The following is a 288,358-nucleotide window of genomic DNA, read 5'->3' on the forward strand; positions in this document are numbered from 1 at the left end:
AGTTTTAAGTGTGTAGGCCTACTCAATATTTCAAAACTGCATTTACTACTGATGAACAAAACTCATTTTGTATTTGAATTATCGCTCAGTGTATTACTATGTCCTTGGAAGGCTTCTGTCTTTTAAATGCACGTTATTTCTTATTTACATGTAATGCAGGTATTCCCAAAAAAATTTATCTTTCTGAAGCTCTTTTACCTAATATGTTTACTTTATGTACCCCTGAAATTTTACAATAAATATTCCAGTAATTAAGTATCACATTTGCATGTTCACAGTTAAATGGTCACATGACATGCATTTGTTTACATATTTTTTTATTTTGTTTTGTTTGTTAAATATTTTTTTTTTTTCTTTTTAACAAGTGTATTATTTTTATTGATGTTATTTTAAAACGATTAATTTTTACTTACTTGTAGCCTAATTACGTCATTATTTAAATCTCTAGTGCATCGGGATTTATTGTAGTAATGCTGGTTTGAACTGGGGGGGGGGGGGGCGGAAAACACAACAACAGAAAAAAAATAGATAATATAGAGAAGTCTGTTTATGTTTTGTGAACCTCCCCAGCGATTCGCGATCGAATTCTCCTCTTGTTCGATTCTGATTCACAAACAGGAATCAGTCCAAATGAATTGTTTAAAAGAGTCGGTTCAAAATACGTGAATCGGACATCACTTGTCTGATGAACTGAAACTTCCCTGGAGAGACCGAGGGAGGAAGATGGCGGGCACTGACCGTTCCCGGTCCGAAGCGGCGAAGCAGCGGCGTCAGGATCAGCTGCAGCGGTGGCGGAGCTCGGAGACCGAGCGGACCGGAGCGGAGGCGAGGAGCCAGGGCCCCGCTCCTGGGAACCGACGGGCCAGAGTGCGCTTCGCCCAGGGAGCGGTGTTCATGGCCGCCTGCTCCGCCGGAGACCGGGAGGAGGTCGCGGAGCTCCTGAGACAGGGAGCGGATATCAACCACGCCAATATCGACGGTCTAACGGCGCTGCATCAGGTAACCGGAGCACGTCTGATTGTTCACACCGAAGTTTGACTCGGTTTGGAAACTTTTGCGAAAGTTCTCTAACTTTTCTGGGCGCCGTTCTCAGGATGTCTGAGATGATAAAAATAGCGTGTCTGCCAAAATCTGTTTTGGTGTTCGTGTTTAATTTTTGAAAAACAAATACAACGCAAAAAATATGACGTTTAAATAATCAATAATGTAAGCATGAAGTGAAAAAGTAGACAAATACTAAAATACATAGGCGTGTGTACACAATTTAATTAATCTTGTTTTAAACATATATGAGTCAAATAATACTCAGACCCAAACAAAATATGGATTTTCATAAAGAAGTTATAATATGTGATATTATTACAAATGTAAACTTGATTGGGGTCTAAAGGGGTCCTTTCTGTTTTGTTGTCACATCTGGTGGAGGACCTTTTTTCAAATTTTAATATTATTTTAATATTTTAATATTAATTTTTGAAACAAAAGTGGTGCTTTTTTAAAGAGAAAAAAATATGTATATGTAAATATTTTTGTAAATTAAATGGAAAAAGTTTTTTTTTCTTCAAATACTCTTTTTTTTTTCCCCGTCTTCTCACAATTCTGAGAAGAAAAGTTAAAATTGTGAGATGAAAAATTCACCATTAACAATTAATTAATTAATTAATTAATTATTATTATTATTTTAATTTAAATTCTTTGGTGAAAACAAAAAAAATAGAATTCTAAGAAAAATGTCAGAATTGTGAAAAAAAGTTAGTATTTATATCTCGAATTCTGATCTTTTTTACACAAAAAAACTAACAAAAATAAAAATTCACTCAAATTCACTATTTACAAAAGGTGTATTCAAGCCTCTTTTTGTATAATTCTTAATGTAGTTGTGATCCTAATAAAAATGAGCATTATTGATCCAGATACAATGTATCAAACATCCTAAAAAGTATTGTTGGGTTATACTAATTCATCATAACAGACTTATTAAAGTCACTTTAAAACCTTGACTCGCAAACTGTAGAAATGCATTGGCTGTTTTTTGGGTCTGAATGCCCAAAGTGGCATGTACTATTAATGTACTATTATAATATCAGAAAGTGTATTTCCAGGACATGTTTAGTGTTAGCAGTGTTGTTTTGCGCTAAGGCCAGTTGGTTCTGGACTGGAATAGCTGTATATGTTCGGCTCTTGTTGTCTTAGCCTCTTGTTTTTCATCAGAAACCAGCTAATCCTGATCTAGAGCTTTAAATGAGTAAAAAGCCTGTTTTTAGTTGAAAAATGATCGTATGTTTGAGGTTATGTCTGTCTTGAATTATTATAACAAGCTTCTGTTGAAGAGAGCCACTGACAAAACTGCAGAAGGTTTTGCTCAAATCCACTCTAGCCTTGAAATAATATGAAGTGCATGCTTCTTTGATTCAGGCCGGTGGTCATGTGGCGAGAGCAGCTATTGGCTGCTGCTCTGCTGATGTCATCAATGCGTTGAGGAAGCTCAGATTTGATGTCTTTGGGAAGTTCTGTGGAACAGCAGCTTTGAGTCTCACGTGAGCTCTTTTAAATGCATGCAGTCACCTGTGTTTGCATGCATTCTCTATCTAATGCAGAAGCAGGAACAAGTCGTATTTCTATGGAAGCCTGTTTCCGCCACAGGAGAAAAAAAAGTATTAAAATTCTGACTTTATCAGAATTGTGAGTTGGGGGAAAAAAAAGGTCCAAATTGTGAGATATAAAGTTTGCAGTTGCCTTTTTAATTTAATTAATTAATTTATCCTGTGGCAGAAACAAGGTTCCATATATATCACCCCAAAATAGAAAGAAATAATAAAATATTTTAATTAATTAAATTAATACACACACACACACACACGTTAAATAATATATTTTTTGCATTATTTTTATGACAGTCATTTTATTTCCACAATGCATGTATGTAATTAAGTAGTCATACATCATTATAGTCTGTATTGTACTGAATTTAATCTAATATTTAATTTATTAAAACTGTGGAAATGAATTACAATTATTTTAACAATGAGTTGTCCATATTTAAATTTAAAATTTTTATATTAATTAGTAATAGTATTAGTAATAGGTTTTATTACTTCAACTACAAGAGATACTGAGATGCAGAGTTTACAGACATACACTTGTGGCATTCTGAGTGTGTTTCTGTCAGCGTTCTGTCAGTTTGTGTTGACGTGAGATGGATATGCAAAATTTTATGAGAGCATAAAATAAATTCCCAGTTTCTTTATTACTCCCACTGTTACTCTGAGTGAATAGCCTGGGAACACACTGCCTGCTGTTATGTGTGTGTGTGTGTGTGTGTGTGTTTGGCTCTGGACAGAATCAGTGTCACATCCTATCACCCTGTTTTGGCCTCACACACACACACACACACGTCACTCTCCTCCATCTCAGATAGAGTTACAGCGATGGTTTACTTTCTAATGGTCCTAAAGTAAACAGCGTTCGGTACACAGATGGAGGATTGTGAGCTGATCTTCTGTTAAAGCTTCCTCAGAAGAAACACAGCTCAAGTCAGTCCTTGGCTTTTATATTGTGCATCTGTTTCAGCAATGCAAATTGTTAATTTTAGCAAAATTTGGAATTTATGGAAAGTAGGTTTTTTTTGTGCCAGTTTGTGCTTTGTTTAATGAAAACATATAATATATATTATACACTTCATAGCATATTGAATTATTATATTAATAAATATTAAATGTAATGAATTTTGGAATGTCTGGACACTGTTTGTCCTGGCTCATGTTCAAAAATAAAATACAATAAAGGGTTAAATTTATCCTGTAATCGTCCACTATTCCTTTAAATTTAGGTGATGGATATAGTCAAATTAAATTAAATATAGTCAAATATCAGTAGAACATTAAAATACTAAAAATATCACTAACACTAACATTGATTCATCGCGAGTTTAAGCACTATATATATATATATATATATTAAAAAAAACTATCTTTATAATCACCAAAGCTGTATACACTATGAAATTAATCTCTGACTTTCTACATACATCTGCGCTTTGTTGTTTATGATGAGGGAATTCGCAAGAGTCTCGAATTCAGTCAGCGAACGCGCAAGCGCTCAACAGAACTGATGAGTTTCAGTGATGACTCATCTGAAGGCTTCTGATTGGCCATTGCATTCCTAAGCTCAACAGAATTGTGTGTGATTGGTTAAAATGCGCAACACTGTAAAAACGCCTAAAATGAAATATGGTGCAACATGAGCAGATCTTAATTTAATCCCGCAATCGACACTGTCTGTTCATATTCACTTTGTTAGCAACAGACGTAATAGATTATATTTGTTTGTGCAGGAGCATTTTTGTCCAATTAAATGGCATTTTTTTTGTCCCCTTGGCCAGCCTTACACATGCTCCGTCTATGGTATGAGTTTATTTGAATGTATGTCTGAGAGTTTTTAGAAAAGCCTCTGTATAATGCATATTAAGATTCATAGGTTCATCGCTGCTTTGTTTACAGCGGTAACCCTGGAAACGCTTTAAGCTTCACCTGCTGCGACGTTAGTAAAGGCTTCCTTTACAGCGGTAACCCTGGAAACGCTTTAAGCTCCACCTGCTGCAGCGTCCATATGTGCTTAGTTTACAGTGGTAACCAAGGAAACACTTTAAGCTCCACCTACTGCGGCGTTCATAAGGGCTTCGTTTACAGCGGTAACATTTTATTTATATTTTGTCTTAAATCTCATTTTTTTAATCAAAAAGAATTGTGAATCGAATCAAATTGTGAGTTGTGAATCGTTACATCCCATATATATATATATATATAATATTATAATATCATTATCGTGAGACTATGATAGGTTTTCTTAATATTTTGAATCAGTTTTTATATTTATATTTTCCATTTCATATACATTTTTATATGCCATTTTTATACGCCTAAATAACTTTTATTTATAGCAATTTTAGTTATTTTAGTACATCAGTGTAAACTAAACAATACAAAAACGTAGTTAAGTTTTTACAAATATTTTATTGCATCACAGTTAACATTTATTTTAAATAATGAAAATGGATTTAGTTTTAGCTAACTACATTCATATTCATATTTGTAGTATGTCTTTTATATTAATAATCGTTACATGTGTGATGATACTTTGTCTCTTTACTCATCCCGATCTTGGTTCTGTTGTTCTGTTGTTGCTTAGTAACAGGAATTAAACATAGTCAATGTTCTAAGTTTTCCATGCCTTCCAACCAAAGGCTTTTGCTCTCTGTCGTTCTCCAGTGAGTGCATGGAAAACATTCTTAATGCAGTACAAGCGGCTGTTCATAGGCAAAGGGCAGTCGCTCTCTGACTCACACACACACACACACACACACACACACACACACTCTCATTCAGATGTTTGACAAGCTCCTCGATTTAAAGTAGATAAACAATGTACAAGCTGCTCTACAGCATGCTAACAAACAGTGTTTTAGTTACATAGATATCATAAATATGAAATATGACAGCTATATAAATAAAAATACAATTAAAAGGGGGCCTTTTAAATAGCTTCAGGGTTGAAGGACAATTGTTGGCAGTAACTTTATAATCCGTTTTTGAATTAAGTCTCTTCTGCTCACTAAGCCTGCATTTATTTGAACTAAATGAGTTACCATTTAAAATAACTTTTTTTTTGTTTTTATTTGAATGAATTTAAAAATGAAATGTATTTCCTGTGGTGCAAAACTGAATTTTCAGCATCATTACTCCAGTTTTGCTGCTCACAAAACATTTCATACTAATATCAAAGTTGAAAATATTGAAAATTGCTGCTTAATATTTTTCTGGAAACCGTGATACTGTTGTTTTCCCCCCAAAAGAACCGCATTTATACATAAATACATAATTTATTTATTTTTTGTCAGGTTGAATGCATCAAACTTCTAAAGAAAATCTGGCACTAAATGCAATGATCTAAACAACTTCATTTATTTTATTAAACTTTATGTAAGTAAATTTAGAATTAGCAGTAGATTTGTGATAATTGGGTTGCAATTATCAATAAAAAATTTTGGACTCTCTTCAGTACAGACAAATCCACATCATATGTAACATTAAAGATTGAAAATAATTAACAACAGTACTTTGTTATTGGAAAAGCTACAGTATTTTGAAAACATGAGCTACTGTTTAAAATGTAGTTGAGGTAGTAACGCTGCTTTATCACAGTCTGCACATGTACAGTATATGTACAGTAATGCATCATCATATAAACACTTCGATGTCAGCTGTGTCTGACTGAAACTGTATTGACATTAAAACAGATTTCCCATAATGCAACATAACAGTGTTGTAAATGTCTTTTAAGATTGTCGATAGTTATTCACACCGAGTGCTCAGCTATGATGCATCATGTTATGTTCATTAATTTGCATATTATGTGTAATCTAAGGTCAAAGGTTATGGGAAGTGTCTTATTTTTGAAAAATACATGTACAAACTTGATTATCAATTATTTGACCTATGTAACAAGGTTTTTAGAGTTAACAAAAACTAAAACTATATATATAAAAAATGTGTTACTTAAAATAACGATAACTGAAATCAAATAACATTAAATCTTACACTTATGTTATTTTAGCTAGTTGCCAAAAAACATTTCTCATAGTCAAAATTATACCTTGGCAAATAAATGAAGGGTTAAATATGAAGTCCTAAAATTAAAAACTAAAACTAAACTTATAATTATTTAAAACCTCAAAAAACTCAGTGGCAAAATCGAATTAAAACTTTATACAAATAAAAATAATAAAAACAAGAAGAATTAAAAATATGATTAAAAACTGTAAAAGTGTCTCAATGATACTAAAATGCAACTGAAATGCACAACATATATAAGTGAAAATATCAGTATTAGCCAATATTAGCATTAATTAAATATTGTTGTTGTTACTTTTATAACAATTTTATAATGTCTTCCATATTATGTTTCTGAAAAGTGTGTCCGAGCCACTGTTGTTTTAATATAATTCATATACTGTTATAATTTTTGTTTATATTACTTTTTTTTTTATATATATATATTTTGTTTTAATTTTAATTTTAACGTTTTAGTAATTAATTAGTAAATTAGTTAAATGATGTATATATTTATGTGTTAGTACTTCAACCTAAAATAAACTAAAATTAGATATTTTGAACAACTCACATTTGTATCATATTGATTATTTGCCATAACATTTTCTTGAACATTTTTAACTCTGAGCGACAAACTTTAATAACTACTCAGCAGTTGTCATGACTATATTAAAGAGCTGTTCTTTGGTTTTCTGCATGTTTATGTTGATTAAACGCATGCTCTGGTTCTCTCGTCAGGCCTGTATTGATGAAAATGCAGAAATGGTTCAGTTTCTGGTGGAGAGCGGCAGTGATGTGAACAGAGGAGACAATGAAGGCTGGAGACCTCTGCACGCCGCCGCCTCCTGCGGCTTCATCCAGATCGCTAAGTCAGTAATGCATTTCACCATCTAGTGAGCTGTCTACCTAGATGACATGATGCTGCCTTCTGAGATGCCTTGTACTCCGAATTCAGAGTTGTTTTTAGGGTGTTGATAAAATGAGCTAAATCGAATTAAAATGCATTGTTTTGTGTCTAATACAATTGGAATCAACTGTAAGTGAGTGGTTGAGTTGTAACTGTTTCAGCTGTTTTACCGTTGCATCAATGTCATTTTTTATTTTTGTTCCTCCGCCCATTGCAGGTACTTGATTGAACACTGCGCTCATGTAGGAGCGGTGAACAGCGAGGGAGAACTTCCTCTGGACGTGGCCACAGAGGATGCCATGGGGAGGCTGCTGAAAGCAGAGATCAAAAAACAGGGTGAGAGATTCGAACCCTAGAAAAACAGAGCGAAAGAAGGAGTTTGAGCCGGGTTGGCATTGTTAACTAAATCTAAAAATATTAAAAAGATAAAATAAAAGAAAAAATAAATATTAGATGAAAGAAAAAAAAAAAAGAAAAAAAAGGAACCTTGGCAAATAACTGAAATATGTTACATTTGAATTTCTAAAATGAAAAAAAATAATAATAATTTTTCCCACTTTAGAAATTCTAATTGATCATATTTCAGTTATTTGCCAAGATTTGTATAATAAATATAAAGAAATAATCTATAATGTATTAAAAAAACATAAGCACATAACAAAATGTAAATATTAAAATAAATTCTAAATATTAATAAATACTTTAATACATTACTATAAAACACTGGTTTGCATGAATGATCAGTGCTAAATATTAGCCTATATCTTTCCAGAATGTTTTGTGCTTGAAGCGGCTTACAGATACATGTGATCACATCGCATTTTCTGTGTAAAAATATTTATCCTGGTGCATCAGACACAACAACAGTAAAGGACCGCCTGCTCACCTGTCAATCATTCATGCTTAACTTTACTGACTGTATAATTGTGTTTATAGTGAAATAATTTTCTGATCAAAAAACAAAAAAGTGCTTCAAATTGACCAATTTTTTTGCTAAATATAATTTCTTAATTCAATATCACAAATCGAAAGGAAAAATTTGACATTTCCTTGCGAGATTATCTGTCTTAAACACACCATCTGTCTGATCGTATCCCATTAAATCCTTAGTCGACGCACAAACGCTCACAGAAGCTCGTTGTAGGTGTGTGTGTGTGTGTGTGTGTGTTTATGGGATGTTTGGTTTTAATAGGAACAGCATGTGAATTTCCCACATCAGAAACGTAATTAAAAACACTGGAGCTGCGCAAGGATTTTATAAACTTCCTCCTGCAGCTCATTAACAGTGATCGGTTTTGTGAAATGTGAGTGTGTCTTTTCGTGTCCGCACAAGGTGAACATTTATTGCAAATGTACTCATCTGCTGGCCATCCAAGATATAGGTTAGTTTGTTTCTCCATCAGATTTGGAGAAATGTATCATTGCGTCACTTGCTCACCAATGGATGTGAATGGGTGCCGTCAGAATGAGCGTCCAAACAACTGATAAAAACATCACAGTAATCCACACGAGTCCGGTCCATCAGTGAACATCTTGAGATGTGAAAAGCTGCATGAATTTTATCAGCTGTTTGGACTCTCATTCTGACGGCACCCATTCACTGCAATGGTGAGCAAATGGATCTGTTACATGGACGGGTGAGTAATTTTCATTTCCGGGTGAACTATAACTGTAAGTCCTTAAGAACAAACTGATTTGGAACCAACGAAAACACACGGTTCCTCAAATTACTTTTAATATATTAATATGTTGTATATTAAATCTATAAACAATGGCCTGTGCTGCCTGAGAAAGCATTATATTTGCATTTTTTTGTAATGAATTGTCAGGTATTGATGTGGATCAGGCCAGGAGAGAGGAAGAGCGAGTGATGCTGCAGGATGCGATGGCCGTGTTGGCAGGAAGTGGCTCTCTGGTTCCTCATCCGAACACTCAGGCCACAGCGCTGCACGTCGCTGCTGCTAAAGGATACATCGAGGTGTTAAAGTGAGTGCAAGACACTTCATACTAAACTCTAAATGACTAAAAACGATTAATAATTAATGCATATTTTGATATAACATGATATGGCCCTAGGGATTTGTTTTGGTCAGTCATGCAACAAGCCAAGCAGAAAGACTTTGTTTGTGTTTGTTGTCGAAGTTGTAAAGCGTCTGAAATCAGACTTTTTTTGTTCAATGATTCTGGATCACCATGCATCTGTCTTTTCCTAGCTCTCCTTTCAGTGCATTCAGATCTTTGTGTTTCTGTGTTCATCAGGGTGCTGTTGAAGTGTGGGATAGATGTGGACAGTCGAGACAGTGATGGATGGACGGCTTTTCACGCGGCGGCTCACTGGGGACAGGAAGAGGCCTGCGTTCTGCTGGCTGAACACATGTGTGACATGAATGCCGTCAATAACGTGGTACATGGGCTACTGTAATCATGATTTACTCTCCCTCAAGCCATCCGGGGAGTATATGACTTGCTTCTTTCAGACGAATACAATCGGAGTTATATTTAAAAATGTCCTGGCTCTTCCAAGCTTTATAATGGCAGTGAGTGGGTGTTGAGATTTTGAAGCCCATAAAAGTGCATCCATCCATCATGAAAAGTGCTCGAGGTGGTTAATAAAGGCCTTCTGAAGCGAATCAATGTGTTTGTGTGGGAAAAATATCCATATTTAAAATTGTATAAACCATAATCTCTAGCTTCTGCTAACTGTCGAATGCGTATATATGAGAGAGTGGTGTTTTCTGCGGGTGACGTTGGTGTTGCATAAGCTCCAGTAAAAAAAAAATGACGAACGCGGAAGCAACCGGTCACAAATTAGAAGTAAATAAACAACGATCTGTAAAGAAAAATGTCAGAGGATTTTGATAGAAAGCCAATAGGAGACTGGTTTTCCTTTTCTGTAAACAAAACTTAGTTTTCACGAGGTTTTAAATATGTATATTTTTACACAAATGCATCACTTGGCTTGAGAAGACATGCATTAACCCCTAAGATCAGTGTGGAGCACTTTTTATAATGCATGGATGCACTTTTTTGGGCTTCTAAATCTCAACACCCATTCACTGCCATTATAAAGCTCGGAAGAGCCAGGACATTTTTAAATATGACTCCAATTGTATTTGTCTGAAAGAAGAAAGTCATATACACCCAGGATGGCTTGAGGGTGAGTAAATCATAAGGTAAATCTCATTTTTAAGTGAACTATCCCTTTACAAAAAAAGTAAATAAATGGGAATAAGTATAATGCATCATAATCAAGTGTTGATTGTGTATTTGTGTACCATAGGGCCAGACTCCACTCGACGTAGCCGATGAAAACATTGTTGATAACTTGGAAGAACTGCAGAAGAAGCAGAACGCTGTAAGTTTTGCATGTGTTTATATGTCCGCTATCTTATCACGTCTTGGGATTATGTTCAAAGAACGCGTCCACTCCAAGAAAATAAGCAGAAATCTTCACCACATGAATGTCCAATAAAACAGCAGCGTTTATGTGTTGTACGGTGATCAGGCACACCATGACAGAACATTAAGATTGAAATGATGAGCGGATGTTGATGTTTGTTTCTCCTAAAGATGCGTTTAGAGAAACAGAAGATCCAGACGCCCGTCATTGAGACCAGCCCACCTGTTTCCACGGCACTATCCCGCCCTCGCAGGTAACATCCAATCACGTGTCTGCATCCAAACACATCACTTCCTGTGTGACAAAAACCCAGAATGAATCAGTTATTTTTGACTCCGAGTGTTGAATCAAATACTGATTCATTATTGAATCTTGGCTTAGTGTGCATCACGTTCAGCTCTCACTGATTGGCTGGTTTTCATGTCACCTGCAGGACGTCCATCTCTCGTATGAGCAGCAGAGAGAAGATCACCCTTCACGAGCGAGAGAAACTTGCTCCGCCCACACTCCAGACTCCGCCCACAGAAGAAGATGAAGAGGAGTCGGCGCGCACAGCCGGCCAATCAAAACCCTCCAGCAGCTCCAGTTCAGAGGAAGACAGCGAATCAGAGAGTGACGCCGAGTCAGGTGACCGAAACCCCGCCCATTTTTATTCTGGAACTCAAAAATCACATTAGCTAATGATTTTAGTCTATTTTTTTTTTTTTTTCAGAAAAAGCAAAAACTCGAGAAATGATCAACAACTTGAACAACAAACGCAATGCAGCGTCCTCCGTGAGTTCTGTGAGCAGCACTGCCCTTAACCAGGTTAAACAGGTGACCGGAGAACCGCTAATGCATTCAACTTCCTCAAAGCATTGCATTTTCTCAAAGAGGTTTTAACAATCTGTCAAATTTATGTCTTTCCAATATAGGACTTATTGAAAATGATTTTCTGAATCCAGACACTTTTAAAATATTAGTGCTAATATATATTTATAATAGTCACAAATCAATTGCAGCCAATTCAGCTGCCCAAAATTGAGAAATTGTCAGTGATAAAACCCAATCATTACTGTATATAAATTAGAAAATTGTAATGATTTTTTTAATTTTGGAGTGAAAGAAATATATTGTGAAATTTTTATTTTAGTATTCTTGAGATATTATTATACTTGTTGGTTAATATTTTGAATTAGTATTTATTTTAATATTATTGTTTTTAAAATTAAATTAAAAATTTTCTTATTATATAGAAATATTTTAGTTTTTTTAAATTTAGTAATTAATCAATGAAGTTTTTATTAATGTTTATTTCCTTTTTAACTTTAGTTGTTTTAGTGCATCAAGTTAAATAAAATGAAAATAATAAATGTTGTTTTGGCAACTAGCTTTTTTTTACTTTATATTACATTTTATTTCAAATAATGAAAATGGTCTTTGTTTTTACTTTTAGTTAAATATAATAATAAAATACAATAAAACGTATATTGCTAAAAAACTGAATCATCATAACCACCTAGTCCTTATACAAAATAATGTGTAAATATGTAATATCTAAAATATTTGAATGTATATGTAGCTATATAATATAATATAACAGTGTGTGGTCTGCTTGTAGGCTGAACCTGTCCGGACCCCGGTGACTGAGGCTCCTGGTTCCTGGAGAACGTCTTTGCGTAAAGCAGGCAGTTCTGTGACCCTGGGCTCTGCCGTGACCTCTGACCCAGCCAGCGAGGCCCTCAAGGACCCCGAGACTAAACTGGGAATGTCACGGTCTGCATCCAGTCCCAGACTGAGCTCTGAATCTGACAATAAGGTGACGGACACAGATACTGTATGATCTGTTCGGGGGGAGTGGGATTCATTTGATCAAAAGTGTCAGTAAAGGCGTTTATAATGTTAAATGTTTTCTTTCCATAAATCCTGAAAACGTGTTTCATGGTTGCCACAAAAATATTAAGCAACCCGACTGCTTTCATCATTGATAATAATAAGAAATATTCAATATATTAATGTATTTACTGTATTAATGTTATGTATTATGTTATGTTGTTATATTACGTTATGTGTTCTGTTATGTGTTGTTATGTTATGATGTTGTGGTGTTATATGTTATGTTATGCATTGTGTAATGTTTTGTGTTGTTGTGTTTTATTATGTTTGTGTTGTGTTGTCTCAGAATGATGTAATTTGTGTTCAGGAGCCCAGGTTGGCCCGTGTCCAGCCCACTCCGTCCAGACGCCTCTTCAGCATCTCTGACACCAGCACTAACCCTGAACTCTCCAGCAGGTGAGAGACACAGGAAACACAGAGACTATTTCCTGTTCCGAGTGTTCTCCACGCTCATCCTTCTCCTGTGTGTGTGTGTGTGTGTGTGTGTAGCTTGCTGAGCCGGAGCTCTTCATACACGCGCCGATTGAACAGCCAGTCCAGCGGTGAAGTGTCGGCTCCCAACCCCTCGTTACCTCGCAGCTCATCTTATGGAAGGAAACTTGACGACCCTTCGGTGACCTCTGTAACCACGGCGACCTCTGGACTGAGTCGCCTCAATAACCTGATCGCTCAGAGGTGCGTGTGTCTCCGATCGCGTGAATTGACCGCATCTTTTTTGCATTCGTACAATCTGGTGTCTCTCTCACAGACTGGCTCAGGAGGAGGCTGAAAAGAAGGAGCCTGTCCCGAATTCTGTAACCACGAGCACGTCAGGCGAGCCAGAGACCAAACAGAGACGCAAGTGAGTGTGTGATGACTTCCACGCGACAGAGTGCGAATAAACCTAGATCTGGTCTACCAGCTCTTTCTAACATGACCAAAGTCCAGCAGCTGGCTGTCTAAGTGATCAACCATCGAGACCCGTCTGATCCAGCTGCAAGCTAGTTATAGCAGTGTTTTCCTTGCTTTGTGTGTGTGTGTGTGTGTGTGTGTGTGTGTGTGTGTGTGTGTGTGTGTGTGTAGGTCCTATCTGACTCCAGTGCGTGATGAAGAAGCAGAAGCTCAGAGAAAGGCTCGATCCAGACATGCGCGTCAGTCCAGACGCTCCACGCAGGTCCGTCTGGCCTCATGACCTCAGTCCAGTGTTGTTATTGTTAACTACATATAACTCTTTCCCTGCAATTGAGGAGTTAACTCATCATTTAGAAGACAACACTTCAACGGCTTTTTGTGTTTTCACTGTTATACACTTGGGGGCGCTGTTACACGTCTTCTGAACGAGTACAAAACCTCCTAAACAAAAAACACACACGTGAACAGGAGGGAAAAACTAGTGATCTCTTATCTAAACAGATGGGTATGATAAATAATGCGATTATCAGTAACAGACAGCATATAAAAGAAAAGTGCATTATGTTACTGAGCAAAATGTTGATTCAGAAAGTGGTATGCAAGGCGTTGATGAAAGTGATTTACTGGATTTATGCTTTGATAAACCTACTGAATATTATCCAGATGTAGGTTTTGATAAAAATATGATTTTCACCTTATACATTTTTATGAATCATACCTATATTCAAGTTTTAATAGCAAAAAAAAAAGAGTGCTTTAAGCTAAAATAAAACTGATTTATAAGTATAGGCTTTGATCTTTATTTTGGTGTATTGCATATTTAAATATTAATCATGTAAAATACACCGGAGGCCATCAAATTTTTGTGAAAATCATCAACTTTTTAAAAAAATGCTGGCGGGGAAAGAGTTAAAATTAAAAATATTGGTTTGGCAATTTACTGAAATAGAAAAAAAAAAAAAAGACAGACACATAATTATGAAAACACATTTTTGTTGTATTTTATATGATTTATTTTTCTAAATGTTTAAAAAAAAGATCTAATAGTATATAAATAATGAAATGACACATTGAAACACATTTTGATTGTAAAATTGAGCAGGATTGATCTGTTTGAAGTAAATCAGTCACTGATTTCAACTCTGGTCGATCTGAAATCAGTGATATCACAATGATATCACAGCTATTGGTGCTAGGAAGAGCAGGGTCTAAGGCTGTATGACCTTTAACCCTGAACCTTGAACCCTGTTGTGTTTGTGTTCAGCTGGAGTGTGACCGCTGTGTTTGCTCTTCAGGGAGTTACTCTCACAGACCTGCAGGAAGCGGAGAAGACGATGAAGACGGAAAACAAGGAGAAGGAGAAGAAAGAAGAGGAGGAGAAAGAAGGGAAGCAAAAGAAGGGAGAGGAAGGGGTGAGAAAGCTTGAGTTTAATCCAAATATCTGCATTTGTTCTGCACCACTCAGAAATATTAAAGTTTTTTTTTGTACTTTATCAAACTGCTCAAGAGCTGAAATGATTCCTGAAAAATAGCAGAGGAAGAAAATGTTTGAGAAACCTGTTTGGAAACAATGACTAGCAGTGTTTGTGAAGTCAATAATCAGTATTTTAATCAAACGATGCTACAATGTGTGTACATATATGTGTGTGTGTGTGTGTGAAATTTATTAATTAATGTTTACTTCTGCACAATAAAAGAATATAATAAAAATTATAAATATGTATATTTACATGTGTGTAAATGTGTGTATATATATATATATATATATATATATATATATATATATATATATATATATATATATATATTAATAATCACTGTTATTACTGTTAATATAATGTTTACTTGTATTCAAAATAATTAATATATATTTATTATATTATATATTTATATCAACACTTATACATGCCAGAAATATAACTATATATATATATTTATTTATTTATTTTTATTATTATTATTATTATTATTACAAGTTATTATTTACGTATATAAAGTAAATAATATATTTAAAATAGATTTATTATTTTTTGTGCAGGAAGTGAGCTGGCGGTCTCGTATTGCTAACCTGCAGAAGTCAGATTTGCTGGGACTCACACTTCCTCCTGGTGCTCCACGTCCCGACAGACAGGGTGACCTTTCACCTTCGACCCTTATCACTGGATTTCATAATACTACACTGATTGGTTTAGTCATGTGATTGTCTGTAACACTGTTTCTGCGTGGTGTGTCAGATGCAGACAGTGAGGAGCGAGCGATGGAGCGCAGGAGAGCCAGAGCGAGGAGGAGAGGGAAAACCGGAGAGGTGAGGAAGACCAGCACACGTGATTGAAGCAGGAGCTCAGAAATACTGCCAGGATTTAAACATTTACTCTGTTTTCAGAGCGATGACAATGACCCCAGTGGAGAGGAGAGTAGCAGTGGGCGGGACCCACAGGTCTGACCAATCAGCATGCACTTTTCAATTGATTGACAGTGATATGACTTTATGAGGGAAAATATAAAGAAATGTATTTAATTCATATAATATTACTACATTTTAAATATTTATTTTAATATTAATTTAAATATTATTTAATGCAATTATATATATATATATATATATATATATATATATACATTTAAAATATTTATTTTAGTATTAATTTTAATATTATTTAATGCAATTATAAATTAAATAATTCAATTTTGTAAAAATATATGATATATAATTTTATATATGTATGTAATAATTATGTTTAATTTACACTAAATTATATTATATTATATAATATATTATATTATCATATTTAAAATATTTTATGTTATTATACAATTTATTTTAAAGAGGTTTAAATGAATATTAAGTCATGTATTTAAATATTTGCATATAAGTTTAGTCTGATTAGTGTCATTTGTTAAGCTTTTGTATGTGTTTTATGGTTTCTGGCTGACATGTGAAATGTTTTGTTTTCTTCATGCAGACAGACAGACACACGAGCAGCAGGTACGAGTCTGACCTTTGACCTTTCACGTTGTTTGGTGATCTGAGCGTCCGTGTCCGTCTCATTCAGTCCGTGTCTTTGCTTCCTCTCAGGTCTGATTCGGTCTTGAATGATTGTATTCTCACGAGAGGATCAGAGTCCAGGGACTTTAAGAAGGTCAGCAGGGGTGTGTGGCTCGCCCGCGTGTGTCAGCAGGAGGTTTGTGTGTGTCTCATATCTGTGTGTGTGTGTGTTTCAGATGTTTGAGGAGATGTCCAGAGAGAACCGCCATCTGCAGTCACAGTTATCAGACACACAGAGAACCATTTCCCTGACCCGGGCGGATCTGGAAAAGGCCACACAGGTACACACACACTCACACACACACACACACACGTTTGTTTTTGTGAAAAGTGTGTTCATCCCAATAGGCGTAATGGTTTTTATACTGTACAAACTGTATATTCTATGGCCCTACACCTAACCCTCACAGGAAACTTTGTGCATTTTTACTTTGTATACAGTGTATTTGACTCCTGTCCGTGTTTGTGTTTGTCACAGAGGCAGGAGAGATTCACGGACTGCACGGCTCTAATGGAAATGGAAAAGAAGGTGAGTTTATAGAACAGAAGTAACGCTGAAGTAATGAACAGCATGTGCATGTTTCCCCTCTATAGATGTTTTGATTCTTCTGTCACTCCACATGCTTGTTTTCTCTCGTCTCAGGAGAAAAAGATGTTGGAGAGGCGTGCCTCTGAGTTAGAAGAGGAGTTGAAGGTGAGAGCATGTGATCATGGAAGGCTTGTTCTGATTGGCTCTTTCACTCGGTTCTAAATGCTGATTGGCTGAGAGGCGACTGAAATGTTGTGAATGTAAATATTAATACTTTATCCCTGAGATGAGTAAAACCAGTTTAACAAGGCATTTGCTTTACACACAGATTGATTACAAGCTGATCAAGTGACCAAAATGAAATAAAACGTAAAGAAAAAATAATTGTATTAATATTAATAATTGTATTAATATTAATAATAATAATTTTATTAATAATTAATGATATACGCTTGACATAAATCACGGTACTTGGGCAGTAGCCATTAAAAAATGTAAAACAAAAATACTAATTATATAAAAAAAATCATATGATGTCCTATGAAAAATCACAATTTAAATTGAAAACAAGAAAATGACAAAATAAACTAAAATATGATTTTAATATGAATTATATATATTATTATAATTTATTATTATTAATATAATTAATATTTATATTAATTTATTAATTAATATGTAATCAACATAACTGACGGTCCTTCGTCAAATTAAAATGTAAAAAAAAAAAAATAATACAGGTAATTAAATTAAACAAAAAAAAAAAACTAAAATGAATGTGTATAAGTATTAATTGTTTTTTTTTATTAATAATAATATGAATTATGTATTATTATTTTTATTAATGTTTTAATTAATAATACATCATTATTTATAATAATGGTTAATAACAATCAAATAATTGTTATTAATAATATTGATTTTATTGATTGATTTATTACAATTTATAATTGGCAGTTCATGTTAGTGGCCAATCAAACTAAAATGTAAAACAAAAATAACAAATATAATATAATATAATATAATATGGTTAAAAACTGTATGGACTGCCTTTTAGGTGTTCTCTTTATTCTCACATTATTTGTAAACCTGCAGCCTGAACATTATTCAAAACATCTCCTTTTGTGTCATATGGGTTTGTAATAATATGAGGTGAGTCAATGATGCCAGTATTCACAGTTCAGCTGTAGAGAGCTCAGGTGTGTCTGTTGTGCAGGTTTTAGGAGATCTGAGAGCCGACAACCAGAGGCTGAAGGACGAGAACGGCGCGCTCATCAGGGTCATCAGCAAACTCTCCAAATAGAGCGAGAGGAGGAGCAGACGACAGACAGAGAGAGAGAGAGAGAGAGAGAGAGAGAGAGAGAGAGAGAGAGAGAGAGAGAGAATCCGTAGCATCCTTCCTTCCCGAGAGCCAGAGGAGGGAAAAGAGGAGGAGAGGAGCAATGTCACTGTGTTATGATGACTCTAAGTTAGCCAAGATCTTTTATCTTCCTGTGTGTGTGTGCCGTGTTTGAACTTCATCCGTGTTCTCAGGGAGGATACGACGTAGTTCAGCTCTCGGTCTCTCTCTCTCTCTCTCTCTCACACACACACACACACACACACACAGGCACTCGTACAGGGACGCACGCATGCTCCATGCACATTCCCATAAGCGTGAGCGCACACACACTCCACACATTCCACGAGTCTCAGGCAGCTGAAGTCTGCAGTATTTTTGCATCTTTGCACACACACACACACACACACACATGATTGAGAGGCTGGTGGTCTGAATATGTCTCTCGAATCCATCGACTCCAGAATCCAGCGTCACAATCATTGGTTGACATCGATTCGTTTTAAACATGCCAGGCTGTCGTTTCACAGTCACGTCTTTTTATTAAAGCCACACTTCCAGCGATCCACGAGGAAACGTCTACTTGTGTGGTTTGTGCGTGTTCTCAGGCGAGGCCCACGGCTTCTGTTTATTCTGTAAATGTACAAATATCATGCATCTGAACTCATAACGCTATAAACTGTTACTTGATATCAGCTTATCTTTCTCCACGTGTTGGTTTTCTAATATATTGAATGAATGTTGGCACTTAATAAAATATGTGTGTTTGTAGCCTAGTGCCTGATTTTTATTTTTTACGGTTTCTCTGCTGTGGTTTATTAATGTGTAAGATGGCAGTTCATGAATTATTTTGATATTGATCGACATAACTGACAGTCCCTGGTCAGTGGCCAATAAAACTAAAATGTAAAAGAAAAATATTAATTTAAATTGAAAAAATAAATAAAAAAGAAACATAATATATTTAAAAAAATCTGTATAATTCTAAAATGTAAAACTAATATATATATATATATATATATATATATATATATATGTGTGTGTGTGTGTGTGTGTGTGTGTGTGTGTGTGTGTGTGTGTAGATATATAAAATAATTGAGGCCTTATTAGTAGCCAAATGAAATGTAAAACAGTGTAAAATATGGAAAATATATATGTAATATATCAAAATAAATTTTATTTAAATTTTTTATTGTATTTAGGTCAGTGCACTGGACAACACAACCCAACCAAAAGTTTTCATACTATATAATTTTTATGCATTATATGTCCATTTGTTTCAAACTGTAATCAAACTATCATAAGAGCGTTTATATTGAGTCAAGCTTGCAACAATAAAACATGTTCAAACATTTATATTTAACATTTCTAGACATTACGAAGTATAAATGTTCCATGTATTATTTTGGTAACGAATCATTTTAATTTGACATTTTTTATGATTGATTATTACTTTTTTTATTAAACTCCTGAACCCCTTGCATTTCCTACGAAGCCCACTTTGGGAAACCTTGATGTAATGTAAAGTTAATGCACTTCAATGCATTACAAACAACAAATGGAATATATTTGGATATAAATCAATATGGTACAAACATGTCCTATTTAAATAAGTTAGTTCAAGTCTGATTATATTACCTAAAAGGAGTAATTAATGGATTACATTCCTAACTATAATTAATTTTGATGTCATTTGGAAGCAGACGACGACCAGCACTGTTCATATTCATCCCTTCGATCTACTTTCCATGTAAACTTCTCCAGTACAAATGCAGCAGTTTTGTGTATAATATATGCAAGTTCCAAAGTTTAATTTGAAGACTTGATTCAGTATTTTGGGTCATTTGTGTTCGAACATTAGCATTATTAAGTATTGTTGTTCTCTCTTCCTCTAATGCTGTGTGCATGTCTAACCAGATGTCTCTCATCATCAGATAGCGAAGAACAGCTGGAATAATGGATCCCACATTCCCACAGAGAGAAGGACAGGAAGTTAGAGTAAAGCAGGACAGTGTGAGAGCTAACGGCAAAGAGATTCATTCAGAGGCTCGTTCTTCTCCACTGACACCTTGTTTAGCAGGTCAAGAGAACAATAAGAGGCTAACAGAGAAACATGAGGCTCAGAGAAAGTTAAAAATCACTTCTTATTGGGAATTTTGACACGTGCTGTGCACATCAGACATTTGGCTCTCGTTAGCGTTGGCAGAAAACTGAATGACCCCTTGAGAATGAATGCCATCCTCTCATCTGTTTGTCTCATCTACATATACACTGACAACAAGGAAAGCTCCTAATAAGGTACGCCGAGCCAGTCTTGCTGTAAATATCCCTATGGCCTGAGAGAGAGAGAGAGAGAGAGAAGTCTAGGGGGAAACGAAGCGGATGGATTGTGGCCTTGTAAGGGTAAAGCTGCTCTTTTTCCCAGGGTCTGGACCCTAAACTCTGGCACGCTGCCAAAGGGGAAGGCAACAGTGTTTGGTGCCATCTACAGCCGGAATAGAGTCAACACCGAGATTTGCAATTCCTTTGCTTGCAGTGCTGAAAACCTTATTGTTATTGTTAGAATGGCCAAGGATCGATGCAAGCCTAATTATTGGCACTCATTATAAAAAGCTAGCATTCGCTATCATTCAGAAACTTGAAATAACGAATCAAGTCACTTTATGATAAGGTTCCATTAGTTAATGCACCTGATCCAACTTATCAAGTCCTTTCATTTATAACACTATTCTTTGTATTATTGTTATTGTATTATAACAAAAAAAAAAAAAAAAATCAAATTTGACAAAAGCACGCAACAAAATGACAAAAAAATTAAAGTAAATATTCATAAAAATACAATGGTATATAAATAGCACTGGTCATGACATCATCAGTCATGCATGCATTCAGAAACATGAAATAATAAATCAAGTCACTTTATGATAAGGTTCCATTAGTTAGTTAGTTAATGCATTAACAAACAGTGAATAATACATTTATTACAGTATTTATTTGTTTTGTTTTTGAAAGAAGTCTCTTGGGATGAATTTATTAAATAAAAAAATATAGTAAAAAAACAATAATGGCAAAATATTATTACAAATTATAACAACTGTTTCCTATTTGAATATATTGTAAAATTGAATTTATTCCAGTGATTTGAATATGAATTTTCAGCATCATTACACTGGTCTTAGAAATAGTTATTATATGATGCTCGATTATTATCAATCTTTATTGGCACTAATTTTAAAAACTATTATCAAGGTTGAAAATTTTCTGTAACGTTGTAAACGTCCAGTTCAGTATGTCAGACATTTTAAATAATTATGATTTAATAGTAAAAAAAATAAATAATAAAATGTATTATTTCTTTTTTTTTTATTATTTTTTTTTAAAAGAAGTCTCTTGGGCTGTTTTTGTTAAATAAAAAAATATAGTAAAACAGCAATGATATAAAATATTATTGCAATATAAAATAACTGTTTTTCTATTTAAATCTATTGTGAAATGTGATTTATTTCTATGATGCAGCGCTGTATTTTCAGCATCATTACTCCAGTCTTCAGAAATCTTTCTAATATGCTGATTTGCTGCTCAATTATTATACATTTTTATTGGCACTCATTATAAAACGATAACATTCGCTATCATTCAGAAACTTGAAATAATGAATCAAATCACTTTATGATAAGGTTCCATTAGTTAATGCATTAACAAACAATGAATAATACATTTATTACATATTTATTAATCTTTGTTAATGAAAATACAGTGTGTAGTTCATGTTGACTCACAGTGCATTAACTGCATGTTAACAAGATAGCTCACAACTTATTCCAGGTAATAAATTACAAACAGAGGTAAACAAATAAACAGACCATCAGCTATTAATATCCACATCCAGAAATCTTAATCGAGACTTGAATAAATAAATTATAAAAAAAAAGTTATTTCCAGTATATTCAAATACATTTTATTGTAATCATGTACTCTAATAATGCAATATTTATACTATTATTATTAAGAATAATATTATTACATGGATCACAGTGTACTCTGCAATAATAATTTACAATAAAAAAATTAATAACTAATAGTAAAAAAAACTAATAGTATTTTTCTTTATTAAATTTGATAAATTTAATAAACAAATCAATTTATTTGATGAAACTCAAGTCTTCCTTATAATGTCATAAAAAATTCGAATACTTCGAAATAAAAATGTAAAATAATTACAATTAATGTCGCAAAACGAAATAATAATAAAAAAAATCTACATTTGTGTACTGTTGACTGAAAATCGCGTCTGCTCTCGAGCGTGGTTTCGTGCTACGTCGTGTTCTTTCGACAAGTTCCGTTTTGATTCGGTAATTTCCGCTTACTCTCCTTCCTGTGTTGATCTCCGTCCCCAGTAAAGACACTCGGAGGCCATTATCTCGCTTTCATACCTTGAAGAAAAATAAATCGTTTTTTATAAATCAATTATTTATTCGTGCAAGTTGACCAAGCGCTCGTTGGAAACCTGCACCTTTACGAATCGTGAGGCACGCGCACCTCGCCTCGACAGTCCTTCGGATAATTTCGGCTGCTTTCGTGCGCCGCTGTTTTGAAATGGACACGAATGAACCGGCGGCGAAGGCGCTCGAGCTGGGCGACGCGTCCGCGGGAGAGACGGTAGGTTCGGATACCGAGTCGGAGGCCGAAGTCGCCACGATGACTGTGATGGGAGAAGCGGGAAACATCGACATCACCGAATCCCTACCGAACCCAGAAGATGCCGAAGCGGCGTTCGCGGGTCAGTGTGCGCATGCGCAAACCACACGCTCTTTTAATCCTTTATACAATGAATGATCTTTTCTTTTTCACTGATTAGAAAAAGGCTTATTTTCACATTTATTAATCTCAGTTCATGCTAATTTAAAGATTTACTAATGCATTATTAATAGTAAAACTTGTGCTTGTTCACATGAGTTAATTTGCATTGTGAATGAACATGAGCTAACATTGAACGACTGCATTTTAATTTACTAACACTGACAAAGATGAATAAATACTGTAATGCTTGTATTGTTCAATGTTTATTCATGTTAGTTATAACAACATTAACTAATGGATCCTTATTGTAAAGTGTTAGCGTTTTTCTGAGTGCCAATAAAAAAATTATAATAATAAAAAATCATAAAATCACATTTCACAATATATTTAAATAGAAAACAGATATTTTAATTTGTAATAATATTATTACTGTTTTACTATGTATTTTTTATTTATTTAACAAAAACAGCCCAAGAGACTTCTTAAAAAAAAAAAAACACACACAATTAATTATTTATTATAATTTTTTTTATTAAATCTTAATTATGCAAAATGTTTGACATACTGAACTGAACGTTTATAATGTAACAGAAATGTTTTCAACATTGAGAATACTTTTTTGTTTAATTAGTGCCAATAAAAAAAAAATAAGCATCATATTAGAATTATTTCTAAAACTGGCGTAATGATGCTGAAAAAAAAAATCAGCTTTGAATCATGCACTGGAATAAATTACATTTTACAATACATTGGGATAACTGGGAACAAATTTGTAATAATATTTTATGTCATTACTATTTTTATTAAAGTATTTTTCTTTAATAAATACATCCCAAAAGACTTCCTTAAAAAAAGAATTTATTCATTTGTATGATTAAATCTTAATTATTCAAGTACAATACTAATGTGCACCTACCTACCACCTACCCAAAGTCATCTAAAGTGTGTGTGTGTGTGTGCGTGCGTGCGTGCGTGTGTGTGTGTGTGTGTGTGTGTGTGCGTGTGTGTGTGTGTGTTTGCAGAGGTGACAGCCGTCACTGTTGGGGACGTCCAGGGTTCAGATGGCTCTGTGTTCACGTCTACAGTAGCCACAGCAGCGTCCATCCCTGAACACGTGCTCGTAAGATAAAACACTCTACACCCATCAATCATTTACAGGTCAGAAGTCTGAATTGATTTCTTAATAAAGTCATGGAATATTGGCATATGACAATACCATGATACTTTGATAGAAACCAAAACTGTGGCACTGTATGATTATTAATATATTTTCACATACCATGATAAAAACATCTTGCATGTCCAAAATTATTTAATTTGGATAACTTATTTTATAACTAATTTCAACAAATGTAAAATTATTCAATAATATTAATTTAAAATCATTATTGTAATGTTTTAGACATTGATAATGTATATCAAAACGATGCATTTGATATTTTGTAGATCTCTTCTTGCTGAATTATTTATTTATTAGCTTTTTTTACCATTAGAAGTTTTTTTTTTTTATTGAACCTAATTAAACTAAAACTAAAACCAAGGCACTGTATGGTAACTATATTAATATATATTGATAAAACCATCTTACATGTTATTTTTGTTAACTTTTTAGTATCATAGAGATTTATTATATAATATAGTTTTATCAGGATTTTGAATTCGTTTTTATTTTTATAATGCCATTAAGTTTAGTTAGTTTTAGTATTTTTGTGTTATTTTTATTAGTTTTATATTTATATATATATATATATATTGCTGTCACACAATTAATTGCGATTAATTGCATCAAAAATAAAAGTTTTTGTTTGCATGATATATGAGTGTGTACTGTGTGTGTGTGTGTATATATATATATATATATATATAAATACAAAAATGTTCATGTATATATTTAAGAAAAAATATGTTGTTTATATATTAAATATATTTAAAAAAAATTGTCAATATATACATTTATATACATGTAAATATTTTCTAAATATAAACTGTATGTGTGTGTGTAAATATATATATATATATATATATATATATATATATATATATATATATATATATATATATATATCATGCAAACAAAAACGTTTATTTTGGATGCAATTAATCGCAATTAATTGTGTGACAGCAATATATATATATATATATATATATATATATATATATATATACTTTATTATAGCTTTTATTCATTTCAGTAGTCATTTTAATATGTCAAGTTAAACTAATTAAAATGAGAAAGGTTTCTTTGGCAAATTGCTCTAATAAAGTAAAATTTTATTTTATTTTATTCAATTTCAGGTAGGGTTTATTTTACGTCAGTTAACAAAAATAGTTATAGTTTCAGTTTTAGTCCAAAACAATCATGGTAATACTATACATCTTTAGTAAGTGTGAAGTAAATGTAAGGACAGGTATGTTTTGGATCAAGATAAAGAGCTCAGATTTAATATGTGTTAATGATTGGTGCAGACGGGCAGAACCACGCTTCAGATCGGAGACAGTCTGAGTACCCAGAAGGCCACGCTGATCGTGGTGCACACGGATGGGAGCCTCGTAGACGCCACAGGACTGAAAGCCACCTCAACACCTATGACTCCTGGTAAACCATTAACACTAGACTCAGACTAAATGAAATGCTGTGTTTCTATACACATGTGTTTATCTCTCTCAGGTCCTCAAACCCCGAGCACCCCTCTGACGTCTGGGCATGAGAAGGACGTCTCTAAGTACAACTGGGATCCGTCGGTTTATGACAACGAGCTCCCGGTGCGCTGCAGGAACACCAGCGGGATCCTGTACAAAAGCAGACTGGGCTCAGGTACACAGGCGACACAAGAGGGCATCCGAACCTCTCCAGAAGTGTGCAGGGAATCAAACACACATCGTCTGCAGGACATGGACAGACAGATTTGCATTCGCACTAGAGTGTTCCAATTAGTAAAGATTGTTCAAAATTGTTTTAAAAACTATATTGTTGTGCTATTTGTGATTATATGTGACCCTGCAGCACAAAACCAGTCTTAAGTGTCAATTTTAAAAAATTTAGATTTATACGTCACCTGAACGCTGAATAAATCATCTTTCCATTGATGCATGGTATTGTTAGGAGCAGACTGTATTTGTCTGAGATGCAACTATTTGGAAATCTGGAATCTGAGCGTGCAAAACAAATCTAAATATTGAGAAAATCATCTTTAAAGTTGATAAAATGACGTTCTTAGCAATGCATATTACTAATCAAAAATTAGGTTTTGATATATTTATGGCAGGATATTTACAAAATATCTTCATGGAACATGATCTTTACTTAACATCCTAATGATTTTTGGCATAAAAGAAAAATCAATCATTTTAACCCATATAATGTATTTTTGGCTGTTGCTACAAATATACCCCAGAGACTTTGTGCTCCAGGGACACAAATATGAATATGATTATAAAGCAGTTATTAATAACGATTATTTTTATTATGATGATTATTATGCATATTAAAAAAAAAAAAAAAAAAATATATATATATATATATATATATATATATATATATACACACTAAATAACTAAATATTTCACTTTAAAATAAAGAAATCAAGTAATTTAGTATTTAATCAAATAATTATAATTTTATTTTTAAAAGTAAACTGTAAAAATACAATGCTAATATTTATGACTTTATTAATTTCTTGGTTTCCAAACATTTAAATTAGTATTAATTAACTTACAAATTATTATTATATTATTTTATTATATTTATTATATCTTAGTTTTACAGTGAAATATTACTATATTTTTGTATTTTTAAGTAATTTAGTGATTTTCATAATTAAAATAATATGCTTGTTATTAACCTTAGTATTTTTATTATTACACTTTTTTTTAGTTGTGAAAATGTTTTAAATAATGAATTTTAAAGTAATTTTAAGGTATTTTCTAGGTGATAATTATTACATGAAAAGGCTAAATAATACACAAAGATTAGGCAACACTTTAAAATAAGGTTCCATTAGTTAATTATATTACTTAACAAGAACTAACAGTGAAAAATGTGTAAAGCATTTATTAATCTGAGTTAATGATCATGTCCACATATACTAATACATTACTAAAATGTATTTAAAAAGCTGTTTCTGTTATAATTACAGTGTTTAGAGTATTATTTAATAGACCAGAGCTGACATAACTAACACTGAACAGGTGCATTATTTTATTAACTAACATTAACACAGATTAACCCAAGACTGTAACAAATGCATTGCTCGTTGTTAGTTAATGCATTAGTTAATGTACCCCACAAACGGCTTTATAGTAAAGTGTTACCAGCTTCTTAGTGTCAAGGCACAATTAAATATTGTGACAATAATAATAATTTTTTTACAACAAAAAAGGTCAGAAGAGAAACATCCACTGGACATGAGGAATGAGAAAAATATATTTGTATTGTTGTCTGTGCCATGATTCAAGTCTCTCTCATTACTATACAAGGACACATACTATAAGAATTGAGACACAGCCAGTGACTGATCTGTAACCTTTGACCTCAGGGGGGAAAGGGCGCTGTATCAAACACAACAATAGCTGGTACACCCCGACAGAGTTCGAGGGTATGTCAGGAAGAGCGAGCAGCAAAGACTGGAAGAGAAGCATCCGCTACGCCGGCCGACCTCTACAGTGTCTGATCCAGGTCAGACACACACACACACACAAACACACACACACACACACGCGCGCACACACACACACGCGCACACACACACACACACACAGAGACACACACACACGCACACACACACACGCACGCACACACACACACGCACACACACACACACACACACGCGCGCACACACACACACACACAAAAACACACATCCACACACACACACACACAGAGACACACACACACACACACGCGCACACATACACACATACACACACAGAGACACACACACACACACGCAAGCACACACACACACACACACACACACACACACACACTCACACACGCAAGCACACACACACACACGCGCACACACACACACACACAGAGACACACACAAGCACACACACACTCACACACACACACGCAAGCACACACACACACACACACGCGCACACACACAGACACACACACAGAGACACACGCAAGCACACACACACACCCACACGCGCACACACACACACACACACCCACACACCCACACAGACACACACGCGCACACACACACACACACACGCACAAACACACAAACACACACACACACACACAGACAGACACTCATTCAGCAGATCAGCCCAGGCCTGTTGCAGTATTTGAATGGAGCGTGTTGTGTGTGTGTGTGTCTCTGTGTGTGTGTGTGTGTGTGTTTTGGCAGGAGCGTATCCTGAATCCTCACGCAGCGTCCTGTACGTGTGCGGCCTGCTGTGATGATCTGTCAACAGTGAGTGACGCATCATAAATCATAATCAAAATAATCATAATAGCTGAAGACTACTCCGAGTAAAGAGGAAAAATAATGTTTACGAAAATGACAACTGAAAAAAAAAAAATACAAAGTAAACAAAAGTGTGATTTAAAAAATATATACTATAATAACATAAATAAAATAATAAATACATAGAAATATTATTGTTGTGTCTAAATAGTAAACCCCTTTTTGAGAGAAACTCAGTCAAGTGAATATATAAATGTATATTATATTAATTATTTTACTTAGTAAATCTTTTTCAGTTAAACTATATTTTAATTATATATGATTTATGTTACATTTTATAATGATGTTATAATTTATAATGAATTGTTATTTAATTATTATTATTACACAGTGACATAAAATTCAAAATTAAATACAGAAAAAATATTCAATCAAGCAATATAATTTTTAATAAATATTATGTAAAAAAGGAACCAAAAACATGAAAATGAAAATAAAACTTGTTATGGTTGTGTCTAAATACTGAGTTAAATTCATTGATGAGTGAATGTTTATTAAATAGATTATAATTGTATAAAATATTATTAATATATATAATAGTAAAATAATAATCATATAGATGCAATAAAAATAATATGATTATTATGCAATATAATGTATGTTGCATGTGAATCTGTGAATTGTTTGGACAGTCTTGAGCTGAGCTTTTTTCTTTGCTGTTTCTTCTCCAGTGTATGAAGGAGGGATCTTTCGAAGGAGAGAACATCTCAATGGTAGTCTGTCGTGTCTGAGTCTCAGTTGTGATGTTATACGGCTCTAGAGACTGATTCTGGATTCCTGTGCCCCACAGACGGGCCCCGTCAGACTGTTCGTCCCCTACAAGAGAAGGAAGAAGGACAGCGAGCGCGCAGCTTCTCCGGAGAAGAGAGAAGCTCAGTCTCCGAAGAACATCACCCTGGCTCCTGGAGCAACATGTGAGAGTCGTACTGCTGCACAATTATTACAATATATTAACATCCCATCAAACACTGATTAACTGTTAACATCCATCTACACCCAAAATCATTTTGCTGCTAATTGAAAATAAAATGACTTAATTTAATAATTAACCAAGCATGAGGTCAGGACTATGTTTTATTTTTATTTTTTTGTGTTGACTAGCAACTAACAACTTAAAAAAAAAAAAAAAAAAATAATAATAATAATAATAATAAAAAAAAAATTATATATATATATATATATATATATATATATATATATATATATATATATATATATATATATATATATATATAATAAAAAGTTTAGTTTGCATTAAAAAATAAATAAATTATATTCATATACACACACACACACACACACACACACACACACACACACACACACACACACACACACACACACACACACACATATATATATATATATGTAATCATTATAATTAATTAAAATAAATAAAATAATACAATAGAATTTATTATTTAAAAATACTATAATAATAATAAAATACAAAATAAATTCATTATTTTCTGCTTGTGATTAAAATTAAAAAGCATAAATAATACATATTATATAATACACAAATTAATAAATATTAAAATTAATAAAATATAAATAAATTAATAAAATTAAAAAAACAAGTGCATCATTTTCTGCATCTAGCTGATGCATCTTTGTTTTCGTTTTTTAGTTTTGGAAATGTCATTAATTGTATATTGTATTTCAGACTGATACATACAATTTTGATATAATTTATTTATTGTTGTTGTGTAATTTTTTAATTTTTGATTTTTAATTGTGTTATTGCATTTATTTTAATCAAGCAGTATAAATAAATATTAACATTGTTAAAACATATAAAAATAAATAAGAAATGCATATATATATATATATATATTTTTTTTTAATGGTTGCATCAAAAATAGTAAATCATTTTAAGTGGAACTTAAAAATATAAATACACAGATGTGTATTATTAAAAGTGTTATATAAATATTATATAATAATATTATTATTCCAGTATCCAAAGGGATAAAGTGTATCAAACACGTATCTCAGAAGTATCAGCGAAGTGAGTAATTCTCTCAGGTTCACGTCTGTCTGTCTGCTCTCAGTTACGATGACCCCGTCTGGACAGATCACCACATCAGGCACGCTGACCTTTGACCGAGCGGTGTCAGGAGAGACGGCGTCCATCATCTCGGACAGCCCTGCGCCCGCAGACGTCTTCTCCAACACAACCGGTGCGTGGTGTCTTCACAAACACTACATCCAAACCACATACTGACATGCTGCTATTTTACAAAGTATGTAGTATGGGTTTTGTGCACAGTATGCACTCTTCTATTTAATACTTCCCAAAATGTGCAGTGTAGAATAAAGTACACTGTGAGGAATACTGTATCCCACAATGCAATGCACTTGGGTTGACCTCCTATTTCCAGTAAGGTAAAAGATTTCTTTTTTCTTCAAACGTTGAGGGATTATTACTCATAAGTGTATGATAACTTCTGTTAAATGGCACATGTGTGGGACAGGGAGGGTACATCAGGACAGATAAATTCACTTGATGCTGTTTTAGCACATTTAGCTAATTTGACATTCATTCTGTGCAATGTTATTCTTAAAACACTTAGTGTCTTAAGTCAAAAACAATAAAAAAAAAAACACACTTGTTTTTAACCTTTTTGTGTTCCTGTGGCTCAGTGGTAGAGCATTGTTTTAGCAGCGCAAAAGGTTGTGGGTTCGGTTCCCAGGGAATACATGTTAGGTAAAAAATGTAAGCCTGCTAAATGCATAAATTTAATTTAATTTACAATTTAAGTATAAAAACATGAACTCAAATAAACTTTATATGTTTTCCTGACCTTATTGTGAATGATTTATCAATACATTATTTCAAAAACAAAAAATTGAATTGAATAAATCGAATCAAATAAATATTCAGTTAAATTCAATTAAGTTATCCAATTAAATATTTCATATTTTAATAAAAAAATGTACCTTTCCTGTTGATTTCATCAAGTCTGCTTAGGTTTCCTGATGTATGAAGTCATGCACAATTTTTTTTTTTTAGCAGTGAATGGGTGCCGTCAGAATGAGAGTCCAAACAGCTGATAAAAACATGCAGCTTTACTCTTCACAAGCTGTTAAACGCTGGACTGGAGTGGTGTTGATTATTGTGATGTTTTTATCAGCTGTTTGGACTCTCATTCCGACGGCACCCATTCACTGCAAAGTGATGCAATGATACATTTCTCCAAATCTGCTCTGATGAAAAACTAACTAATCTACTTTCTTAAAAAGCACATTTTCATTTTTGAGTGAACTGTGCGTTTTTGTTTAGAGGTTTTTTACATACAAATGTCTATATAGTTTTTAATTAAGTTTTTGTTATTTTAGTAGAAAAATTTAAACTAACTTAAAATGGGAAATTTCAGTTGAAATTTAATATTTTAGGAACTAGCTAAAATAAAATTTTTATTTAAAGTCACAACATTCATTTTTATTCCAGTTTTTATTTTAATGCATCAAGTTTTTATTCTATTTGATTTCATGTTTAATTGATTTAATTCATACAACTGATCAAGTTGAACTAAATCCATTTATGTAATATTTTAGCAACTAGCTAAAATAAAAAAAAGTTTTCTAAATTCTATTTCATTTTTCTTTTTTGTTTTAGAAGTCTGATTAAAAAAAAGTTAAACTCAATTTTTGTTTTGTTTTTATGTTCTATTTTAATTAATTTCATGTTTATTTTATTAGCTATAATAACCCTGTAGAGCAGTCTTTATAAAATGAATATATATTAAAGATTTTTTATTTTTTACAGATGATTGGGAAAAACATGGAAATTAACCGTTTCATCTTTTAATTTTAATTAATTGTATAATTTATTCTAACTAGTGAACTAAAAAAATGTAGTTTATTTTTTTCATGTTTATTTATTTTTTTGTTTCCTATAATAACCCTATATAAATAAATAGCCCTCTTCTATTCATTATATCACTGTCCCTATTAATTAAAGTGAATATTATTTTAATTCTTTTTCATAACCTCTTCATTTTTTTTAAGTCTCCTAGTATGAATACCCAGGTAATAAATACAGTATATAAATACAGTATATATATATATATATATATATATTTTTTTTTTTTTCAGATATAAGCCATGTTTGAGTAAGCAGATGTGTTTTTATTTTAGATATAAGGGGATAAAGTGAACTTACTGACATCAGGACATGTGAGATCTGTTGAATTATGGGAGATGTTTGAGCTAAAACACACAGACTGATGTTTGACTATACAAACAGAGACCCAGATACTGTTTTGTTAGCCACGTTCACATATATTCACGTTTCATCCAAAAGAAACACATATGAGATGAGTTGTTTCTCCCAGACGGCATTGAGATTCAACGGAGAGCAAGTGAAGTCAACATAAACTTGTGTTCGTCTGGGTCTCGTCCTTTCCTGTCTCTCCAGCCCACATTTCCAAACCGTTTCATCTTTTTTTAGAGCAAAGAGCTTTTATAATCAAATGTGGGTCAGGGTTCATGGAAGATCAGAAGAGGACGGACTGTAAATGTACTCGTCAAAGTCGGTTCACCTCTACAGAGGAACATTTAATCGCTCATCACTCAGGAGACATAGGTCAGGCTTCATCTTGAATGTGTGTTTCTCCTCCTCAGTGCTGGCCAGTCTTCCTGCGCTGACCGTGGTCTCTCCGCAGCCCAAACCCTCTCCATCAGGACCGCTCATGAACGCGCTGGAGATGGCCGAGCAGCGGACCTGGCTTTACCTGGAAGACATGGCTAATACACTGCTCAACAACGTCCAGCAGCTCAAAGTCCTCATCGCACAGGCCAAACAAGCCGGTCAGAGCGGAGCGCATGTCAGGAAAGAGGTGACACCAACACTCAAGTCTTTCTACAAATACACTGTTCTGGTGGAAACCAAGTTTGGTGTTTTTAATATGCTTAAAGATAAAACAGTTACATCAGATAGCTTTGACTTCTTCAGTGAACCAAGTGAAGGGATTAGCTGAGTGGAGGCGGGGCCTAATTTGCATATTCATAAAGTCATTAGGATATTTAAAGGGCACCTATCATGGAATTTAGAAATTTACCTTTCATGTAGTGTGTAACGTAGATCTAAGTGAACAAAAACATCCTGCAAAGTTTGAAATATGACAGTGCACCGTATGTAAAGTTATTGTTTTTCAAAAGTAAGAGTCGACTCCGAGTCATTTTTATGAATCGTTAGAAGACCGAAGCTTTTTCTCTGACTAGATGACGTCAACTTGTCAAGTTATTTGAATACGACACGCCCACTTATTGCGCTCCAAGACGCCAGTGAAAACTAGAAAACAACATGGCGACGAGACGCTGTGTTCTGAAGTGCGACTCGAAAGCAAACTTCACGCCATTTTGAAGACGATTGCTTTACCAACTTAAATGCAATCAAACTTGGATTCGCGAGCCGGCTGATATTGAAGGAAGGTTCAGTTCCAAGTGTATTTGCATCAGCTTCCTCCTCCGTATCACAACCTGTAAGTGTTATTAATAATTGTTGCTTTTATGTTTTATGTAGCATGCTTTATAATTGTTGGGTTTGTTGTGTAAGCACCGTTTAGCTTCTAGGTCTTCAATGACAATTGTATTGAGATATGTGAATTGTTTGTCGTTGTTTTCGGAGTTTTCTTTAAGAATAGAGTCATACCTCGTAGTAACGTAACGTTACTGCATTTTATTTATTTATTTTTTGGTAAAAACATTATGTTTATGCATTGAGTTAACGCAAACAAAGACCGATTGTGCTTTTACAATATGAACTCTGGGCTATACTCGCTACGTCACGTAAAGGCGGGGTTTTGAAAAGTGAATCACTAAACGAATCAATTGAGAATCGCTATCAAAACAGGTAAAAATAAATGCATATTAGAAGAAAACTAAAGTCTTTATTGTCATTGCATGCATGCAAAACAGTTTTTGGGGACTTCTAAAACAATATTTGGAACATTTTAAATGCCATAATAGGTGCTCTTTAATCATGTTCCATGAAGACACTTAGTAAATCTCCTACTGTAAATCTATCAAAACTTACGTTTTGATTAGTAATATGCATTGCTAAGAACTCTATTCGGACAACTTTAAAGATTAATTTCTCAGTATGTTTTTTTTTTTTTTTTTTGCACCCTCAGATTCCACATTTTCTAATAGTCGTATCTCGGCCAAATATTGTCTGATCCTAACAATACCATGCATCAAAGGAAAGATGATTTATCCAGCGTTCAGAAGATGCAGAAATCAATATTTTGAAAACTTTAGTCTTATGACTGGTTTTGTGGTCCAGGATCCAAAATGAGATGAAGGGGGTTATATTTAAGCTATTTTAAGGCATTCAGAATTTGTCAGAAACATAATTTTTATCTGTAATTAGATTTAATTATCAAAATTTAGTTTTAAGAGAAAAAATGGTGACTGCACGAGGACTTTAATTAGGTAATTTCATGAAAGAATAGAGTTTATCGAACACTAAGCTTCCCTACATCAATAAGAGCATTTATTAAATCTAAACTGAAAAAACTGGCCATTTCTGATTTTTTTGGCATAAGCGTGAATACATATGCAAATTGTGTTTAGATATGATCCAAAGAACTAAATTACGACTGTTTTTGGTCTCAGCAGCCTTTACTGACAGTAAGTTAATCCACTTATGTTATGTTTAACATAAAAAAGTATTTTAAGTCAAAGGATATTAAATAAAAATTCACCAAATAAACTTTCTCAATACATTTTCCTGTTCTCATTAAGGACGATTCATCAGTGGATGTTAGTTTTATCATTGTTCAATAAAATATTACAACTTTGAAACAACTCACCTTCCTGCTGATGTCATCAAGGCCACTTAAGTTTCAACCAATCGGCGATTTCGATGTTTCAGTATATGGAGTCGTCCGCCATACCTGAATGCAAAAGCTAAATATTGACTTGTTTGGGGTGTGAGGAACCTTTACAGACATTATAAGTTGATAGAGGGGAATAGTTTATTGTATGACCCCTGTGAGAAGCATCATGTATTCATGTGTTTCTCTCGCAGTCCTTTCAGAGTCAGCTGTCACTCAGTGAAGAACCTGAGGGGAAAATCACTGAAATCATCATTAAGGTACGGTAAATCTCTCACTCTCTGTGTGTGTTATCATATCAGTGCTGTTTATCAGTCAGAATCAGCAGCTGGAAAAGCCAGAGAAAACACAGACGCTCGTTTTTAAACACAAATGCTTGTTTAAAATCCTAATTTGTGTTGGGGCAAAAATGTACTTTCTTTCATTATTTACTTACAGTTATAGCTGTATCATTCTTTTTTGGCTTGAAAACTAAAAGGATATTTTGTAAAATATCCAGGCTGCTCTTGATTCACTTTGATGGAGATATGTGATTTGATATTTATAATGTTTTGACTTATATCCATAATGTTTTTGACAACATTATTTTTTACATTTATAGTTCTTACAACACATAAGGTGTTAATATTTGTTAATATTAAAAGTGCAGTAAGTGATTTCTGAAAATCAACAAAACACACCCCTAACCAAAAGGGTCACACCCCTATCTTATTAGCCCCGCCCCCTTATTCATGAACATGCTGTTGAACAAAGGGAACTCCCCCATCATGTGTGGACACACCCCTTTACTGGTGATTGGCTAAACCGCACCTTTCATTATTTTATTAATATTATTACTGTTTATTTACACAACAATATTAATAATATTATATAATAAAATTATACATAATGAATAATAAAGATTTTTTGGTACTGTTTTTGAAAGAAGTCTGCAAAAGTTTTTTTTTAAGTTTGACTGTTTTTGTTTCATTTTCAAAAGAAGACATTTTCATTACAATATCAGTTTTGTAATTATTATTTGAATGCAAGGAAGTAGAATTTAAACAACCCGAGTTCAAAGCAGTTCATAACTCATTTTCAACTTTTAATGTTCACCTTTTTTTTTTTTTGAAGCCATAAAGTTTGAAAATTGATAGGACAGAGAAAATATTCAAATGTAGATAATCAAGTTGAATTCCATATAACTTTTTTTTTTTTAAGCTGAAATTGCTCAACTTATTTTGATGAGCTGATGTACATGACGTACTGGTAATATCATTTTTTACAGTGTAGATGGAGAGATGAACTGTTCTCTTAGCAGTATTAGCAGTAGCATGCTCTCTTCTGTGTTTCCAGCACACGTGTGTGAACTGCGGCCGAGAGGCGTCCAGTGAGTGTACAGGCTGCCATAAAGTCCATTACTGCTCGGGCTTCTGTCAGCGGAGGGTAAGTCCAACCCCAGCATTCACCATCATAGCAAAGCAGTTTTATATTTCGATCTGTCTTTCTGCAGGACTGGAAGGAACATCAGCTGATCTGCGGTCCACAAGGCACAAGCGTCAGCATCCAGGAGGACGCTCAGATGCTCGGTGTGGAGCTGGAGAAAGGGAAAGCCTAGCGTTTTATACAGTATGAAGTTTAGATGCTTGCTTCCGCTCATGTGTTTTAGTTTAGCTCTAAAGCCTCATAGTAACAGCGCCCTCACACACAGGGAGATATAAAGCATACACGGATGCATCTGTACCATTGGAACGGTTTCACCATCTCACTATGGGTTTTATATGTGAAATAGTCCTTAAAGGGAAAGTTCACCAAAAATCACTTCCCCACACTTATGTTTTTCCGAACCATGCTCATGATTTCCATTAAATTATGATATAAATAACCAGTTTTTAAGCTTTTAAATGTGGAGGGGGAAGGGGGGTGTAATTCACATGATCGGAGATTTAAGATATTCACTGTGTGGTAGCGATCAAATCTATGAAAGCTTGTTTCCGCCACGGGAAATATAACAGGGAGTTTAGTCTTTTTATCTCACAGTTCTGTGGAAAAATTCAGAGCTGTGAGATATACATTTGCAAATGCGAGAAAAAAAATCTAAACTAAAGTCACATTTGCCTTTCCTATTTTTAACAAAAACTTATCGTGAGACGGAAAATCAGAATTGAGCGAGAAATGGTCCGAATTCAGAAAATTGCATTTCTGACTATTTTTCTCATATATCCATTTTTTTCTTTAAATAAATGGGTTTTATGTGTAATTAATAAAAATGTATAATTGTGACTTGTTATCTCACATTTCTTACTTTTTCCTTGCAATTCTGAGTTTACATCCAAATTCTGAGAAAAAAAAGAAAAATTGTGAGATAAACTTACAGAAATGTGAGGTTAAAAGTTGCAGTTATAATGTTTAATTGCATGGTTAAAATAAAATGAGAGAGATGTGAAGTCAGCATTGTGAGAAAAAAGTCAGAATTCAGACTTTTTTCGCCAAAAATGTCTGAATCTGAGATAAAGTCTCAATTACCTTTTTTTTTTTACCTCTTTTTTAAACCCATGGAAAAAAAGCTTCCATATAAATCTCAGCAGAGCAGCTCAAAACATTATTTCGTCTCCTACAGGAGAAACTTCACTGAAGTTGAGTAAATGATGACAGAAGTGTTATTCATTTAATTGGACAATAATACAGTATAATTTCAGGAACAAATTCTGATGAAGAATTGCGTTATATGTTATTATACATTAATAGTGTTTTCAAAACCAAAATAAAAGGGAAAATCAAGAGTTTTTTCATGCCTCTTTATTCATGATTTTGGATTTGATGTCACATGTGAAGTGCATTATCATGATAAGCTTTTATAATGGATATGACACATTGTAGAGATTAGCTGAGCTTTGTGAAGTAATCCAGTTCTAAAGCTAAAGATTTTACATTCAAAACTCTCTGATGTTAACCTGAACAAGTAGCTCATTTTCAATAAAAGATCTTTTTTCACTAGAGAAAGTTACAGGACGTTTTCCTACTGCACTGAACTTTAACTTCCTTCGACTGCCGTCTTGTTAGTCGACCCATTCAAAGTGTCTTGATTCTGATCCGTTATGGGAATTATGGGAAGGACGCTCAAGCCAAAGAGCTGGTCAGTGGCTCCAGAATCATTAAAAGTTTCCTATCAGATAGATGTTAAGAAGATGTCTTTAAGATGTTTATGATTTAAAACTGACGTCTAGATGTTTGTATGCATCTGCTGTGTACAGACATCTGATAGACATCTTTAAGATGTCAGTTACATCTTAAAAAGTTAAAAAGTATCATTATTTTGTATTACTTTTTTAGAAAATGACAGCTTGTTTTGTTAGATAAGACCCTTATTCCTCGGTTGGGATCGTGTAGAATGCTGTGAAGCTGCGCTGAAACTGTATTTTGGACCTTCAGCCCATTGATGCCATTGGAGTCCATTATATGGAGAAAAAAACCTTCATTTATTTGACAGCAAGACATGGAGATGACATGGGGATGAGGAAATTGGAAGTGGACTAATTCTTTAATAAGGTTGTTGCACAAAAACATTTACACGCAATTTTTCTCAAATGTTTTAGTTTTAATAGTTTTTTTTATTAGAATTCGAAATTCAGATTTTAACGGGAACATATTAGCTGGGATATATCTCTGACCTCTGATATGCAATTTTCAGTTTTTTAAGTTAGTCCTCAAAAAATGGCCACCACTGGCTAAACGTTTTCTATTAACAGATAATCACAATAATGGTGATAATTCAGTTCTTCTGTGGACAAACTAGAGCTTAACCTGGACTGAAGCCGGAAACTTCTGTCTTCAGCAGAAGTCCTGAATGAAGGAAAAGTCTCTGTGCTTCAGGGAAAGATTCTCTAGGGTTGTCTTGTCCAATCTTTCTCCTTTCACTCTCTATCTCTCACTCTCTCTATCGCTCACGCTCTCACTCTCTCTCTCTCTCTCGCTCTCTATCTCTGACTGCTGAGTGTGAGAGGAGCGTTTGCGTGTGAATTGGAGCTTGTGAGTGAATTCTTTTTTTATCTTTCTTTCTTCTCTTTCTTTCTTGTATGGGTTATTGTTAAGAAGTGGTGGTGTATTTATTGGTTGTTCATTGTCAGCCTCCAGAATGAACAGTGCCATTGTCATCTTTCTTAGCTCTGTTGAAAAGGCAAATGACTTAGTTGAGAATGGTATAGTGATTGAGAATATTTTTACTCATGATTTACTCATGTGGATCTCCTCTTTTGAAACATGTGGTTTCATTTAGGAGATTCGTTTACATGATCCTAAAAGATGATGAGGATTTAGATCTTTCTCTGCATATAAAAGTGGAGTTTGATTATGTCGTTTATGTTACCACGGACAAGATGAAGTGTTTTAAATGTGGATTAGCGGGGCACTTGATCCGTGCATGTCCTGGTAAAAGATCCAGGTAAAAGAACCTGAAAATGTGGTTGAGGAAAATAGACCGGGTGATGTTAAAACATCGAATATGCTAAAAAGTGTCAATTTACCTAAAGTTTTACTGCTCGATTCGTTTGGTGATGATCATGGCATTGAAATGGAGACAGCAGATTGATTTCAAAGTTCCGTCGAAAAGGAAAACATCTGACGAGTTTCAGACGGTTAGAGCTAAGAAAGCTGACGTGGATGTTTGTTGTGGTGAAAGTGAAGGTGAATCTTCTGATTCTAGCGTCAGTCTCTCTCAGAGTGACTTCTCTAGTCGAGGTTGTGAAGTCGAAGACATTAAACTGTTTTTAAAAGCTACTAAAAACAAGAGAGGGGTCTGTGTAGCTGATTATTTTTCTGACACAAAGCAGTTCTTTGATAAAACCAGGTTATGTCGGAGAGTTTTACAAACAATCCGTCAGTGGAGGGGTGGCTATTCTTTTTTCTAAAGCTTTCAATCCAACTTCTTATCAGGTGGATGAAGTAGTTAAGGGCAGGCTTTTAAAAGTAAGAGCGATTTTTGAGAATTTTATTTTTGTTTTTATTTGCGTGTATATTCCAACCGCACCAATAGAAAGAATGCTATTTTTAAATACTTTGTGTTCGGTCTTACAAAAATGCTGTGTAGAAGAATATTTATTCGTGGGTGGTGACTTTAACTGTACACAGTCAAACTTGGACAGAAACCATATTGAACTTCACTTGCCGTCTCGTAATCGTTTGATCCAGTTTGTCAAACCCCATGAGCTATCTGATGTTTGGAGACAATTTAATCGGGCACAAAAACAGTGTGACAGTGTGATTTCGCTGGCCAGATTGGATCGGTTTTATGTTTTTAAGCATCACTGTAATATTGTAAAGAAATGTTTAATTACCCCAGTGAGTTTTTCTGATCACAGTATGGTGCTGTGTTCTGTGTTTTTAAACTCCATTAAACCAAGAAGTGCATACTGGCAGCTTAACACTACTTTGTTTAGTGACAGGTACTTTCAGAACGTCTTTATGTGGTGGGATTTTGGGAAAGCCCAAATAAAACAATTTTGTTTGCAGTATATACTCAAAACGTCACTAGAGAGACAAGTTTGATTATGAACACCTTGACTGACATTTTAAAACTTCTAGAATTAGCTGAGTCAACTGATAGCCGGAGGTATTTAGATTCATTGTCAAAGAAAAGGACACAGTTGGCTGATTTATTGAACATCAAAACACAGGGGGCTCTGGTCAGGTCAGGGTTCCAGAGTGCGGACCAAATGGATGCTCCATCCAAGTTCTTTTTTAACCTGGAGAAAAAGAACGGTCAGAGCAGAGTCATCCATGCTCTGCGCTCTGAGTCTGGAGCAGGGCCGTGGAGAGACCTTTGGAGGGGTAGGTGCTCAAAGTATAAAAAGAGCACATGGAACATGGCTTTAAATGGCGCTGTTCCATTCCTTGCTGATTCACATATAGATATTGATGGTTATGTATTGTTAGAGCAGCAAATGCTTTGATGCAGTTTTGAAAAAGAAACAATAGAGAAGACAATTTTAAGTTTAAAATAATAATAGCTCTGGGATTAGAAACTGAAATGTCTTAATTTGTCCCAACCTGATGGCTTTTTCTTCTCTGTTCTACAGAATAATTAAGAACAGCTGTTATAGTAAAAACTATAGAAAACACTTGTGCCTCTACATTTTCCTCTTTCTCACCAGCCTCTGTCTCCTGGCTTGCTGTTCCCTGCTCTCTTTTTGTCACTTGTGCCTCTACATTTCCCTCTTTTTCTTCCTCTATCTCCATCTTCTCACACGTATCTATTACTTTCCACTCTCTGTCCATCTAGGAACAAGGCTCAATTTACTATTTCAGCATTAATCTATTATTTTAACCATCACTACTACTCTTGCACCTATCAATAAGTCCACCTTAAATATTGATACAAAATATAAAAAACTGATACACTGGAATACAGTGATTCATATTATTATTACTGTTGTAGTTGTTGTTGCCTAAAATCGAACACCTTTGCGATGTAAACAAATGACAGGCTAAATTTGTTATTCATATCCTTCACACTGCACTTTCATATCAGGTATATTATTACATTGATACATGATATTTTTACATTTATTTCCAGAGAGATACTGAGTTTACAAGCTAAAGTGGTCTTGCTGTAGTAAACACCGTTGCTATTGTAGAAAAAAAATAATATATGGTTTATATGTATATAATCAGAAAGAGGGTGGGGGGTCAAATGGGGGGTCAAGGCGTTTTTGGCATGGTCTTGAGACCCCCCAGGACCCCCCCTTGCGCCGCCGGTGTTGTCGAATACAACCTTTTTTTTTTGTTTCAAACAGTTCCTTGAACAATAATAAGCTGACAATGAAGTAAATGTATAATTGTGGTGAAGTAGACACCTCGCTGGGCACGCACGTACACATACACACACCTGCATACATACCCCATTCACTTTTCATTCCCCTCTCCTTACCTGCTAGTTCTGCTGACGGCAAAGCGGGTGCACACGCCAGGCCGATGGCACACGGACATTTCTCCACCTAGTGTTTCCCTTTAAACCCGTCTCTTGCCGATCATTTCTCGCACACGCTCATACACTGTCCTTGTCTTTGTCTTGTTGTATCTATAGTCGATTAAATGTTGGTTCGAGGAGAGTTGACTGTCTTCTAGCGGGTAAATGTTGCGTCGGCCAAACAGAGCGCACGGAGGGCGCCCTTTTATGACGTACTGATTAGTCGCGTCGGCGCAGCACCGCTGAAAGCAGGCGAAACCATTGTCTTGTGTGTGAGGGGGGGGGGGGGATTATATTTAACAAATGTGTCAAATATTTTTTACTTCTATGTAATATGGGTAATGAATAGGTGCCCTTTTGAATAATTGCTGGAAATAACTTAATGTTGTTTTTAAGGTGTCTAGAAATGTGTGGAAGATCAAAAGGGTGGAAGCTGTTTTAATTACTTACCCTTGAATTAAATATGCCGAAAAGGGGCGGAGTCTGGAATATAAAAGGGGAGGCAAGCTTCCATTCAGGATTTGTTAACTAAGTTAGCGAGAGAGCTACAGTGGAACCTCGAGCCGAACACCAACTTATTGAGGAGATTTTGTATATTGTGGATACAGTGGATACAGTTTTCATTTTGTTTTGTTGTTTCTTTGATACTTTAGTATTTTTTTTTAGGGTTTCATGCACTTGTAAATATTCCTCACTGTGGACTGTCTCGTTTATTGGCACTGTAAATAAAATACACCCTGCACGAAAGTGCTGTGCGAGTAAGCCATATTTTTTTTTCCTCATGGACTCCCACAACTTTTTCCCTTCCCCCCCAAAGCAAGTAGTGGTGCTCGCTTCATCACAATAATAATTAGCACAGATTATTAATTTACCGCTGTTAACGCGCATGTGATGGGCGAAGACGCGCCGCGGAGCGTCAGACGCGCGTGAGGACCAAACACAGCAGAAAGGTAGCAAACTTCACTCTTATTATTTCTCTTTTACTATAGCGATTAATTTTTAGATACGTGATCTGAGTCTTTCATAGAGTTGTTTTATAAAAGCAGTAACTTTGAAATCAGCTCTGAATGTTCCTGTAAGTGTTTAAAAACTAGTTATGATTTAATAACGTGTTGAATGAATTTAGTAAGAACGGTACTCTACATTTTTTTACATAGAGGTTCTTAATATAGGCTGAAATATAGTGTTTTGTTTATAGTATAAAGGTGATCTTATGGTGCATTGCTAGTTAAAAGTTAGACTGTTAATATAATATAGAGGAAGATCAATCTTAATTATTTTTACTATGTTAAAATGCATTTAGTTTTTACATTCGTTAGTTAAAGTTTTCAGATCGGGACTTCTGTTGGCGACTTGGCTGATTCAGATCGAGACTTCTGAGTCTGTTCGCGACTCGGTTGATTCAGATCGGGACTTCGGAGCCTGTTCGCGACTCCGTTGATTCAGATCGGCACTTCGGAGCCTGTTCGCGACTCGGTTGATTCAGATCGGCACTTCGGAGCCTGTTCGCGACTCGGTTGATTCAGATCGGCACTTCGGAGCCTGTTCGCGACTCGGTTGATTCAGATCGGCACTTCGGAGCCTGTTCGCGACTCCGTTGATTCAGATCGGCACTTCGGAGCCTGTTCGCGACTCGGTTGATTCAGATCGGCACTTCGGAGCCTGTTCGCGACTCGGTTGATTCAGATCGGCACTTCGGAGTCTGTTCGCGACTCGGTTGATTCAGATCGGCACTTCGGAGCCTGTTCGCGACTCTGTTGATTCAGATCGAGACTCCGGAGACTGTTTGTATTTTTTTTTTTTTTAATTCAAATCTGGACATTGAAGCAGGAAATGTTTGTCAAACAGTTCATTAGTGATAAATGAATATTTGGACCTGAGGCTTTTTTTAACCTGTCGATTTGATTTTTTTTTTTTATGATTTCAATTACTTTTGGAAGTTAAGGCTTCTTGTACCTCAGTTGCATGTGTTGTGTTTTATGAATTGTGCATGGATTTATCGACTGAGAAATAAAGTTGAACAGAAATTATGAACTCTTAAAGATGATGATGAAAAGAAAAGGTAATATTGCATATAAAATTATATGTAAGTATGAACTAACTTGCGCAATACAGTAAATATTCTTACTCTACAAGTGAAAATGTTTGGCTCAGTTTACAGAAAAGTGTACGTTACACATCCTTTCATTATGATGCAACATTGTTTCCTCCTCAGATGAGTATTTAACATCTTTATTATTATGGGGATTAGTGTGTAAGTGCTACACACACACACACACACACACAAACTGGTCAGAGTTTGGGATCAGAATGATTTTTTATGTTTGTTTGTTTTTACAGCAGTTTCTTTTACTCATCAAAAATACAGGATTTAAAAAATATATATTATTATAAAGTAAAAAAAAACTTTTTCTATTTTAATATACATTAAAATCTATTTTATTTCTGTGATTTTCAGCATCATTACTCCATTACTGATTTATTATCAGAGTTGTGCTGCTGAACTGTGACACTTCTTTCAGGATTATTTGATGAATGAAATGTTAAAAAGAAGAGCATTTATTTAAAATAGAAGTCTTTTCTAACAATAAACACTAGAGTTCAAAAGTTTATAACTCTTTTAGAATATATTAAATTGATAAGAAGTGTATCAAAGATTAATATTGTAAGAAGAGATTTATATTTTGAATAAACTCTGTTCTTTAAAAAAAAAAATTATACATCGAAGAATCCTGAAAAAGGTATCGAAGATTCCAAAATAATGTTCGGCATCACAACTATTATTAATTCTAATAATAAATCATCATATTTTAATGATTTCTGAAGATCATGTGACACTGAAGACTGGAGGAATGATGCTGAAAATACAGCTGCACATCACAGAAATAAATGATATTTTAAAGGATATTAAAATAGAAACTATTATTTTATATATTTTATTTTGGTAAGTTTGAATTATTACTGATTTTTGACTGTAGCATCATTAATAGCCGCGTGTCGACAGCACTACTTGTATTGTCGAATACAACCTTTTTTTTGTTTCAGACAGTTCATTGAACAATAATAAATGAAGTACCTGAAGCTGACAATGAAGTAAATGTATAATAATTAGCACAGATGATTGATTTAGCGCTGTAAACGCGCGTGTGAGGGGCGGAGACGCGCCGTTGATTCAGATCGGCACTTCGGAGTCTGTTCGCGACTCCGTTGATTCAGATCGGCACTTCGGAGCCTGTTCGCGACTCCGTTGATTCAGTTCGGCACTTCGGAGTCTGTTCGCGACTCCATTGATTCAGATCGGCACTTCTGAGTCTGTTCGCGACTCCGTTGATTCAGATCGGCACTTCGGAGCCTGTTCGCGACTCCGTTGATTCAGATCGGCACTTCGGAGCCTGTTCGCGACTCCGTTGATTCAGATCGGCACTTCGGAGCCTGTTCGCGACTCGGTTGATTTAGATCGGCACATCGGAGCCTGTTCGCGACTCTGTTGATTCAGATTGAGACTCAGGAGACTGTTTGTAATTATTATTATTTTTTTATTCAAATCTTGACATTGAAGCAGGAAATTTTTGTCAAACAGTTCATTAGTGATAAATGAATATTTGGACCTGAGGCTTTTTTTATGATTTCAATGACTTTTGGAAGTCAAGGCTTCTTGTACCTCAGTTGCATGTGTTGTGTTTTATAAATAGTGCATGGATTTATCAACTGAGAAATAAAGTTGAACAGAAATTATTATGAACTCTTAAAGATGATGATGAAAAGAAAAGGTAATATTACATATAAAATTATATGTAAGTATGAACTAACTTGCGCAATACAGTAAATATTCTTACTCTACCCTAAATAAGTGAAAATGTTTGGCTCAGTTTACAGAAAAGTGTACATTACACATCCTTTCATTATGATGCAACATTGTTTCCTCCTCAGATGAGTATTTAACATCTTTAATATTATGGGGATTAGTGTGTAAGTGCTACACACACACACACACACACACACACTCACTCACCCACACACACACAAACTGGTCAGAGTTTGGGATCAGAATGATTTTTTTATGTTTGTTTGTTTTTACAGGAGTTTCTTTTACTCATCAAAAATACAGGATTTAACAAATATATATTATGAAGTAAAAAAAAAAATATTTTTCTATTTTCATATACATTAAAATCTATTTTATTTCTGTGATTTTCAGCATCATCACTCCATTACTGATTTATTATCAGAGTTGTGCTGCTGAACTGTGACACTTCTTTCAGGATTATTTGATGAATGAAATGTTAAAAAGAAGAGCATTTATTTAAAATAGAAGTCTTTTCTAACAATAAACACTAGAGTTCAAAAGTTTATAACTCTTTTAGAATGTATTAAATTGATAAGAAGTGAATCAAAGATTAATATTGTAAGAAGAGATTTATATTTTGAATAAACTCTGTTCTTTAAAAAAAAATTATACATAGAAGAATCCTGAAAAAGGTATCGAAGATTCCAAAATAATATTTGCCATCACAACTATTATTAATTCTAATAAGAAATCATCATATTTTAATTATTTCTGAAGATCATGTGACACTGAAGACTGGAGGAATGATGCTGGAAATACAGCTGCACATCACAGAAATAAATTATATTTTAAAGGATATTAAAATAGAAACTATTATTTTATATATTTTATTTTGATTAGTTTGAATTATTACTGATTTTTGACTGTAGCATCATTAATAGCCGCGTGTCGACAGCACTACTTGTATTGTCGAATACAACCTTTTTTTTGTTTCAGACAGTTCATTGAACAATAATAAATGAAGTACCTGAAGCTGACAATGAAGTAAATGTATAATAATTAGCACAGATGATTAATTTACCGCTGTTAACGCGCGTGTGAGGGGCGGAGACGCGCCGCGGAGCGTCAGACGCGCGTGAGGACCAAACACAGCAGAAAGCTAGGAAACTTCACTCCTCTTATTATTTCTCTTTTATTCAGATCGGCACTTCGGAGCCTATTCGCGACTCGGTTGATTCAGATCGGCACTTCGGAGTCTGTTCGCGACTCCGTTGATTCAGATCGGCACTTCGGAGTCTGTTCGCGACTCCGTTGATTCAGATCGGCACTTCGGAGCCTGTTCGCGACTCCGTTGATTCAGTTCGGCACTTCGGAGTCTGTTCTCGACTCGGTTGATTCAGATCGGCACTTCGGAGTCTGTTCGCGACTCGGTTGATTCAGATCGGCACTTCGGAGTCTGTTCGCGACTCGGTTGATTCAGATCGGCACTTCGGAGCCTGTTCGCGACTCGGTTGATTCAGATCGGCACTTCGGAGTCTGTTCGCGACTCGGTTGATTCAGATCGGCACTTCGGAGCCTGTTGGCGACTCGGTTGATTCAGATCGGCACTTCGGAGCCTGTTCGCGACTCGGTTGATTCAGATCGGCACTTCGGAGCCTGTTCGCGACTCGGTTGATTCAGATCGAGACTCCGGAGACTGTTTGTAATAAAAAAAAAAAAATTTAAATCTGGACATTGAAGCAGGAAATGTTTGTCAAACAGTTCATTAGTGATAAATGAATATTTGGAACTGAGGCTTTTTTTAACCTGTCGATTTGATTTTTTTAATGATTTCAATTACTTTTGGAAGTCAAGGCTTCTTGTACCTCAGTTGCATGTGTTGTGTTTTATGAATTGTGCATGGATTTATCAACTGAGAAATAAAGTTGAACAGAAATTATGAACTCTTAAAGATGATGATGAAAAGAAAAGTTAATATTGCATATAAAATTATATGTAAGTATGAACTAACTTGCGCAATACAGTAAATATTCTTACTCTACCCTAAATAAGTGAAAATGTTTGGCTCAGTTTACAGAAAAGTGTACGTTACACATCCTTTCATTATGATGCAACATTGTTTCCTCCTCATATGAGTATTTAACATCTTTAATATTATGGGGATTAGTGTGTAAGTGCTACACACACACTCACACACACACACACACACACACACACACACACACACACACAAACTGGTCAGAGTTTTGGATCAGAATTATTTTTTTGTTTGTTTGTTTTTACATGAGTTTCTTTTACTCATCAAAAATACAAGATTTAAAAAAATTATTATTATGAAGTAAAAAAATATTTTTCTATTTTAATATACATTACAATCTATTTTATTTCTGTGATTTTCAGCATCATTACTCCATTACTGATTTATTATCAGAGTTGTGCTGCTGAACTGTGACACTTCTTTCAGGATTATTTGATGAATGAAATGTTAAAAAGAAGAGCATTTATTTAAATTAGAAGTCTTTTCTTACAATAAACACTAGAGTTCAAAAGTTTAGAATGTATTAAATTGATAAGAAGTGAATCAAAGATTAATATTGTAAGAAGAGATTTATATTTTGAATAAACGCTGTTCTTTAAAAAAAAAAAAAAAAATCGAAGAATCCTGAAAAAGGTATCGAAGATTCCAAAATAATATTTGGAATCACAACTATTATTAATTCTAATAAGAAATCATCATATTTTAATGATTTCTGAAGATCATGTGACACTGAAGACTGGAGGAATGATGGTGAAAATACAGCTGCACATCACAGAAATGAATTATATTTTAAAGGATATTAAAATAGAAACTATTATTTTATATATTTTATTTCAGTAGTGTAGCCAAAAAAAAAGAGACTCTGGGTGTGCATATGAAAATCTGGGTGTGCCACATTTATTGTCAGATTACTGTGCAAAATTATGGGATAGTATACAATAAACACTAGATTAAAAAGGAATTGTAGTTGCTCAACATAGATCTTTTTTTCATGTTTTTGTAATGTCTGGGAAGCCAGAATGCGCATGCATCAACAGAAACATTTATTAGCTGAACCCTGTTTTTTTTTTACGTGCCATTTATAGCAAGTCATATTACAGATGATATTACAGATGCTTTGTCAGATTTAAGTTGAAGCGCGTGCCGAACCGTGTGTGGTGAACCGAACGGTTTGTTTTTTTTTTATTTCAGCGAACAGTGCCATCCCTATTACCTCAATAATCAATCAATTACAGGCCTAAAACAATCATGCCCGAGCAGACGGATATTAGTAGCTATACATCTCATCACACCGGCACCCGCGTCTAAATCAGTTTTATTGTCTGGTTTTCAGTATAAAACAGTTGTCAAGTATAAATGTCTCGTCTGTTTCGGGAGGTGCGCGCGCAGTCAGCGGAGGCTCGCACCTCCAAACTCGCACCGGAGGCTCACACCTTTTTTTCTCAGATTTAGAAAAATCTTCGCGATCGACTTAAAATGCTTCCAAGATCGACTTGTCGACCGCGATCGACGGGTTGGTGACTCCAGATATAGCGACCAACTTTTTTTGAGCAAGCATTGATTATGCGTGACACAGTCTCAATTTGTGGGAGGCATGTATTGGGCTTCAAACGCTGTGCGCGCATGCGCAACGCGGGACGGGTGGTCACCCTACCTGGCACACCCGTCTAGAGTGTGTCCACCTTTGTGTGTGGGTCCATGTACATGCTGAATCGACAGGTAAAAAAAAAAGCCTCAAGTCCAAATATTCATTTATCACCAATTAACTGTTTGACAAACACTTCCTGCTTCGACTTCCAGATCTGAATGAAAAAAAAATCTCAAACATGCTACGAAGTCCCGATCTGAATCAACCGAGTCGCGAACAGGCTCCGAAGTGCCGATCTGAATCAACCGAGTCGCGAACAAAAAAATATATGTATATATTCTAAGTAAACAACAATAGCCCAAGTTTAGTAAATATTTTTTATTGAGACTATAAAAAATAATTCTGTATCTATTTTTAGGTGTGCCAGCTGCCACTGTGGGTGGCACAGGCACACCCTGGCACACCCGTGGCTACACCACTGTTTTATTTTGATAAGTTTTAATTATTACAGATTTTTGACTGTAGCATCACTACCAATAGCTGCGTGTCGACAGCACTACTTGTATTGTCGAATGCATCCTTTTTTTTGTTTCAAACAGTTCCTTGAACAATAATAAGCTGACAATGAAGTAAATGTATAATAATTAGCACAGATGATTAATTTACCGCTGTTAACGCGCGTGTGAGGGGCGGAGACGCGCCGCGGAGCGTCAGACGCGCGTGAGGACCAAACACAGCAGAGCGGTAGGAAACTTCACTCTTATTATTATTTCTCTTTTACTATAGCGATTTATTTTTAGATACGTGATCTGAGTCTTTCATACATTTGTTTTATAAATGCAGTAACTTTGAAATCAGCTCTGAATGTTCCTGTAAGTGTTTAAAAACTAATTATGATTTAATAACGTGTTGAATGAATTTGGATAGAACGGTATTCTACATTTTTTTACATAGAGGTTATTAATATAGGCTGAAATATAGTGTTTTGTTTATAGTATAAAGGTGATATTATGGTGCATTGCTCGTTAAAAGTTAGGCTGTTAATATAATATAGAGGAAGATCAATCTTAATTATTTTTACTATGTTAAAATGCATTTAGTTTTTACATTCGTTAGTTAAAGTTTTCAGATCGGGACTTCGGAGCCTGTTCGCGACTCCGTTGATTCAGATTTATCAACTGAGAAATAAAGTTGAACAGAAATGATCATGAACTCTTAAAGATGATGATGAAAAGAAAAGGTAATATTGCATATAAAATTATATCTATAAACTAACTTGCGCAATACAGTAAATATTCTTACTCTATCCTAAATAAGTGAAAATGTTTGGCTCAGTTTACAGAAAAGTGTACTTTACACATCTTTTCATTATGATGCAACATTGTTTCCTCCTCAGATGAGTATTTAACATCTTTAATATTATGGGGATTAGTGTGTAAGTGCTACACACACACACACACACATAAACTGGTCAGAGTTTGGGATCAGAACGATTTTTTATGTTTGTTTGTTTTTACAGGAGTTTATTTTACTCATCAAAAATACAGGATTTAAAAAATATATGTTATTATGAAGTAAAAAAATAGTTTTCTATTTTAATATACATTAAAATCTATTTTATTTCTGTGATTTTCAGCATCATTACTCCATTACTGATTTATTATCAGAGTTGTGCTGCTGAACTGTGACACTTCTTTCAGGATTATTTGATGAATGAAATGTTAAAAAGAAGAGCATTTATTTAAAATAGAAGTCTTTTCTAACAATAAACACTAGAGTTCAAAAGTTTATAACTCTTTTAGAATGTATTAAATTGATAAGAAGTGTATCAAAGATTAATATTGTAAGAAGAGATTTATATTTTGAATAAACTCTGTTCTTTTAAAAAAAAATTCTACATCGAAGAATCCTGAAAAAGGTATCGAAGATTCCAAAATAATATTTGCCATCACAACTATTATTAATTCTAATAATAAATCATCATATTTTAATGATTTCTGAAGATCATGTGACACTGAAGACTGGAGGAATGATGCTGAATATACAGCTGCACATCACAGAAATAAATGATATTTTAAAGGATATTAAAATAGAAACTATTATTTTATATATTTTATTTTGGTAAGTTTGAATTATTACTGATTTTTGACTGTAGCATCATTAATAGCCGCGTGTCGACAGCACTACTTGTATTGTCGAATACAACCTTTTTTTAGTTTCAGACAGTTCATTGAACAATAATAAATGAAGTACCTGAAGCTGACAATGAAGTAAATGTATAATAATTAGCACAGATGATTGATTTAGCGCTGTAAACGCGCGTGTGAGGGGCGGAGACGCGCCGCGGAGCGTCAGACGCGCGTGAGGACCAAACACAGCAGAAAGCTAGGAAACTTCACTCCTCTTATTATTTCTCTTTTACTATAGCGATTTATTTTTAGATAGGCTACGTGATCTGAGTCTTTCATAGAGTTGTTTTATAAACGCAGTAACTTTGAAATCAGCTCTGAAAGTTCCTGTAAGTGTTTTAAAACTAATTATGATTTAATAACGTGTTGAATGAATTTGGTAAGAACGGTATTCTACATTTTTTTTACATAGAGGTTATTAATATAGGCTGAAATATAGTGTTTTGTTTATAGTATAAAGATGATCTTATGGTGTATTGCTCGTTAAAAGTTAGGCTGTTAATATAATATAGAGGAAGATCAATCTTAATTATTTTTACTATATTAAAATGCATTTATTTTTTACATTCGTTAGTCAAAGTTTTCAGATTGGGAGTTCGGAGCCTATACCCTATGGAAGGCATTTTCTGCCAAATTTAAATAAATAAATTAAATGATTAAAATGAAAATTAAAACCAGATTAACAATTTCATTACAGAAAACTGTACGCAAAATATGTGACAAAATTGAGAATTAAATTAAATGATTTCATTTTCACAGTGACATCCCTGTCAAATTGAAACATAAAATGCAATTGGTGATTTCACATTTGATTTTCAATACAGTCTCGAGGCAAGACTGCCAATATTAAAATGAAAAGCCAAACGTGAAAAATAAACTACAAATACAGTTTTTACAAAGCTCTTTGCAATAATGGTGCAATAATGGTGACACAATTCAAATTTAAATGTAATTTTTACTTTTCATTTTAACTCCTCTTTTATTTCACAGTTTTCATTTTCGTTTTCATTTTCAAAGACAACCTGCATGCAAATTCTATGTTAATGAGTGGGTGTGGCTCAATTACGCTGTTACGTGGAGGAGCTAAAATGGCGGTTATGGCCAGTATAGCAGCAGAATTAAACCAGCTAGCAAACATTTCGGATGATGATGACTTCATTTTGCTACGAGTTGAATCTATATTGGATACACTTGGACATTTTGCAGCCGTCACAAACTCCGATGTCGATCCTCGAGTTATAAATAGTCTTAGTGAGGTTGTGCAGTGCCTTCAAGTTCGGTAAAACTGGCAAGATATTCACAGATTCGACTTTTCCGGATCAATAACTCGCGAGCAAAACGTTTTTGGTACACGAATTATGCCTCTTTTTACTCGTAGTGATGTAGTAAACGAGCTACAAGCCAGTTTGCCTGAAAACAAGCTTTCCTCCGCTCTGTACAAAATACGTTGATCTCAATGCGCTGGCGTCTGAGAGACAAGTCCTAAGGGACCGTCTGCAAAGTGCGAAACGCGAAAAAGGTTACTAATAAAATACTTAATAACTTCACAGTAACACACTGTAGTGTCACCAAATTCAGTTCACACATCACTGCTCTTCTGCTGCTTATACTACAATGTTGGTTTTAAAAATAGTTGCTTTTGCACAATTTTACGATTTTTTTTATCATGAAAACGTCAATAACGTTACTGTAACACACTGTACTTTCACCAAATTCAGTTCACACATCACTGCTCTCCTACTGGTTATACTACAACACTTATATTGGAAATAGTTGCTTTTGCACCATTTTTATGATTTTTTTTATTATGAAAAACAGTTAATAACTTTACTGTAACACACTGTACTTCCACCAAATTCAGTTCAAACATCACTGCTCTCCTGCTGGTTATACTACAACACTCATTTTGAAAGTAATTGCTTTTGCAAATTTTTATGATTTTTTTATTATGAAAAATAATTAATTACTTAACTGTTATTGAACATAATAGTTAATAACTTTACTGTAACACACCGTACTTCCACCAAATTCAGTTCACACATCACTGCTCTACTGCTGTTTATACCACAACTTTGATTTTAAAAGGAATTGCTTTGGCAGATTTTTGATGATTTTTTTTTTAAATTATGAACAATAGTTAATAAATGTACTGTAACACACTGTACTTCCACCAAATTCAGTTCACACATAACGGTTCTCCTACTGGTTATGCTACAACTTTAATTTTGAAAATAATTGCGTTGGCACATTTTTTATGATTTTTATTATGGAAAATAAAGTCACCATTATTGAACATAATAGTTAATAACTTTACTGTAACCCACTGTATTTCAACCAAATTCAGTTCACACATCACTGCTCTCCTGCTGGTTTTACAACAACTTTAATTTTGCAAATAATTCCTTTAACAAATGTTTTTTATGAATACTAATTAAGGAACATTTTTTAATAACTTTACTGTAACACACTGTACTTTCACCAAATTCAGTTCACACATCACTGCTCTCCTGCTGGTTATACTACAACTTTCATTTTGAAATTAATTGCTTTTGCACATTTTTTAGGATTTCTTATTATGAAAAATAGTTAATAACTTTACTGTAACACACTTTACTTCCACCAAATTCTGTTCACTCATCACTGCTCTCCTGCTGGCTATACTACTACACTCATATTGAAAATAATTGCTTTGTCACATTTTTTATGATTTTTTTATTATGAAAAAAAAAAACAGCAGGAGAGCAGTGATGTTTGAACTGAATTTGGTGAAAGTACAGTGTGTTACAGTAACGTTATTGACGTTTTCATAATAAAAAAAATCTTAAAATTGTGCAAAAGCAACTATTTTTAAAACCAACATTGTAGTATAAGCAGCAGGAGAGCAGTGATGTGTGAACTGAATTTGGTGACACTACAGTGTGTTACTGTGAAGTTATTGAGTATTTTATTAGTAACCTTTTTCGCATTTCGCACTTTGCAGACGGTCCCTTAGGACTTGTCTCTCAGACGCCAGCGCATTGAGATCAACGTATTTTGTACAGAGCGGAGGAAAGCTTGTTTTCAGGCAAACTGGCTTGTAGCTCGTTTACTACATCACTACGAGTAAAAAGAGGCATAATTCGTGTACCAAAAACGTTTCTCTCGCGAGTTATTGATCCGGAAAAGTCGAATCTGTGAATATCTTGCCAGTTTTACCGAACTGGGCCAGGACGAGACTCCCCGGAAAATCTGATGTCTGAAGGCACTGCACAACCTCACTAAGACTATTTATAACTCGAGGATCGACATCGGAGTTTGTGACGGCTGCAAAATGTCCAAGTGTATCCAATATAGATTCAACTCGTAGCAAAATGAAGTCATCATCATCCGAAATGTTTGCTAGCTGGTTTAATTCTGCTGCTATACTGGCCATAACCGCCATTTTAGCTCCTCCACGTAACAGCGTAATTGAGCCACACCCACTCATTAACATAGAATTTGCATGCAGGTTGTCTTTGAAAATGAAAACGAAAATGAAAACTGTGAAATAAAAGAGGAGTTAAAATGAAAAGTAAAAATTACATTTAAATTTGAATTGTGTCACCATTATTGCGTGAGCGTTAATAAAGAGCTTTGTAAAAACTGTATTTGGAGTTTATTTTTCACGTTTGGCTTTTCATTTTAATATTGGCAGTCTTGCCTCGAGACTGTATTGAAAATCAAATGTGAAATCACCAATTGCATTTTATGTTTCAATTTGACAGGGATGTCACTGTGAAAATGAAATCATTTAATTTAATTCTCAATTTTGTCACATATTTTGCGTACAGTTTTCTGTAATTAAATCGTTAATCTGGTTTTAATTTTCATTTTAATCATTTAATTTATTTATTTAAATTTGGCAGAAAATTATGGAAGCATATGGGTAGCATTATTCAATTTGGGATGTAATATGCAAAATGACAATGCAATATGTAAAATGGCAATGCATTTCTGTATTTACATTTACATTTTCCAATACATTTGTGCAACGTTTGGTGCAAAATGAAAATGAAAATTAAATTACATAATTTTCATTTGCCATTTACTACACCAGTTTTAATATGTAAAATGAATATTAATTTTAACGCTTTATAAGTTGCAAAATTAAAATGAAAATCTATTACAGAAATGATTAGATACGTCTAACATGTTAAAGCAAACACTGTGGCAAAATGATCATTTAAATGCTATTTTTCTTAAACGCATTAACACTCACAGTCAAGACACTTAACGATTGCATTTTCATTCGGTGTCCCGCAATGAATGTAGCAAAATTCAATGTGCACATTGAAAATGCATTCCGAGCCGATCACGTGTCCCCGCCCTCGCGCCACGTCAATCATTGTGTGAACAAGGCGGGGCTTACAGAAGGTCAGAGACTCAAATCTCAAGGAGCGGATTCAAGTGAGACAAGATGGACAAGACAGTTGGTCCGTGTATGTTTTGATCATTTCGGTTTATGGCTTCAATATTTCATTCGCACTTGTGGGCGGAGCTGAAACGCTGCTTTCATCTGATTGGTCCCTTTGGATAAAAGTGAAGTGGAAATAAAAATCAACAATAGACTGAACAGTTCCATGTCTGTAACATTTACCACTCTCATCTTTTAAGTCATAAGGCACTAGGTGTGTGTGTGTGTGTGTGTGTGTATTTGTGTGTGTGACATTAATAAATAATTGTAAAAATGAATATAGTTACATTTCTAAATAAAAATAGTAAAATTAGCTCTATGCTGCTCAGTGCTCCTGTAGCCTACCCCAGAGCGCCCTCTCGCGGCTGTAGACGGTAATGTTTTCTCTTGGTCCTGAATAAATGCGACTTATAGTCCAGTGAGATTTATGTTTATGTTTATGTATATTTATGTTTTTTTCCTCGTCATGACGTATTTTTGGACTGATGTAACTTATACCGAAAAATACCAGGTAACATTATTATTATTATTTATTATGGGAGTAATTGACACAGACTAAAACTTTAATGTTTCACCCAATTCAGCTCAGATCTTCAGACTCGTCTGACTAGTGTTGCTTGTATAACTGGCCAGACTTACCTTCCCAAAAAATCCTATTTAATTTTATTTCATAAATGTAACTATATTTATTTCCACTTCACTGTTATCCAAAGGGACAGAACTATTTGCACTGTTTTTATCAGTGGGACAATATTCATACAATACTACGACCTAGAAATAATTTGCAGGTCTCAGCAGCACGAATTATGTGCCCAGATACATCTGATTCAAATATTATGCTAATTTACAGTGAGTGTAGTTTCACTCGCACCGACTCTTATTCTGTCTGAAAGAATGACAAGACCCAGCTGAAGGTGGAGCGATTCGACCAATCAGATGAAAGCAGCGTTTCAGCTCCGCCCACAAGTGCGAATGAAATATTGAAGCCATAAACCGAAATGATCAAAACATACACGGACCAACTGTCTTGTCCATCTTGTCTCACTTGAATCCGCTCCTTGAGATTTGAGTCTCTGACCTTCTGTAAGCCCCGCCTTGTTCACACAATGATTGACGTGGCGCGAGGGCGGGGACACGTGATCGGCTCGGAATGCATTTTCAATGTGCACATTGAATTTTGCTACATTCATTGCGGGACACCGAATGAAAATGCAATCGTAAGTGTCTTGACTGTGAGTGTTAATGCAATTAAGAAAATTTGCATTTAAATGATCATTTTGCCACAGTTTTTGCTTTAATATGTTAGACATATCTAATCATTTCTGTAATATATTTTCATTTTAATTTTGCAACTTATAAAGCGATAAAATTAATATTTATTTTACATTTTAAAACTGGTGTAGTAAATGGCAAATTAAAATTATGTAATTTAATTTTCATTTTCATTTTGCACCAAACGTTGCACAAATGTATTGGAAAATGTAAATGTAAATACAGAAATGCATTGCCATTTTACATATTGCATTGTCATTTTGCATATTACATCCCAAATTGAATAATGCTACCCATATGCTTCCATAGAAAATGCCTTCCATACTGTTCGCGACTTGTTTGATTCTGTTGATTCAGATCGACACTTCGGAGTCTGTTCGCGACTCCGTTGATTCAGATCGGCACTTCGGAGCCTGTTCGCGACTCGGTTGATTCAGATCGGCACTTCGGAGCCTGTTCGCGACTCGGTTGATTCAGATCGGTACCTCGGAGTCTGTTCGCGACTCGGTTGATTCAGATCGGTACTTCGGAGCCTGTTCGCGACTCCGTTGATTCAGAACGGCACTTCGGAGCCTGTTCGCGACTCGGTTGATTCAGATCGGCACTTCGGAGCCTGTTCGCGACTCGGTTGATTCAGATCGGCACTTCGGAGCCTGTTCGCGACTCGGTTGATTCAGATCGGCACTTCGGAGTCTGTTCGCGACTCAGTTGATTCAAATTTATCCACTGAGAAAGTTGAACAGAAATTATCATGAACTCTTAAAGATGATGATGAAAAGGAAAGGTAATATTGCATATAAAATTATATCCTCCTATATAAATTATATTCCTCCTCATATGAGTATTTAACATGCTTATTATTGTGGGCCATTTTTGCCATTATAGACAGAATGTGGGAATTAATTGAATGGACAGAAATGGATGCGTCTCTGGAGATTGTAAAGAGAAAAGACATTCTTCAGTCTGTAGTTCATGAGGAGGATGTTGTTGATGTAAAGTATGAGGATGAAAGCTCTCATGCACTTCTTCTCAAGATGAATGGTTAGATTGGTGATTTCTTCTGGTTGAACTCTTCATTTGAAACAATGAACCTTTCCTGTACAGAAAATAAGGACAAGCTGCTGAAGCGTCTAAATCAGATGGAGTCAGAGAGAAGGCAAAAAGAGGAGTGCAAGCTGCCTGTGAAGAGAGCAATAAAAAGGAAAATAATATTCAGTCCAGAAAACACCCCATCATCAAGTCCAGATCAAGAGATTTAAAGAAGTCAAATCTAACTTCCTGATCAATTATATCAACAACAACAACAAAACATAGTTTTCCTGTGTATTAATGTTTTTACTCCACAGTAGTTTTATATATAGTAGTAGGCAGGGACGTGCACAGACATTTTGAGGGGCAGGGGCTCAAGTGGAATAAAGGGCACTTCTCATAATTACGTTTTTTTTTTTTTTTAAACAAAAAAGTATATATATTAACGCAACACTGACTTCCTTTAAAAAAAAAAATTAAAATAGTTTATTAATTTAATCTTCCTCAAACTCTAATTTTCAAAAGATGTCTACAAAATAATCAGTTCACACAGAAACCATGGTCTCCTTAGTATTCACTAGGTTTATAGAGCAGCAAAGGAAACCATCCCACAATGTGCATGTTTTGAAAACATTTTCTTTGCTACTAGCTTCAAGTATATATTTAGAATAACCAAAATAACTGCATCAAGCAGAGGGGTGTGCTTTACTAATAATTTTTTTTTTTTTTGCACAAGGCACTACATCATTTTAATTATTTTGGTGTTATCAGAACACATAACACTGTAAAATCAACACAAATATTCACTCTAAACTGAAGAGGGTTGTTGCTGCTATTTTGTTAACTTTACTGAAAAAATCACTGCAAAAATGATTGAAAAATACAGCAACTTAATAAAATTCTTACAAAAAAAGGGTCTTCTACTTCAAAATAAAATCTGTTACTTCCATTCCCTGGTTGTCTCTCCTTCCTCTCTTACAGCGGTGACCATGCATTTAGCGATTTGCTACTCTTGGCTGTTTCCTGGCGCTCCTTCTCCTTCCTTTTCTGTATCCTCTCTTTTTTTTGGCATTATGCTGCCTGCCTGGCCCTGCACTGCAAGCATGATTAAAATTAATTGTTTAAATACTTTTTGTTTCACAAGCAAAATAACTTTTTAGCTTCACACAACTAAGCATCAGAATACTGAATTGCCTTAATGTTTTAATCAAATACATTCATATTATTATTGCTATGCATGTACACATACACAATAACTGATGGTGACTGACAAGGATAGTTTCACATTTGAGGGAGGACTGTATCATCACCATCATCAAATAAAACCTTCAAAATCCACATTTAGATGGAGTTTGTTTTAAACCTACTACACTCAAAAAATATTCTGTGGCTTAGTAAATATTTAACTTAATTAACTTAATAAAATCTCTGAAAATCTTACTTGATTGTTTGAATTAAACTTACCAAAATAGAGTAAAATTTCAATACAATTAAATAAAATGTCATGTATGTATTTGTGGTTGTATGGAATACTATTTTATAAAGGTTGCGGGGAAATAAAAAAAAAAGTTTTTATAAATTTATAAATATTGTTCTTTTTAATGTTTAATGTTAACTTATTTCTACTCAGTTTTATTTATTAATGTACAGATGCAGTTACTCAGATTTACTACATTTTTTAGAGTGTAGCCTATCCTCCATCTGTTTGCATCTGTAGATTTCTTCTAGATTCACAAATTCAGATTTCTGAATTGCTATGGACTCACAGGATTCTAACCGTAGAGACGGAGCGTACTATTTTCTTTAGCGGAAGCAATACAATCGGGTTTAAATCAATAAACTCCCTTTTAATATTTTGTGTCAAATTATTTATTTATTTGGTAGGTATCCATGTAATAAGCAGGAGGATAAAGTATAGCGATTATCCCTTACACAGCTCTAGTCTAGTAGCTCTGAGTTTGAGTAGGGGGTTGATAAGAAGAAACATCTGAGATCATGTTTATGTGTAAATACTCAACTGAGACTTCCTGAGCATTGATGGAGTGTCTAGAGGCTCTCTGTAGCTCCATATGCTGCATTTAAGCCTATGTTGTAGTCATTCTGGGACTGCTTGATGTCTTTTAGCTGTCTCAGGAGATGGTGGACAGGTCTCTGTATTTGCATGACGAGAGAGTGGGTGGAATGAAGCTGGACAGACTGTGGTTTCTGAGCATAATAAGTTTTGACATGTCTCATTTTAAAAGCATCAGGAGATACATCCACCCCCATGATCCACAGAAGGACACATGTAACCATCTCTGCTTGACCTTGATCTCACCCTTAGCTTTACTTTTAAGGAAATTACATTTGAAATAAAATAAGCTTAAAATAAGGTTATAATTATAAAAAAAAAAAAAAAAACTAAATATCAAGTAGCATATTGAAGTAAACGTGACATTTTTAAGTAAAAAGAAAAAATAGTTTTTGTTTGTAAAATGAACTTAACTGATACTATCTTTATTTACAAGTTCAAAACATCACTTTTTACAGTGCAGCATATATTGTGATACAGTATGACCCCTCAAGCTGATCTATTCTTTGATCAACTCTTAATTTTTAATTAATCAAAAGCAGCAAGCATTCCATTGACAAAGTGGGCTCAGCAGTGAAATCAATAACTCAAAACCATAGAAAAGCCACAGAAACACAGTTTCTAAATATTGCATTCTAACCCCGTTCACTGAAATCAAACCACTCACTTCCAGTGTAAGCGGGTTCACTCAGCTTTTAATGAACACAGTGTGACCCGAAGAGAACAAATAGCACGAAAGGCATGAAAACAATCACCAGCGAACGTCTAACCTACATTTACCTAACAAGTTACTTATATTAATAAGTTCTTCAGAATCATACAGAAAGTTTTTGATTGCATCGATTCACTTTTGATCTTCACATTGGAGATTCTTTGATGCACAAACACAAACAGAAGGAAATGTTTCAATTGTTCGTTTAAGCATAAACTGCTATTTTTGATTCAGTAACAACACCTCAAAAACAAGATCTTTCTGATTTGTTGGGCATGTCACATTCTCTATGTATTTTTGCATTGTTTCTTCATCGTTCTCGCGTGTAAACATCGTACAACACTCTGGTCCATGAACAGATTTTTAAAGTACATGCATTTGAATTACATGCATGTGTTTTATGATCATAACAATTTAAGTAGCGCTAGTTTTATTAACTATTTACATGGAAATTATGTTCGTGTATTAAGAATCGCTATAAAAATGTTTTATAGGAAAATAAATGAAATAGGAAATTCATTCTGCCTGTTTATATGTAACAGTACACAAATTATTTTAAGAATCATGTACACAAATTTGTTTTGTATGCATTTCATGAAACAACAGTTTACATAACAATGATTTTCCAAACATTTTATGCAAATTCGTGAAGCCAATTCATTACAGCTCTCAAAATGTAAACATACGAAATTAAATCATGAAGTAAAAACATAAAGGCAGCAATAACCAAACTTCATTTTTGTTTCATACAACATGCTGTATTTACATGTATGCATTATTTGTCTGGTTTATTTATACTTTTGGGTAGGCTATGTTTTGTTCATAAACTGTTAGCAAAGAGCTTGCAGCAGTTGGGCAGAGTTGGCAGGAACTTCCGGAAGAACTTCCTGAACTCTGAGTTGAAGATGGTGTAGATGACGGGGTTGAGGGCGCTGTTGACGTAGCCTAGCCAGGTCACGATGCTAGTGACGCTGCTGGGGATGTAGCAGTCTTCACAGAGAGCCCTCATCGTGTGCACTACGAAGAACGGCGTCCAGCAGAACAGGAAGGCACCTGGAGATGACACGTCAATGTTTTTTCAAACGACACGTTATTTACACAAACTGCTCTTCAGTAAAGTGCACTACACTGTATAGACCATGAGCATTTAAAGTGGCAGTCGACAAAACTGCAGCACACTTAATAGTAAATTCAACATTGTTGTCAGATGGTGCAGACACTCATGTTCTTTGCAATAAAAGAAAAAAAAAAGGTTCTTTTAAGAACTGTTCACTGAAAGGTTCTTTGGAGAACCAAAAATAGCATGGCTGCATAATCCTTTCTTAATGTGGAGATTTTTTTTTTAAATTGCACTATAAATAACCTTTTGTGAAACACTCTTTAAAATAAAGTTCCTTCACTACCGTTCATGGTTTAATGAAAATCCTTCAGCATCCATTGAACCTTTCATTTACAAAAGGCTCTTAACAGTGGAAAAAGGTTGTTCAGATTATTAAAATGTTCTTCACATTAAGAAAAAAAAGGTTATTTCATGAACTGCTGACTTAAGGGTTCTTTAGAGAAGCAGAAATGATTCTTCAATGGCATTGCTGTGGAAAAAAAAAAAAACAACCTTTTAGAACCTTGGATGGATGTTAATGTTCTTAATGGAATGCCAATAAAGAACCTTAAGAGTGTAGAATTTTTAAGGAGTCAGTGGGGTCCAGTGTACTTTGGCCTTTATGCTATTTACTTTTGCAAACAAATAAATGTCATGTTATATATTAAACTTTTTTTTTGAGATTGAGCTTTTGAACTTGACTGTCAATGTGTATTGTGGAAATCCTGACCCCTCTCTCTCTCTCTCTCTCTCTCTCATCTGTACTCAGGTTGAGAAGGGGTGAAATGATTGGCAGGTACTGTCAGTACTGTACAGATCACATCAGTGGCACATCTCTCAGGAACCTGTGAAGAGGATAAGTGCAGGTCTCAGTGTGACGGCTGCCCCAGCTCTGCCTGCTGGACTAGAGCCAGGCTTACATCATAATCTGATTGGAGGACTGGTGACGAATGATTAGCCAATGAGGCTCGAAGGAGTTCCTCATTTCAGCACACAGAAACAGTATTTGTAATCGCTCCTCTAAGCCAGGTACTCGTTTTTTTTCATCTCTTGTTTTTTAAAACGGATGGAGATCAGAGAGAGCAGAGGTATAAATATGCATCTGCAGTTTTGTTCTGGTGCATTTTATGGTTGAATCAAAGCCACTAGAAAAGAAATTAGTTTCCCTTAATAAATGTTACTTTTAGGCAACAATGTTTCGTTGCTACTTTAATGATAAATAACCTGTCTTTTTTTTATTAATAAAAATAAATGTTTAAGAATGTCATGTTAATTGTCTCCTTCAAACAAACTAAAAAACTATGAATTTCAAAGTATATAATATATAATAAATTATAATATATATATTCAAATTAGACGATAATATGTCTTATAGGGTCAGAATGATGGTTGCACTCTGTTAAATGTGTATTTTAATAATAAATTAACCATCCATCAATTAATTAAATACAATCATTTCTTTTTATATATACATAATTTTTTTATAGGTTTCTTGTAAATGTACTGAAAAACATGTCGTGGTATTTTCTCTGCAAAAAAAAAAATCTGCAAATCGAAGGCCATAAAAAAAAAAAAAAAAAAAAAAACGTCGATAATGACTATTTCAGTATCATTAATTAATCACCATCAATAATTTAATTAATGTTTAGAGAGTTTATCTATTTCCTTTCATAAACAACACAGGGAGACCGAAATCTTAGTAGTTTAGTAAAAACTTGCCCCTGGATTTTCTCAACATAAAAATATCGGACGGAGATTTATAAGGGAAAGTGAATAGTTTAGGTGCTGGCCTCCATTTCTTTCTTCATAATTGTTTTTTACCATTTTTTAAATGGCCCTGAGATGTGACCGAATATTTGCAGCTCATCTGTAGTCCCTCATCAGATCTGGAGTATAACAGGACATGATGTATTTCATGTCTTCTTACCTACTACAACAGGAAGCACCCTCATTGCTCTCCTCTCCCTCCCATTTGTTTTGGCTCTCTTCTTTTGCCGGTTCTGGTTTGGATGTTCATGGTAGCTCCCACCGGGATAGGCGAGCATGCACACGGGCTCCTGCTCCAGCTCCTCTAAGGTAATGTCAGACAGATCTTTCTTGATGACGAGTGGCAGGCCGGACAGCGGCTGCAGGGACGAGGCGGCCTCCTGAAGCTTTCGGCAGGCCTTCATGCTGCTCCTCAGCGTGGCTTTCCGTGCCTCATCCCAGTTCCTCAGGCCGTGAAACATCCCGCAGTACAGCACGAGCATGATGGGGCACGGCATGAAAAACGAACAGATGGAGGAATACACCACGTAGTTGTTGTCCTCCAGCTTGCATTCGCTGTGGTCCCGGTTGGGGACCTTGTTGACTCCGAACATCACTGGGGAGGCCACGGCCGAGGCCAGGATCCATGTGTCAGAAAGCAGAACAATCTGTTGCTGATCCACGTGTTTGCGGTTGTAATTAAGAGGGATGGAGACAGCGATGAACCTGGAGCCAGCCGTATGAGGTATTACAAGACAATCCATGCAAAGCTAGTAAAGGGGTAAATCCTAGCTGTGTAAAATCAGTGTACTGCATGAATTTACATGTATCCATCCTTATCCAGATTCCCATGAGTTCAAGAATCAGAGATTTAAGGCCCGTTTTACACATTTGATGTCTTCCACACAACACTATCCTTAAAATAAAGTGATTTCCGGATTACCATGGTGAGTTTTGTTCTTTGATAATGACTGGAAATAAAAACATGTTTATTAGAAGCAGTAGAAAGTTATTTAGAAGTAGAAACTACTGTACATTGGCATGAAATCTAATTTGCATAAGGTTGGGAACAGGGTTATTAAAGATAACTAAAACTATACAAAAATGTAAATGTTAAAACGTAAAATAATATAAAATAAACGTTAAATAAAATAGAATACAAAAAGTTATATTTTTAGAAGCATTTTTCATTTCATCTTTTCATTTAGTTTAACTTGTGATATACTAAAATAACTTAAACTAAAACTGAAATAGAAATAAAAACTATACAGACTTATTATTATTTTAAAATAATAACAATTATAATAATGACAAAAACACTAAACTGCCAAATGAAATTATTGAAATCTAACTAAAATGAAAATGGAAAAAGGAAAAAGGAAAAATAAATAACAATGTAATATATATATATTATCGGTCCGTGTCCATTATCACATATTATCATATGGTAATTCATTTGCAAATTGTCCAGATTTAGTCCGAACTGAATCTTTGTTTGATATAGCTAAACTATACCTTTTTTATATTATTATTATTATTTTCACATTTGTGTCATTTCATACTTTTGATGATGAGTTTGATAAAAAAAAAATGTCTAAATAAAAAGTGTTGTTTTTGTCCAGCCAGTTTTATTTTAGCATCATTGATATATTATTTATTTATTTATTTATTAATATATTTTATTTTTATTTTATTTGAAGTTTTCATAATTTATTAATTAAATAATTAATACATTGCTGTTATTATTAAGTGTGCCTGTTCTTAATAATATTTAGTTTTAAGTATTTTAATCTTTCAATTAGATAAAAAAGAGAAATTATACCTAACTAAAATAAGTTTAAACTTTTATTTTTAATTAATTCTTATTTTAATATTATTTTTTATTTAAGTTTTTTTTTTTAAGCAGGCATATACTTTTACCATTTTTAAGTAACGAGTTTTTATGAATTTTTAATTAAGTTTAATTAAGTTTTTTGGTACTAATCCTGTGTCCCAAAGACACCATGTGTGCATCAGCTGAAGTCAGACCCATCTGTCTATGCTGATGGCACAGAGGTTAAATATAGAGGCGGTGCACAGCATGACATCCATGGTCATCAGTCCATCACAGAGGGTCATACTGAGCGACCAAACCCCATCCTGGAACTAAGAAGAGAGAAAATCATCATCTTTTACTCTTCACCCATCTGTTGCTTCTCTCTCATTTTGTCCAATCACCTCTTTCTCATTGCTCTCCGACCGCTTTCACCTTCTCCTTTAACTTTGTGTTCTTAGAGCCACAGTGGAGCGACCGTGAAACCTTCATTTCCTTATTATCAGCTTGGTGTTGTCACAAAAACCAATCCAAACACACACACACACACACGTCTCATGCTCCGGGGCTGATGGTAATTTAGTGGCTGATATGCATCCCGCAGTCTAAAAAAAGAAATAAAACAGCAGAGAGGAGGATTTAATGGCATTTTAATTATTGGCCAGGAGAAAAGGACAGATTCTTAATTGCTTTTTTGGTAAGACAATGCACATTGTGTGATGTGTGTTTATGACGCCCGGATCTGGCAGAGACAGACAGCTTCAGCAGGAGGAGGCCGAATTAATGCATGTCTGCACATTTTTTTCATGCAAGCCAATATAGTTGTTTAGCAGATTGGGTAAGAATTTAATTACAACCAAGTTAATGGATTACATTACTGTTACCATGAAAACTGTAGTTAATGGCAAGCTTTAGTTATTGTTGAAACAATGTTAACATATATATTTAAATAATTAAATTTTTCATATGATGTGTCTGCGTGTATATATGATAAATATTTAAATAACTTTATTTAAATTTACTTAATGATTGTATATTTTGTAAATATTAATTGTATTTGTATATACACACAAACACAAATATATATATATATATATATATATATATATATATATATATAATTTCCTAGTGTATAATTTATAAATTTATATTAATAAATTTAAATATTTTAATAATTAAATATTACATATGCACACACGCACAGACACCCACTCAAAATTTATTAATTCATATGTATTAATTAATATTATTTTCCTCAAGTTTGTTTGCTGTTTTTTTTTTTTATCAAGAAACAATAGTGTTAGCAATAAAAGATAAATATACAATATGTTCTCTTATTCTGTTATTGTTCTGTTAGATTGCAATGAATATTCATATTTTTTATATTATAATATTTAATATATATATATACAGAGAGAGAGCTACATACAAGCACAAGCGCGCACAAACTCAAAATGTAATATTTAAATATATTTTATCATTCAGAAAATATTACATATGATCAAAACGACATGTAAATAATTTATTAGCATTTTTCAGTATTGCATAAAATCACGTTATTAGCCTTCATATAGTTGACGTGCGAAAACCATCATGAAAGTGTTAAAAACTTACAGAGGTAGGCAGGTTTTACCTCGTCGTTTAAGATGATCAGCAGATAAACCGGCTTAGCAAGGTTATAAAGTTGGTATCTGTTTGTTCCCTGGTCACCTTGAACACTATATTAGACTAAATGTCAAACCCCTAGGTAATGACTGACCTCTGCATACACGAACAGAGGTAAGACCAGAACCGCCAGCAGCAGATCAGCAACAGCCAAGCTGAAGATGAAGTAGTTGGTTGTGGTTTTGAGCGCTTTCTCCGTGCACACGCTCACACGCACGAGCACGTTCCCGCAGATGATGATGATGATCGATAATATCCCGAAGACGCGCGCTGGGAAGTTACAGTTGGTGCTGTGGCTGGAGGCGGTGAGGTTGGCTGGCATGTCTGCCTCTAGAAGTCATCTGGGAATCCCTTGACGAAACTGAACCCGTTTCTTCTTCGCCATGATTCGCGCGTTTTTTCAAGACTCCGAAAGTTCCGCTTTGGAGCTGCGTCCCGTTATATTCTGTCCTACTCACCGCTAAGATCATCACTAGTTTCGACGCGAATGTTTTCATTCAGGCTGATTTTCGAGCGCTTATCTCCATCCAGGACGCTGTTAATATCTGAGGCGTTTCATTATATTACCCTGGGGTCAAAACGCTGTGTTTATCATAGCATCACTTTGTCAAAGTTAGTGAATATGGCTGGATAAAGCCAGAGACGAACAGTGCTGATAATCTCAAGGGGTGGGACATTATCCACCACGACTGGATGAAGGATGCAGGTTTAAATCTTATATTAAATCGCTTATATTAATTTTTACCCTGATAGTGCATCACTTAGACGTCTATTTGACGTCTGCATTTACATCTGCAAGACGTAAGTGTTTGCTCATATGCAACACCTCTATAGGACATTAAGAAGATGTCTTTAAGATTTTGAATGTACAGTGTATTGTTATCTTAAATACGTCTATCAGATCTATTCCAGATGAAGAGATCTTTAAGAGACATCTCTCAGATGTACGTGTGCTATCTACTGATTTTCAGGGAGGTTTACTGTTATCCAGATAGCACACATATGTCTGCAAGATGTCTGTTAAACATCGCTTCATCTGGAAAACATTTGCTGTGTACAAACATCTGATAGACGTCTTTAAAATATCAGTTTTACATTCATTCTTAATCATAGACATCTTCTATACGTCTTCTCGACATTTAATAGGAAACGTCCTATTGACGTATTGCAGATTAGCAAACATTCTTAATGCAATTGTTGTTCGTGAGCGTGAAAAAACATTCATTTTACCGATTGAGGAAACGTTCATGACTGTTTTACTCTTTCCTATGCACCTACCTAGCCAATATGAGTTTACAGAAACAACGTGTATAAATATACTTGGATCAGGCTGGTTTTAGAAGTTTTGGCCACTTCTTTAGATCATTTTAGATAGTTTTGCATGCCACACAGCAGAATACAAATGTCATGCCAGGAGTTAATGTGTGTTCCTCACAAAACAGGGCTTGAACAATGGTTTATGTGTTTGACCTTTGTAAAATGGTCCATTAAACATCTATCAAAACAGATTAGTGCTGCTTTCGTTCGGGCTGCTGAATCTCACACAGGTGTCTATCGTGTCTCTTTTGTGTCTGAGATCCATTCATTAGCCACAGTGGCTCATGCACACCAATTAACAATGTTTTGGATACAATGATAAAGGCAATTCAGACATTATAATAGTAGTATATAATAATAAACACACTGATTTAATTTTAATAGTTTTAATAAACGTAAATGAAAATACACAATATTTTTTCTAGTTTTTATTACAATTGGCATGCCTCTATAATGAAATGAAATGGCTAAATTATGTTAAGTGCTTTCATCTGCCGATATTGTCAGCGATAGTCATCTGATAAGCAACCAGTGAGAGTGTTGTGTCATAACCTGTTTTGCCATGGATTATCTGTGTAGGTTTCAACTGCATTATGATAAATCTTTGAGAAATGCTTTGACCTTTCCACATTGTAAAGACGAATGCAGGAACGTTGACATTTTACACATAAAAGTCCTGCTGTTTTGTTGAGTAAAACTCATTAAACCAGTACATTTAGTAATAATATGACTGTTTACTGATTGAAATATTGAAGATGCATGGATTTGTTGTCTTGGTTTTAGTTTGTGGATATCTGCACCTGTGACCTGTTTTTCTGAGTGATTTATTGTGATTGTTCATTTCTGAGGTACTCGTAAGTGCATTGGAGGAGACTGAACGAACTTTCAGACAGCAATATACATCAAACTGGTTAGATGCACAACTAAAACATATTTTTTTACATGAACGTTCTGGTTGCAAAACAAGCATTTCTGGACAGCATCTGTGATGTGCTAGTCTTTCTAGGTTTGACCATTTAATTTATATTTAAAATAAAATCGTATATAAAAAGAAAATGTATTTTAAAATTGACCTTTTTAGCTGCGTCCATTAATTAGTTGGTTAAATTATAATTTAGTTTTGTTTTCAAACATACTTTTTTTTACATACTGAGGTACACATGGAAATAATTTTGTCACATCTGAGCTCCATTAGAGAATATTTGATTAATAATTTGCAGTTCATGGAAGTTAATCAGTTGTGTTTGTGTCCTGATTACAGTATCGATCCAGTCAGGGATCTTTACCAAAGACGGTACAATTGCAGTTCCACATTAACCCTTTGATATTTTCACTCATATCTTATCTTTTTCACTCTGGACTGGATAAAAGTAAACAGCTTTATTAATCAATGTGTTTGACGTTTTCATTTACATCTGTGCATGTTGTTGCAGCATAAATTGCCGTGTTTTTATTAAGTGACCTATAAAACCATTTTTTATCACTTGTGTGTTTCATCATCAATGCAATCTCATTTTATCATTAATGTCAGATTAAACCTTAAATAGTATTCAGATAAAAACACTTACGATCACCATAAAACATTATTAAATCTTATTTGTATTAAAGTGTCAATTTACGGTTATGTGTAAGGTTCGGTTATAGTGAAGGAGAAATAATATTAAATCTAAATGTCAGAGGAGAACTGAAAAAAAAAGTAAAATTGAAGTAAAAGCACAAAAATAATGCATAATATTGTAATCATTTTAAATAGCCTAATGTTTTATAATAGCCCCATTTTGTGCCAAAAAGGTTTTTTTTTCCTTATATAGAACCGTTTGGCATAAAGGGTTCTTTGCAGTTGAGTAAAGAACCCTAGGGTTCTATATAGAACCCCAAATAACTTTTATTTCTAAGAGTGTGCAGGCTTATGGGATAGGAAAAAAGCTTATTAACTTAAAAATAGCCTAAAATTAGTATCTTCTTTTTTCTTTTTGCAGTTTTAAAGGCTTTTTTTTTTGGGTGCAGATTCATTTATCACTGTTAATGTTGCTGATATTAATACAATATTTATCTTAGAGTTTGTTTCATGTGTTAGTATAGTAACTTATGTTGTTGTTTATGTATTAAAAAATATCACAATCACCTTTGCGGTAGTGTATTAAACAATATTCCATATCGTTGGGCCTATGCAAATTGTACACACTTAAAAATAAAAGATCCCAAAATAACCCTTCTAATTCCACAAAGAACTTTCTGTGAACAGTTTCATGAAGAACCTTTTGAGGAATGGAATGAATTCATGGATGTTAAAGGTTCTACATGGAATTATATGACAAGGGGAGGGCATTATGGGTAAATGTTCATGTGGTGAGGTTGTTTGTTGCACACACATACAACAGCAGCTGATTGATCCGAAAGTGGAAATGATTCATAAGAACATTGATTTTCAACTTCAGTGAATTAAAACGGTTATCTTCATCATAAATAAAGGGAAGCAGGCCTTGACCTTTTCAAAAGGGATCTCCTGAATATATTCAGTCACAATTTGTTGATGTTTTCCATCAGCAACAAAATACTACAGGATTTTGTAAATATTAAATTTTGTTTAGATTGGGTTGCCAAGTTTTGAGGTGGAGATTAATGCTTGTGCTTATTTCTAGAAATCTTAGGCTTTTGAATGAATCACATCATAAGTTCATATACAGTAAAATCTCCTCCTCATAAAAACACAACTTATACTGTCTTCTGGCATCTTTAGCATCAGAATAAATTTTTGAGTCATGTGGTCATCTGATTCTCATGAAAGCCTGCTTCCGCCACTGAAAAAAAGTACTTTTTATTTCACAAATTCCAACTTTTTGCAATTGCAAATTTACATCTTGCAATTCTGTCACTTTTCTCGGAACTGCGAGATATAAACTCATAAACGCAATTCTGAGAAGAAAAGTCAGAAATGATATAAATATATAATTTTCTAACCCCCATATCTTACATTTTGTGATAATTCACATGCATTCATAAATGCATTTTTACACCGAATAATGCAGTGAAAGAACCCACTCAAAATGCACACGTGCCACTCGTGCTAGAATGACTTCATCATGTAGATGCTTGCACTTTTTAGTCAAGATTTGTTTAGTTTCTCAAATAATTCGCGAACCCGCTCCGAACTCCCGAACTGATTCAAATGATTCGTGATCCCAAACTGACTCAAATGATTCGCGAACCGCTCCTAACTCCCGAACTGATTAAATTGATTCACGCTCCGAATTCATGAACTGACTCAAATGATTCATGTAATTTTTCTCGGAACTGCGAGATGTAAACTCAGCATTGTGATTTAAATGCGCAATTCTGAGAAAAAAAAGTCAGAAATGCAATTTAATATTTTGTAATTCTGAGCTTTTCTCGGAATTGCAAATTTATAACACACAATACTGATTTTATAACTCGCGATTGTGAGATAAAAAGTTGCGGTTACATTTTTTTACATTTTTCTTCAGTAATTTGTGTATGTTGTATCTCTAGATATACTGTATGGGGTGTTTACACAACACCATTTTCAGCTAAAAATATTGTATGCGTTTTGGCCATTCATTTACATGACAATGCATTTTTGGGGCCTTAAATGCCAACTTTTAAAAACAGGTTATAAGTTTTTGGAAACTATACAGTTTTATCGTCTCTGTCTAAACTATGAAGATACAAAGTTGTGAAAATTGTGACGTCATGCGTAACATGCATATTACCTGTTAAGTCTATAGGTTTATGCACAGCAGGTAGTGTTTCTTTACATCGCCATTTTTTAAGACTGGTCATAACTGGTCAAACTAGTTCTTAAGTCACAGTGGATGTTTATGCACTTGGTTCCTGAGAAAGAGTCTCAGCAAAGTCTCCATTTAATGTATATGAACTGAGCTCAGCTGCAGGAAATGTAAAGTGCATATTTCATAAAGACATCAGCCCAAAATTAAACTCAGTAATCATGCTGAAGTGCCACGGTATCCATCACACAGACTCTAAATGTGTCCGTTCAAGCTAACCACAGATTAGTCATCAGCCAGCATGTCATTTACAGGGATACGTGGCAATTTCAATCATGCCGGTGTTATTTACAACACTCTTTCCCACTTCACTAAGCACTTTTTATCTCCTCTAATAGTGTATTATTACAAAATATGTCTAAAGATCCATAAAAGAGGTCATGGCAGCTGTCTCCATCCGCATCCTATCATTCTTCACAGAAACTAATGTGTTTAATAACTTCTGAGAGAGCTTCAGAGCTCATTATTCCCTCATAAAAAAACCCTGAACCTATAAACCATCAAATTAGAGTCAAAAATGATGGTTAAGAAAGCATACGGCCGTGATTCACTGCTGTTGGGGAGTTAAAGTCTGGTCTATAAAAAGAAATTAGAGATATATTCAAATCATCTTTTATTGTCTTCATCTTCACAACAAATGAGTGAAGGACAGATAAAAAATATGCATTTTTTAATGTGCATATTATTATACACTACACTACACTCTTAGAGAAAAGGGTTCATTGGGGTTCTAAATAGAACCATAGGGTTCTTTGCTCAACACCAAAGAACCTTTTATTTTAAAAAGGTTCTATAATGACAAGAACCCTTTTGGCACAAAGGTTCTTTAGGCTATTATTCATTCATATATTACATTATTCTTCAAAATGTAGTATTTGTAATTAAATTATTGTTTGTAGGAACTTAATATCACATTTTAATCATGCTGATTTTTGGAGAAAAACTGAAATGGCACTCTTCGTGTGATACTGATTAACTATAAAAATTATATAAATATATACATTTTCTAACCCCTATATCTTAAATTTTGTGATCTTTCACATGCCTTCATAAATGCATTTGAATACATTGAATAATGCAGTGAAAGAACACACTCAAAATGCACAAGTGCCACTCTGCTAGTATGACTTCATCATGTAGACAGGTGCACTTTTTAGTCACGATTTGTTTAGTTTCTCAAATGATTCGCGAACCCGCTCCGAACTCCCGAACTGATTCAAATGATTCGCGAACCCGCTCCGAACTCCCGAACTGATTCAAATGATTTGCGATCCCCAAACTGACTCAAATGATTCGCGAACCCGCTCCGAACTCCCGAACTGACTCAAATGATTCGCGAACCCGCTCTGAACTCCCGAACTGAGTAAAATGATTCACTCTCCGAACTCCCGAATTGACTCAAATGATTCACGCTCCAAACTCCCGAACACACTCAAATGATACACGAACCAAATCAAATGACACCGCCAGCGCTACTATTGGCTTAGTTCTTTAATTTCATAACATTTACTGAAATGAAGGTACGAAAAATATGTTGTTAACAAATAAAATATCAATATTTCCATTCCGAACTGCTTTCCACGTCGAAACATCCATGAACATAACCATGTGAGTAGATCACTCTCTCACTATTTGATTGCTCTAGTCTTTATCGCGGATCATCATCATCATCATCATCATTATCAGTCAGAACACACGAGAACTCTTTGACCACAGCTGCTGTGCGTCAAAAGCTCTTGCAGCAGCTCAACACTGGTTTTCTCTGTTGGATCACATCAGATTGTGGTTAATCTTGCAGATCATGACTTATATCTACTCTTCCTCTCCCTGCAGTTTGGTAATATAAAGATTCCTCCTTTGAACTCCCACCTCTTCTTTATTGTTCTGGGTCTGAATTTGGGAATTTGGGTGTGTTGTAACAGGATAAATGTTAACATGTACACTCATAAACAATATTTGAGAGCTAAGGAGAAAAGCAATGTTTTTTTTAACAAGTAATGACTTATATTTTAGTTGCTTTCTAATGTACAGTTAAGACTTTGAATATAGTGCAAGTGAAATATAGATACTAAAACCACATTACTACAGAAATGTGCCAATTTTATTGATGGTTGCCTTCTATGCTAACTATCCTCAATCTTTATTCCCCAGCTGGGATCGTGTTTGGACCTTCATCCCATTGGCCACCATTGAAGTCCATTATATGGAGAAAAATCTTGGAATGTTTTCCTCAAAAACTTTAATTTCTTCGCAACTGAAGACAGAAAGACATAAACATGAGAGGTATTATTATAGCATCAACGATTCAGGATGATGTGTTTTGTACCAAAGTTGAATACTTGTTGTTAGGGGTTTGTTTAAATCCCATACTGTAAGTACAGTATAGCAATAGTGATGTTGTTGTCATGTGTGTTAGTTACCATAATAATGATCTTTACTACTGTCGTTCATTCACTAAAGCGTGTGTGTTTGTATGTCCACCCACAATCCTTTTCCTTCCTCAGATTTATTAGCGATCTTAACAATTCAAACAAGTGAGTAAACCAATTTCTTGCCCCCCTCAACCGGTTTAGCACCAATTAAGGAAGTCAACGCTGTTAGTCATACTTATCTTTATTAGCATTAGCGCACATGTGTGGTCATCACATCAAGTGTAAGAAAACCGTTGGCAAATAACTAATGAAAAAAGCAAATAGTCAGGGCAATAAAACTCATTTAAAATAGGTCTTTATTACATCACGGTGACAGCTTGTGATCAATGATTTCGGGGGTACAAAAAGGCTGGGAATAAAAATCAGACTAGAAGCACTGGAAGACTGCTAAAGTGCTACGAGAAGATCAAACTGAGGTGAGTTGAGTTTCTGAACGAGCTTCTGTCACGCATTTGATTGGGAGGAAAAATGGTTCGTCTTCTGCCACTAAGAAGTTCTCATTTTCATGTTTTTAAGGTGTGGAAATGTCTGTTCTCACAAGTCTGACGCAAGTATCCATCCTTGCGATATTTCTCATCCATTGCGCCTCCAGCCTTCCGGTTCTGGGCAGGTCGGCTCACGTTCAACCTAAGACAATAATTGAATTTTCAACCACAGTCTGATCTTCTGTGCTGTTTCTGAAATGTAGTCGAGTAGTTTTAGGTCTATCGAATCCTATCAGATCTCGATCTCTTTGTCCTTGCTTGATTTTCTTCTTTCCATCTTTATTTCTTCTTTCCACTTTCTCCAATTCTGTTTGGAGGTGATAAGACTTCCAGTTTTCTTAGCTTATGTTGTTATTTCCTGAAGCACACAGACCAAATAAAATGTTTTCCACAGTTGATGCATGGACTCATTCATGTTTTGCAGGTATCTTGAAGAAGAGGACAGCATCTCAACAGCGGACACCTTTTCTCCCAGAAAGATGCTGTTTCCTAGAGATGATGCAGATATGCTTTTTGATGACCGAGACGGGTGGGTCCATTAACTTTTATTGTTAATAAATAATTCACTTTTGTGATCCTGTCAGATCTATGTGTATTTAAGAGCAGGCCGCCCTCTTTTGGAGAACACTGGAGGTTCTTCTTGAAGTATCTACTTGTATCAATTGATAAACATTTACAATTGGATCTTTTGAGTTTTTTATTGGAAGAATCCAACATACTTTGATGCACTTGTTATGCTTTGAGTCATCTGAACCAACATCCAATCCGACCCGTATCTCCAGGAGATCTGGGCTTCAGACGAGGCAGTTGGGCGACATTGAGTTCACAAACAGATATGCTGAACTCCTGAAATCCAAAGCTAAAATCACCTCCATCTGCGCCCTCCTGAAACGCATGCAAAGCAGCAAGAAAAGGTAAAGCCTCTGATATGCCCATCCAAATCAAACGGTCTTTTAATTTACATTTGTGCCTTTGATATTTGCAGCTAAGTCATGTATATCTGAGAAACTTGAAGGAAAGGTTTAAACATAGCAATCTCTTAGCAGTAAGAAAACTTGGTTATTGTTAAATATAGCTTTAAGTACGTAGCCTATAGCTTAAATAGACTCAATAAACGTATAAACGTAATTTTATAGCTTTATTAAACCTACCCTTCTATTCACATGATGCATAATAATCTAACAGTTTTTTTTTATTTTTATTTACCTTCAAACTCCCACAGATCATGTTTTCAGGTCATTTTAAGTCTTATTTTATAACAAAGTGGTTATATCTAAATGTGTGATTTAGGTTAAGTCAGGGTTAGGGACCATAATGCCATTATATTGTTAATTTAGACTAAAACTAGTGATTTATACACTTTTTAATATTTTGTAATATTGCCATTGCTTTACTTTTTGTACTATACATTTTTTCTTGTCCAATATTTTGAGGAGACACTGTCCAGTCCCTTGTTTACTTGGAAATGCCCCTATATATAGCTAAATATATATATATATATGATATATGATTAAAACAAAAAAGCTTTTAGTAACATGAAGCTGTCTCTCAGCATTCAGTTGATGTGTAAAGTGCATAGCTTCTTTCTTAGCAGTAAGCTAATTCAGTTATCAGTATATAAAATAATACTTATCAATACGCTCCAATAGGTAATATATTTTAGCTTGAATGACATTTCATGCTCTGTGTTTGCAGCAGCGTCGGTGGAGACACAGACCGACTGATTTCCCTGATGAGACTGTATTCATGTCCAAACGTGTACCAGTGAAGACTGTGACTTCATGTCCAAGAAACCCGAAGACAACAACTTCACAATGTCTGAATCAATTTAACACGTTTGAAACAAACTGTTTGTATATATTTGAATCCTACTGTGTCTCATAAAACATCAGATGCAAAATAAACTCTGGACTTGAGAATAGCGTCTTGGTTTATACATTTAACACAGACCAGAACTTCATGAGCCTTCACAAGAGCTTTATAGTATTACTATTAAGCTTTAATGCTAGTATGATGTGCTTGACTCACATGCAGGATCATAATTAATGTACGACCAGTCACAGACTGTTGTAGATTATATGAGGCCACAATAAACAGTAGTGGTCAGTGAAGTAAATCTTACAGACATGGTACGAAAATAGCACAAGAATGCATTTCTTAAGAACTTAATAGTACAGGAATATAGTAATCAGAGTGACATACATGGGTCTTTCCATTTTGGACAAAAAGTAGAAAGTCAAACTTTTTTTAAATTAACTTTTTGTGTAATGCAGGATGGGTACTATAATATTACATAACATCTTGCTATTATGCTTTTATTACATTTATGCTGTTTATTTAAAAGCTAGTATTTCAAAAATGTGTGTCTGGGGGGGATAATTACCGTTATTGTTGTATTAAAGAATACAGCAATAATTAAAAATAATAATAAAAGAAAGTGATGTAAGCAGGCACATAGGAAAAATTAGATGGTCTCAAATGACAGAAAATGTTTCAAATTTGAAATAAACTTCTTTAATTTTAAATTGTTCATAAACTAGCAAGATCATATTCGGTACTGGGGACAGACATGCAGTAAACCTACAATATTATACATTATCAATTTGTAGGAACATCCGTTTGTACTGGGATCAATATACTTAAATGTTTCTCAGTTTAAAAATACACTTAGTTGAGTTTTTTTTTATTTTTTAAGAAAAGATCTGAAAGGTAGTATTGGCTTTAAACCTGTCTTTCATAATGCACTTTCTTTTTATCAGTTAAGTCTATGCACAAATATATAACAAGATAAATACTACAGTACAGTATATTAGCCAGATTACTTCATTTGGTTGCTTGAAGATAACCTTTTACTGTAAGTGAAACCTATGCCCACTAATGACTAGCTTATTGCACGTGTAAAAAAAAAACCCAACAACAACAAAGAATTAATTTCTGTTCATTCATTTGTGATGCTGTTAGCTTCTTTCAGTCATTAATTCATAGAAGCACTTGAATTTGCTCAGTGTTGTCAGTGTCTGGTTTGTGTTCCCTGGGTAACCACTAGATGTCCTCCTTCCCCACGGTGTCTGTCACTTCCTGAAACACATTCCCCACAATCTCTGTCTTCTCATTGCACTCAGCTGTCACTAATCATTAGTCATTGCACTCAGCCCATTCCCCATTAGCGTTTGTCCTTTCTCTGTGTATTTATACCCTGTCTGTCTTAGTTTGTGTCACGGAGTCCTTATGGTTATCGCGTCCAATTCAAAGTCTTGTTCTTGCCGTGTGTTTAGTGTTTGTTTATGTTTGGATTGGTACTTTGGTTTTGACCCCTGCCTGGACTGTTTACGATTTGGATTACCCCTAATAAAAGACATACCTGCACGTGGATCTCTCTCTGTGTTTTCTTGTATCCCGGTCGTGACAAGTGTGCATTATTGGTTTATTTAAAGATGAGAAAGTTCCCCATGGCACTTTTCGTTCAGGAATATAAGCAATAAGACAGCAGCTTTGCTAAAATATCAGCCTAAAAATCTTCAGTATTTATATTTATCACCAAAAAACAGTGTCCAATACGATTCTTAATACGTTTAACTTGTTGTATTTTACAATGTTCTGTCTAACATTTTAAGATGGCCTGAACTGTATAACATTTTGGAAACAGCTCTTACACTAACCAAATTGAAAATATTGTTTTGTAAACATCGTTCTTCTTTGTGTTCATGGTTTATGAGATATGCACATGTTACGCAGCTGTGTTCATATCAACGAGGCAAAAGTCCAATTGTGCTCATCTTTATAGCCAATAAACCCAGATAAGCGTTCATCTCAAAGGTTAGCTTGAAGTCTGTTTCGCACATTAGCTATCGCTCACAACTGCTTGATGGGAATTGAATTCACTTGGGAAAAAAGGATTTGTCTTCGATATTCCTTTATTGATCCATCACCTAACAAGAAAAATGGATTTGAGGCCTAAAGGAACTACTGCAGTTTTCGTCCTCCTGGTTCTTTTCACATTCTGCAAGTTCAGTGAAACACAAAGTAAGTGCTGAAAGTTTGTGAATGAAAAATCTTACATAATCAGGATTGGTTTTGTAGGCCGAAACAGCTCAGAACATGACATTTCCTTGTTGATCTGGTTATACTTGGGAAAAACATGATTGCTTAGACTTCCAAAACGTTAAGACAGTTGGAAATGTTGGTATTCTTTAAAGTATTAATATTTAAACTTCTGTAAATTTGTTATGGTTCCATAAGCATCAAAAACAAGACATGGCTGATTCAGGAAATTGATCAGTTTTATTATAATATATCATATTGAGTGAGCAATGTTTAGGTTTCATCACCTTTTATTTAAAGATGTGCTTATGTTTTACTATCAATAGATTTAAATTCTCAAAGGAATGTCTTATTTCAACTTTACACAAAACTCGTATTTTACATAAACGGAAAGTACAAAAACACACTCCAGAAATATGTACTTAATCATGTTTTTATTTTTGACTTTGAAATGCTTAAATTAAAAAAAGCTTACTTATTTGAAAAAATAAAAAAAAAACTACCTTTGGGAATTTCGTTTAGTTTCTTTAGAAGTTGTTGTTTAATTTATTTTTTTACTGTTATCTTGAAGATCACAAAATTTTGCATTTTTTTCCTTCATATTTTCTAACAATCAAATTTTTTCAGTGTCAACCTGGACCATTCATGCCAATATTATAACTCTGATTTTCTCTGAATGACACAGATCTTTGCTGGGTGGAAAACAATGTAGCGCTGTTAATTTTTTTTCCGGAAAACAACGAAATTGGTGCCACGGTAACATCACTCACCGCTGAGGCAGGGGTGACGGCTACAATCACTCGTCAGGATCCAGAGGGTCTCTTCAGCCTCAACGAATACGATCTCATTGCTGTAACTGTGCTGGACTTTGAGGTTAATTCTGTATATCTTATGAAGAGTCTGGTTTTGTGTTCAGCCATTAAACTCTAAATGTATAATTTTCAATGCCTGGGGTGTACAAAGTACATACTTACTATTTTAATATTGCAAATCCATTTTTCATATCTTGATTTAAAATAGCCAGTAAAATATTTTTCAATTAAATGCTATATTTTTGTAAAGAGATGTTTCTTCACTCAGCACAACTTAGTCTTGATCTAAAATGCTTTTGGTCATTTTCTCAATTACCACTTAAAATTCAGTAAGTTTGAACTTATATTTACACTAGGCCTGTTGCAATAATCAATATATTGTCTTATCGAGCAATATATGTGCATGACTTTATTAATTTTTGGTGACTCAATATACTGTATCACCTATCATATACATTTTATTTCTTTTGCAGCTTATTGTATATTACGTGGTGTAGTTATGAGGAGCTAGTTCAAATGTAAAAGATGCTTCTGCAAAAAAAAGTTCCATACAAGTTCTTTGTGCATTTTGTACTTAATTTGCACTTTTTGTTACAAAATGTTTATTTATGATTTAATCAAGTTTTTTTAATGTATCTAATATCCTGATACTTAATTTCCATGCATGATCTAAATATTAAAAATTGAAAGTTTGTTGTCATTTGGAAATGTGTAGGCCTTCTTGCATTATTATGCTGTGATTATATATTAAGTGGGATAAAATGGTCTTTAAAATTAAAATAATATCGCTTATTGCAAATATTTCTGGGGTCATATATTGCACGACAAGAAGTTGTTATCACGACAGGCTTAATTTACACATTTCCATTTCATTATTTTATAGCTCAAATACACCCCTACATGTTTCCATTTTAATATTTCAAAGCAACCACTCAGATCCATTTAAAATGCTTTATGTACAAAAATGACAGACCTTTTGTGTTTTGTGATTTTCTTAGACATTTGACCCCAACAAACCTCACGAGGTGAATATCGAGTGTACAAGAGCTGACTCTCCCTCTGTGAGTAAACTATTTCAATGGACCTTCATGTAAATGTTTTATTTAACCTTACTTATTTTCTGTATGTTTTTAATGTTGGTCATTGATGTCCTGCATGTCATATTTGTAATTTCAGACCACACTGAATTTGAAAATAGTCGTGGAGGATACAAATGATAATCCACCGGTGTTTGCACAGAGTCAGTACACCCTTGATGTCGATGAGGTACTTTGCTGATGAACTTTTAATGTTGCTTATGCTGTACAACTTATTTTATTTTTGTTTGTTTGTTTGATCAAGGCGGTTTTCAAAATCTTAAAGCTTTACTGATTTTTCTAGTTATCAAAAGTGGATACCAGTGTTGGCCTAATCACAGCGACCGATCCTGATAAAACTGCTAGACTTTTCTACCAACTGGATTCTCCTGAGGTACAACTGTGTTCCCATTACACTTTCTGAGACAACAAAAATCCCAAAAGAATGTGTACAGAGTTTGTATGTCACGGCAATCACAACTGTTCTGTTGGGAACGATGTTCTGAAGTTTCTTCTTTTTGGAATTCTAAAAGAAAATTCCTCTTGGAATGTTGGTTCCAAATTGTCAGAGGAATTCCAAAACAAATCCCATTTGAAATATTTCTCAAACAAGGCCTTTGTTCTCTCGCAGGGAGAATTTGACCTGGAGACCAATTTCAATCCCAACATTCTGGTGACAAAAGTGCTGGATTATGATCAAACTAAAAAAGTCACAATGACACTATATGTGCAGGTGAGTTTTGACTCTGGTTAAATGTCCAAAGTTGCATTCTTTTTGTATAAACTACTGTCATTTGATGACTTTTCAGGACACACCGATTGGATCTAAAGCTGAAGCCTCCCACACTGCCTCAACCACCATTATAGCCAACATCATAGACATCGACAACCGTCCACCGTGGATCCAGCCTTGTACAGAAGCCGTGTTGGGCACAAGCAAAGTGTGCATGAGCTCTGGTTATGAAGGGACTGTCAACTTAAACGAACAAGCGGTGGGTTTTCTATCCAAAGCTGTTGTAGATAAAGGTCTGATGTTAAGCTAAACCTGTTTAAATGTTATATAGTGATGATTATTTCAAACTGCCACAACAAACACCAACATTTCTCACATTATAAAGCCGGCTAATGAATGCAGAAACATCAGGAAATGTCTCATTGGATGAATTTGTCAGTCTTTTTGAGTATTTGAATGTTGTTGTACACCACAGACAGGTCCTTTGTCCCTGAAGCCAGGTCCGGTCATGGCCATTGATGGTGACACAGGCAGGAACGAGCCCATTGGCTATGCATTTCTTGGAGGTGAGATATTTTATTCCCCTTTTGGGTTGAAATGAAGAACTTTGGAAGGAGTCGACTGGTTTTTAATGGTACATTTGACATGTTCAAGGAAATGTGGATGACGTATTTCAAATCGACAATGACACGGGGAGCATCACAATGCTGAAACCGGTTGGGGTTGCAGGACCGATTGTCCTTTCAGTCATGGTAAGAGAGAAAAAAACTGCATTTATAAGAATGAAACCACTGTTGTTGAATGTTACGTACGATCAGAAGCTTCATTTTAGAGCCACAGTATTCTGTAAACTCTTAATAAATAAAGGTTCTTTATTGGCACTGATGGTCCCTTGAAGAACTTTTAACATCCATGGAACCTTTCCATTCCAAATTTATTTTATTATTATTGATTAAAATCTAAGGAAAATTGTTCTTTTAGGAACTGTTCACTGAAGGATTTTTGGGGAACCAAAAAATGGCTCTGTAAAAACCCTCTTCTGGATCCTTTATTTTGTAGAGTATAGTTCAATTCTGAACCAGATTTCCCCTCTGTCTTCTCAGGCGTATCAGAAAGAGAACGCCGATCAGTTTGCCACCACTACAGTCATCCTGAAGGTGGTGAAAACCACCAAGTTCCCTCCGACATTTGTGAAGCCCAGTTATGAAGGCTTTATCTCAAAGGATGCAGGTCTGGACAGTCTGGTTCTGGAGAGCAAAACGTCCAACAGACCCCTGAGAGTCCAAGCTACAGATAAAGACTTTTCTGATGTAAGAACTCAGGGATAAACAGCATTCTGGTCTGTGCATGCGTTCAGATCAAGATCCATACTGTCAAGCAAGATTAGTGAAAATGAATTTAAATCGGAATTCATTTTTACATAATCTTTTGTATTGGTTTTATGGACATTTCAGTTCATTTTTGCATAAACTGTTGCAGTGAAATGATTTGTTTGTAAAACCATTCTCATAGAAACCATCATGTTCAATTCAGTGTACATTAAGTTTTGCATCAATCCTTGGATTGAATATTTTGTAAAACAGTTCTTAAATATATTGTGGCACTGAACTGAACTATTTGTGCCAAATATTGAGTCATGCCTAAAGCGATTTCTAAAAAACATTTAAAAACATACAGTCCTATGATAATAAAGGCAAAAAACACCAAAAACACATCTTTTTAAAAAACATGCATAAACTGTTGCTTCGAAATCAATATACAGAAAGCATCACATTCAATTCAGTATTTATAAAACCATTCTTATATGTTAATTCTTGGATTGAATTTAATAGTTCTGTTTCCTACATAAATTGTTGCACTGAATTCAATGCACATTTCACTGAATCATTCCGGAAAACACTGAAATGCACTGAATTCAATGTTCATAAAACATCTATGAATGTAAACTTATTCACACTCTTGCATAAACATTAACTGAATTATTTAAGCATTAAATTAAGCATTTGATTGAATATTCTTAAAAACTATTTTAAGTAAATTGCATTAATGGTTCATGTAACCATTCTTCAAACAATTCAGTATTTATAAAACAATTTTTAAAAGTGGTAAATTCTTCGACTGAATTGATCATGAAGCCATTATGTAAATGGTCACATGGACTTCAATAAATCATAAAACGGTTAACTAAATCAATGCATTCAATTTATTAAAAATGTTTTTATATAGATTAAACTCATGTTTTATGAATGAGGCCTAACTGTAATATTTCTGGTGTTAAATGCTGGATTTCTTTCTATGTAGGGCTATAATCCTAACCTCAGGTTTGAGTTTGTAGCTGGCACTGACTTCTCAATCACTCCAGAGGGTTTCATACTCATGGCGAAGACGGTTTCACCAGGCACTGTACATTTAGAAGTAAGACCTTAATATTTCATACAGTGCTTAATGCTCTTTAGACACTTTAGAGTGATTCGAAATATTTATGTCCATATTATCCAATGTGACTCAGATGAGGGTGGTTGACACAGACAATGAAGAATCAAGCACCGCTTCACTTGTGGTTGAAGTCACTTCAGGTAAGACCAGACCATAAAATACGAATGAATCTAGCGCTGTGCTAATCACACGTAATTTACTCAAGGATGCATGCTTTATGCTATTGGACACTTTTGGATAATGGCTATAGAGGGCTGCAGTGATGACGAAAGTTGACCCTGGTTTCCTCAACAAAAACCTATTAGGATTTTACTTTTACTTTCAGCTAACTAAATGCTAACGTAGGCTGTAAAGAAACTACACCATGGTTGGAAGATGTCAGGATCACCACCATTAAACTTCAAAAACCTTTAACTTAAAAACCATATTCCCTGAAAGTTTGAGATTGAAGAGTTTGCAAGAGTGTGATTATAAACACATAATAAAGTGACTGGAGAGTAGATGATGATGTTTAATGTCGCTGAAAACCTCTGTAATCCCATTTAGACACTTGTTGTCCTTTGTAAAGCCAAGCTTCTTAAAAATACATTTTTGTCATAGAATGAAATATCTTGAGCTTTTGTTAACCACAGACCTTACTTCAGGCATTTAACCAAAAATGCATTCAAAAAAACCATTGACGGGCTAAAATGCTAACTAAATGCTAACTAAAATGCAGAACTCTATAAGGGTGTGCACTAATGTTTGGGAAAACACATTACGCATGTAATTCAAAATGATTGCATTTCTGATATTCCAGCAGTTTGTGTGCATCGTTCTGGTTAACCCACCTTATGTGTACCTTAAGTATCCTAAAAAAACATGTTTTCTCTCCCTCAGGGGGACAGCAGGTGAAAGCAGGCGAGTTCAGTTCGGGAGATATGGCGGCTGTAGGGGCTTCTTTGGCTGTGGTTATCGTTCTGTGCTTGGTTTGCATTGGACTGATGGTGCACCGAATCAAGGGCCATAACACAGACTGGAAGAAGATTTCCGAGGCTAGTGCCTTCCGTAGCACAGTAAGTTTCCATGCACAAAACTGTCAAACTAAGAAATGTTTCAGGTTAAATACAAGACAAAATCTTTTCATTCTGAAATGTCATTCTGAATTGAAACATGGTTAAAACCTAATTGAAACGGCACGTATAATCTTTATCATTCAAACCATTCTTTGATGTAACTGGCATGTTGAATTTATTAATTATTTAAAACAAATTGTCAGATTGAAGAGAACGTTCTCATGTATTTGCACAGAATTGAAACATCCTTAAAATGCTGCTTTAAATTGGTTGGTAAAAGCATTCTCATGTAAATTCACAACAGAAATTTGCAAACTATCAAAATGTGCAAAGGTTTCCAATTTGATTCAGTGTTCATAAAATTAATATTAAAGTAAAAACAGTTTGTAAAAGTATTCAGATTTAAATGGTCACCTTCACTGTTTATAAATCTATTTTTAGTAGGGCCGGGACTTTAACGCGTTAATTGAGATTAATTAATTACACAAAAAATAACGCGTTAACTAAGATTAATTAATTACAGGGAAAAAAAATCCCGCATTTTTAATAACTTATTTTTGCACCGCGGAACGTTTCTCACTGGATGAGTTTCGGCGGGACCGATTATACTGGAGCACCAACTAGCGTTCGCATATCACTGCAGCACATCGAGCCTCAAGTAACACCTCAACACTAAACATATAGCAGCTAGCGTAGACTTTACACTTTATGTTGAACTATGTATTATTTTGTTGGTGCAACAGTTTATGTTGGAATCTTTATTGTTTTGGCCAAGGTTATTGAGAGTTGGACTTAGTATGTTATGGCCTCTGAAGCAACAGAGAGATGTTTTCTAATAGTCAGTGTTTCCAATGATCTGAATGTAATTGACAGTATTGTGTTTTACTTAAAAAACACTTTACAGAAGGTTCCAGCACCTATAAGCTTCCTGAATTTCTGAAATGTACTATTTCTAAATTGTTTCTAAATATGCTATTGCTACACTTCATGGCAAAAATTGCACTGGTCTGCGCTAGACTTGGTTGAACAAAAATAAACAATATTTTGTTGCTTAAGCTTATGTATTCAGTCATTATTCAATGGTATACTATAAATCCATGTGAAAAAAAATTACTTCTCACTGTTCTCAGGTCAAATATTTATCTGCGATTAAAATGCGATTAATTTCGATTAATTAATTACAAAGCCTCTAATTAATTAGATTAATTTTTTAGTCCTGGCCCTAATTTTTAGGTAAATTTTTACAATTGAATAGTTGAAAAATGCAATAAAAGCATTCGACGTAAATTACCTCATTTTTTTAAAGTATTGTTTTCAGTTTTTAGAAGTATTTTCACGTTAACCGTCACATTGATTTGAATCGTTTTTTTAAAACTATGCCTACGTGTTTGGATCTAATTTAATAGTTGATAAATGTAATTTCACATAAATTAATATTGTATCAAGTCTTGTCATGTTCCAATTTTTATCAAAATGATGTTTTCATTTCTGACAGAAATAAAACGTTCATAAAACCATGAATGTAAATTCTGAATGGACTTATTTGTTCACATTCAAGGTTTCTAAAACCATTCCTGTGTAAAAGTTCAGACTGATCTGAACAGTCTGTAAAATTATTCATAAATTGTCACCTTCATTGCTTAAAAAAAAAAACAATATTTTGTTAATTTTTCGAATGGTTTATAAAATCTTTCCACTGTATATTAATAGCTGCGCTGAATCAAATCAGTTGTAAACCAAATTGTTACATGTTCATAAAACCACTCGTTCATATTGAATCAAATAATTTCTAAAAGCATATAAATGTAAAATGTCACATTTCACGGTTTAAAAAAACATCCATGCATACATTTTTATAATTATAATTATAGTTTGTAAAAGAATACTCAAGTAAATTCCTATGGATTCAAATTATTTTTCAAATAATCCCATTCAATGTTAATGTGAACACTTTATGTATCTAGAGCATATTTGAGAGTATTTTTTATGACTTGAATTTAATCGATCATAATAAAACTATTCATGTAAATTCACATTGAATCAAATATCATGCATACTATGTTCATAAAACCATTATTAGAGTACCTCAAACTTTATAATGACAGCTATAGGTGAATCATTCCATTAACATTAATACTTTCTCTATATCTAGAGCATATTTATGAGATGATGTTATCTTTCGACAGCTTGGTGGAGGCTCGGGTGGTCCTAAAGTGGGTGTACAGTACTGCAATGAGGGCTTCCAGCTCGATGCTGATTCTGGAAGTGTTAACTCTAAGTTAGCTGCAGACCTGGAGAACAAACTGGAGTCGGGACTGAACAAGACGACCCCTAGCGCCCTTCTCCAGACCACCAGCAGCCCTCCAGTCGACTCCAGCAGCCTGTCAGGGTCAGAAACCATCGACGGCGAGAAGGAAGTCAAACCCATCCTGACCAAAGAGCGGCGCAATGAGGAGGGATACAAAGCGGTCTGGTTTAAGCAAGATGTCGACCCCAGCACCAAAGAGGAAGTGGTCATCATTCCCGACGCTGGTGAAGCGGATGCAGGCCACGAGGAAGATGACGACACCGAGGAAGAGGATGACCTAAGGACTGACATGGATTCGGACGATGAGGACGGACTGATGACTGATGATTTGTAGACCTCAGATTGCTTTCTCCAGTGCGACAACTGCAAAACACAAGGACTTGAGTTCAGCTCAAACGTTAGACACTTTAGTTTTATATGTTTGTGTTCCTGCATTGCATTAGCAGCACAAGGTTGTAGGTTCGATTCCCAGGGAGCACATGTTAGGTAAAAAATGTTAGCCTGAATGCACTGTAAGTTGCTTTTATCCAAAGCATCTGCTAAATGCATTCATTTGGTACAGCAGGAGCTTTCAGAGATTCATTATAAGTTCATTTCCGTGTTTTAAAGTCTATACAAATGTTTTCCTTTTTCATATTACTTCCTGTTAGCAAGTCTGTAAATATGGTGCACAAAATTAATTTAGTTTTCAGTTTCTAGCATGAAAGGTCAACGTGAAATCAAAACGGACCCTGTTTGCTTTCTAAATATATGTTGCTGGTTTTTATTGTGAATGATTCATCAGTGCACATGATTCTGAATTATTTTTATTTTTTTATGTCACTCAGAAAATAGATGGAGGTAAAATGGGTTGTAAACTGTGTTTCACGTTGACTATGCTGTGTACAAAAACAAAAATTGTAAATTGTTTAATGTCAGTTCTTTGTAGAGAGAAAAAATAAACAATAATTAGTTAAACCTGGTGTCATTTATTCTGTCACCAAACTGAATTTCAAGATTTAAAAAAATAATTTTCCAGATGTTTAGACTTTTTTGAAAATCAATCAACCTCATGGTTTACTTATAGTTAATAAGAGAAAGTAACATTTAAATGGCATAATTTGTGGCATGTATAATGAGACAGTTGTTATAACAACCTTGTGATGTGAACTGTTTGTGACATTACAGTGGACTTTCTCATAATCATGCACAACGCTCATAAATTCTTCTATAACAACTTAGATAAGATTTAATGATTAACCTGAGGACTGTGATCCATCTGTGAATGCAGTATTAATAGTTTGCATGCTATTACATACAGTACTGTAATCTATACCCCAAATAAACACACTGGAACAGATCTTTACAAATGAGTCTGACGAAATCAGTCTTCAAGGGTCATATTTCACCAACACAAAACAAGAATTTTCTTTTTTTTAAGAAAATAAGGCCTGTTTTGGACCATTAAGTTTAAGTTTTTGCATTGACCTCGGACCAATGAAAGTGAATCCTAAGCGGGTCACCTAGACTATTCACTCACTGATACTTATATGCCAAAATGTCCCTTACATAAAAAAAAGAAAAAATACTATGCACCATAGTATCATTTACTATAGTACTATAACACATGGAATTTTTTTTTTTTATTATTAATGGGAAATAGCTCCATCTTCAGGGACAGATTTAACTGTATCTAACAAAACCTGGGCTGGGGACAAAAACTAAAATAAAAATAAGAATTCAATTAAATTAAAAAAAAATTAAAGAAAGGCAAAGTTGAATCAGAAGTGGACCAAGTAAATATTGCCATGACAGCAAGTCTGCACCAGGGATATTTAAACACGTTTAAACATAAAAAAAAAATGGTTTTAATAACCAAAGCAACATTTTTCATTTTATTTTTGTTTAACTTGATTTACTAAAATAACTAACACTGAAATAAAATTGAATAAAAATAATATAGACTTTCAAAAAGAGAAGGTTCCAACAAACTGCAATCAATTCTGAACATTTTACACGTTACTTAGACGCCCTCTACTGGAGAAACGAACTACGTGCCTATATATATATATATATATACAGATTAATGAGTTAATCTAAATTTCACAAAACGTTCTTATGGCCTATTTGACTGAAAGAAGTCACACGAGAACGAATGAGTTTTGAGCTCTAGTTGCTTGTGCTAGACATCTGTATTGACACTGAGTTGCTAACATGTTCTTTTGCAAAAAATAATGAGATAAAGACACTGAATAATCACTTGTGACATGTTTTGAAGCATGCTAGTTGGCAGTCTGCCCTTGTTACGAGAACAATACAGACAGTTAATGAGGAGACCATGGGAAAGGACTTCGGGAGTTGGGAGGAAAACACCCGCAGATCAGCCGCTGGAAGTCTTGTAAAAAAGCAAGCTTTGAGTGAGATGGTCAGATGTTCTGCAGGTATCTTGGCTCTGTTGTCTTCTTGCAATAAAGTCAAATTTCTAGAGACCCTGCAGAGGACACATCCCTGTTTGCACCGTCCCAATGCACTACATTTTTTTGCATCTTGTGTTAATTCAAATATGTCTAATGTTCTATTCATGTAAAGTATTAATATGAAGTATACAGTATATGTACAGTTAGGTGTGTATTATATGTATTTGATTACTCTGTAAATGGGTTTATATAGGTTATCTGTTTGCACAGATTATATAGCATAAGTAAATTTACATGGATTATATTGTATTTATTTCTTTTTCATAGGATTGTGCGTCTGTCCATTTCGTTCTATTGTATGTCTCCACATAGCAGAATGACAATAAGGTTTGCAAAAGGTATGCAATGCTGCCTGGTCTCAACAGAAGTGGGGTTTGTTTGTTTGTTGGTGTGTGTGTGTGTGTGTGTGTGTGTGTTTGGGTTAGCATAGGAATAAATTGCCTCTATATGTAAAATGGTTTATAGTGTGTTTTATGGTAAGGATTGTGCCCCAAATCACTCAGACATGCCATGAAATTCATTTGCTTAAAATTTGTAATCTGTTGACAGCGATGTTTGTGTGTGTGTGTGTGTGTGTGTGTGTGTGTGTGTGTGCATGATAGTGTTCTTCTCTCTGTCCATCTGTAATTTTATCAGTAATGTATGTATATGTGTGTTCAGCTGCTCCTGAGCCCCAGAAGGACCTGTTACACCCATTTATAATAGTCACACATATTTGTTTTAAGTCCTAGAGGCCTAAATGCATATCTTAAAGGGCAAACATAATCATTGAATGTGAATTCTGTCACATCTACAAGTTTATGATGCCACACTATACATATATAGATTTAAATACAAAAGTTCATGTATTTTCTATCATGGTTTAGTAACACTTTCCTCGCAAAACACGAATTTGTCCATACTTTCGCGTTCTCGCTGTTATACGCTCGGGGGCGCTATTGCAAATGTCCTGAATGAGTCTACAATCACCCGATCAAAAACACAGATGAGGAAGACAGACACGAGCGCTATCAAATGCAAGCAGATGCAAAAATAGATGAAAAAATAGGCCATCATCAACAATAAACAGGATATACTGTAAATGAAAACCTGCTTGATGTTAACGAGTGAAATGGCGATCCAGAAGTTGATAAGACTGTGAAGCTTTAGGGGTGTTGCTGGAAGTATTTTTGCATATGATCCAAATGTAACGTTAGCGTTTGATAAAAATGCGATTTTCTTCATCTTTTTTATAAAAATGTTGCTTTTTTTTATGAAACTTACCTACATTCAAGAGTTGATAAAAGAAGAATGCTCGAAGCAAACAATTTTTTTTTGTTTGTTTACAAATTAGAGGCTCTGTACTTTATTTTGAAGTATTGTATGTTTATATATTCCTACAACAAAATATTCAGAAGGACATGTGATTTTTCAACACAAAAAAAACCCTAATAATTCAGAATCATACAAAATATCTTAAGAGTTTTGATTAACATGATCGAATATAGCAGATGTAAAGTTAAAATGTCGGGGGTAACCGATGACAATGGGAGTTACTTAATCAGATTACTTTTAAAGTAAAATAATGTATAACTTTCCATAAAAGTAACTAAGAAATCCAATTAGTTACTCTTAATGGAGTAACACAATATTGTAAAGTATTATTTTCCCCATGCTGGAAAAAGCTGATTAATGTGGTAATACAGGATACTATAGATTCAGTCACTGCGTGAGCAGTGAACGTAATCTGTTTTGGATTAATTCAGGATGCTTTTCATTGGATGGGATTACTTTCCTATACCTTATTAGAAATCCTGCAATATTGCTTGATGTTGTACTGTGTCTAACATTAACCATTAAAATATGCCATTTAATTATGTCACATATAAGCCAAAACTTACAAGACGAATATTAATATAGCCACTATATGTGAAGATAATTTAACTCTCAAGTAGATCTTTTTATTTTGTTGGTAATTCTAGAGATTTAAACAGTTTTTTTTTTTACTGGAAATGTGTAGCTACTACAGAACATTAAATGAAAGCGTCTTTTTAAAGCTCCTCAGATTCTTTTTATTTTTGTATTTTCCAGCACGGCGGAGAGGAGGAACTGGTCTTACCTGATTTTGCACATACTGATCTTGATGATCTAACATCCTCTGTATGCAGCAGGTTTCACTTTTCCTTCTCGCCTGCATAGCATTTGACCTAACTGCTGTGTAAAGACATTTTATATTGTCACTGTACCGATGCCATTTGAACTGATGATTCAGATGGATTCACTTCAAAACAGAAGGAATAAAGGCTTCACATTCTGTAAATATTTTTAGTTTAAACATATTGAAATAAAAATCTCAATTTTATGATAAAGATTCATTTGTGCTTCTTGTTGCAGTTCAGTTCATGTATATATAATGCATGTATATAAACTATGCATGCGATCTGTGACTGAAATATAAAAAAAATTAAATGTGCAATTATTTAGCTTAATTGTCTTTTGTATTTTAATATCTAAAAAAAAAACACTTGTCTTCACATCCGATCAGCTGGATGATATGTCCGCATACTTGTGCTCTCATTGCCTGAATGAGTAAGAGCAGTATCCTGTTCCTTTGGTCTCAAATCCTTGTTCAAATGAACACTCCCCTACGGTAAGCAAAGCGTCACGAGACTACCTCGCGCGCAGTGGGACGCAGTCAAAGTTCGCGACGCGCACCGCACTATGGCGAAGAATAATCTCATGAATATTAAATAGGTGATACGCAGACCTTATTAAAAGTTACTTTTTTAAAATAATTAATGGTATTAGTATTCCATGTATTATATTAAATCACATACGCGACCATAACTTAAAATATAATCCTGTACAAAAATGCTTTCATTATTGTTATATTTTTCTATCCGTGTTTCTTTGCCAATTTTTTTGTCTTCCCTGCTAAACTTTGGGAGTTTATTTAAAAATTAAGAATTATTATTCTTTTATGAACTTTTCAAATATTTTTTTGTAGTTCGATATGTACTGACAAAGTGAAATACAACGCAGAAAAACAGCGACAAAGACGTGTTCGTGAATATTAATGCGTGTTCCTTGTATGTTAATGACGCTCATGAATATTAATCAGCTCTCCTTCACTATAGTAGGAGTCGTAGTTTCGCCGGGGATCGCAGGTGAGCGAGGAAGTTCCCACCGTCATTTCCAGACATTCAGCTGGTGCCATGGCTAAAAACTTAAGCATATGAATATTAGTTTCTCCTATAAGTATAATGAGAAAGTGCCTTTGATATGAAATAAATCTGTGCGAAGGGGACTCGACTCCTGTTGCCATGGCTCTGTCGGAGTTGTATACAAAGGTATGCTCAGCAGGTGCTTCACTTTTGAGAGGTATTTTAGCAAGTGATATTTTAGCCTATCATGCATGCATTTGAGGAGATAATAGTCTTGTCGAAGTCTCAACGTTACTGATTCAAGCTTAGTTACAGTTGTGACATATGGTCATCGTTCCTATTCGTTGGTATTTGGTAAAAGCGCTAAAACATAAGCCACAGTGCAAGTCTTATGGAATAAAGTGTGTAATGTGAGTTTTGTGTTGTAGTATAACAGGGTGTGGATCCCTGACGCGGAACATGTTTGGCAATCTGCGGAGATTCGGGCAGATTTCAGGACTGGTGAGACTGTGCTGGAGCTACAGCTGGAGGATGGGACGGTAGGACACATAATTCAACAGCTGGTTATGGACTTCTGAAGTAATATTATACATAATGCACTGCATTATCAAGGTTCTTCAGTGGTTCATTGCAGCACCTTCAATGATGCCCAAATAACTGATAAGGGAAGTGTTCTTTGTTGTTGTTGTTGTTTAGATTTTTGTTGATTTCCATTTGAAAATTGAGGAAAAAAAGTTATTTAAAAATGTTACCAAAATTTATTTCATGGTGAAAGTTGGTCACCTGACCTTAAGTGACATGAAATATAAATGTTAATATTAAAAAGATACAGTGTCAGAAATGAAATTTCAATGTCAAATGATTAACATTTGAATCTAATTAATTATACAATATGGCAATTCATTTTTTTTTTATTAACCAGAAATTAATTACTGAAGTGGTTTAGAAATTAACCCCAAAATATCATTTAAAGACATCACTTTATGGAATGATAAAAGCATCAAGCAGATTTAACAAAAAGTGGCATTCAAAATAAATATATTTATTTTTTATTTTGGGAGAAGATGCCCCTTTATTATTTTTTTGTATTAATATGGATTTTAATTTTCATATTTTTTATTAATATCCTCAAGAGACCCATTTTTTATTTCATTGCATTGGTTGGAGCATAAGAAACAAATTCAGAAAAAAACGATATTAAACAAATATATATATTTTAATCATATTTTATTCTATGCAGGTCTAAGTTATTCAAAAAAATTAATCGACATGACAAGGCATGTATAGGCAAAAACAATTATTTAGTTTTTTTTCATTCACCAATCAGTTTTTAGTTTTCAGGCTATGTTTAGCCAAATTTTGTACAAAGATGATTCTCCACTATGTTATGAAAGATAACAGAATGATTTGATTTACTACTGTACTTTATAGAATATATGCGTAAAATATTACGATTACATTGATATTCCCATTTGATTTAATGTATCTATACATTGCATCATCTAATTTGCATTTAATGTGTTCTTGATGCAACCCAAATTGGAAAAAAGTGTAATAATGGTAGTAATAACTTGGCAACGTTTTCATAATTATATCTTATATTTCATAGGAATGTTGATCTGTAATTTTTGTCCTTGTTTCCTCTACAGAAGACATGAATGAAAACTATGCCCCGTTTCGGAACAAAAACTCATATTCCGATTTGAAACCCCTTAATATTTTTCCGAGATGTTTATTTACGACAAACAGTGTGAATTTTTGTTCGATTGACATGCTAAATACAAAATATTAACATATTTCCTTAAGAGTGCTTAATTTGATCTATCCAACCCGATCTCATGGCGATTCGTACATATTTTACAAGGTGGCTTATTCGTACGAATTCGTACGACCACACTCGTACAAATTCATACGATTTTTGCCAAATCGTACGTATTTTACGAGTTGCACAACTCATATGTATTTGTACGAATGACCTACACCTAACCCCGCCCCTAAACATAACCGTCACTGGGGTTTAGACAAATCCTATAAAATCGTACGAGTGAGGTCGTGCAAATTCGTACAAATAAGCCACCTCGTAAAATTCGTACGAATTGGTCGTGAGATAGCGTTGCAATATCAGTCATATTTAAAGACCAAGGAGAAGTTGCGTTTATGATCAAACCCATTTAATATCTCTAAAAAGCCCTGCATGTTCTCAGAGAAATGCACTAAATTATAATGTCCTCTACAGAGGACAAATGTCTGTGCCTGGGTCCCAGGATGATATAGAAATAAATATACAATTATTAGTTATTTTTCGTAATTAGAAACGAAAAATGCATGCACGTGGCATTAAATGTGTTAGTGAGAACGTCATCGGGTGATTCATTCATTCATTCGATTCGTTCAAACGACTGATTCATCCATCCTCTCTTTGTGAACCTCTCTTGCAGGAGTTCGAGTATCCTCTGGAAGGGGGTGAGAAGTTGCCACCCCTCCGAAACCCGGACATCCTGGTGGGTGAGAATGACCTCACGGCCCTCAGTTACCTTCACGAGCCGGCCGTGCTTCACAACCTCAAAGTCCGATTTGTCGAGTCCAAAATCATCTACACATATTGCGGTAGGTCTTCTGTTTCATTAACGTGTACCTCCTTCGCTGATTTGATCACTTCACCATGATATTTATCATTTTAGGAATTATCCTGGTGGCAGTCAATCCATACAAAACGCTTCCTATCTATGGAGATGCGGTCATCCATGCTTACTCGGGTCAAAATATGGGCGACCTGGACCCTCATATATTTGCTGTTGCTGAAGAGGCCTACAAACAAATGGCCAGGTGAAGCATTATGTTGTATTAATCAAACTATCTCTATAAGTCTTGGTTGATTGAGAAAGACTTGGCACAAACATATGCCAAATAACCAGCTGTACAGGTTTTAAAAGCTTAAGTCAAAACAAGACCCATTTTTTGTTCAAACTGCAGGAATGGCAAGAATCAGTCCATCATTGTGAGCGGTGAGTCCGGAGCTGGAAAGACCGTATCTGCTCGCTATGCTATGAGGTACTTCGCTGTGGTTAGCAAATCTGGCAGCAAATCGCGGGTCGAGGACAAGGTTTTGGCATCCAACCCAATCACTGAGGTAAAACAAACCATCAGGATCAGATCATCATAAACATCCTTATCTAATATAGTTAGCAATATCGGATGTGTTTGCAGGCCATTGGAAATGCAAAAACAACCAGAAATGACAACAGCAGTCGATTTGGGAAGTACACTGAGATCAGCTTCGACAAAAGATACCAAATCATCGGAGCCAACATGAGGACATACCTCCTGGAAAAGTCAAGGGTGGTTTTTCAGGTGAGAGATGCTATTCGCGGTTTGTAGACGTGACATAACAGAATGAAATAAAGGTGCAAAACTACTAATATTTGATTTGTTCTCCGGCAGTCAGAGAATGAGAGAAATTATCACATCTTCTACCAAATGTGTGCATGTGCAAACCAGCCGGAGTTTAAAGGCTTAAGACTGTGTGAGTGTTTCTTTACATGTTATGTGACGTTGAATTTTATGTGAATAGTATTTGAATAGTAGAGTTCAGGGAGTCTATCTATCTATCTTGCAATATTAGGGAGCATACAGTACGGACACTAAAATAACTCCTGCTCATAACTGTTCATGAAGTGTCATTAAGTTCATGTTTTCATTAGTGTCCGCAGACAAGTTTAATTACACACGTGTGGGAGGTGAGACGGAGATCGAAGGTGTGGACGACCGCGCTGACATGGCAGAAACACGCAGGACTTTCAGTCTACTAGGTGACAAACGCGTCTGCTTTATTTTGATCATATATATGAACGAGCGCAAATCTTCTGTTGTTCCTTCAGCCGTGTTGATGCAGTGTTTCTCTCCAGGTCTTAAGGACAGTTTTCAGGCTGACGTGTTTAAGGTGCTCGCTGCGATTCTGCATCTGGGCAACGTGGTAATCAAGGAGAACGGCTCTGAGAAATCGTCCATCGGTGTAAGGAATATGTTTTATGTTGATGATAGACATCAGGCTGAATCAGGGTGTTTCATCAGGAGTTGATTCTGCTCTCTCTCCAGTCCAGAGACCCTCACTTGGCCATTTTCTGTGAGCTGATGGGCGTCAAAATGGACAACATGAGCCGCTGGTTGTGTCACAGACGGATAGTCCTGTCAGCAGAGACGGTGGTGAAACCGCAGCCCAAGGAGCGTGCCATTAACGCCCGTGATGCCCTTGCCAAACACATCTACGCCCATCTTTTCGACTGGGTCATCCACAAGATCAACCAGGCTCTAATGATCCCTGGGAAACAACATTCTTTTATTGGGGTGTTGGATATTTATGGGTATGACAGCTTGAAATGTATATTTGCATGCAAGGCCTAAAATTAACACTTGCCACCAAATCAAGTAAAATTGGCGGTGGTAAGTTAATGAGACCCTGTTACTCGCCAGTTAGACAGTCGCTTCTTAATATTAATCCTAAAAATGCCTCAGAACGTGATATGGTTTGGTGCAAACCAGTATCAAATTGCAAAGTCTGAAATGTAATCTGATGCACTGCTATGAGATCTTTACAAATGAGCCACTCATGATGACGGAAATTTCCCGCCAAAATAAAAGCTCTATTGTTTCAATGTTTGAAAGCAAAGGCCAAAAAACAACCATGAAATGTTTTTCAGTTCTCAAATTTTGTTTTGTTTTAAATTAAATATTTCTACTTTATTATTATTTTAATTGTTATTAGTAATAGAAGTAGTACTAAAACTGAGTTGTGAAAATTGCAATTAGATCTGTTTCCTCATTTTTTTCGGCATGCTTTTCAAGGAAATAATGGACACACAGTTTAATGGCTGGTAAAAAATACATATGGCCGGTAAATATTCTATAGTACAAGCAACAAAATGCTAGTTTTAGACCCTGTTTGCATGAGCCATAGACTAAATTAAGGCCCTTTCACACCAAGAACGATAACTATAATGGTAAACATATATGAAAATCCCTTGAAATCCCTTCCAGAGTGAGTGTTTTCCCATCTGATGTACAATAAAAACATCGGCAGCCAATCAGAAACCATCTTGCTTTAAAGAGCACAAGCATTGGCAGATGACTAAACTGCGCTTATAATAAACAGAACATTATTGCACATTTGTGTGGAGGCTAACGTTTTGGCTTTTTGTCTTCCTCTAGATTTGAGACCTTTGATGTGAACAGTTTCGAGCAGTTCTGCATCAACTACGCCAACGAGAAGCTGCAGCAGCAGTTCAACCTGGTGGGTTCATCTGTGTCACCTTTCCACGAATTAAACTTGATTTGTAGTGGAACTTATAAAAACATGTCTCCGATTATCATCCTATCAGCACGTGTTTAAACTGGAGCAGGAGGAGTACATGAAAGAGGATATTCCCTGGACGCTGATTGATTTCTATGACAATCAGCCCGTTATTGATCTCATCGAGGCTAAGATGGGCATTCTGGACCTTTTGGATGAGGAGTGTCTGGTGAGAATAACTCTGAGGATAAAATATTCAGTCTTAACCTGCTTTAAACCGTGAATGAACATGGTGTTTTATATTACAGATGCAGCTTGTGATTTTGAACCAATGAGATTCAAATGTGGGCGGAGCTAAACAGAGCCCTGCCCACAATTGAATCTCATTGGTTCAAAATTGCACATCACATTGCTAAATATTAAGCAGCAGATGTTTTCTGATTGGCTAAGTTATTTTTTTACTGTGTCAAGGACTGAAAATGTACCTGGTTAGGACACAAATAATTTAGATAAACAGGTTTTAGGAGAATTTGCTGAGAAATTGTGAAATGTCTCCAGAGTTTCTACTTAATCTTCATTTAATCTCAATAAAAGGATCTCATTTTTGTGGTTTTTTTTTCACTCCTAATTGTCTCATTTTATAATAACTTTAACTTAAATAATTTTTTTTTGGTTGAAATACAAAATTTCTAAAACAAAATTTAGAAAAATGTACAAAATATGAAAAAAAAATTTTTTTTAATGAAAATAAAAAATTACAAAAAATGTTAAATTACAAAAGCACATAACAAAATTACTAAAGCTTAAAACTTAAAAAATCTAAAGTGATGTAATGCAGTTTTATAATTTTATGAAACCTGTCAAGAACATGTCCAGGTAATATTTTGCTTCAAAATCAAAAGGAAGAAATAAGATATTAAACTTTGCTTAAAGAAATCCATATTTAGGGATCATTATGAATATTGTTTGCACTTACTAAATAGTTTTTGCTCTCCCACAGTTCCTGCAGGGCACTGATAAAAACTGGCTGCAAAAGCTGTACAACTTTCTAGGCTCAAGGCCGCTGTTTGAGAAACCCCGAATGTCTAACGACTCTTTTGTGATCCAGCATTTTGCTGATAAGGTGAGAGACTATGACATCTCTATACAGTCTTAAAAACGGAAAAGAAGGTGCATAAACAACTAAACTTTTTTTTCAGGTAGAATACCAGTGTAAAGGGTTTTTGGAGAAGAACAGAGACACTCTGTATGAAGAGCTTGTGGACATCATGCGCACTAGTCAGGTATCAATCTAATAGCTCCCTTAATGAGGTTTAATGCCATTATAATGTTGTTCATCTAATTTCTGTGTTGTTTTCAGAATGCTCTCTTGGCAGATTTTTTTAAAGAGGAGGAAACTAATTCAAGCCATAAAAATATCAAGGTGTCGCCGGCACAACCCAGAGTCAAAGCTTCGAACAAGCAGCTGAGGACCACTGTAGGAGACAAGGTACAAAACCACAGACAATATTAGCGTCTGCTTGGCTGATGAACTCATTTTGAAAGATTATACGTGTTATCTAGTTTCGAAGTTCCTTGTACCTGTTAATGGAGACGCTGAATGCTACAACACCTCATTATGTGCGCTGCATTAAACCCAATGAGGAGAAACTGGCTTTTGAGTAAGTCACGCAAAGCCCAAATGATTTTATTAGTGTTTTTTTGTATGCAGTGCATTTATTAGTGTGTGTGTTTGCTCAGGTACGACTCAAAGCGTGTGGTGCAGCAGCTGAGAGCCTGTGGTGTGCTGGAGACCATCCGGATCAGTGCCCAGAGTTACCCGTCCAGGTGATCGAAGCTCTCCGTGCATCACTATCTGCCATTTTTACTTCATTTTGAACAGTTCTGTAAAGGCTCTGTGACTTTCCTAGAGACGCAGAACACAGGAGTATAAAGGAAAGCATATCTATAGGGAAATATTTGTAAAGGATATTAGTGCATCTGTTAACTAGAACTAAAATTAGTGCAATTTAGTTTAAATAAAATTGGAAAATAAAATAATAATAAAAAAAAGTTTTTTCGGAACCTTATGAAATTCTTAAATGTTGCCTTGGCTAAATTACTATAACTGAAAAATGTAATAAATTAAAGCTAAATAGAAATATAAGAAAATAAATATTAAAAAGACAAAAGAGGTCATATTTTACTTCAAAATCATAAGATATTATATTTTGCTTAAAGAAAATCCTGTATTTAGGATAATTAAGAAACCTTATAATTAGGATAATTATGATTATTTTTGCTTTGTGAGGTCTTCTATTTAATCATTTTTATTTAATGCATTTATTTAAAATTTCGTAAAACACTGGGAATGACAGAAACTATTTATGTAATATAAAAAAAGTAATAATAATTGTATCATCTAAATCATCTGAAAATGTGTTGAAATATATCAAGAAAATAATGCTACAGTGTCAGAAAATTTATTTTTTCTGATTTTTTTAGCTCTATCTTATGTTTTAAATATTTATAGATTTTTTAAATTTACTTTTTTTCACCTAGACACAATTTTGTGAGAATTTTTAATGTTTTTTTTTTTTATTATTGTGGAAAAACTGAAGTAATCATCTAAATCATCTGAAAATGTGTTTAAATATATCAAGAAAATAATGCTACAGTATCATAATAATAATAATAAAAAAAATTATATATATATATATAATTTTTTTATTTTTTTATTTATTATCTCTATCTTATGTTTTAAATATGTATTTATTTATTTATCTACTTTTTTTCACCTAGACACAATTTTGTGATAATCTTTTAAATATTATATTTTTTTAATTGTGTAAAATTCAACAAAACTCAAGAAAAACTGGAGTAATAATCTAAATCATCATAAAATATATATATATTTTATCTCTATCTTATGTTTTAAATATTTATTGATTTTTTTTATCTACTTTTTTTCACCTAGACACAATTTTGTGAGAATTTGTAAAAAAAAATTATTTATTATTTATTTATTTTTTATTGTGGAAAATTCAACAAAACTCTCAAGAAAAACTAGTAATCAAATCACATCAGAAAATCCAACCAACCCAGGTTTCCTTCTCATCACTAATTGGTCCAGTTCTCATCTTCACAGATGGACGTACATAGAGTTTTACAGCCGTTACAGTATATTGATGAGCCAGGCGGAGCTGAAGCTGGGAGAGAAGAAGCAGACGTGCAAGACGGTTCTTCAGAGACTCATTCCTGTAAGACAAGCACACTGTGTTTCCTCTGACAGCTCGTGTTCTTCAGCCATGCTCCGAATAAACCCATCTCTGCTCCGTTACAGGATACCAACCAGTACAAGTTCGGTCGGAGTAAGATCTTCTTCCGGGCGGGACAGGTGGCGTACCTGGAGAAGCTGCGTTTGGATCATCTTCGAGCGGCTTGCGTGACCATCCAGAAGCACGTGAGGGGCTGGAGGCAGAGACGCAGGTTCCTGCACATGAGACAAGCGGCCATCACTATCCAACAGTACGTGCGTGGAAAGAAACAGATCAGGTGAGGGTTTCCAGAGCAAAACTCAAACCTTTCTTGACCAGAAATACAGAAATAATCTTAAACACAATTGCAGTTTTAGTTCAAGTGTAATGCAATGCTCTTCAGCGTCGCATGATCCTTCAATATTCATTCTAATATACAGTTTTAAGAAATATTTCTGATTATTATTAATGCTGAGAACAGTTAATGCGTCTTCATATTTTTGTGGAAACCGTGATGCATTTTTTTTAGGATTCTTTGATGAATTCAAAAGAACAGCATTTATTTAAATAGAAATGTTTCGTAACATGCATTGCTTTATTGTCACTTTTTGATCTTTTAATGCATTCTTGCAGAATAAAAAAAAGAAAAGAAGAAATACTCTCCCTAAACTTTTCAGCAATCATGTACACAGATGCACCATAGAAGCAGTCCATAAAACATATATTGAATTTTAAACTGTTATTACCTTATTTATAATTTTAATTAATATTTTTAATTATTTTAAAACTTAACATTTTTATATTTCCTATTTCATTTTTATATTTTTGTTCAGGTTTTTAGTAATTTTGTTGTGTGTTTTTGCCATTTTTAATGCCGTTTTTAAATGCATTTAGATTTATTTAAGTTGTAGTTATTTTAGTTGATCAGGTGGTTTCACTAAGTCAAAAAAAAAAAAAAAAAAAAGGATGTGTTTTTTTAAATTCCATTTCAGTTGAAGTTTATTTTAATTCATATTACAATAACCCTGACCGTTCAGGATGCATCAAGTCAAGTTTGTCACTTTAGTCATTAAATTGTAATGTAGACACATGCAATTTCTGTAAAGCAGTGTGTATTGTGAAAAGCACTATACAAATAAATTAAATTGCATTGAATTTTAAAATGCAGCAAGACACAACAATTGGCCGATGTGATGCAACCAAAGATGTCAATCTGTTGAATGTTTACATAGACAATTGCAATGCAATGCATGAACTCGTCTTGTGTTTTCACCGTGCTGTTGCAGACGCTGTATAACAGCTGTGGCGCTGAAGCAGGCCTGGGCCGCTGTGGTGATCCAGAGACACTGTCGTGGGTATCTGGTCCGGAGGGTTTATCAGCTGGTCCTGAGGGCAGCCGTCATTATCCAGGCCTACACCAGAGGATGGACGGCCCGCAAGCGCTACAGAAAGGCAGAGACTCAGAGTTTGTCATTTTGCGTGAAGTGTTTCATGAAGGTCACTCATTTGATTGTGAGTGTTTGTGTGTTATTTCAGATGGTGGCGGCACACAAGGCTGTGGTTCTGCAGAAATACGCGCGAGCTTGGCTGGCGCGCCGGCGCTTTCAAACCATGCGACGGCTGGTCATCAACGTGCAGCTCTCGTACCGGGTCCAGCAGCTGCGCAAGAAAATAGAAGAGCAGGTACGATCAGACAACAGAGAGGGAAAGATTCCTTTGTCATGCACTTTGTCTCAAACGTTTCTCTCTAAAACTCCAAAAACGTTAATTGCATCAATCCATGTTAACGCCATTAAACTGAAATTATTTATTGCACATAAATTGCACATTGCACATTTATTTTAGAGAGCTATAAATAAATGTTGGTTGGATGAGAAATGTTTGAGTTAATATAGAGATCTCTCACTTTTGATCGCAGACTTTGATAGTATTGAGATCTCTTTTAAAACTCTAGAGGAGACTTTTGAGATCGCTGGGCTCTATTCGGTGTCCATTTAAACTTATTGCTGCTTGTTAGAAAAAAAAAATCGATTTTAAAGAGATTTTTGTTGTTGTTGTTACTACATGAATATGTAACTTATTTCAAAGTAAATAAAGCATCTCATAGGTTTGATTTCCAAATAAACGCATACTGATGATTGTTAAAGTAGAATTGAAATATTTGATTAAAACATTAAAACTTTTACACGAAAACCCTAGAAATGTACCCTAGGAAATTAACTGAAATAATAAGTTGAAGCATTAAAATTATTAAAAAAATAAATAAATAAATGAATAAAATAAAACTACTAGTAGCAACCCCAAAAAATAATACAAATGACGAGGTGCAAGGTGCAAATTTACTAAAACACACAAAACAAAAATTAAAATATTAAAATAAAGGCTAATTCAAAATATTAATAAATAATAAAAGTCACACTGCTGATAAAAGCGTATACTTTGAAAGCACAGTAAATCACTTTTAAATAAAAACAACTGCCACATGCTTAAATTTAAATGTCAACTATTTAAAAACGTACAATAAAGACAATTAAGACCCGCTAAATATATAATTTTCTGCAGTGGCTCTGCAAATACTAAACCTTTCTTTCACTTCTTCTAGAATAAAGAGAACCGAGGCCTTATGGAGAGACTCACCAGTTTGTCTAATGCTCGTGCTCAAGGACTAGAAAAGATCCAGGCTCTGGAGGCGGAGCTTGGAAAGCTAACCAATGAGATGGCAGCTTTAGAAGAGAGGGCGAGAACTAAGTCAGAAGAGGCCAATCAGGTGAAGATACTAGATGTGTTCGACCTCATGCAGCGCTTATTGTTTATTCTGACACCTTCGGTTGCACTAATGCTCTCAAATCTGTGTTTTTATTACACTTAAAGTCATACACTGGGTCATGTTGATCAAAAAACACTGATATAAGTATATAATAACCCACTTTATTGGTTTATGAGAGTGCTCACTTTGTTCTCTTCTCCAAGGCAATCGCTCTGCTTCAGAATGACAAAGAGAAACTAACTGAGGCGAGTAAGGCTTTGGAGCAGAAACTGAAAGAGACGAGCCTGAAGATGCAAGGTGACGAGTGAACTGGCTTTAAAACACTGCTCATGAAGAGTGTGCGACTGTAACTCATGAAACATTTGTTTTCCAGATCAATTTGAGGACGTAAAGAGAAAACTGATGGAGGATTTAGAAAGAGAGGAGAGACTCAGAAAGTAAGAGTGTTTTCTGAATGAATAGTTCACCCACAAACCATTTACTCACTTTCATATCTTTCCAAACATGAGTTAATTTCCTCCGTGGAACTCATGATAATATATCCAAACCGCTCACATTATTGCAAGTGGATGGTGAACATGTCAAGCACATAAAAGTAGTCAACAAGTGGGTGTCAGAAGTTGCTTTGTGAGAAACAGACCTGACTTTTAAATTGTTTGCATGGAAAATAATAGATTTTTAGGCTATAAGTCAGAGCTTTGTCTTGTGTTAAATCGGTTCTCTGTTGTGTCAGGGTGGCGGAGCACAACAGTGAGCTCCAGAAGGAAGATTGGGATAAAGAGATGGTAGCACTGAAAGAGGAAAGCCGTAGACTGAGAGAGGAGCGGATCAGGCTCCAGACGCAGGTGGAGGAGGATGAGAAGGTCAATGCAGAACTACAGGAACAAGTGCTGCAGCTCACCAAACACGTCAAGGTGCATCACACCGCTCACTCTTCCTTCTCTTGCTTCTTACAAATTTCCCAAGTTTAAGAACAAGTACATAATGCAGTTATATGTTATTATAATGCTTGCAAGACATAGCCTAACATGAAGGATGACCATGCAAAAAGAATAAATAAATTAATATGCATGAATATATGAATCAAATACTAATAATCCATTAAATCAATCAATGCAAACAAAACAATGCATTATTAATCAAATGGTTGGGGAAATGCAATAATGTTGAAATAAATGCAAAATTCTAAGTAAATGTAAAATTATGTATTTTCATTTAGATATCTTCATTTGAAAGAATCCTATCATTTTTAATCAGTTTGTATGAATTCTTCCATTTGTTTATTTATGTATTCCTTTAAATATTTATGTTCTTGTACATTTTGATTATTTGATATTTGATTATTTTTATACACACATGCTTATATATATATATATATATATATATATATATATATATATATATATATATATATATATATATATATTTTTTTTTTTTTTTTTTTTTTTTTTTATAGATTTTTTTTTAAATTTTTTAAATTTTTTTGGAAATGTGGATTTATTTGTTTATTTGTTTGTTTGTGTATGCACTTGTTGCATTTTGTCCTTCAGATCCTAAAACCCAGACTAAAAAAACTACGAACTTTATTCTTTTGCCAACTCTGAAGCACTAGTTAGCACTTCTTGCAAATTAAAAAGACGTTTACTATTTATTACTATTTATTTCTTCATTTATTTTCAATTTGAAGGTCATCCCAGATTTACGCAAAGAAATCAACAGCCTGCAGATGCAGCGAGCTGAAGCTGATAAAACCCTGAGAGCTCAGAATCTACAAGCCAGAGGTACACAACACACTCCGTGGACCGTCTTTACATGATGTTTCAATGACTCGACTAAAGCCTCTCTACCCTTTATAATGCCCTCAGCTAAGATGAGTTCGATCGCCAGACAGCTGCTCGGCGAAGCTAAAGAGGAAATTCTCATCCAGAGGTGTGTGAAAATATTGGGATTGCTGATTGTTATTGGGCACACTCTTGATTTGCTTTAATCGAATTGTCTCTTTAACTCCAGACTTAATGAAGAAGCTTTAGATAATGATGATGGAGCTGATCTTCTCACTGCTTTTGAAGCCATGGAGAAAGCTGCTAAGTATAACCTCTAAAGTTTTTGTCATTTAGTCCGTAGTGTTTATTTTTCCATCAAATTGTCTGTCCTTCTATCTCAGGGTGATGGAAACTCAGCAGCGGGAGCAAAAGGAGACTTATAAGAGTCAGCTGGAAGCTCTGGTGTTCAAAAACGAACATTTAAACAAAGAGAACGAGCAGCTTCAAGCTCTGTTTCAAGAGAAGAGCAACGTCAACCAAAGCATCGGACAGGAAGTGGCCCGTCTCTCTGCCGAGAACATGGTAGCGCTTGTGTTTCTGACTTGATGTTTGTTTGCGTAGTGTGACGTCTGCTGGCGATGATGGTGACTTCCTGTGTGCAGGTGATTCCAGAACTGAAGCAGCAGGTGTCCGAACTGAACCGCCACAAACAAGAGCTCGAGACCCAGTTACAAGATCAGAGCGCGGAGATGAGCGGTGAGACAAGCACATCCGAATACAACCACATGCTAATTATCCTCAGCGGATATGGGCAACAGGATGTGATGTCACACTCAAGGGCTTCTGTTTGAAATACGCTTTTGGAATCATGAACATTTTCGAATGTTTCTGAAAGAAGTCTGTTATATGCTCACTAAGGCTGCATTTATTTGAATTTGAATTTATGTTGTGAGATATTATTACCTTTTAAAATAAAAGTCTCCTATTTAAATATATGTTATTAAATGTGCTTTATTTATGTGGTAGCAAAGCTGAATTATTTCAAGTAGAAATCTGTCTTTTCTGTCACTTTTGATAATTTTAATGCGTCTTTAAAGAATAAAAAATATTATTTATTTTTTTAGTCTCACCTACTCCAAACTATCAGAAGTGTATGTTTTTTTTTTTTTAACAAAAATATAAAGCAGCACTGTTTTCAACATTTGAATGCAGCTATGCATCAGAGGAATTAATCATTTTAATTAAAAACTGTAATAATATTTCACAATATCACTGTTTTACCTTTGTTTTGATCAAATAAATGGAGTCTTGGTGAGCCAAAGAGACTTAAAGCAGTGTATATGAATAAATAATGTTAGATTATTGAGGTTGGACCAATTATGATAACGTTTGAACTTCTTGAATTTTATGTTGCAGCAAAAATAAAGGCGTTATCAAACGAGCTTCAGCTCACTGTTGACGAGGAGCGATCGCAGCGCAGGTGAGCCGTTTATTACCCTCAGTCTGTATTTACACTGCAGACTGTGGCACCAGGCTGAAGGAGCAGGTGTTGTGCGTCTGTTCACAGGCACCTCGAGGAGACGATCACAGAGAGCGAGAGGAGAAGAGAAGAGATGGAGAGACAGGTGGCTGACCTCCAGGAGGAGAACCAGCAGCTGCAGAAAGCCCAGCTCTCAGAGAGCGAAGCCAAGAACAAACTCAGACAGGAGACATCACGTCTCACAGCTGAGAATATGGTGTGTGTGTGTGTGTGTGTGTGAAAGGGCTCGCTCATGATTACATTTGCATTCTTATGGATTCATTTATACAAAGCAACTTAGTCATAAAGAAAACAACATGCATAATAAACATATGCACGCCTCAAAGCATGCATAATGCAATATAAAACATAATTTAATGGTTGGAGATATACAAAAATGTTAAAGAAAATGCAAAATTGAAAGCTGAATTTTTTATAAATAATATACTGTTTATTAAATATATTTTAGTGTATATTAATAGTTCATAAAAGCTTATTTCTCACATGTAGCATGCTTTTATTTTATATTTTATAATATATTTAGACTTAAAATGTATTAGTCGTTATTTAGAATATACTTGAAAAATACTTTATTATTTATGCATGAATATGCAGTTTAATTAATTAATTAATTAAAAACTTTGACTGTTAGTTGTCCTCATGAATATTAATATTATTTTCCTTAATGTTATATATTTATAATATACTTACACTTACTACATATATATATATATATATATATATATATATATATATATATATATATATATATATATATATATATATATATATATATATATATATATATTATTTAAAACTTATTTCTAAAGTATTTTATTTAATTTAGATTTATTTATTAATTCATTTACTTGTTCATTTTAAAACTAGACTGTTAGTGGCACCAGAATCAGTGTCCCCCTGATCCAAAAAGTCAATATGTTAATATTAATCTAATTTTTACGATAACCTTCTTCTGGTTCCAGGACTTTGAGGAGCAGCTGGACATGAAGGACAGACTGATAAAACGACTCCAAGACCAAATCAAAGCTCTTCAGACACATGCGACAGGTACAACTCTTTTCATTCGTCCGATTTTATGTTTAGCCAATCCGGTCTCATCCTCTCCATGTTTTCTATCCTCGTCAGCCAATCAGAAAGCAGCACCGGCTGTGCCCAAAGAGTACTTGGGCATGTTGGAGTACAAGAAGGAGGATGAAAGCAGGCTGATCCGGACGCTTATACTGGGTAAATCCAGCACTTAAAGCATGTGTACATGTGCAGAAATAACTCATCTACTCACTGGTGTGTACTGTGCAGAGCTGAAACCTCGCGGTGTGAGTGTGCTGATGATCCCTGGTCTGGCTGCACATCTCCTCTTCATGTGTGTGAGACACGCCGATTACCTCAATGACGGAAACAAACTCAAGTCCCTCATGAACGCCATCATCTCAGCTATCAAAGAGGTGATCACGGTAAGACGCTGTGCTCTGAGTGTGAACCGTGCTTCAGAGAAAGCCTCAGTTATATTCTGCAATAAGTAAAGATTCTGGTTTTATTCTGGATGTTTTTGACAGATGTGGATTTTATATGATTTGATTGTGGTTTTAATTAGGGTTATTCTCTAATGCGTTTTGTGTAGGTGATTTCTCATTATTACAATGCAAAATTTGTTTAATAAAATCAAAATAGAATAAAAAATATTAAATATTTGTATTAATATAATATAGAAATATAACATGAAGAAATATATATATTTATTTATATGTCATCATAGTATTTGTTGTACTGATTTTAATGCTGATTATAAGCCGTACAACAAATACGAAGATGCAATAAAAAATAAATACTATGATTATATGATATTGTAAACATGGTAATGTTTACTTTATTATAGTATTGCCTTTAATGCTGATTTAAATATACATATATATTAATAATACAGCAGTGCAATAAATATTAAAATAATAATAAAAACAGTAATAAAATATAATTTCACTGCAAAAATAGAATAATTGTAAACATACTTAATTTGCTTATATTATGCTAATATAATGTTCTTTTGACTATAAATGAAATAAATATGCTATGATATGATAGGTAAAAATTGATAGCCTGAATGCACTGTAAGTCGCTTTGGATAAAAGCGTCTGCTAAATGCATAAATTTAATTTAATTAGTGTCACACGTTGTATTATGTCCTAAATTCGAGGAAACTAATGCAGTTCTTAAACTAACATGATAATTCAAAACCTGCAACTTGCATACTCTGCCTCTTTCAAACACACGATCAGAATACATCCGACCTGCAGAATCCTCAGAGATGTGATTAAAACACGCTGCACGTCACTTTATGATGATGATTATATGCTGTCTATGATTTCAGAGTCACCAGGAGAGTTTCGAAGTTCTGTCCTTCTGGCTCTCGAACACATATCACTTCCTCAACTGTCTCAAACAGTACAGCGGAGACGAGGTGAAGTCTCTCTACTCTTAACGCTTATTAACTCGTATCATTCCTGAAACCAACCACTGAGCTCCTTTCTATCCCGTCCGTCACCAGGAGTTCATGAAGCACAACACGCCTCGCCAGAACAAGAACTGCCTGAGGAACTTCGACCTGTCAGAGCACCGGCAGATTCTCAGCGACCTCGCCATCAACATCTACCATCAGTTCATCAGCGTGATGGAGGACGCGCTCTTCCCCATGATCAGTACGGATGCATTGGCGTTCGATTTCATGCATTTTCCTTTGTTCCGTCTCGTTAACCAATCCGCTCTCTCCGTTCAGTCCCTGGGATGTTGGAGCACGAGAGTCTTCAGGGTATCTCCAGCATGAAGCCCACAGGTTTCCGTAAGCGCTCGAACAGCGTGTACGAGGACGGAGGGGACCACAGCGGGTCGGAGCCGTTCAGTGTGACAGACATCCTGCAGCAGCTCGATGCGTTTCACACCAGCATGACGCAGCATGGCATGGAGCCGCAGCTGCAGGGTCAGGTCATTAGACAGCTGTTCTTCCTCATCGGAGCCACATCAATCAACAGTATTCTGCTCCGCAAGGACCTGTGCTCCTGCCGCAAGGGCATGCAGATCAGGTGCCTACATCTGTTTCATCCGTACTACACAATGCACAGCATATACACACTACTGATCTGTTCAGCAAGGATGCACTGAGTTGATCAGAAGTCATGGTTTTTGTTTTGTAGTACTATAAATGCTACCACAAAACCAGTCGATTTTTCAAAATTGAGGTGTATGCATCATGAATAAATCATCCTTGCATCTTGTTATGATCGGACAATATTTTGGCTGAGATGCAACTATTTGAAAATCAGGAATCTGAGGGTGAAAAAAAATCTAAATAGTGAGAAAATCATCTTTAAAGTTGTCCAAATGAATTCTTAAGCAATGCATATTACGATGTTTTGATATATTTACGGTAGGAAATTTACTAAATATCTTCACGGAACATGATCTTTGCTTAATGTTTGAAAAATTAATTTTGACCCATACAATGTATTTTTGGCTATTGCTACAAATATACCCCAGAGACATAACACTGGTTTTGTGCTTCAGGGACACATAATGTCTTTGCTGTTTAAAGGGGATTTCTAATGCTATTTCATGCATTATGATTAATTTACATGGCTAAAGAGTTGTATACAGTTGTAAAAATGTCCAAAGTCTCAAAAAAAAGTTTCGGAAAGTTTCAAAATAAATTTCATAAATAGAGAACATGCACATAGTTCTGTCACTCATTGTATTACAGTATGTCCTAAATTCGAGCAAACTAATTTAATTAATAAACTACCATGATAATTCAAAACCAGAAACTTGCATAATCCGCCTCTTTCAAACACACGATCATGCACTATTCACACCGTGGAGATGCTCATTTGTGTTCACTTCATATTTCACTGGAAATGGAAAGTAAATTGTGCATTGCATCATTGTGGGATATGTGAAGTGTGCTCTGGAATAGTGCACAGAAGTGATTCTGTGCACATACAAATGGATGCACAGATGGTAGTATGTCTTTCTGTTTTAATGAAGCGTCTTTCTCTTTCAGGTGTAACATCAGTTATCTGGAGGAGTGGCTGCGAGAGAAGGATCTGCAGAGCAGCTGTGCCATGGAAACTCTGGGACCGCTCTCTCAGGTCGCCTGGATTCTTCAAGTCAACAAGACCACAGATGAAGACGCAGCCGAGATCAAGCAGAGATGCTCCGAGCTCTCTCCTGTGCAGGTGCTTTGCCATTCATTCATTTACATGAAGGCTACATCAGCCATAAAATGTCAGTTTTTAATTTATCATTTATAAAATCTGACCGTTTTCTGGTTTTGTAGATTGTGAAAATCCTTAACTCCTACACACCCATTGATGATTTTGAAAAGCGCGTCACTCCGTCGTTTGTCCGCAAAGTGCAGGTAGGTTCATTAATTTTTTAAAGCACGGTCTCTACTGTTCAAAAGTTTGGGGTTGGTACCATTTTTCGTTTATTAAAAGAAGTCTCTCCTGCTCACCAACAGTAATATTGTGAAATATTTTTTTCAATTTAAAACAACTGTTTTCTCTGTGAATATATTGTAAAATGTAATTTATTCCTGTGATGCACAGCTGAATTTTATTAGCATCATTCCTCCAGTCTTCAGTATCACGTGATCTTCAGAAATCAGTATATTATGATGATTTGCTGCTCAAGAAATATTTAGTGTTATTATCATTGTTGAAAACAGTTGTGCTCGTTCATATTTTTGTGGACACCATGATGCTTTGTCTTTTTTTTAGGATACTTTGATGAAAAGAAAGTTCAAAAGAACAGTATTTATTTGAAACAGAAATCTTTTGTGACATTATAAAGGTCTTTACTGTCACTTTAATGCATCCTTGCTGAATAAAAGCATTAACTTGCGTACAATCAAATCAAACTTAACCCCAAACTTTTGAATGGTAATAGAAATGAACAGAATGGAGCATCGTCTGATTGGCCCTTGTTTGGTCTCTGTGTTAACAGGCGTTGCTTCAGGAGCGCGAGGGGTCGTCTCAGCTGATGATGGATTCACAGTATCGTTTCCAGGTCACCTTTCCCTTCTGCTCCTCACCACAAGCACTAGAGCTCCTACAGGTGCCCAGCAACCTCCGCCTGGGCTTCGTCACTCGCATTTGACCTTTAACCTCTGACCTTGGTTATATCAGGACCGGTACTTAACATCATCGTGCATCTGTGTTGACATGAATGCATCATGTGAACACCGCACAGTAGCTGATTTGCTAATATTAACTCATTAATGCTCTTGTATGTTTTGATTTATTTGTAAAGATTGTAATCATGTTCTCTAAATGTGTATTTTGAATGAATACTGTTAAGATTGTAACTCTTTTAGAACAGCTTTTTTACGAGACCAACCATGAACAGAAACTGTAAAATACTTTTCAAGATCCCAAACCTACTTCAAATGCTCCGCTTCATTTTGTAAATCCTAAATAATTCCCACTAATAGCTCTTCATTTGAATTTTTGTATAAATCTGAAATAAATCAATAAACCCAACTGCCAAATGAGTCCTTCTCTCTTCACTCTTAGCACTCTTGGTTCTCAAATGCTATGTTTATTATGGTTAATGCTCTGGTGACTAGAGATGGAAAACCCTGGAACTAATCTTTCAACCAGTAATCTCAGTCTCACTGAGTGCAAGCGTGCATTATACTTCATTTAAAAAAATAAATAGAAAGAAAAATTAAGCATATTTTAAGGACCATTTTTGATACACTTTTTTCATGTTTTTATTGTTTATTGTTATTTCTAAAGTTTAAATGATTCTTCTTGCAGTTTTTGATAGTATTTTGGTTATTGTTTTATCAGTGTAATTAAGCTCATCCTTCCCGATTTTCAATTCTGCAATGTTTTACTTTCATATAATATTATAGCATTAATATACTGGATAAGGTTAATTTATTATAAGGTTATATTTTCAGTTTTCATTTTAATTGTTGTTTTTGCAACTTTATTTTTGTGTATTTTTTTAAACTATTTTCAGCTTTGATATCTTGTTATTATTTTCCCCATTATTTCATTACTGAAATATTTTCTTTGGAGTTAATTCTTATTATTTTCAGTGATCATTTGCGTATTCTCAAACTAATACAGTCATGAAAATCTTCAGGGCACATTTTAATATCGTTAAGTTTATGCACTTAATCAGTGCAACAACTAATACTACCATTTTTTTTAATTATATAATGTGGGTGTGAGTGTATAGTATATAGATGAGCATTGGCAAATACCAAATATGGCCTTACAAAAATGTTTAACTTTTTTTAAACAAGTGTGTGTGTGTGTAAAATCATAATTCATATAATCATATATATAACTATTATTATTATTTATAAGTGGTGTGTATCACAAGAGTAATAAAATGGAATACTGAATTTGTAGCGCATATGTTTTCCAGTCAGGGATTTGAGAAGCCCTTGCAGGCGTGGAAAGCGCAAAATGATCATAATAAAGCACATCCGAGCGCCTCTCTGGGGGTTCAGACGGATGCTGGAGAGAGAGAGAGAGAGAGAGAGAGAGAGAGAGCGGGCGAGTGCGCGCGCGTCCCTCATGACGTCACGCCATCATCCGTGCTCTCCGTCTCCACTGACTCTCCTCCGTCTCCAGGCTCTTCTTCCCATCAAAACACTCCTCGCCTCCGCGAAATCTTGTCTTTTATCATGGAAATGGCTGCGCAGCCCAGCGACACTCTGGCGACGCTCAAGACCGAGTCTGAGACGCTGAAGACGAAGCTGGAGGAGGAGAGAGCCAAACTGCACGATGTCGAGCGTAAGAACCGAGCGCCGTCTGTGTGTGTGTGTTTAATGAAGATATACTGTATGTCAACACCATAGCTGGCATACAGTAAGCCTGACTGAAGAGGAAATCGGAGTTATTAGCCATTTAGATCAACTGAGCAGGTTTCAGGAAGACGATGATGATGATGGTGGTGGTGTTGATGATGATGATGGTGGTGATGATGATTATGATGATGCTGATGATGATATAGGTGGTAATGATAATGATGATGGGATGGTGATGATGATGATGGTGGTGTTGTTGATGATGATGATGATTATGATGACGATGGTGATGATGATTATGATGATGCTGATGGTGATGATGATGAAATAGGTGGTAATGATTATGATGATGGTGATGATAATGATGGTGGTTGTGGTGATGATGATGATAGTATGATGATGATGATGGTGGTGGTGATGATGATGATGGTGGTTGTTGTGGTGATGATGGTGATGATGGTGGTTGTGGTGATGATGATGATAGTATGATGGTGAGGATGATGATGATGGTGGTGGTGATGATGATGGTGATGTTGATGATAGTGATGATGATGGTGGTTGTGGTGATGATGATGATGGTGATGATGATGATGGTTATGATGTTGATGATGGTGATGATGATGGTGATGATGATGGTGATGATGGTGGGTGTGGTGATGATGATGTTGACGATGGTGATGATGATGGTGATGATGATGATGATGGTGATGATGATGATGGTGGTTGTGGTGATGATGATGATAGTATGATGGTGAGGATGATGATGATGGTGGTGGTGATGATGATGGTGATGTTGATGATAGTGATGATGATGGTGGTTGTGGTGATGATGATGATGGTGATGATGATGATGGTTATGATGTTGATGATGGTGATGATGATGGTGATGATGATGGTGATGATGGTGGGTGTGGTGATGATGATGTTGACGATGGTGATGATGATGGTGATGATGATGATGATGGTGATGATGATGATGGTGGTTGTGGTGATGATGATGATAGTATGATGGTGAGGATGATGATGATGGTGGTGGTGATGATGATGGTGATGTTGATGATAGTGATGATGATGGTGGTTGTGGTGATGATGATGATGGTGATGATGATGATGGTTATGATGTTGATGATGGTGATGATGATGGTGATGATGATGGTGATGATGGTGGGTGTGGTGATGATGATGTTGACGATGGTGATGATGATGGTGATGATGATGATGATGGTGATGATGGTGGGTGTGGTGATGATGATGTTGACGATGGTGATGATGATGGTGATGATGATGGTGATGATGATGATGGTGGTTGTGGTGATGATGGTGATGATGATGATGATGATGGTTATGATGGTAATGATGATGTTGATGATGATGGTGATGATGATGATGATGGTGATGATGATGGTGATGGTCATGATGATGATGGTGATGATGATGGTGGTTGTGACATCACATTATGATATTCTCAGAAAGAAGGCAGTCATTACTAAGAGGTTCTAGGATCCATTAATGTCCGTTAATGTTAATGTATTCACTAACATGAAAAAAACAAAACAATGAGCAATACATTTATTACAGTATTTATTCATCTTTGTTAATGTTAGTAAATGAAAATACAGTCGTTCATTGTTAGTTCATGTTAATTAACAGTGCATTTATTAATGTGAAATAGCACAGCTTTTGATTTTAATAATGAATCAGTTAATGTTGAGATTAACATGAACTAAGATTAATACAGTAAATTCTGTATCAGTTCTGTACATTCGTAGTTCATTTTAACTAAATTAGTTAATTAATGAACTAATGAACCTTATTGTTAAGTGGTTTCATATTTTTTGGTTTCGATTTTTATTTTAGTTTTTTTAGTAATTTTATTATGTGCTTTTGTCATTTTCATTCTTTTTTATTGTTATATTTCTATTTAGCTTTGAATTTTTTATTTTATTTTAGTGTATCAAAATAACCGTTTGTAAGTTTGTAATCTAATATTTTGTTTATATAATGTTTAAATTTTTGTAACAACAATAACAGCACTGCTAATTATTAATTAACAAGGACATTTTTCATTCCATTTTAAGCTTTTTTTATTCAGTTTTTTTGTGTAATATATTAAGTATTTTTAACATTTATTCTATGTATTTACACATTTTATTTATTCATTACTTTTTATTAGCTTGTTCATTCATTATTTATATTTTTTTAAGGCTTGTTCACTAATGGTTTGATAAGATGCAATTAACTGCAGGCAGGTTAATGAAAAATAAAAACAGTAAAATAAATTTAATGGCATTAATGTTGTGGCTTTTCCATCAGTACATCAAGTGGCGGAGAAGACTGAGGCTTTGGGTCAGTTTATCATGAAGACCAGACGAACTCTGAAAGGCCATGGAAATAAAGTCCTGTGTTTGGACTGGTGTAAAGACAAGAGGAGAATCGTCAGCTCATCTCAGGTCAGTCTATAAATCACTCATCACTTATCCATCCCTGTCATTTCCTTTCACAGTGACACACTTTTTCAAATGATGCAAAAAAATTCAGTAATCTTATCAATAACTATTGAATTTTCTTTTGTATTTTAGGACGGAAAAGTGATCGTATGGGATGCATTTACAACAAATAAGGTGAAATGAACCTGATCCTTCAAAAAATTGATATCATATACTTAAATTTTCTTTTCTAAAGTTTACCTATAGCATTAGTCACTAATTATATTATATAATTGTTATATAATTATGTGTACAGTATGCTTTTGACTAATGTTCGTGTAAAATTTATCTTATTTAACTTCTGTTTCAAATCTTTTTGATCTTTAATAAAATATTACTAATAATCAGCGTTTAATGAAGATACTATTATAGATACCGTTTTCAGGTATTATTATTTTTTTCATTAAAAAAACACTTTTTTTTTAAATAAAGTTGTGTTTTTGAGATTTCTCTTAGTTTTTACATTTTTTAAGTCTACCTATTTTTATTAATTTTGTATAGTTTTAGTTATTTTAGTACATCAATATAAACTAAATGAAAATGTTTCTGTGGAAACTAGCTGAAATAAAATATGTTTCTTTATTTTTGTCTCAGTTACCATTAATTTAATTTTCAACTAACAGAATTATATTTTTATGTTTTTTTTTTTTTTTTTTTTTTTTTTTTAGCTATAATAAGGTTGTTTTAATATATTAAATGTCCTGACAGGAGCATGCGGTGACTATGCCCTGTACGTGGGTCATGGCCTGTGCTTACGCCCCCTCTGGATGTGCAGTGGCTTGTGGGTAAGTCTCTGGGCTCTTTCACTAAGCATTATATCGCTATCTTTGAGCAATAAACATCCGAATACACCAATTGTGACCTATGTAAAGGCTGGAAAGCTTTAGGAGTTTTTAGGAAACAATATTTATTATGTTTCATTTAGATGTCACACACTTTAAACTTTAATTACACATTTAGTAAATAATAAAAAATATCCATTGTCATTTGCGCTCGTTCCTGTTGCATATCTTCAATCTGGCAACCCGCGTGAGCATTGCATCTAGTGAGGACGGAGGGGTGGGAGAAACAACTCTCTCCATTATTTTGAATTTGGACTGCATTACCCATTAGCTGTAAATATTACATACTACACCTATTATGTTTTTTGCAGTGGCTTGGACAATAAGTGCTCTGTGTACCCTCTATCCCTGGACAAGAATGAAAACCTCGCCGCTAAGAAGAAATCAGTGGCCATGCACACCAACTACCTGTCTGCATGCTGCTTTACTAACTCAGATATGCAGGTATGTGTGAATACGTGGTGAAATAATGAGACGGTGTCTTGCATTTGACTGGTTGTGGTGTGTTTTGTGTTTGCGGTAGATCCTGACGTCTAGCGGTGATGGCACGTGTGCTCTGTGGGATGTAGAGAGCGGTCAGATGCTGCAGAGCTTCCATGGACACGCGGCTGATGTGCTGTGTCTGGATCTGGCACCCTCTGAGACCGGAAACACATTCGTTTCAGGGGTGGGAACTGAGCGGCTGATGCCAAACACAAACCACACAAAGCTTCCATTAAAAATAACAATGTCACACAATACCTTACAGTCAACATGAGATTATAATTTACCATATTTGCTTTCTTAAAGGGATAGTTCACTGAGAAATGAAGATTCTGTCATTAATTACTCACACAAATAAAAATCTTAATTTGTGTTCTGAAGATAAATGGGTTTGGAACGGCATGAGGGAGAGTAATTAATGACAGAATTTAACTTTTGGGTGAACTGTCCCTTTAAATTGAGCTGTTAACGTGCCTGTACAGTGACCTTTGACATGTTCTCGCGTCTCTCAGGGCTGCGATAAGAAGTCTTGTGTTTGGGACATGCGCACGGGACAGTGTGTCCAGTCTTTTGAGACTCATGAATCAGACATCAACAGCGTGCGGTGAGTGCCTCTTCTCTATTCAGATTCTGTCAAAGCAAAAAAAAGGCGTACTGAGTAACATTTTAAGGCCTTGACAGCACTGGTCAACAATGCTGGGTGTAAAGTTAGGTAATCGGATTACTTTTTTTTTTAAGTAACTAGTAAAGTAACATATTTTTAATTTAGAAGAAAATATTTAGTATTTTTTTAAATAAGTCATGCTAGCAGTGGTGGACGAAGTACACAAATCAAGTACTTGAGTAGATCAAGTACAGATACGTATAATAAAATATTACTCCAGTAAAGGTAAAAGTACTCCTTTTTCAATTTTACTCAAGTGAAAGTACAAAAGTACTAAATTTTTTATGTACTTAAGTAAAAAAGTACTGAAAGATAGATGTTTGCAATTTTATATAGGCTAATTTAATTTTATATTAGCACTTTTTTTATATAATCCTACTGCTCAAAATACCTGGGATTTTTTCCAAAATAACCACTATATGGAGTGAAGATATATTTTTGTTGTTGATATGGACTACACTTACGAGAGTAGTGTTCACTGTGAAGCTTACACTGTGATGTACCTGAGAGAAAACAGAGATGACCATCTGATTTTCACCAGTAAGAACAAAGTATTTTAAAGTTTGTTGTTTTACAGAACATCACAGTTATATATGACATGATAATAAGGCCTGAAGATTTTAAGGAAAATATAATTATATTTTCATAATGATTTTTTCCTTCTCAAACCTTGTCTGGGGTGTAAAAACACCCCTGGCCAAACTGGGTGCATCTCTTCCCCTCTTTGATAATTACTGTAGTTACCATGTTCTGAACATCACATCCTTTCTTTTCTAACCAGATATAATCTATATATATATATATATATATATATATATATATATATATATATATATATATATATATATATATATATATATATAGGTGGTTGAATAAAAATATTTGGACATTATTTATAAAAATTACCTCAAGTTAGCACCAGCAAGCTTGTTAGCTAGACAGTTAGCATCAGCTTACAATATTTACTTATTTTCAGAGCGGTTATGAATAACGTCCTTAATAACAATGGATGAAAAAGTTAGAGCTTTACTGATGATTAAGTCTAGAGTGTGTCCACCTTTGTGTTTGGGTCCATGCACATGCTGAATCGACAGGTAAAAAAAAGCCTCAAGTCCAAATATTCATTTATCACCAATTAACCGTTTGACAAACTTGCTTCGATGTCCAGATCTGAATTAAAAAAAATCTCAAACATGCTCCAATATCCCGATCAGAATCAACCGAGTCGCGAACAGGCTCCGAAGTGCCGATCTGAATCAACCGAGTCGCGAACAGTCTCCGAAGTGCCGATCTGAATCAACCGAGTCGCGAACAGGCTCCGAAGTGCCGATCTAAATCAACCGAGTCGCGAACAGGCTCCGAAGTGCCGATCTGAATCAACCGATCGCGAACAGGCTCCGAAGTGCCGATCTGAATCAACCGAGTCACGAACAGGCTCCGAAGTGCCGATCTAAATCAACCGAGTCGCGAACAGGCTCCGAAGTGCCGATCTGAATCAACGGAGTCGCGAACAGGCTCCGAAGTGCCGATCTGAATCAACCGAGTCGCGAACAGGCTCCGAAGTGCCGATCTGAATCAACCGAGTCGCGAACAGGCTCCGAAGTGCCGATCTGAATCAACCGAGTCGCGAACAGGCTCCGAAGTCCCGATCTGAATCAACGGAGTCGCGAACAGGCTCCGAATTGCCGATCTGAAAACTTCGACCAAATAATGTAAAAAATAACTCCATTTCCAAACTGTTAATATTACGGTTGCGGGGAATTTGGACAAGCATAAGTTATTTTATTTAATCTGTGTTAGTTTAAGGTTATTTTATTTTATTTTTTAACCTAATACACGGAGACACTGATAGATGTGTCTGCTTTGCACTGGAGCATTTCAGTGGGCTTAAATAGTTCTCTATTTACAGCGGATTTAGTTCCCAAACAACTTACAATTTTGACCTAAATATGATTTTCAGTTACAATAATTAATCCTAAATTTCAACATTAATAACTTACTTTAGCAACATCAGACGCACGCGCGCTCATCTCCCGGTTCTTACTTCAGGAGACTCACACTAAATAAACGGTTCATTTGAATCAGTGAGGGGTCGACTCCAGAACAGCTGCAATTGGATCATTCCAATTCGTAAACGAATCGTTTAGTGCGATTCGCGATCTGAGTAAAGTTTATTTTGAAAAGACTCAGTTCATTCATGATGAATCAGACACCGCTTCTGCGTGTCGGAGCACGTGATATATTATAGGGAGTAACGATATGTTTTATGAAATGTAGTGAAGTTAAAAGTACGATCTTATGCTTTGGAATGTAGTGAAGTAAAAGTAAAAGTTACTCAAAATAAAACTACTCCAGTAAAGTACAGATACTTGAAAAATGTACAAGTACAGTAATGAAGTAAAGCTACTCCGTTACTGTCCACCACTGCACGCTAGTTATTTTGTTTCCCATGTCTTGACTGACAGCTCTTGTGTTGCCATGTTGAGAGAAATCGGGAGTTAGTGCAGAGCGTTGTGGGTGAACATGATCTTACTGTAGTTCTAGATTAAATATGAACATTATATACTCTTTTCACTGCACAGATTCAGTATTCCTCAAAATGAATAAAAACCATCAAATGCAAATCTAATTTATGTTTTTTAATCCCATTTTATCAACCAATGTCTTTGCTACTGACCTTCAATGATCTAATTCAATCATATTAATAAGCAAAAATTACAAATATTACAAATATTGCTAATAGGTCATCGACTTATCTGATTGTCTTAAAAGGGACTTTACAGCACTTTGAAGTGGTGTTAAGTGAGTTACTGAGTAGTGTTTTATTATTGCTGCAGGTACTATCCCAGCGGAGATGCTTTCGCTTCAGGCTCAGATGATGCTACTGTGAGTCTTTTCCCTTCTCGCATTATTTTCATATGATTACCTGTCTAAAGTTTGGAAACGTTTTGATTTTTAAATGCTTTTAATGAAGTCTTATCGGCTGCATTTATTTAATCTAAACAATTAGCAAAAAGCCATTTTCTGTTGTAATATATATATTAACATGTCATTTATTCCTTTGTTGTAAAGCTGAATTTTCAGCATCATTACTCCAGTCTTCAGTCTCACATGATGCATTCAAGTCATTCTAATGCTCAATTATTATTAGTGTTCGTTTATTATTCTCTGGTTCTTATTATTATCAAATAAACACTGGTAAAAAAACGTTTTTGCTGCTTAATATTTTTTGTGAGCATTTTTTTATTCTTCTCAGGATTCTATGATAAATAGAATGAACAGCATTTATTTGAAATAGAATCTTTTGTGACATTATAAATGTTTGTCATGTCACATGTATATTTGCTGAATAAAAGCATTTGTTTCTATTAAAAACAATGGAAGTATATCATGGTATCTGCATAAATATGAAGCAGCACTACTCTTTTCAACACTGTTTTTCTTCAGCATATTTGAATGATTTCTGAAGGATCACGTGACACTGAAGACTGGAGTAATGATGATGAAAATACAGCTTTGATCACAGGAATAAAATATATTGTAAAATATGTTTTCATAGAAAACAGCTGTTTTAAATTAAAATAACACATATTTCACAGTATTAGTGTTTTTACTGTATTTCTGAGCACATCAGTGCAGCCTTGATGAGCAGAAGAGACTTCATTAATAAAATGTACACAGCTACTGTAGTTAAATAAAAAAATGTGTTTAATTTGTTTGATCTTTATTTTCTGTCTTTACAGTGTCGTCTCTATGACCTGAGGGCAGACAGAGAGGTGGCCATTTATTCTAAAGAGAGCATCATATTTGGAGCCTCTAGTGTGGATTTCTCCCTCAGTGGTAAGCATATTGAGTGATATTTGAAGTATCTGCAATATGTTAATTATTTTACCAAAATAAGAAGGATCATACAAAATTCCTGTTATTTTTTTAATAAGTACTGACCTGTATAAGATATTTCACATTAAAGATATATAGTCCACATGAGAAAATAATAGTTGAATTTATAAAAATGTCCATGTTCAACTACACAAAAATGCTGAAAAACCAAAGAATCTGTTGGAGCTGAAGGATTTTTCTGAAGAACAGCAGAAAGTTGAACTGTTCAGGAGAAACAAGGGACTCATGAACAACCATCACTAAACAAAAAAACAAGAACACAGCTGTGGATTATCCAGCTAACAACAGTGTTAAGATTCAAGTGCATGTAAACTTTTGAATGGGGACATTTTTATAAATTCAACTATTATTTTGACGTGTGGACTATATGTCTTTAATGTGAAATATCTTATTCAGGTCAATACTTATTAAAAAATAGCATGCATTTTGTATGATGCCTCTTGTTTTGGTGAAATTATTAACATTTTGCAGATACTGCAAAGTTTATTTACAATTTTAACGACAACATATATATGTATGTATGTATGTATGTATGTATGTATGTATGCATGCATGCATGTATGTATGTATGTATGTATGCATGCATGTGTGTATGTATGTATGTATGTATGCATGTATGTATGTATGTATGTATGTATGCATGCATGTGTGTATGTATGTATGTATGTATGCATGCATGTATGTATGTATGTATGTATGTATGTATGTATGCATGCATGTGTGTATGTATGCATGCATGCATGTATGTATGTATGTATGTATGTATGTATGCATGCATGTGTGTATGTATGTATGTATGCATGTATGCATGCATGTGTGTATGTATGTATGTATGCATGTATGCATGTATGTATGTATGTATGCGTGTATGTATGTATGTATGCGTGTATGTGTGTATGTATGTATGTATGTATGTATGTATGTATGTATGCATGCATGTGTGTATGTATACATGCATGCATGTATGTATGTATGTATGTATGTATGTATGCATGCATGTGTGTATGTATGTATGTATGCATGTATGCATGCATGTGTGTATGTATGTATGTATGCATGTATGCATGTATGTATGTATGTATGCGTGTATGTATGTATGTATGCGTGTATGTGTGTATGTATGTATGTATGTATGTGTGTATGTATGTATGCGTGTATGTATGCATGCATGTGTGTATGTATGTATGTATGCATGTATGTATGTATGTATGTATGTATGTATGCATGCATGCATGTGTGTATGTATGTATGTATGCATGCATGTATGTATGTATGTATGCATGTATGTGTGTGTGTATGTATGTATGTATGTATGTATGTATGTATGTATGCATGCATGTGTGTATGTATGCATGCATGCATGTATGTATGTATGTATGTATGTATGTATGCATGCATGTGTGTATGTATGTATGTATGCATGTATGCATGTATGTATGTATGTATGCGTGTATGTATGTATGTATGCGTGTATGTATGTATGTATGTATGTATGTATGTATGTATGTATGTGTGTATGTATGTATGCGTGTATGTATGCGTGTATGTATGTATGTTTGCATGTATGTATGTATGTATGTATGTATGTGTGTATGTATGTATGTATGTATGCATGTCATGTATGTGTGTATGTATGCGTGTATGTATGCGTGTATGTATGCGTGTATGTATGCGTGTATGTATGTATGTATGTATGTATGTATGTATGTATGTATGTATGTATGCATGTATGTATGCATGTATGTATGTATGTATGTATGTATGTAGCATGTATGTATGCATGCATGTATGTTTTATTATGAATAATAATATTATTATTATTATATATAGTTTTTTTTGTTAACAAGAATAACCAAGATTGCTTTATTATTTGAAGGAGTTTGTTGTTTGTGATATTCTAATATCTTCCTGCAGGGCGGCTGCTGTTCGGTGGCTACAATGACTACACCATCAACGTGTGGGACGTTTTAAAGGGCACCCGCGTGTCCATCCTGTTTGGACATGAGAACAGAGTTAGCACGCTCCGCATTTCTCCGGACGGAACGGCGTTCTGCTCGGGATCCTGGGATCACACATTACGGGTCAGTGGACAAAAAGGTCACAACACAATTAAAGTATATTAAGTGTTGTGATGAAAGTCTCACATTCGTTCCGTCTTTCTCCAGGTCTGGGCCTGAATGTTTGCTGAACCTCTGCTTGTGTTTGACGTCTGGATTCACGGATAAGCTGCAGACTGTAATAGTGTGTTGAGCTCAGTAGAGGATATGATACAGAGGGATTGTAGTGCATCCAACTCTAATCAGCACATTAGGCATGCTTGGTATTATGGGATGGACTTGGATGGTGTGGATGGCTTCTGTTTCTATGACAGCGTTCTAGTTTATGTGTATGAATGTGTTTGAGCTCATGATCCAAGAAATCATATATCTAAAACATTAATCTAAAAATATAAACATATTCCATGTTGTTTAGGCCTGTGCATGAGGTTGAAGCACAGCAGAGACCCTGATGTCTCGACTGACTGCTTGAGTTGTTATGAGTCAAGATAAAGATTGTTTAGCGGACTCTGTTTCTAATATGCAAGCGAACAGATTTAGTTATTGTCTCTTACTCGCTATGGTCTCATTGTCTTTTAATTACTATGCCATTATAGTTGTTCTTTCTTACTGTAGCAAAGTGTATACACCATTATATCATATCATATAGGTTGTCATATCGACACATATATCCCTGCACCTAAACCAAATAAATGGATTCTAAATGCTTAAATGTATGTGGTGTCTCTTTATTTCATGTTTCAAGAAGTTGTTTTTGTTGTTATTAGATCAGTTTTAAGCAATTAAATTAATCACTTATTTCATAATAATAGTAACTGTTCAGTAAAGCATACAGTTTTCTAGTTTTCTAGAGTTATTAATTAGACAGTTCATCCAAAAATGAAAAGACCATTACCCTTTTTTTGCTGGAACCAAAATCAATTCTTTTTTTAAATAAGAATTTGTAATTAATTTAATTGTTTAATGTTTTTGTACATTGACTAAATTGTAAAAATTAATAATAATAATAAAAAAAATTATGTAGGTTTGTAAAAAATTATCAGATTTATATTCTTCTAATATCTAATTCTAATTATCAAATATATCTAATTGATATTTAATTTCGTTGTCTTTAAAATAAATACCTGAATTGTTACACAAAACTAATAAATAGACATACATTTAGATAGATGTTTAGGTGAATAATTCCTGTAAGTCAAGTCAAGTCATTTTTATTTTTAAAGCAGATTTAACAGCAATGGCATTGAACCAAAGTGCTACACATTTAAAACAAGGCAGATAACAAAGTTACTACAAGACAACAACTCTTAAGAAAATGCTAAAGAATAAAAATTAAATTTAAGAGCAGATGAGCAACCTATAACTGCAAAACCGCTCGCGGGACTTCTATTTTGAAAAGCAGCAGCGCACTTCCTGTAGGCGTCGAGAAAGTCTAGTCATGCTGGTTTGTGTTTTCATTCTGTGTGTTTTGACTGTTGTACATGTATCTGTCCTTCTGTAGTACACTCGTCTTTATGTATGATCTCGTCTGTGTTGTTGTGCTGAAATGAGCGATGTTGTGGAGAAAACCCTCACTGCTCTGCCGGGTTTATTTGATTCTCAAACCGGAGCTGCTAGAATCACCAACAGATTAAGACAACTCATCAAGAGCATCACAGAACTGACATCTAAACATGTGAGTTAATCATTCGCTTTTTAATAACATGACATCACCGACCGAAGCATAAATATAGACATTGACAGGGAAAGCACTAGAGAGAATGGTTTCGCTTTCAGTGTTAGTTATTTAATCAGTACTATATTAAGAAAAAAAAAAAAAAATAATTATTTTAAAATAGTTGATAATACAGAATATTTGTATTGATAATTTTATATTTTTATCATTAATAAATAGTAAATAAATTATTTAATAGTATGTGTGTATGCAAGCATATATATATATATATATATATATATATATATATATATATATATATATATATATATATATATATGTATATATAAATCAAAAATATATTATTATGTGTTATTTATACTATACAAAAATAGTATAAAACATTGCATTTATAACAACTGTAACAAGTGAACAGCCAAAAGGACCATTTTCAAAATTTTTTAATAAACCAATGTACACTATTAAGGTCCTAGAAACCACATATTAAATAAATAAATATCTAATATTGAATATTAGTAAAGGTTGTTCAATATTTTTGTGTAAAATTTACTTTTTTTAACTTTTTATTTTATTTACTTTTTATTTATATGGGTCAAAGACGTTAAGATGTACGCGTCAAGAAAAATGTACAAAAGTGATTTTGTGTTCATAGAAAGCACATTAAATGTAAGTAAAAGGTCTACTTTTAAGGTTTTAAATAAGTTTTTGGAGAATAAAATGTCAAAATTTGGTTGAAATAATGTTACATTGTCATTCAGTGTAACACAATATTTATGCAAAAATTCAAACAACATGCTTATTCTGACCTGTACATATTAAAATATCTAAAAGAATAATGGAGCATACAAAATTTTATTGTGTTTTAAATTAGTAAAAAATTCTTACTGACAAATGGGCAAAACCAAGGATAGTGGCAAATGTTAAAAATGTAAAATTACAACTTATTAGTATTTGGTGTGAAAGTAATTAGTCTTTTAATATGTCATAAATTGATTTTTGTTGTAAATATGCCTGACAAGCTTGTTACGCTGAATTACATTTTACTGGTTGTCTTCTGTAAATCAGGGGAAAATGTAAGATATTTATTTTTTGCCAAGAAAAACAAAAACAAAATTGCAATTAAATTAAACAGAAAACTTTTTGCATTTTTTTTTTTGGGGGGGGACTACAACAGTTTAAAGCAGTATTACACTTTTTTTTATGGTTAAACACTTTATATTTAGTAATAATGTGTTAAATAATAATATTCAAATATTAATAGCTATATAATAATAATAATATAAACATAATATTTATAAAAATAAATAAAGTGGACAGCAATAAGGTGGCCACTTCCAACATCAAAATTAATAATAGCAAGTTAGTACAATATACAAATGCACACTATCAAGGTCATAACAGCCACTCTTAAGAATGCAGTGCTCTTTATTTCAATGCATGATCTCATTTGCAGGACGAGGAGAACCTCATCAAACAGGAGCTGTCTGCCATGAAAGAGCAGGTTTCATCTCCCAACACTACTATGGTGAGCGATACAGATGTTACCATCATCACGGTCACTCAGAAGCTGGTGCTTTGACCTCCGTGTGTGTGTTACAGAAGCAGATGAGAGAGGTCATGGTGCGAGCCATGTACTGTGAGATGCTGGGCTACGATGCCTCCTTCACCTACATTCACGCCATCAAACTGGCGCAGCAGGGCGGCGTGCTGGAGAAGAGAGTGGGTACGTTACTGCGTTTCCAGGCCTCACCGTCACAGATGCACAGCACACTTTATACAGCGTCCACAATCTGCCTCAGTGTACAAACGATGAATAAAATGCATTTTAATATAACAATATTTGATGAAATGTTTGTGTATTTTAATCTCTTTATGTTCTAGGGTACCTTGCGGTGTCTCTCTTCCTCAATGAAGGACATGAGTTGTTGTTATTGCTGGTAAACACCGTATTGAAAGTGAGCTCGGTTCTTGTTAGCTTTATTTGGACCTGTTATGTAAAATGTGCTGCTGAAGGTCTCATGCATGTGTGACAGGATCTTCAGAGCACTAACCTCATCGAAGCGTGCATGGCGCTGACTGTTGTAGCTCAGGTGTTTCCCAAAGACATGATACCTGCTGTCCTTCCTCTGGTGGAAGACAAGCTGTCGCATCCAAAGTAAGCCCGAGAGATTCACTCCTAAACAGTACACACAACTCATTTCTCATTTCAACACCTGAAGATATCTAAAAGCCAAATAAATAAGGCTTTAAAATGGCTAATGTGTGTCCCTGGAGCACAAAAGCAGTCGCATTTTAGCAATAGCTAAAAAAAAAAAAAAAAACATTCTATGGGTCAAAATTATAGATTTTCATTATAAGATATATCATAAATATATCAAAACCATATTTTTTATTAGTAATATGCATTGCTAAGTATTCATTTGGACAACTTTAAAGATGATTTTCTCAATATAAAAACGTTTTTGCACCCTCAGATTCCAGATTTTCAAATAGTTGTATCTCGACCAAATATTGTTCTTTCATAACAAACCATACGTCAATGGAAAGATGATTTATTCAGCTTTCAGATGATGCATAAATCTCAATTTATGAAAAATGTACCCTAATGACTGGTTTTGTGGTCCAGGGTCACTTATGTGTTATTTTGTTGTTATTTCTATAATATTATAGTATTGAGTAATATTTTACATTTCCTTTTATATTTTTAGCTTCCATTTATATTTTAGTTTTAGTACTTTTGTTGTGTGCTTTTGTCATTTTTATCTATATTTCTGTATACAGCTTTTATGTCAGTTTTAGTATTTTAATACTAAACATTGCCAAGGCACGTAATATTTATTTAGTATTATAACAATAAATGTCCAATAAACTAAGTTTTTGCTTTGTTTAACATAAGAATAACGAATCATCACTTCTAAATGACTATTATTATTAATAATTATATTAATTACATTAACAAAACACTTTATATAAATATTTGTAATATATATTGTTTTAATATTAATTTAAGAAATACTAATTGAATTTACCTGTGAACACTAGTTTCCTGCTGAATGCATATTCAAGCACTGTACCAGAAGTTGCAATATTACTGAACTAATTACCAGTTTTCCAGTTAAGAAAAGTGTAAATATGGGTAAAATAATTTGCATATTGGTCAATTTGATTCTCAGTCTAATAATAACTCATATTTTAAGTGTCAGTTTTTCCAAATTGAGATTCACACATCATCTGAAAGCTGAATAAATCATCTTTATTAGGATCAGACAAAATTTGACCAAGATGCAACTATTTGCAAATCTGGAATCTGAGGGTGAGCAATGCATATTACTAATCAAAAATTAAGTTTTGATATATTTACATATATAGACCCATACAATGTATTTTTGGCCATTGCTACGAATATACCCCAGTGACTTAAGCTCCAGGGTCACATATTCTTGTCCTTCTTTTCTGTCCAAGGGAGATCATTCGGAGAAAAGCCGTCCTGGCGTTATATAAGTTTCATCTCATTGCTCCGACTCAAGTCCAGCACATTCATGGCAAGTTTCGAAAAGCCCTGTGCGACAAAGATCCGGGTGTCATGACATCATCTTTACATATTTACCTACAGCTGATCAAGGTCAGTCTTCAGCACACAGTTTGGGCTTTAAACCTGAGAATATAATACCATATAATACTCATCATGCATGTCTTTCTCATCATCAGGAGAGTCCAGACGGCTATAAGGACCTGACGGGAAGTTTGGTCACTATCCTGAAGCAGGTGGTGGGGGGGAAACTCCCGGTGGAGTTTGACTATCACAGCGTTCCTGCGCCGTGGCTTCAGATCCAGCTGCTCAGGATCCTCTCGCTGCTCGGGAGAGAGGACCCAAGGTACCGAGGGACCGCGGGCCAATTTATACACTTACATTATGCACTAAAAACTGAAATTGTAATGTCATTTTTCAGCACTAGTGAGCTGATGTATGACGTTCTGGACGAGTCTCTGCGCAGAGCGGAAATGAACCACAACATCACTTACGGTAAAATCATCTTTTCTAGTGCTGCTGTTTTCAGTAATTTAGTTCTTCAACTAAACTTCTGGTGTTTCAGGTTGTTGTTGATGTCTTCATTTCCATTTAAGTTTACATCTTTGATCTAATACTCATTATATTATATTTCAGCTTTATTTCAGTTTATGAAAACAATCTTTAATTAGTTGTTTTAGCCTAAGTTAATGATAATAACAGTGCTTATAACCGATACTATTTGTTTATAAGTGTTTGATTAACCATTATGCAGAATTTGTTTAATGTTTATTCATTTTACGACTGCTTTTTTATTTTTTTTATTTGTATTAAAGTTTTGTGTTTTAATTAAAAGTACTTTATTTAAGGAAGTTGACCAGAAAAACCTTTCTAATTTTGTTAAAGTTTACATTTTTTATTTGATACTTTTGTTTTATTTCAGCTTTATTTCAGTCAGCAAAAACAATATTTAATATTTTTAGTGACTTATAACCAATACTAATTCTTTGTGTTTGAGAACCATCACGCAGAACTGTTTTTTATTTTTATTTTTTTATGCTTTTTAATCCAATAATAACTAATAACTGTAAATCATCTTTTCTAATTGACCAAACCGTAATTTGTAATCAAAATAAATTCAACTAATACATAATCTGTCTTTCAGTAGTTTTGTTTTTTTTATACATTTTTTATACTATGTAGCTTTTGTTTAATTTGACTAACGTTTTAATGATTTACTACCTCACTTTATATTTCACTTCCCCACGCACGCACGCACACACACACACACACACACACACACACACACACACACACACACACACACACAGCTTTAGTATCTTATAAGCACTATGCAAAACTGTTTTTGTTTGTTTGTTTTATTTCTGCTCCTCATCGAAATCATCTCTTCTAATGAAGTGAACCATACTCTCTCAGTAAAATAAACGCTGTTGTGTTTCAGCGATCCTGTATGAGTGTGTGAAGGCCGTCTACACCATCCACCCCAAAGCTGAGCTGCTTGAAAAAGCCGCGAGATGCATTGGAAATTTTGTTCTTTCTCCAAAGATCAACCTCAAATATCTTGGTAAAGCTCCTGCTTTTGTTTCTCACGCGTTAGTTAACCCGAGCTCTCTGAACCTGCTCACGTATCGCTGCACTCTTCAGGTTTGAAAGCCTTGACGTATGTGGTCCAGCACGATGCTAGACTCGCCCTGCAGCATCAGATGACCATCATCGAGTGTTTGGACCACGCAGATTACACGATTAAAAGAGAGGTGATGAACAGAGCACACCTACGTTTGTCATAATCATGAGAAAAATCCATCGTTATTGACTCATGATGAAATAATTGTACGTTTTTAGGTTATAAATATGACTTTTTATCTCATAAATATGAATTTTGTGTCATTATTTCAAATTTTCAATTCCTATCTATTATTTTATGGCATGAGAACAACAAAGGCACAGAGAAAATCCAACTTCTAAAACATTAAAACCTGGTCGACCGATGTAATGCTCTCGCATTTAATCTCAATAACGGATTTAATAACCCAAGGGTCTTGTGTTCTCCTCTTTCTTCTCTCTCAGACTCTTGAATTGCTGTTCAGGATCACAAACGCTCAGAATGTGACCGTGATCGTTGAGAAGATGTTGGACTTCCTGCACGGTTGCAACGACGAGCACACCATCATCCATCTGGTTGGAAAAGTCGCAGAGCTCGCTGAAAAATATCCTTTTTTTGAGTTTATTAACATGCATTACTTCCTATAAAACGAACACTGATTCGTTGAATGTCCGCTGGTATGTTCCTATGAAAACCCTTAGGTTTGCTCCGGATAACTCGTGGTTCATTCAGACAATGAATGATGTTTTTTCCACTGGTGGAGATTTGCTGCAACGGGACGTCCCAAACAACTTCCTGCGAGTGCTGGCGGAGGGTAAACCAGACGCACAGAGAGTCTAAGAGCTGTAAACTGTAGTGGAAGGTGTTTGGTTTTATATTTCGGATGCTTTCGTCTCAGGCTCAGAGTCTAAAGAGGAAGATGATCAGTTACGGCTTCATGCTGTCGACTCGTATCTGACCGTGCTGAAGAGAGACGCTTCTCGTCTGCCCCAGCGCTTCTTACAGGTCATGAGCTGGGTGTGTACGGCACACACACACACACACACACACACACACACTGTGATGATTCACAAAACAAATTCTGCTATAAGGCTGATTCAAATTCTAGTGACTGGCTAAAAAACTGAATTGAGGGAAAAATATTCAGGAAAAAATATATATATCGCCAAAATACATTTATTAGGTAAATAAATTTATATATAAGCTCTACAGAAGACAATATTTTCAATATTTAGCTCGATTCAGTTTTCATCTGATATTTTCTGAATATTAATCGTCTTTTAAGACCAACTGAGCATTATATAAATATCTAATATTGAATTAAAATTTTTATAAATAATTGTTATTTATTAAACATTTACTCTTTAGTACTAATTAAATGTAACATTTTATATATATAATTTTTTTTTTTTTTTTTTTTTTACATTTAAATGTTTTTTTTTATGCTATAGCAGATAACCAATTTAATATATAATATTATTGAATTTTATTTATAGTTTCATATAAATATTTAGAAATTAATGTTAATATAAAAAAATCATTTACGCTAAAGTAAAATACAGCATTATAATTGGTAGGAAAAAAGCTGGATGACTCCTTGGATGGATGGAATCCTTTTAAACCTGTAATAGAAGTAATAAATTGCATACTTTTTTAATAAAACTGATAAAATAAGCCCTATATGTGGTGCATTTCTGTGCCTATTATTAGCTTAGAAGCATGCAAACGTCAAACCCTACTGGAATGAACAGCAAATGAAATCAGTGTTCTGGAAACTCACAAGAGATATTTGTTCACCGGTGTGTGTGCGTGTGTGCGTGCGTGTGTGTGTGTGTGTGTGTGTGTGTGGTGTGTGTGTGTGTGTGCTCAGGTGCTTGGAGAATACACTCCCCTCCAGGAGTCGGTGGACCAGCGTGAGGTCATCTGTCTCCTGACGAAGCTGCTGGATCAGAGAAGCGTGAGCTCAGAGACACGGGTCTGGATTCTTTCAGCGCTGACCAAGATCTCTGAGGGTCAGACAGACTTGATTCTGGAGCTGGCTGAGAGTCTTTCGTCCTCCCAGGACACGGTGCTCCGTCAGCAGGCCCAGGAGCTGCGTCAGCTCTCCCAGGACTCACTGCTCTATGAGCGGGTCCTGCCCCGTGGAGCCCCCTGGGGCGGCATGGAGGTAACAGGCCTGATTGCTTCTCCTAATTATGACGAATTAATCTTATTAACCCTTGTGCGCTCCTCATTTGAGAGTCACACTCATGGTCTGGAAGGTCAAAAGTGACCAGACACCTGAAATGTTATTTTTTTTATTTTTTCAGTAAAATCAATCTTATATATTTTTGTTCAGTAATATTTTTTCTTTTGTATTTTTAGAGAATGTCATAGTACTAATTAATAGCCATGCAATAATTATGATAACCCCCCCCCCATTGAAAATAGTAAAAAAATAAATAATAAAACATTGAGAAATGAAATAGAGACTATGCTTTTAAAATCTAATTTTTGAAGGCAGAATAGCACCTTCTGGTGAGAGCAACAAAAAAAAACAGAAAAACCTGTAATTTCATGATGTAACCACTAGGTGCCAGGCTTGTGAATTCCTAGTTGTTTTTATACAGAATTGTTAACTTTTATTAGATTGTGGATTTAAATGAACCTTAAGGTATTCTCAAAAACTACTTTTTGTCAAGGTTTAAATTTTTTGTTGTTTCAAATGTTGCATTTGCATTATTATTACATTCAAACCTGAACACAGAAAGCACTTTGTTACACATAACATTAAAATTCTATAAAAATGAAACAAGAATGAACTGAATGCTTTATCTGTGCTTAATCCTGGATTTAAACCTCTTATTTCACTCTTATGATTTATTTTGGCTATACCAATTAATTTGAGTTTGTATAATTCTATGCATAATATATGTGTGTATCTGTGAGTGAGTGTGTGTGTGTGAGTGGATGTATCTGTTTTACACTCTTGATGTTTTAGAGTGTAACCCATTCCTTGCTGTCCACTTTTTTAATGCATTGAAGTTGAATTATTGATTTTATTTTACATATTAGTTGCAGTGTCACAGTCACTAGTTTATAGGTGTGTATGTGTGTGTACAAGTGTGTGTCCGTGCGTGTGTGAGTTGGTGTGTTGATTTTGCCCTCTAGATGTTTTAGAGTTTGACCCCTTCATTGCTGTGCAATTGTTTTCAGCATTTTGGGAGATTTGTAGATTGCACAAATAAAATGTTCTGTGTTTTCCAGTTTATTTCCCATTCATTTCCTTTGGTCTGCCTTTTTTGACTATTTTTTTTGTGTGTTCACATACCAAGTGCCATAAAAGTCTCCAAGTTTCGCTGATTTGAAACAGTTCTGATTTTTATCAGTGTTGAAAACAGTGGTGCTGCGTCATGTTGCTACATAAACTATGACATTGTTTTCAAGATGATGTAGAATGAAGGAATGAATGATGTAGCTGTTTGATGATACAAAATACAATACAAATAGTTAGTGTGTTTTCTTCACAGGTTGACTCTTCTCTGTCGTTTCTGGATGGGTTTGTGTCCGAGGCATTGGCTGCAGGAGCCGCACCGTATAAACCCCCTCATCAGAGACAGGAAGAGCTGTGTGAGGACAGAGGTGTGCTCATCTTACTGTTACTTAGACTACAGTAAACTCTATAGCCTCTTGTCTTTCCTAGCTTGTTTGACGGACTGTTTTTGTTTTCCAGCACTGAATCTGGAGCCGTACAGTTATTCTCTGCCTGTAAGTTTGTCATCATGTAGCATCACGGACAGACCGTCTCCCACACTTCTGTCCGTCAGCTCGGGACTCTCGGGAAACAGCACTGAACTCTCTCAGAAGGCCGGGTGGGTATCTGTGTAACATGCTGCCTTTGATTGGACACAACCACTTTGTGTAAAGAAATTAATGCTTTTATTTAGCAAGGATGCATTAAATCAGAAATCAGAATCAGAAAGAGCTTTATTGCCAGGTATGCTTGCTCATACAAGGAATTTGTTTTAGTGACATAAGCTTCCAGTACACAGAGACAACAACACAGACAATTTAAAAAAAAATATATATTTGCAAATAAGTTGTATAAACAGTTGTGCTATTGATGATAATCAGAATGTTTAAATCAGCAAATCAGCATATTAAAATGATTTCTAAAGATCATGTGACACTGAAGACTGCAGTAATGATGCTGAAAATACAGCTGTGCATCACAGACATAAATTACATTTTAATATATATATTAAAATAGAAAACAGTTCATTTAAGTTGAAAAAATGTTTTTCACAATTGTGAAAAATTTCACGTGTCTTTTGCAATGTCTCGTACATGAGCGGCGTGTTTTTAAATGCCAGTTTCTTTAAAAAAAGAGCCTGATATTCTCTATATATCCTGCTGTTTGACTATCCTCTGTTATTTCCGTTATAGCATCACGTCTCAAAAGCACATCTCTTGAGACCCTCGCGATCTGTGCTGTGCTTTTTTAAAAACCATTACTGAGCGCTTTTAGAGTTCTGTGTGAACGGTCCCTTGGTGTGCTTAAGAGACTTCTTTCAAAAATATTAAAAATGATTACAGACCCCTACCTTAAGAACAGTAGCGTGTACATGGTACGGTTGTATACTAACTTTATGAATCATTTCAGCTCCAGCGCTCTGATTCTTGAGGGTGTAAAGAGAGTTTGGGGGAAAGATGGGTATCTTCGTCAGAAAGAGACAACAGCACCTCCGGTGGATGAACCCAGCGCTGCAGTTCAGTCCTCCGGCAAACAGGAGGCAGCAGAGAGATCACAGCCACAACCGGAGCCCTCGACGCAAAACCAGGACAAACAGCAGCTGGCTTCCTCTCTGTTTGTTGGTTTGGGAGCCGGGAGCGCCATGTCTCTGGTGAGAAAATAATGGATTTTATAAGACAATAGTCTCTTTTATTGACGGTACTAAATATCCTCTCGCTCTGCTTGTTTCCTCTCAGCTGGGAAAATCTGAAGCCCCGCCCCCTCGCTTCAGAAAAAAGCCCCGCCCACACTCGTCATCATCATCATCAGGCACCAGCGAGAGGTCTTCCGAATCCTCCTCTCACTGCACGACTGACAGCTTCCTGTACGGCAGATTGCTGGAGGAGGAGCCAGCCACATCCATATCTGCTTTTAGCCACACCCCAAAATCCTCGACAGCCAATGGTCTGGCTCGAAACGAAGACAGACGCACAAACACGTCTCAGATACTGGGTGGCGATCTGGTTCTAGTGCGGCCCAACACGATCCAGGATAAACATCCTCCACCCGAATCTTCAGATCTGACCGCACTGTTACCCGCTGACCTCAAAGACCTACCTCACTCTGATGTCATCCGCCTGACCTCCGAACCCAGCCTGTCTCTGTCCTCCTGCCGCCTGTTCAGAGATGAAGCTGTGCTGCTTGTGATCTTAATATCCAACTGCACGGAAACTGAAATCAAAGATGTGGCAGTGCAGCTGACCTGTGACGAGCTGGAGGTGTGTCACAAGATATTATTCGAATATCATATAACAGGAAATGAGATGTAATGCAGATCTTCTGTCTTAGACGGCGAGTTTGAGAGGGAACGTCATGAACTGTCTGGAGGGCAGGAGTACGTCTGTGTGTCATTACGCTCTGCTGATGGACGACCCTCACACAAACGTGTCCTTCACCGGGACCGTCTCTTATCAAACACAACCGGGACACACAAACACACTCCCCTTCTCTGGGACACTGTCAACAGCAGACTTCATCAGGTAATGCATGTCTGAAACTACATCAAACTACTTTACATTCGCTTGCAACCGTTAGAAATGATTACTAAAGAAATAAATCAATGAATGATTTGATTTAATTATGTGTAAATAAATCTATTTTTAAAATATTGATTTTATTTTTAAACTGTGACCCAATAACTAATTTAATAATTATTTATTTTCTTTTTAAAATCTTTTTTGTAACCTGCTAAATTATAATAAAGAATGGAGTAATTTATTTTCAATAGATAATTAATAATAAAACTATAAAATATATAACAATAATAAATACATTGGTTAATAAAAATAATTAATGTATACCAGTGTGATTTTAGTATCATTGAGATGCTATTGTATTTTTATCAATATTTTGAATTTGTTTTTATTTTTGATATTTCCTTTATACATTTAAATTTTTTAATTTTTTTTCTTTTTTTTTTTTGGTAATTTGAATCAGTTTTCGTTTTTCTCTGTCTGTTTTTAGAAATGTCTATATGATGTGCATAAATCTCAGTTTTAGTTGTTTTATGACATCAAAATAGAAAATTATAAATGTTGCCTAATTTTTTTTTTTTTTTGTAGTAGTAGTATTTTAAGTTTTAGGCAACTATAATAAGTATAATTATACACCCTGATATGCATGCAAAAAATAGTTAACATCTATATTGAATTGTTTGCTCTGTTGTAAAGAACATTTCACCTATTTGGAGAAAAAAATCATCCTAAATAATCTTCTGAAGGCGAATTTTGAAGGTTAAAGATGTAAAAACCTGAAAACAGATTTCAGATTTTCAGATTTCTAATTAAGTTTTTTTTTCTTCTGAATATAAAAAGAAAGTGAACCACCATGTTTGGAGCTTTCTAACTGTATGCGACTCATTTTGATGAACTCACACACAGGCCTTTGGTCTTAACCACCGAGGAATATGGCAAACTCTGGCTGACTCTGTCTCATGACGTCAAACAGAATCTGAAACTGCTCACAGATGCCAGTGACCCGCTCAGAACCACCCTGAACGCTCTCAGAGACGCCCTACAGCTACATGTAGTGGACATCATTGGTAAAAAAACCAAATCACTTAGTTTAACGTGATGTGCAGTCATTTTAGCATCTTTTACGTTCCATTTCAAATTGCATCATAACTGACAATAGTTGAAACACTGTTTAGGAAAGCAGTGCATCTCTCAGGTTCATGTGTTGTGGTTTCAGGCTCCGAGGGGATCGTAGCATGTCGGCTGCTCAGCGGTGCTCCCTGTCTTCTGCACTGCAGAGTGAACGGTGATGCTCTGGCCATGTGGCTGCGCTCTCCTCTTCCTGCTCTCCCAGACTGCATCCTGTACCACTGCCAGAGAGCACTCGCACAACACTGAAGACCCACAAACACCCACAAAACACTGTCTTCATGCAGGGACTGTTTAAATGCAGTGCCTGTGTATTGCTTGTCTTATGCCCCGATTAATAATTTAAATGATTTTTATTTTTGGGTATGCAGTCACTGAGCTGAGCTGCTTTGTTTCACACCTACATATAGAGAAATTATTTATTGATTTTAAACATTTGTGGTATGCTGTTTTCTGGTGAGTATTATTTTTGTTTTTCATTTTTTATTTGCAGAGAAAAAAAGAACAAAGAGCAAAATTTGAGGAGTTTTATATATATACCGAAAAGCAATGCATATACAATTATTAAATATTTCTGTTGTTATTTTCATAATAATATAAATATTGAAAATGTCTATTAAATATTTTGATTATTTATTCTATTAATTATTTTCTTAATATTCAATAGAAAATTCTCAGTCAACCTCAAACAGTAGACTACTGTAATTATTTTTTATAAAACATCATGAAAAGAAAACCGACCTTATTGACTTTTTGAAAAGTGTTTCTTTTTCTGTTTCTTTCTCTTTTAAATGTATTTTTGGATGGCTTTGCTATGTGGAAATGTGCTATATAAATAAAATGTACTTTATGTATTGTAAATGATTACCTGCACATTATTCCAATATATATTTATTCCTATAGATGTGCTATATTTGCATTTTGTGTTGTCATGGTAGTTGTTTAGTTTGGATGCAGTAGTTTTGATCTCCATGCAAAGAACGTTTTTGCATGATGCATTTAAAAGTTAATAACCAAGCGTATGTTTATAAAAGTGCATATAGCAGTAACATATCTAATGCAGTGATATATAAATACTTTTTGGGCAGCTGTATGACAAAGCAAAATCTCTGGTCAACATGTGTTTATCATGAAAAAGTAATTAAAGGGATACAATAAAACATTAATGCACAAAGAATGATTATCATTAATGGAATAATCAGCCGTAGAAGACGCATATAAAATTGGTTTGGCTCAAAAATCTGATGGTACTCGCTCCTTACCTTAATATTCATGAGCCAAACCTGCGCCTCATTTAAATATCGTGACGCGTCAGCAGAGTAGTTTCTCTGTTTGATTTTCACTTTCATTCACTTTTGAAGTAGGTCTTCTAGTGATTTCCTCTAACGGAGCGTGAGAATGGAGATCTACGGCCTTCTCTCTGAGAATAATGTACCAGGTATGAATTCACCGGTTTATTTGGACTATTAACTACATTAAAACTTTCTTCATGATGTGTAAGAGCTGTGGTGTTATTACAGATGCGGGGGCTTTATCTACAGTATTACTGTAATTACAGTGGATATCATAATAGTAAATCAACTAGCTTTACATTTAAATAATCACAACAACAAAAACACGTAGCCTAGTTAATATTATTTAAAAATTAAACAAGTAAAGATGACGATACTTAATCGGTGCTCGTTCAGTAAATGCGCGGCTGCACTGATGTGTTTTGAATCTGGATTTATATGCACAGCAAACACAGACCGTTAGTTTTTGGGGAACTAAATACTAACGTAAGGGGAACGTTCTTTTTATTGTTTTATTGTTCTGTTTTTTTGTAACCATAAAATAACGTTCCCAACAACCTAAAAGTAACTAATACAGAACGTTCTCTAATGATTATTCTCAGTGTATTTTTTATAACTCTGTAACTTTCCAATGATGATAATAATAATAATAATAATATACTAAAGTATTTTTTATTATTACTATTATATTATTACTACTGTTATTACTATATTATATTATTACTATTACACACACACACACACACACATGTCTGGTCAGCTATCCTTGTGGGGACTCTCCATAGGTGTAATGGTTTTTATACTGTACAGACCGTATTTTCTATCGCGCTACACCAACCCTACACCTAACCCTAACCCTCACAGGAAACTTTCTGCATTTTTTGATTTTTAAGAAACTTCATTCTGTGTAATTTATTAGCTTGTTTACCCGTGGGGACCTCAATTTAGGTCCCCACCGTGACACGAGTCCCCATGAGTCTGTGTGTATTCAGGTTTAAGTCCCCACCAGAATAGAAAAACAAGTACATATATATATACACACACACATACATATATGCGTGTGTGTGTGTGCGTGAATTAATGTCATATTTTCTAAACCATACATTGTGTTGAAATAATATTTATTTGGTGCAGAAGAAATTTAAAATCTGGGTAACGTTATCCCGTATGGACAGATTATGAGCAGTTGATTAGCTCAGATTATTTTTATTACTTAAACAATAGATAAAACAGGATATGGTTTTTATAATACTTATTAGGCGTCCATATAGATAATTTCCATGCCCCATACTGACGTTACACTGGGTCGTGTGTGTGCTGGATTACTGACGTTAAGGAAACGTTGAAATAACGTTATACAAACCAGAAACTAACGTTCTATTTCCAAAAATAAAACTTTCCTGTCTAACCAAAAGCTAGCTTTAAAAAACAACGTTCTGGGAACCAAGATTTGTTAGTAGGGTGGCTACTGTCTTGTTATGTGACAGTCTGCGATAGTAAATCACACAATTTTTTTTTTTCTGAAGTAGCTAACTTTATATCCATATGTTGTTTTGGATTATCAATGTTATTAAACAACAGACAACCAGGGAGTGATGGAGAAGTGACAGATCATTTACCATGACATGATATGCAGTCATCTTGTGCATGGGTGTAAATATTTATTTGAAATACAGAGTTATTGTACTTCAATACTGAAATTGAATACTGATGATTTGGGAGTTTGTACTTTACTCAACTGAATACTTCAACTAAAAGACATTTCTAATTAAAATTTTTTTTCTTTTTCTTTTTTTTTTTTTTTACACTTTTGAAAAGTACTACTGTACATTTTCATTTCATATAGGTAGGTGTGACTACACAGTAATTCAGCTAATACGCTGACCCACCAGCGTGGAGGAGACACAAACTGAATTTAACTTATGTTTGCGCAGAAGAAAACGGACTGCTGTGGTGTAAACTCGAGGTTTAGGATGTCTGATAGTTTTTTGGTGACAATTATCATAAAGTCCACTTCTCTGAGAGCTGAGCTTCAACTCTAATAAAATACACCTGAACAGGCAAATTGAGGTCTTCAGGATTACTAAAAAATCGAGGGCCAGAATTGAGAACTCCTGCCATTAAGGTTTTTATGTCTTCATGCTACTTCTCATATCAGATCTAAGGAAAATTCTCACTTTGTAAAGTATGGACTAGTGGTTCGTTTAGGATGGGAGCACTACAGAAAGATTCCGGCCAGAGAATCCTTTTATCAGCTTTATTTTCAAGATCAGGATGCCAATATACAAGTTCTTATAAGTGTCTATGTGGTCTAAACAGAGAGAAAAGGAAAAAGAAATAATGCAATGGTAAGAATAACTGATTAATAAACAAATAAAGGAATACTATACTATGCTCATTGTCATAATTCACAACAGTACAGTACATAAATAATAATTTATGTTAATACAGTGCAACAAAATATGTTACTATTATACCTTTTAATATCTATACCGCTGCACCTTTAATTGGCTATGCAGCCTGAGACTGTATCACTATAACACTCGATGCAGATAGCACCAAATAAACAGTAAATGCACTGCACTGAAACACAGAAGCATATCGCTAAATAACTAACACAAATAAAGTCTAAATCGACATATAGAGGGCTAATTATTGCACACAGGAAACATGTTGCATATTATATCACGCTCTGGCATCATGACTACACTAATTAGTCACGCAGTTCAACAAATAAAACTAGTTCGCATGAACATACATGAATCTCAAACATTCATCACAATGCAGTACAAGCATGCAACAGTAGTAAAAACTTACTTGCTTTTCATAAAACGCACACAAAAGTAAAGAAAAGGGTCTCAGCGTTTTCTCTCGTCATCCCTGAGCGCGCGAACAACTGAGCAGCGCACTACATTCTCTGTCCAGGCGCATTTCACGTGATGGAGCGTTCACGCGCTTAGAAAACTTCAGCGCTAAAGAATAGACTTTCAGACAAGGCCGCCCCCAACTGTCCACATGGCAGTTGAAGAGTATGAGAAAGTCTATTTGGTGGTCTCTTCCTCGTCCTTGTCCTCCAGAGCTGGGAGCAGGATGAGCCGAGCGACTGGACGAATGTAGGTGCGGTCCTTCACTTGAACACTGATAGTCCGTACACGTCCATCTGCTCCTGGATGAGTCTTGGTAATCCGTCCTACAGGCCATGATGCTCGGGGGAGTTGGGAATCCACGATTAAAACGACATCGCCTATGGAGAGTGCCTTACCGTCCTTCCTCCACTTACTGCGCTCTTGTAGCCCTGGTAGGTAGTGACTGATGAAGGATGACCAGAAGCGATCGGCGATGGCTTGGCTATGCCTCCAACGTCTTCTACCGAGGTCACTGGGATCGTAAACTGCTTGAGGAAGTGACGAGTCATGACGGCCCATGAGGAGGAGGTTAGGCGTGACCGGGTCTGGATCAGAGGCATCTGATGACAAGTAGCCTAAGGGTTTCGCATTCATTATGCCCTCGACCTCCACTAGGATTGTCATCAGGACTGGTTCAGGAACAGTCTGGTCTTTAAGGACAACGCGAAGTGCAGTCTTGATGGATTTCACTTCCCTCTCCCATGTGCCTCCGAAGTGTGGCGCACTTGGAGGATTGAATCGGAAGGATATCTGCTGTTCAGCAAGTTGCTCTCTCCACTGAGGTGCCATGGCAGCAACGGCTTCACGTAGCTCTCTCTCTCCACCGACAAAGTTGGTACCATTGTCCATGAGGAGTTCGAACGGTTTGCCACGTCGAGAGATGAATCTTCTCAGTGACAGCAGGAAAGCATCGGTATCAAGGCTTTCTAATAGATCCAGATGCACCGAGCGAGTTGTCATGCATTTGTAGACAATGCCCCACCTTTTCTCAGTGCGGCGACCGATCCTCACTTGGAAAGGTCCAAAGCAATCAACTCCGGTTGAATAGAATGGTGGCTTAGTGAGTCGTAGCCGAGCTGGTGGGTAATCTGCCATCTTCGGTACATCGGGTTTTGCTCTCCATCTCCGGCACTCCAGACATGAATGTTGATGCTTTCGAATAGCCTCTCTACCACGGATAATCCAAAACCTGCGTCTGATCTCGGCAAGAACTCGTTCTGGCCCAGGGTGCAGTAGTGACTCATCAAAATCCTTGACGATAAGCTTTGTCACAGGATGGCTTGGGTCCAGGATAACTGGATGGATAGTATCCAGGTCTAGTCCTTCAGCATGCCTTAACCTGCCACCAACTCTAAGTAGCTCCGTGGCTTCTTCATATTCTGGTGACAGAGATGCGAGACGACTGTCTGAAGGAAGAGTACGCCCAGCTTTGAGAGCTCTCAATTCTTCAGCAAAGCAGTCCTCTTGAGCCCTTTGTAACATCAGCTTCTCTGCTTGCAGAAAATCAGCAGCGGGAAAGTGTACTGTAGTATTAGCATCAGCCGCCCCGTGAAGGGAGCTAGCAGTTTCCTTAAGAAGCTCTTTCCAGTTGGAGAACTTACTGGGGTCTGGAAGTTGTGTTGGCAAGATGCTGGACATAGTTCCCATGAAGGCAGACTTCCTTAACTCTGTGGTGTCTGGTTCTACCTCAGAGGAAGGCATGTTGGGCCACTCCTTCTCAGACAAATGGAGGAAATGTGGACCTTTGTTCCAGCGATGATCCTGTACCATTTCTTGCAGAGTGAGTCCGCGGGTTATATCATCAGCTGGATTGCTTAGAGTATCAACATACCGCCATTGAACAGGATTGGTCAGGTTCTGGATTTCTGCGACGCGTGTTCCAACGAACACTTTGTAACGGCAAGATTCTGATTTGATCCAATGTAGTACAGCTGTGGAGTCTGACCAAAGAGTGATGTGCTCAGGGGGGACTGCAAGCTCTGTCTCGATCACTCTAGCCAGCTGTGCACCTGTAAGCGCGGCACTGAGCTCAAGACGTGGAATAGACATCTGTTTACGGGGCGCGACTCTCGATCTGGCAAACACGAAGGAGACATAGACTCGTTGACTGTCATCTGTCGTCTGCATGTAGGCTACTGACCCATAGGCGCGCTCCGAGGCATCACAAAAAATGTGGATGTGACGGGTTGCGCTGGCAGTATCGGCGGTGGCTGGTGCATAGGAACGAGGCAGCTTGAGATGTTGCAAAGTGGGAATTTCCTGCACCCAATTCAACCATTTCTCCAGAAGGTCAGCAGGTTGGATCTTGTCATCCCAGCTAATGTTGGCCTTCCACATGTCCTGAACCAGCACTTTACATCTTGTTGTGAATGGCACAATGTAGCCCAATGGGTCGTAAAGCTTGGCAAGGACACTGTAGACGTTACGAAGAGTAGCGTCTGAAGATTCCGTATGGCGATGTTTGTAACTCAGGGTGTCGTTCAGACAGTCCCAGCAGAGTCCAAGCGTGGGCTCTTGGAGGTTGTCACTGGCCTTGGATAGCCATAGCTCACTGCTAGCCGACTGCGCCTCAGGAGGTAGATGTGCTACAACTTCAGGCATGTTACTAGCCCATTGCCGGATCTCGAAACCTCCCTTGTTCAGAAGTGCTCGCAGATCATCGACTAGAACCTTGGCATACTCAGCTTTACTCACACTGTGGAGGCAATTGTCGACATAGAACGAGTGCTCGGTCACATGCATGAGAGGAGAATCTGGTTGTTCTTGGTCTCTGACGTGCTGCTGGAGGGCAAAGACTGCACAACAGGGGCTGCACGTTGTTCCGAATGGTAACACCTCCCATTGGAATATGCGTGGTTCAGATGTCCTCTGCATGTCACGCCACAGGAACCGTAAGAGTGGTTTATCACTGGGCAACAAGCGGATCTGGTGGAACATCGACTTAATATCTCCGCTGATGGCAACCGCATGACATCGAAACCGCATCAGGACTCCAATCATGGTCGGACCGAGCGTTGGTCCCGGCAGGAGTTGGTCATTCAGGGACAGACCGTTAAAGGAGAAGGAACAGTTAAATACTACTCTGTCCTTTCCATTGTGGTGCACCATATGATGAGGTACGTACCACGACTCTGTGGACTTTGCTGCCTCTTCTGTAGAGATTTCTGCGACATAACCAGACTGAATAAGTTTATCCATCTCCTTGCAATATGAGGCTGCTCGAGCGTTATCCTTAGCCAACCGGCGCTCAGTGCTGCGTAGGTTAGGCATCACGGCATCTTGCTGTGCATAAAGGCGGATGACTGGCTGACGACGCAACAGTGGAGTAGCGTAGCGCTGGGTACCATCCACAGATACACGTTCGGAGGCTGTCTGTAAGAGGATGAGTGCCTGTTGGTCTTGCTTGGAACGTGTTGCAGTCTTCTCACTGACATAGGGGACTGTGTCAATGTGCCAAAGTCGTTCCACATTCCTGAGGAGTTCAGTATATGAAGACTCAGTGGCGATGTGCAGACAGGAAGACTGGTGAGAAGAGACTGGTATGATGTCAGAAGGACCTTGCAAGGACCAGCCTAGCCTTGTGCAGATGGCTATAGGACCGCCAGATGGACCTGCTCTGACTGGCTGTGTAGGAGTAAGAAGCTGAGGCATATCAGAGCCGATGAGGAGCAGAGGTTGGGCTCTGTGGATAGGCGTCAAAGGAAGTCCTTTGAGATGCTCATAGCGCTTCTGGAGAGCTGCTACTGGGTATGTGTGTTCAGATAAACTCAGACTGCTTGCAGTGAACGCATGTTGAATCCAAAACTTCTTGTTTGGCTTGAAGATGGGGGATACATGAAAGCTAACTGAGGAACCTTTCAGTTCTTTCACCTCTTGCTGGACTGTCCTCAGATAAAGTGTCTCTGGATGTTGAGAGAGTTGTAGTTGCTCTACAGCTTGTGGGAGGATAATCGTTCTCTCCGAACCATCATCGAGCACTGCAAATGTCTCAAGAGTGCGATCTCCATGATGCAGGAGCACTTTGACAACCTTCAGCAACACTCTCTGAGGGCTTCGGGGCTGCTCAATGTAGACAATGGGCTTCGGATTACTGACCATCAGCACTTTCTGGGATGACTCTTGAATGGTGTCATGGAGGACTGTAAGGTGTTTCTCTTTGCAAATCTTACAGGGGCGTTTAAGCGTGCAGACTGTAGCTTTGTGGCCGCGGCCGCATTTCCAACATCTGTCACCTTCCTGGATCCACTTCTTAATCTCAGCAGTAGACATTTTCTTAAAGTCGGGGCATGAGTTAAGGTAGTGCTCCTTATTGTTGCAGAATGGACAATAAGGACTGAGTTTGAAAGCTTGGGACTTCGCATGAAAGGTCTCCTTGTTAGCTGTCTCACCAGAGCAGAGGAAGACTGACGCTATTTTATCTTTGGGCTTTGAACTACGTTGATCTCTCTTTGGAAGGGTAGGCCCTGTAGAATTGTAGAGAAGAGTAGCTCGACTAGCAAGACGCTTGGCTTGAGCCTTCATCTGCAGCCACGCAGCGAGGTCAGGCAGGGAGTAGGTGAGCTCTGAACCTGGCTGCAGGATGCCGTGAATGAGACAATATTCCACAAATCCATCTCTGTGGGAAGGAGACATTTTGCTTAAGAGACGGTCAACATGAGAACCACACCTGAGCTCGTATCCAACTGGTCCCTCTAAAGTGCGCAGCATACCGACCAGCGACTGGACTGAGAGAGCGAAAGAGTCAAATGCCTCTGCGTCTCCTGACTTAATGGCTGGGGAGTTGAGTATTGTTGCCAGTTCACTTTGAACCAGTTGTCTTGGCTGGCCATATTTGTCTTGCAGAGCTCCCATTGCAGCTGTATACGGTGCGGGGTCATACATGTATGATTTAGCCAACTGCAGAGCACTCTGAAGCTTGAGCTGACTCAGAAGAACTTGAAATTTATAGTGCTCGCTGAGATGAGGGTGACTATTCATCAAGTTGTCGAGCGCCATCTTCAAAAGTGCGAAATCACTTTCTTTGCCGCTCTCGAAGAAGGGAAGTGTTGGTTTGGGAATGCCGTAAGATGTCGCAATCAGGGTTTCCATACCTGGGTAGGTCAAGGGTGATGCTGTCTGAACTGGTGTTGCAGTTGGTATACTGCAGTTAGTATACTGCACTGCAGGAGGTGGCGGTGCCACTGTAACTGCTCGTGGTGGCATTGTGAAGCTTGTACTGGTAGCTGGAGCCCCTATGTTCTGAGACGGTAGATTAGTTGTGACAGAAGACCTTGCCAACGGTGACGCTCCACCTGCCTGTACCGTGGGTAGGACGGGAACGAATGAGACAGGTACAGATGGAAGTCCAGAGACTGGTACTGCAATCGGTGCTGTGCTGACAGGAAAACTGATCTGGGCACTCGTAACGGGATTAGCAGGTGGTGCTAATATCGGAGTAGGAACAGTGGAGAGAGGTGTTATCGGAACTGGCTCTGGATTTGGCTGTTGCACAGGTGGATGCTGCTTGGGGATTAATTGCACCTGAGGTGGCTGTTGAACCAATTGTGATGGCAGAGGTAGCTTGGAGAACGTAGCAGGAGCTGACGACGTAGACAAGGAATCATCATTCGTCCCTGTCAGGTAGGTCTTTACAAGACTGGCAATGTGCATCTCCTTCTCGAGTTTCTTTAAGCGCCTGCGTCTTCCCATTTCTCTAGCTATTCTCTCTTTAGCCAGATGTGCTTCCTCTTGCAGCCGCTGTCCTTCTCTGGCTTGTGCATCCAATGCTGCCGCTTCTAAGTCAGCTTTCCTTTCCTCTTCTATTTCCTGTTGTAAGTCAGCTAGCTCCAATCCTTTGATCTCCTCCTCTAAAGCAGCTTCTTGTATATCAGACGTACTTCGAAACAGATGGAGTCCGTAAGATAACTGAGAGGACCGTCGTGAATGTGCAGCTGACCGGTAACTTGTCAAACTCCTAACTCTAGTTGACTGAGCCTGGTCTGGTTGTCCTACTGGGGTAGAAGAGGCTTGGACCACAGGCTGTTGATAGGGCAAAAAATTGACTTCGTACTGGGCCAAATGTGCAGGTGGACGAGGGTCTCTCTTGGGTCTGTCCGATGACTCCTGTTGCTGACCATCAGTTGCTGACTCCATAGTGTCGGTGGAACCCAAATCCGGCTCGAAGGACCAATGTAAAGTATGGACTAGTGGTTCGTTTAGGATGGGAGCACTACAGAAAGATTCCGGCCAGAGAATCCTTTTATCAGCTTTATTTTCAAGATCAGGATGCCAATATACAAGTTCTTATAAGTGTCTATGTGGTCTAAACAGAGAGAAAAGGAAAAAGAAATAATGCAATGGTAAGAATAACTGATTAATAAACAAATAAAGGAATACTATACTATGCTCATTGTCATAATTCACAACAGTACAGTACATAAATAATAATTTATGTTAATACAGTGCAACAAAATATGTTACTATTATACCTTTTAATATCTATACCGCTGCACCTTTAATTGGCTATGCAGCCTGAGACTGTATCACTATAACACTCGATGCAGATAGCACCAAATAAACAGTAAATGCACTGCACTGAAACACAGAAGCATATCGCTAAATAACTAACACAAATAAAGTCTAAATCGACATATAGAGGGCTAATTATTGCACACAGGAAACATGTTGCATATTATATCACGCTCTGGCATCATGACTACACTAATTAGTCACGCAGTTCAACAAATAAAACTAGTTCGCATGAACATACATGAATCTCAAACATTCATCACAATGCAGTACAAGCATGCAACAGTAGTAAAAACTTACTTGCTTTTCATAAAACGCACACAAAAGTAAAGAAAAGGGTCTCAGCGTTTTCTCTCGTCATCCCTGAGCGCGCGAACAACTGAGCAGCGCACTACATTCTCTGTCCAGGCGCATTTCACGTGATGGAGCGTTCACGCGCTTAGAAAACTTCAGCGCTAAAGAATAGACTTTCAGACACACTTCATTTAAAATACTTCTGTTAACCTTATGCATCTCAGATTAGATCCACCTGCACAATGCTTCACTAGTTTGTGGAGTCCTTTTGATGCATTGTAGCAGTGATCGACTGTTTAGAGATTTTCACAGAGAAATTAGTGTGTGTGTGTGCCCAACTGTTTCATCTTTACAAGCATCATGGCACTATTCATTATATTAGACAGATCATTTGACACTTCTAAGAATACTCATAAAAATGGTTATCAGAAATGTTTGGCACAATCATAGACTCTTCAACTTAAAAAAACAATACAGGTGCTTGTCACATAATTAGAATATCATCAAAAAGTTGTCAACTAAGGAAAATCCCAAATTCAGTATCTCAGAAAATTAGAATTTTGTGAAAAGGTTCAATATTGAAGACACCTGGTGCCACACTCTAATCAGTTAATTAAGTCATAACTCCTGCAAAGCCTTTCAATGATCTCTCAGTCTAGTTCTGTAGGCTACACAATCATGGGGAAGACTGCTGACTTGTCTAAAAGACGACCATTGACACCTTGCCCAAGGAAGGCACGACAGAAAAGGTCATTGCAAAAGAGGCTGGCTGTTCACAGAGCTAGAAGGGTAGAAGAAAAGTGTACAAGCAATAGGGATAACCGCACCCTGGAGAGGAATGTGGAACAAAATCCATTCAAAAATGTGGGGGAGATTCACTAAGAGTGGACTGCAGCTGGAGTCAGTGCTTCAAGAACCACTACACACAGACATATGCAAGACATGGGTTTCAGCTTCGCATTCCTTGTGTCAAGCCTCTCTTGAACAACAGACAGCGTTCAAAAAGAACTGGACTGCTGCTGAGTGGTCCAAAGTTATGTTCTCTGATGAAAGTAAGTTGGGTGGTGTTGGTGCAGTGGATAAGACACATGTCTTTGGTGTGAGAACCCGGGTTTGAATCCACTGTGAGACACCAACGTATCCCTGAGCAAGACACTTAAACCATAGTTGTTCCAGAGGCGTGCGACCTCTGACATATATACCAATTGTAAGTCGCTTTGGATAAAAGCGTCAGCTAAATGAATAAATGTAAAGTAAATTTTGCATTTCCTTTGGAAATCAGGGTCCCAGAGTCTTCAGAAAGAGAGGTGAGGCACACAATCCACGTTGCTTGAGGTCCAATGTAAAGTTTCCACAGTCAGTGATGGTTTGCGGTGCCATGTCATCTGCTGGTGTTGGTCCACTGTGTTTTCTGAGGTCCAAGGTCAACACAGCCATATACCAGGAAGTTTTAGAGCACTTCATGCTTCCTGCTGCTGACCAACTTTATGGAGATGCAGATTTCATTTTCCAACAGAACTTGGCACCGGCACACAGTGCCAAAACTACCAGTTCCTGTAAATGATATCATAAGTAAATGATATCATTTTTTGTACCGTAAACAAAATAGTATTATTTAAGTCATAGGTTGGAGGCAGCAACACATCAGTGACGTCACACATAATAAACACACATGACTGACAAAGACCGATAGCTCCTCTTGCTTTGAGTGAACCATTGGTATTTCTAACTGACTTGATCCTAATGATTTGAGTGGTCTGTGTATTCAATGAGCATATCTGCAATGTTTTTTGAGGTCCTAGCCCATTCAGTGATTTATAAATTAGTAATTACTTTAAAATCAATCTTAAATGTAACTGGAAGCCAGTGTAAGAACCTCTGAATTCTGGCGTGATATGCACAGATTTTCAGGTTCTAGTCTGAATCTTGGCAGCACTGTTCTGGATGAGCTGCAGCTGTCTAATGTTGTTTATGAGAAAGCTGGTCAGGAGTCCATTACAATAGTCCACCCTGCTGGTAATCAAGGCATGAATGAGTTTCTCCCAAGTCTTGACTGGAAACAAAACATCTTGATTGCAAATTTGATTCATAGATTTGTTTGACTGCAGAAACCAAGGTCTGACTCAATAATCACACCAAGTTTCTTGAATTGATTTTTAATTGTTTGGCCCATAGAGTCAAGGCATGCATTCACCTTGAGAACTTCATCTTAGTTTCCAAATGCAATGTCTTCAGTCAGGCAGAGGGAGTCAGTGGGCCTTAAGTCAGTAGGCGATAAGGATAGATAAAATTGGGTATAATCTGCATAGCTGTGATAGATCGGCAATTTGGTTCTTTCTCATTATTTGATTAAGTGTAAGCATATACAGGTTAAACAAGAGCGGTGCAAGAATTGAGCCTTGTGGGACTCCACATGTCATTGACGTCCAGTTAGACTTATGCTCTCCTAGACTCACATAATAACCTCTCCCTTCTAAGTATGACCTGAACCATTTGAGTACCATCCCAGAAAGCCCAACCCTGTTTTCCAGTCTCTCTAGAAGTATGTTATGATTGACAGCGCAAACAGTTTAAGTTACTTTTTATAAGGTTTGAGAAGAAGCACTTTCTAGCTGTGCCTAGTTCCACATTGAAAACATGGTGTGGCTCTGGTGTTTCTGGTGGCTGAAATATGTTGTCCTGTCTTAAGAAGTGTATTTTTTATACATGTCATATGAAGCAAGTTGTCCCATGTTACATTCTTATTTGGTCACAATTTTTTAATGATATATTTACAGTATGCGTTCATGTTATTAATGTCTAATAAAAAAAAAATTTAATCAGAGATGTATGAGATATATCTGTGATGTTTTCTTTTGTTTTTGTGATGATGTTCTTCTGTATTTGTTGTGTTGTTGTTGTTGTGTGACTCAGTGCCTCTGAAGAGCATCTCGGTGCAGGTTCGGGTTCAGGATCATGTAGCCACAGTCTCCTCCACTCTGCAGTATGTGAATGAGGAAGAGCGCCCCCTGGAGGCCTTGTTCGTCTTCCCTCTGCCTGCTGATGCTGCTGTCTGCCACTTCAGTGCCAAGATCGGAGAGCAGGAGATTGTGGCGGAGGTGCAGGACAGAGAAAGCGTGAGTCCAAATAGAAATCTGCAGGACATAGATTTGTTTATTCATACTACACGTCACTTTTTAATTAAACCGTATCTTGCAGGCGAGGGATCAGTATGATGATGCTGTGAGTTCGGGTCAGCAGGCGTTTCTGTTGGAAGAGAGCGCTGAGAGTCCTGATGTGTTCAGACTGAGTGTGGGGTGTCTGTCGGCGGGTCAGAACGCTGCTGTCACCATCATCTACATCACTGAGCTCGCTGTGCAGGCCGACCACTCGCTGCGCTTCTGTCTGCCGGCTGTACTCAACCCTCGATACACACAAGCAGGTACTGCAGCAGCTCTGACACACACTTTATTAGAGGAGAGAAGCTGGTTCTAACACACTCTGTGTGTGTGTGTGTGTGCGTGTCAGGTTCAGGTGCTGGTATCGTCTCAGAGATTTCATCAGGATGTGGAGCTGTTCCCTACACGCTGACTCTCAGTGTTCATGTGAGCTCTCCAAAGCCCATCTCCAAACTAGAGTCCAACTGCTCTCTGGATCCTCTAGTGTTCCTGCAGTCTGATCACACTCAGGCCACGGTACTGTGTGTCTTCATGTGTTTATCTGGATGTGTGAGCAGAGCAGATTGAAGCATGTGTTGTTTATGTGTGCAGGTGAATCTGAGTCCTGGTCACATGTTTGATAAGGACTTTGAGCTGTTTGTGTTCTATCAGGATACCCATCAGCCCTCTGCTATAGTGGAGGCAGGAGTGACCACTGCCCCGCCAGGTACGACCTGCAGGTCACTGGCGTTATGGGATTGAGAGACCAAGCTGTCACTGACTCTTTATTTCTTTATTTCAGGCTCTCTGATGAGAGACCCAGTGGTCATGATAAGTTTGTACCCAGAGTTCCCAGAGGACGTAAAGAAATCACTGGCAACTCGAGGGGAGTTTGTTTTTGTGATTGACAGATCAGGCAGCATGGGCAGCATGATGCATTATGGGAAAAGAGCAAAGATGCGCATTGAAAGTGCAAAAGTAAGATTAAAGATTCACTTACAGGATGTTTTTATGTCCAAATAAAGATTCATAATGGGTGTTGAGTTTGTTTTGGGATTTTATTAAATTCTGAAAAAATTACCAATGACTTGTGTACAGTAAAATTTTGGTACATAAACTTATTACACTAGACTTAAAAACCTAAGTCATGTATTTGTTGTCTGCAATATTCACAATTACATTTTAACGTCAGTTACAAAAAGGTAGATTTGTCTAATTTGAATCAGAAATATAAGACTGATTATCCCTTCACAGAATTAACATAGTGACTATGTTAATGTTGCTGGGCCCAGAAATGTGTGTTAAGAAAGTCCAAAGAGTTCTGTTGAGTTTAAATATCTGTCCATGTCTCTCTTTAGGACACTCTGCTGTTACTGTTGAAGAGTCTGCCCATGGGATGCTACTTCAATATCTATGGATTTGGCTCTCATTTTGAGTCCTTCTTCCCGTTAGTATCTATCATTGACAGATATAAAGTTTTGAAATGTGTCAGTGGAGGTGAGATGTGTTTCTGTGTATCTTTGCAGTCAGAGTGTCGTGTATAATCAGGAAACAATGGATCAGGCTCTGAAGAGAGTGAAGGAAATGAAATCAGACATGGGCGGCACTGAGATTTTAAAGCCTCTAAAACACATCTACAGTCAGCGCTGTCACCCCGATCACCCCAGACAGGTACAACACCTCTGCTTACACCTGAACAATGCACTCTAACGATGTGAAGTCAAAGATTTAAGACTGTTTTCTCTCTTCAGCTGTTGGTCTTCACTGATGGAGAGGTGGGAAACACTAAAGAGGTGCTGGACCTGGTGAAAAGTCACGCTCACTCTCATAGGTAAAGCTCTGCTGGGTTTGATCTGTGCATCATTCATATCTTCATCACTAACAGTAACAGAGCTGATCGTGTCTTCAGGTGTTTCTCGTTCGGGATTGGTGAGGGTGCGAGTGCCGCCCTCATCACAGGAATGGCCAGAGAGGGATCTGGTCACGCTCAGTTCATCACAGACACAGACCGCATGCAGCCCAAAGTAAAGCTCTTCACTGGATTTCACAGGCACAGATGTTTCCTGGTCAAATGTCTCAATGGTTTCTCTTTCTCTTCAAACTATATCAGGTGATGCAGTCGCTCAGGTTTGCTCTGCAGCCCGCTGTGGTTAATATCTCTGTGGATTGGACCCTTCCAGATGGTCTTAGTGTTGAAACACTGTCTCCTCCCATCAATGTGCTCTTCCAGGGTCAAAGGACACTCATTTATGCCCAACTGAAAGGAGAGGTGAGATGGTTTAAAGTTTCTTTAATGAGAATTAGAGACACGTGTCTCTCTTTTGTTTATATTATAAAAAATCTGTCTTTCCTCTCTCTTACAGAGTTCAGGAGGCTCTGAGGGAACTGTGACCGTCAAATACAGTCTTAAAGATCAACCAGTAACAAACCAGCTCCACTTCTGCCTCAAACCCACTGAGGAAACTGGGTAACACACATAGAAACATCCTGAATTGGAGTGACACAGAATGTTTTCTTTTCTAATCTAACACATTTGCTCCATGTTTCTGCAGGCTGTCCATCCACCGGCTGGCGGCTCGGACCCTGATCCGTTCTCTGGAGCAGGAGGAGAGGTCAGGTGCTGCAGATGTTGAGGGCATCAGGAGCAGGATGGTGGAGCTCAGTGTTCAGGCAGGAGTGAGCAGTGTTCATACAGCCTTCATTGCTGTTAATAAAGACAGCAGACAGACTGTGAAAGGACCCCTGCAGCAGAGAAGAGTGCAGACACGCGGTTAGTGCAACGATTGTGAACTTGTGAGAATATCTGTCTTTTTTCATTACCATTAAGAGAATTATCTTCTTGTTGCATACATTTGATATTTTTCAAATTTTGGTTTCTCTGCCTGCTCAACCCCTGGCGTCTAGACATCGGTCTAATTTACCGAAGGGTAAATGCACTTATGTGTAATAGAAATATGAAATGTTTAAATAAATGATTGTTGTTTTCATTGCTTTTTACAAAACTGTTGAATTGAATGATTGGTTTACAAGCCACAAACCAGAGAACTAAACAGAGAACACTAAATGAGTCTAGCTAACAGCTAACAGCTAACAGTTTGTGAAAATATATTTTTTTACAGGGAATATACGACAAGACAGGTCTCATGGTAAGATTAATCATATTGACTACTCTTCTCTTACATGATTTTGTTTTGAATTTGATTTTGAAAAAAGCAACAATGGAAGAGTTTAGGATTGGAACGTTACTGCAGTAATTAAAGGGGTAGTTAACCCAAAAATTTTAATTTGATGTTTACCTACTGACCCCCAGTGCATCCAAGATGTAGGTGACTTTGTTTCTTCAGTAGAACACAAATAAAGATTTTTAACTCAAACCGTTGCAGTCTGTTGATCATATAATGGAAGTGGATGGGAATCACGGCTTTGAGAGTCAAAAAACATACACAAACAAAACCAAATTAAACTCTACGGCTCGTGACAATACATTGATATGTAAAGACACAAAACGATCGGTCTGTGCAAGAAACTGAACAGTATTTATATGTTTTTTTTTATACCTCTGATTCACGCAATGTCTGAACTGTCCGAACTGTCCTGAGCGTGTTCTCAACAGCCGGCGCATGACATCTTCTTGCTTTACGACAGACTAATAAGTGCATTACTGCCTTCTATCTCTCAAATGGACCATTGACAATATCTACAATCTCAATTAGGAGTGTCAGTGGTCCATTAGAGAGATAGGTGGCAGTAATGCAATTATTAGTCTGTAATCTGCAGTAAAGCAAGAAGAAGAATATGACGAGTCATGTGCAAACTGTCAGTGTTGCCAAATTAAAAAAAAAAATTCAAAAAGCACCTAGCAACAAAATTAGCTATTTAAAAATAAGAAGTTTAGCAGTTTTACTAGTTAATAAGAAAATACAAAAAATGTGTAACTGTTATATATATATATATCACCTACATCTTGGATTTACACGTTTCTGGCATTTTATACATTTTGATACAATTCTTTTAACCTTAACTGATGCAATGTGTAGCTTTTTACTTCTCAAACAACCATGTTGGAAGACATATCTCATGTCCATATTTCAGGATGACAACACCAAGATTCACCAGGCTCAATTCATAAAATAGTGGTGCAGGGAGCATTGTACAGTATTAACTGGCTATTACAGAGTCCGGAGCTTTACCCTATTGAGAACTTATAGGATTTAGAACTTTACAGAGTGATTCAACTCTCTCATTGTCAATGCAATATATCTGCCAAAAAATTATGATGTTGGAAGTAAATGCTGTGATGTTGCATGATGTTGTCGAAAGAATGCAATTTAGAGTTGACCCCAGCACATCCCAAAGACTTTTAATAGGGTTAAGGTCAAAACTCTGTGGTGACCAATCCACAAACCACAAGTTGAGTCTGGTAAATCTTAATAATGCCATCCTTGAATGTGGACATGAGTGCGGTTTCCAACATGGTTGTTTGAGAAACAATATGCTACAAAGCTAGACACTACATACAAGAAACATATTCATTTCTGCAATAATGCTTCAATTTTAAAACGCATGCATGCATATATATTTTTATATGATACCTTCAATGATACTTTTAAAAATGAAACTTAACCTGATTGAACTTGACCTTATTGAATCAATCATTCAACCAATTCATTTAAATGTGACAGTCTTCATAAATGGTAAATCGAAGCATGAAGCATTGACTCATCTGATTCATTCAAAAGAGAGAGGGAAACAGTTCTGCTGTGGATTTGTTTGGAACATTTATTTGTGTTTGCACAAGAGAAACGACTGTCAGAATTTCAAATGCTTTTCTTGTCACAGTTTAAAACATTCGAGGTGTTGATTTGAGCTTGTTAAAATGTAAATGTCCCTGTTGTAGAGAGGATGTGGTAAATGGATTCTTTTATATATAAACACACATCAGTCAATCCCTGTTCCAGAGCTTTTCTTGTTTGTTAGTTCTGTTGGATGTGTCTGTTCTTGACTGTTTCTCCAGATCTCAATCTGATCTGACTTTTGCTTTCATTGCCTGTAGCCCCACAGTACAAGACAGGTAAATGCACTTTAATGTGATATTTCTGTGAAGTATGAAATGTTTGAAGCAATAATTGTTCTTTACATGTCAAATTACAAAACTGGTACATTTAATTATTGTTTTACCATCCTCACCGAACCACAGCATGATTAAGGGGTTGTTCACAGATTACAGTACATTTAACTTGGCAAAACATATAAAAACTGTAGCATTTATGGTGTAAGACACTGAAAAACGGTGAGACTCCACACAATAACCAACGTAAAGCAAGTAGAGGGTTTCATCTTTTAGGATTATGGCAAATTTGTCTTGGGTCACAAATGTCCAAATCAATCCATCCATATTCCAGAGTTATTTTGTTTGTTAGTTGTGTTGGATGTGTCTGTTCATGGCTGTTTCTCCAGATCTGAATCTCTTCTGACTTTTAGGTTGTATGCCTGTAGATCGGTCGGTCAATAGATGTTGCCCGTTACCAGGTAAATGCACATCAATGTAATAAATTTATAAAGTATGAAATACGTTTTTTTTTTTTTTTAAGTTACAAAATTGGGAGTTGGTATGAAGTTGAACTACATTTAACTTGGCACAACAAAGCTGCAGCACTCATGGAGTAATACACGGAAAAACAGTGAGATGCCACACAATAGCCAAAGACACAGTTCTGAAAGAAACACAGTGTTACCAGTGTAGATACCAGAATGAAATAATGCAATTAATCAGTTCATTTTAGCTAAAAACATGACTAGTAGTTCATTTGACAAAATAGTAAAAGACACTTCATGCATTAGTGCTTTTGTGTTTGCATGACAGCAAGGATATCAAATGCTTTTCTTGTCATTTTACAGTTTAATTATTTTATGTGTTGATTCGACCTCATTACAATGTAAAATATACTGTTTTTTTTTTTTTTTTTGGGGAGGATGTGGTAAGTGTTTCTTTTCAGTCTGTGTGGGTTTCCTGTGCCTGCAAGAATGTGTTTGTGGTATTTGCTAAGTCATATGAATGTCATGTCAAACACGTCCATTTCAGTCATCCAAATTCCAAAGCTTTTCTTTTTTGTTAGTTCTGGATGTGTTTGTTCTTGTCTGTTTCTCCAGATCTGAATCTCTTCTGACCTTGGCTTTCTCTTCCTGTAGACACATATGCTCCTCTGACAGACAGCTCTAAAGATACTAAGCGTAATGCTGTGTTCACACCAAACGCGAATAGAGCGTCAAATTCGCGTCTACCGCTTCTAGTTTGCCGCTTGACCATTTGGAGATCATTCGCTTCATTCGCGCGAGTAATTCGCTTCATTCGCGCGTGAAATTAACTTCACCACATACGCGAATTCGCGTCATGGGGGGGCTTCACGCAGGAGTTCAGGCATTTTCAACCGCCATTTTTATTCAGATAATTTTCAAAATATTACTGTTATTGTGTCATGAAATGTAGTTTTAAAAGTATTTCAGGCGAGAATGTAGTTGTTTTAAACTCAAATATGCGGTTTATTTATAATGACAGCGTCTATTTAAAAAATGTGTTTCGACGATCTCGGAGATGAGCTCCATGCGATCAGCGGGAGCTCCGTCATCATGTATCCGCCGAGAGTAGCCTTACCTCGGCTAGAACTTCTGACATTTGCCGCTGGCTCTGATGTATCTTTAGTGGTTCAAGATAAAATATAATTCGTTTGGGGTAAAATGAAACGTTTCTTATCTTTGGCCTTTATTAAATTTATCTATTAATATGTTTATATATATATATATATATATATATATATATATATATATATATATATATATATATATATATATATATAGGTCATTTTTATTCCTGTCTCTATAGAAATATAAACTTTTGTCATATTTCTCTGGTTGACTGCTCACTGACAACATCTGTCGTTCCTCCTTGTTGAATGAGTGGAGAAGGGTAGCTATTCCTGCACAACCAGAGGCTGTAGGAACATACTGTTGAAAGAGTGACTCCTAACAGGCTCCTGATTGGTTAACGCGGCAAGAATTGACGCCAAAGTTCAAATTTTTCAACTCGGGCGGCAGACGCGAATTCGCGTCAAACGCTAAATGCACAAAAAGTACCATTCGCGCGAAACGCTCTATTCGCGCGTCAATTCGCGTCATTCGCGCGAACGAGGCAAATTCGCGTCTTCCGCGCCGCGCTTAACGCCCCATTCGCGCCGCGAGACCTCCAGACGCGCGTAAACGCGCCTTTGCATTGACTTAACATTGAAATCATTCGCGCCAGACGCTCTATTCGCGTTTGGTGTGAACACAGCATAAGTCACTGGTGGGTGAAGTAAGTGCACCTCAATGTAATATTAGTTATGTGAAAGAGTGCATTTTTATGCATTTCAGTCTGTAACTGTTAATGACTTAAAGCAAACCTTTACAGAAAATATGCAAATAAGGACATTAACCCAAGGTACAGGAATGTACAGTGTGAAACAGCAGCTCAATAATACCCAGAATGCATTGTTAACCCTGAGTACATTGAGCAGTCCGAAATGTAAACCCAGGATTTCATTTACCCAGGGATTGGATTTCTTATTTTTTTTTAGAAGTGTTTAAATCCATTTAAAATTATTGTTTCAAAATACTGTTGTTCCTTGTCCCTTCACTGTTTACATTTGGTGTGAGCAGCTCATGTTGATGTGAAATGTATTTATTTTTTAGATATTGAATACGGAGCCTTGTCTGGTAATAGACTCTTCTTCTTCTTCTGTGTTTTTGTATTTCCACTCCACATGCTTTTCTCATCACTTTACAGTTTAATTTGAGGAGTTGATTTGACCTAATTAAGATGTGAAATGTACAGTTTTTTTTGTTTTAGTGAGGATGTGGTAAGTGGTTCTTTTCAGTCTGTGTGGGTTTCATGCTTTTACAGGAATGTGTTGGTGGTTTTTCTAAAACAGAGGTCACAACATCAGTTCAGTAGCATTCACTGGAAATGACTGAGTACTAAAAGTGCTGAGTGTACCTCTTTTTATGGGTTCATTGACCAAAAAAACAACAAACAAAAAAACAATACAAAGGAAATAGCAAAATTGTTTCTGGCCAAAGATGTTAATTTCAATCATTCTTTATTTCAAAGCTTTTTTTCGTGTTTTTTTAGTTTTGTAGGAAGTGTCTGTTCTCTGCAGTTTCTCTGAATCTGTTCTGATCTTAGCTTTCTCTGCTTGTAGGCGCTCTACGGGTTAGGTCTATATTACCGCTGGGTAAGTGCACCTCAATGTAATAAAAGCTTCATGAAAGAGTGAAGGAATAAAGATGAATTCAATTCCTCATCCACAGCACTAAACAGAGAACACTAAATGATTCCCACTTGACCGTTAACAAGATGTCAACTTAATTTGTTTTAGGGAAACTGCGTCAAGCCCCGTCTCTTAATCGTGGTGAGATAAATCATACTGACTACTTTTATCTTTTTTTCTGTGTGTGTGTGTGTGTGTGTTGTGTTTGCATGTGAAATTTTTTGTGTTTTATGTTAAGAATGCTGTTCAAATTGCACTTTATAGGGTGCAGGATCTAAGAACTGTTATACTTTTACTTTTTTTGTAGTGTAAATGTAGTTTTGTATCTATTGCTTACCTTAAATCAGCGTATTTAGAATATTTACCCCATTACATTAACTTAGTGGGCAATTTTTTGAACGAAAAACCAATCTTTCATGTGAATTCTTAAATGTTATTGATTAAATAAGAATAAGACGCAAGGGCTGTTTTTTAACTAATATTTGTTAATGCAAATGAATTTAGAGGCCAACATCTTATGAGAAAAGTAGTTTTATTATTATTGCGGAAACATACTGAAAATATACAATTGTTGTTTTGTGTGTGAGATTAAATAATTGTAATTATGTATCTATACATATGGATGTTTGTGCCTGTTAGTTAGTGATGGTGAAGTCCTTATGTGGTCTCTCAAGAAAAAAAAGCTTTTCTTGTTTGCATATTTATTATTTCTGTTTGTTCACTTTAGTTTATTTCCTAACAGATAAATGTGCTGGCGTATTTTCGGCAGATGTAGCAGATTCCCCAATGTTTTTACGCTCAAAGGGCCAGGATGTTTATTCAGAATTGGTAATGACAAGAAAGTGTCAAATCTAACACACACACACACACTCTTTCACCAGCTTCATTCAGGGCATCAACACTGCGATGTACAACTTCATTTGGAAATGGTTAAAATTTTTCAAATGGTTTCTCTTTTGCTCTGATCATAGATGTGTTCATGATTTTTCTTCTAAAATATTTATTCATATCTGAAACATTATAAAGAAAATGTATTTGTTCAGTTTTGCTAAGAGACGTGAATTCTCTTGTTTTCTGTCTTTTCCATTTGCGAAGAATCGTGCGCCCAGACGAAGAAGAGGTAAGAAAAATAATCCACAATGCATTTTTGTATAAATAGTGAGAACGTTGTGGTAGTATGTCAATCCAAACATTGTCCAATGTTGAGGTCAAAACAACCAACCGAGGATAAAGAGCCAAAAAACACACAACAATAAAATAAACAAACCATTACCTTACACTACAAATGTAATTATCAAAAAACAAGGACACCAAATCCCTGACTGATTTGGCCCATAACTTTTACAGTGTAGCTCCAAACCTAAAAAACATGTATTGAAACAGGAAACAGAAGTGGGGTTTGTACGGGAATTAGATGCTTTTATATGTAGAAACGTTTTATGTGTTTTTCCATGAGTGTGTTTTATAGTAAGGATGGTGCCCCAAATCACACAGACATGTCACGTAATTAATTTGCTTAATATGTAAAAAGGTTGACAACCCTGTTTGTGTGTGTGTGAGAGAGAGAGATGTTCTTCTCTCTCTTTATTTTACCCTTGTCCTTAATGTGTGTGTATGTGTGTTCAGCTTCTCCTGAGCCCCAGAAGGATCTGTTACTGCAGCTGGTTTCTCTCCAAAAGGCGTCCGGCTGCTGGGATCTGGACGCCACACTGGCCGATGTGTTTGGGAAGACGGAGGATGAGCTGACCAATCAGAAGCCAGCACAGGTGAGAGATGTGATGATGTCATAATAAGACAGTGCTGGCTGTGTGCAGTGTCCAGTAAGTGATGCAGTGGATGATGGTCTGTACACAGGTGGATGGGTCAGTATGGGCCACTCTCCTGGCTCTGATCTGGTTATACGGCTGTAAAATAGAGCAGCAGGTGGAGTGGCAGTTTGTGGCCATGAAGGCAGCGTCATGGATCGGCTCTCAGAAAGGTGAGATCTCCATTCCAGACCACATTCATTCAGTCAGTGTTCATCAAGAGACGTTAGAGCAGATATCTTCAGTTCTGATGATCCGTGTGTGTGTGTGTGTGTGTGTGTGTGTATATGTATGTGTGTGTTTCAGTGGGTGATCTGTCTCAGTGTGTGTGTGCGGGGAATGTCCTGCTCGGATGTCAGGTGACCAAAGAGACTCTGGGAATCTGAAGACGTCTGTGTTTCTACATCCTGATCCCTCAGAAGACAGAAGAACAGAAACCGTTACATTTACTGTTACTCTGTTACTTGTTTCTTTAACATTTATTCTGTATTATTTGCTCAAATCAACCACAAATTGTAATTCTATGTGACCTGCACTATCATTTGAGTTTTATGTATCAAAGTAAAAATAGCCTCTGTTTCTTTTCTTTTTTTTAATGTTTCCTTTATATTAATTTAAAGGGAATGCTGTTACTAAAAATATTTTGAATCAACGATTAAAAAAACAAGTAAACAGAACTTCTTTTCTTTGTCTTTCAGTGATTTATTAGAGCTGTTGGTCCTCAATCAAGGACCTTTTGAACAACAGGAATAATTTCTGGATTGTTAAATATGGCTTTTAAAATAAGGAAATTATAACTAGAATGACTGTTTTGAAAAGGACAGAGGAAAACCCCTTAAATAAAGAACCATCTGTGCAATGCGGAAATGGTATTCAAATGTAACAGCTCAAAACTGTGCTGAGAACAAAAGTTCCAAACGTAACCTAATTAATATTCATGAATCCAACCGGTTTGTATGGCGCACGAAGCAATTAATATTCATTAGGCACGACTTTATACGGTCTGCTATTAGCTTTCTTACTGACAGGCTACTGCAACGGAGCAACTTCGTGAAATCGTCTCACCTTTCCCATGAACATTTGTTATTATTAAAAACTCAGATTTACTGGACATTTTATTCGGCCTGTAAAGATCAAGACAGCTGGATCGGTGTTTTACTTTACTTTCGATTTGAAGTAAACCGAAGGAGCGTCAGAATGGAGATCTGCGGTCTTGTGACTCAGAATAAAGAATCAGGTATGAATTCACCTGTTACCTGTTTGTTTCCTAAAATCAGACTTTAATGTTGGAGAGCTGAGTTTTTTTTTTCCACACAGTTCGTGGCGAGGGATTTGTCTCAGTTTTATAATGAATGTAATTTTAACCGAAAATATAGTTCTTCCGAATGTCATAAGAACTTGTCACGTTTTTTTCTCGTTTGTTTTCTTAAACTCAGAAATATTAATTATATAGCCTACACACACTTTCTTGTTTTTATAATAAAAACAAGGTATTGAAATGTCATGCCCCTTACCATAGCCGCCTGCCAGCTTCAGTGTAAATATTGCATCAAAATTAAATCAATTTGAGCTCGATTTAAACCCGGATTATTGTCCATCTAACAACTCTATTGGGAAAGCTAGCGTGTCTCCTACATAGTGATAACAATCATTGTCTTCTTTTTGTGATGTCACAAATCCCGAAAAATATCTGTTGTAGTCCAAAACGAGTCGTTAATTGTAGTTTTTGAAAAGTGACTTCTGTTTAATTAAATGTTTAGATTTAATCTGTTTAATTAAGAGTTTATTTTCTTGATTGACAGATCCAGCAGTATGGGCAGCATGATGAATCATGAAAAAGGAGCACAGATGCGCATTGAAAGCACAAAGGTATGATTTAAAATGTACTTTTGGGTCTGTTGACACAAATTCAGATGAGACACACTGGATTGTCCGTTCATGTCTCTCTTTAGGACACTCTGCTGTTACTGTTGAAGAGTCTGCCCATGGGATGCTACTTCAATATCTATGGATTTGGCTCTCGTTTTGAGTCCTTCTTCCAGTGAGTGTCTGGATCCTCATACACAGATATTCAGATATTAGTGTTTGAAATGTGTGAGATGCCGTCATTGATGTCAAATCATTATTATTATTATTTATTTTTTTGCAGTGTGAGTGTCGAATACAATCAAGGCACAATGGATTATGCTCTGAAGTGAGTGAAGGAAATGCAAGCAAACATAGGCGGCACAGAGATTTTCCAGCCTTTAAAACACATCTACAATCTGCGCAATCACCCTAACCACCCCAGACAGGTATGACTTCCTTCCAAGGACTTCCTATCCAGCTGTTACTTAATGACAAATGCAGGGAGTGCAGCAACATAACCCTCAAATCAAATGTGAAATACCCCCAAACACAAATCGACAGTAATCAAAGCCAAATATTACATAGGGATTCGATCCAATCCCGTAGCTAGAGCACTAATAAACTAATGAAGAACAAGCAAAAATGCCCATATCTATATAAGCTAATAAGCATAAAAAGGAAACTTGAACCCAGCTGCTCTGAAAACACCCTCGGAGATGGATGGAATAGTGAAATATTAGCCTGATGTGACAAAGATGCTTTACCATCTAATTAGCTCCAGAGCAACATGATAACTGAATGATGCCTCAAATAGGATTGCTCCTTTTCGCCAACGAGGATCAGCTGATGTGAGCTTGACTGATGTGGCCTGCCTGAAACCATGTGATGCATTATATTTGACAAAGTACTTTCTCTCAGTGCTTCTTCTTGCTAGTTTAGCTGATAGTTTCACTGCCACCTGTAATATAAGAAAAACTAAGGTGGGATTGAAAATGGCTAACATCTCTTGAGCGATGTGAGCAGAGGATCATGTGACCGAGCTAAGAGCGGTCACATAAACAAGACTTAAGGCTCGTTTGTTTTTCTGTCTTCAGCTGTTGGTCTTCACGGATGGAGAGGTGGGAAACACTAAAAAGGTGCTGGACCTGGTGAAAAGTCACGCTCACTCTCACAGGTAAAGCTCTGCTGGGTTTGATCTGTGCATCATTCATATCTTCATCACTAACAGTAACAGAGCTGATCGTGTCTTCAGGTGTTTCTCGTTCGGGATTGGTGAGGGTGCGAGTGCCGCCCTCATCACAGGAATGGCCAGAGAGGGATCTGGTCACGCTCAGTTCATCACAGACACAGACCGCATGCAGCCCAAAGTAAAGCTCTTCACTGGATTTCACAGGCACAGATGTTTCCTGGTCAAAAGTCTCAATGGTTTCTCTTTCTCTTCAAACTATATCAGGTGATGCAGTCGCTCAGGTTTGCTCTGTTATCTCTGTGGACTGGACCCTTCCAGATGGTCTTACTGTTGAAACACTGTCTCCTCCCATCAATGTGCTCTTCCAGGGTCAAGGAGACTCATTTATGCCCAACTGAAAGGAGAGGTGAGATGATGTAGCATGTTTTTAATGACAATAAATAGAGTGTGGGAACCATGACTTCAGTGTAACTTTTTTAAGATTTTCCTATGTGGTTTTATAATGGGGCTTTTCATATGAGTAAAATAAAGCTTGGGGTAAACATAACCTTATGATACTTTTATGTTTTTTTGTACATTGTAAACTGCACACACTTACAGCTAGACATGGGCTGGTATTAGATTCTGACGGTATGATAACCTTAAGCAAAATGATCACGGTTTCACAATATCACGGTGTTGTTGTTAGAGCTCTGAAATGTGTTATTTTTAAATGACTGGGTAAAATACATACATACACATATATATATATATATATATATATATATATATATATATATATATATATATATTTATTTATTTATTTATTTTTTCAGAAGCTTCTAGTCTATAAGTCAATCACCTGCAGGTAAATCATCCGGATTCATTGCTAAGACTTACATTTCATTTGGGAAATCCAATATTTAGTATACTTTTTAAATTCTGAATGAGGTTTGTTTCACTATTTTCAAATTCAACTTTAATTGACCATGATAACTCACATTAAATATATGTAAAGCACATATATGAAGAGACATTTTCAAATGGCGGTATACCTTGAAACCGTGCCTACTTATAGCCCAAACGTTCTTATGTGGTTACTTATTAAAAACATACATTGAACAAAAATGAACATTACTCCTTCAAAATTTGTATTTTGGGTATGGATGTATGTTATTTACGTTGTAGAAAAAACATTCAAGTATCATCAAGTTATGTTTACCATAAGCTTTATTTTATTCATTAATAGAAAAACCCATTATAAAACCCCATAGGAAAATCTTAAAGGAAACCAAGGCGAATTACTCTTTCAGATTCTGATGTCATAGCTCCTCCACTCCATTGATCTAAAATCTAGTGTAATCAATTGACAAAGACACAAAGCACAAAGTACACATCAAAATAAAATAATCTATTCAAAAGAAAACCCCTAATTTGTAGTCCTACCATTATTTCGGTGACTTCTTTACTTCAGCAAGTTACATTATACATGCCTACTGTAAAATGTCATGCTGAAGTCTTTGCAAACGTGGTTTGGGTCGATCATTGCCTTCTCCCCGAATGTTATTGTAGGAGTCAGGCTTGAACTTGTACAGCAAAACCGGTGACGAAATTACAGTATGTTTACATATGCTAATAAAGCCTCAGAAGCTGAGATCAGTCAGTTATGGAAAGGGGCATTACATTTCTGACACACACTCTAAACGCTAGACCAATCACATGCATGAATCACTTTTATGATGCTTTTGTGTCCCTTTTTGAAACTTGAAGCTCCACTGCTCACAGTTGTTTGTAATTACATGGAAAAGCATTTCTTCTCTTGAGAATTTCTCTTCTTGTGTTCTGCAGTCTTTTTTAATTCCCTTTTCCGTTGTCTCCATTGTCTCACAGAGTTCAGGAGACTCTGAGGGAACAGTGACAGTCAAATACAGTCTTAAAGATCAACCAGTAACAAACCAGCTCCACTTCTGCCTCAAACCCACTGAGGAAACTGGGTAACACACATGAACACACTGAAAAAACACTGAACTGGAGTGACATTATCAATCATATAATTACTTGTAGTGTTATTATAGCTTAAACAGTAGAGGATGGTATTAGCGATGCCAAAGTCAAGGGTTCATGCTTATCTGCTTAAAATGCATAAATGAAAATGTAAAGTAACAATAAATCCCAGTATTTACCCTTTTCTTCTGAATGCATTGCCTGTCACATTGCATTCAGAATGCATTGATTCTGAATGCATTGCCACAGACTTCGCTTTTGCTTCGCAGTTTTTCGTTTGGAGTTTTGACACAAACTTCTCGTGTGGGCGGGGTTAACAGTGATCTACTCTGATTGGATAGTGAGCTTTTGATGGACAGGTGCTCTCTTTTCGCTTTTTTTTCTTTTGTAATGGCATATGTTTGATAGTTTCTGAAAAAGTTACGTTCAGTTTTATAAAGTTACGTTCATTATTATTGAACTAAATGTAATTCCATAGATATCTGTCTTTTTTATCTGAATTTTAAAATGATCCTGTCACATAACATTTTACAATTAGTGTATTTAATTAAACTCAAATTCAGTTTTAGGGTCACAATGGCGGATTTCACAGGAGAGAGGAGGCATGTCAAGTTTTAGTTTTCAGGCACAAGGTTAGTGAGTGTGTTTTGTTGTTGTGTGTGTGAATCACTTTCCCTGTTGCTTGTCTATTTACTGTATTTGATGTGTTCGTCTCATTGGGATATGACATTAAGGATGCCTGCAGGTGGTGGTGAAGAATGACAAGAAGAATCTCTCTCTCTCATTAAGAAAATATTGTGTTTTTTAGGGATGCTCTATCTGGTAAAATAAATAGACTCTTGTTTTTTCAGTTTCTCTGGCAGTGCTGTTGTAGTGCTCTGATTGTGTCTGTTTTGTGTTTGCTTGACCTCATTAAGATGTGAAATGTGCAGTTTTTTTGGTTCAATGTGTCCGTTTAGGAGGGATGTGGTAAGGTTATTTCCTATCTGTTGTGTGTTGGGCTCCATGTGAAAGTGTGTTGTTTACTAAGAAAAGTGTCTCAACGTTTTGCTAATAGCCACTTCAGTAATGTTCAGTGGAAATGACTGGGCCTTTCTCCATATCAATAATGCCTATTCCAACGCTTTTTATGTTTGTTAGTTCTGTTGGATGTGTATGTTTTTTATTATTTTCCAGATCTGAATCTGATCTGACCTTTTGGTTTCTCTGCTTGTAGCTGCACGATCTGCTCAGTCACAGGCCTTTGGTAAATGCACCTCAATGAATGCTTTATGTCATGTTGCAAAACTGTTACATTTGTTTACTGACTTACAAGCCTCACCAAACCACACTTACCAACATTTTAGAATGAGCATGAAGCTGTTCACACAGAAATAAGGGGTCACATTTTCCAAAGCTACATTTAACTTGACACAGTAAGGCATTGGTTCTGACAAAGTCAATCAAACACATATAGCTTAAAACTACCAGTGATATGACAGCATAGAGTTAGTGACTCACATTATGTATTTTGTGTTATAAAAACTAACGAAATATGCTACCTCTGTTTGTTTATTTTTTCATGTGAGAAAAACTTTAAAGGTCCCGTTATTCGTGCTTTTTTGAAGCTTTGATTGTGTTTACAGTGTACAATATAACATGTGTTCATGTTTCGCTTGTAAAAAAAAAACACAGTATTTTTCACACAATTCACCTATCTGTATATCGCTGATTTCACTGTCATAAAAACGGGCTGATGACTTCCTTGTTCTATAAAGTCCCTTCTTCAGAAATACGTGACGAGTTCTGATTGGGCCAGCGGTTCCTGTGTTGTGATTCGACAGTAGCTGAGAGCAGGCTGCCCTCCTGGAAACGTGATTGGGCTAGAATGCATGTGCTGGAGATGTACTTCTAATCACAGGAGAGTTTTTACTGACGAGATGCGCATGAACATCGCATTCGATTTTTTTGCACAGCCTTAACATCTAGTTAACAAAGCTAAACAGCGTTACCCTTTCGGTAATAAGTTACAGAAACTGTTAAAAGCACCAACTTAAATAATAAAATACACTTACCGGTTGTGGTCCATAAACAACGCCTTCTCCAGACAAAGGGGGAAGTGCTCCATCTTTCAAGAATAATCTTTGTGCGAATCCGGCATTAAACTGATAGAGATTGAGGAAGCTGTCCTCAGCAAAATGTGCTGCACATAGTTTTACATGTGGATTATAATTTTCGGGAACTGAATTAAACATAAATTGTAACCATTAATCTCCAAGTGCAGCGTCCGTGGGAAGCCCAGACAAAGATCATTGGACTCAGAGATGAAAATAACAGCATTTCGACGACATTGTGACAAACACAAATGCAGCTCTTCCTGCTCTCCGTCGGAGCACGCCCCCTTTTTGTGATTCATGTGGGCGGAGGTTAGTCAGAAAAACTGTTTTAGTGACATCATTACTGCATGAACTAGAGGGATATAGTCCAAACGAGTCGTTTTTGTAGGCGAATTCTGTTAAATAAAATATCTTGCTTGGCATTGAACTTTGAGCTTTAGCATTTTACAGATATTATTTGTACTCTAACAACAACATTACACACTAACTAAAGTTTAAAATATGTTTAAAATATAATTCAGCCAAACGCGGACAGAATGTGCCACATTTTGGACGAATAAATCAAAAGTAGGTCAGTACACTTGAATCAAAACACGATCTGGACTAGTGTTATCCACATCCAGCGTTGACTGTGGAAGCGCACAGGTGGAGCAGAGAAGCAAAACTACTGTTCAGGGTTTCAAGTGCAGGTCAGTTTCATCTGTAAAGATGCTATTGTAGTTTTGTCTTTGTTAACTTACTCAAGCAGCAGCAGCAGCACATTGCTCACAATCACTTAAAATACTTTTTAAAGGACTTCAGTATTATATATTGTAATGTTACAGTAGTAATTTAGCAGACAAATAATCATATTTTATAATAGGTTTAGGGAGAGCTGGGACAGACAACACAACCCTTATCTGACAATGATTTTACTATAAATCCAGAGACAAAGGTTATTATTGTTAATCAATGGTAACCACAAGTTAAGTATTTGCATAGTTTAACCATGGAATTTATAGTTAAAAATAAATACAAATGGTAATCCATTTGCCAAAAAAAATAAATAAAACATGGTTACTGTACTTGGTTACAAACTATAGTTACTATAACTAAACCATGGTTAATATTAACCTACAGTATGTCTGTATACTAATAATATATATACATGAATACAAAAAAAAAAAAAAAAAAAAGTTCTCATAAGACCTAATTTGTCCTAATAAGAAGGTTTTAGGACAACTTTAGATTCATTTCAAATGATATATATATATATATATATATATATATATATACACACCCAAATATGTATATACACATGTACATAAACACACATACTTTACATATAGTGAGTTTGTGTGTACACATATACACGCATGTGTGTGTATATATATATATATATATATATATATATATATATATATAATATACACACACACACACACACAGATAAACACTATATGTAATGTGTTTATTACACACACACACACACACACACATATATATATATATATATATTTAATTAAATGAATGTATATATAATATAGAGTAGTCAAAATTAGAAATGGATCAAAACCTGTCTTAAAACCTGCTTCTTAGGAATTGGCCAGCCACTTCGGACCAGACTTCTCCAGATGATAGATGGATGCACTAGGGTCCCAGTTTTCTGCACCTCGGAGCTGATGGTACTGTTGGACATCTTCTAATTGCAGGGCAAGTAAGCATGATGTGCCTTTCATCTGCTGCAGTAAGTTTCTTTGGGTGACATTGCTGACCAGTACTCAATTTCTTTGTGCTTCTTCAACAGAGCTTGGGCAGCACATCTGAAGCAGCGCATCCGTCTTTTGCTGCGTCTTGCCGTGGTATGTTTTTTTTTTTTAGCTGAGTTTGGCGGTTCCTCACCCCGTTCTGTTAATGTTAATATTACTGTATATATTGTGTGTATTTAAAAATTTATGTTGATGCTTTGGAAATGTTCTTATAACGTTTATGCCAATAAAACCCCTTGAATTGAATTATTTTTTGTGTGCGTTTAATTTGGAGGGAAAAGGGGACTGCTCCGATACTGTATATATTTTTCTTGTGCTTCTATGGTCATAATTACTAACATCCTAAAGTTATGTTAAGACACATTCACATAAATATATACACATGCACAACAAGTGAATATCAATGAATGCCAAAAGCTGCTCAGTTTAAGTCAAGAAAAAATGTCAACAGTGAAAAATATACAAGGCAACCAATTGCATTCAACAAAACATTTAATTAAACATTACATCCTGTGAGAGGGTAGATACATTTTCCTTGATACATTTTGCAGAGCAGCAGTGTACATGTGCTTCTTTCGTCAACATTTTTTTAAGAGCCATGAACATGAGTTATGCAGCTGAAATTCTTCACTGTATTCTAAATAACAACTATTAAAATCATGACTTCAGTTTTTTGGTCAAAAGTCAGTCTCAAATTGTTTCACATGTCAGCCTCTTCAATTTAAAAATAGATTAAATAGATCAATTATACTTTTTATTTGCTGGGATCCACATTTATTATACATATCCTATCACCACAATGCACTGTCTAACAAATGACTAAATTAACCAAAGAACAACCTTGCAAGATACAAGTTAGCTATGTTATCTAGTTGAACTAGTAAAAATAAATAAAAAACAAAAATTATAGTTAAATCAGCTAAAGTTAATTGTAATCAGGTGTACTTAATACTAATACGGTGGCAAACAAGTGTTAATCACTTTAACAACAAATCTAACGACGATAAACGTTGTATGCCAACGAACTTGAAAAAAATTTGAGGTAAATGTAGCCCATCATCAGATTATGGTAGCTAATATTAGTTAAGTGTTTGTTACTTAAGCAGCGATTAAGAGTCTACCTACCTCAGGCTCCAAATAAACATTAATAAAGCTGGCTACATAAAATACAACTATTATTTAGATTCATAAGAGGTCGGTTAATGCGTTCAAATGTCGAATATACAGTAATTTCATCAATTTACCAGCGAGCGTTCTTCAGAAACATTGAAAATGTGTGGAACTATCAGTGTTTGGAACTGTTGGCTGCTCCACGACACGCGTAACTTCCACATTCCAAAGTTCCTATGGCAGTCTTGGGAATCTACTCCCAGTCTATGGGAGTGTCTCAACTCTGTTTTTCAACGGCTCTGCTGCAACGGTCATTGAGCAACTTCGGGAAATCGTCTCACCTTTTCCGTAAACATTTGTTATTATTAGAAACTTTCAAAAACTCAGATTTACTCGACATTTTATTCGGCCTGTAAAGATCAAGGCAGCTGGATCGGTGTTTTACTTTACTTTCGATTTGAAGTAAACAGAAGGAGCGTCAGAATGGAGATCTGCGGTCTTGTGACTCAGAATAAAGAATCAGGTATGAATTCACCTGTTACCTGTTTGTTTCCTAAATTCAGACTTTAATGTTGGAGAGCTGAGTTTTTTTTTCACACAGTGTGTGGCGAGGGATTTGTCTCAGTTTTATAATGAAAGTTATTTTAACCGAGAATATAGTTCTTCATAATGTCATAAGAATTTGTCAAGTCTTTTTCTCGTTTGTTTTCTTGAACTCAGAAATATTAATTATATACACACCAGTGGCGGCCGGTGAAAAATATTTTAAGTGGGGCTATTTGAGCGGGGGTCTGGGGGCTCCTCCCCCAGATATATTTTTATTTCAAGTTGTTATTTCCTGCATTCTGGTGCATTTTAGACCACCCACGTCCCTTGCTTATAACTCAAACCAGTCAATACCAATGGTCTAAAAAGACAATATTAATTGAACTACCATGTAGAAATCAACAGTTTCACAGGTAATGATAATGAACAAGTTGCAAGTTTATTATGCTCCATGTCTAGATAGAAAAAGTGCAAACACATAACAATAAATTATAAATATGATGTGTGTGACTGTGAGTGAGAGAGAGACTGAGTGAGTAAGAGAATGACAGCATAAAAATGAATACACTATATTTACAATGTAATCCAAATAATTTCTAAAAAGTTTCTCTTATACAAAAAAGAGAGACACAGACATCAAGAATCAGCCTGTGAATCTCAACAATGGTGACAATTATAAAGCATGTTGCAGTGCATTCTGTGCCCAATGATGTCAATAAAAAAGAAGAAAAAAAATTGTACATTTTACTCATTTTAAATGGTTAACTTTTAAGTAATTAATTTAATTACTAAATTAAATTTTTTATTTATTTAATCAATAATATTGCTTGTAATCTGTTGGAGAGATAGATGGGAGGGTGAGAGAGAGAGAAAGAGAGATAGAAAAGATTAGAGAGAGACTAACATATGGTGTGACAGTTAAATTTGTGTATGAGAGAGGTAGATGGAGTGAATGTGTGAGTGAATGCAGGGGGGAGTGAGAGTGAAGGGGATGGAGAACTCTCATTTGTACAGGAACTTTGCTCGTCTATCTTTCCGAGTGGCAAATCTCTCAATGACCCTTGTGTTGAAATCTGGAATGTCCCGTGTGAGTTTTTTCTCTATAGAGAGCATAGCCAGAGCGTTGAGGCGATCTTGTGCCATTGTGTTCCTAAGGAACATTTTTTATCATCTTTAAAGTAGGAAAGCACCTCTCTGATTCTGCTGTTGTCATTGGTGTGGTGATGAGGATCTTGAGAAGACTTACAGCAGGGGTCATCAACTATATTTGTCAAAGAGCCAGAATTTTGAAGACACTGTAAGGGCCAGATACTCATGAGTCATAATATTCAATAAAATTCGAATTGTATCCTAATATGTTATTATTTGATATACTAATTCTAATTCCAAATTTATGTTATTTTTTTTACATATTACCTGTACCGCAGCGAGCCACCAGGGGGCGATAGCGATATTTTATGCTCCATTTTTGTGAGACTGTCAAGCTGTCAATCACTGTCACATGCAGGTCGTAGTTTGTGGAGAACAGTAGACGAAAGGCCTTCTGAATATATTTAAATGAAAAAAAATGGCACTCTCAAAGAGCCTTAAAGGGACAATAAGTAACTTTTTAGGTATTTTATTATCTAAAATCAATATTTTTATTCATAAATATACCCTCAATGGTGTACAAATACCTATGCCAATGTTTAAACTAATCCTTGTAAATGAAGAATTTATTATCTTTATATACATGGGATGGGTAGGTCGACGGAGGCTTCCATGTAGTTCCGCCATCTTGCAAAACTATAATAGCAGAGAGGGACAAAAAGTACTAAGCCAACTTGTTTCCACAGCGCGTTTTCGGTCAGAGCCAGAAACGCAGGTGCAGAGCAGTGAGAGGCGCTTGAAACTGCACCGGCAAGTTTAAAAGTCTGGATTGCATTCTTATTATGGACCATACATATGCCGCGCCACAGGAGAAGAAAACATCGTCGCCAAAACAGTAAAAAATAGAACGTAAAAGGAAACGTGACCGTAGATTACAGAAAACAAGAGTTAATGTCGGGGAAGCTTTTTCTAGGTGGAAAGAGCTAATGCTTGATAAAGATTTCAAAAGAGACGCTGAAGTGGCCAGTTTTCTTCTCGACAGGTAAGTCAGTGTTACAATCTATATTATAATATTTTTTTTATATCTAACAATGCATATAATTCAGAAAATATAACGAATAAATTAGACATAACTACTAATTACAATATTTCATGTTTTCCACAGTCAGTAATTCATACTGTAACATTCGTTTGTTAGTTGTCATGTTGCAGTTTGTTTGAAATAACACACCTGTTCACCTGAAGGAAAACTCGACGAAGTGCTATTAGAAGACATCCTGTCAAAGCTTTTTGGTACATATCGCCTACCGTAGATGCAACGCGCATTTGAAAAAGCGAGGCGCTGGAGAGCAAAATTAGTTTGAATGCAAAATACAATTTCACCACTAGATGGGAGTAATTCCTACTTAGTGTCCCTTTAAGCGAAAAGTTGATTCAGAGAATCGTAGTTTCAATGAAGAATGGACTGATAAGTACGTATTCATAGTGCCTACTGTTAGAAATGCTGTACCTGTGTGACTCATTTGCTTTTTTTTTCGTTAGATTTAAAAATAAATAAATATGGAACAGACCCGAATATTCGTTCGGTGGGTTGGTATTCGATTTGAAAATTTGACATTCGAATATTATTATATTATTTTTTTTTGCACACCTGGGATTCCCCGCGAAACGGTTCTCATTCCCCCTTGAATAAGTCCGGCGACACACTGGCTGTGTGAGCGTCTCAGCTGCGTGGCGTGTCCGTTTTTATTTCGGATACCCATTTAACAGGTTGGAGTTTGCACACTGAGACACGCGTCTCAGGCGAGCTCGAGCCACGCGGACAACGCCATGCTAGAAATAGAACCGATGCATGTCGGACTGTGAAGAGATGGACCAGCGAAACAGAGCAGGATTTCCAATCTTGTTTTGACCTCACTGATTGGAGTGTTTTTGAAGCTGCTACCACCGATCTGGACGAACTCACAGAGACCGTAACATCCTATATTAGTTTCTGTGAGAATATATGCATTCCTACCAGGACTTATTTAACATTCAACAATGATAAGCCATGGTTTACAGTAAAACTCAGACATCTTCGTCAGGCCAAAGAGGATGCCTACAGAAATGGGGACAGGGTCTTGTACAATCAGGCCAGGAACACACTGAACAAAGAGATCAAAGCGGCTAAAAAGACCTACGCTAAAAAGTTGGAAGACCAGTTTACTTCCAACGACTCAACTTCAGTGTGGAGAGGTCTAAGAGCCATCACGAACTACAAGACACCATCCCCTTGCACTGAGGCTAATCAACGACTTGCTAACGACCTGAATGAGTTTTATTGCAGATTTGAAACCCCCATCACCCATTCTGACCATCTCCCTACACAACCATTAACACATCCTGCAATCCCACCCTCCACACCTCCTGCTCTTCAAATCTGTGAAGATGATGTGCGCCAGGTCTTCAAGAAGAACAAAAGAAGAAAAGCACCAGGCCCAGATGGTGTTACACCAGCCTGTCTGAAAATCTGTGCTGACCAGCTGGCCCCCATCTTTTCACAGATCTTCAACAGATCCCTGGAGTTGTGTGAAGTGCCTTCCTGCTTCAAACGCTCCACCATCATCCCCATCCCAAAGAAACCCAAGATAGCAGAACTTAACGACTACAGACCTGTGGCTCTAACGTCTGTCGTCATGAAGTCGTTTGAAAAACTGGTTCTGGCTTATCTGAAGGACATCACTGGACCCTTACTGGACCCCCTCCAGTTTGCTTACCGAGCAAACAGGTCCGTGGATGATGCAATCAACATGGGATTGCACTTCATCCTGCAACATCTGGACAAAACAGGGACTTATGTGAGGATCCTATTTGTGGACTTTAGTTCGGCATTCAACACCATCATCCCAACAGCCCTTCGGACCAAACTGACCCAGCTCTCTGTTCCTAGCTCTATCTGTCAGTGGATCACCAGTAGAGCTGAAACAACGAATCGATTTAATCGATTAAAATCGATTATTAAAATAGTTGTCAACTAATTTAGTAATTGATTCGTCGCTAAATAAATTTTATTTGCCATAAGCAGCTCATTTCGTGCATATTTCAAATCTGCAGTGACCAAAGTGTGGCAGTAATGAGCCACCGGAGGTTTTACTCAGCCAGTACAGCAGGTGAAGTAGCGAATAGCCAATAGCTGGCCTCGTTTTATGTCACGTGCTTCCCGAACAGCGTCTCTGCAGCATTCAGCGGGAAGTGGGAGTACTTTACTTTGAGCCTTCAAAATGAAGAGTAACCTGTAAACTCTGCACTACTGAACTGTTTAAGGGGCCGTTCACATATCGTGTCTTTTGCGTGCTCAAGTTCGTTATTTCCTATGTAGGCGCGCAGTATGCACTCTCATAATGGAAGCGACGCGGTCGCGACACGCACGCGGTGCGATGCGCCCGTTTTTCCAGGCGCGTCCACACCGCATCCATTTATCCTTTGCTGAAATTTCCGGGTCTTCATGGAGAGGGCACATCATGGAGAGAGCACGTCATGGTTGCTTAGCAAAGGCAGACGCCTCAGGGGCGCTTCTGCCCGAGCGCTTTGGAAAGAAGGAGAAAGCGGCGCAACTAGCGTTTTCCACGCGTTTTTAGGTGCGATATGTGAACGGCCCCTAAGAATTTTATTTGTGCAGATTCTCCAGTAACGTTACAAGGTTGTTTGCAAATGTTTAGTCGTAAAAGCTGATAACATTGCTTTTTAACAGTTAACATGTAAAGCTTTACAAACATGTTATGTGATCAGTTTGTCGTTTACCAGTTCATAATTCAGACTTGCAGCCTAATTATGACTGAATGAGAGAGGTAAATGTTTGAGTATATTTAAAATGCACTTCTTTTCTAAGTATTCACTGCTCTTTTTCACACAGCAGGTTTTTTGTGTGTGTCCCAATTTTTTTTTCCTGGACAACCTTCTGATGGATTTTACTTTAAATTGTGAGTTCCATTCAGGTTTCATGCCATTGGCACTTTTTTTTCGAAGGATTGTTTACAATTTCACAGCATAAGCTATAAAGCTTTTTCCCAGTAATTAATAAAATACAATGCACTGCAATTTTATTCTGTTTTATCCTTATACTTCGTGAAAATATGTTCTCAAAGATTCCTTAAGCTTTGTTTGGGATGTTAAACTACTTTAGGAGCTCTAAGGACTGCCATGGTGAAAACAATATTTGAAATCTCCTTGTGAATTTTGCTAGAGTATGGGTCAGTGTTTTGATTGCAGAAGAGTTCGACAAAGGATTACTAACATAATAAAACAACTCCAGGTATATTTTTGATGAGGATATGACAATGCAAAATGGTTAAAATCTATGCTGAATGATAAAGACCCTTTATTAATAATTTACTTGGGGAAAAATGGAAAAAACTAAAATATAAGTACATAAACCGATTAATCGTAAAAATAATCGACAGATTAATCGATTATCAAAATAATCGTTAGTTGCAGCCCTAATCACCAGCTTTCTGACAGATAGGCAACAGTTAGTGAGACTGGGGAAATACACATCAAACAGCTGCTCCACCAACACTGGTGCCCCTCAGGGATGTGTTCTCTCCCCTCTGCTCTTCTCCCTGTACACCAACGACTGCACCTCTAAAGACCCCTCTGTCAAGCTCCTAAAGTTTGCAGACGACACTACAGTCATCGGCCTCATCCAGGACGGTGATGAGTCTGCTTACAGACAAGAGGTTGAGCAGCTGGCTGTCTGGTGCAGTCTTAACCTGGAGCTGAACACGCTCAAAACAGTGGAGATGATCATGGACTTTAGGAGAAACCCACCTGCACTTTCCCCACTCACCATCATGAACAGCACTGTGACTGCAGTTGAGTCATTCAGATTCCTGGGAACCACCATCTCTCAGGACCTGAAGTGGGACAATCACATTGACTCCATTGTTAAAAAGGCCCAGCAAAGGTTGTATTTCCTTCGCCAGCTGAGGAAGTTTAACCTGCCACAGGAGCTGCTAAAACAGTTCTACTCGGCCGTCATTGAGTCTGTCCTCTGTACTTCAATAACTGTCTGGTTTGGTTCAGCAACAAAATCAGACATCAGAAGACTACAGAGAACTGTTCGGACAGCTGAAAGGATTATTGGTGCTCCCCTGCCCACCCTTCAAGAACTGTATACATCCAGAGTGAGGAAAAGGGCTCATAAAATCACTCTGGATCCCTCACATCCAAGTCACCCCATCTTTGAACTTTTGCCATCTGGCCGGCGCCTCAGAGCCGCAAACACCAGAACAGCAAGGCACAAGAACAGTTTCTTCCCCCAGGCAATCTACGTCATGAACAGTTAAATGTTCCCTACTTATGCTTATAAACGTGCAATATCCTTATATTTATTTGTTAACCCTCCATCCTAGAACATTCCTGCATCTCACTCAATCCTATTCCATTATCATTTATAGCACAATTGTTTATACACTTATTTATTTGCCAATTTGTACATCTCTGTTTTTTTTTTTTTTTTTCTGTGTGTTGTTGTCTCTGTGTACTGGAAGCTTATGTCACTAAAACAAATTCCTTGTATGCGTAAGCATACTTGGCAATAAAGCTCTTTCTGATTCTGATTCTGATTCCAGCAACGGGAGTGTCGGGCTAGAGCGCAGAATAGCGGAGTTTGTATGGACCGAAGTGCATGTCTGAGCTTGTGTTTTGTTGCTTTGACATTGTGGAAAATAGAATAATAGAAACAAAATGTATTAGCATTTTTACCCGTTATTATTAATCTAAATTAATCTCGTTTTTAATTTAACTTAATTTCGTTTTTTTCTTTATTTAAATTTAGTTTTTTCTTTAATTTAAATTTAGTTTTTTCTTTAATTTAAATTTCGTTTTTTCTTTAATTTAAATTTTGTTTTTTCTTTAATATAAACTTGTTTTTTCTCTATTTAAATAGGCTATCGTTTTTTCTTTATTTAAATTTCCTTTTTCTTTATTTAAATCTATTCTTACTGTGCCAATTTGTTAGTCAGAAAAATATTAGACTACCTTAAAAGTATTGCTTAATTTAATAGACGTGTGCGTTTTATATCACTAGTGCAGTGTCCGTTCTTGGAGCATAAGCCCTGCCCGCGTGAGGTGCGCCGCTTCCCGCTCGCGCTGTTCTGACTGTAGTTTACTAAAAGTTAATTAATTCTGAATGTGTCGCGTCTCGCGTGTCCATCTATATTGCACCAAGTGCGACACTGCACTCCCTTGTGAAGTCGATTGGATGAACGGTTCTCGAAATAATAAAAATGCAAACGGACATACAGACACAGATTCCTGTCTTTATTAGAGAGAAAAATATGTTAATTACTACAGAAGCTTCAAAGCTTAAAAAATGGTATTCGGACCAGCCCTAAACTTTTTCCTCTTACAAGGCTATTCCTGAATTCAGTATTATTCTGGGGGCCGGATGGAAATCTCTGGCGGGCCGGATTTGGCAGTCCTCATTTTCATAGATCAGGGACAGTTCTGTTTTAAGTCTGGTTTTGTCCAACATGGGATAGGCATCCACCGTGGTTCCTAGTGCTGAATCCGGGAACTTTCTGCTGTGTTGTGGAAACAAGTCTCCTTGCAACAGAGTGGCACTGATGAGATGATTGGTGAAAGAAAATCTCTCCTTGGCATGGCTCATAATGGTATCACATACCTATGCAACAATACATAGTTGTAGAAAATTAAGCACAAAACATTAAGTTTTCACATTTCTCAGTTCAACAATACAATAAAATCAGCATATTCGCAGCAGTTACAATTTTGTTATGAACAAGTACGTTTTATTAATTATAATTATAATGCACACACTAGCTGTCATTCTCTTATCCACTCAGTCTCTCTGTCTTTCTCTCTCTCTCTCTCTCTCTCTCTCACACACACACTCTCTCTCTCTCTCTCTCTCTCTCTAAGCTTTATTGGCAGTCTGTGTCACTCTCACACATACACACCATATACACAATAATTAATAAAAGCACAAATGTGGAAAAAAAAATCATAATTTCTGCATTCTCCAGTAGATAGATATGTCTAATAATGACAATTCAAAATACAAAAATGTGCAATCGAACATGAATACATATAGGCTAATAGAATACAGAAATAGAATTTCTGTTACTGCTTACCTCAGCCAGATGCTGTTGGGTTTCTTCTCCCATTGCCCTCCGTTTCTTCAGGGGTGGTTCCTGTACAGGTCCCCTATACTCCTCATCCTCAACTAGAGAAGGAATGGAGTCCCTGATCCAAAATAAGTTTTACAAGTCACTGTCCACCCTGAAATTACTGTATCAGAAACTAATCAGAAACTTGCTGGAGATATAAAAATAATTTTAATAAAACTGTATTAAAATATGTGCTATTTTTGTGTTGGGCCTAGTCAATGTTATCTAGATTCATCACAAATAAATTCACTAGTCTAACATGCTGGCGAAATTGTGATATTCAAGTTCAAGTTCAAGTCTGCTTTATTGTCAATTTCCACATATAGTACATACATACAGAGAATCGAAATTGCATTACTCTCAGGCCCCGGTGCATACAGATAACATTAACATTAAAGCCTAAAAAATAACTAGATTAAATATAAAATATAAAATGTAGATACAACTATACAATAAGGGAATGATAAAAAAGACATATAATAAAATTAAAAATAAAGTTAAATAAAGCAGCGCAAGGAAATTGACAGATATAGGGCAAAGTAGTTCAGTGGTGCCTGGGGAAGAAGAGGGGAAGGGGGGCAGGTTCGGGAGGGAGTTCAGCTTCCTGACAGCCTGGTGGATGAAGCTGTCCTTCAGTCTGCTGGTCCTGGCCTGGAGACTCCGCAGTCTCCTCCCTGATGGTAGCAGGCTGAAAAAGCTGTGTGATGGGTGAGTGGGATCACCTGTGATGTAGAGGGCTTTGCGGGTGAGACGTGTTCCATAAATGTCCTGGAGGGAGGGGAGAGAGACACCAATGATCTTCTCAGCTGCTCTCACTATGCGTTGCAGAGTCTTACGGCAGGACGCGTTGCAGGCGCCATACCACACAGTGATGCAGCTCGACAGAATGCTCTCGATGGTGCCTTTGTAGAAGGTGTACATGATGGGGGGTGGGGCTCTGGCTCTTCTCAGTTTGCGGAGGAAGTAGAGACGCTGTTGTGATTTCTTGGCCAGTGCTGCAGTGTTTTCAGTCCAGGAGAGGTCCTCTGTGATGTGCACACCCAGGAACTTGGTGCTGCTCACTCTCTCCACAGTCGCACCGTTGATGGTCAGAGGAATGTGCTGAGTATGTGCTCTCCTGAAGTCTACAACGATCTCCTTTGTCTTCTCCATGTTCAGAGACTGATTGTTGTCACTGCACCACTTGGCCAGGCGGCTCACCTCACTCCTGTAGTTAGTCTCATCTTTTGTTGCTAATGAGACCCACCACAGTCGTGTCATCCGCAAACTTAATGAAGAGGTTGGAGCTGTGTGACGGTGTGCAGTCATGGGTCAGCAGAGTGAAGAGGAGGGGGCTCAGCACACATCCTTGGGGGGGCCCCAGTGTTCAGTGTGATCGTGCTGGATGTGTTGCTGCCAACCCGTACTGCCTGAGGTCTTCCAGTCAGAAAGTCCAACAGCCAGTTGCACAGCGAAGTGTTGAGCCCCAGCTGAATCAGTTTGTAGATGAGCTGTTGAGGGATGATTGTGTTGAATGCTGAACTGAAGTCTATGAACAGCATTCTGACATATGAGTCATATTTGTCCAGATGGGTGAGTGCTGAGTGGACGGCAGTGGCGATGGCATCATCGGTCGGACATATATGCATCGGTTGGACATATATGCAAACTGGAAGGGGTCCAGGTAGGGGGGGAGGGTGCTTGATGTGGTGCATGACTAGCCGTTCAAAGCACTTCATGAGGATGGGGGTAAGTGCAACAAGACGGTAGCCATTGAAGCAGGATGGAGATGGTTTCTTCATATTTATGATAGTTTCTATTGTACTCAGCCATTTGGATTTATGTTTTTATTGTTCAAGCTACATAAACATGTTTCCAGCCAATATGCAAAATCATAGCCTACCTGATGGCCTGTATGCTGTGAGTGAACCTCTGGGTGATCCCTGCGATGAAGACAGAGTCTATGTTCCTCTTCTGCAGGTGGTTAAACAGCATGTCTACATGTGGCATGATTTTGTGGAATAACGCCAGGATGAAACAGAAAACCTCATCTTCCAACATTCTCATACAACCCCCGGCCTCTCTCTTCGATATGGCATCAAAGTCTCCTCTGTCTCGAATGGTTTGGAAGCACTTAACCAGTTCGTCTTTGTGCTCGTAAACGGTGTTAACAGCTCGATTGTGGAAGTTCCATCGCGTTGTTGAAGCACCTGGAAGTCTGTGTGCCACCCCTTCATCCAGCACTGCCGTTCGTTTGAATGACTTGAAAAAAAATGTAGAAAACCCCCCTACGTCTGAAAAAAACTGGCCGATCTTTGGGATGTGGGATGTTGCCTGCTGCATAATGAGGTTCAACTGATGCGCATAACAGTGAACGTAGTATGCACTACCGTAGACGTCTTGCACTTTACGCTGGACTCCACCAGTAGCACCCCTCATCACTGCGGCACCATCATAGGCCTGGGCAATTAATTTTCCCTCTTATCCCGCAGGAAGGATGGTGCTCAGCCTTTCCAATAATGCAGTGGCAATCGTATCAGCGGTCGCATTTGGAAGCGCGATAAACTCAAAAAAGCATTCTTGAATGTTGTTGTGGCCATCTATGTACCATAGCACAAGCAAAAGCTGACAATGAGTGCAGATGTCGGTTGTCTCGTCAGCCTGAATGGCAATATAGTCCGACTGTTTCACCTCTTCCAGAATGCGGTCTCTGAGAACTGACAACATGCAGTCTAACAGTTTATTTTGCACTGTCTTTGAAGTGCCTTTAAAAACAGTGGTGTTCTCCAGGTGCACCTCCAACTCGCGGTCGATTGAGGCCATGAGATCAATTAGACCGAAGAAAATGCCAGGGTTTTCTGATGCGTCACTCTCATCGTGACCATGCAAAGCAAGTTCAAAGGCACCACAAAATTTCACGGCATCAATGATCTTTGACAAAATATGCCGATTCCTGTCCACCTCCTCGTTGTGCCTTCTTATGGCAATGCGGTGTCCCTCATCTAACTGTGTGGCTATGCAAATTCGGCCTAGCATGGCTAGTTTCAAAGAGTTGTCTATATGCTCTCTTGCCCGTTTCTTAATGCGTTCTGACATATGTTTCAGATCTGTTACCCCTGTCTGTATCCACGAGCGATCACAAGCAGTTGTTTTAAACAGTAAGCAAGGAAAGCAAAAGATTGCATTGGCGTAACCACAGCTAGTAAGCCAAAGCTTTCGATTGAACCAGCCTCGGGAAAAATATCTCTTGTAGGTTTTCTCCTTTTCTCGCGCCTGTTGGGTTATATTCACTTCTGGCTTGTTTGGTCCGAGTTCTTTTACAATTTGTTTTTCCGCTAATGTTCTTCGTTCAAAGGGATACAGGTGTAGAGATTTAACTGAATTTGGGGCTAGCTCAACTCCAACGACTACATTAATGCTACTCGACATCGTCGGCGCCTCCATACTGCACTTGCACTCCTCTGAGGTAAATATCCCGTGGTGCAGCAGGTGCACCGCTATAATCTTGGTACTATGGGCGATATTTTCAGAGTCCCCAAACCATAAAATTCGACGACGATGATTGGCAAAATATAAACTTTTTTGCATAGCAACAGGGGAACCATTGGCTTAAATTCCAGCACTGTAGGGCTGAGCAAACTGGAGCCCAGGGAAGAAAGCCTATTGGCTACTACTACACCAACATGAAGTGAATGCAAATATCATTCTGGAGAGTTCTAAACACATTCTAAAGTAAAACCATTAATAGCATGTAGTTAACACAGATTATTTTTCAAAAAGAGAGATTATTAAAAGCTTATTATTATTAAATAAAAATAAAAACTGACAGGGAGGTCGGCGCCCCAGTGCCCTCTATGGGCGAGCCGCTGCTGATACACACATTATTGTTTTTATAATAATGCGAGAATTTAACTTTTTTTTTCAATATGTTCTTATTAAATGGGTCCATGTGCTCTTTTACAAGGTCTTGATTTTGTTTTGGGGATGTACTAGAACAGGCTATCATAGATGGTCCGTGTACCTTCGTATAATTCGTTTTTTAATTTAATATTGAAATCTGAAAAATGAAAAAAACTGCACATTTTTTTTTTTTCATTTGTCCAAACAAAAAGAAAAATTAAGACTTTGGTTTCGTTTTTTCGTTTTTACCTTCAGGGACAGAAGACGACTAAACAACTTGAATATTCGATCCCTACATGTGGGCGGTAATGAAACGCCCTCCCCCTCCGCTGATTGGTCAACCAAACATTACAACATAATGATAATCCTAAAAACATAATAAGAGTCCTATGGATTCTTAGCGTGTTTATTTCTACTACATTTTATCTCTGTCTCATCGTCAAACAGCCAGATCAAAGAATAGCTTGACACAAACCATACAGAGGCAGAGCCTTTTGGTCCTTTGGCACAGGGCTGCTTTATTATAGTATCCAAGTCTATCAAAATTTGTCTGGCAAAGCTGTGCGACGCACTGCAGCGCGGGGAGAATATAGCCTATTGTAGCGAAGTGCAGACCGCTTTCAGTTTATGTGAATATCTAGTTATAACTTTTGTTTTAGACAATATGCTGCATTTTGAACTATGAGGGAACTTAAATAAAATGACAGATATGAATGGAAATTAGCACATATATTATTTTTCTATTTTTAGTTTTATTCATAGAGCATTTTATGCAAATTTCGGAAATCATAAGTTGTTTTCCCACTAGCATGGGACTAATGGTTTGTCAGAGTGCTTGATCCAGTGATTGAATTTAGTGAAATGTGAATTCGACGTCATTATTTGAATGTAAACTCATTTGAGTTATAAAAACATATAAAAACCCTGAAATAACACTTCAAAAAATTAACCATAGATCAGTGTCAGAAATTAACTTTCCCATAAGGGGCACCTGATTTTCAGTTATTGTTGTTTTTTACATTTTACCTTTTGTATGTCATATTTAATGCTAAATTTTACATTAAAAAACATTAGAATAATATGACAATTGGCTGTTACCAATTAAATCAGTGTTCAGAGATATAGACCCTGTGTCTGAAAATACTTTTATAGATGTATTTACAGTTTAATGCTGATCAGAAAGCTGTACGTGCATTTAAAATGAAGTGCGCTGTGATTGGTTAGCTGGGCCAGTCTGTGCTGTGATTGGCACCTCTCTGCGCCTGGTCTTGAAATGTCATGCCCTTTACCATAGCTGCCTGCCAGCTTCAGTGTAAATATTGCGTCAAAATTAAATCAATTTGAGCTCAATTTAAACCCGGATTATTGTAACAACTCTATTGGGAAAGCTAGCGTGTCTCCGACATAGTGATAACATTCCTTGTCTTCTTATTATTTAAATTGAACTTTGAGGTTTGCAACTCTGCAGATTTTTTTTATACTCAAACAGAAACATTACAGACTAACTAAAGTTGAAAAAGCATTATAGCAACCCTTTAATCCAACTCCTGGTGCCTGACAACAGCCAGTTGAATTTTCAGTTCCCTTGGGTGGAAAAGGAGTGTCAGATGAAGAATCAGTCATTTGTGACAACTCAAGATTGTTTGCATAAGTCAGATTGTCAGCAGCGGAGGCAGCACTTGAGTAAAGCTGCTCTTTCAAGAGATCGTCAAAAGATCTGCCACTGAGCTTTGCTATTCTCTTCAGTTCAGCAAAGTAGAGGTTTGTTGCATTCTCAGTTACTGCTGACGTATAGACATTTGACAGAAACCTTATGAGGTAATCGACGTTGCGCAGGCTCTTGAAAGTGTAAGGCAACAAGGGTTTAAGAGCCACTAATGCAGAACAACTGCTGTACTCTACTATGCCTTCCCTATGATAAGGCGATTTGGGATCATCTATGGAAAGGTGTCTATGGACGTGACCATACTTGTGTAGAAAATCAGTCAGATCTTCATCAAGTTCTGTATTTGTGAGTCCTCTAATTATCACTGAGTTTCCAATTATGACGTTTTCAAGCTCAACTACCTCCATATTGACACTATCTGCACACCTTCAAATCTTAAAGTTATTTTCCTGGTCTCTTGTGTCTTTAAAGGTTTTTTTTTTAATACTACAATGCACTCCTGGCTGGCTCGCCACTTACTGTAACAGGTAGTGCTATGTACTGCACCGTAGCTACTCCTTCTCTGTGTGTATAATCTGTATGTCAGAATACACATTATGGACTAGAACTCTAGATTCGCTACGGAGGGCAAAATGAGTTAAAACACATTAACACAAAAAAACAGACAGACCAGGAAAATGACTTGTACTAAATTGTTTCTTTTTACTTTGCAGCAAGATTGAAAATGATTGTAATATAAAATGAATCAGCAATACACAATACAATTATATAAACAATGATATTGTCTTTCTCTTTCCCTTTAAGAAATGTATGGTTTGAGCTCCTTGGTGGTTACTTGATCTAATTATATATATTCGTATTATATTTATGTACTTTGGTATTTAAATCGTGTTTTTGTATATATCAATTTGTTAGAGACCTAGATTAAATTTTACTGTTTATGTCATTTTTAGTGTTCTAATTTATTATCTTTTTTTGTTGGAGCTTTGTTTCTTATTAGCTGGGTTGAATTATAACCTTTACCCAAAAAAAAGGAAATACAATTCAAACAACAGATTACTTCAAGAAAAAAAAGAAAAAAACAACTGAAAATAATACAATACTTGACATTAATTCAGTAAATAAACAGTTCTCAGTCGATGGAACAATTGTGTGTTTGTGTGCAAAGCTGTCTGTAGTGCAACAATTGTCTCTTTACGATACTCAGTGTTGTGGTAACTGCTGAGAAATACCACTTAGGATGAATTCCACTTGTGACGTCAGATAAGGCACTGTTCACTCAACGAATCACAGGATTTCTTGTCTCTTTTTAGGACTTTTCAGCTGGGTGGCTCGCCATATCAGGATCACAGCTTATTTCGCAATCTCAAAAAAACCTGACCTGTTTATACAAACAGCGCCATAACTATCATAAACATCATAGACAATTAGTATGACTTTTAAACTCAATATATATTAAATATATTAACTAAACCAAGTGGAAAATACTTTTTGAGCACTTTTGTTACTCAAAGCATTACAAATCATTCTCATAAATGATATAACTCTGCTTATTTAGCATTTGTAAGGTCTTCAGCAATACAATATATTCAGTTACATCACATTACACATACCATCTGAACACTAAATGCAAGCCCATTTAAAACACTTCATAACGTGAATTAACTCATTAACACTTCATTTCAGATAATTGGATGTTATATTATCATGAAACTTACCAAATCCAGGGGATTTCAATAAACAATTAATCAGTCACATCGGATTCTACAGGGCTCGCAATCGGCTATCATCCACTCCAAAATCACTCAATCATCACACTAAAATGGCCCAAATAATATTAAAATAAGGGTTACAACAACATACAACTTATTATTTATGTATATTAAGCAAGGATGATTGTTATATTTGCCTTTTGATCCAGTTTGAATTCACTCGCAATCTGTGAAACTCGTGCTCTCTCTGCAACCACGCGTCTCATTACAGTGACGTCATGCGCAGCGCCCGTCTTATGACAAACGTCACACTTTAATTATTATAGTTAAATTAATTGTTTTAATGTTCAAGATACAGCAGAACGACTTTGGCAACACATCTTGTTACTTGTTTAAACATTTTGAGTAAGAATATAATTATTATAAATTATATTAATTTTTCTGATCAGCTCAATTTTGACCTGGGTTACACCCTCCCCTCTTAAGTCTATGCAAGTCCGTTTGCATGGCTGTTACCTAAGGTATTAGGGATTAGAGTGTCTAATTGATCTAGGTTGTTCTGCAAGTGATTCGACAAAGGCAGTGTTCAAACCCTGAAGGAAGGATTGAATTATGGATATCATTGGGTTTCCCAACTCTGGGTAAGTCAATCTTTTTGACTTCTGCTTCACTCTTTTAGACTTTCTTAGAAGACTTTCATCTTCACTTTCATCTTGATCTGTTTCTTCCTCAGGTTCATCAGATTCAGCTGACTCCTGCCTGTTTTTTTTTCAACGGAACATCAGGTACGGTTTCCTCAATTTGCACTGAAGGCGTTTTATTGTCTGTTCCCTTTTTCTTTCCACCAGGTACATCCACTGTCTGCTATTCTACTTGAGGTGAGTTGTTTCTTTCTTTCAGGGTTTCCCTTACAGGTTCTGCATGACCAGATGAAGATTCCGCTTCAGGTAAGTACTGTGTATCAGTTGAGTTTTCGGTACCAAGTAAGTATTCCGCTTCAGGCGAAATCATCTCTGAATCATCAATTGGGATTGATGGTATGTCAGATGAGATTTTGTTTGCTGGATTAGAGTTAAAAGGAACCTCTACAGGCTTCCTTATGACATGGTATTCCCAGATGAACCTTTCTGAGGTAATAGCTGGCACTTCAGAGATCTGGTGTACATAGTCATCCTCATCCAAACTTTGATAGTTCTCAGGACATTCCTCAGCTTCCTCATCTCTGCTTTGTCTGGTTGCCTGTTTTTTCGGAGGTTTCGTCAAATCAACTTCATCCTCAGCAAGTGAAGACAAAAACATACAAGGTAGTAATAAGTCTCTATGCAGTGTTCGTAAGGGACCTTCTTGTCTCTCAGGTTTCACCGTGTAGACAGGTAGTTCGCCAGCACGTCCCACTACAACGTGTACCACAGGATCCCACCTGTCGGCCAGTTTATGTTTCCCACTTATCCTAACGTTTCTGACCAGCACACGGTCACCTTCCTCAAGAGACGACTCTGTCACTCTGCGGTCGAAACGGACTTTGTTCCTTTCTGCACTTTTGGCTGCATTCTTCTGAGCTAGCTTGTAGCTTTCCTGAAGGTGAGTTTTCAAAGACTGCACTTCACTGAGGTGTTATAAACCAAGTCTACTGGCAATCTTGGTTGCCGCCCGAACATAAGTTTGTACGGTGTGAATCCTGTAGTCTCGTGTTTTGTACAATTATAAGCATGTACCAGTGGTTTCACAAAGTCTTTCCAATGTGTTTTCTCTTTAGCTTTCAAAGTACCAAGCATTCCTAACAGTGTGCGGTTGAAACGCTCGACCGGGTTTCTTCTAGGATGGTAAGGTGTAGTTCTGACCTTTTTGATGCCAGCGATTTCACAGAGTTCTTTTATTGTCCTGGACTCAAAATCAGGTCCTTGGTCACTGTGGAGCTTTTCAGGCACACCATAATGAACAATACAATTCTCCCACAGACTCTTAGCGACTGTTCTGGCTTTTTGGTTTGGGGTGGGAACTTCGACCGCATACTTGGTGAAGAAGTCTGTTATCACCAAGATATCTTTGGTGTTGCTACGGTTGGGTTCCAATGACAAAAAGTCCATCCACACCAACTCTAGTGGTCGGGTGACTTGGATGTTCACTAAAGGTGCTGCTCTCTCTGGCAAGGTCTTTCTACACACACAGCGGCTGCAGGTTTTGACTTTGTTTTCAACATCAGTAGCCATCCTGGGCCAATAGAATCGGGAACGGATGAGATCAAGAGTCCGTTCTATTCCCATGTGACCAATGTCGTCATGCAGACTCTCCCATGGCCTCCTTGGTAAGTTGTGCAGTCTCCAACAGTTCTTTTGCGATAGAGAACACCATCCCTTATCTCAAGTTTTCTCCATTCTCTTAACAGGAAAGGAAGTTCTGGAAGCTCGCGTCTCCTGATTCTAATTGAAGAATCACTTCTCGCAAAGCTGGGTCATTTCTCTATTTTTCTTTTAACTCCTGTTCTGACATACAGGGAACAACTGAAGATCCTTCCATCTGCTCATAACCTTCTGGAATTGCTTCCGGGCACATAGAGAGTGACTCAACAAAAGTGATGCAACTGTTGTCACCAGCTTGACATAACGAATGTTTGTCACAGATGGCTTGTATTATGTCAAGGGGAACAAGGCTGGAATTGGCTACTTCAGGTGAGTGATACAAGGTAAACTGACGTATTCTATCTTGTTCTTTCTGAGATGTTAAATCATTCACCAGATCACCATGAGGCCGTCTTGAGAGTGCATCTGCATCAAGATTGCTCTTCCCAGGACGATACTGGAGGGTAAAGGAGAAAGTGGACAAGGCAGACAACCACCTATAGCTAGTTGCATCCAACTTCGCTGAAGTTAAAACATAAGTGAGGGGGTTGCTGTCCGTGATCACCTTGAAACTACTCCCATACAGATAGTCGCAAAACTTCTAGGTAACTGGCCACTTCAGAGCTAGGAACTCCAGCTTGTAGGCAGGTTACCGGGCCTCGCTCTTTGACAATCCTCGACTGGCATATGCAATTACTCGTAGCACTCCCTCTTGCTCTTGATAGAGCGCTGCACCTAGTCCGGTAGTGCTCGCATCTGTATGTAACACATACGACAACCTAGGGTCGGCAAATCCTAACACTGGTGCTTCGGTGAGTCTTGCAATGAGTGTTTCGAATGCTTGCTGACAGTCAGTTTTCCATCGCCCTCCAAAAGGTACTTTGGGATCAAGGTAGGTTTTCTCCTTGCCTTTCATCTTGCAACTCTTTTGAAGAGGAGGATATCCTACGGTTAGTTCATTCAATGGTTTCACTATCTTCGCATAGTCCTTAATAAATCGTCAGTAATAACCCGGAGAAACCCAGAAAGGAACGCAACTCTTTCAGGTTCCTTGGACTTGGCCAGGTTTTAATGGCTTCTATCTTTTGGGGATCAGTCTCCACACCATTTTCTGAGACAATGTGACTGAGATATTTCACTGACGTCTGGAAAAACTTGCATTTCTCCAATGAAAGCTTTAAACCATAGTCTTTCAAGCGTCCCAAAACATGAAAAAGACGTCTCTCATGCTCTTTTAAAGTATCTGAGAAGACTATTAAATCGTCTAAGAACACCAATACTTCTGAAAGGTTGATGTCACCCATGCACTTTTCCATCAGCCTTTGGAATGTGCTGGGAGCATTAGTGATGCCCTGAGGCATCCTATTAAACTCCCAAAAGCCCAATGGGCATACGATGGCAGTTTTGGGTCTTTCTCTTCTACTTCGATCTGGTAATACCCAGATTTGAGATCGAGCACTGAGAACCACTTTGAACCTCGAAGTGCTGAAAATGTTTCCTCCAAGTTGGGTAAGGCATATGCATCCTTGATGGTCTGAATGTTCAACTTGCAGTAATCAATGCAAAGTCTTACATCCCCATTCTTCTTCCTAACTACCACGATAGGAGAAGAGAAAGAGGATTCTGACTCACGAATGATACCCGCTTCAAGCAATTCTTCTAGGTGTCGACGGACAGCTTCAAGATCGTTAGGATGAATTGGTCTTGCTTTATGCTTGAAAGGAGTTTCGGTGTGTAACTTGATATTGTGCTTCACTTTTTCTGTTTGGCCTACATCCATGTCATGTGACGCAAAGATTTCGGGCATGGTGCGCAGTTTCTCAGTGATCCTCTTTCTCCATTCCTCTGGCAGACAGGAATCACCAAAGTCAAAGCAGAGTTCTTTGTCAGATTTTTCAGGGCCACTTGACACTGAACAATCAGATTGAACGTTGTGTGACATTACTTTTTGCAAAGCATGTATGTCTGCAATCACGCTCTTGCCAGGGATGATAATATCATGTTCTGTTTCGTTCTTTAACACCACTGGAACCTTGCGTGATGGATGCTGAGGTAAGTTTAGCAAGCTGGCAACTAGCAATCCTCCAGGAAAGGGTGAACATGAAGGAGGCTCCATCACAGCCCATTTTTCTGCTACTTGTCCTTTAACACTCACCACTCCTTCCAGGGTGATATTTTGACCTGCAGGCACAACAGTAGGAGTAACATCAGGGAGCCTAACAATTCCTATGCCACTGTTTACTTTCTGCAGGCGTCTGTGTTCAATGGTCTAAATCACGGCTCTGTAGCCAAATGGAACAGCTTGACAAACTGAATCGTTGGTTTCAAGGTACTTGTCATATGCAAGATCCAATGTGTTCATCTCTATTAATACCTTTGGCTGGGCAGTGCCACCAGTTTCTGGAATCACCAAAGCAAGAGTTGATACTTCAACATCATATCCAAGAAAGTCTCTGGGGAATGAAATCTTTACTTCAACAAACCCCAGGTAGGGTACTGCTTGACCATTGGCTGCTTCTATTTCCAGCAGGTCACCTAGGGAAGTAATGCTTAGTCCAGGCAAATTCTGCTCATAAAACGAATGGGAAATGGTGGTCACTTGTGACCCTGTGTCAAGTAGACAAGAACGAGGGTTTCCCTCAATGTTCACCTGAGCAGTGCATTTTGTACCAATTAATCCTTTGGGTAGGCCAACTGGACGCCATTTTCCATGAGAGTTCAGTTTGCTTATATTCGCTGACTTCTTGAGACTAGTTTGGATCATTTTCGCAGATTGAAGCAACATGCCCATCCTCACCACATTGAAAACAGTAGCCTGGCCTGGGCCGGTGATGCGGCTTGTGGTCAGCTGTAGGAGTGTTCTCTCTGGGAATGTGTATGCTTGTCTGCTTCACTTTGCCTGGATTGTTCTTTGGATCTGAGTTCTTTTGGACGCTTAGCTTTGTCATCTGACTCTGGAGCTCTGTGACTTGGTGCTTTAGCTCAAGAACAGCATCGGTAGAAGGCAACACACTTCTTCCAGTCGGTTTACTCTTTTGCTTGGCAAGCTGACTCTGGAGCTTGGCAACTTGTCTTTTTAATTCAGCGACCTCAGTTCCTTCTGACATTTAGTTTAGACCTAAGTCAAGAGGATTAACAGTGACAATATGGGAGTTGGCTCTTTGCCTCTGTGCGCCTAGGTGCTGTCTCATGCGGCTTTCTTTGGAAAAGTGTTTGTTCTCCTCACTGCGCAACTGTAAGAGTAGCTCAGGGAATGGGGGTGGTCGGTTTCTTTTATGCTCAAGCTGAAGGTTTGCTATTAGTGTGTCGTCCCAACAATCCCGACAGAATTGTTTCAGAAGTTGTCGGTCAGCTTCATCAGCAGGAATACCGCCTCTTTTCATCACTTTGAGAAGGTTAGTGTGCAATCGTTGTTTGTACAAGGAAGGCTTTTCACCTGCGTTTTGTAGCGTATTCAGAAACTTTGCGAAAAGGTCATCCCCATCCTCTACGGTATCGAAAGCGGAGTCCAAGATATCAAGGTAAGCAACAGGTAAGGCTCTTGGACCTAACTGCTTGACAATTTCAGATGATGGCGGTAGTAGGCTGTCTACGATCCTCCTAGACCGATGTAAGTCAGAGAGTGAAGGGTCTTGAAGAATTAACTCTACACTGTTCCGCCAGGTGTCATAATCCACTAGACGCCAGTAAGACGAGGAACTTTGCCTGTGAACACTCTTAGCCTGAATGATGCACTACTAGAGGATGAAACTCCATCACTTTTCACAATGTGCTCAACGACCATTCTTTGGACTTCAGGTGGGTTCACATCCTTTGCCTCAAGTGTGGGTGAAAAGCTTTCTGTACCCACTCTGTGAACTTTATCAGAGATTCATCTTCCTTCTGAATTTTCAGTTCCCTTGGGTGGAAAAGGAGTGTCAGATGAAGAATCAGTCGTTTGTGACAACTCAAGATCGTTTGCATAATTCAGATTGTCAGCAGCGGAGGCAGCACTTGAGTAAGGCTGCTCTTTCAAGAGATCGTCAAAAGGTCTGCCACTGAGCTTTGCTATTCTCTTCAGTTCAGCAAAGTAGAGATTTGTTGCATTCTCAGTTACTGCTGACGTATAGACATTTGACAGAAACCTTATGAGGTAATCGACGTTGCGCGGGCTCTTGAAAGTGTAAGGCAACAAGGGTTTAAGAGCCACTAATGCAGAACAACTGCTTTACTCTACTATGATTTCCCTATGATAAGGTGATTTGGGATCATCTATGGAAAGGTGTCTATGGACGTGACCATACTTGTGTAGAAAATCAGTCAGATCTTCATCAAGTTCTGTATTTGTGAGTCCTCTAATTATCACTGAGTTTCCAATTATGACGTTTTCAAGCTCAACTACTTCCATATTGACACTATTTGCACAACTTCAAATCTTAAAGTTATTTTCCTGGTCTCTTGTGTCTTTAAAAAAATTTTTTTAAATACTACAATGCCCTCCTGGCTGGCTCGCCACTTACTGTAACAGGTAGTGCTATGTATTGCACCGTAGCTACTCCTTCTCTGTGTGTATAATCTGTATTTCAGAATACACACTATGGACTAGAACTCTAGATTCGCTACGGAGGGCAAAATGAGTTAAAACACATTAACACAAAAAAACAGACAGACCAGGAAAATGACTTGTACTAAATTGTTTCTTTTTACTTTGCAGCAAGATTGAAAATGATTGTAATATAAAATGAATCAGCAATACACAATACAATTATATAAACAATGAGATTGTCTTTCTCTTTCCCTTTAAGAAATGTATGGTTTGAGCTCCTTGGTGGTTACTTGATCTAATTATATATATTCGTATTATATTTATTTACTTTGGTATTTAAATCGTGTTTTTGTATATATCAAGTGTTGTGGTAACTGCTGAGAAATACCACTTAGGATGAATTCCACTTGTGACGTCAGATAAGGCACTGATCACTCAATGAATCACAGGATTTCTTGTCTCTTTTTAGGACTTTTCAGCTGGGTGGCTCACCATCTCAGGATCACAGCTTATTTCGCAATCTCAAAAAAACCTGACCTGTTTATACAAACAGCGCCATAACTATCATAAACATCATAGACAATTAGTATGACTTTTAAACTCAATATATATTTAATATATTAACTAAACCAAGTGGAAAATACTATTTGAGCACTTTTGTTACTCAAAGCATAACAAATCATTCACATAAATGATATAAATCTGCTTATTTAGCATTTGTAAGGTCTTCAGCAATACAATACATTCAGTTACATCACATTACACATACCATCTGAACACTAATGCATATAAACCCATATAAAACACTTCATAACGTGAATTAACTCATTAACACTTCATTTCAGATAATTGGATGTTATATTATCATGAAACTTACCAAATCCACGGGATTTCAATAAACAATTAATCAGTCACATCGGATTCTACAGGGCTCGCAATCGGCTATCATCCACTCCAAAATCAATCAATCATCACACTAAAATGGCCCAAATAAGATTAAAATAAGGGTTACAACAACATACAACTTATTATTTATGTATATTAAGCAAGGATGATTGTTATATTTGCCTTTTTAGCCAGTTTGAATTCACTCGCAATCTGTGAAACTCGTGCTCTCTCTGCAACCATGCGTCTCATTACACTGACGTCATGCGCAGCGCCCGTCTTATGACAAGCGTCACGCTTTAATCATTATGGTTAAATTAATTGTTTTAATGTTAAAGATACAGCAGAACGACTTTGGCAACACATCTTGTTACTTGTTTAAACATTTTGAGTTAGAATATAATTATTATAAATTATATTTATTTTTCTGATCAGCTCAATTTTGACCTGGGCTACAACAGTATCAGAAATGTTCCTAAATACATACAACTTCATAAAATTCAGTTCATCTTTAAATTCATCAACTACACCTACAGAATGCTAACAAAAATCATTCAGTGCTCTGCTGTATTTGGGATGTTGTTCTGCTGTTTATGAGCTGTGTTTGTGATGTTGTTGTGTTGTTGTTGTGTGACTCAGTTCCTCTGAAGAGCATCTCGGTGCAGGTTCGGGTTCAGGGTCATGTAGCCACAGTCTCCTCCACTCTGCAGTATGTGAATGAGGAAGAGCGCCCCCTGGAGGCCTTGTTCGTCTTCCCTCTGCCTGCTGATGCTGCTGTCTGCCACTTCAGTGCCAAGATCGGAGAGCAGGAGATTGTGGCAGAGGTGCAGGACAGAGAAAGAGTGAGTCCAATTAGAAATCTGCAGGACATTGATTTGTATATTCATACTACACGTCACCTTTTAATTAAACTGTATCTTGCAGGCGCGGGATCAGTATGATGATGCTGTGAGTTCGGGTCAGCAGGCGTTTCTGTTGGAAGAAAGCGCTGAGAGTCCCGATGTGTTCAGACTGAGTGTGGGGTGTCTGTCGGCGGGTCAGAACGCTGCTGTCACCATCATCTACATCACTGAGCTCGCTGTGCAGGCCGACCACTCGCTGCGCTTCTGTCTGCCGGCTGTACTCAACCCTCGATACACACCAGCAGGTACTGCAGCAGCTCTGACACACACTTTATTAGAGGAGAGAAGCTTATTCTAACACACTCTCTGTGTGTGTGTGTGTGTGTGTGCGTGTCAGGTTCAGGTGCTGGTATCGTCTCAGAGATTTCATCAGGATGTGGAGCTGTTCCCTACACGCTGACTCTCAGTGTCCATGTGAGCTCTCCAAAGCCCATCTCCAAACTAGAGTCCAACTGCTCTCTGGATCCTCTAGTGTTCCTGCAGTCTGATCACACTCAGGCCACGGTACTGTGTGTCTTCATGTGTTTATCTGGATGTGTGAGCAGAGCAGTTTGAAGCATGTGTTGTTTATGTGTGCAGGTGAATCTGAGTCCTGGTCATATGTTTGATAAGGACTTTGAGCTGTTTGTGTTCTATCAGGATACCCATCAGCCCTCTGCTATAGTGGAGGCAGGAGTGACCACTGCCCCGCCAGGTACGACCTGCAGCTCACTGGCGTTATGGGATTGAGAGACCAAGCTGTCACTGACTCTTCATTTCTTTATTTCAGGCTCTCTGATGAGAGACCCAGTGGTCATGATAATTTTGTACCCAGAGTTCCCAGAGGACGTAAAGAAATCACTGGCAACTCGAGGGGAGTTTGTTTTTGTGATTGACAGATCAGGCAGCATGGGCAGCATGATGCATTATGGGAAAAGAGCAAAGATGCGCATTGAAAGTGCAAAAGTAAGATTAAAGATTCACTTACAGGATGTTTTTATGTCCAAATAAAGATTCATAATGGGTGTTGAGTTTGTTTTGGGATTTTATTAAATTGTGAAAAAATTACCAATGACTTGTATACAGTTAGATTTTGGTACATAAACTCATTACACTAGTCTTAAGAACTTAGTCATGTTTTTGTTGTCTTCAATATTCACAATTACATTTTAACGTCAGTTGCAAAAAGGTAGATTTGTCTAATTTGAATCAGAAATATAAGACTGATTACCCCTTCACAGAATTAACATAGTGACTATGTTAATGTTGCTGGGCCCAGAAATGTGTGTTAACAAAGTCCAAAGAGTTCTGTTGAGTTTAAATATCTGTCCATGTCTCTCTTTAGGACACTCTGCTGTTACTGTTGAAGAGTCTGCCCATGGGATGCTACTTCAATATCTATGGATTTGGCTCTCATTTTGAGTCCTTCTTCCCGTTAGTATCTATCATTGACAGATATAAAGTTTTGAAATGTGTCAGTGGAGGTGAGATGTGTTTCTGTGTATCTTTGCAGTCAGAGTGTCGTGTATAATCAGGAAACAATGGATCAGGCTCTGAAGAGAGTGAAGGAAATGAAATCAGACATGGGTGGCACAGAGATTTTACAGCCTTTAAAACACATCTACAGTCAGCGCTCTCACCCTGATCACCCCAGACAGGTACAACACCTCAATGTGCACCTGAATAATTTACTGTGAATAAATACATGATGTACAGTTTGTCTAAACAAGAAGCTAGTGGCAACCTGTGGGCTGTAGTTTGATCATGTCTGATATAAACTATTGCTTTCTCTTCAGCTGTTGGTCTTCACGGATGGAGAGGTGGGAAACACTAAAGAGGTGCTGGACCTGGTGAAAAGTCACGCTCACTCTCACAGGTAAAGCTCTGCTGGGTTTGATCTGTGCATCATTCATATCTTCATCACTAACAGTAACAGAGCTGATCGTGTCTTCAGGTGTTTCTCGTTCGGGATTGGTGAGGGTGCGAGTGCCGCCCTCATCACAGGAATGGCCAGAGAGGGATCTGGTCACGCTCAGTTCATCACAGACACAGACCGCATGCAGCCCAAAGTAAAGCTCTTCACTGGATTTCACAGGCACAGATGTTTCCTGGTCAAATGTCTCAATGGTTTCTCTTTCTCTTCAAACTATATCAGGTGATGCAGTCGCTCAGGTTTGCTCTGCAGCCCGCTGTGGTTAATATCTCTGTGGATTGGACCCTTCCAGATGGTCTTACTGTTGAAACATTGTCTCCTCCCATCAATGTGCTCTTCCAGGGTCAAAGGACACTCATTTATGCCCAACTGAAAGGAGAGGTGAGATGGTTTTACATGTATTTCTATAATTACAATTAGACCAGTGTCTCACATTTATTAAGCTTGTGAAAATCTGTCTTTTCTCTCTCTTACAGAGTTCAGGAGGCTCTGAGGGAACAGTGACAGTCAAATACAGTCTTAAAGATCAACCAGTAACAAACCAGCTCCACTTCTGCCTCAAACCCACTGAGGAAACTGGGTAACACACATAGAAACATCCTGAATTGGAGTGACACAGAGTGTTTTCTTTTCTAATCCAACACATTTGCTCCATGTTTCTGCAGGCTGTCCATCCACCGGCTGGCGGCTCGGACCCTGATCCGTTCTCTGGAGCAGGAGGAGAGGTCAGGTGCTGCAGATGTTGAGGGCATCAGGAGCAGGATGGTGGAGCTCAGTGTTCAGGCAGGAGTGAGCAGTGTTCATACAGCCTTCATTGCTGTTAATAAAGACAGCAGACAGACTGTGAAAGGACCCCTGAATCGGAGAAGAGTTTTAGCATACGGTTAGTGCAACGATTGTGTATTTATTTGTGTTTGCTTGACTGCAAGGATTTCAAATACTATTTCTCATCACTTCACATCAGAACAGCCAGCATTGTAGTCTTCTCCTAGGTTCAGGAAAGAGTCCTGCATAAAGTGCTCTGCACACATCTGAATATTTGGGTTGAACTGTTCTGGAGCAGTGTTGTAAATACAACTTAACCCCTGATTTCTAGATGGAACCTCTTTTGGAATGCTAAACAAAGTATATTTCCCTTTCGCAATGAAACCCACAGCATCTTCACAACATGGCGCCGGTGGCGGCAGCTACAATAAAGCTACGCCTTCTCTCTTTGCGTGAACATTTGGGTGGCATTATGCAAATGTTTATGTTTAAAAGAGCCATTTTAGGGGGTTGTGGATGAGTCTCAACTTTTATAAAAATTATCTATTTAGGTTTGAGACTCTAGTATTTGCAGGTTATCTATTCACGAACAGCTTGTAACACTCCAAAGAGGAAGGAAAACATGTGACCCCTTTAAGATGTGAAGTGTACATTTAGGAAGGATGTGGTAAGTTGTTCTTATTCATGTGTATGAGTTTGTAGTGCCTGTGAGAATGTGTTTGTGGTGTTTGCTAAGACCAGGGGTGCAAACTGGTCACCTTTTGGTGAAAAATGCCCCAAATAACATTCTCTGGACAAGACTGAATGATAAAAGCAGGTATATTGTATTTTTTAAGTGAATATAATTCATTTGTGATTATTGACAAACATATATTTTTTTAAACCAATCGTAAATATCTTTAATTAGTTTTATTCAAATTTTTAACTCAGATCTTGTTTCTGTCAGGAAAATATCCAAAAAGCTTGCATGAGGTTAACAAACAAACAAACAAACAATCAGTTAAACCACACTTTCTGAGAGCACAGAACACAGGAAGTGCTCTTGTGTTTAAAGGGGGGGTGAAATGCTATTTCATGCATACTGAATTTTTTACACTTTTAAAGAGTTGGATTCCCATGCTAAACATGGACAAAGTTTCAAAAATTAAGTTGTACGTTTGAAGGAGTATTTCTGTTCCAAAAATACTCCTTCAGGTTTGTCGCAAGTTTCGGAAAGTTTTTTTCGAGTATGGCTCTGTGTGACGTTAGATGGAGCGGAATTTCCTTATATGGGTCCTGAGGCACTTCTGCCGGAAGAGCGCGCGCTCCCGTATAGCAGAGCAGAGAGAGGCTGTGCACAGACAATCACTGATCAGAGCGAGAGCGTCGCGAAATGTCACAAAAGGAGTGTGTTTTTGGTTGCCAGGGCAAGACAACCCTGCACAGATTACCAAAAGAGAAACAGCATTAAGGGACCAGTGGATGGAGTTTATTTTTACAGAGCATCAACGGAGTTGTGCAAGTGTTTGTGTTTGTTCCCTGCATTTCGAAGATGCTTGTTTTACAAACAAGGCCCAGGTTGATGCTGGATTTGCACATCGTTTATTTCTTAAGGATAATGCAATCCGAACGAAAAAGGGTCATGATCGTGTGTTGGAACCGCAGGCGGTGAGTAAAACGGCTTCAAATATCTCTGTGTTGTTAACTTAGCTATCAGCGCGTAAGCACATCAAGTAAACAACATGCGATGTTGTCATCAAACTGCACTTTCCACATGTACAGCTTAAAAAAAAAAAAAAAAAAAGACGACAAAGTGGAACTTAGTCATTTTCCAAAACCGCTAAGCAAATATATACAGTTTCTGTACATACCACATAGAGAAGCCTTTGCTGATGCTGCTCTTGTTAAATTTCAGCCTCTGGATCTGTGTCACAGCTTCCAGACGCCTCAACACAAAATCCTACTAGCGCTCGTGATTCTTTAGCTCCGCCCACACGTCACGCCTCTAGGCGCTCGTGTTTTTCCGGGAAAAATCGGTACAGACTATCTTTCTCTTATAAATATAATAAAAATAAAGACTTTTTGGAGTTATGAAGGATGCAGTACTACTCTATAGGTACTCAAGATTAACAGGATATTGAGTGAAAACGAGCATTTCACCCCCCCTTTAAAGACAGCTAAAGAGACCTCAATAGAATGAAACAGTAAGTAGTGGTCTTGAGTTAAATTTTTCAGGTGAAATGCATTTAAAGAGGTGGTTGATTGTGGTTTTACTTTTTTAAACTTCAGGTAGTGTGTAATGTTGCTGTTAGAGTATAAACAACAACTGCAAAGTTATGATGCTCAGAGTTCATTTGAAGATATTCAGAGTTCAAAGGGAGATATTTTCTTTTTTTGAATCACTGTTTAAGGGCTACAATAAAAAGCTTGCAGGGACTAAAACAAGCTTGTTTCCATGTTTGTGACATCACTGACCCCTGATGTTTATGGTGCATTCAGGTCATGTTGGATACATTGTATTTACACATTAAACGCACATGAACGCCACCACAAAGTCGTAATTACTAGTAGGAAACTCTGAATTTTCTCTAAGCTCAGATTTTCTGAGTTGTGGGGCGTCAATGAGAAACATGACAGAATAGCCATCTTGTGCAGACAAAACTGAGTTGAACACAACCGATTTCGTAATTACGACTTGTCAACTTGTAAGTGCGAACTTCCCAGGAGGACTTCCCTTCCCCCGGGAACATGCAACTACATGCAACAGACAACGTGAACTAGGTGAATTATAACACACCATTTGACCAATCTTAGCCCAGTTGTGTATTTCTGAGGCAGGGCTTCAGAGAACCAGGAACTCAGATGGCAGAGTTCATCAAGGAGAGATGAATCTTGTGTTCAGGGTGAGGAGGGGTCCTTGAGAATGCTGCGAGCTTGACGTAGACAGATTTTCCTATGGATGTCCTAAAAAGCAAGGAATCGGTGTCCCTGTGATGCGTTGGGCAGTTTTCAACACCCTCTGCAGTGTTTTGTGGTCAGCCACTGAGCAGTTCCCATACCAGACTGTGATGCAATTGGTCAGGATGCTCTCGATCGCACACCGGTAGAAGTTCACCACGATGGATGAAGACAGCTGGTTCTTCTTCAGTGTCCTGACTCCTGAGGAAGAAGAGGCGATGGTGAGCCTTCTAGACCAGGCTGGAGGTGTTTGTAGTCCAGGACAGGTCCTCCGAGATGGTGGTTCCCAGGAACTTGAAGCTGGAGACACGTTCAACAACCAACCCGGTTAATGTGGATGGGCTTCCTTTCTTCTTCCTGAAGTCCACAATGAGCTCCTTTGTATTGCTGGTGTTAAGGAGCAGGTTATTGTATAACACCATGTGGACAGGTGCCGTACCTTCTTCCTATAGGCAGTCTCATCATTGTCACTGATGAGGCCAATCACCGTGGTGTTAACTGCAAACTTAAAGGGAGTAAAGGAATGGGCTCAGCTCACAGCCCTGTGGTACGCCAGTGTTAAGTGTGATGGTGGTGGAGCAGGTGTGGCCTGTCCGAACATGTTGGGGTGTGTTGGTCAGAAAGTCCATTATCCAGTTGCAGAGGGAGGTGTTAATGTCCAGGTCTCCAAGTTTTGTGGTCAGCTTGGAGGGAATGATGGTGTTAAATGCTGTACTGAAGTCAACAAACAACATCTTAACATACGTGTTGTTATTGTCCAGGTGTGTGAGTGCAGCACTGTGCATACTGCATTCTCTGTGCTCCTATTCCAGGATAGGCAAATTGGTGTGGGTCCAGTGTGGGTGGGAGGCAGTCTTTGTGTGAGTGGTATGGGGTGGTAGTCATTTAAGCACATTGGGGAGGAGTGTTTCGGCACTGGCACAATGGATGTGGACTTAAAACATATTGGCAAAGTTGCTTGGGTGAGGGACAGGTTGAATGTATCTGTGAAGACCCCTGCAAGCTACTCAGCACATGCCCTAAGCACATGACCTGGAGCATGCATCTGCACCCCATAAATACAATCAAGCCTTTAAAAAAAGCTGATCAACCACCACTTTGACTTAATATAACATCGTAAAACCACAGCACTCATGTTGTAAGACACTGAAAATCTGTGAGACCCCACAGAATAGCCAAAGTCTGCATGTCTGAATTTATTACAATCTAGTCCAATTCCAGAATGGGTAACTCTTATGAGCTGATTCTTCTTTGTGAATCATGCACCTGTCAGTTCAGTTACACTGTGCTGACATAGTTTTGACAGGTAAGTATTTGTCCAGGTCTCTGTAATTTATTTATATTTTAATTAAGCATTTTAAATTAGATTTTTTTTCAAACCAGTTTTTCAAGAAGGTGAGAATTCACATATAATGCATTACCTAATAGATTGATATTTGTGTTACATTACGCTGCCGGAAGGAACACGGAGCCGGAGAATAAACGAAAACTGAACTGAACCCCACAAAACTGAACTGAAAGGACAAGGCTACATGGGATAATTGGGGAAACACAGGTGGATGGAATGACTAAATTAACAGGGACATGGAACACATGGGGAATAAAATAGACACACCTGGGAACTAATCAAACACGGGAGACAGAAACCAGGTCACAGGGGCAAAAACACACTAAATGAGTCCAGGGGTGTAACATTACTCCCCCCTCCCGGTAGGTACGTCCTCGCACCGTAGAAACAGAGGGAGACGTGTGTGGGAACTTGGGAAGTTCTGGTGGAGGACAGACTCCCAGGAGGGGGCCGTGGGCTGCACGGTGGGCTCTGGCTCCATGTGGCTTGATGGTGGCTGGCTGGTCTCTAGGTCAGGAGTGGACCCATTTCTCACCAGAGTCCACTCCACGAATCCGGCGAATTCCTCCTGAGGACCATCTTCGGACGACAAACGCTCTGCACTTGGAGTACAGGCTGGCGTTATAGAAGGTGCAGAGCACGTAGTCCGGGTAGCTGGTGGCATTCGCAAGCAGAAGAAACAGTCTGGTATGGTCCTCAAGAGAACGTCCTTCCTGCTCCAGCAGGAGGAATTCGGGGCGAAGGAGGGGATCCATCAACACAGTTCGGAAAGAAAAGACTGGGAAAAAAATGGAAAACAAAATGGAGGGAAAACATGCAATTTTAAACTTTTTAGGTCGGGTCTTCTGTTACGTTATGCTGCCGGAAGGAACACAGAGCCGGAGAAGAAATGAAATAAGGCTTTATTATACCCAACATGGAACGCAGAGGAAGACACACGTAAGTAGACAGACCCCACAAAACAGAACTGAAAGGACAAGGCTTAAGTACATGGGATAATTGGGGAAACACAGGTGGTTGGAATGACTAAATTAACAGGGACATGGAACACATGGGGAATAAAATAGACACACCTGGGAACTAATCAAACACGGGAGACAGAAACTGGGTCACAGGGGCAAAAACACACTAAATGAGTCCAGGGGTGTAACAATTTGAATTTATTAACAAATAATTATAATTGTAAAAAAGTATGCTTCTTTTAAAAAATGTGTAATTTGCATTCAAAATTCAGATCAAGGCAGAAAATCTGTCAATTATTTTAAACTGTTGCTGCTACAAAAGTGGTGGTTTAAATGCACATTACTGTATATGCACACTGACATTAAGTTTTCTGTGCTTAAAAAAATATCTTACTGCATTTTGTTAAATCTTGTTAAAATATTAGATACATTGCACTCAACATGGAATCTGTGTATGAATTGTTTGTGGGGTTTTTTTCTTTAGGAATTTAGAGTAATCTGAATATTCTGAATGTTTTGCAGATTCTGATGAATTTGATGACATGTGTTATGGTGTCCCGCAGATGGGTAAATGAGCACACGCAATGAAACACATGCACACTGAAGGGCATTGACATTGTGATGTACAACTTCATTTTAACCAGATTCATGTGGGATCTGTTCTTTGTTCATGCGTGTCATAGTCAAACATTGTGTGTCAAGTCGAATCACCTTTATTTTATATAGCGCTTCATAAAATACAGGTTGTTTCAAAGAAGCTTTACAGGGACAAACAGGAAAACACTGATTCAGTGATGCAAACAGATCAATTTTGCTGTAAAGGAGCTTTAAAACAGTGCCTTTGTTCAATGTTCAAAGTCAGTTCAATGTTGATTTAGTTCCGTTCATCAACTGTATAATTTTTATTATTTGGATTAGTAGTGAAAAATGTTCAGATTCTTAAAATCTGAATGTGCATTTATTTTATTTATTTTTTTTGCTGCAGGATGTGATGATGATGTTTATGGTGAACTTGATGAAGAAGTTGAGTTTCTGTCAGCAGGTAAATAAATATACACAATAGACATTTTTGACAGTTCCAAGTTCGAAAAGCAGAATAACTTCTGCTGTAACCTGTGTGAATGGCAATGCCTATAGCACGGGTAGATGAAGAAAAATGTTATTCTGACACATACTTCATGATTTAATCAGTAGCGCTCAAGCCATGCTGATTATGTATGCACAATACTTCATAGTCAGACCAGCTTTTTTTTAAAGAAATACAAGAATATCATTCAAACAACATATCACATTAAAGAGTAATAAAATCGGGCAAGGCTATGAAAAAGTCGTCATCAGAATACTCTATATGCTTTTAGACGTGCAATCTGGGTTTCAAGATGTGACGGGAACACTTTTGTGGGCAATGCGCAGCATACGGTGATATGGAGAGACACAGAGCAACTGTTGACAAAATAATTATTGAATAAAGTCGCTATTTTTGTTTATTCACTTACAAAAAGTGTCCCTATCGCTTCATATAACCCAGATTGCACGTCTGATGGCAGATGTAGTATCCTGACGACTTCAATACCTTTTCTGCACCTTGACACTGTTATTTACTTGGCACTCAACTGGAGAGTCTCAAGCCTCCGGGTTTTCATCCAAAATATCTTAAACCGTGTTCTTTAAGAAGAACAGAGCTTTTAAGTGTTTGGAACGACATGGGGGTAAGTGATTAAATGACAACATTTTCATTTTAGAGTGGAGTATCCCTTTAAAATACAAAATTTTAAAGTGCATGGCCCTGATCTCAAAATGTTAATGCAGTTGTTTAGAACAATCATTAACACACTATAAATATTAGAGTGTCTTATCCTAAACACATTTTTCTTTGAACACAAACCCGGTGGTTAGAAACCTCTGAGTTAATGTGTTAAAAATGAGGAGAATAATTGACATGTTGCCTGTATGCTTACAGTTCTTTTGAGGTTCTGCGAGTAAGAAAAACACAGTCATGTTCCAAAGCGTTTCTTGTTTGCTTATTTATTATCAGCATTTGTTCACTTTTGTTAATTCTTGTAATCTGAATTTTCTGAATGTTTTGCAGATTCTGAAGAATATGATGACATGTGTTATGGTGTCCCGCAGATGGGTAAATGAGCACACGCAATGAAACACACGCACACTGAAGGGCATTGACATTGTAATGTACAACTTCATTTTAACCAGATTCATGTGGGATCTGTTCTTTGTTCACGCGTGTCATAGTCAAACATTGTGTGTCAAGTCATCTTTATTTCATATAGCGCTCCATAAAATACAGGTTGTTTCAAAGAAGCTTTACAGGGACAAACAGGAAAACACTGATTCAGTGATGCAAACAGATCAATTTTGCTGTAAAGGAACTTTAAAACAGTGTCAGTTAATTGTTGATTCAGTTCCGTTCATCAACTATATCATTTGTATTATTTGGATTGGAAGTGAAAAATGCTTAAAAGACTGTTCCAGAGCTTGGGCAAGAAATAAGAAAAAGATCTAACGTCCACAGTTAATTTTGATATTTTAGGTATTATCAACTGACCAGAATTTTGAGACCGCATTAATACGTGAAGGGCTGTAATGCATAAAGTCAAACGTTGCTTTCAAAAATCATTGAAATTCTGAAAATTCATCATAAAATTAATTATTTAAACATGTTGCTGCTACAGTGTTGAGGTTTAAATGCACATTACTGCATAAAAACATTGACTTATTTAGATCTGTCCCTAAAAAATGGTCTGACTGCATTCATTTGATCAATTTAGAAAAAATATGAGATTAATTGCAATCCATGTTGTGTATGTGTATGTATGATTTGTGTTTCATGTTGTTTTCCTTTAGGAATTCGGAGAGGCTTTGCTTGTTTTAAACGTAAGAAAAACAGTCACGTTTGCTTATTTGCAATTCTTTTCTTTTTGGTGTTAACATCTGAAGGTGCATTTTTAAATGTTTTTTCTTTTTTTGAAGCAGAGTCTAATGATGATGTTTATGATGACATTGACATTTATGATGACGGTTTTGATGCACTGGCGGAGGGTAAATAAGCCTACGCAACAAGACACACACATCAAAAGCCCTGTCACATACTTGCATCAGCGTATTCTTCTAGTTGCGAGGTGAAATGGTTTTCAGTACTTTTCTATACTAAGCATATTGTATGTTACTATTATGTATGGGTGTTTAGCTGCTCCTGAATCCCAGAAGGACCTGTTACTGCAGCTGGTTTTTCTCCAGAAAGTGTCCGGCTGCTGGGATCTGGACGCCACACTGGCCGATGTGTTTGGGAAGACGGAGGATGAGCTGACCAATCAGAAGCCAGCACAGGTGAGAGATGTGATGATGTCATAATAAGACAGTGCTGACTGTGTGCAGTGTCCAGTAAGTGATGCAGTGGATGATGGTCTGTACACAGGTGGATGGGTCAGTATGGGCCACTCTCCTGGCTCTGATCTGGTTATACGGCTGTAAAATAGAGCAGCAGGTGGAGTGGCAGTTTGTGGCCATGAAGGCAGCGTCATGGATCGGCTCTCAGAAAGGTGAGATCTCCATTCCAGACCACATTCATTCAGTCAGCGTTCATCAAGAGACGTATGAGCAGATATCTTCAGTTCTTTGACTCACGCTGATGATCTGTGTGTGTGTGTGTTTCAGTGGGTGATCTGTCTCAGTGTGTGTGTGCGGGTAATGTCCTGCTCGGATGTCAGGTGACCAAAGAGACTCTGGGAATCTGAAGACGTCTGTGTTTCTACATCCTGATCCCTCAGAAGACGAAAGAACAGAAACTGTTACATCTACTGTTACTCTGTTACTTGTCTCTGTAAAATTTGGTTAAGTAAAATTTTATTTTGTTCTATTATACACCCAATTCTATATATGTGACCTTCACAGTTTTAATGTTTCCAAGATGTTTGCTGTTATGAAATTTAAAGTCATTTTTTCTAATGACTTTTCTCCTGGTTTTTGTTTGTCTGTCAGTGATTTTCTAAAGCTGTTGATCCTCAATCACTTAATCAGGATACTTTCACACTGCTGTAGAATCAGAAATGTTAAATATGGTTTTCAATATTTAAACGTTTTCCTTGGGAGGAAAACCTTAATGCATAATAGAATACATTGCCGTCTTCAGATTTTGGTAGCCCAAAATGAATATACTAGGCCAACATAATAATAATAATAAAAAATGATGAACCGGATGAACTTTATTGTGGAAAAATCAGCATGATAGGCAGAAACTAGAAGCACATCTGGATGTAACGATAAAATCCATAATACAGATTACACCATGCAATATTCTTACAATTTATTTATATTTATTTATGTTTTACAATGAAAAACATAAATGAAAATGTGTCCTTTTATTATTAGACAAAAGACAAAATGCTGCATATTTCTTTGTGAAATTGAAATGTTAGAAAATAAAAATAATTTGAAATTTTATAACAAATCCTAAGTGAAATTAAAAAAAATCATACAACTAAAAGAAATATATAAATTTAAACGAAACAATTGTCTGCTCTATTTTAAATTTGAATTACTTTCCAAAAAAGATGCTAAATACATATATTAGTAACGCGTTACTGTAACAGCCTTACTTTTGACAGTAACTAATACTGTAACGCATTACTTTTTAAATAAATTAACTCCGTTACCGTTACCATATGGTGCATTGTCCGTTATTTTATTTTTTTTATTATTTAATTTTGACTGAAGTGCAGCATAACCTGTTTGCAGCAGTGATGCATTGTAGGATTGGTGGATGCTAACCACTGTAAATACGAAGACGCACTGTGGGCGTTTCTGTTTATTCAAGTATTGTGCGGCAGTCATGGCAAGTCAAGGTGAGAGCAACACGAGTTTCTCAGAGTGGAAATATGCTCATTATTTCACTTTAGTTGAGCATAAAGACAAAAACATTTTAGTCAAATGTATGTAAGCTGTGTCCTTTTGGTTCGAATGTCATATCTTAGCCCACAAATTTCCAATCCCTGCGCTCAGATTTTGTAAACCATACCCTTGGTTTTTGAATCTGTAATATTCAAATTCATAATCGGCGCGCACACTTTCGCAATCCGTTCCCATAGATTTGTAAACTGTAGCCTATTCGCAGATTCATTCAGCAAGCTCCTACGTGTTAACCTATAGTTTTAATGAATATTATTATGTGGAATGTGATTCTCTGTATGTTTTTCTCATACAGGTGAAACATTGTTGAAAACATGCAGTCTGTCTCTAGAGTCGCCGGATTTCAGTCAGCTCCTTAGCATGATAACATAGATTTAATTTTTAAACAGCATTTATATATATATATATATATATATATATATATATTTATATTTATATATATATATATATATATATATATATATATATATATATATATATATATATATATGTATATATATATATATATTTATATATATATATATATATGTATATATATATGTTTGGGAGTTCGGAACGGGTTTGCGAATAATTTGCATCAGTTTGGGGATCGCGAATCATTTGAGTCAGTTCGGGAGTTTGTAGCGGGTTTGCGAATCATTTGAGCCAGTTCGGGAGTTCGGAGCGGGATCGCGAATCATTTGAATCAGTTCGGGAGTTCGTAGCGGGTTCGCGAATCATTTGAGTCAGTTCGGAGTTCGGAGCAGGTTCGCGAATCATTTGAGTCAGTTCAGGAGTTCGGAGCAGGTTCGCGAATCATTTGAGTCAGTTTTAGGTTTTAGGTTAGGCTATCGATATATCATAGCTGTATATCGATAGCCATTTTTAACTAATTTAGTAGCTAGCTAGTTCTAATTAGGTTTTCCACACATGTTTAGGTGTGATTATGTGAACTCGTATTTTTTGTTGTAATGATGTGCCTTTTAACAGTATCAAGTATATTCAAAAACTAAACAAATCGTGCCTAAAAAGTGCACGCATCTACGCTAATGTAAAGTTACATGATGAAGTCATACTAGTGCGCGTGGCGCGTTTGCATTTTGAGTGCGTTCTTTTACTGCATTATTCGGTGTATTCAAATGCATTTATGAATGCATGTGAAAGATCACAAAATTCAAGATATGGGGGTTAGAAAATGTATATATTTATATCATTTTATGTAGTTAATCAATATCACACGAAGAGTGCCATTTCAGTTTTTCTCCAAAAATCAGCATGATTAAAATGTGATATTAAGCTACTACAAACAATAATTTAATTACAAATACAAAATGTTGCAGAATAATGCAATATATGAATGAATAATAGCCTAAAGAACCTTTGTGCCAAAGGGTTTCTTTCTCGTCATAATATAACCTTTTTAGCATAAATATATAATATAGAGTAAAGAACCCTATGATTCTATATAGAACCCGAATGAACCCTTTTTGTAAGAGTGTTGTTCAGTGTTGGGCAGTAACACATTATTAGTAACGCGTTACTGTAACGCAGTTACTTTTGACAGTAACTAATACTGTAACGCATTGCTTTTTAAATAAATAAATTAACTCCGTTACCATTACCATATGGTGCATTGTCCACTACTTTTTTTTTTTAATTAATGAATTTTGACTGAAGCGCAGCCTAACCTGTTTGCAGCAGCGACGCATTGTAGGATTGGTGGATGCCAGCCACTGTAAACACGAAGACGCACTTTTTCGAAAAAGCCAGACTGGAAAACACAACAGCCCCGGAACATCAGGCTAGCGATTTTGCGAGCCCTGCACCTCAGTTGGTTCCCCACACTGGTTTTGTTAAATTTATAATAAGAAATTATTATTTTAAAAGACTGACTCAAAAGAATCATCTGTTCACGAATCGATCGTGAACTTACATTACCGAGCCAAAGATTATGTGTTATTGAGCATTTCGAATGAATAAATACTTCAAGTTCATCTGTAAAGCACTTAAAACTATCGTTTGACTTTATAAACTTTTATTTCATGCATGGTTCGTATGGATCAGTTAACTGAATGCAAAGTGTGAGTTCTAGGAGAATGCTTGTGTCGTTATGAGCATGTATCGCTCATTAGTTATTAAATGAACAGCTGCTGCATGCAGTTTGTTTGTTTCAACGGAAAATCAGTCGAGTATTGGTTGAAACCCCCAAACTGTTTACTTACATATTAAATTAATAAATGACATCAAACTAAAAGTAAATCACTGGTAATCTAAAATACTTTTCAGATGTAACTCTAATCTGATTACCCCTTATTTAAAAATGTAATTATAACGAAATACAGTTACTCATTTTGTATTTTAAATATGCAACACCGTTAAATGTATTTCGGTACTCCCCAGCCCTGGAAGTATGACCATATTAACCCGGTCCTGTCAATGCTGCACTGGCTCCCTGTATAGATTTTAAATAGGGCCGGGACTTTAACGCGTTAATTGAGATTAATTAATTACACAAAAAATAACACGTTAACTAAGATTAATTAATTACAGAAAAAAAATTCCCGCATTTTTAATAACTTATTTTTCCACCGCGGAACGTTTCTCACTGGATGAGTTTCGGCGGACCGATTATACTGGAGCACCAACTAGCGTTCGCATATCATCCAGGCGGCAAGGAAGTCGACCGGAAGTTGAAGTCGGCCGCGCGCTGCCATCTTTTAGCAAAACTTCACTTGCGTTAGCATTCCCATTGACTCCCATTCATTTTGGCGTCACTTTGACAGCGAATAACTTTACATCTGAGGCATTTAAAGACTCCGTTTGTCCATTATTTATTTTTAAAGATACATGACAATGTATAAAGGGCTCCATTACCTTCTATGTTACATTATGGCCCCGTAGAAACAGTTTTTGTAAAAATAGGCTAATGATTGCGTCATAACCACTCTGCATTACCGTACAGACAGGAGGAGAAGCTCGCAGGTAATTAACTTAATATGGCGTACTGGCGTTACATTTTAAAATACTATACAAAATAATTAATCAGAATACTTACTCCTGCTCACTCACGTCAAAGAACTCCCCGCTCAAGCTCGCCGTCTCTGCAAGATTAACAATGGCAGTTTGCACGCACAGCTACTAGAAGATTACATCTGTCAGACAGGTTGCTGACGTCGTCAATCTTCGTTTGAGTCTGCGTGTCAGAAAACGGAAGTGCTAAAAAACGCTAAAAATGGGCTTCACTTGTCTCAATTGAGTTCCAATGGGGTCGCTGTGTCCATTTCTTTTACTGTCTATGATATCATCGCATCATCGAGTCTCAAGTATCACCTCAACGCAAAACATATAGCAGCTAGCGTGGACTTTACACTTTATTTTGAACTATGTATTATTTTGTTGGTGCAACAGTTTATGTTGGAATCTTTATTGCTTTGGCCAAGGTAGTTGAGAGTTGGACTTAGTATGTTATGGCCTCTGAAGCAACAGAGAGATGTTTTCTAATAGTCAGTGTTTCCAATGTTCTGAATGTAATTGACAGTATTGTGTTTTACTTAAAAAACACTTTACAGAAGGTTTCCAGCACCTATAAGCTTCCTGAATTTCTGAAATGTACTATTTCTAAATTGTTTCTAAATATGCTATTGCTACACTTCATGGCAAAAATTGCACTGGTCTGCTAGACTTGGTTGAACAAAAATAAACAATATTTTGTTGCTTTAGCTTATGTATTCAGTCATTATTCAATGGTATACTATAAATCCATGTGAAAAAAAAATTACTTCTCACTGTTCTGCGATTAATTTCGATTAATTAATTACAAAGCCTCTAATTAATTAGATTATTTTTTTTAATCGAGTCCCGGCCCTAATTTTAAAATCTTGCTTATTACTTATAAAGCCCTGAATGGTTTAACACCTCAGTATTTGAGTGAGCTCCTGTTACATTATAATCCTCCATGTCTGCTGCGTTCTCAAAACTCAGGCAATTTGATAATACCTAGAATATCAAAATCAACTACGGGCGGCAGATCCTTTCCCTATTTGGCGCCTAAACTCTGGAATGACCTACCTAACATTGTTCGGGACACACTCTTGCAGTTTAAATCTAGATTAAAGACCCATCTCTTTAACCTGGCTTACATATAATACACTAATATGCTTCTAATACCCAAATCTGTTAAAGGATTTTTAGGCTGCATTGATTAGGTAAACTGGAACCAGGTACACTTCGCATAACACCCAATGTACTTGCTACATCATTAGAAGAATGGCATCTACGCTAATATTAGTCTGTTTCTCTCTTATTCCGAGGTTACCGTAGCCACCAGATCCAGTCTATATCCAGATCAGAGGGTCACTGCAGTCGCCCGGATCCAGTACGTATCCAGACCAGATGGAGGATCAGCACCTAGAAAGGACCTCTACTGCCCTGAAAGACAGCAGAGACCAGGACAACTAGAGCCCCAGATACAGATCCCCTGTAAAGACCTTGTCTCAGATGACCATCAGGAAAAACCACAGGAAACAGATGATTCTTCTGCACATTCTGACTTTGCTGCAGCCTGGAATTGAACTACTGGTTTCGTCTGGTCAGAGGAGAACTGGCCCCCCAACTGAGCCTGGTTTCTCCCAAGGTTTTTTCTCCATTCTGTCACAGATGGTGTTTTGGTTCCTTGCTGCTCTCTTCTCTGGCTTGCTTAGTTGGTGTCACTGCATTTATAGTGATATCATTGACTTGATTGCAAATTATTGCACAGATACTATTCAAACTGAACTGAGATGATGACCAGGCCCATAGCCATCTATGAGGTCACGAGGTCCGGACCTCTGTAAAAAAATGTATTTTCAAAAATAAAATTTGTTCTCCGATTGACTAATTTGCTTCTAAACTCCCCATATGAATGTCTCCATGTATAATTCAGAATGTTTAGCATCCGTTGAAAATGATTGCTGCGAGACTCTGCTGAAGTGAACGAGTCTTCAGAGAGTTATTAGCGAGACGCAGCCTCCGTGTTGACAGATCCAGCTATTATAAGCGACTACTTTTTCCACTTAATTTGACACTTAATAAAGTAGGAAGTTGCGGTTTAGGGTCAGCGATAACTTTATCTTATTCAATTTCCAAAATATTTGAAATAATTTCGGGTTTATTTTATTTATTTAGCCTATAGGTTTTTTTATTTTTAATAGCAAAATTTGGCAACATTGCAATGCCGGCATTAGTCTGGCAGTAATCAAAAAAGGCAGCAGCTATTTACACTAAGTGCAAATAGCAGCATTTTTTTAGAGATATGCTATTTACACAAAGTGCAAATAGCTATAGATGTTAAAATAGTAGGATTTTCTGCCATTTATAATACCGCTATGAAAATAGTGGCAATCATCTGCACCTCAGTATTGTAGTATAAAACAGTGTAAGTGTAAAGTGTAAAATTCAAATGATTAAATGGATGCCACCTTATTGGGACAATAAATCCCTCCCTACACTTTATACCCTTACCCTGCCCAATACTTTATTTTCAACTTTTTGACTATTCACTTAATTTTCATTAAAATTATATGCTTTTCTGATGTGATTTGAAAAGGGAGAAAGCAGTTCGCCAAAAGGCAGATTTGAACCTGGGTCTGTCCTGTCAAAATATGCATGACACACTATTTATCTTCTGCACCACTGAAACTGATGGTCAATAATTCAGCATCGCGTCAGTTCAATCAGGCCATGTCATGCTTGCATCAGCCGACAGTAAGCTATGTTCCTGACGTGTACCAATCCACTGTTGACCCCTATCACATGTGGTCTATTTAAAATAATATTCTTCAGTGTCTCTTACATTCTATTGCTGCTTGCAATTAACTCCCTCCTCCAACTCCACCACCTGAACCTGTAATCTGATCTAACTTTGTCCTTTCTTTACAGTCACTTTATTGGAAGCAGTCTCTATCACGTTTCGTTTAAATAATAACTCATGTAATTGTGAATTGTAATTATGTATGCATATAATGGTTCTGTTCTGTACCCCAGTGGGGTTTGTCTTGCTGCTCTTCCCGCTCTGTCCAAGCATGGCTGTATGGACAGGTGTGTGGAGTGTTACCCAGAACATAACCACCACCTACACTAACTGTATGCAATATAATTGTCATAAATATACTTGACAGAAATGGTCCTAAATGAACCCTATACATTGCATCAAAGTTTGTTAATACTTTACTATATTTATGGGGTGGATATTTTATCAGTTGTTTATTATTCATGCAACCATACATATTGCTGTTATAGTTTTTATTTATAACCATTATATAGCTGATAACTTTGTCTAGTGGGTGAAAGCAGGGGCGAAAGTACCATTTTTCAGAAAAACATAATTGTAAAAGATAATGTTGTAGACAGAGATATATTTCTGCTGTGGCCAGTAACTCAGAAGTGTTTTCTGTCAATACCAGGTGGTATTTTGTAGAAATGTAGAAAGATTTCAGTATAATTTCACTTTGAACTTCAGTTGCACATTGTTACTTTCGACACCGTCGGTTGGGACGAAAGTAACACAACAATATAAGCTAGATTTTTTTTTCTGTTACTCTTATCTTTATTAAGTATACCTGACTATGACCTTGTTGATATGTTACTGCAAACATATTGTGCAAAAAAAAAATGTATAAATTACATCGAAATGTCTCAAAACCCAACTGTACAAACTTGATTAAAAAAAAAAATAATAAATAATAAATAATATATATATATATATATATATATATATATATATATATATATATATATATATATATATATATTTTTTTTAGTGTATTTTTATAAAACATTTTTTCAACAGAATGAACAATATAAAAACTGAATCACATAAAATTCTAAACATAATGTAACATTAGGACAATAGGCTTTTGACATCATATGGAAAAGTGTGGGGATTGTAGTTTAAGTAGGTGGTTGATAAATGAAATAAGATCATCGGGACAATGATCAGTGGTGGGGGCGGTGAATGTAATGGCTATAAACACTATAGTATTTATGGTAGTCCTGTTTGGTAGGGTGAGTATGGTAGTTTCTAGCCCAGGTGTCCTTTATGAATGGGTTGGCATTAGCTTTTGTGTAATGGCAGGTGCATGCTGATTGCCAGATAGGTAGTGGTGGTGGTGATTTCTTTCTTGGAGACTGCAATGATGGTTTGTGCCAGCTTCGGGAAACAGTTGTTGTAGCTGTTGTTAGGTCTGTGACAATGTTGGATGTAATACTTTTCAACAGTGTCATATTGTGTATAATCATTTGCATTTAAATGTTTTGTGCATATGGCATATGGTTTGTGCCAGAGTTAGAAAACTTGTCTAGCTGGTACTAGGTATGTGATCTTATAAGTGTATGTTTGTTTTATATTGTGCTAAATTGGAATGTGTATTCATGTTATTTGTTTTATATTGTGCTGTATTGGAATGTTTATTCATGTTATTTGAGGTATGGTGTTTTTAAAAATTATTTTGAAATGTTTTAGCACAATAAGGAGGGTGTCTTTCTGGCTCTTTTTTTTAGGAGCTGGCATGTGTCACTGTTTTGAATGACTGTTTTTGTCTGGTGTAAAGTATTGCACATTTGAACATTACTGTATTTGGGGTTGTTGAACCCTTATGGTATCAACTTGCTACCAGCTAAGCCAATTTGTGTTTTAGAACTTTTGACGAGTTGTTAATTAATATTGGTTACTTGGATGACTTGATTGGAGAAATGTATTGCTTGACATTGATAGGCTTATATATATATATATCTCACACACACACACATCGCTGATTATCTTCGAACAGTCACATATCTGTCCTCTATGGTCTGTCACTCATTCACCTGTTACTCTTCAACAGGTAGCATCCGATACAGTATCTGTAATAGTCCTGTCTTTATTTAGACGCTTATTAGCGTAATTTGAGTTTCAAAGCTTCATTTTGATGTGGATATAGACCGCCTATAATTAAATTACTTTTAATCGCGACAGATTTAATCATGTACGGATCCCGCAGAACTTTATTAATCGTCATTCTTTTAACGGGCTTCCTTTTCGCATTATATTATATTGACGTAGATTTTTGGAGAAAAACTTCACTGCCGACAATGAGGTAAGTGCCTCGTACATCAGTAAACTTAATTATTTTATTTTTTTTATTTAGGCTAGGCCTATTTGTTTATTTTTATCGTGGCCAAATGGATGTCTTTATTCAGCCAAATAACAAAAGGCTATCGATTGATTCAGTCAAATACAATCATATTTCTGACTCAGATTAATCCATGATGAAGTAGCCTACATTTTTATGCTTAATACAACGAAATTATCAGAATACTAGAAAGTCCGTGTCAATCAATTTTAATAATGTGTTTCATACTATTTAATAGGATTTCATATTCATTCCAGCTATGAAACAGTGTGCGCAGAATGAACAACGCCCTGTAAAGCTAAAGCACAAAAACACAAGACAGTTGTAAGACAATGGTAAAGAAAAAAGTATTTTCCTTTAGAATGATGAGGCATCCTTTGTATGGTAGGCTTCCCAGAACCACTTAACCCTCAGTTCAGGAAGGATAAGTTCTGTCTGGTATTAAAATAGCAGAGGTATAAAGAGTACCTGAAAACCATAAATGAGAAAAAAAAAAAAAAGTATAGATACCTTACAGGGAAAATGACTCAATTACAAGTTACAACTCCAAAACAACTTGAGAGTATCTGATTTTAACAGTATTTAAGTATTTTAGAATTTTTTTATTTTTATTTTTATTTTTTATTTATTAAAATCAAAGCCTTCTTGCACTCTTTCCCGGAGCATTTCAGTCCTTGGTAGTGCAACTGGAGCAAACAGTCAACTATGGGTGGCGAAGCACTATCAAAAGATCTGAGATAACATTGTGGAGTAACACAAGTCAGTATAAAAAGGTTATTCAGAATGCTATGGTTTTAAATGCAACAGCTTGGGGGATGGCTTTGATGAAAATCAGTTGTAAAACTTCCCATTTCTCTAATCAGGAGCAAGTCATAAAATCAGATTCACTCGAGTTCCGGGATGTTTATTATTATATTACAATTATATTCTTACAGAGAAGACCTGATGGGGGGAACTGAACTGAACAAAACTGCTCCCATTCTTAGTAATATTTGTATATCATCTTTGTATATCTAAAGTTTTTGAGTTAGCCCACAATGCATTCTGTATCATATTTACCTAGCCTGTGGGCTAAAAACAGCCCAAATTGGTTAGTTTTAGCACGTCCTGATTTTGCCAAGTCCGATGTGTTCCTAGGTCAACATATTTTGTTGACCCTGGAACAACATTTTACTCCAAAAATATATTCTTAACCATATCCCTACACCTAAACCTAACATTAACCATGAGTAATCCCTAAAATCAGAGGAAATGATAGATGAATGACACTGATGTACAAGCACCAAACACTGATTTTAAGCATAAACTTCACAAAATCTATAAACTGGTTCTTCAAATCTGATCGGTTAATCACAATGTTGTTCCAGGGTCAACAACGATGTTGTCCCAGGAACATGTCTCACTTGGTAAAATCAGGTTAGGCTTAGTTTTAACCCAGGAGATTGAAAGTGTATAGGCTACAAATACATTTTTACTGGTTTACTAAAATGTTAACTCTTACAGGTAACCCTTAACATCTTTAACATACCACAAAAGTGATTTAATTCTGATGTCGGAAGATATTTGATACAATTCACTCCTGTTCAAGCTTTATTTGGTTATAGACAATAAGTCCATATAAACTGTACTCAAATTAGTTTTTTCCCCCCACTCAAACAACTTTCTCAAGATTCTCAAATTGCTACCGTGACCCAGAGATCCCAGACTTTCCCAAACCAAAGTAAGCAGATTCATTTTATTTTTAAGAGTGACCCTGAAGCAGTGAATTCCTTGTTTCTGATTTTCACCTTTTGCTTGTTACACATTTCAGTATCGGGCCTTTTCGTAATGAGAATCCATCACCCTGTACTTGCCAAAACACAAATCCAGCAAACCAGTTTGTTTCAAAAGACGATATGGATGACCTGCAGAAACGCCGGGCAGAAGAGTTCAGACAACACCAGATCAGGTTACCCACAATTCCTCAGATCTCTTTAGTGTGGCACACACTTATTCCTCTGACTGAATGAGCTGTCTTTCAGATCAGGTAAAGAAAATGATGTTCTTCTTCTCGTCCCGGCCAACACACCGCTCCAGTATCCGATGAGAGGATTCAGAGTAACTCCCATGAATAAAACACTCATTCCTGGTGAGTCTGATTTCTGTCTGTCCTTTATTTGATTGCTAATGATCTCAGGTTTCTTAAATGCATCTCCAGAAGGTTACTAAAGCCCCTTTCACACTGCGATTCTGGCAAATACACGGGTAAAGTGTTCCGCCAATTGTTCCCAGGTCGCTATATTTTGCACTTTCACACTGCCAGTGATTGCCCGGGATATGTGCATGCTTTCACACACAACCCGTAAAGATCCCGTAACGACACGTGACATCAGGGCGTGATGTGTAACGTACGAAAACACTAGGCGTGTTATACTTTCACTGAAGCTGGCGAACGATCTTGACGTCAGTGTGAAAAGTGAGGAACTACCTTATCTCTGCTTCATTACAGTTTGCACATATTTTTTTCTCGCGAACGTTGATCTTCCTTCAAAACAGCCGGTAAAAGAGTCGTGCGATAAAGTGTGTCATCACTACAACACGGCATTAGATCTGCCTTTTGTTCACACAACGCTCATTCCGGGACTGAACCCAGCAATGTTACTAGGTCTCCATCCCGGGTTCAATGCCGGAATCAATCCCGGGACATGTTTGCTTTCACACAGAAGGTGATCCGGCAATGTTTCGTCAATTTGCCGGGTCCGACGTGCAGTGTGAAAGGGGCTAGAAAGACATAAACGACCTCTCAGATTTCAAAAATGTTTCTGAATGCAGTATCTTATTCTTATTCAAATTATTCTTTAGAAATCATTCTAATATGCTGATTTGCTGGCATAAAATAGTGTAGGGTAAGCAAATCTAAAAAAGAAAAAAGAAAAGTTAGTTAAAAGTGAAAGTAACAACATTTATGATATTATGAAAATATTAAAAATAAATGCTGCTTTTTTGAATGTTCTAAAATGTAACAATTTCATTAAAGAAATGTATCACTATTAAAGGTCTAGCCCTGCAAACACAAAAGAGAGCGGTTTACAAGGTTTGTCCTGCTGAATATGGTGTTCTCACTGAAGGTGGTGGGTTTTGTTATATTGATTGTAATCATTGGTTTGTTTCACTTGGTCTCTGAATGGGGGTCTGCTGTTTTTCCTTCTTTTAATTGATGCTTTGTGTCACGCTGTCTGGTCTCTGTTTCCCTGAGTCTCCACTAGTGGTCTCACTTCCCCATAGGCACCTCACCGTAGGCACTACAATTACCACATCGCCTTGTCCCTTCATCACAGTAATTGCACTCCTGTTAATTGCACTCAGGTGTCTTCACTTGATAGTCATTACCCTCCCTATATTAACCGGTCTTTTTTCTGTTTGTCTTCATGGAGTCCTTTCATTCTGTCACCCAGTTTCCTCGCCTTCCGAGTTTCCTCATCTTTCGAGCTTCCTGTTCCTGTTCCTTCCCTGTTTGTTTATTGTTGGATGGAAATATGGTTTTGACCCCTACTTGTTGGATGCTGATTTGGATTACCCATTAAATACCACACTGCATTTGGTTCTCTTGTCTCCTGCGTTTCTCTGGGTTCCGATCGTAACAGAAGTACTCCATCAATTTCGAGATCCAGCAGTGTGGGACTCCATTCCCGTTCCCCAGCCAGTATGGTGGAGCAGAGGGCAAGATTCATAAAATTAACCACCCTCCACCAAGAGGGCAATGAGGTGGGTGCTATGGCACATGTGTTCTGGACCCTGGCGGATGCTTTGGGATATAATGATGCGGCCCTTAAAGACATTTTCAATGCCTTAAAGATATTTTCAATGTCTGGATGACCCAGTACCTCGTATGGAAATGGATCCGTTGGATGCATTTGGTTTCTGCGAATTCATTTTCTACTTGCAGCATCGGCTTCCGTGGGATGCCCCAGCCACTCCTGTCTCTCCCGGTGGGATGGCCGATTCTGGACCAGGGTTTGCAAACAGGAGGACCACCAACCCAGCACCATTGCACAGAATGGCCACCGGCCCAGCGCCACTACCCAAGATGGCCGTCGGCCCTGTATCATGGCACAAGATGACAGCCACAGTTGACCCTCCAGAGTCGAGTCAGGTTCCTGTTGACCCTCCAGAATTGGGTCAGGTTCCCGTTGACCCTCCAGAGTCGGGTCAGGTCACCGTTGACACTCCAGAGTCTGGTCAAGTCACCTTTGACACTCCAGAGTCGGGTCAACTCACCATTGATATTCATGGACAAAGGCAAGTCACCATTGATCTTCATGGGCAAATGCAAGTCACCATTGATATTCATGGACAAAGGCAAGTCACCAGGGTTCTTCATGAGCAAGGTCAAGTCACCGACTATCTTCATGGGCAAATGCAAGTCACCATTGATCTTCATGAGCAGAGTCAGGTTACCAATGATCTTCATGAGCAGAGTCAAGTCACCAGGGTTCTTCATGAGCAAGGTCAAGTCACCGACTATCTTCATGGGCAAATGCAAGTCACCATTGATCTTCATGAGCAGAGTCAGGTCACCAATGATCTTCATGAGCAGAGTCAAGTCATTATTGATCTTCCTGAATCCAGTCTAAACACCACGGAATTACCTCTCCACGTCTCTGCTGAACTACTAGAGCCTCTTCTCATCTCGACTGAACTACCAGAGCCTCTCCTCATTTCTGCGGAACTTCCAGAGCCTTGTCACGTCTCAGCCAAACTCTCTGAGCTCTCGACTGATCCTGTCGCGGCCACGGAGGCCACCCTTAACTTTTTCATGTTATCTGTTTCAGACTTGACTAACCAGAATTGCTCTCCTGTGTCATCGATCCCAATGTGGTGGTCTTCTGCGCCGCCCAGGTGGGCTTCTGTCTCGCCCGCACGGATGTGGTGGTCTTCTAACCCACCCTGGTGGGCTTCTGTCTCGACTGCACGGATGTGGTGGTCTTCTAACCCACCCTGGTGGGCTTCTGTCTCGACCGCACGGATGTGGTGGTCTTCTAACCCACCCTGGTGGGCTTCTGTCTCGACCGCATGGCTCCAATTCCACCTTGCTCACCTTGTTTGGCCCTGGGACACTGAACGTTATGTCCTTCCTGGACTTGTGTTTTGTTGTTGTTGTTTTTTGCTCTTCTTCTCTCTGTTTCCATCTATGGACCTGGCCCTCCGTCCCTCTCCCTGATCCTTCGCCGGTCCACCTCCCTCCTGAGCTCCTTGTTTTTGTTTTTCTCTCTGTTTCCCTCCATGGACCTGGCCCTCCGTCCCTCCCCTGATCCTCCGCCGGTCCACTTCCCTTCAGGGCTCCTTGTTTTTGTTTTTTTGCACTTCTTGTCTCTGTTTCCCCATTTTACCTGGTCCTCTGTCCCTCCCCCTGGTCCTCCGTCGCTCCACCTCCCTTCTGGTCTCGGTGTTCCTTGGTCTCTTCTTGTGATCAGGTGGAGCATCTGGTAGCTGCTCCGTGGAGGAGGGGGTAATGTCACACTGTCTGGTCTCTGTTTCCCTGAGTCTCCACTAGTGGTCTCACTTCCCCATAGGCACCTCACCGTAGGCACTACAATTCCCACATAGCCTTGTCCCTTCATCACAGTAATTGCACTCCTGTTCACTTGATAGTCATTACCCTCTCTATATTAACCGGTCTTTTTCTGTTTGTCTTCATGGAGTCCTTTCATTCCATCACCCAGTTTCCTCGCCTTCCGAGTTTCCTCGTCTTCTGAGCCACACTGCATTTGGATCTCTCATCTCCTGCATTTCTCTGGGTTCCGATTGTAACACTTTGTGAGCTTTTGATCTAAAGCTGTTAAAGATAGGGTAGGTCATTTCATAGAGGCTTGTAATAGCAAGCTAGCTGTGAAAGCATAAGATCCCACCCTCTTTGCAAATCAGAATCACAATCAGATGATATATATTCTGCAGACAATATGAAAACATATAAAAACATTTAGACCACTTAACTTATTGATTGCTATTGGGACGTGAAGAGACTTTCAGGCAGCATGTTTCTGAACCAAATCACCTACCCTACCTTTATTTTGGGATTCATCACGTGTGAAATGTATAAAATGAGGTCAGATTATATGAAACCTCTCCAGGTTTCTCTAAGGGTGCATAAAGGAGTGCTTTCAGTGATGAATGTCCAGGAAGGAGAGCAGGTGGAGGGCCAGAATGAGCAACATCTGAGCATCTCATCCAGCAGCCTCCAACAGCTCAACGACCTGCTGAGCAGACTGACCTACACCAGCACCATCTACCACATCAAGACCGAAGACCTCGGTACGTAACCTGTGACCTAAAGGAATAGTTCACCTGAATTTTATCATTGTTTATTGTCATGTCATTATACCTGTTTAGACTTCTTCTGCGGAACACAGATTTTTGTTGAAGAATTTTAGGTTCCAAAAAACATTGGACCCAACTAACACACACAAAAAAAGAAACAGACATTTTAAAAATATGACTTGGAGCTTGTCCAAAATCCCACACTAGCGGTCTTTGCACTTGATCAGTTGTTTACATGCATGATGTATTTCCTGTATTTGACCCAAGTTTTCAAGTGAGCATGAAGAACAGAAGTGTGTGTAGAACATTTCATTATGCGATGGGATACACTTATAGTGTTTAAAAAAATGCAAGTGTTTACAGTACAGAACTTTATTTTGATTTTCAATACTTTGCATTCTAAATGTCTTATCAATTTAGTAATAGTGGTGCTTCTAATTGAGTGATAAAAAGCAGTTGCAAATGTTGTACAAAATAAACATACTCATCCTAAAATGAGCAACACTTTGTTTTACTACCAAATCTAATTCTCTTTCATATTTAACTTTGTCAGATCTCTGCAAAAGTCTCATGATTTATTTCCAGAACATGATGCATGATGGGATACTCTTAAATACTGTTCCAGAGCAGTATTCAAGATAGTGTGGATTTAGGGTGTGTTAAGGGCGCTGCACTTTGGTGTTTTACTTCAAGTTGTGTGAACATGCTTTCAAATGGCCAAGACAGCTAATGTGGGTATTTGGAAAAGCCCTTGGAATATAACGAGTCACACAGGGACAACTTTTATGATACTATTATGTTAAAAGTATCATAAGTCATATACTTTGAATGTACTAACTTTACCAATGCATTCATGTCCTTAGCGTACTTCTCTTTTGAGAATCATGAGGTCATATTCCCGATTGAGATCAGACGTTTGTCAGTTCCTGTTCTGTTTGACCCGGGGAAAGGTGAGCTCTAATACTCATACTTACACTGTAAAAAAAGATACATTAATATTTTTACACTGTAATAATAATAATAATAATAATAAAAATAACATAGAACGACTACTTGAAATGAGAATAGAACAGAATCTGAGGGTGCAAAATAATAAAAATACTGAGAAAATCACCTTTAAAGTTGGCCAAATGAGCTCTTAGCATTGCATATTATTAATTAAAAATTTAGTTTTTATATATATTTACAGTAGGACATTTACAAGATATCTTCATGCAGCATGATCTTTACCTAAATCTTTACCCTGGTCCCACTTTATATTAAGTGTCCCTAATACCTGTGTACTTACATAATAACTAGATGTGTACATATTATGTAATCACAGTGTAAGTACAAATTGGTACATAGCTGTAATGTTTGTCTAACTACACATAACAAGCCACTGAATGTTATGTGTAAGTACAGATGTGTAACAGGACATTGGTAACAACACTTTTTGGTAATGAAAGTACAAATGTGTAACAGGACTAACAGCACTTTTTGGTAAAGAAAGTGTTACACTTTACATTAGATTTATCATGTAATTACTCTGATGTTACACAGCAGCAGCCAGTAAGTTAGGTTTTACATAGAAATTGTGGTTGGTGCCCAAAATGTTAAATGTACACCTCATGTTACCATGCAAGCACACTGGTATTACAGTGGTGCATCCAACTCCTCTTACTTTACATATCCCTAAACCTTCCCATTTCCATCCCTTGGATTAAATGGTTCCAATTACTCTTATAAATATTGTTGTTACAAAATGTAGTTATATAATTCCTGTTACACAAGTACTTAGTGAAGTGAAAAGTATTGTGACCAATGTCCTGTTACACATTTGTACTTACACAAACCATCTGAGGGTGTTGTTACAGAAATATTACAGCTGTATATGCTATGTACCTATGTGTACTTACACTATGGTTACATACTACGGACACATGCAGATACTATGTTAGTACACAGGTAGGGACACTTAATGTAAAGAGGGTCCAATTTAACAACAACAGCCCTTAACAGAAAACACAAATGTACATAATAATAATAATAATAATTAAAAAAAATTGTCTCAATCAAAAACCATTAATTGTGAAATTTCATAGAAGGGATTCTGGTTCTTACTTGTGCTTTTTCATAGCCACATTTTTTTTAATAACATAAAGCATTCCTCATTAAATCTTTACAGTTTTTATATTAAGTTTAGACCACAGAACTTTTTTTCATCAATATTTTTACACAGTTCTTATAGAGTGCAGTGTGTGCTTCTAAACAGTTATTTTATTATCATTTATATATTATTATAGTTTTATTAATATTTTGAATATAATTTTTATATTCAGTTTTCATTTTAGTTTTAGTGATTTTGTTATGCACTTTCTGTCATTTTTATTGATATTACAGTGTAAGCACAGTGTCTGTATCATGTGAACTCAATCACCATAATAATTGTCTCCCTCTCTCTCTCTCGCTCTCTCTCTCTCTGTAGATGTGAACTCTCAGGTGACTGTGCTAGTAAAAGCATTTCTGCGTTACAAAGAACTAAATGTCCTCATCAACAGTATCCGTGTGAACTACCCAAAAATAAAGATCATTGTTGCTGATGACAGTCTGAACCCAGAGAAGGTGGTCGGTGACAATATAGAGCACTACATAATGCCCCCAGCACAGGTACAAACATCAGGTTTTTCAAGTTGACTGTTAATATAATCTTCCTGACGTGTGAAGGTTACTTGTTTCATTGTTTGGCTTTTCAGGGCTGGTTTGCAGGAAGAAATCTGGCAGTGTCGCAGGTCACCACTAAATATTTCCTGTGGGTGGATGATGACTATGTGTTTCTCAATGAGACGCGCATTGAGAGCTTTGTGAACATTATGGAAGCCGTTCCTGAACTAGATGTGGTAATAAAAAAAACAAAAAACAAGTCTGCTCACCAAGGCTGCATTTATTTGATAAAAATACAGTAAAACAGTAATATTGTGAAATAGTATTACAATTTAAAATAATCTATTTTCATATACATTAAAATGTGATTTATTTCTGTGATCAAAGCTTAATGTTCAGCATCATTACTCCAGTCTTTAGTGTCACCTGATCCTTCAGAAATCATTCTAATATTCTGATTTGCAGCTCAATAAACTTTTTATATTATAATCAATTTTGAAACAGTTGTGCTGCCTAATATTATCATGGAAATTGTGGTTCATTTATTTTCAGGATTCTTTGATGAATAAATAACACAGCATTTATTTGAAATCTTTTTTTACCATTATAAATGTCTTTTACTGTCACTTTTGGTTTATTTAATGCATCCTGGCTGAATAAAAATAACTGTGAGTTGTTATACCTGTGAATTTTGGACTGTTTCACATGTGCAATAAATGTTTATAGTTCACTAAAGTATGAAAAATATTGCTCAAACCAATATAGAGATTTTTATTGTGCTCAATATTGTGTCTTATTTTTATGTTTCTGAAAGACCTTGACTGATCTTATTCTTTCTCTCTCCATCAGGTTGGTGGTCAGGTAGAAAGAAATAAGTTTGTCTTCCAGCTGCAATACGAGGAAGGGAACAGCGAGGAAGGCGGCTGTATCACGCGTGTCACTCGTACCCATGCGCCCCTGCCGGGTTTCAACGGCTGCTTCTTTGCAGATGGAGTCGTCAACTACTTCCTGGGCCGGACGGAGGCTGTGCGGAGGGTCGGTTTTGACCCGTTCCTCAAAAGAGTGGCTCACACTGGTGAGTGGATCTTGAAACATTCAGATCAGATGAAGTCATCCATTTATTTTTGATTAAATCTGTTATTAGAGTTGCCTGTAGACCTGCCTGAAGTGAAACGATGCCTTTTGACATACGATATTCATCCACTGTAGTAAAATAATTAATGGCATATAGGGCTTAGGTCTTAGGTAATTCAAAGCAATGGGTGTGGTACAGATTTTGATTTATTGTCCAAGAACAACAGTTTATGACACCTGAACAACGGAGAAATGTGAATGAAGCTTATTCTTGATCCATGGTGAACAAATAATTTACATGCCAGCTATAGAGATAGATGATAATAATAAGAAATAATAAGTGTTTATTCAACAATCTGTTTTCATTCTATATCCCCAACAGAATTCTTCGTTGACGGGCTTGGACATTTATTAGTTGCCACCTGTGAAGGTCTCAGAATTGGTAATCAAAAACACAGCTCCACGAAGAAGTACAAATTCTACAGGCATCCTCCCAAAAGGGATTCACAGGCAAAAATGACCCACCATTTTTTCAAGAACCATCTGAAATGCATCAAATACTAAGGAGCATTTTAGGTGAAACATGCCATTCCTCACACCTCATTAATCATTGGATTTTTTAATTTTTTATTTACTTTACAAATCAAAGGGTTGGATTTACTTATTCACATGAAAGCTTTTTTCTTTTTTTACCATGGAATAAAAAATGTGCTACTTTTCAAAAATCTGGGCGTTCTTATCGCTATGTAGTTCTTCCTTGACCTCTCTCTTAATGTTATGGCATGATTCCCGACACGTTCGTACGCTAAGTATATATTCTGTAAGTCACACTTTCGTAAGGTTGGTCTGGACCATTCGTAAGCTCTCTCTTAGCGTTGTTTGAGCTCAAGACTCTAGTCACCTCCACTGTGCAGCAGTCTTTAGAAATCAACGCAACGCAGTACAAGTCAAACTATGGTATGTTGACAATGTTGTGGCCCAACAATGATTTTGTTATGGACATTTTAAGAGTCATAATAAAATATGTTCGCAATGGATACAGGCAGGGTGCGATTTGTGAAATAAACAGGGGGATGTTTTGAAATTTTAATTCATAAATATAAATAATGAGAACATGAACTAGATGACGTCATGCGCAAATTAGCATATTTATGGCATAAGTGCGTCGTATTGTATTGCCTCCCTAAGCTCACATACTTTAATTTAATTTAGCCATTTAATTTAATTCCCAATAAAACTGTTTTTTATTGGGAAAGAGAGACCTTGCACTCGTGCGGCAGGACCAGAGAGTCTCAGAAACGTAATAATGATTAAAAAAAGTCGCTAGATATGTCGCTAGTCACTTCTTTGGAAAAAAGTTGCTAAATCTAGCAACAAAGTCTCCCAAGTACTACAGCGGAATTGTACTACTACCCACCCACTGTTTTAATGGGAGGTAGGAAAATCTGACCGCGTAGGACAAATCGACAGAACACCGGCTTCAACCATCTCGCAAGTGTTAATAGGCTATTACTCGTGAGATGTAACCAATCAGATAGTGCCATGGGCGGGACATGAGCAAGTATGAATACAGAGAGGTTGTGAGGAAGCCAAAGTAGCGCATTTTGAAATAAAATTAACTTTAATCAAACCACCGATCCGTGATAAGTTTTGTGATCCGGCTCGCCACTAGTGTAGTAACACTGATCACTTTGAGGGGGGGATAAATTTATCCAAATCGCACCCTGGATACAGGCCTATTTATGAAGTTGACTTTGTGGTATCAGAACTAATATGGTGATAATTAGCCTAGGCTATTTCGTAATGTCATTAAAGCGTTAAAATTTTATCACATTTGATAATTAAATTCTGTATCTATAAGATCTATAAATGGGTAAGCATGGTGGTGTCCAGTAAGCGACGAACTATGGCAGCGATCCAATGTATCCTTGTATTGAATCAAAGACGGCGCTGTCTGCGGAGCTATGTCAAAAAAAAAAAACATTTTTTGGCAAAACTTAAGACCTTTTGACATTTTGCCTGACGTGGCTAAATAAAAAAAATTGCCTCCCAAGACAACTCATTATGGAGCTGCTGGATCTTCTCACACCTGCCAGGCTAATGCGGTGGAATTTTGCTTTAATCCCTGAAGTCCAGCTGCTTGCAGCGCTACGGTATTTTGCTACAGAGTGCTTCATTGAGGTCGTGGGAAAGGCTACGCACTAAGCAAGACCTCGGTGTGGAGGTATGTTCACACGGTCACCAACGCACTTCTGCGCCATTCCAGGGATTACATCCATCTGCCGGCAACACGTCAGGAATCCAGGAGGTGCACCAGGGCTGTCATGCCATTGCTGGCATCCCCAGAGTCTTGGGCCTGGTGGATGGCACTCTCATCCCTATCGCCAATCCATCAGTGATTGATCAGGCATACATATCGCAAAAGGGATACGTGGCCATAAACGTGCAGGTTACAGTGGACCATAGGGCTGTGATCTCCAACCTGGTGGCAAGGTCCTGCAAAACTTCAAGATCCTCTGAAGAGAAGCTTGGTGCTCATTTTTTATGTTACGTGGCATATTCTGTATCTAACACTCTCTCTGTTCATTGTAGATAGGTTGTTTTTTATTGAAAACATTAACTAATGGCAAACAATACCGCATTAAACAGAAGTAACTGCAGCTGCTTGCCAATCAATTCTGATTGTAAAGTACCTTACCATTAATATAAAAGTGTATTACATAATTTTTAGAAGTCGTTAAACCAATGTCAAGAAGTGGCACAACGGGATAAGGAGGGTGGATGATTAGTGAGGGATACCCGGTTCGTCTAACCATCACAACATATTGTGTAAATATATTACTGACAATTTGATCATTTAATTTATAGTTTATATTTGACTGATAACTTAAACTATGTTAAAATAAATTTAACTGGAATAATTTGAGGACTGTTTCATTTGTATAGAATGTGTTGTCTTTCTTATCGCTGCAATGCACCTGCGCGTGAAGTGGAAAATCGATTCCTGAGCAATCGATGCCAACTAATTCAGCACCCTCATTTGGGACAGCGCCTTTGTAACGTCGAACGTAAGAGACAGCATGTTAAGAAGCTTCCTAAGGGACACTTCGGGGAACACACTTAGGAACATAAACAACTTTGGTAAGATATATCTTTTGAGTCTTTTTAGCGCGCTAAGAGGGAGCGTTATCGGGGAACCGGGCCCAGATTTTTACATCTCAAAAAGTAGACTTTGTTTCTTGCAGTTCTGCCCTTTTTCTGATTTTTGAGTTTACATTTTACAAGAGCACTGAGATTTTGAGTGACTTCAATGCCCATACGCAGAAAGACACGGACAGAGCAATATATACAAATAAGTAGTAGTAACTGATACAATAAAGGTAGACAGTGTTTAGAGATATAAGTATTCATAAGTAGTCCTGAGGTACTAATATGATTATTGCGGTAGAGCGGTGTCTAAAATGTCATTGCAGAGTTACATGAAGGAAAATTAGAGTGGCAGTGCGGATGCAATAAATAAACGTAAAAGCAGTACACATTCAAAGATTCAAAGATTAAATGCTCAGTTGTCATTTTATTTTTTGAGAAAATGATTTATTTGTTTCTATTCTTCAGCTTATGTATCCACTGCAGAAGTACGCTATTTTGTCCGACTTCTGATTCATTAGCTGCTATAGATAAATAGCTAAAAGAATAACAAACTGGAGTAAACATATATGTATATTGTTATTGTCTAACTAGTACAAGTATATTAAAGGGGGGGTGAAATGCTATTTTATGCATACTGAGTTTTTTACACTGTTAAAGAGTTGGATTCCCATGCTAAACATGGACAAAGTTTCAAAAATTAAGTTGTACGTTTGAAGGAGTATTTTTGTTCCCAAAATACTCCTTCCGGTTTGTCACAAGTTTCGAAAAAAATTTTCGAGTATGGCTCTGTGTGACGTTAGATGGAGCGGAATTTCCTTATATGGGTCCTAAGGCACTTCTGCCGGAAGAGCGCGCGCTCCCATATAGCGAGGCTGAGCAGCACAGACATTTCACTGATCAGAGCGATTCACTGATCAGAGCGAGAGCGTCGCGAAAAGTCACAAAAGAAGTGTGTTTTTGGTTGCCAGGGCAAGACAACCCTGCACAGATTACAAAAAAAAACAGCATTAAGGGACCAGTGGATGGAGTTTATTTTTACAGAGCATCAACGGAGTTGTGCAAGTGTTTTTGTTTGTTCCCTGCATTTCGAAGATGCTTGTTCACAAGGCACAGTTTGATGACCAGTTTGCGTATCGTTTATTTCTTAAGGATGATGCAATACCAAGGAAAAAGGGTCACGATCGTGTGTTGGAACCGCAGGCGATGAGTAATACTGCTTCAAATATCTCTGCCTCCTTGTTAGTGCGTCCCCTCCCATGCCAGAGACCCGGGTTCGAGCCCCGCTCGGAGCGAGTCGTTGCTGCTGCTGCTTTCGTTCAGTTTCAGCCTCTGGATCTGATTCTGGATCATAAATAAACGGTTAGCCATGGTTTATTTTTGATGATGGGTTTTCCCTCACGGTAATGTCACAGCTTCCACATGCTCTCATCGCAAAAGCCTACTGACGTTCGTGATTCTTTAGCTCACGCCTCCAGCCGGTCGTGTTTTTCCGGGAAAAATCGGTACAGACTATCTTTCTCTTATGAATATAATAAAACTAAAGACTTTTTGGATTTATGAAGGATGCAGTACTAATCTATATGTACTCAAGATTAACAGGATATTGAGTGAAAACGTGCATTTCACCCCCCCCCCCCCTTTAATAAATAAAAAGAGACTTACTCATGTTTATGATCTCTGCTGAATAAAGTGCTTCCTTTTTTTTCTGAGGAAATCCATTTCTCAAATCCTCAACCACATCACATCTTTTTTGGGGTAAATCATGTCTAATTCCTTTCATCGCGAAGCAAACAGTAAAACAAAAAAAACTCGAAGAACAGTCTAGCTGTGTTGTCTTCTGTTGTGTGGGTGTATTCAAGCCGCACGCTTCAGTGAAACCTTAGAATCTGAATAGAGCGATCAGCGCGGGGCGTGGTCGCATTAGAAGATAACGAAGGGAGACGTGAAAAATGGACATCACGTGGTTTTCATATCGATTACTTTATCACAGAATATCTGTTTTCGGCCGCACTTTTTAGTTTAAAAGTAGTCAGGCTTTCTATAGATATCTCTCTCAAGTCTCTTCGTTGAGTATTCACGGAGTTACAGTTCATTTTAATGACGTGTTTGTAAATGAAGAACAGCGCAGACAAAGGCTGCAGACAGCACACCTTGTTTGTTATCTTTATTTTATAAGTGCACAAAGTTTTGTTGTTATTATGTCTGTATACAAAAAAATTAAACCCTTTACAGATTCGATTGATGTATTGCTCTTATCTGTACGATCAAATCTGAAAGTGTAATTTAAGTTCTTTTCAGGGTTATTAGGAGAAAATGACTCATAACGTGTATATGCATTAATCGACTCCAGAGGGTTAAACATGTGCTATAAATCAATGTGTTCATGATTAGTACCACACATTATAATATGATAGCATATACCAGTTTGCAATATCAATCAGCATAACAGACTGTTTTCTACAGCTAAAACAACTGTTTATATCTTTCAAGGACTAATTTAATGCAGCATTTTCAACCTGGTCTTATAAAAATCTCTGTGGATTTTTGTTTACTTACCTTACTGCACGTTTCGCCGCAGTTTCAAATAGAAATCTCCACTGAGTGGCACTAAAACACTAATTCAATTCATGAACCCTGGCATGTTTCTGGCCTATTGTGGCAGTTCAAAATAAAAATATCTGTTATATTATATATCCGCAGATAAACCATAAACCTTGCTGAATAGTGTTAACAAATGCAAAAAAAACTATGATATTAAAGGTTACGTTTTTCGTGTTTTTTTTTTTTTTAAGCTTTGATTGTGTTTACTGTGTGCAATATAAAATACAGTATTTTTCACACAGTTGTTTTCACTGTCATAAAAACAGGCTGATGACTTTGTAGTTCTGCGGTTCCAGTGTTATGATTCGACAGCAGCTTAGCACACGTTGCCCTCCTGGAAACGCGATTGGGATAGTTTTGAGAAGCAAGTGGGATTTGTTTTGAAAACCTGGCAATACTGATCTGGACGCACGTGCTGGAGATGTACTTCTAATCACAGGAGCGCCTTTACTGACGAGATGCGCATGTAAATCGCATTTGATTTTTTTGCACAGCCCTACCATCAAGTTAACAAAGCTAAACAGCTTTGCCCTTTGTGTAATAAGTTACAGAAACTGTTAAACACACCAACTTAAATAATAAAATACACCGGTCGTGGTCCATAAACAACGCCTTCTCCACACAAAGAGGGAACTGCTCCATCTTTCGAGAATAATCTTTGCCATTGATCTCTAAGTAGTACAGCATCCATGGGAAGGCCAAACAAAGGTGATCGAACTCCGAGATGAAAATAACAGCGTTTTGATGACATGGTGACAGACATACACTACAAACGCTACTCTTCCTTCTTCTCTGTGAGAGCGCAACAAGATCACGGCCCCTTTTTTGTGTATTCCTGTGGGCGGAGGTTAGTCAAAAACTGTTCTAGTGACATCATTAAAGAAGGAGGTAGAGGGCTGTAGTCCAAACTGGCCGTTCGATGTAGGTGACTTCTGTTAAAATAAAATATCTCGCTTGGCATTGAACTTTGAGCTTTATAATTTTACAGATATTATTTATACTCTAACAACAACATTACACACTAACTAAAGTTTCAAACATGGGATCAAGAAGAACGGGACCTTTAAAACGCAATTGTTGATGCAACCTTGCCATTTGAACTTCCTTACATGCAGATTTGAACTGTTTTCTCAAACTGCTGTTACATGGGATTCGAACCCTCTCAAGTATGTCTCCGTACTCTGTGAGCTACCGAACAAATTATTGTTTTCTTGTTTTTTCTTGTTTTCTCAACAGGAAACAGACCCCACCAATGTGTTGCACAATCTGACTTTGCTGCAGCCTGGAACTGAACTACTGGTTTCGACTGGTCAGAGGAGAACTGACCCCCAACTGAGCCTGGTTTCTCCCAAGGTTTTTTTCTCCATTCTGTCCCCGATGGAGTTTCGGTTCCTTGCCGCTGTTACCTCTGGCTTGCTTAGTTGGGGTCACTTCATCTACAGCGATATCGTTGACTTGATTGCAAATAAATGCACAGACACTATTTAACTGAACAGAGATGACATCACTGAAGTCAATGATGAACTGCCTTTAACTATCATTTTGCATTATTGACACACTGTTTCCAAAACAAACCATGGCTAACAGTCAGATTCAGCGTATATTTATGATCCAGAATCAGATCCAGAGGCTGAAATTGAACAAGAGCAGCAGCAGCAACGACTACAGCAGGACGTTTCTAAGTAGTATGTATTGAAACTGTATATATTTGCTTAGCAGTTTTGGAAAAACTACTTTGTCGTCTTTTTTTTTTTTTTCTTCATTAAAGGTGTACATGTGGAAATGCAGTTTGATGACAACATTGCATGTTGTTTACTTGATGTGCTTACGTGCCGATAGCTAAGTTAACAACACAGAGATATTTGAAGCAGTTTTACTCACCGCCTGCGGTTCCAACACACGATCGTGACCCTTTTTCGTTGGGACTGCATTATCCTTAAGAAATAAACAATATGCAAATCCGGCGTCAAACTGGGCCTTGTTTGTAAAACAAGCATCTTCGAAATGCAGGGAACAAACACAAACACTTGCACAACTCCGTTGATGCTCTGTAAAAATAAACTCCATCCACTGGTCTCTTAATGCTGTTTTTTTTTTTTTGGTAATCTGTGCAGGGTTGTCTTGCCCTGGCAACCAAAAACACACTTCTTTTGTGACATTACGCTCTCTCGCTCTGATCAGTGAAGTCTGTTGTGCTCTCAGTGCTCTGCTATACGGGAGCGCCCGCTCTTCCGGCAGAAGTGCCTTAGGACCCATATTAGGAAATTCCGCTCCATTTAACGTCACACAGAGCCATACTCGAAAAAAAACTTCAGAAACTTGTGACAAACCGGAAGGAGTGTTTTTGGAACAGAAATACTCCTTCAAACGTACAACTTAATTTTTGAAACTTTGTCCATGTTTAGCATGGGAATCCAACTCTTTAACAGTGTAAAAAACTCAGTATGCATAAAATAGCATTTCACCCCCCCTTTAAAGCGCTATATAAATAAAGGTGACTTGAGTTGACTTGACTTGTGATGGATCAAATTCAAATTAGCTCTAGGAAGTAAAAAAATTAAGAATAAATTGAGTGGGAAACAGAGTGAGGATTCATTTAATCTATATCGTTTAAAATCTCCCTGTGGTCTAACACAATTGTTTTAAATGTTCTGAGGATTTGAGGCTTTTCAGTGCACTTCACGATTGATAGTATTGCTATCCAGTTGAGTTTACACGTTCTATTTTAAAGATTGCTTCTCTCCTACTCTCTGTTCTCACATAGGGTACTATATTTTAAAACCACTCAACTCCCAAAAAACACCGTTCTCATTTAGATTTCTATTTTCAGACAATGGACCAAATTTGAAATAGTGACTGAAACACAACCCATTAAAGGGGGCATTGAATTAACCCCCCGCCCACTTTTTTGTAGCTTTCCCCCCTGCATTTAATTATAGGTTTTTGGCATGTCTGTCAGCTCAAAAAAGCTGAAAAGAAAACACACAGCCTATATTCCAGAAAGCTGGTTATTTGACATACCCAGACAGGGCCGTAGCTGGGGTCAGCGGGGCCCCGGTGAAGGTTGTACCAGTGGGCCCTGTTTGAAATTGTTTAATTTGTATATTCGTTTATTTTTATTTATTTGTGCTATTTACACAGTGTTTTAGTTTTTTTTTTTTTCAAGTTTATAGGTGTCAAGGCACAGAAACAATCAAACCAAAATTTATTCAGACACCTTCAAGATTTCTCCCATTATTACAGTTTATTTGCTATCGCTTGTAAAATGGTTGTAAAATATGACAAGAACTTTTTGGTCCCAATTTTATATAGATAGATAGATTGATATACAAGTTTGATCGATTTCACTAGTAGTTCATTGTATGACGATTCTTTGGGTATAATATGTCATAGTTTGCTTAATTTTGCTATATTCACTTACATGAATGTATTATAGTGTCCTATACCTACTAATTGTGTATATATAAAAAATTATATCTGGTGTCTGAATAATTTTGGTTTGACTGTGCATTAATTCTTGTTAAAACTACAAAGTAATTCAGTCAAGAGCAGTGAGTGATTTTCTTTCTTTCATTTTCTTGGATTAACATTACAGCAGCCAGTAGCTAAATTAGGCGCGGTCACTTTAAGAGACGATGATCGCATCCAATATAATACACATCCCATTTTTTTCCTCAACTGTTTACTTTCACTTAAGAAATAATTGACAGTTCTTTCGAGAATAATTTCCAAGGAGGGTATTTTGACATATTTTGTATGTATTTCTCAGCACACATGAGCAAAAAGAAGCAAATTCGGTGTTAAAGCGTTTTGAGACGCCTTTCTCTGCGTGAGCCCTGAACACCAGAACACCGTGAGAACTGAATTGGGCTCTTTTACATCTTTTTGTTTGTTCAAACTGCGATTTTGTATTTGTTCGTTCAGGTGCAGATGGGACTTTGAGGAGAACTTAGCAGAAGAGAGCTCGGTTCAGTGTCGCTGTCCTTGATACGCGGCTCTCTCTCCGCGTGCGTACCGAACACAGCGTGCGAGTAACCAGCTACTCTGTTCAGCTTTTCCCCGTCTTGTGTTTGGATGCTTTGTCTAAATTGACAATTGGTAAGGCTTAAAAACACGTGAAAAAGATATGCTTTCGTGACGATGCGCAGCAGTGGCTTGTCAACTGTCCTGAGCATCTTTTTCTCAGCCAGTTGGTTGAGATCGTTGGGAGGCCCGCCTCAGCCGTTGGCCCCTATAATCGTCACCACCTTTCACCCCACTAGGGACGGCCCTGTACCCAGATATGTTTAAGGGTAAGTAAGTTGTATATTTAGGGATATGCCGGTATCAAAATTTCCTATTGCGATTAATTGCTAATGCTTTTATCACTGTATTGAAATTTCTTTAAAAAAGTGTTTATAATACAGTATAACAGGTTAAATTACATTTTTTCCTATAACAAAAATAATCGAACATTAAAATAAAACAATAGAGAAATTGTTACAATAAAACAATACAGAAAAATATATAAAGTTAATATGGTGTTATTTTCCTGTGAAATGTCGAGAGCGCATAATTTTAGCGCAAAAGTAAATTAATATAATGCGTGAGCGTGAATCTCTCTGCTCGTGCGTGGGAACTGGGCGCACGCTCTCAGATACACGTTGCTCTTGTAAGAATTTTCTCTGGGCTCGCTCAGAGAGTATGCTTCCACTTAAAACGTATTCAGTGCAATCACGAACCTCTCCTCTTCACTTAAAGTAAGCGTGTATGTGCTTAGACTGCGTCCCATATTTTTTTCTAAATTTCGCATTAGACTCTTTCTTTCAGTCTCATTTTTTTGACAGTACATTATAACATGTTCCACAGTTTCTTCTTGTCAACAAAACTCACACCTTCCTGTATCATGTTTACCAATTTTAAAAAGTGTACTATTTAATCTTGTGTGTCCAAATCTCATCCTCGATATTGCTTTCTCATCTCTCCTGTTTTTCCCTGCACTTCTTGTATCTCCTTCTTTCCTTTGAATTCTGTAAAAGCACCAACACCTTCTTATCCCATTGTTTTTGCAACCTTTATCTTCAGTCTTTTCTTAATTATACTCTTGATTTCATTCTAACTTAGATTAACAATTAAGTTAATGTTGTTGTTTTTAACTGCTTCTTTTGCTTCTTTATCTGCAGTTTCATTTCCTTGGATGCCAATATGCGCCGGCACCCATTCAAACACCACTTTAATCCCCATCTTTTGAATGTTAAATAACCTTTACATCAGGCATAGGCAACTTCGGTCCTGGAGGGCCACTATCCTGCAGAGTTTAGCTTCAGCCCTCATAAAATCTCACATGCCTGTATCTATCTAGTAATCCCGAAAACACTGATTTCCTTTTTCAGGTGTGTTTAATTAGGGTTGGAGCTAAACTCTGCAGGACAGTGGCCCTCCAGGACCGGAGTTGCCTATCCCTGCTTTACATTATTTCCATTAAAATGTCTGGTCTACTTTCCGAGTGACTGTATTATACACTAGTCAAAGATGAACATGAATCTGAACAAACAACTCATTTCAATTATCTCTTCTATCTACTCTATTGCTAATAGTAGTGCAATAATTTCCCCTGTATAAACAGATAACTCTTCACTGATCCTTTTACTTACTGATAGATTAAATTCTGGAACAGTAAACGCTACTCCCACCCCATTGACTAAACTCGCTGTAGATCTCATCATAGCTGTAGTAATCATTAACATATGTCTGCACATTATATAAATTATATTCCTCACCCTTATTTTTCTTAATAATGTAAAATCTACTGTAGCATCTGAAAGTAAACAAGGTTTTATTACAGGTAATGGTAACATTAAACAGATTAACTTCAAGTTCTGTTGCTTTCTGTATCACTGTCCATCCAAAGCTTTTAATTTTCTTCCCCTCTTTTTCCCAACAAGGTTTTAAAATATCTAGTATTGGTTGCTCTTGACTATGGCCTTGTAGATTAACCCAATAATTGACTGTTGACTGTACCCTTCTCATTTATAATGACATTTCCCCATTTCAACCTATAGTGCTGTAAATGGTGCAGTTTTCATAGCTCCTGTACATTATCTCAATACCTGATGCTGTATATTATCTAACTTTCCAAGAGACATTTCTGCTGCTGATCCATACACCACACAACCATAATCTAACAACCATAATCTAATCAATCCAATATACATGGCCTTTAACACCATCATATCTGCCCCCCATTCACTGTCAACCATTACCCAAATGTTCAAATACATAATTTATCATTATGGAAAACGATAAAGGGCTCACTATACTTCCTTGTGGAGTTCCATTTTCAATCATTAACTTTTCTGAACAACTATTCCCTATTCTCACTTTTATTGCTCTTCCTGATAAAAAAATCCTTGATCCATCTATACTTTTGACCTTTACAGTTTTTTTCAATCGCTAACAAGCGCTTAACCATACTTCAGATACTTTTTCTAAACTCTTAACACAGACTAACACCTACAAAACACAATTGGCCAAATGGATAATTTTCTTCTCAAAAACACATTTTGTTAAATATATACTAAATCTTCATTTCAAAATAGAACACATCTTTCTCTGCACACACCAACTTTACCAAAACACTGGAAATATGACTCAAAATTAAATTATCCTGTCAAAGAATAACACTTGTTTTCACCTCAAAAGGTACATGCAGTCAATCAAAGTAAACCAGGTTTAAAAATACTGGCTATTGTTGACATTACAAAAACTGCATAGACTTTTCAGTCTCAGTTTTATAGGTATTTGCATGCAGAACATGCAATTCACTGTTTTACACTAAATTTCTTGGTTAGGAACTGTATGTCCAAATGTACAGTAATGTTCACATTCAAAATCATTCCAGTAAAAAGCTATTTTTTTCCATTACTGGTAACTGCAGGAGGTACAGTAGAAACACGGTATGATAGAACAGAAAAGGTTTGACAGTATTGCTTACAGTGAAAAAAATATCCATGAAACACATGAAAACACATTCTGAACAAAAAACAACAACAGCAAAAAGCCCAGATAAAAAAATCTCTCACTGCTCCTGCTCCTCTCACTGCTCCTCTCACTGCATCTTTCACTGCTCCTCTCACTGGGCCCTTGCTCTTACTCTTCCTCGTCCATACATTACAGTGTTTGTCTTTTTCTGTTTCTGTTTCCAAAAATATCACTCTTCAGAGTGGTTGGCCCAATTTACACAACATAAATCAGCTAAGATAAATTGTTTTTGAACTGATTTCATCGCGGAAGCAGAGGTTTTTATACTGTATCTAAGCCCTTATGAAACAAAAATATATTGCAGTATATTGGAAAATATCATGCAATATATTAGGCATATATTATTATATATATTTATTTTTTCCAATATATTGAAAGCGGCAATCATTTGTATATTTTGTAATATATTATATAATATATGTATCATCAATATATTATTAAATGTATTCAAATATATAAAATATTAGAAAATAAAAATATATTACAATATATCACAATATATTTTAAGAAATATATTGGTAAATATATTTTCCTTTCGTAAGGGAGGTTTGAAACATTGTTTTTGCTATTGTGGGATGTTGTGTGTTAACATTTGTAAATACTACAAAAACGATCCATAAATTTGTTGGGAGGTATAGCTTGTCTGTTCAGAAAATGTAAGCATTGTGGAAATGTGTTCAATGACTCCATATTGTGTGAAAACGACATGAAATGTGTGAATGGTATGGCCACAATAGACAGATGCTGTGCTAATTGTGTTTAGAGTTTTGAAAATGTGACAACTGCTTGGACAAATGCTTGTTAGCGACTGAAAAAAACTGTAATACCCAACTTACATAATTTGATTAACATCCCTTCTCTCCACATCATGTCATACGCTGTCTTTATGTCGAAGAAGACAGCCACTACACTCTCTCTATTTATTTGTGCTTTCCTTATTTCGTCTTCTAAACACACAGCCGGATCTATTGTATTTCTCTCTCTCCAAAAACACTCTGATATTTGGATAACAATTTAATATTTTCCACATGATACATTAACCATTCATCCACCATTTCTTCCATTATCTTACCAATATTAGACGTCAAAGCAATTCGGTCTATATTTTCCAGGAATTGTATAATTTTTCCCAAGTTTACGTATTGGAACCTCCTTCCAATTTTGTGGTAATTTTACTTCCAGTAGGTGACACTTACTGGCTGTCACTGGCTATTGGAGGTATCAAGTCAGAGGCAGTCCAATCAAGAGTTGTAAATCAAACATTAATTAGGAAAACAGTCAATAATACATGAATTCATGGATAACATCATCTCATTTCAGTTTGAATAGTATTTGTGCAATCATTTTCAATCAAGTCAACGATATCGCTGTAGATGAAGTGACCCCAACTAAGCAAGCCAGAGAAGACCGAAGCAAGGAACACCATCGGTGACAGAATGGAAAAAAGCCTTGGGAGAAACCAGGCTCAGTTGGGGGCCAGTTCTCCTCTGACCAGTCGAAACCAGTAGTTCAATTCCAGGCTGCAGCAAAGTCAGATTGTGCAGAAGAATCATCTGTTTCCTGTGGTCTTGTCCTGGTGCTCCTCTGAGACAAGGTCTTTACAGGGGATCTGTATCTGGGGCTCTAGTTGTCCTGGTCTCCGCTGTCTTTCAGGGCAGTAGAGTTCCTTTCTAGGTGCTGATCCACCATCTGGTCTGGATACGTACTGGATACGGGTGACTGCAGTGACCCTCTGATCTGGATACAGACTGGATCTGGTGGCTACGGTGACCTCGGAATAAGAGAGAAACAGACTAATATTAGCGTAGATGCCATTCTTCTAATGATGTAGCAAGTACATTGGGTGTTATGTGAAGCCTAAAAATCCTTTAACAGATTTGGATATTAAAATCATATTAGTGTATTATATGTAAGCCAGGTTAAAGAGATGGGTCTTGTTCTTGTCTCAGTAAAATTTAGTTTAGTAAAGTTGTATTTTGTTCTATTCTAAACCAAATTCTATATATGTGACCTGCACCATTTGAGTTTTATGTACCAAAGTAAAAAACATATATAATAATGTTTCCAAGATGTTTGCTGTTTTGAATTTAAATGAAATTAATACCCGAATTAATAATTTTTTTTTCTAATGACTTTTCTCCTGGATTTTGTCTGTCTATCAGTGATTTAATAAAACTGTTGTTCCTCATTCACTCAGTCAGGATACTTTCTCACTGCTGTAGAATCAAAGTGTTAAATATGGGTTTCAATATTTAAAACGTGAAATTAGGTAAAATAAATATTGATGAAAATTAGAATAACTGTTTGTCGAAAAGGTTAGAGGAAAATTACGTTAACCAAATAACTATCCATTCTGTTGAATTTAAATACGATTAAAACAAGGCTTTTCCGAACGTAACCTAATTAATATTCATGAATCAAACGTGGACACGGCGCTTCTGCGTACAATGCAATTAATATTCATGAGGCATGACTAGGGGTCTTATATCTGCTAGGGGTCTTATAGTGATTCAGCGACTTTGACCGCATTAGAAATTTAAGAAGCACCGATCTAATCATTTCATTGTAATGAATCCATAGGTGAATATTTAAAGCAGATATAAAGACAGTAGTTTAGGTGTTTTAGTTTCACTTTCGATTTGAAGAAAAAAATCGTCATTTCTTCTCCGGAGCGTCAGGATGGAGATCTGCGGTCTTCAGGGGCGTGTCTAGAGCATTTTCAGTGGGGGGGCCATGCTGGGGCACTGCCTCCTAATGGGGTGGCCGCCAGTGGCCAAAAAAAAAAAAAAAAGCGAAATTCTACAGTGTATTACGTATATCCTATTGATTTTATTATTATTATTAACTTGAATAAGTTACTTGTAAACAAATGCAGTAATAAAGCACATTTTTTATTAATTTAGTTTTTGTCATCCCATATATTTATTTATTTTTTTTTTTCATTGAAAGAAACTCCCTATATCTTTACTTCTTTTCATGGCTTGCCACTGCTCTCTTCCCTGCCTTCAAAAGAAACACTCATGTGTGTCTGTTTTTCTCAATCTCAAAAAAAAAAAAAAAAAAAAAAAATCAAATTGTAAATGAAATGCACAGAATGCATCCACAACATTTCATGTGTAAATGGTTAAGTTAGGCCTGACAATTTAACTGACTCTCTAACTGACTTACTCTCATGCATTAACAAGTAACGTGTCACCAGACAATTATTATTATGGAACATTCTGTGCATATTGTCATTTGGTGCAATCTTGCTATATGTGGTCACTGTCACAAAATAAACTGATACAAAATATGCAAATCAACATGACTGTTTATTGTTTGATAGCCCCCCAGCGTATTTTACTTTTATTGTGTTTTATTAAACGTTGACTGAACATTCGATTGAAATCAACCACGACCAACGCGAGCAGAGCCTGACGGGGTAAAAACATTGATCTGAGAAAACCATACAAACATTTTAAACCATACATAAAGGTTACCTACCAGCTCTTTTGCTTTGTTTGGTGTCTTGTGATGTGTCGTTCTTGAACGACGAATCTTTAATGTGACTAGGGAAGAACGAGTCGTCTCTATGACGGCGACATCACTTTGATTGTTTTTTTTTTTTTGTTTTTTTTTACAGTGGATTCTAATCTTCAAAAATGACCGTGTTGTATGATTTATGTCTTTTGAGTTCACCCTTCAGATTAGACTATAGAACTGTAGTGTTACTTGTTTAGGATTCAAAATGTTGTTTGCTTTTAATTTATGTCATTATGTCCTTTTTGAGCAAGCATCTTATACATATATTATTAAAAATGGATTAAAAATTAAACTAGGCTATAAATACTTGGATTATTATATTATTATATAGCCTAGTGTTTATTTACTGATAGACAGTCAAAAAGACAAATTAATCAATGTTTTATTTATAAAAAGGTTTTATTTATTTATAAAATAATAACACCACAGATCCCCAAGAAACAGTAACAAAAACACAGTGACAGAAATGTCAGAAATAGCGCATAGGTCTGTCACGTGATTAAGGAATGATTTGAACCCGAAGACTTGTCAGACACGAGGTGAGTTAATCACAGACTGAAGACCCAGGTCAAGAATTAATTAATTAAGTCCAATATCGCGACGAGCGTTGTTTCTTTGAAGACGCTGCACTTCTTTGAATCGCGAACTTCACCAATCACAAGACATCTTATAGGGGGGGCACCTGGGGTGGCCAATCGAATTTCAGGGGGGGCCAGTGCCCCCCCTGGCCACCACGTAGACCCGCCCCTGGCGGTCTTCTAACTGCGAAAAATAAGGCAGGTACGAATTCACCTGTTTGCTGTTACCTGTTTCTTAAATTAAAAAATGAATAATGCATAGGAGACCTGAGCTATTTTTGACATAAGGAAAATTGGTCGTAAGAGTTTATTTATCTCAGTATTTAACATAATTTATGTTTTACTCCGAGTATAAGAAAATTATTTTGTTAACATTATTTTGTCACACCTTGTCCTCCTATTCAGTTATTTATTTTATTAAAGCCAATATTTATCTCCCAGAGAGCTAGCTGTATGTGAGGAGTATATGTAATGTTGTTCTGCTGTTTTTGAGCTGTATTTGTGATGTTGTTGTGTTGTTGTTGTGTGACTCAGTGCCTCTGAAGAGCATCTCGGTGCAGGTTCGGGTTCAGGATCATGTAGCCACAGTCTCCTCCACTCTGCAGTATGTGAATGAGGAAGAGCGCCCCCTGGAGGCCTTGTTCGTCTTCCCTCTGCCTGCTGATGCTGCTGTCTGCCACTTCAGTGCCAAGATCGGAGAGCAGGAGATTGTGGCAGAGGTGCAGGACAGAGAAAGCGTGAGTCCAAATAGAAATCTGCAGGACTTTGATTTGTATATTCATACTACACGTCACCTTTTAATTAAACTGTATCTTGCAGGCGCGGGATCAGTATGATGATGCTGTGAGTTCGGGTCAGCAGGCGTTTCTGTTGGAAGAGAGCGCAGAGAGTCCTGATGTGTTCAGACTGAGTGTGGGGTGTCTGTCGGCGGGTCAGAACGCTGCTGTCACCATCATCTACATCACTGAGCTCGCTGTTCAGGCCGACCACTCGCTGCGCTTCTGTCTGCCGGCTGTACTCAACCCCCGATACACACCAGCAGGTACTGCAGCAGCTCTGACACACACTTTATTAGAGGAGAGAAGCTTATTCTAACACACTCTGTGTGTGTGTGTGTGTGTGTGTGTGTGTGTGTCAGGTTCAGGTGCTGGTATCGTCTCAGAGATTTCATCAGGATGTGGAGCTGTTCCCTACACGCTGACTCTCAGTGTCCATGTGAGCTCTCCAAAGCCCATCTCCAAACTAGAGTCCAACTGCTCTCTGGATCCTCTAGTGTTCCTGCAGTCTGATCACACTCAGGCCACGGTACTGTGTGTCTTCATGTGTTTATCTGGATGTGTGAGCAGAGCAGTTTGAAGCATGTGTTGTTTATGTGTGCAGGTGAATCTGAGTCCTGGTCACATGTTTGATAAGGACTTTGAGCTGTTTGTGTTCTATCAGGATACCCATCAGCCCTCTGCTATAGTGGAGGCAGGAGTGACCACTGCCCCACCAGGTGTGCATCATTTTACATGTATTTCTATAATTACAATTAGACCGGTTTCTCTCATTTAGCTTGTGAAAATCTGTCTTTTCTCTCTCTTACAGAGTTCAGGATGCTCTGAGGGAACAGTGACCGTCAAATACAGTCTTAAAGATCAACCGGTAACAAACCAGGTCCACTTCTGCCTCAAACCCACTGAGGAAACTGGGTAACACATAAAACTCATTGAACTGGGTCCTGTACCATGATGGTAGCTGAACAAATTCAGAGTTACAGGATTAGTTTTGAGTTGACAAAACCAAACCTCTCCAATCCGGATTTGTTGGTACCATGATGCTGTTCATCAACTTTCTTTGTCAATTCAGGCTTTGATCCTGAGTTTGTGGAGCGCGTGCACATGAATGTGTGACATCACTGGCGAACAGCCAATCACAAGCCTTGCAAAACAAAGCAAGTTTGATTTACTTCTCGTGAGAGACCCAGCGAGATTCAAAACTAAAGGTTAAAGGTTTTGCTAAAGGTTAAGAGATTGAAGAATATTGTAAAATGTAAATTGTAAATTGTAAATGATCTTGCTCCATCAGTGTAGTCACAAGTGGAACTTGTTAACTTAGTTTATACATTTGAAAATATATAGTGATAGAGACTTGAACATGTAAGTTCAGATTTGTAAAATTGCTTGTGTGTAAGAGATAAATAATAATATGAATCACAATAATTATATCAATCATAAAATGACTCAGTTATTATCATTAAAGCCAGACTTCTATATATATATATATTTATATATATATATATATATATATATATATATATATATATTTTTTTTTTTTTTTTAGTATAAGTGACCTTTAATTTGGAGCAAGATAAACTGGAGTTACTTTGTGTCAGACATGTGTCACTTCTCTCACATCTGATTGGTTCACCTTCAGTCTGAGATCTTGAATCTAGAACATAACCTGACCCGGAGCAGGTTAGCCGTGCAGCGTAAGATACCATGGTAACGAACACCGATTAAAGCCGAGCTACTTTCATAGTACCTAAAACCCAGGGTTGGCGGAAACTAAGCTGAAACATAGCTGGCTAGCCACCTAATCCAGCTTCATGGTACAGGCCCCTGGAGTGACACAGAGTGTTTTCTTTTCTAATCCAACACATTTGCTCCATGTTTCTGCAGGCTGTCCATCCACCGGCTGGCGGCTCGGACCCTGATCCGTTCTCTGGAGCAGGAGGAGAGGTCAGGTGCTGCAGATGTTGAGGGCATCAGGAGCAGGATGGTGGAGCTCAGTGTTCAGGCAGGAGTGAGCAGTGTTCATACAGCCTTCATTGCTGTTAATAAAGACAGCAGAGAGACTGTGAAAGGACCTCTGGAGCAGAGAAGAGTGTCAGCATACGGTTAGTGCAACGATTGTGTATTTGTTTGTGTTTGCTTGACTGCAAGGATTTCAAGGAAGAGTTCAGGAAATAGTCCTCCATAAAATGCGCTGCACACATCTGAATATTTGGGTTGAACTGTTCTGGAACAGTGTTGTAAATACAACTTAACCCCTGATTTCTAGATGGGGCCTCTTTTGGAAGGCTAAACAAAGTATTTTTCCCTTTCGCAATGAAACACACAGCATCTTCACAACATGGCGCCGGTGGTGGCAGCTACAATAAAGCTACGCCTTCTCTCTTTGTGTGAACATTTGGGTGGCATTATGCAAATATTTATGCTTAAAAGAGCCATTTTAGGGGGTTGTGGATGAGTCTTAACTTTTATAAAAAATATCTATTTAGGTTTGAGACTCTAGTATTTGCAGGTTATCCATTCACGAACAGCTTGTAACACTCCAAAGAGGAAGGAAAACTTGAAATTGCATCATGTGACCCCATTAAGATGTGAAGTGTACATTTAGGAAGGATGTGGTAAGTTGTTCTTATTCATGTGTATGAGTTTGTAGTGCCTGTGAGAATGTGTATGTGGTGTTTGCTAAGACCAGGGGTGTAAACTGGTCACCTTTTGGTGAAAATGCCCCAAATAACATTCTCTGGACAAGACTGAATGATAAAAGCAGGTATATTGTATTTTTTAAAGTGAATATAATTCATCTGTGATTATTGACAAACACATTTATTTTTTTTAAACCAATCTTAAATATCTTTGTAACAGGTGTTTAAAGAATTTAACAATTCATTAATTAAATGAATTGCTGTTGGTGCAAATAGATTTATCAGAAGATTTTAAGAGTCGTAAAAGAGGTAGCAGGTTGTAGTGAGAAGCAACAGACAACACAAGTTAGATGGAAACTGGTATGTAATAAGATTTCCAGTGAGAATTATAATCAGGTTAAATACAATATCAGGCAATGATACAAATCTCAAGCATGAAAATCCCTTCTTGAGAGTGCACTCTTTTTTTTACCCCAGAAAACAGAAAATTATAGTACAGATGGGTTAAGAAATTGGCATTTATTGCGGGGCGGGTCACTAAAAAATATATTTTTTTAAATCCATTTATGTTGCATGGAATTTAGTGGTGGAAATTTTGATTCTTTCAAGAGATTCGCTGATTTTCAGTTCGTTAACCAAAATTATTCATTCACTGACCATTTCTTCATATTACACAAATACGCCAGCAGTTGGCGAAAAAGAGTGTCTTATGTGTTATGTCTTAAGTCAACGAACGTATTTTCTTGTGACAAAAACTGATTTGGCTTTATTAACGTGTGTGCATGATCGCATTAAATAGTCTAAATAAATTGTTCAGATTAACAAAGCACAAGGTTTTATCGGGGATTAAACATGGAGTTATGTACTGTATGCGTATGTGCACCTATAACTGCGCTTTGTATATGCTGATTGCTGATCGAGGTTTACATGCTTGGCTCACTGACCCGGTATACTCTCATTCATTTTATTCACGAACGTATCAGTTCATTCAACTCTTTCACCTACGAGAAGATCGTATTCGTTCACTATATTCAACAAGTCACATGCTCCGTCACATCTTGAGTAACTCTTTTTGAAAGGATAAAACAGTTCACAGAGCTGTTCACGAGCTGCGCAAGCGCTGATAATAGCGCCGCGCCGCACCCGCGCGCTGCTGTTGGAGGAACTTCATTGAACGATAAATGAGTCTTTTACTGTCTATGGTCAGTGGATTACGTAAACGAGAACGATTCATTCACCTAAATGATTTGTTCACGAACGAACCCTCATAGTGCAATTGCCTTTAGCCTATATTGATAAGGTTACGATATGAAGGTGTAAGTAGCAACGTAACTTCCGTGATCAAGAAATGTTACATTATTTGCGGGGCGGGCCAAATAAATTCAAAAATGCGGGACCCGCAGGTTGGAAAAAACCCAGACCCGCGCATCACTACTGCTCAGTGCGCCTGTAGTCTACACTGAAAACATAGAGCGCCCTCTCGCGGCTGTAGACGGTAATGTTTTCTCTAGGTTCTAAATAAATGCGACATACTACAATCCAGTGGGACTTCTATGTGTTTTTTTCATCGTCATGACATATTTTTGGATTGATGTGATTTATACTTAGGTGCGACTTATAGTCCGAAAAATACTGTACTTGCCCTGGATCTGCCTGTGGAACCAGCTCATCTTTCTGTCCATCATCACTGGTGGGATGTTGGTGCATAGCTGTCTGGTTCACTTCTTCACTGCTGCTAATATTTAATTTAGTTTTGAGGTGATGCTGCTGGAAAATATTGCTATGTATTTCAGTTAGTTTGCGACATTTAGCGGCTTGAGTATCTAAATTCCGCATTTTTTTCTCTCCTTCTCAGCCCCACCCTTTTCTTACCGTTTTTTACCCACGGCCGCATTATGCATATTGTTTGTTTGTTTCTATGCTACTTCTGTCTAACGTCTTTGCTGTTGGATTCTTCCTACTCTTCCACTTCTTCTCCTTACTTGGCTGGCACAGCATCCAACTTAAAGGTGCATTGCTGCCTCCTACAGTACCGGGGTGTAAAACAGATTAGTGGGGGAAAAATACCTGACTGCGTGCTTGGTGGGAAGTGGCCGTCCAGGAGTACCGGCCGTTCTGTGATTCTCCAGATCACACAGATGGCCAGTCCGCCCCTGTTTCTGAGGGAGGGCTTCAGAGAACCAGGAACTGAAATTACCGTTTTGATGAGAACAGAAACAATGGTGTAGAAAAAGGTAAAATATTTATAAACAAAGCATGAACACTTTACACTGATTAGATTTAGGTTAGATTAGATTCAACTTTATTGTCACTGCACATGTAAGGTACAAGGCAACAAAATGCAGTTAGCATCTAACCAGAAGTGCAATAAACAGTAAGTACAAACTCTGCAATATGTTCAATAACTTTACAGATAAGTATTATGGACATAATTTACAGGTTTTAAATATTATCAACATGATATACAGATATGTGTACTATGAAGATACTATACAGATGGATTATGTAATAAGTGTATGTACACTATAGGCAGAAACTATGAACAAATGAACATCATTCACACTAGTCCAATGGACAGTAAACTGCATAGAAAATATTCCAGTGTGCAGTATTATTCACTGTTTCTGAATGAACAGACAGTAAGGAATAACAAGTTTATTGTTTTTTGCTTGTTGTAAATAAATCAGATGTAGTGATGAGGAGGGATAAGGAGTCTGTGTGTGTGTGGCAGGGGGTGTGTTCGGGGGGGGGGGGGGGGGGGGTCAAAGGTGAACGATCAACTTCGATCCGTTTCACCCCATCAAGCGAGGGAACAACGCAAATCAAGTTAGGAATTTTACATCACTATTCAAGATTAGGGGTGTAACGATTCACTAATTTTCTCGATGCATCGATTACAAACCCTGTTGATTCATATGCATCGATCTTGAAACATGATTTTTGAATCGTGAATCGCCCGATCTTGAACAGCAATCGATTCAAAATGCTAAGAATCGAATGAATCGCGATTTCTATAGCGATTCAATGCTTTCAAAATGTATACACATTAAATTACTACACGCACGAATTAATGGAGACCTTGAAGAGTGTTCGTGAAACGTGCCTCTTATCTGTCCTTCACGCGCTCCACTGTTTACCGCCTGAGACTGTCACAGGATTGCGCTCGCGCTCCGTTCGTCTCTGACGCAGCTGACGTGTGATCTATAGGACTCGTGGCCAGTGCCGGAGCCATCGACAGCTGTATTTATTGCATGGACGGAGCAGAAATGTAAGTGTCTAAATCATACGCACAGATCCATTGAATGATAAATGTTTTGCGGATGCGGATGAACCGAATATACGAAGGAAACTTTTAAAATTAACCACAGCATTAAAGTGAAAGTGAAGTGACATTCAGCCAAGTATGGTGACCCATACTCAGAATTTGTGCTCTGCATTTAACCCATCCGAAATGCACACACACACACACACACTGTGAGCACACACCCGGAGCAGTGGGCAGCCATTAATGCTGCGGCGCCCGGGGAGCAGTTGGGGGTTCGATGCTTTGCTCAAGGGCACCTAAGTCATGGTATTGAAGGTGGAGAGAGAGCTGTTCGTGCACTACCCCCACCCACAATTCCGTCCGGCCCGAGACTAGAACTCACAACCCTTCGATTGGGAGTCCAACCCTCTAACCATTAGGCCACGACCTCCCGACCTTAACAACGACCTTGAAATAAGAGCGTGAGATTTATCTGATAATCAGATTCATGAAAGTAGCGTTTGTTTCATTAGCAAACAGACATCTGGCGCGTTTTCTCTCAGAATCATTTGCTGATGGAGAGGAAAAGTTAAATAGAGATGAAGACGTTTTCGCACTGAAAGAGAAGCGATCTGCTCTCATAGACAGCAGGGGTTCAGATAAAAAATCGGCAGCTGGCAGCAGGAAGTGGCTGCCATTGACAGCCGGAAGGCAGTAACGTGGGAGCCAATCAGTATCGACCAACGTGGGCGCAACCAATCGGATATAAATGCACCCAAACGCTTCAGTAATGGTTGCGATTGATCAAACGGTAAGTTCAGAAATTAGTCATCGGAGTAATTAATGTTTTTTTGCGTTGTAAGTTTGATTTTAATTGTTATCTTGGTGAACGACTTGGTAGACTTGGTGCCTACTTTGGTTTAATTGTTCAATGAAATCTAATTAGTGGTAGCAACATTGTTTGTGTACCTTGTTAGGGGCCTACCATTAACTTCAAATTACGTTTGACGTACCATTACATATTAACGTTTGTTAGCGTGTTAACAGTTTATTGAATAATATAAAAGAATGTTGTTTGACTGGAATGATAGAAGATAAATGTGCAACACTAACCATATATTTTTGCATGTTAAGTCTTTCAGGAGATTGTGTGATATACATTAACCTAAGAGTTCTTAAAGGAAGAATTTTTTTTTTTTTTGCACTATTGAGGTGTGTTTTCTCTAATACTATGCATGTGCAGAACTGTTCTGTGTACCAGTTGAAGTTGTAAGAATGTGAATGCAAAACAATCTTTTTTTTTTTTTTTTTTTTTTTTTTTTATCTATACAAAATATAATGGACCGGTTCATAATTCCTTATAACTCTTAGGTCTAGTTTCACAGACAGGGCTTGGATTAAGCCAGGATTAGGCTGTAGTTAAATTTAGAACATTGAAGTAGCTTTTGTAAACATGCATTTAGAAAAAAAAAAATTACTGATGTGCATCTTGAGACAAAACCATGGCACTGACACCTTTTTTTTTTTTTTGTAATACCCAATAGTTGCCAGATGCTGTCCTGTTGGAAATTCTTCTTTACGTGATCCTGGAGGAGGGGTGATGCTACATTACTAAGTCCGTCTTTGGTTTGTTCCAAATTCAGAAGTCTGCTGTACTGTATACAGACTCCTTTCGAAAGAGGGCACAATCCAGCTGGCTTGACGGAGTATTTTCTTTTACATATTTGATTAGAGGTTTAAAAAGGTGCCATAACATTACATTTCTCAGTTGCCATGTCTGAATGTTTATCTTTGAATAATGCTGTTTTCATGCTACTCATCTCAATATACAGGTGGAACAAAATGGAGAACAAGTCTAAGCCATGTCAGGAATTCAACAAAATGTACACCCTGCAGACACTGTGACGAGGTTTACAACAACTGCTTACCAGGTGTGCAAATTATGCATGAAAATGTAATCACTGCTCTGTACATGATGACAAGATGCAATGGGAATAATCATTAATATGGCTGTGCATGCATGTCTACTGTTAATAAAGCAATTTAGGTATTAAAGTCACCATTTTCTTATGAATAATAAAATGCAGCAGCTAGAGTTCTTCCTAGAGTCAGGAAGTATGACCGGATTAGACCAGTTCTGTAAACACTGCACTGGCTCCCTATCAAACATTGTATAGATATTAACATCTTCAATTATATTAATCTGTTTCTTTCTTATTCGAAGGTCACTGCAGTCACCCGTATCGAGTACGTATCCAGACCAGATGGTGGATCGCACCTAGAAAGGACCTCTACAGCCCTGAAAGACAGCGGAGACCAGGACAACTAGAGCCCCAGATACAGATCCCCTGTAAAGACCTTGTTTTTTCTCCATTTTGTCACCGATGGAGTTTTGGTTCCTTGTCGCCTCTGGCTTGCTTCGTTGTGGTCACTTCATTTACAGTGATATCATTGACATGATTGCAAACGATTCCACAGATACTATTTAAACTGAATCGAGCTGAAGGATGACATCACTGAATTCAATGATAAACTGCCTTTTAAACTGACTAAAAACTGAGTTTACTAATGTCCTTCTGCATTATTGACTGACACACTATTTTCCTATTTAATACTGTAAAGTTGCTTTGCTTTGATCTGTATTATTAAAAGCACTATATAAATAAACGATGCTTGATTTGACCATGTTGCAAGAGGAAAATGAGGAGAGATGCACATCCACCCTGGGTTTTACAGTGATTGGTGCAAGATGCTGGAGAAGTAACTCCGTATACCTCATCAGTTCTGATCTAAGAGTCTTGAAAATACCTCCGGATTGTTGTTAGTGATTCTGAATGATATTTTAGTCTGCTTGTGTAACCCAGGTTAAAATCTTTCAAAATATATATTAAATGTTTGTATATTGGTTCTGCTGTCCCCGTCCCTTTAAATTGCCTGTGTGGAGTACGTGCCCTGCGACTTCACGTAACCCCAGTCAATTGACTGAGCTTAGCCAATCACGCAATTGAGCACAGGTGTTTAATCAGGCTGTGGCGTCTTCCTCATTCAGAGGTGTGGGGAAGCCGATCGACAGTTGTGGACCGGTTTGTGTCATACAAACTACTCACTCTGGTGCTCAATTCATGTTTTTAAGTTAAGTATATCATTGTAACTTTTAGAACAACTTAACTGGCTGCAGGGAATTCGTCACTGCCATCAGGTTATGTTTACATAGAGGAACTGGTGAGTAATCTGAATGAATGACCTACATGCTAGAGGCTAACATATTAAGTTAGCAGAGCTGAACATTAGCATTAGTGTTAGCTTTAACATTGGCTGCTCTAGTTGATTCCTTTTATGCTGTTGTGAAGTATGCCACTGTTTTTGCTTTATAAATATATTTGTTTGCACTAAGTGTGTTTACATGTGTTATGAAAATTTAGATTACAGTACTGTTGGATTAATTATTTGAACTTTGTGCAGGCAATACAACTTTAATATTGCACTTTTGACTATGTTGTCAGGCACTTAATGTTTATTATTTGTAGCTTGTACATTTAATGATTTTGTAATGATTTAGAATTGTGTACACATGGAAATTATATTTGAGTTTGGAATTAGCTAAAGTTTAATGCAAACTTAGTTCCAAATTAGCCTTATTTACTGGTCCTGTTGTTGCACCACAGGCCAGGTTCTCTCTCTCTGTCTAGAGATGAATGATGGCGAGCTGAATTACTATGGCTAGGAGCCTAACATCTGAGCAGCATCTACTAATACAGGTTGTCTGCAGCCTGTCCCCAACACACGTCTCCATAGACTAGCGCTTCAGTCCCACATGCACATCCTTTCCCTGGACAATAACCAATGGACTTATTAATATACTTTCTCATAAAACTCTTGTGGGTTTGTCGTGTTAGTCTTCAAGAAATCAAACATCGCTGGGACAGTTTTTTCCTTTTTCTTTTTGCTCTTGTGTGTGGTATTTGCTGTAATTTCTGTTGTTATATCTTACTTAAACAATAACCTCAAAGTGCACTTGATTATAATCGGTTGAACTGCAGTCTGTAAATATTTTGTGTTTTTCCTATGTTTTTTCTTTCATTATTTTTGGTTGTAAATATTGTTTAATCACTTTAATACATGGTACCTACACCAAATTTAAAATCGTGTTTCTGTGTTACTGACCACCAGCTCCTATAGCCGAATTTAGACTTCTGTGATTTAACTAGCCTATATTGTTTATTTCCATAGCTACCTATTCAATTTATTATAGCTAATATTAATTACATAATATTGGCTAGCAGCAGGTCCCAAAGATCCGTTACACTTGCTTACTGGATATATTTTATACCGTTTACATTGTAAAGCACTGACTTTGACAACTTACTAACCCAGTTACAAATTTAACAGCTACTATATATATATATATATATATATTAGTTGTTTCTTGAAATACTACAAATATAACCGCAAATTATGATTTTAAATAAAGGTCTCTGAGACTTCTCTCTTTTCAGTCATTTGTGTATATAGCCTATAATAAATATACAACATACACCCAGTAAGTGCCACTCTCGTATATAAATAAATATAAATTGTTTTATTTCACACAAACAATGATAAATGCATGCATAAACATTCAGCTGGAAATTAACGTTTAGCAAAATGATCTTATTTCTTTGTTTATATTTGATCAATATTTTAAATCAAATAATATACAATACTGACCTTTATACTTATTTAAAAAAAGTATTAAACATAATCATAAGTGTATATAATTATTTATTTGTCTTGTTGCCGCCGGCAGCCTCCTCCAATTTCCGGGTATTAGCGACAGCTGCCATCCGGTTTTATTGGCAGCCACTTCCTGCTGCCAGTGACAGCCACTTCCTGCTGACAGCTGCCGATTTTTCGCCGAACCCCCTCTCCTCATAGACGTGCCAGGCTATATCTGCAGCTAAACTGAATAAAAGCAGAATGAACTGATGAAACAAAAAAAACCCCACAAACAATTTATGAATGATGCAGTGCTAATTGACATTTATTACAGTACAGAAACCATAAAATATATTTTCTACGTTATTCTGTGCAGAATATTTAAATAATTGCTAATTAAATGTAGCCTAGTATATAAAACAATCATAAAATTGCTATTAGGAAAAAATATCGATTACAAATGATTGATTATTGTCCAGCAGTGTATTTGATTTATTATTAATTAAAAGTCATTAAAATAGAAGATAATTCCTTGTAAAAAAATAAAATAATAATAATAATAATAATAATAATAATAATAATTATTATTATTATTATTATATAGGCTACATACATAAAATGATTGTATTTGACATTTCTGTCACTTCTGAAATTATGGCTACGCCCCTGGTGTGACAAAATGTTAGCTTATACATAATACTCTTTAAGCTCTTTTTTTAAAAACTTGGCTTACATACATTTTTACGTATGCCATGTCATGCATCATTAAACTAGCATTTAACAATGGACAAAAGTTTTTTTGTTATTTTTCTAACCTATGGTTCTCTAACCATAAATGCTACTGTAATTTGCCCCCTGACTAAGCATTTAAAGAATTTAGTAGAAGCATTTAAATAATCCCATGAATGCACTTAAAGAATGCAGAATCGAATCGTTATAATCGAATCGAATCGAATTTAATTGTGAATCGAATCGAATTGAATCGTTCTAAATTTGCAAAAATTGTTGAATCCTATGAAAACCTATGAATCGTAATCGAATTGAATCGCTGCCTTGCCAAAGATTCACAGCCCTATTCAAGATAGCTCGTCGGTCAGGGCGGTGATATATTTTGGAGCCCGACTGGAAAACACAACAGCCCCGGAACATCAGGCTAGCGATTTTGCCCTGCACCTCAGTTGGTTCCCCACACTGGTTTTGTTAAACAAAATAAATTATTATTTTAAAAGACTGACTCAAAAGAATCATCTGTTCACGAATCGATCGTGAACTTACATTACCGAGCCAAAGATTATGTGTTATTGAGCATTTCGAATGAATAAATACTTCAAGTTCATCTGTAAAGCACTTAAAACTATCGTTTGACTTTATAAACTTTTATTTCATGCATGGTTCGTATGGATCAGTTAACTGAATGCAAAGTGTGAGTTCTAGGTTGTGTCGTTATGAGCATGTATCGCTCATTAGTTATTAAATGAACAGCTGCTGCACGCAGTTTGTTTGTTTCAACGGAAAATCAGTCGAGTATTGGTTGAAACCCCCAAACTGTTTACTTGCATATTAAATTAATAAATTACATCAAACTAAAAGTAATCACTGGTAATCTAAAATACTTTTCAGATGTAACTCTAATCTGATTACCCCTTATTTAAAATGTAATTCTAACAAAATACAGTTAATCATTTTGTATTTTAAATACGCAACACCGTTAAATGTATTTCGGTACTCCCCAGCCCTGGAAGTATGACCATATTAGCCCGGTCCTGTCAATGCTGCACTGGCTCCCTATTGTATAGATTTTAAATTCTTGCTTATTACTTATAAAGCCCTGAATGGTTTAGCACCTCAGTATTTGAGTGAGCTCCTGTTACATTATACTCCTCCATGTCTGCTGCGTTCTCAAAACTCAGGCAATTTGATAATACCTAGAATACCAAAATCAACTGCGGGCGGCAGATCCTTTCCCTATTTGGCGCCTAAACTCTGGAATGACCTACCTAACATTGTTCGGGACACACTCTTGCAGTTTAAATCTAGATTAAAGACCCATCTCTTTAACCTGGCTTACACATAATACACTAATATGCTTCTAATATCCAAATCCGTACACTTCCCATAACACCCAATGTACTTTCTACATCATTAGAAGAATGGCATCTACGTTAATATTAGTCTTTTTTTCTCTTATTCCGAGGTCACCGTAGCCACCAGATCCAGTCTATATCCAGATCAGAGGGTCACTGCAGTCACCCGGATCCAGTACGTATCCAGACCAGATGGTGGATCAGCACCTAGAAAGGACCTCTACATCCCTGAAAGACAGTGGAGACCAGGACAACTAGAGCCCCAGATACAGATCCCCTGTAAAGACCTTGTCTCAGATGACCATCAGGACAAAACCACAGGAAACAGATGATTCTTCTGCACAATCTGACTTTGCTGCAGCCTGGAATTAAACTATTGGTTTCGTCTGGTCAGAGGAGAACTGGCCCCCAACTGAGCCTGGTTTCTCCTCCATTCTGTCACCGATGGTGTTTTGGTTCCTTGCTGCTCTCTTCTCTGGCTTGCTTAGTTGGTGTCACTGCATTTATAGTGATATCATTGACTTGATTGCACAGATACTAGCCATCTATGAGGTCACGAGGTCCGGACCTCTGTAAATTTTTTTATTTTCAAAAATAAAATTTGTTCTCCGATTGACTAATTTGCTTCTAAACTCCTCATATGAATGTCTGCTTGTATAATTCAGAATGTTTAGCATTCGTTGAAAATGATCGCTGCGAGACTCTGCTGAAGTGAACGAGTCTTCAGAGAGTTATGAGCGAGACGCAGCCTCCGTGTTGACAGATCCAGCTATTATAAGCGACTACTTTTTCCACTTAATTTGACACTTAATAAAGTAGGAAGTTGCGGTTTAGGGTCAGCGATAACTTTATCTTATTCAATTTCCAAAATATTTGAAATAATTTCGGGTTTATTTTATTTATTTAGCCTATAGGTTTTTTTTATTTTTAATAGCAATATTTGGCAACATTGCATCGCCGGCATTAGTCTGGCAGTAATCAAAAAAGGCAGCAGCTATTTACACTAAGTGCAAATAGCAGCATTTTTTTTTGAGATATGCTATTTACACGAAGTGCAAATAGCTATAGATGTTAAAATAGTAGGATTTTCTGCCATTTATAATACCGCTATGCAAATAGTGGCAATTATCTGCACCTCAGTATTGTAGTATAAAACAGTGTAAGTGTAAAGTGTAAAATTCAAATGATTAAATGGATGCCACCTTATTGGGACAATAAATCCCTCCCTACACTTTATACCCTTACCCTGCCCAATAGCCTACTTTATTTTCAACTTTCAATTTTCAAAATTATTCACTTATTTTTCATTAAAAATAAATGCTTTTCTGATGTGATTTGAAAAGGGAGAAAGCAGTTCGCCAAAGGCAAATTTGAACCTGGGTCTGTCCTGTCAAAATATGCATGACACACTATTTATCTTCTGCACCACTGAAACTGATGGTCAATGATTGTCTTTTGTAATCTTGTCTTTTGCAATCTAGGTTTGGTGGGTGAAGTTTTTGTAATGGATACACCGATTAAAAAAAGTCCATGGCAGGGTATTGCTGACAAGATATGACATTCGATAAGAAAACTACAGTGACAAGATGTATTTATTTGGTTCTGGTGCATATTATACTGTGAATTTCTGTATCTTGCATGATATATGATGCAAGTTGCATCATATGTCATATTATACCAAAAGAATATGTCAAGACTGAGGGTCAGAAAGACAGACAGAGGTTTATCCAGATGTTTATGAGAGGGCTTTTCTGGACATAGAGGAACATCACTCTCTGGGCAGCTGCAACGTCGCATTTACTTTAGTTAGATTTTAGGCATACTTTACCTTTTAAACCTCCACCTATATGAATTTGAATTGTTTCCAGATGTTTTAATGCACATTTTTAATTGATGCATAAAAACAACTGGATAGAAACATGAATAGACCTAATGTTACATTATGTTTAGACTTTATGCAATTCAGTTTTTATATTGTTCATTCTGTTGAAAAAAGGTTTTATAAAAATACACTGAAATAAAAAAAAAAATATATATATGTAAAAAAAATCAAGTTTGTACAGTCAGGTTTTGAGACATTTCGATGAAACTTAAATTTAAAATAAAAATATGTAATTTATAATTTTTTTTGCACAATATGTTTGCAGTAACATATCAACAAGGTCATAGTCAGGTACACTTAATAAAGTAACAGAAAAAAACAACAACTTATATTGTGTTACTTTTGTCCCAACCGGCGGTGTCGAAAGTAACAATGTGCAACTTATGTTCAAAGTAAAATTATACTGAAATCTTTCTACATTTCTACAAAATACCACCTGGTATTGACAGAAAACACTTCTGAGTTACTGGCCACAGCAGAAATATATCTCTGTCTACAACATTATCTTTTACAATTATGTTTTTCTGAAAAATTGTACTTTTCGCCCCTGCTTTCACCCACTAGACAAAGTTATCAGCTACATAATGGTTATAAATAAAAACTATAACAGCAACATGTAGCTATGGTTGCATGAATAAACAACTGATAAAATATCCACCCCATAAATATAGTAAAGTATTAACAAACTTTGATGCAATGAATAGGGTTCAATCAGGACCATTTCCGTCAAGTATATTTATGACAATTATATTGCATACAGTTAGTGTAGGTGGTGGTTATGTTCTGGGTAACACTCCACACACCTGTCCATACAGCCATGCTTGGACAGAGCGGGAAGAGCAGCAAGACAAACCCCACTGGGGTACAGAACAGAACCATTATATGCATACATAATTACAATTCACAATTACATGAGTTATTATGTAAACAAACGTGATAGAGACTGCTTCCAATAAAGTGACTGTAAAGAAAGGACAAAGTTAGATCAGATTACAGGTTCAGGTGGAGTTGTGGATGGAGGAGGGAGTTAATTGCAAACAGCAATAGAATGGAAGAGACGCTGAAGAATGGGAATAGACCACATGTGATAGGTGTCAACACTGGATTGGTACACGTCAGGAACAGAACTTACTGTTGGCTGATGCCATGACTAAAAAAAGCAAAAACATGGCCTGACTGAACTAACGCATTAATTGTATTTATAGGGTTTATACAGCACAATTCTATAATAAGGGGGTTATTATAGAACCACCTGGACATCATTAATTTTCAAAGCCTGGCTACGGCCATGATGATGACATTATTGAGTTCAATGATGAACTGCCTTTAAATTTCATTTTAGAGAATTAATTTAAATAGGTGGAACTGATTTTCTGACTGATTTTGAATTGGTCACCCCTGAAACGGGTCATAGGCTACCACTGAGCATTAAATGCGCTTTTATAAAACGGCGCTCCTTCAGAGACGTGGAAAGTATATATAGCCTAATGCAGGTTTTTGAAATGCTTACACAGGTAGGTAATGATAAATTGGACCGCTTTAATGCTGTTAAAGAGGATGCACAAAGCAAACTGCTTGACATTAAGTAAGACCAAATTACAGAAATTATAAGTGAAAAAAAAAAAAAATATATATATATATATATATATATATACGATCGCTGATTATCTTCAAATAGTCTCATATCCGTCCTTTATGGTCGGTCACTCCCTTCAATTCACCTGTTCCTCTTCAACAGGTAACATCCAATACAGTATCTGTAATAGTCCTGTCTTTATTTAGACTCTTATTAGCGTCATTTTAGTTTCAAAGCTGAATTTTGATGTTGATATAGACCGCCTATATTTAATATATTATATTGTTTTTAATCGCGACAGATTTAATCATGTACGGATCCCGCAGAACTTTATTCCTCGTCATTCCTTTAATGGGTTTCCTTTTCGCATTATATTATATTGACGGAGATTTTTGGAGTAAAACTTCACTGAGGTAAGTGCCTCGTACATCAGTAAACGTTTTTTATTATTTTTTTTATTTAGGCTAGGCCTATTTATTTTTTATCATGGCCAAATTGATCTCTATTTATTCAGCCAAATAACAAATAGGCTATCGATTGATTCAGTCAAATACAGTTATATTTCTGACTCAGATTAATCCATGATGAAGTATTTTTTATGCCTAATATAACGAAATTATCAGAATACTGGAGAGTCCGTGTCAATAAACTAAAAGTATGTGTTTCATACTATTTAATAGGATTTCATATTCATTCCAGCTTTGTATTGAAACAACAGTGTGCGCAAAATGAACAACGCCCTGTAAAGCTAAAGCACAAAGAAAACGTAATGGACATTACAAGACAGTTGTTAGACAATGGCAAAGACAGTATTGTATTTTCCTTTAGAATGATGAGGCATTCTTTGTATGGTAGGCTTCCCAGAACCACTTAACCCTCAGTTCATGAGGGATAAGTTCTGCCTGGTATTAAAATAGCAGAGGTATACCTGAAAACCACAACTGAGAAAAAAGTACAGATAGCCTACAGTGAAAATGACTCCATTACAAGTTACAACTCCAAAACAACTTGAGACTATCTGATTTTACCAGCATTTAAGTATTTAAAAAAATAAAAATAAAATAATAATAATTCAAGGCACTGTTGCCTCTAAGGTGCACTAGTCAAAGAGGCATACCAGTGATAAACCAGAAAGAGGAGGGCAAACGCGTTCATTTTGTAAAACCAAAATATAACTTAACACCTCAAAAAAAAAAAAAAAAAAAGGTATCTTCATTATGACGGATAAAATAATGTTAAGTAAAATTTAAAATCAAATCCTTCTCCCACTGGATGTGCAGTCATGTCCTCATCAAAACATCTGTAATTTACAACCATTTGCTAAGGAACTCATATTCACACAATAAGCCATGCTGACAAGTTAGGGTGAGTAAGGGCAAAATGCACAAGATATAGTTTTGTTGCCCTGTAATTGAGATATCACTTCAGTTGTAGCACAAGTAAACTGCTACAGAATGTAATGTGTAACTGCAACACTTATTACTAATATACCTGTAGTGGACTAAAGAGTACAGATCCTGATTCAAAAATGTATTGAAGTAGAGTAAAACTTACTAATATCTTTGATACTCAGTACAACTAGTCTCCAAAAAGATACTCAAGTACATTAGTTCATTACATTACTCAAATACTTTACACCTCTGAAAAACTGTTCAAGTTTTCTATAAGCGGTCAGAATTAAGTCTGAAACCAGTTCATATAAAGTCTTGTCTGAAATAAATGAAATTAAGTTTTTGTTCTTTCTAGCTGTATTTACTCTGTGCAACTTATAATATCCAAGTGAAGATAACACCAGCATGTCAGAAAAAAATAATAAATAATAAAACTGAATCATTAAGTTACAAAAAGTATTACCCACCTTCTAAAAATGACTTATAAACTCAATCAGGTGCAGCTAATCCCCATCTTAATGACACACAAAGACATTTGACTTTCAACTGTGATCAGCTGTGCTCATTTTGATTAGCTCAGCATGAAAAGAGCTTTCCCGGAGCATTTCAATCCTTGGTAGTGCAGCTTGAGCAAACAGTCAGCTATGGGTGGCGAGGCACTATCAAAATATCTCTGAGATAACGTTGTGGACTGACACAAGTCAGTATAAAAGGGTTATTCAGAATGCTATGGTTTTAAATGCAACAGCTTGGGGGATGGTTTTAATGAGGACCAGTTGTAAAACTTCCCATTTCTCTAATCAGGAGCAAGTCATAAAATCAGATTCGCTTGACTCATGCTATAAGTTTAGTCCTTATTCCACAAGTGATGAAGATCCCATGGGCAGACAAAGTAGATTTTAGAAGGGAAAACTTAATTTGCTTTATTTGTGTGACTGGAAAGCCTGCTTTTTAGTTGAACTCCTCAAAGCTAAATTATGATTTGAGTAGCTTTAGTTATTTTTAATGCAAGTTGTTAATGCTAATGTAGTTAGCTTTAACTTGAGCTAATTCATGGCTACAGGACTCGAGGTTAGTTGTAACGACAATAAAACTATTTACTACCTGCCCCAAGCAGATTTTAGTTTAATTAGTATGTTTTCTTTGAGTTTCAGAATGGTTAAGGCTTGGAAGAGAAAGACAAACTGGGTGATGTCTCTCAGCATTTTGAATTATAAACGACAGTAACAAATATTCCAAAAAAATTGGGACACGGTACAAATTGTGGACCAAATTGACTACGCCACCCACAAGTTCCGGGATGGCGGATGCTAACAATAATCTGATCTCTCTTTTTTGTTCGCACAGGTGGTTCAAATAAATGAGCTAGAAGCCAGAGTACAAAAAGGGTTGATTTATTTTATAAAATGAGAAACACTGTTCTTCTCTTATGACTGAAATGAGTTGGTAACACTATTAAAAACACAAAAGAAAATAAACACATTACAACAATTCAACACCACTCCAAATGGATTTAAAGTAAACTAAACCAAATTAATTTTCAAAAGAAATAGTAACAATGCTCCAAACAAATCAAAATCTAACAAATAATACAAAAAGAGAAATAAATCATTAATCTAAAATTCAGATTAATTAAACAGACAAATCATAATTTAGATCAAAAGAAAAACATAAGAATGACATTCAAAGTAACACCAAATCAACCTAGAATCATAAATTGGGAAATACACCACATGGGAGGAACAAATCAAACCCAAAGAAAAATCAAACCCAATCAAACCATAATACATAAAACACACAACCAAACAAGGCCTCCCAATACAGCGATATACCACTTAAATAAGATCTCACAAAAATGCAGAGATGCAGATCTCGCAAAAATGAATGCCACAAATCAAAACATAATGAATAAACAAAAAATAAAGCAACCATATCCCAAATTCGGTGGGGAAAAAAATTATGGCCACTTGCCAAGGAAGGTTTTTACCTGGGGCCGGTTTCACTAAGGAGGTTCAACCAACTCTGAGTTTAAACTTGAACCCTGAGATGGGAAACTCTGAGTTCCTGGTTACAGAACAGCTGAAATGAGTTGGTTTAATCAACTCTGAATTTACTGACTCTGAGTTAAGTGCATGCATCACAACTATAAAAAGCCATTATCAATTAAGCGCAGATATTGCGATTCACCATGGCAACAGTTCCCGCCAAAAAGCCGTCCGCATACTTCAGACTCAACACAAATGTAATTCTTCTCAGTGTTATAATATCACAGGTGAAAACTAGCAGAACGTTAGATTAATGAACTAATACCTAATCATTTTATGGTATCTCATGGGTAAAATATATATATATAATAATAATAATAATATTAACAATAATATTTTAAGTGCATTTTTCTTATTTTACAAATGATCTGCCAATAGAGTAAGAAAAATGTCAGTGGCTATTTACACTAAGTGGAATTAACATACTTTCTTAGCGATAGATCCTATTTACGCTAGGCTAAGTGCAAGTAGCTCAAGATGCTATTTACAGAAATAAAATGGACAGTGAAAATCATGATATATTTTTAAGAAAGAAAACCTGATCCTGACCAGGTTAGGTTCAGAGAGTAAGTTACCATGGTAACTGACTCTGAGTATAAGTTAGCTCTCTTTCAGAAATGGGATTGACTTACCCTGCTTTCTCAGGTTTGACAAACCTCCAATTCTGAAACAACAAGTTTCCCTCATTTAAGGGTTAACATACTCAGAGTTTTTTTTAAACCTCTATGTGAAATGGGCCCCTGTAATCGAAATCATTAAAATTTTAGGTCCCCACTTTATATTAGGTGGCCTTAACTACTATGTACTTACATAAAAAAATAAGTACAATGTACTTATTGTGTTCATACTGTATTGTAAAACACTTTTGCTGCTATTGAGGTGGGATAGGGGTAAGGTTAGGGAGAGGGTTGGAGGTATGGGTAAGTTTAAGGGTGGGTTAAGGTGTAAAATATGGGTCAATAGTGTAATTATAAATGTAATTACAGAAATTAAATACAGTTGTAATTACATGAAGTTTTTTTTAAATATAAGTACAATGTAAAAACATGTAAGTACACAATAAGTACATTGTACTAAATTATTAATTAAAATGTAAGTAAATAGTAGTTAAGGCCACTTAATATAAAGTGGGTCCAAATTTTATCACACACACAACATTCTACATTTAACAATCATATAAAAAAATACTCACGTTGCTAATACCCTAAGGCTCACTTAATGGATAATTAAAATGCATGAGTCTCAGTAAAAAGCAGAAGCATTGCGATACAGTCATGACTCAACCAACCAATAATGCTCCTAAAAATACATATTTTAATATTTTAACAATTTAAAATAAACAAACTTGATCGATACTTGCGTCCGGTGGCCGTAACAAAGCGCAAAATATCCTCACATCAGTCATTGGAACAGGAGAAATCCTAAAACAAATTTACTAAAGTGAACGCAATTTTTACTAACATGCATCTCCTTTGAGAAAATTTATAATTTTAAGGGAAAAATAAGTTGATTTTAAATTTCATGGCATCTCAAAAAATTTGGGACAAGGCCATGTTTACCACTGTGTGGCATTCCCTCGTCTTTTAATATCAGACTGCAAACATCTGGGGACTGAGGTGACAAGGTGATGAAATGGTGGCCTAGTGGTTAGAGAGTTTGACTCCTAACCCTAGGGTTGTGGGTTCAAATCCCGGGCCGGCAATAACACGACTTAGGTGCCCTTGAGCAAGGCATCAAACCCCCAACTGCTCCACGGGCGCCGCAGCATAAATGGCTGCCCACATCTCCGGGTATGTGTGTTCACAGTATGTGAGTTCACTGCTCTGTGTGTGTGCACTTTGGATGGTTTAAATGCAGAGCACGAGTTCTGAGTATGGGTCACCATACTTGGCTGAATGTCACTCACTTAAAAATTTGCTCAAGTTTAGGAATGTTGTCCCTAATACAGTTTTCTAGTTGCTCAACTGTCTTCGTTGTCACATCTTCCTCTTTATGATGCACAAAATGTTTTCTATGGGTGACTTCTTTGGACTGCAGGCTGGCCATTTACCTGGATCCTTCTATGCAGCCATGATGTTGTGATGCAGTGGCTCAGTGGCACAGTGGTTCATGTAGGTTGTCTACAAACCGGAAGGTTGGTGGTTCAATCCCAGGCTCCACCTGACCAAGTGTCGAGGTGTCCTTGAGCAAGACACCTAACCCCAGCTGCTCCCGACAAGCTGAATGGTGCCTTGAATGGCAGACACCGCAGTCGGTGTGTGAATGTGTGCGTGAATGTGAGGCAAATTGTAAAGCGCTTTGGATGGCCATGTGGTCTGTTGAAAGCGCTATATAATGCAGTCCATTTACCATTTACCATTCCTTGGCAGAGCAAATGAGTATTTGAGTATAACTACAAAATGAGTAGGCCCACAGAAACAAAACGCACCTGTCGCTGATCTGATTGCTCGTCAGCAGCTGATGCTGATGGCCAATCAGAGCAGCAACACAAAATTAGCAAACGGATCTGCGAACCTTGACATTACCCCACCCCCTAGGAGCGTAAATGAGGCTCCCTACCTGTCGATTGGAGTCATCAATAGCCCCAAGACTACTGGAGCACCAGCAGAGTCAATGTGGAGGAAATTAATCTCCTCCATGTGGTTGCCAGACGTGACAAGACCGGTCCAATAGAGTGTGTGATCGAGGACAGCAGCTGACCACCCAGAGCGTTGACAGTGATGGGAGGCTTGATGGAAATGAGGGGGATCCCGAGTCGGCCGGCCAGGCCTTTATCCATGAAATCTCCGCCCCAGAGTCCACCAAAGCCTTGCACTGATGATGAGATGTGGCCTACTGCAATCTCACATGGAGGAGCATTGATTCGCATAGGGAAATGCCACTGACTTTTACTGGGCATTTAGTTGAGAAATGTCCATAAAACAAACACAGACCCCGCGCTCTTCTGCGCTCCTTCTCCTCCCGAGAAAGATGAGCTCTGCCCACCTGCATGGGTTCGGGATCGAATGCGGTACTGACCGTGTCACAAGGAAGAAAGGGGGGATAAGCCTCCATGTCTGGAACCTGGTCTCTGAGTCGTAGACCATCTAGAACATTGCAACCTTGCGTCCACTCGAATGGCCAAGTCAATCAATCCATCCAATGTCACTGCTCCCATACTGCTGTTCCCCACAGCGCCACTCTACCTGATAGCAGCGTGATGACGAGTGCAACTCTGTGGGAAATGATGAGGGCTGCAGAGCGAAAAACAGTGAACATTGAGTCAGAAATGCATGACAGTGTTTGGGCTCACCCTAATAGGCAGCAGGCGGTGACAGTCGGGGTTCCGTGTTGCTGGTAGGTCGGCTGGTGGGTGAAACAGCGGATGGTGTAGGCACAGTGGACACGTGGACAGGCTCGACTCTCAGCTGTTGTATCTGGGTGGTGAGATCTGAGACCTGCGCTACCAAGGTCTGAACTGCTCGACCGGTAGCCGTGATCTGTTTATCCTGACGATCAAATCAAAGTCGTTCTTCTTAAGGATAGCTCGTACCTCAGTTACATTCGCTGGATCCATGATGGTCAAATAGTTATGTCAGGGCAAACAAACACTGGATCCAGTTGCGAATTAATAAAGTCTTTATTTAAATGGTCAAGAGAGCAAAGAAGCCAGATGGTAAGAACAAGTCTCTCGGTCGGCAGTCACTCCTTGGCAGCGCAGGGACTGCAGTGGGCATAACCTCGAAGACAGGAACCGAAACAGGAAACCACGAAGGCGACACGCCAACTCGAACCCGTAAATCCAAGCACTAGAAAAACGGCAGGAAACTCCAACAAACTGTACTATACGGCACTGCAAGGAGCGAGAATGACAGAGGACAGTAACAAACGATCTTTAACTAGACAAGACAAACACAGGACTATAAGTAGGCCCACAGAAACAAGACGCACCTGTCGCTGATCTGATTGCTCGTCAGCAGCAGCTGACGCTGATGGCCAATCAGAGCAGCGACACAGAATGAGCAAACAGATCTGCGAACCGTGACAGCATTGTCATGTTGGAAAATGCAAGGTCTTCCCTGAAAGAGACAACATCTGGATCTGAGCTTGAACTTGTTGTTCTAGAACTTGGATATACCTTTCAGCATTGATGGTGCCTTTCTAGATGTGTAAGCTGCCCATGCCACATGCACTCATGTAACCCCATAACATCAGAGATGCAGGCTTCTGAACTGAGAGCTGATAACAACTTGGGTTTTCCTTATCCTATTTAGTCCGGATGACATGGCGTCCGAGTTTTCCCCAAAAAAACTTTTTTTTTTTCATTTTAAATGAACCTTGGCCCAGAGAAAACACCTGCATTTCTGGATCATGATATGGCTTCTTTTTGCCAGCAATGGCGAATGGCACGGTGGATTGTGTTCACTGACAATGTTTTATAGAAGTATTCCTGAGCCCAAGTTGTGATTTCCATTACAGTAGCATTTCTGTATGTGATGCAGTGCTGTATAAGGGCCTGAAGATCATGGGAATCCAGTATGGTTTTCCAGCCTTGACCCTTACACACAGAGATTGTTCCAGATTCTCTGAATCTTTGGATGATATTATGAACTGTAGATAACTTCAAACTCTTTGCAATTTTTCTCTGAGAAACTCCTTTCTGATATTGCTCCACTATTTTTCACCACAGTATTGATGGTATTGGTGATCCTCTGCCCAGCTTGACTTCTTAGAGACACTGTGACTCTGAGAGGCTCTTTTTATACCCAATCATGTTGCCAATTGATCTAATAAGTTGCAAATTGGTCTTCAAGATATTCCTCATATGTACATTTATTTTTTCCGGGCTCTTATTGCTACCGGTCCCAACTTTTTTGGAATGTGTAGCTCTCATGAACTCCAAAATGAGCCAATATTTGGCGTGATATTTCAAAATGTCTCACTTTCAACATTTGATATGTTATGAATGAAATATAAGTTTATGAGATTTGTAAATTATTCCATCTCTTTTTTTTTTACTCAATTTGTACAGTATCCCAACTTTTTTGGAATCCGGTTTGTACTACAAAGATACTAAACAGATTTCAGAACTTCAAGAACTTCCTGTTCAGGAAATAGCAACTCTCAGCGCCATCGATTACTTGCATTTTTTTCAAACACTGTTTCTTTATGGGCAGCAGGTTACAGTGTCAGGCACAGCAGCTTTTAGTTTTGAGTGAAACCAAACGCCATTTAATGCAAAGTCTGTTCACTCGACAGCCATATTTGCAACACCTCAGTCCAGTGCACATGAGCAGTTTTAAGCACACGTATACTGAGTGAACGAGTAGGGTATTCCTGCAATACCGGAGACTTCAGTTCCAGGATGGCATTTCTAGAACACTATTTTTTGTGACAGTACCACCTAGCCAATTCTATTCTTTCAGAGGAGACCTGATGGGGGGAACTGAACTGAACTGAACAAAACTGTCCCATTCTTAGTAATATTTATATATCATCTTTGTATATCTAAAGTTTTTGGGTTAGCCCACCATGCATTCTGTATCATATTTACCTAGCCTGTGGGCTAAAAACAGCCCAAATTGGTTAGTTTTAACCCAGGAGATTGAAAGTGTATAGGCTACAAATACATTTTTTACTGGTTTACTAAAATGTTAACTCTTACAGGTAACCCTTAACATCTTTAACATACCACAAAAGTGATTTAATTCTGGTGTGGGAAGATATTTGATACAATACACTCATGTTCAAGTTTTATTTGGTTATAGACAATAAGTCCATGCAAACTGTACTCAAATTCGTTTTTCCCCCTACTCACACAACTTTCTCAAGACTCTCAAATTGCCACCATGTTTCAGAGATCCCAGACTTTCCCAGACCAAAGTAAGTAGATTCATTTTATTTTTTTGAGTGACCCTGAAGCAGTGAATTCCTTGTTTCTGATTTTCACCTGTTGCTTGTTACACATCTCAGTATTGGGCCTTTTCGTAATGAGAATCCAGCACCCTGTACTTGCCAAAACACTAATCCAGCAAACCAGTTTGTGTCAGAAGATGAGATGGATGACCTGCAGAAACGCCGGGCAGAAGAGTTCAGACAACACCAGATCAGGTTACCCACAATTCCTCAGATCTCTTTAGTGTGGCACACACTTATTCCTCTGACTGAATGAGCTGTCTTTCAGATCAGGTAAAGAAAATGATGTTCTTCTTCTCGTCCCGGCCAACACACCGCTCCAGTATCCGATGAGAGGATTCAGAGTAACTCCCATGAATAAAACACTCATTCCTGGTGAGTCTGATTTCTGTCTGTCCTTTATTTGATTGCTAATGATCTCAGGTTTCTTAAATGCATCACCAGAAGGTTACTGATGCCCCTTTCACACTGCGATTCTGGCAAATACATGGGTAAGTGTTCCGGCAATTGTTCCCAGGTCGCTAGATTTTGCACTTTCACATTGCCATTGATTACCCGGGATGTGCATGCTTTCACACACAACCCGTAAAGATCTCGTAACGACATGTGACATCAGGGCGTGATGTGTAATGTTCGAGTCGAAAACACTGGAATGTTATAGTTTCATTGAAGCTGGCGACCGGGCAATGTTCCATCAATTTGCCGGGTCCGACGTGCAGTGTGAAAGGGGCTAGAGAGACATAAAAAACCTCTCAGATTTAAAAAAAAATTCTGAATGCAGTATCTTATTCTTATTCAAATTATTCTTTAGAAATCATTCTAATATGCTGATTTGCTGGCATTAAATAGTTTAGGGTAAGTGAGTCTAAAAAATAAAAAAATAAAAGTTATTCATAAATGATATATTAAATTGATTAATTAAAAGTGAAAGTAACAACATTCATGATATTATGAAAATATTTAAAATAAATGCTGCTTTTTTGAATGTTCTGTTCATCAAATCCTTCGATCACCAATACAATATAAGACTGTGAGTTGTTTTATTCATTTTTAACCATTTCATTAATTAAAGAAATGTATCACTATTAAAGGTCTAGCCCTGCAAACACAAAAGAGAGCGGTTTACAAGGTTTGTCCTGCTGAATATGGTGTTCTCACTGAAGGTGGTGGGTTTTGTTATATTGATCATAATCATAGGTTTGTTTCAGACGGTCTCTAAATGGGGGTCTTGCTGTTTTTCCTTCTTTTAATTTATGCTTCGTGAGCTTTTGATCTAAAGCTGTTAAAGGTAGGTGATTTCGTAGAGGCTAGCAATAACAAGCTAGCTGTGAAAGCATAAGATCCCACCCTCCCTGCAAATCAGAATCACAATCAGATTATATATATTATATATATATTGTATTTATTTGATATGAAAACAAATAAATACATTTAGACTTCTTAACTATTCATTGCTATTGGGACGTTGAGAGACCTTCAACCAGCATATTTTTGAACCAAATCACCTACCCTGCCTTTATTTTGGGTGTTTTTCAAAAGGATTCATCATGTGTGAAATGTATAAAATGAGCCACAATTATATGAAAACTCTCCAGGTTTCTCTAAGGGTGCATAAAGGAGTGCTTTCAGTGATGAATGTCCAGGAAGGAGAGCAGGTGGAGGGCCAGAATGAGCAACATCTGAGCATCTCATCCAGCAGCCTCCAACAGCTCAACGACCTGCTGAGCAGACTGACCTACACCAGCACCATCTACCACATCAAGACGGAAGACCTCGGTACGTAACCTGTGACCTAAAGAATAGTTCACCTGAATTTTATCATTGTTTATTGTCATGTCATTATACCTGTTTAGACTTCTTCTGCAGAACACAGATTTTTGTTGAAGAATTTTAGGTTCCAAAAAACATTGGACCCAACTAGCACACACAAAAAAAGAAACAGACATTTAACAAAAAATGACTTGGGGCTTGTCCAAAATCCCACACTTGCTGTCTTTGCACTTGACCACTTGTTTACATGCCTGATGTATTTCCTGTATTTGACCCAAGTTTTCAAGTGAGCATGAAGATGGGATACACTTATAGTGTTTACAAAAATGCAAGTGTTTACAGAACTTTATTTTGATTTTCAATACTTTGCATTCTAAATGTCTTTTCAGTTTAGTAATAGTGGTGCTTCTAATTGAGTGATAAAAGGCAGTTGCAAATGTTGTACAAAATAAACATACTCATCCTAAAATGAGCAACACCTTGTTTTAATATACCAAATCTAATTCTCTTTCATATTTAACTTTGTGAGATCTCTGCAAAAGTCTCATGATTTATTTCCAGAACATGATGCATGATGGGATACTCTTAAATACCGTTCCAGAGCAGTATTCAAGATAGTGTGGATTTAAGGTGTGTTAAGGGCGCTGCACTTTGGTGTTTTACTTCAAGTTGTGTGAACATGCTTTCAAATGGCCAAGACAGCTAATGTGGGTATTTGGAAAAGCCCTTGGAATATAACGAGTCACACAGGGACAACTTTTATGATACTATTATGTTAAAAGTATCATAAGTCATATACTTTGAATGTACTAACTTTACCAATGCATTCATGTCCTTAGCGTACTTCTCTTTTGAGAATCATGAGGTCATATTCCCGATTGAGATCAGACGTTTGTCAGTTCCTGTTCTGTTTGACCCGGGGAAAGGTGAGCTCAAATACTCATACTTACACTGTAAAAAAAGATACATTAATATTTTTACACCGTAATGATAATAATAATAAAAAATAACATAGAACTATTACTTGAAATGAGAATAGAATAGAATCTGAGGGTGCAAAAAAATAAAAATACTGAGAAAATCACCTTTGAAGTTGTAAGCTTTTAGCATTGCATATTATTAATTAAAAATTACGTTTTTATATATTTACGGTAGGAAATTTACAAGATATCTTCATGCAGCATGATCTTTACCTAAATCTTTACCCTGGTCCCACTTTATATTAAGTGTCCCTAATACCTGTGTACTTACATAGTAACTAGATGTGTTCATATTATGTAACCACAGTGTAAGTACAAATAGCTGTAATGTTTGTCTAACTACACATATGTAACAAGCCACTGAATGTTATGTGTAAGTACAGATGTGTAACAGGACATTGGTAACAACACTTTTTGGTAATGAAAGTACAAATGTGTAACAGGACTAACAGCACTTTTTGGTAAAGAAAGTGTTACACTTTACATTAGATTTATCATGTAATTACTCTGATGTTACACAGCAGCATATATTTCGTATATATATTTTGCATAGAAATTGTGGTTGGTGCCCAAAATGTTACACTTTATATTAAGTGTACAGTTCATGAGGAGTTACCATACAAGTACACTGGTATTACAATGGTGCACCAACTCCAACTCGAGATCCAACTCCTCTTACTTTACATATCCCTAAACCTTCCCATTCCCACCCCCCGGATCCTATTTCCAGCCCTAAACCTTCCCATTTCCACACCCTGGATCCCATTTCCACCCCTTGGATTAAATGGTTCCAATTACTCTTATAAAAATTGTTGTTACAAAATGTAGTTAAATAATTCCTGTTACACAAGTACTTAGTGAAGTGAAAAAAAGTATTGTGACCAATGTCCTGTTACACATTTGTACTTACACAAACCATCTGAGGGTGTTGTTACAGAAATATTACAGCTGTATATGCTATGTACCTATGTGTACTTACACTATGGTTACATACTACGTACACATGCAGTTACTATGTTAGTACACAGGTAGGGACACTTGATGTCCAATTTAACAACAAAAGCCTTAACAGAAAACCTAAATGTACATTTTATATTCAGTTTTCATTATAGTTTTAGTGATTTTGTTTTACACTTTCTATCATTTTTCTTAATTTTACAGTGTAATCACAGTGTCTTTATCATGTGAACACGAACACCATAATAATTGTCCCCCCCCCCCCCCTCTCTCTGTAGATGTGAACTCTCAGGTGACTGTGCTAGTAAAAGCATTTCTGCGTTACAAAGAACTAAATGTCCTCATCAACAGTATCCGTGTGAACTACCCAAAAATAAAGATCATTGTTGCTGATGACAGTCTGAACCCAGAGAAGGTGGTCGGTGACAATATAGAGCACTACATAATGCCCCCAGGACAGGTACAAACATCAGGTTTTTCAAGTTGACTGTTAATATAATCTTCCTGACGTGTGAAGGTTACTTGTTTCATTGTTTGGCTTTTCAGGGCTGGTTTGCAGGAAGAAATCTGGCAGTGTCGCAGGTCACCACTAAATATTTCCTGTGGGTGGATGATGACTATGTGTTTCTCAATGAGACGCGCATTGAGAGCTTTGTGAACATTATGGAAGCCGTTCCTGAACTAGATGTGGTAAAAAAAAACAAAAAAAAAAACAAGTCTGCTCACCAAGGCTGCATTTATTTGATAAAAATACAGTAAAACAGTAATATTGTGAAATAGTATTACAATTTAAAATAATCTATTTTCATACACATTAAAATGTGATTTATTTCTGTGATCAAAGCTTAATGTTCAGCATCATTACTCCAGTCTTTAGTGTCACCTGATCCTTCAGAAATCATTCTAATATTCTGATTTGCAGCTCAAGAAACTTTTTATATTATAATCAATATTGAAACAGTTGTGCTGCCTAATATTATCATGGAAATTGTGGTTTATTTATTTTCAGGATTCTTTGATGAATAAATAAAAGCATTTATTTGAAATCTTTTTTTACCAGTATAAATGTATTTTACTATCACTTTTGGTTTATTTAATGCATCCTGGCTGATTAAAAATAACTGTGAGTTGTTATACCTGTGAATTTTGGACTGTTTGACTTGTGCAATAAATGTTTATAGTTCACTAAAGTATGAAAAATATTGCTCAAACCAATAGAGATTTTTATTGTGCTCAACATTGTGTCTTATTTTTATGTTTCTGAAAGACCTTGACTGATCTTATTCTTTCTCTCTCCATCAGGTTGGTGGTCAGCTAGAAAGAAATAAGTTTGCCTTCCAGCTGCAATACGAGGAAGGGAACAGCGATGAAGGCGGCTGTATCACGCGTGTCACTCGTACCCATGCGCCCCTGCCGGGTTTCAACGGCTGCTTCTTTGCAGATGGAGTCGTCAACTACTTCCTGGGCCGGACGGAGGCTGTGCGGAGGGTCGGTTTTGACCCGGTCCTCAAAAGAGTGGCTCACACTGGTGAGTAGATCTTAAAACATTCAGATCAGAGACCTGCCTAAAGTTAAACTATGGCTTTTGACATACGATATTCATCCACTGTAGTAAAATAGTTAATGGCATATAGGGCTTAGGTCTTAGATAATTCAAGGCAATGGGTGTGGTACAGATTTTGATTTATTGTGCAAGAACAACAGTTTATGACAGCTGACAAACAAGAAATGTGAATGGAGCTTATTCATGATCCATGGTGAACAAATAATTTACATGCCAGTTATAGAGATAGATGCCAGAGATAATAAGTGTTCATTCAAGAATCTGTTTTTATTCTATATTCCCAACAGAATTCTTCGTTGACGGGCTTGGAGATTTATTAGTTGCCACCTGTGAAGGTCTCAGAATTGGTAATCAAAAACACAGTTCCACGAAAAAGTACAATGCCTACAGGTATCCTCCCAAAAATGTTTCACAGGCAAAAATGACCCACCATTTTTTCAAGAACCATCTGAAATGCATCAAATACTAAGGAGCATTTGAGGTGAAACATGCCATTCCTCACACCTCATTAATCAGTGGATTTTTTTATTTTTTATTTACTCTACAAATCAAAGGTTTTCGATCTACTAATTTACATGAAAGCTTTTTCTTTCTTTTTTTTACCATGGAATAAAAAATTAGCTACTTTTCAAAAATCTGGGCCCGGTTCCACAAAACGTTCTTATCGCTAAGTAGTTCTTCCTTAACCTCTCTCTTAACCTTATGGCACGATTCCCAACATGTTCGTACGCTACGTATATCTTCTGTAAGTCACACTTTCGTAAGGTTGGTCTGGACCATTCGTAAGCTCTCTCTTACGCCTGTTTCACATGTAATCCGTCTGCAGTGCGTATGCAGTATGTGTGCGTTACGTATGTTGTGCTGAAGCAGCACGGACTCATTGTGCTTTCACACAGGGCACGTTTGCAGTCCGCTACTGATCCGCGGCTGTTTAAGCCACAAAACAAAAGCTTTGTCCATTATTTTGATATCAAATCATGTAAAAAAAAAAAAAAAATCAAAAATCAAAAAGCTTTTTTAGCATTGTGGTACTCTTTCATTACAGTACAGTAACAATCTTTCATAGACACATTTGAATTCAAATATAAACAACGTATTACTCATGCATTTGACTGCTAGGTTTTTATAATAAGTTGCTGAAACAAGCCGCAACACATTTAAACACAACATTAGCCTACTTTTCTTGTTAGGATATCACAAACATTCAAAATTAAAACTCATCACTGACAGAAACAGTTGACTCTCGTGGCTTTTGCATTTAAATCTTTATTACACGCAATCAAACGGGTCTTAAATAACTTTGTTTTTCTGCCTCTATAAAAGTGCATATGTAATGTTGCCTTGTTTCTCTAAAGTTGCTGCTTTTCTTGTTTTAAATCTAGCCAAAACCCATGTGTTGCGTGTGAAACACAGTAGGCTTTGATTAGTATACATTTATTGTGAAATGACTGCATTTCCGTGTCAATCCATGTTATTTTTTACTGCGAACAATGCGCTGTCACTTTAATTCAGCACATGCAGCACAGCAAAAATAGACTCGGTACGTAAACGATCGCCGCACTGCTGCAGACGCACTGCTCCTGGAATGGACTGCTCAGTGCTCACTGCTCAGTGTGAATGCTGGAATCCGTTAACATGGGTGCGTAAAAAAATACGCAACGCATACGCACCGCAGACGGAGTATGTGTGAAACAGGCGTTAGCGTTGTTTGAGCTCAAGACTCTAGTCACCTCCACTGTGCAGCAGTCTTTAGAAATCAGCGCAACGCAGTACAAGTCAAACTATGGTATGTTGACAATGTTGTGGCTCAACAATGATTTTATGTAATGGACATTTTAAGACTCATAATAAAATATGTTCGCAATGGATACAGGCCTATTTATGAAGTTGACTTTGGGGTATCAGAACTAATATGGTAATAATTAGCCTAGGCTATATCGTAATGTCATTAAAGCGTTAACATTTTCAGTCACTTTTGATAATTAAAATCTGGCAAACAATTTGACTCTAAATTGCTAAGATCTATAAACGGGTAAGCATGTTGGTGTCCAGTAAGTGACGAACTATGGCAGCGATCCAATGTGTCATTGTATTGAATCAAAGACGGCGCCGGCTGCGGAGTTAACTGTTAATTGTTAACTGAGAAGCTTCGCAAATCCACATTCATTTCCAGAGTTTATTTGCGCATCTTCTCAGTTAACAATGGCTCTGTGTAGTAACAGCTGCTCTATGTGAAATCCCGCACCTGATGGAATTTACTGCTGATTAGAAAACCGGCTTTACTGACGAGATGCGCATTAACGATCGGCCGATCGTGATAGGAGCACCCCTATATAAAAGTGTATTACATAATTTTTTAAGTCGTTAAACCAATGTCAAGAAGCGGCACAAGTGGCACAACGGGATAAGGAAGGTGGATGATTAATGAGGGATACAACATATCGTGTGAACATATTACTGACAATTTGATCATTTACTTTATAGTTTATATTTGACTGATAACTTAAACTGTGTTAAAATAAATTTAACTGGAATAATTTGAGGAATGTTTCATTTGCATAGAATGTGTTGTCTTTCTTAACGTCTTTCTATTTTCTGCAAATGTCCGACTTCTGATTCATTAGCTGCTATAGATAAATAGCTAAAAGAATGACAAACTGCAGTAAACATATATGTATATTGTTATTGAAAACTTCATAATATTTCACTTGATTATACATTTAGTTAGGAATTATAGTTTGGAAAATCTAGTAAAATGTTTACACGTTATGTGAAAACTAGTACAAGTATATAAATAAATAAAAAGAGACTTACTCATGTTTATGATCTCTGCTGAATAAAGCGCTTCATCCTTTTTTTCTGAGGAAATCCAAATCTCAAATCCTCAACCACATCACATCTTTTTTGGGGGTAAATTATGTCTAATTCCTTTCATCGTGAAGCAAACAGTAAAATAAAAAAAACTTGAAGAACAGTCTGGCTGTGTTGTCTTCTTTTGAGTGGGCATATTCAAGCCGCGCTTAAGTGAAACATTAGAATCTGAATAGAGCGATCAGCGCGGGGCGTGGTCGCATTAGAAGATAATGAAGGGAGCGTTGTTCTCATATGGATTACTTTATCACAGAATATTTGTTTTCGGCAGCACTTTTTAGTTTAAAAGTAGACATGTCAGGCTTTCTAAAGATATTTCTTTCATGTCTCTTCGTTGAGTATTCACGGAGTTACAGTTCATTTTAATGACGTGTTTGTAAATGAAGAATAGTGCAGACAAAGGCTGCAGACAGCAAACCTTGTAGGTCATCTTTATTTTATAAGTGCACAAAGTTCTGTTGTTACTATGTCTGTATACAAAAAAAGTCAATCCTTTACAGATTCGATTGATGTATTGCTCTTATCTGTACGATATAGGAAATCTCCACTGAGTGGCACTAAAACACTGGTTCAATTGATGAACCCTGGCACGTTTCTGGCCTATTGCGGCAGTTCAAAATAAAAATATCAGTTACTGTATATTACAGTATATATCCGTGGACTGTCGTTAAAAGTTAATGTTCTATCGTGTTGGAAATATGCACTTACAATAAACCCAACCATAATCCTCCCGAATAGTGTTAACAAATGCAAAAAAACTATGATATTAAAGGTTATGTTTTTTGTGTTTTTTTTAAGCTTTGATTGTGTTTACAGTGTGCAATATAACATGTGTTCATGTTTTGTGTGTAAAAAAAAATACAGTATTTTTCACACAATTGTTTTTACTGTCATAAAAACAGGCTGATGACTTCGTAATGAGTTCTGCGGTTCCAGTGTTGTGATTCGACAGTAGCTTATCACACGTTGCCCTCCTGGAAACTCGATTGGCTAGTTTTGAGAAGCAAGTGGGATTTGGTTTGAAAACCTGGCAACGCTGATCTGGACGCACGTGCTGAAGATGTACTTCTAATCACAGGAGCGCCTTTACTGACGAGATGAAAATAGCATTAGATTTTTTTGCACAGCCCTACCATCTAGTTAACAAAGCTAAACAGCTTTGCCTTTTGTGTAATAAGTTAAAGAAACTGTTAAACACACCAACTTAAATAATACAATACACCAGTTGTGGTCCATAAACAACGCCTTCTCCAGACAAAGAGGGAACTGATCCATCTTTCAAGAATAATCTTTGTGCGAATCTGAAATTAAACTGGCTGAGATTGAGAAGCTGTCCTCAGCAAAATGTGGTGCACATAATTCTACATGTGGATTATAATTTTCAGGAACCGAGTTAAACATAAATTGATTAATTGATAAACCATTGATCTCTAAGTAGTACAGCATCCATGGGAAGGCCAAACAAAGGTGATTGGACTCCTAGATGAAAATAACAGCGTTTTGATGACATGGTGACAAACACACTCTACAAACGCAACTCTTCCTTCTTCTCCGTGAGAGCGCAACAAGACCACAGACCCTTTTTTGTGTATTCCAGTGGGCGGAGGTTAGTCAAAAAACTGTTCTAGTGACATCATTAAAGAAAGAAGTAGAGGGATGTAGTCCAAACTGGCCGTTCGATGTAGGCGACTTCTGTTAAATAAAATATCTTGCTTGGCATTGAACTTTGAGGTTTATAATTTTACAGATATTATTTATACTCTAACAACAACATTACACACTAACCAAAGTTTGAAACATGGGATCACGAAGAACAGGACCTTTAAAACGCAATTGTTGATGCAACCGTGCCATTTGAACTTCTTTAAATGCAGATTTGAACTGATTTGTCAAACTGCGGTAACATGGGATTCGAACCCTCTCAAGTATGTCTCTACCGAACAAATTATTGTTTTCTTAAAAAATAACTGAACATTAAAATACAATAAAGCAATACAGGAAAATATATAAAGTTAAAAGTTTATACACAGATTAAAGTGCAAAACTATAAAGTAATAAAATCTAGTGTGATATGGGACCGGGGTCTCGAAGGAACCGGCAGCGGTTGGAGTAACCCATCAGGGGGTCAACTGGAAGTCTTACAAGTGGCACAAATCGAGCAAAACAAAACTGTGAACATCACAAGCCATAATTGGCCACCAGAATTGTTGCTTGACCAAAAACTTAGTACGGTTAACTTCTGGATGACAAGCCACATTGGAACAATGCCCCCACTGAATGACGTTGGACCGTAATCCCTCCGGCACAAATAACCGATTCGGTGGGCACCCGGGCGGAGGTGTTACCCTTTCTAAGGCCATTTTGACCTTCGATTCGACCTCTCATATGAGTGTGGAGACCACTACTGTCTCGGGTAAAATACACTTGAGAGTAGACGGGCATTCGGAAATGTCAAAAATACGTGATAATGAATCGGGTTTGATGTTTTTAGAACCCAGGCAGTACGAGAGAGTAAAATCAAAGCAGTCGAATAAAAGCGCCCACCGAGCTTGCTCTTTTGGCAGTTCTAATGTTATCTAAATTCTTATTTTCGGTTCATACTATAAAAGGAACCCCTGGGCCTTCTAACCAGTGGCACCATTCCTCCAATGCCATCTTGACTGCCAACAATTCTCAGTTACCAATATCATATTTCCGTTTGGCAGGGGATAAACAGTAGGAAAAAAATGCGCAGGTGCACCTTGTCGTCTAACGCTGGGATAACGCCGCACCTACCCCCACCTTTGACGCATCGACCTCCACCACAAACTGACCTGAAGGATCAGGGGTAACTAGGATGGGGGCCGAAACTAAGCAACCCTTCAGTTTGGCAAACACAGCCTCAGCCGTGTCTGACCACCTGAACGTAGTTTTGGGGGGGTCAAGAAGGTCGGACGGCGGTAGCAGTTGGCGAATCCCAGAAACCTCTGTCTGGCCTTACGGCAATCTGGACTTGGCCACTGTACCAAAGCCTTAACTTTCTCGGGATCCATACACATGCCCTTGGTTGACACGATGTATCCAAGAAAGGGAACAGACTGTGAATGAAAAGAGCATTTCTCCACCTTGACTAAAAGCCCATTCTCTATTCTCAACCTTTGAAGCACTCGTCAGACATACTGCACGTGTTCCTGGAGAGAATAAGAAAAAATCAATATGTCATCCAGGTAGGCATAGATGAATTGAATGGCCATATCTCGCAGCACGTCGATGACAAATGTCTGGCAGATCGCAGGGGAGTTGGACAGCCCGAAGGGCATGACCAAGTTTTCAAGGTGTCCTTTGGGGGTGTTAAAAGCAGTTTTCCATTCATCCCCCTCCCTAATCCGGACCAAATGATAAGCATTACGTAAACCCAATTTCGTGAAGATCGATGCTCCCTGCAACCTCTCTGTAATGATAGAACTCCATAATCATCCGGAAGAAGGAGGCGGGAACCGGCGCACAATCAAAACATAATTTTAATAATTGAAAAATAAACAAAACAGGGCGTCAGCCCCTCACGGCGACTGACGCGCACAAATAAAAGCAAACACATAAAATAATGTCCCAGGCCTGGTCCTCTCTCATCCTTCACGGTCGTCGCTCCAGTTTTATATCCTTCCATCTCCTACGTGGGACTCGATACTGGCGGTGGGGCGCAGGTGTAGCTCATCTCCAATCACTACACCTGGCCTCACTCCTCGTTCCCACGCCTCTCGGCCCCGCCCCACTCGCCACATACCCCCATCGCCCCTCGCAGGCCGGGGGGTACCCTCGAGACTGCGCTCTACTCCCCCCCCCCCCCCTTCCCTCCGGGGGGGACCGCTCACGGGGACCAGCAGGAACCTGGGGGTAGGACAGATGAGGCGAGAGAAAAGGAGATGGAAGGAGGAGCGACAAGGACGAGAGAGGGGAGAGAAAAAAAAAAAAAATTCCGGTTCCCAGACGCACTGCTGCTCGGCCCTGAACTTGCTGGGTGATCTCCTCCGCGGTGCCTGGCGGTGGCACTGGACGGCCCTCGACGGATGGCACGACACTCCTCCGCCGCCTGATGGACGGCGACGGCTCCTCAGATTTTGGGCAGCGGCAGGAGTCCCCCGTTCCCTGCCCCTCCGGACTCAGTCGCGGAGGCAGCAGGCTCCGGCCCCCTGGCGAACGGCGCCGACTCCTCCGCTCCCTCACGGACGGCAGCCACCCCTCCATATCGTGGGCGGCCGGCAGCGAGCTCGCCCGTCCCCGGCAACTCGCTCCAGCCCACCGCCTCGAGCGTCCCTGGCGGCACATACCTCGCCTGCTCGAGGGCACCGCGGATTCACCACAGCGGCGAGGGATCTTCAGCAGCGCGTCCCTCCTTCTCCCGGGCTTCGGCACCACTGTAACGATCCCACCATTGTACTCATCGGGAAGAAGGAGGCGGGAACCGGCGCATAATCAAACATTTTAATAATTCCAAAAATAAACACAAAACAGCGCACCAGCCCCTCGCGGACGACTGGTGCGCGCAAATATAAACCAAAACATAAAATAATGTCCCAGGCCTGGTCCTCTCTCGTCCTTCACGGTCGTCGCTCCAGTTTTATATCCTTCCATCTCCTACGTGGGACTCGATACTGGCGGTGGGGCGCAGGTGTAGCTCATCTCCAATCACTACACCTGGCCTCACTCCTCGTTCCCACGCCTCTCGGCCCCGCCCCACTCGCCACACTCTCGAAGGCTGAACACATCAACGGTAAAGGATAAGTAATCTTAATCATGATGTTGTTCAGTCCCCGGTAATCAATACCAGGTCGCAGAGACCCGTCCTTCTTCCCCACAAATAATGAACGTCGTACCGACTGGAGAAGAGGAAGGGTGGATGAATCCTGAAGCTAGAGAATCAAAAATATATTTCTCCACAGCCTCCCTCTCTGGACCAGAGAGTGAATATAATTTGCCCTTAGGTGGAGACTTACCTGACAGTATATCTATGGTACAGTCATAGGGACAATATGGGGGGAGAGAAGCAGCATGAGACTTACTGAACACTTCCTTCAGGTTGAGGTACTCAGCAGGCACGTTAGACAAATTGCTCCAGGCCAAAACGGTAGGCAGTTGCCAGTCAATCTTGGGGTTGTGAAAGAAGAGCCAGGGGTAACCAAGAACTATGGGCGCAAGGGGTGAGTCCAATATGTAAAAGGTTATGGTTTCAGAGTGTTTGCCAGACATAATGAGGTTGATGTCTTCAGTGGTGAGTGAAATGACCATCTCAGTCTTACTGGGAGGAGGGTAGATGTAAAGGATAAGTATAAGGATAAGTATCCGGTAAAGGATAAGTATTCTTTATCGTGATGTTGTTCAGTCCCCAGTAAACGATGCAAGGTCGCAGAGACCCGTCTTTCTTACCCACAAAAAAGAACCCCGCTCCCACTGGAGAAGAGGAAGGGTGGATGAATCCTGAAGCTAGAGAGTCAGAAATATATTTCTAGTCCAGAAGTGCATGACAGTCGTGGGACTGTGCTGACCATCTTAGTCTTACCGGAAAGAGCGTAGATGATGATGAGGTCTTCTCGGAGGAGATCCCACCCGATAGTAGCCTCATACTTACTACTGGGCTTGGCCTTTTACCGGACAGATGTAGGCATGATGACCGGTTCCCACACAGTAGGGGCAAAGGCCCAGGGATCTCCGCCTTCTCCTCCTGGGAGAGCCGAGCTTTCCCTACCGGCATGGGCTCGTGATCATAGAGGGGGCTGACCACGTCCCTGCTGCTGACTCAGTTACCAGCAGGGTCTCTTGGTGTGGCATTGGGTGGGTTACGTCGATCTACTCAGGTCAGTCGTGCATCTACCCTAAATGCTAGCTCAATGACTCCATCGAGCGAGGTCGGAAGGTCCATGGAGTAGTTCTCCTTCTGGACGCAGTCAGCCAGCCCATGCAGGAACATGTCCCACTGCACCCCCTCATTCCAATGACACTCTACCGCTAGGGTGCAGAACTCAATGGAGAAGTCAGACACAGATCCCACTCCTTGACGCAGTTCAGCCAGCTTTCTAGCCGCCTCTCTCCTGGCGACGGCCCGATCAAACACCCAATTCATCTCTGTGGCGAGTGTCTGGAACGAGCCACAGCATGGACCCTGGTTCTCCCACACCTCTGTTCCCCATAACGCTGCCCTCCCAGTGAGCAACGTCAGGACGAACGCAACTTTGGCTTGTTCGTTGAAGAAAGTCCTGGGTTGAAGGAAGAAGTGCATTGAGGATCATGTTAGGAAAGCTCTACAAAAATTGGGCTCATCAGTGTAAGATTCCAGAATTGGAAGGCGTGGTCCCGGCTGGGAGGAGGTTTCCGATGGTGTGGGGAGAACAGGCGGTGTGAGCGGCGCAGTGGGAGCTCGCAGGAGTTGTAGTTGCTGGGTGAGCTCGGACACCTGCATCACCAATGCCTGGACGGCGCGATTAGTGGCGTTAAGATTCCGTTCCCGGGAGTCCATCCTCTGAAAACACTGGCACTGAGGAATTCTTCTAGGGAGGTTGATGGATTACTCACTGCTTCCATGATGGTCAGATCGTTCTGTCATGGGAGATAAGGACAGGAAGCAGTTGCAAGTAAACAGGTAGTTATTATAACAAAGTCAGATGGGGTTGATGGTGGGTGACGCAGGGACCTCGATGGCAGCACGGATCGGTGAGCTGGTGAGTTCAGAGCGTTGGTGAGAGATGATGATGAATCCACAGAATGACGAACAGGAATGAAGATACAAGGACGAACGCTTGAGCAGAGGAGACACAGACATGAAGCACGGAGGACCTCAAACAATAATCTGATAAACAAGTGACAAAAGACAGGGCATTAAGTACGGCCTACTTAACGCCCTGTGTTTCGTCTCTTGTTTATGGAATGGGCTGCAGCTGCCACTGATCATGATGATCAGCGGTAATGCCCACATGAAACAATCAACATGATGAGCAGGAAACAGTGCATTCATGAACCGTGACCGTTTCAAGATCGATGCATATGCATTGTCAGGGTTTGTAATTGATGCATAGAGAAAAGGAGTGAATCGTTACACCCCTAGTAGAAATCCTTTGTCCACTATTGTGGTCAGAGAGGGGCCCCACCATAAACTGGGCCCTGGAATGTGCTGTCCACTACATATATATGATTTAAGACAGAACTATTTAGATATGGGATCAGATGCACCTAAACCTTAACTAAAGATTTGGAGACCAAATATAACACTATAATTAGATTTTTCTTTTTTCCATAACATTAGTACATTATATTCTATGGGTTTATTGCATTTGCAGACAATGTAATTACATGTTACTATCATGTAATTGTATATTCACTGTTTTAAAGAAGAGTGCCATTGAATTTGTAGCTAATATGAAGTGTATTTTCACTGAAAAAAAAATCTGAACTGAAAACAAACACTTGCCACTTGTTATATCTTGCATCATTTACATCCATTTTTTATT

The 288,358-nt window shown here is 37.1% G+C and overlaps 10 protein-coding genes and 2 long non-coding RNA genes across 18 annotated transcripts; 10 read left to right on the forward strand and 2 right to left on the reverse strand.

Annotated features, from left to right (window-relative positions):
* Positions 1–675: 675 nt before the first annotated feature.
* LOC127947324 (protein phosphatase 1 regulatory subunit 12A) lies at positions 676–19,366 on the forward strand. 4 transcript variants are annotated; one of them, XM_052544347.1, is made up of 25 exons: positions 676–999; positions 7,347–7,477; positions 7,733–7,851; positions 9,345–9,501; positions 9,775–9,919; positions 10,796–10,870; positions 11,086–11,168; positions 11,349–11,542; positions 11,628–11,731; positions 12,516–12,713; positions 13,077–13,186; positions 13,280–13,465; positions 13,539–13,631; positions 13,853–13,943; positions 14,977–15,093; positions 15,720–15,813; positions 15,916–15,986; positions 16,065–16,118; positions 16,645–16,667; positions 16,758–16,821; positions 16,904–17,008; positions 17,206–17,256; positions 17,371–17,421; positions 18,473–18,585; positions 18,618–19,366. In XM_052544347.1, exons 1-24 carry the CDS (start codon positions 724–726, stop codon positions 18,557–18,559), a joined length of 2,679 nt encoding a protein of 892 aa, XP_052400307.1. In that variant the 5' UTR covers positions 676–723; the 3' UTR covers positions 18,560–18,585; positions 18,618–19,366. The 4 variants fall into 4 exon arrangements, with proteins under 4 accessions (XP_052400307.1, XP_052400306.1, XP_052400305.1 ...); XM_052544346.1 differs by having other exon boundaries at positions 18,624–19,366; XM_052544345.1 differs by having other exon boundaries at positions 677–999; positions 18,473–19,366.
* A 2,879-nt stretch (positions 19,367–22,245) lies between these two features.
* LOC127946663 (uncharacterized) lies at positions 22,246–23,279 on the reverse strand. The gene is made up of 2 exons (XR_008151133.1): positions 23,109–23,279; positions 22,246–23,028 (listed from the first exon to the last, which is right to left on the reverse strand). It is a non-coding gene; the product is annotated as an uncharacterized LOC127946663 (long non-coding RNA).
* Positions 22,930–38,483, forward strand: LOC127946662 (deformed epidermal autoregulatory factor 1 homolog). Of its 2 annotated transcripts, none has more exons than XM_052543366.1 (13): positions 22,930–23,375; positions 24,418–24,515; positions 25,862–25,991; positions 26,064–26,210; positions 27,931–28,070; positions 28,759–28,824; positions 29,550–29,591; positions 29,669–29,792; positions 30,933–31,061; positions 33,508–33,722; positions 35,918–35,983; positions 37,059–37,148; positions 37,216–38,483. In XM_052543366.1, exons 1-13 carry the CDS (start codon positions 23,192–23,194, stop codon positions 37,318–37,320), a joined length of 1,536 nt encoding a protein of 511 aa, XP_052399326.1. In that variant the 5' UTR covers positions 22,930–23,191; the 3' UTR covers positions 37,321–38,483. The 2 variants fall into 2 exon arrangements, with proteins under 2 accessions (XP_052399326.1, XP_052399325.1); XM_052543365.1 differs by having other exon boundaries at positions 22,970–23,375; positions 26,064–26,205; positions 27,926–28,070.
* A 23,054-nt stretch (positions 38,484–61,537) lies between these two features.
* Positions 61,538–68,438, reverse strand: LOC127947342 (D(4) dopamine receptor-like). Its single transcript, XM_052544415.1, has 4 exons — positions 68,202–68,438; positions 66,665–66,774; positions 64,811–65,358; positions 61,538–62,837 (listed from the first exon to the last, which is right to left on the reverse strand). The coding sequence occupies exons 1-4, from the start codon at positions 68,427–68,429 to the stop codon at positions 62,605–62,607; spliced, it is 1,119 nt and encodes a 372-aa protein (XP_052400375.1). The 5' UTR covers positions 68,430–68,438; the 3' UTR covers positions 61,538–62,604.
* An 11,531-nt stretch (positions 68,439–79,969) lies between these two features.
* LOC127947070 (cadherin-related family member 5-like) lies at positions 79,970–89,618 on the forward strand. Its single transcript, XM_052543998.1, has 14 exons — positions 79,970–80,170; positions 80,874–81,061; positions 81,999–82,061; positions 82,177–82,266; positions 82,381–82,470; positions 82,708–82,809; positions 82,886–83,068; positions 83,285–83,375; positions 83,464–83,561; positions 83,913–84,119; positions 85,111–85,224; positions 85,319–85,385; positions 86,125–86,300; positions 88,487–89,618. Exons 1-14 carry the CDS (start codon positions 80,089–80,091, stop codon positions 88,940–88,942), a joined length of 2,007 nt encoding a protein of 668 aa, XP_052399958.1. The 5' UTR covers positions 79,970–80,088; the 3' UTR covers positions 88,943–89,618.
* Positions 89,619–94,163: 4,545 nt separating this feature from the next.
* myo5c (myosin VC) lies at positions 94,164–114,353 on the forward strand. Its single transcript, XM_052543997.1, has 41 exons — positions 94,164–94,393; positions 94,636–94,746; positions 96,646–96,814; positions 96,889–97,033; positions 97,181–97,337; positions 97,415–97,558; positions 97,649–97,730; positions 97,909–98,016; positions 98,113–98,219; positions 98,303–98,568; positions 99,413–99,494; positions 99,583–99,723; positions 100,495–100,617; positions 100,694–100,777; positions 100,855–100,983; positions 101,058–101,155; positions 101,235–101,321; positions 102,622–102,733; positions 102,817–103,028; positions 104,017–104,182; positions 104,267–104,413; positions 105,333–105,497; positions 105,701–105,794; positions 105,871–105,934; positions 106,231–106,411; positions 107,185–107,278; positions 107,363–107,426; positions 107,508–107,585; positions 107,662–107,842; positions 107,923–108,016; positions 108,677–108,740; positions 108,828–108,996; positions 109,763–109,847; positions 109,926–110,024; positions 110,097–110,251; positions 111,163–111,252; positions 111,340–111,490; positions 111,568–111,871; positions 112,846–113,020; positions 113,122–113,202; positions 113,790–114,353. Exons 1-41 carry the CDS (start codon positions 94,367–94,369, stop codon positions 113,940–113,942), a joined length of 5,238 nt encoding a protein of 1,745 aa, XP_052399957.1. The 5' UTR covers positions 94,164–94,366; the 3' UTR covers positions 113,943–114,353.
* A 1,004-nt stretch (positions 114,354–115,357) lies between these two features.
* On the forward strand, positions 115,358–126,755 carry LOC127947071 (guanine nucleotide-binding protein subunit beta-5a-like). The gene is made up of 11 exons (XM_052543999.1): positions 115,358–115,597; positions 117,925–118,061; positions 118,191–118,232; positions 118,806–118,882; positions 119,251–119,383; positions 119,463–119,606; positions 119,935–120,026; positions 122,924–122,972; positions 123,830–123,926; positions 125,901–126,067; positions 126,152–126,755. Exons 1-11 carry the CDS (start codon positions 115,489–115,491, stop codon positions 126,161–126,163), a joined length of 1,059 nt encoding a protein of 352 aa, XP_052399959.1. The 5' UTR covers positions 115,358–115,488; the 3' UTR covers positions 126,164–126,755.
* Positions 126,756–127,435: 680 nt separating this feature from the next.
* On the forward strand, positions 127,436–140,884 carry LOC127946842 (AP-4 complex subunit epsilon-1-like). Of its 2 annotated transcripts, none has more exons than XM_052543660.1 (21): positions 127,436–127,718; positions 129,172–129,243; positions 129,324–129,441; positions 129,600–129,673; positions 129,752–129,873; positions 131,181–131,340; positions 131,427–131,593; positions 131,669–131,742; positions 132,689–132,811; positions 132,892–133,001; positions 133,315–133,454; positions 133,552–133,664; positions 133,749–133,867; positions 134,721–135,017; positions 136,360–136,471; positions 136,563–136,701; positions 137,493–137,733; positions 137,819–138,340; positions 138,411–138,601; positions 139,502–139,662; positions 139,812–140,884. In XM_052543660.1, exons 1-21 carry the CDS (start codon positions 127,590–127,592, stop codon positions 139,970–139,972), a joined length of 3,345 nt encoding a protein of 1,114 aa, XP_052399620.1. In that variant the 5' UTR covers positions 127,436–127,589; the 3' UTR covers positions 139,973–140,884. The 2 variants fall into 2 exon arrangements, with proteins under 2 accessions (XP_052399620.1, XP_052399619.1); XM_052543659.1 differs by having other exon boundaries at positions 129,318–129,441; positions 139,812–140,883.
* A 141-nt stretch (positions 140,885–141,025) lies between these two features.
* Positions 141,026–211,252, forward strand: LOC127946844 (von Willebrand factor A domain-containing protein 5A). Of its 2 annotated transcripts, XM_052543661.1 has the most exons (25): positions 141,026–141,161; positions 153,636–153,838; positions 153,921–154,143; positions 154,230–154,396; positions 154,472–154,586; positions 154,662–154,837; positions 155,218–155,306; positions 155,386–155,530; positions 155,611–155,690; positions 155,769–155,883; positions 155,970–156,128; positions 156,223–156,326; positions 156,412–156,629; positions 156,979–157,005; positions 158,913–158,930; positions 159,341–159,388; positions 161,585–161,608; positions 162,094–162,126; positions 162,271–162,303; positions 162,905–162,990; positions 163,258–163,282; positions 163,789–163,928; positions 164,017–164,140; positions 164,274–164,326; positions 210,303–211,252. In XM_052543661.1, the coding sequence occupies exons 1-25, from the start codon at positions 141,122–141,124 to the stop codon at positions 210,327–210,329; spliced, it is 2,472 nt and encodes an 823-aa protein (XP_052399621.1). In that variant the 5' UTR covers positions 141,026–141,121; the 3' UTR covers positions 210,330–211,252. The 2 variants fall into 2 exon arrangements, with proteins under 2 accessions (XP_052399621.1, XP_052399622.1); XM_052543662.1 differs by lacking the exons at positions 161,585–161,608; positions 210,303–211,252 and having other exon boundaries at positions 164,274–164,862.
* LOC127946846 (von Willebrand factor A domain-containing protein 5A-like) lies at positions 165,022–201,945 on the forward strand. Its single transcript, XM_052543665.1, has 14 exons — positions 165,022–165,204; positions 198,391–198,593; positions 198,676–198,898; positions 198,991–199,157; positions 199,233–199,347; positions 199,423–199,598; positions 199,978–200,066; positions 200,146–200,290; positions 200,429–200,508; positions 200,587–200,701; positions 200,788–200,946; positions 201,042–201,145; positions 201,231–201,448; positions 201,905–201,945. Exons 1-14 carry the CDS (start codon positions 165,165–165,167, stop codon positions 201,928–201,930), a joined length of 1,860 nt encoding a protein of 619 aa, XP_052399625.1. The 5' UTR covers positions 165,022–165,164; the 3' UTR covers positions 201,931–201,945.
* A 10,067-nt stretch (positions 211,253–221,319) lies between the features above and the next one.
* Positions 221,320–278,495, forward strand: LOC127946853 (beta-1,4 N-acetylgalactosaminyltransferase 2-like). The gene is made up of 10 exons (XM_052543676.1): positions 221,320–221,346; positions 221,437–221,574; positions 221,648–221,754; positions 222,662–222,699; positions 225,737–225,917; positions 226,787–226,873; positions 228,391–228,572; positions 228,659–228,802; positions 229,416–229,641; positions 278,297–278,495. Exons 2-10 carry the CDS (start codon positions 221,522–221,524, stop codon positions 278,476–278,478), a joined length of 1,200 nt encoding a protein of 399 aa, XP_052399636.1. The 5' UTR covers positions 221,320–221,346; positions 221,437–221,521; the 3' UTR covers positions 278,479–278,495.
* LOC127946865 (uncharacterized) lies at positions 253,945–255,103 on the forward strand. The gene is made up of 3 exons (XR_008151189.1): positions 253,945–253,981; positions 254,715–254,914; positions 255,003–255,103. It is a non-coding gene; the product is annotated as an uncharacterized LOC127946865 (long non-coding RNA).
* Positions 278,496–288,358: the final 9,863 nt, after the last annotated feature.

The sequence above is a fragment of the Carassius gibelio genome, chromosome A25, assembly GCF_023724105.1.
Source record: "Carassius gibelio isolate Cgi1373 ecotype wild population from Czech Republic chromosome A25, carGib1.2-hapl.c, whole genome shotgun sequence".
NCBI lineage: Eukaryota > Metazoa > Chordata > Actinopteri > Cypriniformes > Cyprinidae > Carassius > Carassius gibelio.

Excerpts from the sequence above, each read along its gene's own strand:
- LOC127947324 (XM_052544347.1), top strand. The coding sequence starts at position 724 with ATGGCGGGCACTGACCGTTCCCGGTCCGAAGCGGCGAAGCAGCGGCGT. Across the intron at positions 11,543-11,627 it reads AGAGAGTGACGCCGAGTCAG|AAAAAGCAAAAACTCGAGAA; the intron begins GTGACCGAAACC and ends TTTTTTTTTCAG. Across the intron at positions 13,944-14,976 it reads AGTCCAGACGCTCCACGCAG|GGAGTTACTCTCACAGACCT; the intron begins GTCCGTCTGGCC and ends TTTGCTCTTCAG.
- LOC127946662 (XM_052543366.1), top strand. The coding sequence starts at position 23,192 with ATGGACACGAATGAACCGGCGGCGAAGGCGCTCGAGCTGGGCGACGCG. Across the intron at positions 28,071-28,758 it reads CTCTACAGTGTCTGATCCAG|GAGCGTATCCTGAATCCTCA; the intron begins GTCAGACACACA and ends GTGTTTTGGCAG. Across the intron at positions 31,062-33,507 it reads CGTCTTCTCCAACACAACCG|TGCTGGCCAGTCTTCCTGCG; the intron begins GTGCGTGGTGTC and ends TCTCCTCCTCAG.
- LOC127947342 (XM_052544415.1), bottom strand. The coding sequence starts at position 68,429 with ATGCCAGCCAACCTCACCGCCTCCAGCCACAGCACCAACTGTAACTTC. Across the intron at positions 66,775-68,201 it reads CTCTGTTCGTGTATGCAGAG|TTCCAGGATGGGGTTTGGTC; the intron begins GTCAGTCATTAC and ends CTCTCTTCTTAG. Across the intron at positions 62,838-64,810 it reads GGTGCTTCCTGTTGTAGTAG|GTGCCTTCCTGTTCTGCTGG; the intron begins GTAAGAAGACAT and ends TGTCATCTCCAG.
- LOC127947070 (XM_052543998.1), top strand. The coding sequence starts at position 80,089 with ATGGATTTGAGGCCTAAAGGAACTACTGCAGTTTTCGTCCTCCTGGTT. Across the intron at positions 84,120-85,110 it reads CAGATAAAGACTTTTCTGAT|GGCTATAATCCTAACCTCAG; the intron begins GTAAGAACTCAG and ends CTTTCTATGTAG. Across the intron at positions 85,386-86,124 it reads TGTGGTTGAAGTCACTTCAG|GGGGACAGCAGGTGAAAGCA; the intron begins GTAAGACCAGAC and ends TCTCTCCCTCAG.
- myo5c (XM_052543997.1), top strand. The coding sequence starts at position 94,367 with ATGGCTCTGTCGGAGTTGTATACAAAG. Across the intron at positions 97,559-97,648 it reads AGTCAAGGGTGGTTTTTCAG|TCAGAGAATGAGAGAAATTA; the intron begins GTGAGAGATGCT and ends GTTCTCCGGCAG. Across the intron at positions 111,491-111,567 it reads CGCGCTCTTCCCCATGATCA|TCCCTGGGATGTTGGAGCAC; the intron begins GTACGGATGCAT and ends CTCTCCGTTCAG.
- LOC127947071 (XM_052543999.1), top strand. The coding sequence starts at position 115,489 with ATGGAAATGGCTGCGCAGCCCAGCGACACTCTGGCGACGCTCAAGACC. Across the intron at positions 115,598-117,924 it reads CAAACTGCACGATGTCGAGC|TACATCAAGTGGCGGAGAAG; the intron begins GTAAGAACCGAG and ends CTTTTCCATCAG. Across the intron at positions 118,062-118,190 it reads GAATCGTCAGCTCATCTCAG|GACGGAAAAGTGATCGTATG; the intron begins GTCAGTCTATAA and ends TTTGTATTTTAG.
- LOC127946842 (XM_052543659.1), top strand. The coding sequence starts at position 127,590 with ATGAGCGATGTTGTGGAGAAAACCCTCACTGCTCTGCCGGGTTTATTT. Across the intron at positions 137,734-137,818 it reads CCGGGAGCGCCATGTCTCTG|CTGGGAAAATCTGAAGCCCC; the intron begins GTGAGAAAATAA and ends GTTTCCTCTCAG. Across the intron at positions 138,602-139,501 it reads TCAACAGCAGACTTCATCAG|GCCTTTGGTCTTAACCACCG; the intron begins GTAATGCATGTC and ends ACTCACACACAG.
- LOC127946844 (XM_052543661.1), top strand. The coding sequence starts at position 141,122 with ATGGAGATCTACGGCCTTCTCTCTGAGAATAATGTACCAG. Across the intron at positions 159,389-161,584 it reads TAGATGTTGCCCGTTACCAG|ATATTGAATACGGAGCCTTG; the intron begins GTAAATGCACAT and ends TTTATTTTTTAG. Across the intron at positions 162,304-162,904 it reads AGCCCCGTCTCTTAATCGTG|ATAAATGTGCTGGCGTATTT; the intron begins GTGAGATAAATC and ends ATTTCCTAACAG.
- LOC127946846 (XM_052543665.1), top strand. The coding sequence starts at position 165,165 with ATGGAGATCTGCGGTCTTGTGACTCAGAATAAAGAATCAG. Across the intron at positions 199,158-199,232 it reads CTGATCACACTCAGGCCACG|GTGAATCTGAGTCCTGGTCA; the intron begins GTACTGTGTGTC and ends TTATGTGTGCAG. Across the intron at positions 200,702-200,787 it reads CAGACCGCATGCAGCCCAAA|GTGATGCAGTCGCTCAGGTT; the intron begins GTAAAGCTCTTC and ends AAACTATATCAG.
- LOC127946853 (XM_052543676.1), top strand. The coding sequence starts at position 221,522 with ATGGATGACCTGCAGAAACGCCGGGCAGAAGAGTTCAGACAACACCAG. Across the intron at positions 221,575-221,647 it reads TTCAGACAACACCAGATCAG|ATCAGGTAAAGAAAATGATG; the intron begins GTTACCCACAAT and ends GCTGTCTTTCAG. Across the intron at positions 225,918-226,786 it reads CATCAAGACCGAAGACCTCG|CGTACTTCTCTTTTGAGAAT; the intron begins GTACGTAACCTG and ends TCATGTCCTTAG.